General features: G+C 38.5%; 12 protein-coding genes and 1 long non-coding RNA gene across 22 annotated transcripts in view; 6 read left to right on the top strand and 7 right to left on the bottom strand.

Moving 5' to 3' along the window:
* Nucleotides 1-2,926, bottom strand: part of si:rp71-39b20.4 (potassium voltage-gated channel subfamily V member 2) — an 8,577-nt gene extending 5,651 nt beyond the window's left edge. The window contains exons 1-2 of the mRNA XM_041803586.1: nt 2,391-2,926; nt 1,650-2,283 (exon numbers count right to left, since the gene is read on the bottom strand). Of these exons, the coding sequence (XP_041659520.1) occupies nt 1,650-2,283; nt 2,391-2,926 (1,170 nt within the window). The remainder of the gene's footprint in view (nt 1-1,649; nt 2,284-2,390) is intronic.
* Nucleotides 2,927-4,761: 1,835 nt separating this feature from the next.
* On the top strand, nt 4,762-6,881 carry rps28 (ribosomal protein S28). Its single transcript, XM_041803856.1, has 4 exons — nt 4,762-4,863; nt 5,166-5,213; nt 5,639-5,761; nt 6,766-6,881. The coding sequence occupies exons 1-3, from the start codon at nt 4,825-4,827 to the stop codon at nt 5,759-5,761; spliced, it is 210 nt and encodes a 69-aa protein (XP_041659790.1). The 5' UTR covers nt 4,762-4,824; the 3' UTR covers nt 6,766-6,881.
* A 29,329-nt stretch (nt 6,882-36,210) lies between these two features.
* On the top strand, nt 36,211-42,237 carry angptl4 (angiopoietin-like 4). Its single transcript, XM_041804048.1, has 7 exons — nt 36,211-36,847; nt 37,603-37,713; nt 37,825-37,900; nt 39,936-40,049; nt 40,188-40,283; nt 40,529-40,813; nt 40,907-42,237. The coding sequence occupies exons 1-7, from the start codon at nt 36,320-36,322 to the stop codon at nt 41,089-41,091; spliced, it is 1,395 nt and encodes a 464-aa protein (XP_041659982.1). The 5' UTR covers nt 36,211-36,319; the 3' UTR covers nt 41,092-42,237.
* A 4,038-nt stretch (nt 42,238-46,275) lies between these two features.
* LOC121520455 (dipeptidyl peptidase 9-like) lies at nt 46,276-67,627 on the bottom strand. Of its 2 annotated transcripts, none has more exons than XM_041803914.1 (21): nt 67,491-67,627; nt 64,531-64,619; nt 64,206-64,444; nt 63,908-64,020; nt 61,889-62,062; nt 58,989-59,160; nt 58,642-58,752; nt 58,334-58,462; nt 58,184-58,245; nt 57,990-58,090; nt 55,498-55,675; nt 55,241-55,400; nt 55,046-55,125; nt 54,187-54,339; nt 52,246-52,381; nt 50,781-50,926; nt 50,520-50,666; nt 50,285-50,437; nt 49,748-49,890; nt 49,139-49,250; nt 46,276-47,354 (listed from the first exon to the last, which is right to left on the bottom strand). In XM_041803914.1, exons 2-21 carry the CDS (start codon nt 64,584-64,586, stop codon nt 47,262-47,264), a joined length of 2,658 nt encoding a protein of 885 aa, XP_041659848.1. In that variant the 5' UTR covers nt 64,587-64,619; nt 67,491-67,627; the 3' UTR covers nt 46,276-47,261. The 2 variants fall into 2 exon arrangements, with proteins under 2 accessions (XP_041659848.1, XP_041659849.1); XM_041803915.1 differs by having other exon boundaries at nt 58,989-59,157.
* A 561-nt stretch (nt 67,628-68,188) lies between these two features.
* On the bottom strand, nt 68,189-72,027 carry rps15 (ribosomal protein S15). Its single transcript, XM_041802508.1, has 4 exons — nt 71,919-72,027; nt 71,427-71,512; nt 69,510-69,744; nt 68,189-68,344 (listed from the first exon to the last, which is right to left on the bottom strand). The coding sequence occupies exons 1-4, from the start codon at nt 71,919-71,921 to the stop codon at nt 68,231-68,233; spliced, it is 438 nt and encodes a 145-aa protein (XP_041658442.1). The 5' UTR covers nt 71,922-72,027; the 3' UTR covers nt 68,189-68,230.
* Nucleotides 72,028-76,151: 4,124 nt separating this feature from the next.
* On the bottom strand, nt 76,152-85,315 carry cnn2 (calponin 2). Its single transcript, XM_041803432.1, has 7 exons — nt 85,137-85,315; nt 82,707-82,828; nt 82,548-82,614; nt 80,502-80,639; nt 80,282-80,398; nt 79,424-79,570; nt 76,152-77,515 (listed from the first exon to the last, which is right to left on the bottom strand). The coding sequence occupies exons 1-7, from the start codon at nt 85,191-85,193 to the stop codon at nt 77,210-77,212; spliced, it is 954 nt and encodes a 317-aa protein (XP_041659366.1). The 5' UTR covers nt 85,194-85,315; the 3' UTR covers nt 76,152-77,209.
* Nucleotides 85,316-89,474: 4,159 nt separating this feature from the next.
* On the bottom strand, nt 89,475-94,647 carry crsp7 (cofactor required for Sp1 transcriptional activation, subunit 7). Its single transcript, XM_041803725.1, has 3 exons — nt 94,297-94,647; nt 93,223-93,297; nt 89,475-93,142 (listed from the first exon to the last, which is right to left on the bottom strand). The coding sequence occupies exons 1-3, from the start codon at nt 94,366-94,368 to the stop codon at nt 91,445-91,447; spliced, it is 1,845 nt and encodes a 614-aa protein (XP_041659659.1). The 5' UTR covers nt 94,369-94,647; the 3' UTR covers nt 89,475-91,444.
* A 5,034-nt stretch (nt 94,648-99,681) lies between these two features.
* crtc1a (CREB regulated transcription coactivator 1a) lies at nt 99,682-138,557 on the bottom strand. 6 transcript variants are annotated; one of them, XM_041802793.1, is made up of 16 exons: nt 138,413-138,557; nt 135,141-135,257; nt 132,659-132,784; nt 132,056-132,117; nt 129,077-129,171; nt 128,245-128,330; nt 128,121-128,161; nt 124,501-124,691; nt 124,148-124,293; nt 123,858-123,950; nt 120,862-120,942; nt 119,687-119,782; nt 115,127-115,231; nt 110,369-110,452; nt 110,074-110,254; nt 99,682-106,117 (listed from the first exon to the last, which is right to left on the bottom strand). In XM_041802793.1, the coding sequence occupies exons 1-16, from the start codon at nt 138,536-138,538 to the stop codon at nt 105,912-105,914; spliced, it is 1,836 nt and encodes a 611-aa protein (XP_041658727.1). In that variant the 5' UTR covers nt 138,539-138,557; the 3' UTR covers nt 99,682-105,911. The 6 variants fall into 6 exon arrangements, with proteins under 6 accessions (XP_041658727.1, XP_041658730.1, XP_041658728.1 ...); XM_041802796.1 differs by lacking the exon at nt 115,127-115,231; XM_041802794.1 differs by lacking the exon at nt 120,862-120,942 and having other exon boundaries at nt 119,687-119,785.
* A 5,241-nt stretch (nt 138,558-143,798) lies between these two features.
* LOC121520543 lies at nt 143,799-146,740 on the top strand. The gene is made up of 3 exons (XR_005992780.1): nt 143,799-143,959; nt 144,275-144,612; nt 145,023-146,740. It is a non-coding gene; the product is annotated as an uncharacterized LOC121520543 (long non-coding RNA).
* Nucleotides 146,741-148,111: 1,371 nt separating this feature from the next.
* On the bottom strand, nt 148,112-153,499 carry LOC121520542 (protein DVR-1). The gene is made up of 2 exons (XM_041804044.1): nt 153,163-153,499; nt 148,112-149,266 (listed from the first exon to the last, which is right to left on the bottom strand). The coding sequence occupies exons 1-2, from the start codon at nt 153,497-153,499 to the stop codon at nt 148,515-148,517; spliced, it is 1,089 nt and encodes a 362-aa protein (XP_041659978.1). The 3' UTR covers nt 148,112-148,514.
* Nucleotides 153,385-205,696, top strand: mast3a (microtubule associated serine/threonine kinase 3a). 2 transcript variants are annotated; one of them, XM_041804043.1, is made up of 30 exons: nt 153,385-153,513; nt 159,084-159,282; nt 164,181-164,437; nt 168,872-168,903; nt 177,129-177,217; nt 177,893-177,965; nt 179,851-179,874; nt 180,670-180,748; nt 184,613-184,770; nt 187,275-187,350; nt 187,596-187,805; nt 189,024-189,125; nt 189,985-190,117; nt 193,002-193,087; nt 193,336-193,421; nt 193,919-194,127; nt 194,286-194,424; nt 194,637-194,769; nt 195,287-195,452; nt 195,584-195,685; nt 198,376-198,498; nt 198,649-198,761; nt 198,917-199,098; nt 199,770-199,891; nt 199,989-200,177; nt 200,605-200,828; nt 201,126-201,248; nt 201,450-201,586; nt 202,171-202,355; nt 202,475-205,696. In XM_041804043.1, the coding sequence occupies exons 3-30, from the start codon at nt 164,399-164,401 to the stop codon at nt 203,341-203,343; spliced, it is 4,203 nt and encodes a 1,400-aa protein (XP_041659977.1). In that variant the 5' UTR covers nt 153,385-153,513; nt 159,084-159,282; nt 164,181-164,398; the 3' UTR covers nt 203,344-205,696. The 2 variants fall into 2 exon arrangements, with proteins under 2 accessions (XP_041659977.1, XP_041659976.1); XM_041804042.1 differs by lacking the exons at nt 153,385-153,513; nt 159,084-159,282; nt 164,181-164,437; nt 168,872-168,903 and adding an exon at nt 172,715-173,166.
* A 2,138-nt stretch (nt 205,697-207,834) lies between these two features.
* On the top strand, nt 207,835-267,266 carry pik3r2 (phosphoinositide-3-kinase, regulatory subunit 2 (beta)). 3 transcript variants are annotated; one of them, XM_041802709.1, is made up of 16 exons: nt 207,835-207,921; nt 222,295-223,161; nt 246,076-246,168; nt 248,558-248,635; nt 249,843-249,998; nt 251,569-251,779; nt 251,958-252,043; nt 252,283-252,385; nt 253,625-253,723; nt 253,869-254,049; nt 254,227-254,346; nt 257,288-257,430; nt 257,619-257,795; nt 257,884-257,955; nt 258,057-258,227; nt 260,740-267,266. In XM_041802709.1, exons 2-16 carry the CDS (start codon nt 222,843-222,845, stop codon nt 260,939-260,941), a joined length of 2,211 nt encoding a protein of 736 aa, XP_041658643.1. In that variant the 5' UTR covers nt 207,835-207,921; nt 222,295-222,842; the 3' UTR covers nt 260,942-267,266. The 3 variants fall into 3 exon arrangements, with proteins under 3 accessions (XP_041658643.1, XP_041658642.1, XP_041658644.1); XM_041802708.1 differs by having other exon boundaries at nt 207,847-208,068; XM_041802710.1 differs by lacking the exon at nt 207,835-207,921 and adding an exon at nt 220,539-220,670.
* Nucleotides 267,267-271,152: 3,886 nt separating this feature from the next.
* On the top strand, nt 271,153-277,841 carry ifi30 (IFI30 lysosomal thiol reductase). Its single transcript, XM_041803889.1, has 7 exons — nt 271,153-271,394; nt 272,553-272,741; nt 272,868-272,942; nt 273,203-273,289; nt 273,424-273,576; nt 277,298-277,366; nt 277,545-277,841. The coding sequence occupies exons 1-7, from the start codon at nt 271,257-271,259 to the stop codon at nt 277,608-277,610; spliced, it is 777 nt and encodes a 258-aa protein (XP_041659823.1). The 5' UTR covers nt 271,153-271,256; the 3' UTR covers nt 277,611-277,841.
* Nucleotides 277,842-288,358: the final 10,517 nt, after the last annotated feature.

Below are 288,358 nucleotides of genomic sequence, written 5' to 3'. Positions count from 1 at the left end.
TAAATAAATTTTGATTGAATTTTGATGAATGCAAATGTAAATACCCTCCCTAAAAACAAATCTCTAAAACATCCTCTACATCATCTATGCTGCCTGTTGTTGTTTTGTTGAACCACCTGCGATGAAGGTGACCATCATTGCAACACATAAGTTAAAAAGATAAATCCAGTGGTACCTTGGTCTCACTAGAACATTAACCCTACTCAACATAATGGTGACTAACTTAAATTCACAACCCAACTTTGAACTGGTTTCCTTTTGAGAATGTCATAACCAGTCATGTCATTTGTATCATTTTACAGTGACATGATAAATTACGTCCTTTGTCACCTCAGATATATCTTTGGAAACCTTTTAAGCATGTCAGGGGCTGTCAGCATTAATTGCAGTGTGATAAAGGTCCATAATTAGAGTACAGATTTTTTTTTGCCTGCTTTATTTCCCCTTTCAGCACACTTTGGTTAAGCCACTGCAGCGTCTCCATGCAGCCACACTGATGTAAAGTTTAAAAAAGCACTGCTCCTTAATGCCTCATTTCCCTTTCAAAATGCTCACAGACAGCTCAGTGGACAAGTCAGAAGTCATCAAACATTATTACCCTAAGGTTTTTTATTACCCTAATCTTAAGACTGTACAAAGATCCAAAATGAAATTTAAAAAAGGCTTAAATGATAAACAGTGGGATTTGATACTGCAACAAAAAGGACAAAATGTAGATATAAAGCAAAGCATTTATTTTACATGAATGTTTATGACCACCTGATAAATATGAGGTCTTTCTTGTTATAGTTTTGTTTTCACTACACTGTAATACTGAACAGTAACATGTTCTCTTTTTTTATGAGTTGTGTTAACTTAGAAATCCAAAATGGCTTTTCATCTCTATTTTTCTGAGTCGATAGACATTTTCATTTAAAGTAAACAGTACTCCATCACTTTAAGGATTTTTTTTGTCATTGCACTCAGTTTATTTGGCAATCATCCCTTAATCTGCACAGTTTTCCCAGAATGCCTTGGGCAATGGACACTTTTGCACTATGAGTGAAGTTAACCTCTCAGTTAGAAAAGTCCTGCCTGTAGGGACCGGTTTAAGAAATTATGTTGTTTCCCGTTCACAAACAAACACGCAAAAAATATTTTGACTACTTTTGGGACTAATAACAAACTGTAAAGACAGTATGACTTTCAAAGTGTTGAGTTTGTAGCAGACAGCTTTTTAACCCAGTTAATATTTGGTCATAATAATATGCACTCACAGTATTCTATATGTCCTGTTGTTTGATTTAACCAGTGGTATGCTCTGTTTTTACCTCTGTTTTGGTCTCCACCAGCTCCAGAGGTAAAATGCTATCTTTTTAGCTTCTTAATACAAATGGCAGTTGCAGTTGGTTTATGAGAGCGTTTTAGATAAAAACATCTGGATACTTATGATGTTAACACTCACACTAAAACATAACATGAAGTTCAGGCCTCTAAACCTAAATAAGAGACTAGAATTAATGAAATTCACTACGATCCAAGCTGGGTTTGTGACCATTTTAAAATACAATGATAGTTTTGACTTTATTCATACCAAAGCTCAAAGAGAGATAGTGGTGGCACTTTTGTTGCTTTTGTGGGTATGTTGTGTGTCTGGTTTCCCTCCATACCTGTTCAGAGCACTGCCGGATGGTGAAACCAAATGCCCTCATCCCTGTGGAGTGACGGGCCAGTTTTAAAATACGGAAGATACGCATCAACTTGACCACTTTGAGCACTTTGCTGACTTTACTGACTCTCGACATGGTCTTCAAATCTTCCTTTGCGCTGATGTCTTCTGAATCTAAAACAAACGCCTCGAAAATGATCTGGACAAAGTAGGGCATGACAGCAACCACATCCACAAAGTTTAGGGCACTCTTAACAAAATTTTTTATGTTGGATGTGGTGAATAATCGCAGGAAGTACTCCAAGGTGAAGAAAAGGATGGAACTAATCTCTATCCACTCCATGTAGGTTCTGTCACCAACTTTGTAATCCCTCAGTTCTTTTACCGTGTTCAATGTCATGGCAACGATAGAGATAAGCACAAAGAGACTGGAAAACACAGCAAAGGCTTTGGCTGAAAGCGAAGAGTACGGGTTCTCCATCAAGTCCCAGAGAATCTTCCGAAAATCTCCGAGAAACATTGTTTTATATCCTTCGTCGTCTTGGTGAGGTTTAATCTCATCAATGAGCTCTTGGTTGACCTTCAGCTGATCTCTGATGTCATCAAGTTTCTCCTCAAACAGAATACGGCAGCACCTGAGAGGAAGAACATAAATGATTGTGTTAGAGCTTCTATGAAACTAGGCAGTGAAACAGATAAAAGGGCAAAGCAATACATTAATACTCAAATATCCACAGCACACCTCGGTGTGTCCTTCAGTTTCAGCCCCCAAAATGTCATCTCTTCTTCAAAGTTTACCGGGCAGAGACTGTCCATCACCCACAGGACATTACTGCAGTAAAAGTGGAAGATGTAGTGGAAAAACATGGGGTCCCTGTCAAAGAAGAACTCGTTGTTCTGAACATTATAATCATCACAGAGCGTCAGCCGCTTGACTGGATCATTACAGAGGGCAAGGACTCCAATCCTTGTTTTTGGGTGTCGGAGCACCAGATGCTTTGGGATGTGAAACACCTTTCCACCAACATTCAGGTTGACAATGTTTGATTGCCGTGGGTTTGGTAGGTCTTTAGTCTGACTTTTCTTTTTCTTTTTGTCATCTGGTGTATCGAGGTTGTCCATGGACGTCCACGCTTTCACAGAGCTGTCCTGAGAGAAGGGGAATTCGCCCTCTTGTTCTTCAATGCTCTGCGAGAAACTCATCTCCCGTTTTATTGTCGCAAAAAGACTGGAGCGACGCTTTTTCAGCACTTTCAACTTGGGCTTCATGGACGCCATTGTGTAAGCTCCTTGGAAGACGAACAAAGCAGAAATACAAACACTAATTTAAACCAAAGTTCAAATCAAGTCAGACACAAGCAGTGACAGGAGTAGTCCATAAGATCTCCATCCAGGCTGATTTTCCCTCTTAAACAATGCTTCCTGGTTGAAATAAAGATAAGGAAAGAGCTACCGTGCTTTCCCTGTCTCAGCATGCAAGAAGATCAACTGCATGAGTTAGGGATTCAGCCGCTTTACTGATTCTCTAATCCTATTGCTGCCCTTTCAGTCCAAACGCAAGTTAAAAATACTGTTCACAAGGATTAGCAATGTGATTTAAGGCTTTGAGGTCTGAGAGAGAAGGCAAGGCAGGGAGAGTTGTGTGATGACAGTCTTCATCCCTAGCTATGGACAGATTTTAACATGAGTTTATACTATTTCTGTGCTTAAATGAGACTGACTGGTTCTAGCTGTTGTCCATCTCATCTTATTCTGAAAAATTATTTTGTTTTTGTAAATTAAATCATGCTCTTTAAGTTGGTAATCAGATCTTTCTTTGAGCTAGTAAGTCCAATTTTATATTTGTATGTTTTACTGAATAATACCACTAAGGATTAGAGCTGGGCAATAAATCGAAAAATAATCAAAACTAGCATTTAGAGCCTCTAACCAATGTAAACCTGCTGTGTCAATTATTTCAATATTTTTCTCTTGTAATTCTCTCTCTACTAATGCACCACCCCCTTAAAACAAACTACAGGCTGTGTAGTCACGTGATAGGCAGCCAGTTGTTGTAAGACATGCAGCCTGCTAGAAACCCAAGAGAAGATGTACTAGAGTTGTGACACCATCCCATCCAGTCCGCTAAAACTCAAACATGGAGCTGACTGCGCAACATGAGCAGCAAAGTTATTTTCTACTGTTTCTAATACAACAGTATAAAAAATATTTATTTTGTTAGCAAGAAACACAAGTTGTTTGTTTTCTACTGTTCTTGGAAAATTTGACCTTTTACAGAAAACATTTTCATTTCAGCTGATGTGGGTTTTTGATTTCAATTGTTTCAAAAAAATAACGATAAATTGCTAGTGTGTGTATATTCCTTTCAGTTATTAGTTTTGAAATCATTAAAATATTTACAGGAAAAAAAAAACGAGTCAGAGGTTGAGGTTGGAATCATCATCCATTGACCGTAATCGAGGTAAAAAGTTCAATTAATCGTGATTTTGATTTTTGCCATAATCGCCCAGCCCTACTAAGGATATCACCAAAATATACTATTGTTAAAGGAGCAGTATAGAGTAATGAGCGTAAAACACAGACTGTAACAATTTAAACATGCAATAGCAATTAAAATATATTCGAGCCAAGGCTACTTAATCAACCACTGAGGTAAATGCAAGCCCAGTTTCTTCTTGTTTGTCTTGCACGTAGTTGAACCACATGTTTAAATCAAATTTCTTGCAATCTTGGTCTGATATTATGCACAGTAGGGACCCCCCTCAAAACTAAGAGTAACCAATTGTTCAACATAAATCAAAAAATTAATATATGTCAGGATAAAATTAACTGAAAGAATGACGTTTTCCACAATTTAAAACGAAAGTTATTGTTTAAGATAGAAACGACTGCAACACGACCACTATTGGTACAGCCCAATTCTCCCTCATGAAGTGGCTTAATGGTATCGGCCATTTTCCGGAAAAGGAAATAGAAGTCTAAAATTACATTTCTATTTTAAACAAAAACTATAACAAATGGAAAAATTAATTGTTTCTTTGATTATTTTTGTCTTCCAATATTATTTGAGTTGTAATAAAACTGTAACATTTTAAATTTGTGTAAATTAAAAAATTCACTTGCCATATATTCCCGTCGTGCACCACGTGACTTCCTTTCCGGTCTAGCCTGACAACATGGACGCCAGCCGCGTGCAGCCGATCAAGCTCGCAAGAGTAAGAAAACGTATTTAATGTTGAAAATGAACATACCAGAGTAGATCCACGTTTACAATAACACCCAACGACAGTATTTGTCCTTGAATATTGACGTTAAAACAAACTTGTAAGTCTCGTTTGTCGTACAACACGGGAGCTCTCGCGCGTCCATCATGGACGGCCGTCTGTGCTAAAGTCTGTTAGCTGCTTCAGCACAAGCATGCCGTGGACCTGCCTTGCATTTCCAGACGTTTTTATTGGTAGCACAATGCTTTTTTTGGATGATTATTAACCCTCAGTATAAATTATTTTCGTTTTAGGTCACCAGGGTGCTCGGAAGAACCGGCTCCCAGGGACAGTGCACACAGGTAAGCTAACAATGTTAACGTAACATCAAGAGCTGGTGTCAAATAGTGTTTTAAAGAAGTCATCCCAGCTGCAGTTATGGTGACAATAAACACTCAAGATTTACACAGGATAGCTCAAACGTACATTTGTGTTAGTGCGTTTTTTGTGAAAATTTGGTCTGTATTCACTGTGATCTGTGTTCAAGTGAAATGTCACGTTTATATATGATTTCTGCTGAAGGACTTAATGCTGTAAAATCAAGAGTGAAACACTTGAATGTGTAAGCCTTAACATTGTGCTTTTAAAAGTTGTCAGGCTGAACATAATCACTATAATAATACTGTTCATTTGTATGCTTCAGAGTTTGCCACTAGTTTTCAGATATGACCTGCTGACATGTCAGATTTATCATGTACTCTAATGCTCACTTATTCTCTTCCCGCAGGTCCGTGTTGAATTCATGGACGACAGCAACCGGTCCATCATCAGAAACGTGAAGGGCCCAGTAAGAGAGGGAGATGTGCTGACACTTCTGGAGTCTGAAAGAGAAGCCAGGAGGCTGCGATAGGTAAGAGCAGGAAACGGATCCAGTCATGTCTGGACACATGAATTTGATGATGAGGGTGTACCGAATTTATCACAATGAAACGCTTTTAGGGATTTTAAACCTATCATCTTTGCCTTCAAACCTTTTTCATGTGTCAAGTAGTAGAATAGTCATTTGGACATAAACTTAATCAATAGTAAAATTCAATTCACATAAAGATAACCAAAGATTCTACCCACAGATGCCCTTAAATACAAATTAATGGACAAAGGTGGCACCATTTCTGTTGTCTCTTAAATTGGCCTCTCAGTGAAATATCTTTAAACATTTTTAATTTCTAAAATAAAACATTTTCATAGACCATAGTATTAAGCCTACAAGAACATAATTTTCAGTGTTCACACTCAAAACTGGGTGTTTCGGCGACTCGCTGACCAGGATGATCTTGGTTGGACAAAAGCTTTTCGACTAAACAATCAACCAATCGAATGTAAGCTGTCAGCCCTGGTTACCTGTTCAATATTTGAACCTCTTCTTTGTGGCTTCAGAGTAAAATTCTATTACCATAATGGAATATATTCTACATCTGCTGTTTCACTGTGTATTTTCAAAATCAAAGTGACACGATACTTGTTGAACTTGGATTTCTGTTAGCAGTGTACTTTTGCGTCAGTGCATCGGCCTGCTTCTGGGTCTTCGGTGCTGCTCATCAAGACTGAATTAGCTTCTTGCCTTAAAGTATTTAATCCTGGGACAACATGGGTCTTTAGAAAGAGGGTGGTTATACAGACACTATATAATTTAAGCATCAAAATGAAGACAAGCTTACACACTCACCGAATAACACAAGAAGTTAAATGACATTTGTGGTAAATCCCTCTGTTCATCGGAAATGGTACAGTCACATGCCATTTATGAATTGTCATTCTGCAGTTGATAGACGTTAATATTTTTTCTTGGAATATGATGGGTAATTTTGTTTCCAGATCAGGTTATACTCAAGTTTGACTGTCTTTTTATTACAGGTCCCACTGACGCTATGAGGTCAAAATCCAACTTGGCGGAGAAGACGGCATCAGATTCAATGGGAATGTCCTAAAAGTTGCTTGTTCAAATGTTTTGAAATAAATTTGGAAATTAAGATGAGTGAAGTCCTGTGATTATTAAAAATATTTATCAACTAATATGCAATATTGTTAAATCTACACACAAAATTAAGCTATGTGGTCAATTTAAGTTACTTTGTGGTGTTATTTCACATATTTGTATTTGTTTGAGAATATAAAGGAGTGATGTAGGCATGGTAAAATATTAAGGTTCAACTGTCATAACTAGAGTGTATGTTACAAGAAAAATGTGACAACACTTGAAAAATGATTTCATGAGTTAATGCTCTTGTCAAAGTATTAATATCATCGCCAGTGTTAAAAAATGGAATCATTTTCATGGTGAGCTAAATCACACTATTAATAGTCTTACAGGCGTCTCGGTATAAACACCGCTGTAACTGGAGTAGCTGTATTTTCAACCAGTTAAATGGGGCAAGTCCGCCATGTTCATTTCTTGTAAGGACAGTACTACTTGATAAAATTAAACCTCTAATATGAGCCCAACAGCAGCTTATAGCCTCATGTTTGATATAAAATCACAGGTGGATTTAGAGCGGCCATAGCTCTCACCTGGTGCCTTATTGTTGGGGAAAAAATGTGAAAGAGTCCTTTATGGTAGAGAAACATGATGAGGTGCCCTCAGGGCACAAATATGACAGAGTGCCACATGTCTAATAGTGAAAGAAAATGGTATAAAAGGTTCATTCCTTTATAATTTCATGTTTCACTGACGTAGTCCTCTGAAATAAATGGTTACATAGTTTTGCATTTTTCAACTTTTCTGTAAAGGCAAGCTTTCAAATTAAAAAAAAATTATTGCCACCCCAATAAAAATGTATAAAAAAACAAATATTCACCATCCCAATGACTGCTTAGGGATTTTTATTGAATTAACCAGATAAAAATCCAATGCATTGTTTAAAACGAATGCCATGCATTTTCACAGATTTTTCACTAAGATCTGAAAAACCACACTGATGTGTTTTGGATTCAGGTCTTCATCAGCAGGGCTAGTGGCCCTTAATTAACACTTGTGGGCATTTCAGCAGCAGGCTTTCATCAGGAAGCCATGCTGACATCAAAAACACCCTTTAAGACATTTTCACTCCATGTACTGCTGAACTAGAGAAAATAAACCTGCATGATTCTTGTGCAGTGCATACTGACATAAGCCTGTTAATGTGCTGACACTGACATTGACATCAATCCAGGAAAAGGGAATAGGAAATAACTTTGATTATAAACCTAGCACATAAAGTAAGAGAACATGTCTTGTAGATTATTTCTTTGTTGTAACAGTGCTTCTTGGCAATAAGTCTTTAATGGTTTTAAAGCCTGTTCATTTCCCTTTAAAATGGTGCTACATTGGTAAGGAGCATACATTTGAGGGGATGAGCAGCAGAGCTGAGTGTGTGGGGAATCAGGCACCAGACTGTCATCACTCGGGGATACCAGAAGCTCAAAACAAGAGCCAATCGCAGAATAAGCTGTTTACAGCTACTGCATGCATACTCAGCTCTGCTGCTCACCACACAAAATGCATGTTCCTTACAAACATGGCACCATCTAAAAGGGAAAACAGGTCTTCCAACGGTATAAGATTTGTTACCCAAATGCATTGTCATGGGAAAAAATATTCTACCAAACATATATCCTTTCTTTTTGTGTTAAGTTTATATGCTGGCATAGATAATGATGGGGATTCTTCATAATTTCTGGCAGAATTTAAGGCATTTTAAAGGCCAGCTGAGAATGACTGATATAATTTATGCTTCCTCACCTGTTTTAATATAGTGGGTTTAATCACATGATAAAAACCTATCCATAACCAGGGTTTTTTAGTATTTTACTATAAATGTAACAACTATTGTGTGCTTTTTTCATTGTTTTCACCCGTGCCCCTCAAACATCTTGAGTCCACGCTGAGAGAAACGACGTACAGCTGTATCAGTGTTAATATTTTTTGAACTTCATGCTGCAATTCACAGTCTGTCCAGCAGAGTGCAGTATCACTCTTAGTTGACTTTAGAGCAGTGCTTCAAGCTGTGCATGAGCAATACTCAAACAAGTTGCTTGTCAAAAAAAAAGCTCTTCTAATGCTCCTAAAACATCAAAAATATAGTTTTTGATTATATCAACAAACATCAAACTTGTTTTCAACAAAAATGAGGTCAGAGTTTGAACATAATATGGATGGCTTAAGTTATAGAGCACAAAACAGCTGTTTGATTTTGTCTCCAAGTCATCACATGCAAGCATCATTCCTTTGAGGGTTTAAAATTTTAGCCTGGATCCTCAACTCTTTTTGAACTCTGATATTTTCTTTAGTTTGTCTGTCCAATATATTCTTCTTTTCTGACTAAAATCACATGTGAGGCTTATTAAAGAGTCCTGACAGGCTCCATGTCTTATTTCTTGAGGCATTTTCCCACCCTCATTCACAGCCTGAGTTTTGTCTGAAACCACTTTTCTGTTGGCCGAACACATTTATGGCTTCAGCATCAAAGGTTGTGACTATAAGTTCGTGCCGATGCTGAGGGAGCAACTCAGATTCTCAAGCACCAACGTCGGAATTTTTATATCCAAGTGTTAAATGGTGACCAAACTGAGTTGAAGCATGTTTTATAAGACTCCTGTTGGGTGGAAGCAGAGCATTTTTGTGGCCATGTTTTAGTTTCCATCCAAATTTTGAATGTGATTTGTGCACTGTCCAGTTTTTTTTTTTCTCATGACTGTACAAGGTCAAACGGGTTTAAATGCAGAGTTAAAGAACCTTCAGCATTTTCTTAACACTGGTAAAATAAAACTGAAATGTATAAATGTAATCAGAGAAAAAAAATGCATATTTAGATAGTATCAGATTCTTTCCTGGCATCTGTATGTTTACACGTGAGTTGACAGTGTCTTTTCAGACTTGGAGGTATTTGGCCGAGTCCCCACTTTAAGGTCGAGGGGTTTGTTTGAACAGGAAAGCACGTCAGTTTGAGCTATGCGTTGTGATGAGGCTCTTTCACTGCTGTATGTTTACTTTAAGTTTACATTGACCTACATTACACAGAACTATGCACTAACCTACTAGTGGAGAAAGGTTTATTTTAGCTGTAAAATCAATATCATATATCATCAGAGCGCCTGTCACGCTGCTGACACAGCTATGGCATACTTCACTGATACTTGTACAGTGTTACTTAAGTCCCAAAAAGTGAAGTGATGGATAATTTACTGAGTGAAAATTAAAATGAGTAAATTAAAAATTATTATCACTTACTTCAACACCATTAAAAATGTGGACGATGCATCTCTAGCTCTTTGTGCTGTCCAAAGCTGAAGCTAAAATACAATATTACGCTGGTCATACCAGTTGGAGCGTAGTTATTGGAAATTAATAACTTGATAGTAACTAGTCACTACTATCAATAAGAAGCTGAGTCACTAATTCGGGGCTCTGTCTACGACTGGTATTTTAATGCTGGTGGCATCCACAACCTCAGCTTCAAAGTCCTCACCAGCATTTATTGTAGACATATGCAGCTCCAGTGACATGAAGCTCCGCAGGCAGGCACTGTCATAGTTTACAAACGGTGGAGCTTGCTGCCAAGGCTGAACAGGAGAACATCTTCTACACCCAACAAAAAAAAAAAAAAGTTCCGTTTGAGAGGCATCTGGTTGCAGCCCTCTATGGTGGGGCGTTTTGGGCTCATCTGTTGCAGACCTCAACAGTGGGGCAGCCTCAACCATGGGATGGGCAGTTGGGTTAGGCACCCGAACCTTTAGGGTTCCGGACAGAGTATCCAGTGTGTGGGCTCTTGGGCAAGATCCTAAACAGGTCAGAAACACCTGTTCCAGGTGTACATTGCTTTAGACAAAAGCGTCTGCTAAATGATCCGATAACATTGTAAACATCATACAATCCATCCAACCAGTCAACAGCAGCTGATCGGGCCATTGTTGGCTGTTGTATTCCTCTGTACACTGCAAACAAACAGTGCATGATCAGGTTGAAAGTTGGCCCGACTCCAAGTAGGGTTGTGTTCGAATCAGCTTAAAATTTCCCAGTGTACACAGTGCTCAACCTAATTGAAAATACTACGAGGAAGAACAAAACAATCAGTCATGAATTTACATCTGCCCAAATAACAAATTCAAACAAAACTACTCTGTAAATGATCCATCGAATGAAAATGTGTAAAAATTCAGATTAATTTTTGTGTTTGTTATGCATCCTTATTCAGCTTTTGTCAGCCACTTATTTGTTTTTGCTTGCAGACTGCATCACCTTTTGCAAGGTCAAAGACACAAGCATAACTATAAATACTGTTATCTGGTGGAAAAATACATCCTTTACTTCTTAACAAAAGTAAAACAATAAATGAGTGTATAGCTGTAGTACAGGCAAGCCACAAAGTCAAGCACTAGCATATAAATGAGATCAGTTGATCTTAAGCAAGCCCTCTTAGCAAGCTTTTGGCTTTTGGCTCTCATGATTCCATTTTCAAAATGATCTAGCCCAGTGGTTCCCAACCTTTTCCAACTCAGGGCTCACTTTTAAGTCTCAAAATTTTTCGCGGCCCACCTCCTGCCCCATAAATACGGAGGCCATATAATGCATTCTCATAGCACTTTGTTTTTTTTATTGAGGATTGAACATAAAGGACTGAACTGAATACAGGAGAAACATGTTGGAAGCTCCACAGTCGCTAACACAGCATCTGTAACATGTTGCAACACCTTCAGTATTATAGTTTTCAAGGAGCTGTCCACACAATAACCTCTAGATCACAAAAAGTTCCTATCTTTCATTTGCTTGTCAAATGTCTAATACTTAAAGGAAAAACAAAACAAAATAATGAAAAGAATATTTGAAAATTTTTAATATCCTTTTAAATGTAACTGAGTTTTAACATTTAAAACACTATTCTGTATATTTTTTATTTTTATATAATTACATTCCCCCTCCCACAAAAATCATACTATTTTGGAAATGATTTGGCGGCCCACTTGCACAGGTTGGGAATCACCGATCTAGCCTGGCTCTGCTTTGCTGCCCCCTCTGCAAGCCGCTTTTGCAACCCTCCTCCACCCCAGCTTCTCCTTTATTCTGTGTCTGACTTAGTCCAAGTCATTCTGTTGTCACTGAAGCCTGCTCTGCTCTGTTTTTTATTGCTGCTTCTCTCCCTGCCTTAGGCTTTCCTGTAGGCACAGGAAAGGCAGAAACATGTTCCTGTTCCTGCTTGAGACTTGTAGAAGAGCTGAGGGATCCCAGAACAGCCACACCGCTGAACATAAGTTACAACAACACATGCAGAATAATAGATGCTAATACAGAAAAATATTTATAGCAGCCAATCTTGACAAAGTTGTTCTGACTGAAATCTACTTTATGGAGCTGAAAAACAAAGTTAGGCCCTCTAAAGAGTAGCCTGAGTTTAGACATCATTTGTCACCTAATTCAGCCCACTTGACCTGTTTTCTTCTTAAACTGCAGATCATTAACCATGTCATACATGCGCTGTATGATGCTTACATAGTAGTCGCTGCACTTGAGACTTTTAAACTTTCAAGAGCTACTGCGGCTTTTTCCAGGAAAGCATAAACAGGTTGTAAAAACCCAAGTGGGAATCAGCAAGCCTCAAATTAATTCTTGGCAGCTGTTCATTAAATGCAATTTAAAAATGCAGGGCTGTAAGGAGAGCATGCTCTCACTTGACGAGTGTGATTAGAGAGACAGCAACACTTTGACTCCGTTTCTGTGCAAATAAACAAAGTTGAAGCGAGAAATGTGGATAAACAGAGAAAACAGCCCCTGTGCCTTTAATCTGGCTGTATAGACTAAAAATTAAGTAAAAGAATCCTAGTAAAGGAGAGGAAGAGTAGAAGAGGGAGACTGTGAGTGTATGAACCAGTGAAAGCAGCCCGGCACTTGAAAACAACCCGGTGTCAAGTGACCTCCCTCTGTCATAATCACTCCACACCCACTCCCCCATGTCTTGGCCTCATCCACACATTGCTCATGGGTGGCATGTGTTTACTACCTCGACTGTTTCTCTCTCTCTCTCTCTCTGAAGCAGAAACATAGCCTTACAAAAACACATCCAACCCAAGGCCTTTCTGTGTTTGTCTGCAGGTCACCAAGGTCTAACTGAGCGAGGAGAAAACACAAGCAGAGGGCATGCCTCTCTGTCTGTCTGTACCAACGTCAACAAGAGCAAAGAGCCTGTGCCCAGCAGTGAAGAGCACACCTGCTCTAACAGCACTGTTGCTATGAAAGGATGTTTAAGGCTTTGTAGAGTTAGATTTCAGGTCATGAAGTAAGTCTTCTTTTTCACTGAATCCTGTTATAAAGGGCAATTACCTAACCATGCGGCTCCAGGGTTTATTTAGAATCGTATCATTTCAACAGAGTTCAGTAATTCCTGAAAAACAATTACAACTGAAAAACATGAAGGGGGTGCATGCGCTTTGCATAGTGTCATAGCAGATTTTTTTATTGTATAAAAAGGGAAGTTTTAACCTCCTGTGAAAAACAGCCATTTTTGATTTCTTGACTTTTATTGTGTGGTGTCAAAAAATTAATCAATCAATCAATCAGTGCATTTTTGTCTTGACTGCATTTTCAAATTGCAGCTGTTTTTTTTTTTTTTCATATTTGTCTCACTTAAATGTTTCAGATCATCAAACACATTTTGATATTAGACAATGATAACCTGAGTAAATAAAAAATGCAGTTTTTAAATGATGCTTTAAGTTCTTAGGGAAAAAAAACACTCAAATCTTCATGGCTCTATGTGAAAAATATTATTACCCAATGTTAAATAATAGATTAACTTTTTTGGAAGGTTGGATTGAGTTTCACCATCCACACCCAGATCTGATTACTGTCAGACTGGTGAATCAGGAAATCTGTTAAATAGAACCTGTCTGACAAAGCAGAGTAAGCTAAAAGATCTCAAAAAGCAACGCATGCTGGGATCTAAAGAAATTCAAGAACAGATGAGAAACAAAGTCATTGACATATGTCAGTCTGGAATGGACAGGCTTTACAGGCTTTGGGACTCCGGTAGACCATGGTGAGAGCCATTATCCACAAATGGAGAAAATCTGGAACAGTGGTAAACCTTCCCTGGAGTGCCCGGCAACAAAATTATCCCAAGAGTGCATCCACGATTCATCCTAGAAGTCACAAAAGAACCCAAAACATCTGAAGACCTGCAGGTCTCACTTGACTCAGATAAAGCAGGCCACACACTACACAATAATAGTGGTGACTGTCAGGCTGAATCCCTCCTTCTGACCAAAGTCAGCAAAGGTCCGGTTATTAAGATTATTATGCCAGACTATCCTATAGTGTGTGGTGTGTTACGAGTGAATTATTCCCTCTCTGGCCTGATCGGAGGCACTCCAATCTGAGATTGTAAACCTGAGATTAAACACATTCAATATGACCATAATCCTGTTGTGTATGGTAAGCACCAAGGACAACTGAGCAAAAATAAGCAGAATTATGACTGGATATGAAGGAATAGTAAACATAACAACAGTAAACATCGGCACCATTGACAGTGCTGGAAAACAAAGAGCATAAAGTTGAACGGATGTCAAAAATGGGTTATCTAGATATCTGCATTTTGTATTTACCTATAACCTGTGTTATATTTGTCTAATATTTGAATTTGTTTGTTGATCTGAAACATTTAAGTGTGGAAAAATATGCCAAAAGAATCAGGAAGGGGAAAATACTTTTCACAGCATTGAATGTCCTAACAAATACTGCTTCATCTTTGATGCATTATTCAGTCACCTGGTCATATTTTTAATTCATGATTTTAAGTAGAAAGCGACTGTGCTTGAATATTAAAAAGAACGTCATTAAGAAAACTGAGTATCAGTGACACAGACATACCTCAGCATGTAGGAAAGTAAAAGCATAGTAGTTGAATGATTGCCATTTATCTTTGGACAAGACGTGACTGATTTTGTTCCTGAGACAAACGCACCGTGCCGCGAGTTGTGAAATCAGACAACGATCTTGTGATGCTGGTATGAGGGGGCTTGCTGGAAATAGACGAACTTGGATGGAGTGTGTGGGATTTTGTTTCTCCCCTGTTGATTAACAGGATGTGCAGCAGGGAGGTCATGGAGCATCCAGGGGGAGAGAGGCCTCTGATTTATACGCTCTGAACCCGGCTACGACCTGGGTCAAGGCCCTCACATTTACGAATGGGGCCCATAGGACACAGAGGAGAGGCCATGAAGACTATGACCCCCAGAGGTAACTAGAAGACATTCACTGCCTCTCTCTTTCTCTCACACAGTCACTTTGTCTGAGGACTTTCAAAAATGTTCACCCTCTATGTCCCCCTCCAGACCCTCTGAGCAATGAACTTTAGTACCCTCTGCTGCTCCAAAGACTTTCCTTTCTTCCTGCCATTTATTGCAGGTTGTGAGGTCTAATTAGGCTTCAGGATGTCAAGCCAAGTTTTTAGTGAGGGGGCTTTAGGAGCAAAAACCTCCTCTCATTATTTGTACCTGTTTGTAAAAGCATGGGGCTTAAAATCACTGCGATCAATGGAAGGTCCTCAAATTTCACAAAAAAGAAAAAAAAAACAAAAAAACAGTTTGTTTGTGTGGATGAAGAAAAAATACAACCAAAACAAAAAGATAGGCCCATAAAGTTTAAAGGATGAAAAAAGCCACAGCTTGGATTTTCTCAAACAGTTTTTATGTAAGCTAAAGAGCAAGAGGGGAAGACTCCATTGTGCGAAGGTCAGAAAAACAACTCATCCATTTATTTTTTGAAGGCTCCATCCCCTGCAAAGCTTCAGACTTGCTAATTTTTTTCCCCATAATTTTCTGCAAAACAATGTCACTGCACAAACAGCAGGTGCGTAGACCCTTGAAACACAGGGTCATAAGCTTGGCTGTTGATGATAATGAGGCCTGTTGTGGAGGCAGAGCTCAGTCCTCAGGGAAACACTGTAAAAAGTGCATGTATTGTATTTGGACTCTGGACTGACATAAATACTGACACGGTACACTGGCTAAGAAATGAAAATATATTGTGAACAGGCTTGTATTTTTCAATGGGATAAACGAGCTCTGTGGATTCATGTTGCTACAGGGTCAGTTTCACCTGAGAGGAACTTTACTTGTTTTCATTTTACACCTGTAAGCTGCAAGTCAACCCTGACAATTCCTCCAGCAAGTTCTGGGTCTGCCAGCGGGGACTTTTCCCAGTTGGACATGACTGGAACCCTTCCACAGGGAAGTGACCAGGAGACATCATGATCAGATGCCAGAACTGGCACCTTTTGATCCACTCCACTCTAAAAATCATGGTCAATATAGTCAGGATTTTTTTTTACCCCAAAACATTGCACAAAAAAATCTTTGATGTAAAAGTGAAACAGAGTTCAACAAAGTAATGTCAATTTTAAAAAGCGTAAGGTAAAATAAGTGATTGCATAAATTTTCACTCCCTTTAAAATGACTGGCTTTACTCAACATTAGTCCAGACAATTGGTGCTAGTAGTCTTACAATTAGTGAAATGGGGGTCACCCAAGTGCAGTGAATGTGTCTCAAGTGATTGTAGTATAAACACACCTGTGTCAGGAAGATCCAGTCACTAGTTGATCAGTATTCCTGGCTACCATTACACCATGAAGACAAAAGAACACTCCTCGAAACTCAGAGAAAAGGTTATTGAAAAGTATGAGTTAGGGGATAGATACAAAAAAATCTTGCACTTGTTAATCCCAAGTTCTTCACCAGTCAAAGCTTTATGCGAGAGTGGAAAAGAGAAAGACACTGTTGAAGAAAACTCATATCAAATCTTGACTAGAGTTCACCAAAAGACATGTGGGAGACTCAGCGGTTAAGTTGAAGAAAGTTCTTTGGTCTGATGAGACCAAAATGTTGCTTTTTGGCCATCAGACAAGACTCTGCACATCACCAAAAATGCACCATCCTCACTTTGAAGCACAGCGGTGGCAGCATTATGCTGTGGGGGTGCCTCTCAGCAGGCAGCCCTGGTAGAGGGAAAATGACTGAGGAAAATCTTGGAAGACATCTATTCAGTCTGCAAGGGATCTACAACTTCAGAGAAGATTTATTTTCCAGTGAGACAATGACCTGAAGCATACAGCAAAAGCTATACAGAAATTGCTTTAAGGGCAACAAGGTGAATGCTCTGGAGAGGCCAAATCAAAGCCCAGACCTCTAACGTTTTTGATTCTTTGACCTTCTTTCCTGTTTCTGTAACTGGTTCATCATTCAGCCTTTCAGCCAAAGCATTATTTTAAACTAGACAATGATTCCCTGTATTACACTATTCTTTCTGCAGGTTCTCGCCTTTAGGTGTTCCTCTTCTGCCATCTGAACAGGTGGCAGTAGTTCAGTCTGTAGGGACTTGGGTTCAAGACCAAAGACTGGAAATGACTCTGGTTGCCGGAGAAGTGGCAGTTCACTTCCTGAGCACTACCGAGGTACCCTTGAGCAAGGCATCAAACCCCCTAAACTGACACTTGCCTGGTCATTTTACTGGTTCCAGGTCCCACAAGATGAACTTTATGGCTCCTAATATCACTGGCCATCACAAGTGCCAATCTCAAGGAATCCAAGAGACTCTAAAGTCCAGTGCTACAAAGCTCACAAAACCTATACCTTGTTCTCCATCAGTATCCCAGCTGACCCTCTTCTGTCCTTAAAGACTGGTTGTGGACTGAACCCCTTGACCCCCAGTCTACCACCTGCTAATCCAAAGCTAGAAATATTCAAACCTCAGTACGTTGTCCTGCTTGACACAGTACCTGCAATGCTGTCAAAACCTAAGCCTGTTCGTGTTGAGCTTCTGAAGCAATCTTTTGTGCCTACTAAGCTGCAGCTCAGCTCTCCTCTCATCTGTCCTTCCTCCATCCTGGCTTGACCTTCAGCAGGGCTATCAGTGGCCAGTATGAGCCTGAGCAGGCCAATTTATTTTGCTATCCCAGAAAATAGAGGTCTGCTTATCAGGGGGAAGAGAGCTGTCTTACAATCTGGAAGTTGGTGGCTCAATTCCTGGCTCCAGAAGCCCACGTATTGAAGTGGCCGTGAGGAAGAAACTGAACCCCAGATTTTCCTGAATGTATAATCAATAGATCTAAATGTGTATGAGTGATAAGATCAGTGCTGGTTGGTAAATTTTCACTGAACATAGCAGCCTCTGCTAATCAGCTTAGCTAAAACCTGAATACAATGTGTAAACATGGTCAGAGAAAGAGAAGGCGCTGTATAAATGCAGTCCGTTTACCATGCCTGTGTTGTTGTTCGCCTGAGGACTCCAGCTCCTGATGGCCCACTCTGTTATGTAGATTTTGGCTTCTGTGAAGAGTTTTTATCAGGTTACAGAACAAACTGAAATTATCACCAGTGCCTCTTTATGATCTAAAAAACACAAGAGAGATTATAGGGACAAAACATATCATTTCTTTATAATTACTTTTTAAGTCTGTTATTGCTGCTATGGGGTAGACACCAGATTTTCTAAAGCAAAGGTATTCCTTTGTGATTTCACCTTCAGTATACATGCAAACAGCATTTTAGGTCACTAAAAATGCATCTTTTTCAAGCTTAAACCGAATTATTCAACAACAAAAAGAAAACCATTGAACTCAATGGCAACAATCTACTGAAAAGGAAAGCGAACTAGAACGCTATTTGTCCCTTAATAGGGAACATATAGTTGTGGACAACTTAAGGGTTGAGAAAATATTTGACTGTGTTCAGACTCAGAGGGTACAACCTTACCAATGAGAGATGGCACCATGGACAAAGCTGGATCCTTGAAAATGACAGACTGTGCACCCTCTGCAGCCAACAGGAGGTGGAAACAGAACTTAGTTAAATCCAGACTTTTTTATACCAATTACAATACTTTTTCTGTGAACTGCTTTGGCAAACAAACCTGATGATGTTTTTAATGTGAAGCTGCTGCACATCAATGTCCTTCTTCACAAGTTTTACCTTAATGAATATCACCATAAGAGACTTTATTCTTTTTGTAGCTTCACTTAGCTTGGAGAAATTACACACAAGGTGAGTTTCTCCTCAAAAATGCTGAGCTGGGTTTTTACTTAGAAAAGACAAACTGGAAGAGTAGCCATGCTATTTATTTTGCTTGCAACATATGTAGATGTGGGCATGCATATCTGCTTAAATCCGGGACATATGGCTCTCTATTATCATTTTACTGCCTGTTTTCACAAAGACATGCACAAGGCTCGCAGTTAAAATAGGCAAGCCTTCTGTTCTCTAGATTTTTGGTGCATGAGACATGCGTATCATGAGCGACCCTCTGCACTTGCCAGAGTTATTATAGTTAACTAAAACTAAATAACGAAAACTAAAATTCTAAAATCATTTTCAACTGAAACTAAAATAAAAACTAAGCTTTACCCAAAAAAAGAAAACAAACTAAAACTGTAATGTGCACTTACAAAACTAACTAAAATAAAATAAAAATGGAGATGAAATATCCTTAGTTTTAGTCTTTGACACAACCATACTGACTGGAACTGACACCCAAGTCCGGGGAGTGTAAAATCGCCTGATCTGGTTGGTTAAGACTTCACACAGTGATAGTTTTATGTCTGCAGTTGTATTCAAATGTCATCTTTAAATAAATAAAATGATAAGTGAAGAGTAGCCCGTTTGAATATGTTTGTAAAAATGTGTGATGTTAACTCAGCCCAGACATCTATCTGTATAAAACTAAAACTAACACGAAAACGAATAAAAACTAAACTAAAACGAAGCAGTTTTTCAAAATAAAAAGTAAACTAACCTAACAAACCAGCTGTCAAAACTAATAAAAACTAAACTGAAACCGAACACAGAAAGTGAAAATGAAATAAAAATAAAAACTAATAAAAAACCAAAACTATTATAATCTTGGCACTTGCACAGAAAGTCTGAAAGTGTGCCTAAAAATGAAAATTAAGCTGTGGTACAGCCGCCACACACCCAGTCTGACACAGCCATAAGGTCAAGGTCATTGAGCTTTATGTCCCTCATTGTTTCTGAGATTTATTATGAATCAGACCACCACTAAAACCACCCCTGCCCTTCTTCTCGACCCACCACCGTTCTTTTACTGTCCAATTACTGTATACATTGTGCAGGCATATAACCACCATTGAGTAGATTTTAAGAAAAACTACTCAAAAGGTTTAGGGCCTCTGGAAAAAAAAAAAACTTTTCGAGATGCATTTTTTTTAACTTGTGAGAAAAAGTCAGAATTCTGGGAAAAAAATCAGAAGTCTAAGATAAAAGTCAGATTTCTGAGAAAAAAGTCAGAAGTCTAAGATAAAAGTCAGATTTCTGAGAAAAAAGTCAGAATTCTGAGAAAAAAGTCTGAATTCTGAAAGTAAAGTCAGAATTCTGAGAAAAAAGTCAGAATTCTGAGAAAAAAGTCTGAATTCTGAAAGTAAAGTCAGAATTCTGAGAAAAAAGTCAGAATTCTGAAAGTAAAGTCAGAATTCTGAGAAACAAAAGATCAGAATTCTAAGATAAAAGTCAGATTTCTGAGAATAACGTCAGAATTCTGAGAAAAAAAGTCAGAATTCTAAGATAAAAGTCAGATTTCTGAAAATAAAGTCAGAATTCTTAGAAAAAAATAGAATTCTGGGAAAAAATGTCAGAATTTGAGAAGAAAGTCAGAATTCTGAGATAAGTCAGGATTCAGGGATTAAAGTCACAATTCTGTGCTTTGTTTTGTTTTGTTTTGTTTTGTTTTATTTTGTTTGTTTTTTATTTAGAATTCTGACTTTAATCTCAGAGTTCTGACTTTTTTCTCACAAGTAAAAAAATTGCATCTCAATTTTTTCTCAGTGGCCCTTATCCACTTCCGTAGAAAACAGTTCTTACACATGAACAAAAATGAGCCATCAAAGAGATTAGAGGCACTGCTTTGTCCACAGAGGGCGCCAAAATAGATAAAAACAAAACAATCTTACGGGAGCTTTAAAGTGTTTGTGTACAACTCTAAAAGACTGACAATATTTCTCACATTTAACACTGATAGCATCACATATCACTGTTGTTGGAAAAAAAAGTTTATCCTGTTCCAGAGATTTGGACTAGGACTGAATTTCCTCATTTTTTGTCTTAATGCTCAACAAAGTCAACAGCTTCTGGCTTTTAGTACAGTTTTGATGTAACCTTACTAAAATTCTGTAACAAGTTTAAACACGTCTATCAGTCCTTCCTCTGAAAACAGCACCAACAGAAATTTGGTAAAGATATGCAAGTATGGAAGCCAAGATGACTTTAAATGATAAATAAATGTTGAGAAATACCTTCAAGACTTTACATGCTTTTTTGTTTCTCTGCTTCTGCGTAATTTAAGTACAAAACATATTAGTCATCCTATATTAAGATTTTATCTGGGTAAAAGGTTGTGTTGATGTTCTGTCTGTTCTGTTTGTGTGTTCAGGTTTGAACAGATAAGGTCTACAAGCACAACATGAGATATAGCAGAAAATAACACACGCTTCAAGCTAAAAGAAGTCTTCTGGATTCAGTTAAGAGATGACACACTGGTTTAAATTTACTTCCTAGGAAGTTAAATCATTTTAATTTTTGCAGAAAAAAGCCACACCCATGTATGATCATGTTAGATAAACAGCTGGGTCAATATTTAACACGAATAAACTCTAATAGGAAATATGTTAAATTCACAGATTTTAGCCAATCTCTTTCTCATTGTCACTGATTTTTCATTTGTGTTCCTGATTAAACATCAGCTCTTTGAGTCAGTTTGAGAAATGATGATGACCTTAAGCTTCCCTTTTCCATCCCACAGAGAGATCTCCGTCTGAGCCTAGGAAAATAAATAAGGACATTTATTGCTGGAACAAATTCATCCATTGCTTTGACTGCTGAATATAGAAGCCTTAGTTGTTAAGGTTTTTTGTCTGTGTGTCCAAAACTCCAGATAAACCTGTTGCAACCATCACTCAGATTAGGGTTCAGGATTTGAGATTAACGTGGATCAGGGCAGACTTTAGAGACCCAACAGAGAACAGACAGACGGAGGTCATGGACTTAATGTTAGGTCCTATAATTCTTGATGCATGGGTGTCCATTCAAGTAAACAACTAAGTATAAAACTATTGTGTTGCTTTTCTCAAGCAGTTTCATGTTTTCATTCCAAACCCATGGTATCTAGACACAGTATGGCACCCTTTAGAGTAGAACAAAATGTCACTCCACAGAACATGTTCCCACTGCTCCACAGTCCAGCCTTGGTGTGCTTCACACCACTAGCTGATGCTTGGCATTGGGATTGGTGATGTGAGGCTTACATACAGCTGTTTAACTATAGAAACCCATTTAATGAAGCTCCCGCCACACAGTTCATGTGCTCACATAATTTTTAGTGGAAGTTCAGAACTCTTCAACGAAGGAATCAGCAAAGTGTCAACGACTTTTACTCACCATGCACCTTAGCAGTCATGAACTCTGTTCTGTGATTTTAGTTGGTCTTCTGCTTAGTGGCTGAGTTGCTGTTGTTCCTAAACGCTTCCACTTTCTAATAATATCACTTACAGTTGGCTATGGAAAATCCAGCAGGGATGACATTTCCCGAACTATCTTATTGCATCACAGAACCACACTTGAAGTCACTGAACTCTTAAGAACAACCTGTTTTGTATCACAAATGTTTGCAGATGGAGACTGCATGGCTAGGTGCTTGATTTTATGCACCCGTGGCAATGTGTCTGATTGAAACACCTGAATTCAATAATTGATAGGTGTGGCCAAATACTTTTGTCAATAAAATGCATTTTCTACAGTTTTCAAATAAGAAGAATTCTTAATTTGTAATGGGATGTGTTGTGTTAGACATGACTTGTTTATTGTTGCCATATAAACGCTGAACGTTGTGTCAGAGGCTTCCTCATAAGGAAGTGAGAACTGCTACTGGAGACTACCTTCAGCTGCTTTAGCTCATTTATATTTTGAACTTTTTGAGTTGGATGAAGCACAATTCTTCTCTGCCATTGTCTGCACATTTTGTCTTACACAGAAGCTTCTGTCCTCAACACCATGGTTGCAGAATTGATTCCTGGTCGTGGAGCTGTTTGGTACAGCCTTCTCTTGCTCTCTCTCTCCACATTTCCTGTCTCTCTTCAGCTGTCCTGTCAGATAGATAAAGATTAAGTTCAAAAAAGTCTGTTTGTTCCCCATACCTTAGTAATTGAGATATGAGGTGTTATTTAGAGGAAGAGAGGCAGACATGTTTTATTACCTGTAAACAGAGACGGGGCAGCAGTTTCCCCCTATTTTCAGTCTGTCTGCAAAGCTAAAAGGCTTTTAGATGTAACTTCATATTTCCTTTATGGACCTAAGAGTGTTATAATTCTCCTAATCTAATTCACAGCTAGATTGGAAATGAGGGCATTACCAAAATAAATCAGAAATGTTTTACACAAGTAACTAAAAAGGAAGCGATGCAGGAAACCAGACTACATTTGCAATATTATGCTGTTTTCATGCTGCTTGCTTGCAACATGTGGGTGGTTTCCAAATTTTATATCAACCTTTCAGAAGGAATAAGAGACGTTAGCATCTAATTTCTGCAGAGATGTAAGTGCTAAAGAGCTCACAGCTGCTGTGGTACAGTCAGGGCCAGAACTCCTGCTGTTCTGCAGGAACACTTTGTAACTCAAGCCCTCTTTCCTTTTTCTTCTCTAAACCAGCTGTCTGGCTCTTGACAGTAAGAGGCTGTGCACCACATACCCACATTTTTACCCAGAACAGGCCCCAGTCAGCTCAATCCTTCTTCAGCTCAAGAGTCCCCTCCATGCGACCTGTTTCTACCTCCACTCCTGTTGAGTGAATTAATTGGACAATGAGTTAGATCATTGAGATCAGTAACCCACACCAAGTGGCCTTGAGTGCCCCTTTGTTTGCGTAAAGAAGGCCAATTAGTTCATGGGAATAAGGCTTGCTAACTGGGGTACACACAACCAAAGGGGCTTGGTTTTTGGGAAAAAGAGGAGGGGAATACATCCTCTGAAACTTTGGGGAAACTGCTGCATATCATTCCTGAGGCTTTGGGTCTGTGAAATCATACAGATGGGTTCTGGATAACTCATTCAGCACCCACAGCTGCCTCATTTGAGCAGAATCCCCAGACAGTGTAAATATGTGTTTGGGTTAATTTTAGCCACAGCATTTAGCACGGAATTCATCCTTGACCTTGGAAACTTGTTTTGGTCCTAAGGGTTTTTTGCTTTAATTTAGAAACATATCACAGCAGGAATCCTCATGATGTGTATGAAGGTATGTATCTAATGATTTAAGAATTTAAGTTTTGTATCCATGTAAAAGATACTTACAGTGATACTGCAAATTTCTGACACACAATTGGAGCTCCACTTACACATGCACTCAGGTATGCACAAACACGACGACTGAGCCTGACCTGGTCATCTCTCAACACAGACGGTTGAGGGTTTAAACCCCAGCCCCTGCAGTCCATGTGTCCCTGGGCAAGACACCTAACCCAAAACTGCTCCCACTGCTGCACCTGATAAGGCCACCCATAAGGAGGGAAAAAGGAGAGATCAACATGTGTGAATGGGCACAGAGAACTAAATGATGAGGAAAGACTTCTTGGCTTAGCCATAATGTGTACAATTGTCAGGTGCCAAAAAATAAAGTAGAGGAAAATAAGAAAACTTGAATGAAAAAGAAAAGAATAATTATGAAAAGAGAAAATAGACGGGCAAAAAGAGACAAAAATGTGCTGAAGTGGCAAAAAGAAGTGGCCAAATTGGGTATAAAAGGGACAGTATTTGATCTAAAGTGGGTTAATTGTGGCCAAAAAGTTGCAAAAATGGGTGAAAAGTAGCCAAAAAAGAAGCTACATTGGGTTGAAAGGTTAAGGTGGGCCATAAAGAGAAAACATGGGCAAAAATAACAAAAAAATGTGATGAAAGTTGCTAAAAGGGGGAATAAAACAAGAAAATGGGTTAAAAGTTGCAAAAAGAAGTAGCTAAAAGAGGGCCAAAGCTGGCAAAAGAGGCAAATAGAGGCAAAAATTGATCAAATGTTGCCAAAAAGATCCAAAAAGTAGCAAAACGGTGGCAAAAAAGGGGGTTCAAGCAATAGACATGGGATAAAAGCAGAAAAAACTAAGTTAAAAGTAGTAAAAACGAGGTGTGCAGATGGTCGAGTGGTTTAAGGTGTGTATGCAGACAGCCCAGGTTCAAATCCAGCCTGTGGCCCTTTGCCACGTCTCTCCCCACTCTCATTCCTGTTACCAAGTCTACCCACTGTCCTCCTCTATCCAATAAAGGCACGAAAAGGCCCAAAAAATAAATCTTTTAAAACAAAAGTAGCAAAAACAACAATCACATGCAAACCCAATACTTTTCGGCTCCAACATGAGGGAATTGTTATCCAGGACGCTAGCACCAGCACTACTGACACACTTACACTGATATCATCAATAAATCACAAGTGGGGAGGGCTCATATTCTGGGTTTTTAGGGGCCCGGACAGTTCTGTGGGACAGCCTGGCACCTGCAACATGTATGGATGTGAATGATGGGATTAGTTAATAATCATGGCAGACTTCACCACAGCTGTATGAATGTAGGGGGGGGTGTGAATGGGTAAGAGTGACCTGTGGTGTAAAAAGCACTTTGAGTGGTCAGATGACTAGAGAAGCATTGTACAAACTGAAGTCTGTTTGCCATTTGCCCTCACAAAATCTGCCTGCAAAACTCAACGCTCTCTTTGTCATGTTGAGTGACACGTAACACACAAACGGTAGATTGCTGTCAGCGAGTAAGACACAAACCAAAACATGTCATCTTTATCTGCCAGACTTTTAGTGATCCAGATCCATCTTGTTGATTGGTCGACATTGAAGGTGCCTGTATGCCAATGTTGTCACCTCTGGATCCAAGCTAAATCTCTAATGGGAAGCAGTGTGAAACTGTATGTGTGCTGGACCCCAGGAAGAATAGCTGATGTTTATGCCGGAACTAATGAGGATTCTGAAAAAGACAGAAAAAAAGAAATGAGGAAGGAAGAAATAAAGGAAGGACGAAGGCTTATCAATAATGGCTACACTACCAGTAATAATGGTAGAAATTAGCAAGGTCCAGATGACTTGACTGGTCCACTGAGATATCTTAACTTAGCAGACCTAGTAGAAATATTTCAGCAGAAAGTGCAAAGTGATTATTACTACATATCATAATATTCATGAAAGTTAGGCAGCAATCCAAATGCTAAGGGCAGAGATCCACATATGAAAGGCTCGTTCACACTGCAGGCCTTAATGCCCAATTCTGATCTTTTTTCAGATCTGATTTATTTGTTTGCCTGTTCACACTGCAGTCAACTTCCAAAAGATCAGATATGTATTTGGTTCAGAACCGCATATGAAAGTGGCCTGAATCTGATTCGAAAAGGTCAGATTCAATGTGACTTGCACACTGTCAGAAAATATCAGTCACATGTGAGGAAAAAAATCAGATTCAGGTCACTTTAAACTGCAGTGTGAACATAAAAAAGTGACCTGAATCTGATTTGAAAAGGTCAGATTTAATGTGACTTGTGCTGTTCACACTGTTAGAAAAAAATCAGATACGAGTCACATGTGAGCACAAAATCAGACTCAGGTCACTTTTAACTGCAGTGTGAACGTAGCCTATATGTCAGCCTTGTGATTGACTGGCAACCAGTCCAGGGTGTACCCCGCCTCTTGCCCAATGACAACTAGGATAGGCTCCAGCTCCCATGACCCCAAACTGGTAAGCAGTATAGAAAATGGATGGATGAACTGGGTAGGATGACAAGATCAATGCCATTCAAATGTTAAAAGTAAAGTGTGCAATATTTAGTAGCATTTAGTAGAACAAATTTGGCAAAAACTAAAAATGATATTTAAAAGGATGTTAGTGTTCTGTGTGTGTGTTTATGGCATGTAGGGTGCAATGGATTCATCACAGGGCCATATGTACCACAACCGTGGGGGGGTAGACTCCGTGTTGACACATTCTGACTTATAACTGTGTCGCTCTGCAGCCAAGGTCAAGCTCAACAGCATTTCTTTTGTCTTGGCCTGTCTGATCCGTCATCAGCTTTCAGGGCCTCAGCAGGCTTCAAAAAGAACTGCGTTTTAGAGCAGTTGTGTAACTCTGAGTCTGTCATAAAGCAAAGAAAATGATGACTTTGAAGCAGAAAAGACTGCACAATCTGTGACCTACTTAATGACTTTGAACTCTTGCTGGAATATCTGTTTTAGAGCTGTCTTTCTTAAATGTAGTTAATGTATTTAGTCTGAGAATTAAGTCTAATACTCTCTAATCGTACATAGGCAGTATTTGTTTACTCTGTAAAGTGGTGGGCCTGATTCAGAAACGCTGCAGCACTATGTGGATTCACAGTGTAGTGTAGAGCTGACTGCATACACAGCTGCTGAGGTCAACCTCGGTCTTTAAGTATCTATATTTTCCAAATAGGGCTATATGTACATTCTGTACTTTTCTGCTTCCTGCCAGCTGGGATGCTCATTTAGGCCATGTGCGGGGAAAGAGCTGGGGGAAAAGCAGGAAAAGTCTGGGGACAAGATGTATATACATGTCATCCATCAGCAGGAGCTTGTTCCATACAAGCAGCCGGAGAAGTTGGACTACTTCATGGCAAACAAATACCAAAGCAAGTCAAGCAGAGGCAATAACAAAAACACATTCATCTGTATCGTATATCACATGTCTGTGCATGTGTAAGCCAAGCATGAGGGTAAAGAATGTCAGCGGAGAAGACTGCTGGTGTATTTACATCCATTTAAGCATACAAGAAACACACATGCATGAATGAAGTGTGTATTTGCGCTTTGGTCAGCTGCACAAACAGGGCACTAGGGCACATATTCTCTGCTCTTACATAACCGCCGTTGTTAAAGCTTATGACCCCAGAGAGAAGAAACTGCAACATGCTTCTCATGTGAACGGCTCAGAACTTCAGAGGGAGATGCAAAAGCCAGGCAGATATTTAAGGTTTTGGCGTCATACATAAGGCAGAAGTCAAACATTTGTGTGGGAACTGATAGAGTCTCTTGATACATGCACATGCAAGAAGGAGACCATCGTAGCCCAAGACAGCATGTTGGAATCCACACAGGAAATCACGCATATCCTCTAAGCCGTGGACTCCCTGCCAGGACCTGTTTGCTCTGAACCCAGGCAGAGGTGAAACAAATCACACCTCGATTCTAACCACGGCCAGAGGCCAAAGAAAAGCTGTGGGATTTAATTTACTCTGCTGCTAAGTCATATTCAGCTCCTAGGGCTGCGACAGTTTAACAGTCACTGAGGAGGCCCTGATGGTTAAACGGGCTGAACAAATTGAAACAATATGCTCTTGTTTTGAACCACTGGGGGGCAGTAGTGTGTTTACCCAGCTGTCTACTGTTGTTAAGCATAAGGAAGAGTGGGAATTACAAAACTGCTCCAATGAAGGCGTTCAGCTCTGCTTGTCTGAGTGATGCATGAGAGCGGATGAATCAGGACACCTCATGATTAGGTTCCTTTTTCCATTGTAATTAGGATAAATTTAGTGTTGCTAAGGTGTTACTTGTTTTTAAACACGAACCTTTGAGGACAGCCCTTCCTTTTTTATGCAGTAAAGATGAGGAAAATATTTTTCCAAGAACTTACAACATGACCTTTTGATAAAACTGAGAGTTGCAACTGACAACCTAAAGTTACAATAAAAGACATATTAACATATTTTGAATTTAATTTAATTTAATTCAATTAAAAAATTTGGCTCTATTTATTCAAGATTCATTGCACATAAAGAGACATATTTCCAGCCTTTTTGTTGTAATTAAAGTGCCAATTGTAAAAATCCCAGTCGATGCCAATACTAATGCTTAAAGAAGTCATTTTGCTAATTTTTCTATTGCTTCTTTTGGCATAAGACTCTCACGATGCCAACATTTTCTCCCATGTTTGATCATAAAAACACACCATACGTTACTGTTCAATGCAGTATTTATTAGATGCACCTTTGGTCACTATTAAAGCACTGAGTCTGTGTGGACAGGTCTCAATTAGGCTTGCACATCTGGACACTGTAATTTAACTCCATTATTTTTTGCAAAACTGCTCAGGCTCTGTCAAGTCCAGCCACAAATTCTCAATTGGATTGAGGCCTGGGCTTTGACTCGGCCACTCCAGAACATTCACCTGGTTTTCTTTAAACGCTCCCAAGCCGTAGTTCTCTTGCAGACTGAATGAGATTGTCCTCCAAGATTTTCCTACATTTTGGTGCATTCATTTTACCCTCCACCTTAACAAGACTTTCAGGGCCGGCTGCCAAGAAGCATCCCCACAGCCTCATGCTGCCACCCCTGTGCTCCACAGTGGGGGATTGTGTGCTTTTGGTGATGTCAAACATACCATCTTGTCTGATGGTCTAAAAGCACAATTTATTGTTTCATCAAACCAAAAAACTTTCTTCCACTTGGCCATGGAGTCTCCCGCATGCCTTTTGCCAACCTCTAGTCAAGATTTAATCTGAGTTTTCTTCTACCGTGACTTTGCCCTTGCTACTCTCCCATAAAACTTTGACTGGTGAAGAACAGCTGTATGCAGAGTTTCTCCCATCTCAGCTGCTGAAGCTTTTAACTCCTTCAGAGTAGTCATAGGTGTCTTGGTAATTCAGTTTGTGAGGATGGTCTGGTCCAGGCAGATTTACACATATGCTGTATTCCTTCCATTTCTTGATGATGGATTTCATTGAACTCTGAGGGAAGTTCTGTGCCTAGGAAATCTTTTTGTATCCATCCCCTGACTCATACTTTTCGATAACCTTTTCTCTAAGTTTCGAGGAGTGTTCTTTTGTCCTCATGGTGTAACGGTAGCCAAGAATACTGATCAGCCAGTGACCAGACCTTCCAGACACAGGTGTATTTATACTACAATCACTTGAGACACATTCACTGCACTTAGGTGATCTCAGTTTCACCAGTAGTGAGACGACTAGCACCAGTTGGCCGATCCTTTTCACTTTGACAGACATTTAACTTACAGCTCATAATGGCTGCATTCCAATTTAGTGTGCCAGTTTTAAAGTGTGGGTGCTATGCTCTGCAGACTACAGTACCATTCGTTCTTGATACCCCACCCCCAAACTCTGAAAAAAAAAAAAAAAAAAAAGGAATCTTCCAGATGTCTTTTTTTATTGCCTATTTCTTCATTAGCCATGATCAGGAAAGCTGGATCCATCAGCTAGCAGTTAATGAGAACAGATCTCTCCTGGATTTATGTCTCTGATCCACCCTGATTGACGTCTCCACTCAATCACAAGACAGTCATGAGCTCCACTCACTATGAGTGAGCCTCAGTGATCATAGTATTGGCTTAAAAGGTCGCTGCATGTCTGTCTCTCATGAATCTCTCATGATATAAGACATGAGAAATAGTGAGCAGGTGACATTTGGGTACTGTACCTCACAAGAGCAGTGAGAAGAGCAGGTGACATGTATGAAGACGTGGTGTTTTAATTTTGTCTTTTCTGAGCTGAAATCAAACTTTTGCATTGCTGCTCTTAAGCTGTGATTTTTATTGGTGTCAAAAGAAAATAATTACCGTGACCACAATAATTCTTTCAGTTTTTCTCTTTTATTAAACCAGAGTTATCTACATCTTTCTAAAGGATACTGACTCCTTTGGCATACTCTCAGACATGTATTTCTGGCCAACACAAATGGAAAAAAATCAGTGAAAATGAAAATCTAAACCTCATAAAATGGTCCCAAATGGAAGTGATCACGGATCGCAGTCTGTCCATGAGAACCAGAGGGTTACGGCTCTAAAAGGCTCTGGCACCTGTTTTCTCTCTCTCCCTCCCTCTTTCCATCCTCTCGTTCATGACTAAGTCTGAGGGCTGCACAGGGATTTACAGATGTTCTGTGTTTGGAATCTGGGTAAAAGGTCAAAACACCGGCTACAGATGGGAGCAGCCATTTTGGGAAATTGAATCAGCAGCTGTGGTGAGGTGTTGGTCCAAAGATGATTTTTAACATATGGTGGGGGAGATGAGACAGAGGTTTCTTACAAAACCTTGCATTTTTAAGAATACTTTTTTTATCTGTTTAGTCTGTCCGTGAACAAATATACTGTCTAAAGCAGTAACCTAAGTCCTTTCTGGAAGACAAGCAGCAGAAGCTAGCCTCCATTAATATGTACTTAAAGAAAATTATTGCACATTATCACTTAATGCCACATTGGGATTCTTGTCTGCATAATGTTTAGTAAAAAGACTTCACTTTTTCTTTGCTACATGTTTTAACACTTTTTTTGCCTAACATTTCTACAATTTACATACAAACACAAGGTTAACCCTCTCACTAGACTGTTGATAGACTATTGAGCCAAGTTGTCACTGGATTAGAGAAAAGGTACACCCAGGACTGGTTGCCACTCAGTCACATGGCTGACATGTCAAGACAAACAAACAAACAAGCCTCTAATACTATAGGAAATTTAAAGTCACCAATCATCCAAATAAGCATGTTTTTGGAGTTTAGGAGGAAGCCAGAGTACCAGGAGAGAGCCCACGCATGCACAGGGCAAACAGAGAGGTCTGGCTGCAGACTGTACATCTCTGACCGCCTCACTCGCAGACCATCCATGTGAGATGCCATCTCTGTCAGAAAGGAAATACATGCTACAACTTTCAAAATAAAATCACTGAAATTTCTGTCTAGGGTTAGGTTAAGGGTAGGGACATAGAAGTTGAAAACCTGACCTCCAAAACCTAATTACAAAAATGAACTGTCAGGGAAACACTCTAACATAGTGCCATATACAGCCTGGAATATGTTGATAAAGAGCAACAACTTTATTTTGTTTTTCTGAATATTTTAATACATTTTTAGACTCAGGATGTGAGAGGTCAAAATGGACAGCACATAAAAAGCAATTTAAAAACATTTTTAAATGGAAAATCCACTTTTTCGAATTAATTTTTAAATCAGGATCAGACTTGATCATGAAAATTCAGAATTTAGAATTTTAACTCTTTAAATGCCAGTATCAGTGCAAAAAACCCCCTGATGTTTGTAGTGTAAAAACCACACAAAAAAGGAAAGAAAAGTCCTATACAAAATGCTAATAAGATTTACTCAAAGGGGATTATAAGAGCTGTGAATATGTTAATTATGATCAGCAACTTAAATTTTATGCATTATTACTTGTTCAACTTTCAGTTTTTAATAAATTGTTATAATAGTACCCCTAGGAAACCAGGAATTTTCCCCACATGACAAATATTTAAGATGGCTGACATTTGATGATGAACAAGAAAAGCTTCAAATCTGAAGCAATGACTCCAGAATGAAAGCCTAATATAACATTCATGGGTTTTTTTTCTACAATGGCTGGAGGATCAAAACTTGTGGTTTTAATGGGTTTCTAGGGGCGTTTTTGGTCACGAACTGTCTGAGTGTACAGAGCTCATAATGGACTTGTTAAAGCTCCTGATATTAAAATTTCACAGATTTATTGAACAAAATTTACCCTAACAAATTTATGTTGTTAGCATTAATATAGCCAAAATAATCAACAAAGAGGGAAAAAAGGCCACAAAGTGGCCTTTACACACTCTATGGGTTAAGTTTATTTTGATAAACTTTTAATTTCATAAAATATTTGAATGGAGAATATACTTCTCATAAACAACTTACACTGTGGTGTTAATATTGTTAAATAAGTTAGAGATATTAATGAATTTTTCCAGTAATGATGACACGCCTACTGTTGACTTCTGGGAAAATCCTGATGCCACCCTGTCTGTAGGGCTGTGATTGAAAAAAGCCTGAGTCATCCAATAATAACAGTAGTGATATCAGGAAAAACTGGATTCATCTAGGTCAGATGGTTTGAATGATGCAAATTACAACCTCACACCACATAATCAGGATTAATTACAGTTCAGTTTTAATTAAAATAAATATTTCTCATCTCACCCCTAAACCACCAGCTCCTCCTGATTGACACACATAGATGTGCTTCAGATTGCCCTCAGTTTAACATTAGAAGCAAGTGATCCATAAAGAAAACTTTCCATTCTCATGTTAGGTTGCAGACATCTGTGGATGACACTAAAATTGAAGACCTTCTTGTAAACGTAAGAATGTAACACAGCATGTAGGTTTTTACATGTACAATCATGAGCTTCTTGAAGCAGACAGTCTCCATGTTTGACTATCACTGCATTGTTTGGGGAAAGTTTCCGAGATGTTCCTGCTTGTCCCCTCTGCAGACAGATTCCTTTCCACCACCTTGCCTTTCACTCACCTGTGAACATGTTTCTGTAGAGTGATAATCCTGATATAGTCATACTACAGGGTTATGAATCATAAAACAGCTGATACATAATCTGTCAGCGAGAACAAACAAAAACCAATCTGTCTGCTCTGACTTTTGTTCTCCTGGTAAAAAGGAAAAGATTAATAAAAGCTTTAGAAATGCCTATTTTTAACTGGAACACGGCTTTCTCTGGCTGATCTCGTGGAGACCCTCTCTCTGCCAAGGATTTGAGGAAATAATGTATGTTTGTTACATTCCAGACGCGTAAGAAAAAAAAAAAAGCTCTGTAATTCCTCTTGCACTGAGTTTCCCCTCTGAGCACCGTCAGCACTCTCCCAGTTACCTTTCACCCACTTAGTCTGGGCTGTAGACAGGAGAGGGTTAAACCTGCTCCTTCTTTGTGGTCTGCCCCCGAAGCACGTAAGGCCCTGCGAGATCCCCGGCGGAGGTTGTTAAAGAAACCCACAGCCTGGCAATTTAGACATTCTCTGTGCTGCGTGAACTTTCCCCTAATTCTCACAGTCCGCCCAGCAGCCAGAGCCTGTACCCCTCCTGACATGATCCAGGACTGCGTCACTGATTTCATTCATTCCAGGCATTATTCTTTTAACAGCAATCCTTGGACTGTCTCAACAAAAGCAGATGGAAATGTTTCAATTACAATCTCACATATCTATACCAGTCAGAAAAAAAGAGGTTGATTATTGTTATAAACCGCTCAACCTTAAAATTAAGGATGGCATTAAAGTATTCATTTCTTTCTTTAGTGTATTTATTTGTGGTTCTCAACATGGGGGACAGGACCCCTTGGCGGTCGTGAGACCACTGACAGAGGGTTGCTGGATGCCGTCCATTTTAAAATGATTTCAAATGTTATATTTGACTCCATTTTCATTTTAAAAGTATAAGCATAAAATTACCTAAATGTAATATAAAATCGTGGGTATTCGATGAGAGTAATGCTGGAATCAAAGTATGACTATTCTTGAATTTGCACGGCTGTGTTCAACCACCTTCAGGTAGTGTGGGGGTCCATGGTCTCTGGCACCTTTATTTGGGGGGTCATGGGCTGAAAAGTTTGAGAGTCCCTGCTCTAATCTTCTATGTATTCTCATTTAGTCTTAGAGGGGAAAATCCTCGTCTTTTTTTTAATAACAGAGATCAAAATTACACTAAAGGAAAAACAAAATATTTGCACCCAAAGTTTTTGGGTAAAAGTATGAGGTTCTATTAAGCAGAGAGACTATAAATGGACTTTTCACTAGCGTTAGGTCAAAACCTTGTATCTCCATTTTTCATTATCTTAATATTTTTCATAAATCAGTGCTATTAGTCACCATTTACATCTGTCAGTGGGTTTTAACTAATTCAAAGCAATTAAAAGTGTCAAAAAGATGATGACTATGACCAATCATTGTAAAATTATTTGAAAAATACAGGGTTTTTTTTCATTCCCTGTAAAGTGGGGACATTGGAGATACAAGGTTTTGGCCAGATGCCAGTGATATGTGGGAATAATAAGAATATAGAACAGACTAGATGGCAATGAATGAAAAATTCCTTAATTTGTAACAATAATGTAAGCTAACAAGGTGAGAAATGATCAAGAAAAAGGTTAATGAGTTTGTAAATCGAAGCACCAATTGCCATCTCAGAAGTCAACGATTCCATGTCTTTATACTTTCACTGGCATCAGTGTAAGGTCCACTATGACAACATGAGCTACTTTCACTTTCACTATCAGTTTTGGTATTTTATACTTAGACTATAAAAAGATTGATTTATGGGAAATTAGAGGCTTCTTGCTAGAAAGGTGTCTCATTCCTTTACACTGATAAAAATATCCAACACTATGCAACTTTTTCCATTATTTTAAGTAGATTAGCCAGATTAATCTTCTAATCATTTGTTTTGGTTTATGAACAAGAAAATCAAAGTGACATTAACTGCACACTTTTGAGTGGATTGAACAAAACTAGTCGTACTTGTTTTTTTATTTGTAATAAATGTGATTTCAAGTTGACCCAGCTTGTAAATCAAATGTGTTCTATCATGTAGGTCACACCAAACCAGACTATCTTTTGGATAAAAATGCATCTAAATTAGGTTTTTGCACCTCCTTGATTCGCCTCATAACTACAGTTAACAATGAAAGCTTAAGACAGTCAAGAAGTTAGAAGTGCTCACTTCACAACAATAATCCGCCACATCACTGCCATGTCCTCAGTCAACAGTTCAGCTATTCCTGATTGGTTGAAAAGCCCTTAATTAGTAATTTAGAAGTACCCACAATGCACCACAGGGGCATTGATAGGTTATGGGTTATGTAGTATATTGAAATACAGAATGGAGCTGAGTAAAAATAACAAGATCAGGTTTTGTTATGTAGATGAACTTAGGAAGATTGGCTTATTTTAAGTAAATTATTCTTGTTCATGAAAAAATTCAGTGTGTTAAGTTTTTAAAAAATATAAAAGGACCTCAAAATCATGTATATTTATGTAAAGCTGGAAACTTGTCTTTTTATTCTCGATATCACAAATTAAAATAAATTTTGCTCGATTTAGTACGTGTCTTTAATTGACTAAATCTCCCACCCCTACTTATAAGCTTTATCAGGATTCTAAAATCTTTTTTCCACTCGCAGGCAGCTCCTGTCCCATGAATAGATCCGTGTGCTTATTCAGAGTTAGCCTTATTACGCTCACAGTATTGGTGTTGCAATACTAATTTGTTTCATTGCCAGGGATATCAAGTGTTTTTTCCTCTGGTAGATAATGCCCTCCCTGTCTCCCACAGTACAGAGATGAAAGCCAATCTTTTGTTATATCATGTCCCTCCTCCGCCTTTTACATGAATAGTTAACAGTGAGGTGGAGGAGGGACAGAAACCTGAGAGTAACAGCACCCCTCCCTCTCCTCTGCTGGCCAATGGCAGGCAGCTTTCAGTTCTTACTTGAGGGCTGTGAAACTATATAACTGTGACTGTTCAGCCGGGAGCTGGAGCTCTCAAATCCAACTCAAGAAGACAGAGCAGGACACTGCACACTTCTGCAGAACCCACTACTCAAAGCAACATTAGATCAACAGCAATGAAGACAACACTGGCAACTCTGACTCTGTGCCTGGTGGTGCTCATGGCCACAGGTTTCCCTCTGGAGAGGAAAGGGGGCTCACCCTCTGGCCATGCAGCCAAGGAGAAGCGTGTACAGTACGCAGCGTGGGACGACGTGAATGTCATCGCCCATGGCCTCCTTCAGCTGGGACAGGGGCTGAAGGAGCACGTGGACAAGACCAAAGTCCAGATGAGGGACATCTCCAGCAAACTGAAGGTCTTCAACCGCACCGTGACTGAGCTGGGCAAGGAGAGCCAGAAGCTGCGTTTGGAGGGGGAGACCCTGAAAGCTCAAGCCCAGGGGCTGGAGGACAGAGAGGGGCAGCTGCTGAACATCACAGCCGAGCTGAGGGAGAAGGCGGAGGAGATGCAGCAGGAGAGGAGGACAATGGGCGAGAGAATGAGCCGGCTGGAGGAGAAGGTGGACAGCATGCTGCAGGGAGACATGATGCTGTCTGAGACAAACCCTGGGGCCAAGAACAACAGTGATGCTCACAACATCCAGGTAAGATGCAAGTTCTTTTCTGTAGCTTCTGACTGTTTGAGAACTTAAAGTGTGCAATGAGAAGTAACTTTGGAAGAAAAATGTAGGCATTTAACTGTATTAATCTAACACTAATTAAACAGAATGAAAATTGGGTCTGCTTCTGTAGCAGATGGTTGATGGTAGTCATTAAATTAGCACATGTACAGTATAAATGGGCAGTTGGCTTTTCCCTGAGCTCAAAGGCATTGAATTAAAATGCACAGAGGGCAAGCAGTGGGTGGTGGGTGTAGCAAAGGGAAAGGGGGGGGGTGGTTAACAAGCCTCCAGGCCGGAGAGGAAGAGCGTGCAGTACGTGCAGAGAAACACTAAAAGGCAAGCAGACAAAGGGATCAACACACATCGGCTGCAAGAATGTGTGAATAATTCTCGCAGCTGCAGCACTTTACAACCAGGGGTGCATTCAGCCATATGACACAGTCAAAGGGGCTTATAAGAGTTGTAGGCTTCATTTACACAGCAATATGTGAGCCTGAAAGGCTTCATAGTGGGATGGAAAATCCCGCGCTGGAGGGAGTTACATAACTGTAACACAGTGGGTAGGAAAGAACAAATGCTTGTCATTGAGGGCTGGGAAGCCGTAGTCTCAGGCTTTCCAGTGAAACTCTGCAGTTGGTCAGTTTTGTTGTGTTAATTCTGGTGATTTAGAAAATCTTCAGGGTGTAAAATAAAGCTGAGAGAAGAAGCTAAAAATTTGGTACATCTGATTTCTATAGCTCATGCTGGAGGGCCAAAACAGACGCATTGATGATCTGATGGAGAGGATCCGACTCCAGCAGGAGAAGCTTGACAAGCAGAATGTGCGAATAAGGACGCTGCAAAGTCAGGTGAGGAAAAGTCACAGAAATATTCTGCATCAAAATCTTTCCTATCTTGATTTTTTTTTTCATATTTCTGACATTTTCTGCAAACTTATCTTTACTTTCTAACTTTTTCAGCTCCAGCAGTCAAGACAGAGACCACTTGTGCGCAGCAGTGACAGCTCGGTGGCAGAGCAACGCGACTCACCAGTCGGTAAGTAAAGCTAGAACGCGTCCAAAATCCCCTCTTGGCACCGTCTTAAGTCGACTGGACACAATCTGACGCCAAATGTGGCAGACCATCTGGATAGTCAGGCCATAAAGAAGCTTAAATCACTAGCAATTAAAATCAAGGAATCTAATCAATTTGGGGCACGCTTTCTGCTCAGCATGACTCCAGAAATATCAACTGGTGGTTCTTTTGCTAAAGCTCTGCCTTTTATCCTGAGAGGCACTAATCAAGCACAACGAAGCAAAGTCAGTAAGAGTAATTTAAAAAGTGCAGAATGGTCTCAATTTTGCCTTCTATTTCTGGCAAAACTGTAAAGTATAAATTTGGCTTGGCAAAAGTTGCATGAGTCAGAATGACTTACAGTAAATGATGCCCTCAGCTGCTGCTCCCATTTAACTGAACTATGAATGGATTTCCACACATGAATTCTTTCATCCAGACTGTCCTGTCCTCTAGGATCTTCCAGTACAGGGTTTCAGCATTTAAAGTGTAACAAATCATGACTCAGCTGGACTCATTTTAAAGTCAGATTCATGTTTCTTAGTGTCACAGATGAGAAGTAGGTGAAAGGTGAGCGTGGCCGAGGCACCGGCTGAGATCAGTCATTTGCTGTGAATCACAATAGCATCTCAGAGCTCTGACATCAGCAGGATTTGTGCAATGAACAAAAAGGAAACAATTTTCTCTGGCATCACTGAAACTGGGGGAAAGTTCGCTGGTCTCCGAGCGCGTTCAGCCAGGGTCAGAAAGCTCAGTAGGATTACTCACACTGCTCATTTCTTGTGTTTGTAGTGGGGGGGGGGGGGGCAAGAAAAGGCTTTGAACAAATCTAGCATGCAGTGTTCCTCAGATTACTGTCCTTGTGTGCACGCCAGGAAAAACAAACTGAGAAAAATGAGAGGGAAATGGGAAGAGGCGGCCTATATTTATCTGTGAACTTTGTACAGATATCCTCTGTTTTGAAGACACTCGCCTTCCTCCTTTTTCTTAAGACGTCCCACCTTTTAGTGTAAAACAAACATTTGCACATCCCTTCAGGAATGAGCAACCTTTCCCCTATATCTGTCAGAGAGTCAGACATCCCTCCTCCTGCTACAGCTCTACACACAAACCCCCGCACCTCCATCTTTTCCTGCACTCCCATTGTAATGAATAAGAAGTGTGCCAAAGTTCAGGAGAACCCCTGACCCCTCGAGGCAGACTTCAGCCACAGCTCGCCACAAAGAGTTCATGCCTCTGGAGGAGAGGTCACTACACTCAAATGAGGTTTTGTGCTAACAGTGGAACAATGTGCAAGTTAATATGTAATAAAACAAAGAAAATTTCCATTTTTGATACTTTTTTTGCTCTAAGGCTATAAAACAGCAACATGTGTTGATGCCATTCATTCTAAAAAGGATTACTGGAGAGATGCTATTTGTCTCGTGCCTCATTGGACACATGACAGCCCCAGTTGGCTCTGGAGTCCCCTGCTTTGTGTTGCTCCCCTTCTCAGATGTCCCCCATCCTCCAATCACACCCTATGCACGCATCGACCATGCACTCCTACGTCACCGACTGGCTGCTGTGCACGTGAGGGAGGTGTGATGGGTCAAAGAGGAGGGGGTTCAGAAGCAGAGGGGGGAGGAATGTAAAGGCTAGTAGTTTGTAATTCAAGTAGCTGTAAAGAGGGAAGTCTGCTTGGGAACTGGGATAAAGGTCATATTTATAACCCAGAAAGCAGCCAGCGCTCTCTTTCTCTCTTCTTCTTGTTGAGGCTACGTCAAAGGCCTTATCTGGTACACATTAATATCTCCAGACTGGCTGATAAGCTCACTGGGAATGATAGTCGTATGTGCAGACACTCCGCTCGTGCAGCGTTGAGAAAACTCTCGCTGCAAGGTTCCCTAAGAGAATGACCTACTTCTTAGCGATGAAGGGAAAAAGTTCAGATGCACAAAAGCACAAAAATATCACTGATTGTAATGTTTGGATTGCACCAAGCTGTTAGTCTCAACATTTCTTTTCTCTTCTTCAGAGATGGCGTCAGACTGTCATGAGCTCTTCCTAAGAGGGGAGACCAACAGCGGGGTCTACACCATCCAGCCAATCAATGCAGAGCCCTTTAAAGTCTTCTGTGAGATGACAGCTGGTAAGCGGAGTAAAGTTTCCATTAATGCATGTTGGCTAATGATTGAAAACTTCAGCCAATCAGTCACCAACTTTGAACATAACAGTTCAAAAGTTCAAACTTTTCTCTAAGCTTGCTTTTTCTGTCCCTCTCTTCAAGATGGTGGGTGGACAGTGATCCAAAGGCGCCAAGATGGCTCAGTGGACTTCGACCAGCTGTGGCAGGACTACGAGAAAGGCTTTGGCAGCCTGAATGGTAAATACGCTTTCAACCTTTATCTCACTCTCACTGACGGCAAAACTGGCCTGAACAGGTGCTAGCTGTCCCATCCAAGGTTAGATGAGTTCACGCAGATTTACTATCTTTTGAAGCTGCTACACTAGAGAGCAGGAGCTGGCCCTCTTTAAATCGTCTTATCATGCATTTAAATGGATCAAAGGCAAACAGAGGTAACAAAGATAAGCAGTTTTCTCACCGTTTCCCTTTGTCTCCTTTATTAGGAGAGTTCTGGCTGGGTCTGGAAAAGATGCACCGCATTGCTAAAGACGGAAGCTACATCCTGAGCATCAAGCTGTCCGACTGGAGTGGCGATGTAGCATCCGTGCGCCTCCCCTTCAAACTAGGCGGGGAAGACACAAAGTACTCACTTCAGATCCCAGAGATCCGCACTTTTAGCACACTGGAGACTTCTCTGGGGACTGACGCCACCTCCGGCCTGCCTTTTTCCACCCGCGACCAAGACAACGACCAGAAAAATGACACCAACTGCGCTAAGCACCTCTCTGGTAAGTTGTTGACGACATAAAGCTTCTATTTTTCATTTTTCCAAATTGGCGTGAAAGCAACACCTAATTTGATATCGTCCTTTGTCCCTGCAGGCGGCTGGTGGTTCAGTAACTGTGGCCGCTCTAACCTGAATGGCCGATACTTCCAGAGCCCTCCACCCAAGCAGCGACATCAGAGGAAGCAGAGCATCTTCTGGAAGACCTGGAGGGGGCGCTATTACCCTCTGAAGTCCAGCATGATGATGATTGCCCCCGCTGCCATCGAAAACAAGTCTTAAACAATAGAGAGAGACTGAAAGAAAACAAGGAGAGAGAGGGAGAAAGAAGTAGATTTTGGACTATTCTTTCTTTTCTTGGTTCTTAGTTGATGAGGTAGAGGTTTTAATTTCCCCTGTTTGACGCCATGCGAGGAAGACCTCACACCAGAGCCAAAGCCCTCAAAAAGGAACTCACATACTCTGTGTTCCAGGTTTTCGTTTCTCTGTTCCTTTGAGAGATGAGCAGATTCCTCCCCTGCATGTACAGATGGAAAAAGAGACAGTAGAAGCTTGTAAACACTTTCAAGTTGATTCCTTCTGTTGCGTGAAGCAGGGGGCTCATAGTCAGGAGAGCATCACAGGGCGAGTCCCAGCATGTCCAACATGCTGTAAACCACAATGTGTCAACACTCATAACAGACATTTGATGTGTGGGCTGTTGTGGGTTTGTAGCAAAAAAATAGAGCAATCTGAGCTCAAAAAGCAGCTTATGAATAGCTCATGAGAGGATGCATGTAGGAGAGAAATAAAGGCAGATTAAGCAGGCCTTTTAAACCCAATGGTGCGGACCAAATGGCGACTTAATTAAAACAAAGAGTAATTTTCCACATGAACATGTTGAGATTAGTGTTCAAAGGCATTATGTAAAGTTACAAATCACTGTAGAGTAGGATTATGATGGAGAAACAGTGTTAAGACTGGTGTTAGAAATTAGTTCACACAGCACTGAAGACCATTTCAGCCTTTTGTACTCCACAATTTCTGACAGCAACTTTGAATTCAGTTCAGCTTTTTCTTCACTGACTTTCACTTCCTGTGGAGAATTTGATGATTTTAAGTCACATTGACTTTCTTAAAGGTGCGAGACATGGTTTTGTACATACTGTATGAAGGACTCATTTGTCTTTTCTAAAATATAACTGTTACTGTTTTGTCGTGGCATTATCTGTCATCCCTGTGACTTGAGACTTTGTTCTTGTAGATGTTCCCTTTTCTTATTTAAAAGCTGTAAAGAATCAAAGTATACATATATATAAATATATATATATATTTCTGGTGCTTCTTGTTTGTAATTTATATTGTCTTTGTTGTGATATTGTAAATCTGTTTTTTAAGAGAGAATAACCTTTTTTTGGCCATAATGAGCCAATAAATGATTCAAACTAATACTGCCTATTGTGGTCTGTGTTTTGTGCAGCTATAACAGGCCTGTCCACAGAACAGGCTGGGCCCCTGAAAAAATCCAGTGAATGGGCCCTCCCTGTGATTTATTAGAGATATCAATAAATGTGTGTTGGATCAGCAGCACTAGTGCTAGCATCCTGGCTAACAGTTACCTCATTATGGAGCTGAAAAGTCTGCCAAGCTTTTATTGGGTTCTGATGTTGAAATTATTTCTTTGTGCAACTTTTTAATCCCTTTACAACACAATTTTGTCAATTTTGTCAACTTCTTTTTGCCACATTTAACCCATTTAGCTGTTAGCTGCCTTTTTATGCCACTTTTTTTTACTACTTAATGCCATTGTTTGCCACTTTCAAGTGGTTTTTGCCACTTGAAAGCCATTTTTAACCCATTTTTATGTTTTTTGCCCTTTTCTGCTACTTTTCACCTATTTTTTCTGGGTGTTTTTCCCTTTAATGCCACATTTTTGCTGCTGTTTTGCCATTTGGTGCCCATTTTTGCCACCGTTTGGACACTTTACACTCATTTCTTGCCATTTTTATCCCATTTTTCCACTGTTTTGACAGGTTTAATCCATTTTTGCTGTTTTTGTCAATTTTTGCCACTTTTTGCCCATGTTTATCACTTCTGCTAATTCGGCCGGGCCCCAGAAAGCTCTCCCCTTTATCCACCCTTATGGGAGGCCTTGAGCTATAAGTCCATAAGTACACTACAAAACTAAGAGCAGTAAACTATAGTGTAAATTTTCAATACATTCTTCCATGTAATCCACAAATGAAATAAAATATTGTGGAATAATTGCCCCAACTATGGTCATGACAAGCAGGGCTTTGTTTTATGATACATATTAGAATAGTAAATGCTAAATGATTTGCCTAAAATGGACAAATGTTGCATTTACAAAATTTATTATTTAATTGTACTTTTGTATCACTTTTGTTTTCATTTATTCATTACAGTCAAATCTGATTTGATTTTAAGCTTATTTCTTGAGAAAACTTAGTGCTCTATTTTAACCAGTCAAACAAATATCCTCTAAATACAGCAACAGTCACTGATGACCCCCCATGAGCACAAACATACAGTAGAACTACACTATTGAGCCACACGTGACACATCATGTATCTTTAAGGTTAAAGAAGCTTAATTGCATTACCTGGAAGCAAACTTCAGGAGCTTCTAGGTGTCGGCTCTAATTTCTCATTGCACCACTTTCTGCTTCCTCTGCAGGCTTTATCCATACTGATCCTCCCAGGTCTGACAAACAGTTCAGGATCTCAGTCTGTAACGGTTGATCTGATGAGAGAGAGCTCTGGAATGACCTCTGTCTTCAAGGTATCAGTAATGAGGGTGAAAGTAAGTGCCTGGGTCACACAGCAGGTTCCTTGGATGCACTGGGGACAGCATCTGTTACCTGTAAAACAAAGTCATTGACTAATTAGTAAACAAACCTTTCTTTCTTTTAAATTTCAATGATTATTATGCAAAAAAAATAACATAACCAATTATTTCATTCTCGTCTTATGAATTAAAGACAAGTTTGTCCAATATGACAAACTTTTAAAAAGCTCTTTTAGATGAAAAGCTCTACACCTTTTCATCGCTTTTTCACACATTTTTCACCCACACTTTTTTTTTGCCATTTGTAACCCATTTTCCCATTTTTTCAACCCTTTCACCCATTTTAACCAAGTTCTGTGCCAATTTTTGCCAATCTCACTGCATTTCACAATTTTTTTAGCCCATTTTGCCACTTTAAATGCATTTTGCCACTTTTTTTCAAGGTATCTACTCGGGCATTTTATGCCTTTATTTATAGAGGAGGACAGGAGACTGAGAGGATGGGTGAGAGACATGTCAGAAACAAGTCACAGGCTGAACTTGAACCCGGGCTGCTCTGTAGTCAGAAAAGGGCTTTACATTTTGAAGTGGGCTATTAACTACAGCATAAATAAATTAAAAAAGTGTTAAAAAAGTGTTTGTTGCTTTGATAAGAGTGGTTATTATTCAGGTTAAAAGTGGTTATTACAGCCTAAATTAACAACGGACAATGATTTTGCTGACCTCCATGGGCCCCCCTTATGGGCAGCCCTGGTCAGAAGATACAGGTACAGAGTCAGAAAAAAAGGAAACAGTTAAAATAAACATCATGATGTTGTCAGATACATGTTAATGTATCTTTCACAGGGTTTAAAACACCTCCCGTGCTTGCCCTGTTTTAAAGTCTTCTTAATCAGATTAGCTCCACACGTTTATTTACTAAATAGTATTTCACTGTTTTCTTTAAATGGATGATTCTGATAGGCTACATAACACTGAGAGAGAGGTACTGAGATTGTAAGGTAATTGCTATGGGTTTGCTGCTCATATTACATTAGTTAAGTCCAACGTTTAAACTGTCACTCCTCCCAGGTTTTAAAGTTACACCATGGCGTAAAAAAGAGCTCAAGTCTAGCTGGTATTTAGAGTGTAACTTTAGGTCTGTGTTAACTTCCAGGGCATAAAAATCAGCTGGTGCATTCGTCAGAGAGGACAATGTGATGATGGTTATGATAACTGTCAACCGAACCATCTCCTCTGCTTGGATTCACTATGGACACTGTGCGCCTGACAAACACACACTGGCCCACAAACACACAAATATGATTCAGATTTATTTCACAATAAACAGCACCAATGCCCACGTTAGTAGGCGTGGGACTTACAGTCATGTGCCGAGACGGAAAAATCTAAAACCACAGGACTGCACAGTTCATGCCATGTAAAAAAAAAAAAAAAAATCGTCAGGCGTCACTGAGTGACCTGCTGACAATTTGTTCCGTCTCCTAATAAAACTATAAATAAATCCAAAATGATGATAAAAAGTGGAAATTAAGTACTTATTTCGAGGCACACGGCCAAATAAATAACTAAAACATTCGTACCTTAATATTGTCATGTGCAGCGCTTTAATTTGACATTGAGAGACAGAGCCAAGATAGCTATCACCGCAGCTCAATAACAATACAGATTTATATATATATATCTATATATATATATATATATATAGATATAGATATAGATATATATGGTATACCCAGGGCTAGTAGCCTGCTCACTGATGTTGCTAGCCGGCTCCCGCCTCATCACTCCACTGTGCAGGTGTCCGGTAACCCAGGTGCAGCAGCTGTCATTCCGGTGTCAACCACTGCTGTTGATGACTCCTGGGTCACGGATGTTTTTATGTTTTTGCCATTTTGTTAGCTCAAATTAGCACTTGGTGCTAGCTGTACCTTCAAAAGCAGCGCTTGACTGCCAATGATTGGGATGTTTACCGTTAAGAGAGCACACTAGTCAGGATGTGACAGGCGAAGTGGATATGTCAAGTGTTTATTTGGCCTGCACACCCTGCCTGCAGCACACACACAGACATACAGTCATAAGCACTCAGTACTTCACATTAGAGAAAAACACAGAAAAGCAAATTCACGTTTATTCTCACTGGCAGGTTTTTTTTCTAAAGGCTCAGCCTTTCCAAGCCAAGTAAATCCCCCGACCTCGAAGATAACAGGTTGTCAAATCCCGGGCTACCCTTCCGCCCATCAGTCCAGCCCCTCTCCCCTCACATAAAAGTTTAAAGTCAAAAAACTGTATGAATAAAAAGCGATGTAGATTGACATTCTAGATAGCTGAAATGACAGTGCTAGCTTAAAGAATTCAAATGGGAATATCTTTAGTTGAAATTCTTGTAAATGAATCTAAAGTTTGAACAAGGAGAAATAATGTCATGGATATGTAGAATATAACAGATAGGGTGCCGTTCATTATTGAAGGCAGAGGGATTTATAAGAGGTTTCTAACTCAATTGTGCGGAGCTGCGATGAGCAAGACATATATCAACGTGTAAAATGAAGGGTTTGAGTGGAATATCAATGTGAGAAAGCCATTTGAGAATGAGCTTTTCCTATAGGTTGATTGTATCCTGCAGGATATGGAGCAGAACAGCATATGAATGTGAGGACAGCAGTAAAAGAGAGCATGTGATTGATTCATACATTTATTCATTATCATGTACAAATTGTATTCCGGTGGTACAAAGCTGTTGTAAGACTCCAGTGCTCACCCTCCTGTTGTCTTTATTGCAGTACAAAAGGAAATACCAGCATGATCAAGAGTCAAGAGGTACTTTGGCAAATATAAATTATGTGTCAAGAAGGCAAGCAGACATCCCGAGCAATGTAATGTGAGGGGAGGAAAACTCGCAAAAATATCGAGGCCCTTCTGTCAGCGCTCATTAAAAAATAATAAAAATTCATAAAATGTTTTATTTAAACAACACTTAAATCAAGTGGACAGAGGAAGAGTCACAGCTTTCCTCCTCCTTTCATTGTTGCACAAACTGCAAGTTACAGACCCACCGTATGAGTGATATTGTAAGTCTGTGTTAGTGCTATGACACAAACTGCATTATTCATATGTGTGTATAGTTTAGGAGCTCATGTCTGCAAACATGCGTATAGATTCTATTTCATATCTGTATACTGTAACCCTGTCCATACTGCTGACCCAGGTAAATAAAACAGGTGGAACAGAGGGCAAACAACACAGTTAGCATTTGGCAAAAAATAAAGAAAAACATCAGATGAGGACACGGGTGAGCAATGAGGCAATGTGACACAGCCTGCACATTTTTCTCCTTATGTCCTTGTCTTTGTTCAGCTTTCAGGGTGAGACAGCAAATCTTTGCTGGTAACCCAAACCCCAGACTGTATACAGAGTAGAGGGGCGTGAGAGACAGAGCGAGTGAAAGGAGTAACAGAACAAGAGACAGAGAGCAGAAAGAGTATAGTAAGGAGGTTACACGACAAGTTTGTAAGAGACAGTGGCTGCTGTGTCTGATAGTCTCGATGACGCAGTGAACATCTGAGGACGGGGAGGTCAGGAAGAGTACAGATGGGTGGTGAGCTAGAAGGGTAAAGGAGGACAGAGGGAAAACTAGACTTCTCTTCTCCCCTGTTGTCTAATTTTTAGAGGTATTGTTGTAAAAAGTGCAGCAGCATTATCTCGTAGTGCTCTCCAGACTCAGGGCAGCGAATACTGTGTCGCTCGTTGGGGTATACCTAAAAGATCAAAACAAAGCAACAATGTTACACACTGAGAGATACTGCAAGTACGTATCATGGTTTATCAGCTTTTAAAAGATCTGTGTGTGATTCATTAAATATGTATCTTTCGAAACTAACTGATCTGCTCTCTTCCTTTAGACCTCATGTTCCATGAGTCAGGTCAGAACAGGGAAAGACTTCCTTTTCCTATTCTGCTCCTGACTAGTGGAACACGTTACAGCAGCTGCTTAACATCAATAAACTTTTACCTTCTGGGCTTTTTAGAAATTGAATTTAAAACCTTCAACCCTCTGTAATTGTTTTATGCAAGTGTACCTGTTATATTAATATTTGCCATTTTAATATTTGAACTTTTAAAAAGGATCTTAATACATTTTTTGTTTTAATTTTATTAATTGCATTTTATTTTCTTACTTATTTAGATGTTATCCTCAATATATGTTGCTTGTTTGATTATTCTAATTTCCTTTAGTAGATTTCACTGGTTTTTAAATACTTTGTATTCTCTGGATTTCCGCTGTAATTGACTAAACATGAACGGGAGCCGCCACAAGCTACATATATATAGGGGTTGCCCCTTCAATTATATCTCCACTTCAAATTAAGGTTTATTGACTGATTGGATCTTGAAATAAAGAGATCACCAGGAGGATATGATACAATGTAGTATTTCAAAATATTAAAAAAGCATATTGTCCTTTAATATGAAAAACTGCAGCAAATTAGAATAAAGCTCACAGTCTTAAAGTCCCTGTAAAGTGATTAAAAAAATGTTTCAGGTTTATTGTACGATGGGCCAGTGTTATGAACCACCAGGCCAAATTTTAGTCATGAAAATAATCTCTGAGTTTATAAAAGTAAACTTCAAAAACATAAAAAATTAGGTAGTAAAATCTATTCTAGGATGGTGTGTGCGTGTCAGCTGGATGAGCTGAAGCCACACCCACTCGGGAAAAATATGATCCTCTAAAATCTTTAGAAATGCTTCTGATCAGAGCGCAGCTGCCTAGCTCTGTGCCAGAGCAGAGACAAAAGTTGGGGATTAAATTTACTGTTTTCTGGCACAAATGCCTCTGATATGATGTTTCAATGACCCATAGTCCACCATGGATGATGTTTTAGAAATTTACCTCACAATGAACAAAAACACAGCATGTAGCTGGCTAGCTGTCAATACAGGAAGTGACATTGGCTAACAACAGAGTGCACTGACATGAACTGGTTGGTGATTTTATATCATTGTAGCATTAGGGATCCATCAAGACTGGTGTTGTCATGGGCTCAGATTTTTGCCCTGTTTAAATAACACCAAGCGAGGAAAGAGGTGAACAAATTTCTTACGGTTTAAATCCAAAATTCAGTTACAAGTAGATCTCAGTGTTTTCACATGTTTACAGCAACCTTATTCTAGCATATCTGGTGTGCCAAGACATGTTTGGATTTCACTTTACAGGGACTCTAAAACCCGAAAGGTTGCTAATGTATCGTATGTGTATGTTTAATTTGTACAGTATGAGAGAGTTGCAAGAGTGCTTGCATTTTTGGGAGCTAAAAACATTAAATGACCTAACATTGGATGCCTTGATTTAATTATCTGCTGCCATGGTATTAAAACAAACACCATAATCATCTGACTTTACAAGAGTCACATCTAAATTTAAAATCTGTCACTGTGACAACCCTACCAAACTTTTAAGTCAGAAAAATTGCACGAAGTATGCCAATCTTGTGTGCAGAACTTTGCCTTAGCTTTATGCCAATGCTTTTGCGATGCTTACCTGAAGCTGGTAGGGCTTTCCAGCACGGATTATCTGCGACACTAGGAAATTGGTGTGGAAAAAGTGCACATTCTCATCTAGAAATCCATGAAGAATTAGCAAACGGTTGGGCCTGAAATAAAATAAATGGTAACTTAATGAAAAGATATACGACAGTAAAATGTTTCCATACAGAGCAAATCTTGGAACAAAACATTCCCAGATAGTGAAAGATCTCCCCTTTATATTTTCAAGACCTTCAGATATTTAGATATTGAGTGATTTGACATGACTATCCAAGAGCAGTGTTCTAACAGGCACTCTGTCAGGCCCTCAGGGTGTCCTCACTCCAAAACAATAAAGCCCGACTTACCCTGCCACCTCAAACCCTAATTCTAACTTTGCAGATTTTAAAAGCTTAGGGATTGCTCCAAGCTTTGAAATCTTCTTTGGTTCAAACATGTAAGACTGACTTTTCAAGAATATAGAAAATGGTCGTAAAACACTCCCTGTTCATGATCAAACATGTACAAATATCTATAATATTTCATTGCTACGTCGTAAGGTTATACAAGTATAAGTCAAATCTGAGATCTTTTGTAGTTTGCTTATACATGTGTGTGTACTGACTCGCTGGGCAGCTTGTCCACATGCAGTGCCACTGAGCCTTCCTCGTAGCCCTGCTGGTTGTTCTCAGGCACGTCCATGTAACGCTCTGTGTAGCCGGTGTCGTAAGCCATCCACACAGTCACAGGGGCGCCTGCAATAGCCAACTGGAAGAAAAGCACAGTACAGTTAGACGGGGTAAAATAATCTGCTGTCTTGGCTCAGCTGTTTAAACTCCATTGTAAATATATGCAAAATTAACCTTGAAAGCCTCAGGCAGGTTGATGTTCATGCTGATACACTCACTGACTGGAGGCTATAAGCCAACACATTGAACCACATAGACCCCTTGTGGATTTAAGAGGCAACTACACTGCAGAGAAATCTGAAGTCCCAAGGTTTCATGAACAGAATTTAATTGGTTTTAAGTTTATATCAAGATATGAAGACGGGATTCTTCATATTTGTATTACTGAAGTGGACTGCAGAGAAGGCTTACTGATAGAAAGTGTGTATGGTAAAGAAGATGACAAAGGCTGAAGGACGAAGAAGTTTTCTAACCTTGAAGACATTGGGTCGCTGAATGAGGCCCATGAGCGAGAGGAAACCACCGTATGACCAGCCATGAATGGCAACACGGCTCAGGTCCACAAAGTTGAACTTTTCTGCCACATACTGCAACCCCTCCACCTGGTCTTCAATCTCCACTTGACCCTACAGGGACGAAACAAAAAAAGGTATTTTTTCATCTTGCAATTGTGTATCAGTTTAATTTCAAAAGTAATATTTTTCTAACCATTTTGTTTTTCAGTGCTCCTTCAAATTCAAGGCCTCTCTGACAGGAGCCCCTCCCATCAATCACGACCACTGCGTAGCCTAGAGAGGCCAGCGTGTTCAGGCGGAGGTACTTCATCCCCTTGAAGGAGTTGTTAACCAGCTGCACCTGCATGTCAACAGACACATACAAACCAATGCCTTTCATGTGTTTTTTTAATTCACACAGTGATGCTGTTTACAGCAACATCAGACCAATGTTAGAATGAATAAATGGATGCACCTGTGGACCTCCGTACACAAAGAGAACAGTTGGGTGTTTCCTGTTAGGCTGCAAGTTGTGAGGCTTGTAAACCATCCCATAAAGCTGGAAGCCAGACTTCCCTGGAAAATCAAAAATCTCTGGCGGATTGTAATCTCCTGGGCAACCTGAAAGAAATATCAGCACATGTGGTCAATAAGCATATGTATATGATGGAATGGATATAAACTTCATAAAAAGTAAGGAAATTTATGATTGGTTGATTATTTATTTGCTGATTCTTGAGCATGTCACAAAGCTGTTGGAGATTGTGGCTCATCTTCTAGTTGACCTTCACCTGAATAGAGGGTTGTATTTAATGTATTTACAAATCTTAAAACAGATTGAGTTAAAGTAATATTAAGTAATATTAACAATATGTATATATATATATATATATATATATATATATATAATAAATTACTGCCAAGAAATCCCTGAGTAGATATTCACTGAAAGCAGAAATAAGCTCCTCTACGTGACACAGAGATCTGCTCTAAAAGCCTGTTTCCATCCATTTCAATTCAATTCAACAAGCTTCACTGGCATGGAAAACAACAGTTTGCATTTCAAAAGCAGTTTATAAATTCATTATAAACAATAAAAATAACTATAAAAATTACCATAACTTGTATTTTTTTAAAAACTGGGCTTAACTCTAGAATTATGGTTAAAAAAATAAAAAAGATTCTACAATAATTTCAACTGTTTTCATCCTCCATCACCATGTCTGCAATTACCATGCAGTTAACTGACAACAATCAGCAACTTTAAGTTGAAGCATTATCTCACAGTCTGGTGTTGACTGATCCACACAGACTCTTGTCAAACAGCGCTCTATCCTTAAATACACACTATTTAATTGTTTGTCTAACACAGCTGGTGATGCAGGGGCAGCTGGTAACACACAAACTTCACTGTTTTGTTGTATATCTACAGGGCACATCAGTATTTATTTATTTATTTATTTATTTTTGCCAAATGCCATCTACTGGAGAAAAACTGTAGTTGCAAAATCAGCGCTCTTAGCCTTGCTATATGAGTGGTTCTGCTTCAGCATCACTGAGAGGGGTCACAAATAAAAAGAAGAGGGGCCATCTCATTCCCTGCACTTTTAATGAATCATAAACAACCATCAACACTGATGCTAAGCGCCTCAGCACCACTTTATCTGATTGCCGTCATGATTGTCTGGAGGACGCCGTTGAAGATCGAACTGACCGTCCTTGATTTAATCAAATCCAGACCTCAACTTTCCCCTACAGATGCAGCTCTATTGATTGTTCCAAAAATAAAACCTCAGATAGCTGGACAACCTTCACTCTTGGCCAGACAGCTCTCTAAGAAATACTTGGAGAGCTGAAAAAACCACATACGTAAAACTCTGCATATGAAATAAATCATATTTCATATAACTGTAGCTTGTGGCGGCTCCTGTTCAGTTTACCTGGTGATTCCATCATGCTGGCCCAGAACTCAGGCACCATGTGTAGTGGATCAGCTTCTGAGCTGCTCAGTTTGTAGACGTGAACACACGGAGGTGTACTCACGTTGCTGTAGTGGCTGACAAAGAAGTCAAAGTTCTGCAGAGGGACAGAATTAAAGACACAAGATTATATTTTCTAAAGTACTGACAACAATATTTGCAACCAATGTACTTGCTGTGAATATCACCCTGTGCTGGCTGTTAATATCTGCCCATAAGTTGGTGGCCTTTTAGGCTGGACCAACAAATCTTCATCAGCCTAAGGATTGTTTTTGTTGATTCTCATTATTTAAAATTTGAAGTGTTTTCTATGGACTGAAGTTTGAAATTCCTTATAGCCAATACTGATATTTAAATATGTAAGCTCAGACCTCAAACTTAAGACTTGAACACACTCTTTGAAGTTTAAATATGAACAAAGAAACAAATATCTGCATATCAGATATCAGCAAAAATCCAATATTGTGCATCACTACAGTATCCATTGAACTTAAGCCCATCCAACCAAGCCATACCTTGTTTTGATAGCTCCCCGATACAGTACAAATATTCACCCCCTTGGATGTTTACCCTTATATTGATTATATTAACCAGTCATGGTCAATAGTCTGTGTGGACAGATCTCAGTCTGGACGCTGCAGTTTTACTCCATTCTTTTCAAAACTGCTCAAGCTCTGTCATGATTGCACAGCGATCGGGTGTGAACAACCCCTTTCTTGTCCAGCCACAAACTCTCTATTGGACTGTGAAGGTCTGTGTTTTGACTGGGCCACTCCCAGTGTGTTGCTTTAACTGTGTGCTTTGAGTCATTGTATTGCTGGGAGATAAATCTACTACCAAGCCATAGACCTCTTGCAGATTGAAGAAGATTGTCCTCCAGGATTTTCCTATATTTTGACACATTAATTTTACCCCACCTTTACAAGCCTTCTGGGGCCGGCTGCTGAGAAGCATCCTCACAGCATGATGCTGCCGCCACCATGCTTCACAGTGGGGATGTTGTGTTTGTGGCAATATGCAGTGTTTTTTGTGTCCACCAAACATAGCGTCTTGTCTTATGGCCAAAAAGCACCATTTTGGTCGAATTGGGCTACAGAACTTTCTTTCACTTGACCACGGAGTCTGCCATGCGCCTTTTGGTGAATTCTAGTGGAGATTCAATGAGTTTACTTCAACAGTGGTTTTCTCTTTTCTACTCTCACATAAAGCTTTGACTGGTGATAGGTGGCTTGGCGGCTTCTCTAATTAGCCTTCTTCTTGCATGGTCCCTCTGCTTGTTGAGAACAGCTGCTCTAGGCAGATTTACACACGTGCCATATTCCTTCTAATTATTAATGATGGATTTATCTGAGTTCCAGTGGATTTCCAGTGCCTTGGGTTTTTTTTTTTTAATACCCAGCCACTGACGTAGATTCCTTAATAAACTTTTCTCTGAGTTGCTTGGAGTGTTCTTTTGCCTTCATGGTGTAATGTTAGTCAGGAATACTGATTAACCAGTGACTGGACATTTAACACACAGGTGTCTTTATACTTCATCACTTGAAACACATTCACTGTACTCAGGTGATCCCCATTTTACTTACTGTGAGACTACTAGCACCAGCTGGCTGGACCTCTGGTGAATTAGCTCAGTCCCTTTAAAGGGGAGATATTTAGGCAATCACTTATCTTACTTTACATATTTTTATTTGATGGACATTACTTTTTAGAAATCTGTTTTCAATCTGTTTTTACGTAATTTTTTGGTCAAAAAGCTAAATCATATTGACCATGATTGATTTCTAAAATTAATAAAATGGCAAAACATCCAAGTTCTTAAATATCTTTTACAGGCACCGTCTATGCACTGACTTAGACATTTGCTTGCTACATTTTGCACTGGAAGATAAATGGGTGTTGTACCTGACTAACAGAGCAGCTATGAGAGAAGCCAGGCTTGGTTAGTCTGACCACATCTCCAGGTGAATCATAGCTGACCACGTAGAGGTGGTGCTCCAGAGGAGTGTCTCTAGTGCCCTGGAAGTACACCAGCTTTGTTGACTCATTCACCCAGATCTAGTGAGGGGGAGACAAAAAAACATGAAGGGAAAATGAACAGCAGGGAGAGTGGGGCATAAAAATGCAAGGAGTTATGACGATTGATTTCATTATCCATTTGTGACTCCAGTTTTGTATCTGGCAGAGGCTTGGCGTTAATGATGTGACATATTGAAACGATTCATAGCCATGTGGTGCAGGATTACTTTGGCACAACCAGGTGTCGTTAAAAGCTTTTACAGGCAACAGCAAACATCAGGGATACCACACAACTGGAGCATTTATGAGAGGAGATGTCATGAGAGTGTTACTCTGCAGAGCATGCAACACTGTCAGTGTTATCATGTTACAACAAAATTAACTGGTATGAAGCAAATACGTGGGGAATGATCAAGGACCATTTTATTAACTGGGACAAAAAGAGAACATTTTCATGCTAGAATTGGTCGTCAAATACACTCAATCTGCTCATAAAACTTTGCTCAGATTCAGATGGAGTCTTGGTTTTGGCAACACTGTATTTTCTGTTCTTTGGTTCTGGATGTAGAAGTAAACAAACTTTAATTATATCAGAGGCCATTCTTTTTCATTGTCTATGAAATGAAGCAAACAGTCAACAAAACAAAATACTTATAAATGTCAAGATTTTTAATCCACTTGTAGACACCTGTGCATCTTTTATAAGTATGCATTTACAGATTAAAGCTAATAGTCTTTGTCTAACCTTGGAACCATGTCTTGCCAGCACTTCCCATTCCCCAGTGGTCAATGTAACCTCCTCCTTGATTGCACATTTAAAGTCTCCTGCAGAAAACAGATAACAGAATCAACATGATCCTTGACATACCAAACACTCTGACGTAAACTGTGATTAAGAGATCATTTGTCGAGATAATGAAGAGTCCTCTCTTCCTCGTACCCTCTGTGTGGTGGTAGTCTTCTGTCCAACGATAGCAGCCAGGTTGTAACAGTGATGTGATTTTATACAGATGGCTGAAACCTGTTTTAGACTCGTTTACCCAAATGAAAGTAAACTCATCTTCTGTCATTTGAATAAATGGATAAAATATATCATGTACCTGAAATAGAGGAAAGTCTTTGTTATTATCTGTGAATTTAAAACAGAGTAGGTGGTGATTCTTTACATTGGATTTATTACAGTGTAGCAAAGCCTACATTTATCCAGACGTCTGTGGTCTCCTCATAGATAATGTGTGGCTGAGTGTTATGAGGCATAGCCTCTAGACTCTCCTGCCTCTGATCAGAGTCATCTGTAACTGGGACAAAGAGAGCTGGAGGAAGCAAGACCAGCTGTAGTTTTCTTTGACTTCGGTCCAAGAGCACTGCCCAGCCACTAGGGGGAGACAAAGCGGATAAGACGTTAAAGTTTGCTTGAAAACAGAGACAACCTCATCATGAAGGTAACTGTACCATTTAAAAAAAAAAAAGGAAATGTAAAAAGAGTCCTTATGAGAATAGGATCCATGTCACCTCTTGTCCGGAATCAGTGGAGCATGACCAGTATCAGACAAATAAATGCACACAACAGGATTCACTGATATATTAGTGTTTATATTTAAATGACTCTCTTTAAAAAGAATGTTTTTAATGCCTACAAAATTTTTGTTCTTCTGTATCAGTGGTCAATGTCCTTTTCCAACTAAAGATCCTCTATGATAGTGATAGTCACAGCGCGAGAGCTAGTCATGGAAAAAAATGAAAATAAAAATAAAGTTAAAAGCAAAATAATATTGATATAGTAAACATAAAAAACATGAAATAGAAGAAAAACACCAACACTTAATGTTTTGGGTTACACATTTGAAAAGGAGTGCAAAGAACTATGAACTTATTTAATCCCAACCCTTCTCCAAAATTTAGTAATAGTTAAACATTTGCTTCCTCATTGATACAAACAGATGCAATTATTAATACAGTATCAAAAGTTAACGCTTTTTTATCATCAAAGTCTGATCTATTTTTTTTTCTTTATCAAAATAAATATGCATGTATCTAGCCAAATGTACACTTATTTAGACTGTACATGGACCTTTTGATATACGGTTCATGTAGATTACAATATGCCATTATACATATAGCACCTTTACGCCATATAATAGACCCGGATTTCTGTAAGTTATGGTTTATACTCATATAAAGAGAGCTAAAACTGATGATAGTCAAACACCCTCTACATTCATGAATCTTGAGAAGATTACATATCTTTATACTGCTTTTTAAACTGTTTTATGTTTGGACATCCCTTCAAACAGCTCCATATTTTCACTCCACAAACAGAAATACAAAAATTTTTAGTTGTTGTGTGCACACTCAGAGTTTTGAGATGATAACAGCGAAAGCTAGATGTACCTGCCTAAATACACTGAAAGAAATAACCAATGTTTAGGCTACTTTTCAACTGATAAAGAAATCACTTTACTTACATATAAACCAGTATTTGTTCTATCAAAGAGATAAGGGGTAGAGAATAAAATAAATATTCCTATGATTTCTTTTTTAATCCTTTTCTTATATCAGGTTTTCATGTATGTGTTGATTGAAACTCAAGATTTTTTTCAAGTAATGGCTGCACTGAAACCTTTTATAAATGATAAAAGTCACATTTCCTTTTAATAACTTATTAAGCATAATTCAAAACTTATGAAAATTTAAACTTTCATACCAGTTAGAGACTGAAACAATGCCTGCTATAAAACACAGTTCCAACAGTCTGACTATCTAGGCTCATACTAAAAACCAAAGGAGTTCAAAGGAGAATCAGTTAAAGTCAAACCTAAAGCACACCTAATATTAAAGACCTATTTGAAATGTCACAAATATTTACCAACTGATCAAGATCTACAGTTGTGTAACCCCTGTTTGATGTAAATGCAAATAAATGTATCTCTGATTCACAGTTGGGCTGAATGCAGTGGTAAGCACTGTTGCCTCACAGCAAGAAGAACCCTGTAAGGAGCTTTCTGTGTGGATTTTTTTTTTGGTTCTTCCTATATCCCACTCCAGGTACTTTGACTTCCTCTCACAATCAAAAGACATGCATGTTAGGATAACTGTTGATTCTACATCACCCATAACTAAGTCAGTCCTATAACAGACAAGCAACCAGGCCCTGCACAGGATAAGTGGTTTTGATAATGGATCGACACAGATAGTTTTTGTTTTTTAGTATGTGTAATGGAAATCCACAAATACCTATATTTTTCATCAAAAGCATATTTGGAGGTCATAACATTTGTATAAAAACCATGTAGCTTGTATTTATGAATTATTTGGGGCTTGTGGAATTGAGTCCGTTGTCATGGCTTGGATCAACATATGAATTTCTTTCAACAAGACTCATCTCTAGCCAATAAAGGGTCTTCTTACTTTCAGCAAATCACTTACAATAACATTCAAAAATAATACATACAGTATTTATAGCAGCATCAGAAATGCATTTGAGAATCTTTTTTGTGTGTGTGCACCCAAAACAATTTTTTTGAAGAGTCGTTCATATACAAATCCAAAACTGTATTTGTGAATCCTACTTTGGAAACTAATCAGGCTCCTTAGCAATCATTATTCCTGTTACCAGGCTGTTTACATTCTGGTTGTTTATTTTGAGTCACTGAGTAAACAGAATCAAAGTTTTCAACATGTATACTCACTACTTCCCGTCACTCGTCCATCCTACTCTGGCGATATACTCTGTCCCGGGAAACAAGGAGTTGAAGGGAACAGCCAGTTCTTTATCTTGCGTGCTGACGATCTAAAAGTGGATGCATAAAAAATAAAATCAGGAAATTGAAATAAAATTCTGAGAGAATTAAAAAAAAAACATGAGCAATAGTGAAAGACTCACTCTTCCTTGATGATCTATTTTGATCTCTGCCAGTTTAAGGGTAGCCTGGGGGTTTTTACTACCTGTGATTAAAGATTAAAGTTAGGTGTAAAAGGATTACCTGCTCCAAACCTGTCTGTGTGTGTGTTTAGTGTGTAGAGCAACACTTGCCTGTGCGAGGATATCTGTATGCGTCTGCTTTCCGCTCCTCCAGTGCTGGAGATGGAACATGAATAATCTCTACTTCTGTCTCATCCACCTCTTCATACAGCAGGTATACCGTTTTACCTCCGTTAGGGTCTGAAAGGGAAGAAAAACTTTTCCATGAGGCCAGCATAAACAGAAAATACAGCCATGTAATTTTACACCCATCTCTTATAATAGCTAAGTGTAAATACCAGGTAGAACTGCTGCTGTCAAGTCATTTTTGATCCTGAAGTATGTGAAGGATTTACATTTTTAATCTAACAACTGCTGACCTTCCACTGCTGAAGGACTCCACCAGTAACCCGTAAATCGGTCAAACTCCTCTTGGATGACAAATGTTGCTACACCTGCAGACTTAGGGTCCTCCTTTATACTGTCCACACCTGGAAAACAAATTAATAGAAGGGAGCAAAAGCACCCATCCATGCAAGGTTACTGAAGAGGTGCAAAATACACAAATAATCTAGTCCATACGCCCCTTTTTAAGATATAAAGTGCATCTTCATTGTATATTGGTTTAAAAAACTTAATTTAACCTCTACAGTAAGGCACTCTGTGGATATCCAAGCAGGTAAATCTTCCCAATCAACCAGCCAAATAAAACTATACGCCTTCATACCTTTGTGGCAGTATGTAAGTCTCCTTTCCTCTCCTGTCTTTATGTGAGCTATCCACAGGTCGTTATTGTTGATGAAGGCTATAAAGTCAGGGTCCGCGGGGCAGATTTTGGGGTCCATCCGGGTCCCGGAGCACTGGGTCTTGATCTCCACTGGCTTGACAGGAGCAGACTGCTAAAACCAACAAGTACAGTCTTAGCCAAAAGCAAACAGAGAATCAACTTTCAAATGCAAAGATAAAGGAGAAACCTGTTTAACGCAAGCATAGACTTAAATGAAGACAGTTTCATGAACATCAAAGGGTACGCTAACACAAGCCATTCTGAGGTTTTCTTTGTTCTGCCAGGAAGTGAAGGAAAGATTCCTTAAATCTCAAATGGTTTTCTTTCCAATGAAACAATGAGATGAATAGAAAGGCACATTAAGACCACTCTACAAAAAAATTAAAAAATTAAGAGAATCTGTTAATCTTTTGAGAAAAACTCAAAGCTTCCGAGATAAGTCGTCAATTTATCTCTTTTAAAAATCAGACTTTTAAAATAGTCCAAATTTTGACCTTGTAAACTAAAAACTTCATAAAGTTCATAAAGTCATAAATTTGCAAGAAACAAAACTGGAAACCGAGGTAAGAAGCCCCAATTTACAGAAATATGTGATCTAAGTGCAGTTATTAATTATAATGTAACAATCCTTGGCAAAATCATAATTCAGCCTCACTGCTCACTCCTAGTAAATAGTATGGTTTTCTTTCAACTGCAGCTCTTCTGCAAGAAAACAACTTCAACCGTTATGCTTTTCTTCTATGCAATAGACAATTTTATAATCTCAAAATATCTAAGTTTGACTGATTCATTGATTGACTGAAATAATCATTTCGAACATGTAAAAAAGAAAAGAGTACAAAATAATTGTATAACTTCAAAGAGACATATACAAAATGAACGAATTAAGCTATGTATAAGACACAAGAACACTTGTTGAATTACATTACATATTCAAAAAGGAGTGAGAAAAAGTCTAACCCACTTTAATCCCACCCCTTCTCCATATTTACTATACTCCAACATCTTTTACTACATATTGATATAATTTGTATTGCAACAAGGCATACATCATTCACAGAATATATTTCTAAATTGAGATTTGCTATTTTATGTATGCCCCTTAGTAAAAAGAAAATCATTTTCATATGCAAATCTATATATGAAATGACCTGTTCTGTTTTTAAAACATACATTTATTATTTTTAAATCAAATATCTAAATATTTATCCAAATTTGCGATAGTTACACAAATATCATTTTATAAATTAGTTTTAGTGTTGATATGTCAACCTACCATTCTGTAAACCTTTTTTATAAAAAATAGTCGCACTTGCTTAAACAACCAAAAGACAATGTTTCCAAAAACTGAAGCAGATATTTACAGCCATAAGACACAAACACCACCAACAACAAAAAATGCTAATAATAATGATAATTAGGGCAAAACCTGAATGTCAACAGAGAACATGATCAATAATCCATAAACATCAGGTGAGAATAAAAGGCCTTCTTTATCCCTGTACCTTATGAAAATCATCTCCCTGCTTTTTTGAACTACTATATGTTTGCATATTCTTTCAACTCCACATTCAAACTGTTACATAGGCTTACTCCATAAACAGAAATACAAACACTTTTAGTTGTTGTGCACATGCTTGCTGTTTTAGTTCAGTTTTGGTTCTTGTACATTTCTGACTTTATAAACTCGAAAACTGTGTTTTTTTCCCTGTACAACATTTTAACCTAAAAAAAATTCAAGTAAATTTCCTAAAAAAATTATTTCTAGAGTAGTCCTATATCTCATTGTGGATGAACAACGCTTCTCACATAAAAATATTTTTTCTGAATCATAAATACCTCTCTTTTTTTCAACAATTTTTAGAACTCATGCCATACACACAACTATGTCTTTATTTTTACGAATTTCCCCTTTGTCAATTTTGATCAATGAAATTTCATGTTACTGAAAAAGCAAGGGGATGAGGCCAACGCATGTCCCCTACCCTCAAAATCAAACATGGTATAACATGACTCAGTCACACATTGGGAGTAATCCTGTATTCTTAAGGAAGAAACTGAAAAGAGAAATACCTTTACACATGATCTTAAAGTAGCTTATTAAAGCTACAGGTAGGCATGAACTCTATAAAAAACATGCACTAGTCAATAATAGTAAAAGCATAATCTTAGACGATCAAGATCAGTGACCTCATAGCAAGGGACAAAACAATTTACAAAACACTTACTGAAAAGACATTTGGTCTGAAGATTCCCACAAAACTACCAGGTATCTCTTTCACACCTTTACATCATGTGTTTTTTAGAGCTAGGATTTATAGCAACCCTGTCATTTGTATCCAATACCAAACACAAAGATCAATATTATTTTTAGCACCATTCTCTTTTAAATTCACTCCCCTACCACAGCTGTCAGCTGCATTTCATGACCGTGCCAGGAAAACAAGGGACTACTACGATGTAAAAATACATCATATACACATTTATAATACTTTAGCCATAGAAAACAGAATTATCAGGAAGACAGAAATGCCTTTTAAAAATGCCATCACAACTCACATACAACTTAGTAAAGCACATGTAAGTACACACAACTCTATTTCTATGAAGAAGCGGCTTCATTGACTCAGCTTATCTGGCAGGTGTTTGATTATATTGTTCTTTTCTTTAGATAGCTTTTCAATGTTCAAGTAATGACACAAGTAAGTGTAATTAAGATAAAAGCAGAGAAAACCCCACATAACTGTATTGTATTCTATTTGTTTTACTTGCAGACTATACCAGGCTCTACCATATAATAATCTAAAAGATTTTAAGAAAACAAAGAGCAGTATACTCACAATGAAGCCGTTGTTGCCTCCGTCCTGACAGTAGAAGAGGCTGTTGCTGGCCTGGAAGAGGAACAGGCCTGTCTGGGCATGGTAGTCGTAGGAAGTGATACCAAAAGCTCCAAGACGTTTACGTTCTCTAAGCAACTCTTCCTCTCGAGAGTAGGCCCCCTGGTGCGGCGTAGCCTTAGAGAATAAACAGAAAATGAGATGTCACTTTAAGAATATGACATTAGTTTACCATGTCCGTAAGTTATTAAGAAAAATATCTGTCAAATATATCCAATATAACCCTACTCACCTAATTCCATACCCTTGAGATAATGTTTGCAAAGCCTGTATATTATTGTTATAGTTAATGTTTGCTTAATCTTTTGAGTTTCAAAACATATCTCAGCTAAAAATGGCTACACTGCCACCCCTTTGAAGAGTGCTTATTCCACAGCTTTCCATAGACAAACAGAGTAGTCCACCTGTAGGAAACGGTAGCCAGCAAGGGGGTCTGAAATGCTTGCCCTCCCTGGTTTATTACATAAAGTGAGGCCCAAGCATGGATCCTCCCCCAGGAAATTTGAAGAATCTAACACTTAATTCCTTGCAATCTGGTAAGTATATAGGTAACAATTTTTGGTGGGAATTCAGTAATGTGAAATAAAAATACTGAGTTATTAACTAATAGTGAACAAAAATGTTGACCACCTTATTTAAGTGGCTCACTCTTTTGCAAAATTTGATCAGTTATTTTAAATACAGACGTTTTTAACAATGAGTGGTTTAATGCCATACAAATCTCAACACAGAATTGTATTTACCAAATGGAGACTTCCAGAGTTTAAAACTATGTCACAAACAAGGACTGTCAAACTATTCTAAAGCTGGCTTTAACCTCAAGAATTTCTGTTGTCAATCACGATTAATTTCACCTTAAGTCACATTTTGAAATGCCACTTTTTTTTTTATTTCAAACCATTTTGTTTCCTTTACTATTGCTGTACTCTCTTAAATGTTAATCGACTTCTTGTTTGGATAGAGAGCTGCTCTTATTTTGAAAAAACAAAACAAAAAAACAATGGTGAACTTTGGGTTAATTCAAGATTTAAATATGAACTTAACCAAGTAAAAGAGCTTGTTATGAATTGAAAAAGGAAGTAAGGGAGCAGGAAAAAGGTAAATATTTGGTAACAGAAAGCGGTAAAATTTCTGCCATGGAATGGACGCAAGGTGCAGATGGCTTTTGACCTGTCCACTGAAGTGTCTGAGTTTTTAAGGTGAAATGAGACATTAAGGTACAGTGGTGGACTTATTATATATCTCTGTGGCTGCTGGAAGATGTTGTTTGCTTAACCAAGGTGTGCTGAAAGGGACAAAAAAGCATGCAATTGAAGAAAAAACAATACACTAATTATAGTCCTTAATTACTCACAATTGATGTGCTAATGCTGACAGCCCTAACACAAGCCCATGGCCAAACAAAGTATGTAGTGACTGATTTTACCAAAATAAGATCATTTTTGTGTTGTTGTTGCAAAGAAAATTTTTGAATCTTGATTTACTTGTTTTTAGATGAAACACAGTTCAAATTAATCTGAAATGTATAGGGTAAGAGAGTCGTAACTTGTTAGTCAAACTGTTTTATTAAGTAAACATTAAAAAAATAAAGTAGAGAGCTGTGATTAAGTGACTAGTTGAATGTTTGGCTGACAGCTGGTGCTTGTGGAAAGTTCAATTACCCTTAAGTCAAACATGCTCTTAAATAAAAAGAAGTAAAAAAGACAGCAGTAAGATCAGAACATGTAAAGTAAGTGATATGACAACTTCAGTGCTGGTGTTTCAGTCAGTGCAGACATCTCGTCAAAGACTTGCCCTTGTTTAGCCGTTGCAAAAAATTATGCAGTGGTTGCTATTAGGCACAGAGCTGAGAGTGCAGTTCCATTTTAAACGGGACAGCTACCTAACAACAAAGACCAAAAAGCATTGCACCACACTGTTTTGTATTGTCACTATAGAACCAGAAAGAAAGGAGGAGTTTACCTGGAAGTGATCTAGCATCTGTTTCCATGACAAAACTAAGAGGGCCTCTTTCCTGATCTTCTTGGGAATTTCTGAGTAAAGTAACGAGTTCTCTCTGCTTCCATAAGGCATTCCTGGAGAGCATACAGGAAAGAAAGAAAGGCAACACAAAATAAACAGGCTTGTTTACGCTATATAACATTTCTACATTATATGGTATTCATGCTTTTTTCCGCCTAGAGCATAAAACCATTACTGAGGTTAAGCGTAGAGTGTTATCAAGGCTGCTTGCAGGCTGTTTAAGCATGAATCAGCTTACCGAGGTAGTACAACCGATGGGAATGGGGTCCATTCTCATCCTTTTTCTGCACAAACTGAAAATCATGGGGAGCCTTGTTGGCGATCATGCCCGAGTACTTCCTGCTACAGTGGATAATGTCACGGAGGCCCTCCCAAGAGTGTTTTTCCACAAAGAACTGTGTTGGGACATCCTCCATCTCCACCACCTCTGTGCTGTCTGAAAGGCCGTCCACAGCCGTCATGTTCACTGTCACACAGCTGAATGATGACATTAGAAAGAATCAACAAGACTGAAAGAAATCAACTTTATCCAAAAACATAAAGAAACAAAAAGCATACTGTACCTTTTCCAGATACCTTCTTTTGTGTCACAGAGTTTAACCTTCTTGACTCTATGCATTCACTGGTCAACGCACCACACCAACTCTGTAACCTATAACCAAAAGTAGAAGACTGAGATTTGAGATGTTTTACTACAACTCTTCCTTCCCAGTACCATTCTGATACCTACTCTTGACTATCTGGTTAGACACTGATACAATCATGTTACATCAATTCTCCTCACACTATCACTCAATGGTCAAATACTTTTCAGGATGCTGTCTTGTAAACAAGCAGCCATATATTCTAAAACAGTATGAAATGATGTAAAGATCATAACTCGAGATAAATCTCCTGTGTGTGAGTCTGAAGATAAAGTATATGCTAAAGGGAATACCCAGCATTCCTTCCTTTATCCTTATGTGTCGGGTGAAGGATTAGGATGACGCAAACAGCAGTGGGAAAAATCATATACTGTTGTCTCCATAATGCTGAGTACATTGTGTTAACACGCAAAAGCAGTTATGGTCTAAACCAGATTTGTCACACATTCATTCCCACATATTACTGTTTGTTTAGACATTGTGGGCTCTGTCAATCCATTGTTTATGTTGCTGTGATGTAGTGCTCATCTACACAATCATATTAATCACAGTGTACATTTAAAATGGTCAGCAAAATGTAAGTGAATGTGTGACGAAGTTGACTGTGAGGGCGAACAGCAACTGCTGATGTTTAGTTAGGCATGCTTGTGAAAAAAAAACACTTAATCTGAAAACCAGTTGGGACGAAACACCAATCTTTAGTTTTGGAAGCTTAGTTTAACACTCTGGTGTAGGGTTGTTGTGATACCTGAATTCTAATCTTCAATATGATGCTGGAAAACTCATAATATTAGTACAGGTCAATACCATAGAAACAAAATTACAAGCCCTAGGCACCCAACACTGAACAATGTATTGTTTTAAATATCAGAACTGCAGGAAAACTCCTGCATACTGTTTAAAAAGCACAAATTTGGCAGCTTTTTGGTACCTCAACATTGCAATGTTTTTGTGCAAATTAGAAAGTGTGCAGGAGTTTTCCAACAGTTTGATTAATTTGTTACTGTCAGTAAATAGAATAAAGATTGTATTATTCTGAAACAATGGTATCAAAACACATCTAGAAGTATTAAAAATTTTAAAACCCTTTCTCTGAGGAGTTGTCTTGAACCCTTAGGGTAAACTGAACAAAAATAAACACACAGGGTTCCTACACACTTGTAAGAATTAAATCTAAGACTTTTTAAGACCTGATTTGAGAAAAATTAATACCATTGTATGTGTGGCAAATGGTAAAAGATGTGAGATTTCTTGGTACACTGGAGGAAGCTGAATCATCTGGTTTAATTCACTGTTAATAAAATGTCAATTGCTATAGAACAAATAGGTTTTTGGGTCATAAAAAGGCAAATCTGAGGATTTGTGGTACATTTAATGCCACTTTTCAATCAATATACAGTAAAGTGATATCTTTCATAACATAGGCGACAAGATAAACTCAAAAAAAGAACTGAATAAACCAATTTCCTTGCCTGATTGGACAGATCCCTGTCTCTTAAAAAATAAGGATGTAGTCCATTCTCTTTTAATGCTAACAAGGAATGGAATAATGGTAAAATGGATTATGGATGAGCCCCCAACTGTTACTGTGTGGAAGTCTCTAATCTTAGAGGTTGTAACACTGGAAAAACTTGGACACGATGTTAATGAAAGGACTCATCTTTTTTCATCAGGAATGGAAGAAGCCGCTGGAAGTTTTGAGACTTGACTATAACCTGGGTCTTAATAAATAATATAGTGGACAATTAAAGCATTTTAGGATTTAGAATAATGGACACAGGAGTGTCTGAACCTCATAATTTGGGTTACTTTGCAAGTACAGTATGTTATTTCATTTTCTTATCTATGCCCCTGTCCCTTTTTGTTACATGGATCATCCAGTCTTGTAGCATTGTTATCTGTTTGTGTGTTTACCTTGTTCTGTTACATTTCTTATTAACGGAAATTAAAAAAAAATTGAATAAATGTAGGTAGAAGAAAAGACTGGATAAAGGCATGTCTCAGTCAAAGTGACTTCTAAAATTTAAGACCACTCCTTAGCAAAATTAAGACTTTTGTGACCTTAAATTTATAAACGTCCAACTTAAGACCAGAATATTAAATCAGCTACAGGTACCAGCACTCAAAAAATTAAGTTGTCATCTAGAGCCGATAAGCGTCATCATGTATGACGATTTAAGAGAATAAATTAAATGCACTCTAAATAGATAGATTGTGACTGGATTATTGAGTGTAGATAATTAAAATGTGTAATAGGGAACTTCTAGAACCAAAGGGCTGAATTCTAGTTCAAATAAAGTCACTATATATTGAACTTTCACTTAACGTGGCCTCTCAGATACCAAGTGAAATATCTAAAATAATAATACTACAACGTTTAACGTTACACAGGCAGAGGCCCAATATGTCTAAACTAGTTACTTAGTACTTGTTAGCTTTTAACAAGAATATTATGAATGTAGGGGTCATGTCGGGAGAGTAGTAAAATACCGGCACCTTAAACGTTAGCTCGCCTACAAAAGATCTTTGTTCTCGGATTTCAACTACTCAGCCACACTGAGAAAACACCGGCAAATTAAATCCTGTTAACATTTGAAACGGCACTCACCTTATTCACATTTGACAGTAGCTAACCAACCCTCAAGCTGTTATAAATGTCAGTTATCAAACTGTGTCTGTGGTTAAAATAATCTTGTTTCGCTACGTTTTGACATGACAGCTCTCTTCTGTCATTTTCGCTCTGAAGCTAACTGTCGCTAGCTAGCTATTTTAGCTAGGAGCAAGCTAGCCGCTACCTAGCGGTTGCTTGTATATCTCTTAAAACAGACGCTCAAACGACTGCAACAACAAAACGGGACAAAATTAATGTGTCTACTCACCAATCTGGCCACTGTTTCTTTAATCAAGTTCTGCTCCTTATTAGGTCGATGTCAATAAAAAGACAGAGCAACTGCTAAAGGTTGTATCCATGGCCCAGAGTGGCCACACAAAATGTAACGGGCTTTCAGATCGGAAAGAGGAGGAACCTTTGCACTGGAGGAGTGCAAGTCGGTAGCATTTTAGGGCCGCACCGCCGCAGGAGGCGTTAGCTACTGTCATGGTTATGACATTACGGTTCATTATCCAGAGGCACTCATTTTGATATATTTAAACTATAACCACCCCCTCCCCAACCATTCACCACTTCATTAGTATGTGTCGGCTTCTGACGCAGAAACTCTCCATATATCGCTCCATTAGGGGGATTCTGAATGGATGACGCTAGGTGACCAGCCACTCGCTAAATCCTACAAATTTTACTTCTCTCACACCGGAAACATTTGATTTCTTTATTACTTTAATTATTAATAATCATTACTTTAACATACTGTGAAAATGTATATATAAAAAGCATTCCACTCTTAATACTGGCAACAGCAAGACTCCTTTTAGTTATCTTAAAACCACCCACATCCGTAATAAAAGCACCTCTAAGGACAAGCTACAGTTTGAAAAATAGCCTTCACAGCTTGGACACAATAAAGCTTTAGGCTTCTTTTGAAAGAACAAGCAAAAAAAAACAAACAAAGAAAACAAGTTTTTGGAGACCATTTTTATTTATACAAAGAATACAGCCATTCTACTTCAGAGGGATGAAACGAGAAGAATGTGTGGCTCCAATACCGGGGCGACCGTGCTTGACTGGCTTGTAGGTGATGGAGAACTCGCCCAGGTAGTGTCCGCACATCTCAGGCTGTGGAGAGGAGAAGCATGTTAGTAACATGTTAACCTGGAAATAACAGTTATATATCATAACATACCTACAGCTATTACCTTGTTATGATGTTTGGTAAATAAAGCAATGTTCTTCCAATGCTATTACTACTCACAGGAATTATTTTACAGTTCTTTTTATTAATTAAGCAACAGCTCATCTTGCCCATAAAAAAAACACCAGTCCATCCTGTGCGTAGTATTACATTTTGTCCAGTTTTAAAAGGTAATTTACAGGAAAGGTCATCATGAAATTAAACAAGATTTTTACTAAGCATAATTTGCAACTCACTCATAAAGGATTTCTATTTAAAGAACTAATAGACAATTTGAATTTTACGATCCAAGGCATTTTTAAACTTTGCTTTACAGCCAGTACTACACATTCAGCACCTAAAAATCATACACAACTCTTTGGGTGGTTTTCAGAAAAGATGTCTGTTTTTGAGTTACACACCCAGAGCAGATAGCAGCCAAGGGCTTTGCTAAAGGACCTAAGTAGAGTCCAGGAGGTAATTGCAACCACTCCGAAGTGGACAGATCTAATTTACTTTGTTTCTCATGGCAGATCGAACAGCAAAAGTCACACTGAAATGTGTGATTTTCCAATCCAATTTGGGCCACTTTCATATACCAATCAACTGAAATGAAGAGTCTGAGACAGGGCACAATTTAAAAAATAATGTGAGCTGACAATGAGGGGGGGTAAAAAATCAGAAGTGAGCATTAAGGTTTGCAATGCAAACGCAGCGTAACTTCCAAGTTCACAGTGGCCTTGTGGAGCAAAAGCAACTGCCAAATCTGACAGTTTTCTAGCCTTTTAAAATTGTCCTGATCCAACAAGTTAACTCTCAGTGTTATACTATTCCTAAAGCATCCCAACAGATGAAGAAAAGATTTCTCACAGACTACTGCTAAAACGTTGGTTCACAGAGACTTGACAGATTCAGATTAAATAATAAATGACTGCTTCAACTGAGGGCATCTCAGGCATTTGTTTTGCCTCACTTCTGCCTACATGCTGCTCAGTCAATCATAAAACAAAGGCCTAGGGGTCCCTTTATCAAACTTAAGAAATCATGTTCGCTCAGGAGACATACAAGTGCCCCTGTGCTTTCTCACCCAGCTGACCTCCAGGACCTCACCTTGATTTCAACCTGGTTGAAAGTCTTGCCATTGTACACTCCAACCATGGACCCGACCATCTCAGGCAGGATGACCATGTCCCTCAGATGGGTCTTCACCACCTCAGGTTTCTCCATGGGGGGAGCCTCTTTCTTTGCCTTGCGCAGGCGCTTCAGGAGGGACTGCTGCTTGCGGCGCAGGCCACGGTTGAGCCTCCTCCTCTGGCGGGCACAGTACAGCTGCATGAGCTGCTCACTACACAGGCAAAGAAAGCACATACATCAATTAAATCGATCATAACTGCATTAATACTAATACTCATAACACCCATTTACTTTACTGGATTGTCCATACAGTGTTGAGAACAGTATTTCAATACTAGGCTAAATGAAGTTCATTGTTAGATTCAGTGCTTACTTTAGTATTCATTTTGCATCACATTTCATGTGCAACATTACTATCTACTTGAACTACTTTAAACCAAAACTATGTTTTGAAACCATCACATGAAAAATTACTTTGTCCATCCGGCTTTGTCATGTTCATCACAATGTGAAATGTTCTGTCACATCATAATTATTAGTGTACAGCATCACTTCGGTCATGTATTATCAGTGTGATCTACCTGGAGCTGAAATCAATAGCCTAGGTCTTTAAACTATAAAACATTTCCCCACTGCTGTCTAACTTATCTAACTCCTATCATAGCTTTGTTCTATTTTGAAAGATAGTTTCTAAATTCAATTTACCAAAACTTTGTAGGACTATTTTCTTACTCAAGATACACAATGTTCACTGTGGAACAATAGATGAGTTTCTCCACCAGAAATCCTCAGCTATCTGTGAGATTGGAGTACTGTTTTGTTGGAAACAACCTGGTGCTGCAGAGAAAATATTCAGTTGGCGACAGAGTTAAACTACACAAACCAACTCTTGAACAAATGGCTCAAAGATCATTATTTTGCAAAAGTGGCCAAGTGATCTGAGCATAAGGGCATCATGTGATTCATATATAATTTAAACAAGAGATCAAACTGGAAATGTATTTATCACCTGGAAACCAGAAGGATAGACCAGCCATCTGTAACTTTAGATTGAAAAACACTAGGACTCCTAAGGTCACAGGGAGATATAACATGCTGGACAGAATCCAAAGGATTTGTAACCTCCACAATGATCGTCCAGATGATGGGTATCATCTTCTCAGCAAGAATGTAAGCATGAGTCATGAAGGTATACACCAAAGTATTACATAAACTGTCCTGTGTTTAAATTTTTCTTTTGCAATCAAAGAAACCAAAAGTTTTTTTTTTTTAAATAAACCTGGTGCTTTTTTGAAGGACTCTTCCTATAATACTTCTGATATTTCAGACATGTCATGTGCCATCTTTTTTTGTTATTTGAACTGTATGTTCTGTTTGAGCTTTATGCTATGTGACCATGGTCTGAGTCACACATAAAGGAAAAATAGAAAATGAAAATATTTATTTAAGGCCTGAGTGATTCACAAAATGAATAGACTTCAATAACATATGTATTATTTTAGGGAACCTGTAAAAGAATTTAAGCTCTTTTGAAGTGTTATTTCAGAATGATGTCATGTAGAGCACTTTATCATGATTTGGTTTTAATCCTCAATATTTATTTTAACATTATAATGTCAGTTTTTAATGCATTTTTGAGGATTGTGTAGTGAATCACCATTGTTTTTGTCTCTGGGATGCCTAACTCCTGTCTGCACAACAAATTTTACAAATTTTGCCTTTTGAGTACTGATAAAGAACCTTGAATACTTCTTTCTTAGTCACTGAACAGTAACTTTTGTAAACTCCATATCTACATGACATGAGATGATATCAAAGCTAAGCCACAGTACAGTGTCTCCAGTTGACCACCAAGTCAAATCAGCAGCTTAACTCAACCAGTTTCTCACTTACTAGGACATGTCCAGAAGCTGGTCCAGGTCCACACCTCTGTAGGTGAACTTCCTGAAGGTACGCTTCTTCTTGATCTCGGTATCCGCCTAGAGACAGAGGCATCACCTGAAGTCAGTATGGATCATTCGCTAGCATGCACATCACTGAACAGACACTTCCAAACTAATTTCACTGCCATTAGGATATGTCAAAACACGACACAATTCCCTAGCTACTACCAATATAACAATTGCCAAGACAGCTCGTTAATACAACTAGTACAGATTGCGTTGTACCACTGTGTTAGCTTAGCCATAAGAGACACTAGCTGTTGCTTCACAGGACGTATAAACCTATCCTTATCTAACATTATGGGCTTCAATTTCCTTCCGATTGTTCGGTTAACGTGTGTGACTGTCTTATATTATGACCAGCTACCAAAACCAGTGACTATACAATTCAGATGCATGTAGATTGTAGTTTGAAGAGCTTCACTGTCGATTTAGCACCTACCATCTTGCCTGATGTTCCGGGGAAAAGAACGGTCGGAGATCTCGTTGGGCCTGATATCGCGCGATTTCATATAAACATCCGGCGTTGTTTTCCGGTGATGTTCTCCACGATAAACAGCAGGTGGGGTTGTTGTATAACAATTTTGATTTCTGTAGGAGCGTGGCGTTTCCTACCGACGTGTCCCACGTCTCTGTATCATTTCGACGTTTCTAAGTGCAGCACAGTATGAAATATTCTTATCAAATACAAGGAAGAGCGATAATCAAATACAATACTGCCGATATGTTTCGAAAGAGCAAAGCTTGAATATTAGTGATACAAATGTCGTAAAAGGGCTGTATCTTTCTTCTTTGTTCCCCTTTAATTGACATAAATTCTTATTAGGCAACAATGGAACCTTTTTGGGAGGTCAGCTGCCCTTGGATTAAAATGTATGTAGTTAACACGACAAAATTTGGAATCAGTTGTTTGTGAGCCAGCCTGCCCACAGAGTTGGCATGGCCCCTGAAAAACCCAATGAATGGGCCATATTTGTTTCCCCATTAAACCCACATTTGCCTCTTTTGATCAATTTACGTAACTTGTTAACCGTTTTTACTCATTTAACCAACCATTTTTGCCATTTTTAACCCATTTTGCCACTTTTCACCACTTCCACTATTTTTGCCTGGTTTAACCCACTTTGCCACTTTGTATTTATTTTGCAATTATTTACTTTTCCCCTTTCCAAAAGGTTTAGTAAATGTGCCCATTCACATTGTTAACACTGCTAATAAAAAAATCTGTTTTAAGAAAAGGGGTTTACTTTGTTTGTTTGTTTGTTTTTTGCTTTGATAAGAGTGGTTATTATTTGGGTTGAATATAAGATATGGCTATCAAAGATCAACTTTACAATGGACCATGATTTCCTTGACTTCTGCCCCCATTTGGCTAGGCTCCAGAAAGCTCTCCCTTTTGTCTCTCTGTTAACACTCTTGCTAAAGTTTTCTATCAATTGCTGTAAATGATTGACCCACTTTTGACTTCCTCTTAAAGTTGCTGTGAAAAAAACTTTCGGTTTGTTTCAATTTTTACAGCCATGGACGAATCGTCTGTTATCTCTTTGTTGGCCTTGTCCTGTATCTGCAGCTATTGTTCTTTGGCAATTCTTCTGTTAAAGCCATATCACGGCTTCTCTAACAGTGAAATGTGTCATTCACTGTGAGTAGTCCACGAATCTGAGTCAGACCCCTAGGCAGCAGTTAAATATTACCTAAAAATGTACAAATAATGGATTTTGTCTTCAACAGTTTCTTTTGTCCTTTTAGGTCATGAAGAGCCACAAGTATTTATTCTATTCTGTTTCATAACTAGTTTAAAACTCATCATGGGAGTGCTAAAATTGGTATCAGAGGAGGTTATTGTCATTCTACCTCATGATCCCATTCTTGTCATGAATTTAACAACACAAACTAACATATGATGCATTTCTGAATTTCCTGACAAGACTATTTACTTCAAGTGGGAAAAAATGTGAACATTTTTTTTAAAAGTTGTGGCTTAACTTTTTGCTGCATTTGACTCAAAGCAATTTTTTGGTGATGTGTTTTTTGTCACTTGGGGCCCGGTTTGATTAATATAAACCTTTTCCTTACTCCCTAATGACATAGTTCAACAAACAGATTAAACAAAATTATTCTCATTCTGTATATGTCGAAGGTTACTTGACATTATTTTTGATGTTGGTACAATTTGTTATAGTCTCTTGATGGATTATTACATCGGCAAGTTAAGGTTAATATTTTAAGTGTTTGTGTCATTTTTTTAACACATTTTCAAAATTATAACATTTAAATCTAAATATAATTTTGTAGAATTGAATATTTTACTGCTTTATACTACTTTAATCAGCTTACCAGCTAATACAAACTATATGCACAAAAGTATTTAGTCACACCTGTTAATTATTGAATGCAGATGTTTCAGACGTGTTGCCACAGATGTATAAATCAAGCATCTTCAAGCATGGTGCTGTGATGGATGCCACCTTTGCAATAAGACGGTTTGTGAAATTTCACCAACTATAAGTGAGCTTATTAGAAAATGGAAGCGTTTAGGAACAACAGCAACTTAGCCATGAAGCTTACGACCATGTAAAATCTCAGAGCAGGTCAACGACTGCTAAGGCGCGTGGTGTGTAAAAGTCACCAATCCTCTGCTGGTTCCATGGCTGAAGATTTCGGAACTTCCCCCTGGCATTAAAGTAAACACAACAACTGGCGGGAGCTTCATGGAATGGGTTTCTGTGGCCAAGCAGCTGCATGCAAGTTTCACATCACCAAGTCCAATGCTAAGCATCAGATGGAGTGGTGCATAGCACACCAACACTGGACTGTGGAGCAGTGGAAACTTGCTTTGTGGAGCAACAAATAATATTTCTCTGTTTGGCGGTCAGATGAGAGAGAAAGAAGATACCAGCCTGACTGCGTTGTGCCAACTGTGATGTTTGGTGGAGGAGCGATAATGGTATGGGGCTGTTTTTCATGGTTTGAACTAGGCCCTTTATCTCTAGTTTATTTGTTTATTTTATTTGGATTCCCATTGGCTGTACCCTGGAGAACAGCTAGTCTCCCTGGGGTCCAGGGAAGGGCGGTCTTAATTTTTAGACAATGCTATGCTTCCAACTTTTTGGAAACAGTTTTGGGGAAGGCCTTTTTCTATTCCAACATGACTGTCTGGTGCACAAAGCAACGACTATAAAGACATGGTCTGGAGTGGAAGAACTTGACTGGCCCTCACAGAGCCCTGACCTCAACCCCACTGAGCACCTTTGGGATGAACTGGAAAAGATAGGCATTCTCGCCAACATCAGTGCCTTAACTCATAAATGCCCTACAGAATGAAAGGGCACAAATTCCCACAGAAACATTAAGAAATCTTGTGGAAAGCCTCACAAGGAGAGGTGAAGCTGTTATAGCTGTAAAAGGGAGGGACAACTCTATATTGAAGTACATGTATTTGAATACAATGCAACAGTCCCTGTTAGTTTAATGGTCAGGTGCCTGAATACGTTCGTCCATGTAGTCTATCTCCCATTCCTCTGTACTCATCAGTAGCTCATTTCAGTCTTTCCTCATTCCACTTGTTCTCTCTTAGTTTGTCCCATTTTTTCCTCTCCACCTTGCACGGTCTCTCTCTTTCTCTCTCGGCATTAGATTTATTAAAGATAGAGGTTAACCATGGATTGGAGAATTTAATATACGTACAAGCTGAACACCTGTTGTACCTTTAAGTGCCTGCTGACACTTCAAGGTTTCAGGTCACCTAAATACAAAATGACAAAATAATTCTCTTACTTCCTGTTGGTCAGAAGCCAGAAAATACCAGTGCTTCTATTTGTAGGACTATAATAGGATGCTATCTATTTAGGAAGTTTTACGTTTGTATTTTGTACAATGACCTTTGTATTTTGCAATAAACTGGACAATATTTAAAGCCTTCGGACTAAAATGTATTCATTATACTCTAATTTTGGTCTCTTGATTGGAGTTATTGGTTGTTGTTTGCAAATAATCAAATATACTAATTCTCTAACAAATGTGGCAAAGTCTTTATTTAACTTTACAGAAGTACCAATTCCCTTTTTTTGTTTTTGTTTGTTTGTTTTTTTGAGGAAATGTGAAAGCCACAGATACAGAACACTTCTATTTTGAAAGATAGAGTCGGCGTATTATACAGTCATGGTTAGAGAGCAACTTCTGGACTGTACTTCACAACACTGTTGCATATATTTCCTGTTTCCTATCTTGTTTTCACTCTCAACTTTGATATGTTCTCTTCTACACTTAAAAATGATATTTTCAGCAAAGCATTGATAGTTGACTGTGGGTCAGTGCTTGAGTTGGTCATCGTGCCAGAAGGTCAGGAGTTCAATTCCCAACTCACATGCTGAAGTTTTCTTTGGCATGACAATCTACCAAGAATTTCTCCTGCTGCTGCTGCTGCATCAGCAATTGTGAATGTTTCTGAATGGGTTAGGCTCACACTGATATTTAATTTACATGGAAGCCTCCAGCATCAGTGAGAATATGTATGAATGGAATTAACTAAAACTGATACACTTCATATAGCAGCGTCCGGCTTAAGTGTGTGAATGTGTATGGATGGGATTAGCTCACACTGATAAGACACTACATGGCAGCCTCTGGCATCATCAACTTTGTGTCAAACACTTTCACAAACCCATTTAAAAAGTGACTATGAATACGAATCTTTATTACACTGTATTCACAAAAACATACTTCTCAATTCGAGCATTTTTTCCATTGGCATAGAATAGTCCAACACCAACTGTTAATCAGAATCAAGTTACAAAACCACCCCATTCAAACTATAATATGCATAAATAATAATGATTTAATATGATTAGCATTAGTCCACATGTCAACCAATATTTCAGAATGATTCCCCGAAACATTACTGACAAAAAAAGGATCCAGTATTTTTTGCATGGAATGTTGAAGACTTCACTCGAGTATTATTTTATCCTCCCCCACCAGCCTAAATCCAAAGAAAACAAGCTGAACTTGAGTTGGACTGGTTATACAAACAGAGGAAATATTTCCTCTATTAAAAACGAAATAACCGAAACAAGCGAGAGAACAGACAGAATATAAAAGAGTGGGTTGTTCTGAGAGGGAAAACAAACTATATATCAATTTTGTTTCCTGCATCTGGTTGAAAAACCAAACTATTAACTGCCGTGTGTAACAAAGAGCAATACTGAAGGAATGCAAAGGACAATAAAGAAAGTAAAAGACACAATGTACATTCTCTTTCACAGGAATTACAGCGTTTACACCAATGGTACTGCCATAAACACACACACAGGTGTTTTGATCTCAACAAGCGGCAATGGATTGGAAAATGGTTAAAAACTCCCTAATGTTTCACTTTTGGTCTCATGTTGCCCACAGTCTTAAAGATCTAATGAGTCAGCAAAAACATATAGGATAAAAGTAACAGGGCTTTGGCACATTTTTAAAAAATCCCTGGGATAAAACTAACTCAGCCAAAAATATTGGCTTTTGTGGTCACTTTCAATACAAAAAAAAACAGAAATATAGTCCATCATGATATGTGTAACATGGGTTTTCCAAAAGTAGGGGAAAGAAATTTTTATACAATACTCGAAAGGATATGACCAAAAAATGCTCAACATCCTATGGATATAAAAATAAACCACCTGCTGCGAGGTTCTCTCGCCTCCTTTATACCTCCTCCCTTTTCCTTCCTCAGCCCACCCTCCTGCTTTAATAATCTGTCCCGTCTTCTTGGTACACCTGCTCCTCTTCCTGGTAGCCTTGGTATCCCTCGTCTTGGTAATCTGGGATACAGTCGTGAGGCATGCCTGCGCCGTTTTGATCCTCCACACCTTCGCTGGCTTTTGGACAGTACTTGGAGTCGTAGATCTGCCGGCCCAGGCCGAAGTTCTGTCCGCTCTGGTTGGCTCCCTGGCTGTAGCCCATCTGTAGGGACATGGTACTGTTGTCGCACTTGTCTGTGTTTGTCTTCGTGTCATAGATGGCACGCCTTGTCCCAGGAGCCGTCATCCCAGCCTGGAAATCACAAAGATGGAGAGTAAAATAAAGCTAGTTTTCATAATGCACTCCAGAAAATGTCTACTATTTCTTAGGCTTCTTTTGCCATTATTTGAAAGGAAAGCTGCAAAGAGTAAATATGGGAAGAGAAAGTTGAATGGTCTATTGTTTCAGTTTGTGCAGTTTTGTTCAGTTCACAAGCTCTTATTAGTATGGAGAGAAATATCTCAGCCAATCATGTTGAAGACCAGGATTCATCAGAGGGTGGTAAGGTAGTCTGCCACAGTCAGTTCATTTCTGACAGCCTCTCTCACGACCATCCATCTGAGATGCCATGTATCTCAGAACAGAAAAACATGCAAAAACTTTCTTAATCAAATCAGTTAACTTCCGTTTAGGTTTGGGTAAGCGTTTAAGTAATGGTTAGAATACCAACAATGAAGTGAAAAACCTGACCAGCAAAACCTAATTACAAAACATTCAACAAAGTAAATATACAGTCCGCTTACAGAAAAAAACTCTCCTCCATTGATGGAGCTACATAGCAAACAGAGCTAAAGCTAAACTCACAAAGCAGCTACACAAGTTATGGATCAACATTGTCTGCATAGCCAAGTTAGCTACATTTAGCTATGTGGGTAAAGCTCATGTTGCTAAAGCCGACTTAGCTGTAGATAAAAAGGAGTTCTGTATCTTCGTGGAGAAAGCAGCCATGTAAACTACGTAGGTATGTTATCTACATGGCTACATTAGCTTTAGCTACATTTGCTAAAGCTCAAGTTACTAAAGCTAACTTAGCTACATTGGCTTATGTAGTAACATTAATTATGTTGGTTGGTAGCTATGCTAGCTTTAGCTAAAGCGAACAAATGTTGTGTAACTACTTTTAAAGAGGATCTCTGCATAATTTAATGCTAGATTAGACCCCTGGAAAACTGGAATTATGTTGTTCTGACAAAGTACAGCCCTTCCTTTGTGAGAAATACAGTGTCTCAGATGAACAGTCTGTGAGAGTGGCTGTCAGAAATGTATGGCCAGTCTGTCACATGCTTGGGAGGACATACACCAGCCAATGTCATAATCCTAATCAAACCTGCAACCACGGTGAGTTTAGCCATTTTACATTGGCTGACTTCGTCAAATGGAAAAAACAGTGCTTCAACTCCTGATATTTTCAGGAAAAAGTTCATTTTATTTATCTGTTGTGGAGTCAGGGGGCTTTTGCCTTTACTTTGATATAGGACAGCTGAAGAGAGACAGAGTATGGGGGAAGATAGGCACTTAATAACAGAAAGTGATCCTATTGTGGACTGTAGTCCTAAACCTGTGTCCAAGAACCTGCCGCTGTCAACAGTCTCTCTTTTTTGTTTTTTTTTTTACAGTGGAGGACAGCAAATAGAGGCAGAAACAGAGGCAAGGGAGCAAGGAGAGACATGCCTGAAAGTAACAACAGGCATTAGGATAGCACTTGATTGCCAACCATTTGCATGATGTTGATTTCAGCATCCCCGCCCACTTGCCCACGGCAAATTTGCCTCAATATTTTCTGGAGTGTTTGCATATAAACAAGAAAGTAACAGTTCATGTGGTTGGGATGAAAAAGGCACCCTCATGCAGCTCAGGGAGAAATTATTCAGAAATTTTCAGGAGTTTTGTGCATATGTGTAAACTTCATCAGAGTCTGCAAAATTTATGCAACAGGTATTTTTCCCTGTTATGTTCTTTCAAAAGTGCTGATTATGCATTAGATTTTCATTCCTGTGGAAGGAAAAATAAAAACACAGAAGTTTACAGCCTTTGACAAGTCCAAACATGGCACAGGTTTATAGCAGTGGAAGGACGGGAAATGAGCAACTCCCTGGGGCGTGTTTCCACTTGAATCCCATAATACTGGATTTATGAGAACAGGGGAGTATGTTGTAGTACCTGAGACGCCATCTTGTTGGTTCCCATCTGCAGGCTGATAGTTGTGTTGTCCATGGGAGGCTGAATCTGGTTTTTGGGGTCATATAAGTGCCTTCTGGTGCCATATGCCATCATACCTGCTTGACTGGCACACTTGTTGGTCCCCATCTAAAAGACAGAGACAATAAGTTACAGATCATCAGCTCTATTTTGAAAGACAGGGAAAACGTTGTGTAATAACCCTGCCTTTTTTAGTCCTATCATCCTGACACTGACATGTACTTGAAAGTTTCCGCTCTGATCACTCTGCACTCAATGAGGCTGTCAACACTAAGTGGTTTGGTGAGTTTAGAGTCACTGTTCAGGTAGCCCTCATGTCTGCATGAAATTTGTCTTGGTGATAGAAACAATAACAAAACACAGAAGCTGAAGACACAACGCGAACAATAACACTCTTATTCTGAAGGTATGCTGCGTCCGACATGAGATCATGACAGTCTGGTTTCACAGCAGTTTCATCACATGCAGTACTGAGTCCATCTTAGAGCATGTGATCCAGCAAACAAAGGTCAAATTTATCAATGTTAATTTGATTTTTGAAGCAATAAGTCACAACAAGTGATGAACTGTTTTCTCTTCTAACTCTGGAAAATTTTGCCACATAATGTCCTCCTTGATTTCATGTCCAAACATGTGTACAAAATCGCAGTAATGGCAGAGGAACTGGATTAATGGAATTAGATATAATGGAGACTAGATCTAATGGAAACTAGAGGCTGAAGTGGATGAAACTTTCAGTTTATAAATAAACAGCTGCCGACTCTCTTGAGATTTTAAAACCTGCTTCTCAACCAGGAGTCTGGGGAAAAGAAAAACTACCTGTAGACCAATGATGCTCTGTCCAGCCCTCATTGTGTCCTCGTCAAACAACCTCTCTGCCTTGTCAGCGTACTTCACGCCAATGTCCACCCGTGACTGGCAGCCCCGAGTCTTCGCCTGAGAAAAAAAATAAAAATGCAGACTTAACATGATAAAATCTAATCCCAAACCATAACAACACTGATTTTAGATTTCCATAACAGTTTTAAGTTTGTCTCACCATGCTAGCCAGTGCAAGAAGGGTCGTCTGGACCTGTGTCATGTTTCCATTCTCAAACAAGTCATTGGCTTCGAAGATGTCGTGGGGCTTCAGGCCGTATTCCTTGATGGCTTTGGTGAAGTTTGTCAGGTTTTCCAGCTGCACCGAATTAGAAACAAGATCAATAACTGTGCATTTGCAGGATTAAGAACAACAGCTGTGCCACTATTTCTCTGTTTGCATTCCAGCTTAATTTATCTCAATAAAGAGATACTGTTCTGTTGCTTTAAAACCACTCAGCCTGTCTGAAATGAGGGAGTGTGTTTACAGTGGTGGTCACACCTCATTCAAGAAACCAGTTTCAGGGGCAGCTCTGAATGTTGGCTCTAAAACAAAGGAAAGCTTTAACACTGACAAGGTTTAAGTAGAGCTATGACCTAGCATGACTCAGTGTCCTGACATCTGACCTGGTAGAAAACACAATGCCATAGTGAAGGGGGCTATTTGTTAACTACTGTATGAACAAAAAACGGCAACTGTTTAAAAGAAATCTCCACAATTTCATTGATCGATAGCATCTAAAAGAACCAAATAATAATAAAATAAAAGATCTTTAGTCATATTTTTTACTGGCTACGCAGAGTGCAAGAGAGAGCAGCAGTCCATTCAAATTCACAGGTTGATAAATTCAAGCCCTTCTAGCTAGGGTAAGGTACCTAAAGTTATCAGTGCTTTTGTGCAGTTTAGACAGGGTGCAGTACCCTCACATGCCAGGCAAACTGTTTCACCTATCCATGAAATCAGATGTATTTCACATCCATCCAGAGATCAGTCTAGCTGCATCTTTGATGGACAATCTCAGACTGTTCATCTGAGATGCCATCTATGTCAGAATGGAAATGCACACTAAAACTTTGATATAAAATTGCATTAAGCTTCCCCTTAGGGTTAGGGTAATGGTTAAGGTAAGGGTAAGGATACCTAAAGTAAAAAACCTGAACTGCAAAACCTTTAAAAAAGCGAATAAACAGTCTTCTTGCAAGAAAAAAGCTTGTCCTAACGCAGCCAGCGTACCTTACATAGTTTTGTTAGCTGGATAAGCTACATAGCCAACGTAGCTATGTATATAGCTAACAAAGCAACCTAGCTACATAGCTAACCTCGCTAAAGCCAAGTTCACAAGAAGCTACGTAAACCTTGTATACATGTTAATTATGTAGATAAGTTAGCTTTATCTGTCTTGCTAAAGCTCATGTTATTTAAGCTAACAGCTACACTGGCTTGTGTAGTGACATTAATTATGTACAGCGTAGTCATGTTAGCTTTAGCTAAAAGGAGATAAAAGTGAGCCACTGTTGATGTAACTACTTCTAAAACAGGTCTATTCATAATTGAATCCTGCATTTCATGAATGTCAGACTTTGTTTATGAATAAAGCTGATTTTTTTTTTGTTATCTTAAACTGGAAGTACTAAATTGAAATTGCAAATGGTAGAAATGACAAATTCTCATTACAAAAACAAAAAAATCTTTATTACAACATTACAAATTTATTACAATATTATTGTAAATGACAGAACTTCAGTTCTGAGATAAACGGTGTCTCAGATATGTGGTGTTGTATGGCGTGCAGTGACCTGGGGAATAAACTACATGAAACAAGCTCGACAGGCAGTGTTTATTGTTGGTGACAATCACTTGAGCAAGTTGGCTCTTTCACTGCATGTAATTCCCCTCTCTCTCATCCCTGTTTCTAGCTCTATCTACTGTTCTATCTTTCTAATAAAGGCAAAAAGTCAGAAAATATGTCTTAAGAAAAATTAAAAACAAGACATTTCTTTACTTGGGGTGCCTATGACTTCAATTTTTGCTGTTTGTTGCTTCTGTTTCACAGCAGGTATAGTGTAAGGTTTTCCCCCATATAATACTGAAACTACATTTCTGCTATGATGACAACCCTAGTACAAGTCAGTATCAATACCAGCTTTAATGTACTGGTGCTACAATATGCAAAAATGTTTGCACTACACCTTCAGTTGGTTTTAAACGTGTCATCAGCTTACTCACCTGATGCCAGTTCAGCGATGACTGGTTGATCTTTTTCACAGAGTTTGGAGCAAGTTTGTTGATAAGACTAAAAGATGAGAAAAATAAGGGAAAATTATCAAAAAATACACTTACAGCAACAGATTTTGATGATAGCCCTCTCTGATCTGTGCTGCTTACTTGCACAGGATGACCCCACTCTTCAGGCCTTTCTGGAAGTCAGGGCCGATGCACATGCCGGTGACATCTTCCATCCAGATCCTCAGCTCCTCTTCTTTTTGGGTGTCATACTTTTGTGCGATCTGGTTGTAAGGACAAAATTCAAACATTATATGTTTCACTGGCATATTTTTTTTAAGAAAGTTAATCCTTAAATTTTCAACAATTCCATCCATGATAGATTTGCATTCACATCCATGATAAACAGTGGGCTATTGTAGAACAAACCATGCATTATATGCCCTTGAAAGTGTATTATGACTTCATCTAAACTTGTCATGGCCACCCCTTAATGTCACTTGGCTTCAGTGTATTCTGCTGTGTCTACAGAGCGTGCTTTGTCTCTTTTGGCCATCATAAATAAAGGTGACACTGACTCGACCCAACACACACACACACACGCAGGCACACACACACACACACAAAAAAACACGGATATCCTGTTTGGTAAACTGCTAAATTCTCCTGAAACACAGGAAGGCAGTAAGCTTTGCAGCAGGGGGAGGGAAGGAGAGCTTTAAGGGGCTTAAAGTGGCAACAAAGATTGACTTTCTAGTGAGGGTGTTGCTTTTGAGGTGTTGCTCAGATTTATAAGCCTTTTTTGATTGACTGCAGAAGTGTGAGAATCACGCCAAACCAGCTCAGAAAGACGGCATTCAGGAGGAGCATAATGCTCACGTAAACAACAGTCACAGAGTCAGAAAAGCGAAACAGATGCAGGTATGGGTTTCCTCTCCTCCAGCAAAGGATGAGGTGTTGACCGAGCTTCGTGCAAACGCACAAGCAGCTAACAATCTCCCTCTGTCCTGAGGGCAACCGAAGAAACCAAACCACTAAGTTTAACCTACTATTATACATGGAAGCAGGCCGCACTAGGGCTCGCAGCTGGATGTACTCTTGAGGAATGTCTGTCTTCTAATTACACTTTCTTCATAAAGTTATCCCCATATTAAAAACAACACAGGCTATTTTAATTGCCCACAATGAATAAGACAGATGTAATTTACAGAGACAAGCTGAACGAGAGGAATTCATCCCACGGTGTTCACAGAAAAGAGAGTGAGTGTTGAACCGGTGAATGAATGAAGAGAGGCTGGTGGAAACTTTCACTGTTCTATGACTTTTAAAGGTAAAAGGGAGGGGATATAAATCCTCAAATTCCTCACATTTCATGGTCAAGGCGACGTCACCAATGGCAGGAAATACCACTCAAGTCAGCATCACTTTACAACCCCCCTCTCAAGGACATCACTCCTACAGACAGAGTAAATCTACATGTTTTCTTTACATCTGGCACATGCTGTTCTGAGGAGATTTGGGGAGAGGTTGTGACCCTTTCTCTCATTAAAAAAGGGATAAGAGGAGGAATGCAACTGAAAGCCATAGAAATCAGAAGGAGAGAGAAGAAACACAGGCAGAGGGGGCAAAAACTTTAGTTTTCTATGGCAGCTTGGCAGGTATTAAATGGACAAGTACTACATAGTAACAACACATTTAAAAGGGTAAAATAGATGCACTACAAAGATGTCAGGAGAGTATTCCCAGCAGCATCAACTTTGGTATTTTAAGTGTCTCCGGGTGTGCATAGATCTGAGCAGATAGGTCCAAATAAACAACGTCCTCTCCTCCACTAGGCCGCACTTGAAAAGTTACACACTACCCAAGAGAGAGGTAACTTCGGAGACTGGAGTGTTTATTTTACTGCAGTCTGCACAAAGCATTGAATGTCATGATAAAAAGACGTCCCTGCTTTGATTCAACATGATTTAAAGAAGAGAAAAATGAAAACAAAAGAAAAGAGAAGCTTAGCCTCGAGGGGGGAACGACGGGAACTTTTTGCAATTGAAAGAAGCAATAAAAAGGCGCAGAAGGGCAACGATAAAAATGAATGGAAACAAATCTTGACACTAATAGGTGAATTACATTATCTGCTAATGCGGGTCACAATGCCGGCAACAAACAGCAGCGCATTAAACAGAGAATTCAGGAACAGGGGGAACAATTTTGCCACAACGACACTTCTTCTTCTTCGCCTAGAGGGACAACGCCCATACTCATGTATTAACCTTTTCTCTTGCATTGAATAAAATATATATTTATTCTGTTTTTTAATGTGTTAAACTTAGATATGAACATGTTTTCTGAGTATTAGAACTCAAAGAAAGTCTTTGGTACAAAATTTAGGTAATTTTAAACTTCTTAAATTTCATTTAAATCTCCACAGGCGGAGTTTTTCATCCACCTTTGACTACCTTTAAACCTGTGCACGCTCGTCAAGATGGAGGCCAGGTGACTCGCGAGATCACGTTCCGTGTAAAGCACGTTGACAAGATGATGGAAAGAAAGTTTAATAAGATTTACAATGTTTAACATGTAAAAACTGATACATACCCGGTTTTTCACCTCCGCCGATAATCCGTAGGAAGGACCTTTGTTAAACGAGCACATTGTCAAAGACTTTTCAGATTTCCGTAAAGGTAGAAAAGAAGATCCTGACTTGAGGATGAAATCTCCGCTAAAATATCTCCGACTTTCTCTTCCAATGAAAACGGAGTGAACTAAATACTTCCTTTCTCTTTTACGGCCGCCAATTAGAGCGCTCCCACGGTTTCACCAAAGAGTGTTGAGTCAAGCCAAGACAGATCACTGCTAATGGTTAGACACAGTCGAGAGCGTTCTGAGATTTTATAGGCGGACTTGATGAAAATCGAATGAATATTCATCACAGTACGTCAAGGTGTGAACCTTTGCATGGCATTGCCACTACAAGGGCACTGAATTGCACAGCTTGCACGGAGCAAGTGAAAATAGCTGTTTCCAGAAAGCAACTTTTTGTGTTGAATTTTGTGGTTTTGAAGATACAACTATGCATTACACTGAACAGCTAGCAGGCTACATTTTTTTTCTATAGAAATACAGCGGCGCCTGTTTTTATTTGCCCGCTTTTCGCTTTAAAAAGGTGAGTATATGGCTATGTCAATAAATGTGAATAATATGACAGGGAGTTTTTTTTAAGTAGGCTACTTTTCATATCCAGCATCCCTTTCGGCTAATTCTAAAATAATTATTTACCAGCATTCCCTGATAGCCTTATAGTCATAGAAAGTAAAACATAAAGCAGTATTAGGGCCAACAAAAACGTTACCTTCTGAGCCACCTGAATCAAGGCCACGCATAAGGGGGGATAAAGGGTAGAGCTTTCTGGGGCCCAGCCAGATGGGGCGTAGGAGTGGGTGTATAGGTTGAGAAAATCATGGACCATTGTAAAATTTCTTAAAGCAGAATCACATTTTGCTAAAGTTAACAATTTGAAGGGCACATTCACTTAAACATTTGGAAAGTAATGTCTGTCTTCATAGCTAATCGAAACTAATTATGTTCAGGTAAAATAATTAAATGACTGCCAGAAAAAAGAAAAAAGACAAAAATCAGTTAAGATAGCAGAAATTATAAAAGTGGTTATAGTGAGGCAAAAAAAATGGGTTAAAAGAAGCAAGAATGGGATAATACCTGTAGAAACTGATCAAGAAAGGCAAAATTGGGGCAAAATGGACAGAGAAAATTTATAACACACTTAAAAAGAGGCTAATGGGTTTAAAGTGGGAAAAATGTGGCAAAAATGGCCAGAAGAGGTGATGTAAAGGGTTTGCACAAATGCGTCTTTTGAACAACAGAACCCTTTTCAGCTCAGAAATGAACTTACTGTTAGCAAGGACACTGGGACCAATGCTACTGGTCCAACACACATGCATTGATTTCATCAATAAATCATAACTGAGGAGGGCCCATTGGCTGGGTGACCACGGAGACTTCCATGTATTGAAAATTAAAATTTAAAGTTATTTCATTATAAAAGAGCTCCAACTCTTCCACCAATCCAAGCAAGAGGGAAAATTCCATCATAACGTTTCTAAGCTGCTGAGCTGGCAATATCAACCACCGGAGACAATATGTTTTCGCCTTATCCAATTTGATTTGATCTTAAGGTCAAAGGTCAAGGTCACTGGGCTCACATTCATCCCTAGCTTGTGAACACAATATCACAACAGTTCTGTGAGCGATTTTAATCAAACTTCGCAAAATGTCCAATGTGGCTTAAGAATCAGGAAAAACAACTCAGCTGTAATTTCTCATGGGTGGTGGCAGGTGCTGATGTCCTGCCAGTTGAGAACCACTGGATTGAGTCCATATGAATACTTTTGTCCAAAGTGTATTACAATATTTATTTGGTTCAACATAGTAAGTACAAAGTAAAATAAAGGTTTCTCACAGTTACTTTATTCTGAGCAGAGAAGAGAATTCTGAATTAGTATCTTGAATTTTGGGCAGGAAATGACATCATGTGATTAAGGCCACAATATGTGACGTTATATCTCACAAGTAAATGGCGGCACACACTTTCTGCATTACAGCAAGTTTTGTTGATTATTTAGAACACTGATTTAAGCTGAAGTGTCCTAAAATTAGAGGAATATTGTTTATATGTTTATCGGGAATAGTTAAATTAGGTCTGTGCACCCTAAATGGGTGATATTTTACCGTTACAGAGTGTGTAATATGCTGTCTTTTAGCCTAAACGTTAACACTGCACGTTCAGTTTCGGAGCTAACAGAAGTCCGTAGATAGTATGCTCTTGTTCCTTCTTCATACTCTTTGGTTACTCGCTTCGTTAATCGATCCTAGGCTCCACCTTTCCCCCTCTCTTCCCTTAGGTCGCGATAGAAATCAAAAACTCCTTATATGGAAGGAAACTTCCCAAATTCCTGAATGGTGGGAGTGATCCACCGTCCCTCCCTGCATACCAGACTTTCAGCGGACCAGACAAATTGTCGCACTTTTTTGAGTCACTGTCGAGAAGAAAAAAAGTTTGGAGTTACTACACTAAGCACAATGAGCTACTGGGGTGACGTAATGTGAGTGCTATGGTATTTTAGATAACAGATAGTCCTACTGCTTCCACTCTCATGCAGGGATGAGTAAATCTGCTCTGCTAGGATAGTCTCTGATTTACCACAGTGTTCTCCGAGGATAGCTTCTTTGCACACTAAAGATAACGGTTTATCTTTGACCAGACGGGGCCAGAGGGATTTTTTTTTCGTTTCCCTTATTTCTGTCAAATCACCAGTAAAAGGAAGAGAAAGTCTCGTCTATATTTCTGGGAAATAATATTTTCAATGTAACGCGACATTAAATTAAAAATCTAACAGGCCTCCACCCACAGCAAGGGAAACATCTGATCAATTTGGGAGTGAAAATGTGACACCATCGTTATTCGACCATTAGAAGCTTATCACAACATTACCGGATGTTCTCCCTAATAGGAACACTGACAAACAATGCGACATAATAAAGAGGGAAGGTCTTACCGTGACACATTCAGTTGTTTCTCTGGACCTGCTGTAATCTAGTTATTGACAATGGGACTATTGATTAGTAGAGCATTTCAGTATGGGATAGAGAGGAAGAGTTTTGCACTCTACCTGCCTCATTTCCATTAAAACATCACCAAACTACAGACATGGCTCCAACTTGGCCTACCTGTTCAAGGCTTAGATCATGCTGTAAAATGTCCAGTAAGGTATCTGATATATTTTATGAGCACAAGCACAATATTCTAAGATTGGTATTGATGCATCCCTAAGTACATGGCAATTTCCCTGTATCAATCTGGATGCCTAAAAGGGTAGTGACAGCAAAGCTGTGGTGGAAATTCAATGAAAACACATTATAACAGCATGAGTTACCATGTGTGGTATCTCTCAGAAGTTTGTTGATTTACATTACTAAAATTGACACAGGTATAGTTAAGCCATAGAGTAGGGTAAGTTTTATATCTTGTATTTCTTTAAAAATCAAGTCCAAGGGGAAAAAAGCAAAGGACTAATTCCTGAACTCAAAAGGTATTAAATCAATGTACTGAGAAAAGCAAAATTGAAAAGGATTTTGGCTTGGTTTGAAAAAATTCATGGTACACGTTAGCCTGAACAGATCCCAACAGGACAAAATGACGTTTAAAATCTCTGAAAGCCATAATGACAGGAGTCCAGGTGTCTCTTCTGTCCAGTCATGAAAACAGCTGCATTTTAGGGTTAGTTTACCTGATGACATCACACAGGTGCACACAGGGCTGACTCAGAGTCTGAGCTTAAACACACCCTTAGGGAGAGAACATTTACTCATCCCAATGTGAGATATGAGATTACATCAACTGACTGAGTCATGGCAGTGTGATGTGTATTTTATATCTGGCTATTAAAAATATGACAATAAGACGAAAAGCGCTAATGTGATTAACACTTTTTACACACGTTTCTCTTCTCCATAGGAGATAAAGTAAAACTGACACTAAGAGGATGATCTAAATCTTAAAGTGAGATTCTTAAAGAAAAAAATTAAGGATTTTTGTGGGCTTTGAAAAATGACCAAAAGTATCAGTGAAACCATATTGAGCTGAAATACCTCCTACCATCCCATTCTTACATCACACTGATGCAAACAGAGAACATGTGATAACGTGCACCCCCATGTGGATGGACCTGGTAAGTACATCAAATTAAATCAACTTTTATACTGGAGTTTTAAAACAAAAACAGGCAGTGTTATTAAAAAAAAAAAAAAAAAAAAAAAAAAAAAGCTCAGACTGACAATTTAAGGGGCAAGAACACAATGTGCAAAGATTACAAAATAACAGAAAAAACTGTAAAAGACCCACAAGCCAGTCAACTGAGCTGAAGATTTAGATCATTTTATTTTTCAAACAATCGAGAGATGTTAAACACTGAACAAATAAAGATGCCCCAGTCAAAACTCCAGAAAACAGATTCTTATCAACCAGTTGAAGCACTTTTTTCCTTTATTGCCAGCTGTGCTGTTGTTGTGCAGTTTCTCATTGTCTGCAGCTTTACCCTCGCTAGATCAGCGTGTACAAAAAGTAACAGAAATGGTGCATATACCAGCGTCGTATTGATCACCGGATTTGGAATTCTTGCACATAAATCCAGATTCACAGACGGCACAGTTGTTTTTTTAAATGCAGAAGCAAATCCAGATTTACCATTTACCAAGGCACATTGGTAGGGATGAATGACTGAAATAATGTATGGACAGAGAGGCTGCACAGAAGCCAATCTTCTTTAAGTCATGTGAGAAGTGGTGGTGACTGATGAGTATAAAGGGAAATCAGGAGTATTAGTTGTCACATGAAAACACTAACGACATCTGACGCACACATCTTTCTCTCTCTCTCTCCCGTTTATGCTTGATGTATACAAAAAATGGAAGCAAAAGAAATGCTACTGCGATCAGCCTCCTAAATGTCTCTAAACTCTCGAAAGCAGCTGCAAAAATGTCAAATGTATCTTAAACTCTGAATAAACTATGGGCACATAAATAGATGGAGTTATCAGTCACTGTTCACACTTGATTTAAGTCAGTAATGAAATGACCAGCAAGTCATAAAAGTATGTACAAGTGCTTAAGGAGTCTCGATCCTGTACATTCACTAAGGCGGTTTAACTCAGAAAAACATGGGAAAGATTTTCCAGAAGGCAAAAAATCTAAAGGAATGGAAAAGTGAGTCCTGGCATTCAAATATATTTTTTTCCACTAAAATGCAGTTTTGATCAGCACCATCTGATTTTACATTCTTTCATTTTTAAGCTTAGGAGACTGCTATTGTGTGGTGAGTTGATACTCTCTGAATTAACCTTACAGTAGAACAGATCTGGATGATTTTTTTTTTCTTGAGATGCCATGGACATATGAGTGCTTTATGATGAGCCAGAGAGAGCGAAAGTGGGTGAAGAGTTGAGTATGGAATGTAAATGACCAAATGCATTGGCCGATCTGTGAGAAAGACCATGCAACAAGATATCTGCATGCCCCTTTAACATCAAAGATTAGGCTGGCAACAATGTGATGCAAACAGGAAAAGAAAGGAAACATCTATAGGCTTCTGAACGTCTGTTTGAAAGGACGCTCCATAAATGAACTGGTCAAAAATAAATAGATGTATACATGATAAGAAATTTATAATTTACTCTTTATATCTCACATAAAGCTTCTTGTAACTGCCAAAAATGCTCCAGTACTTCATACTCTGGACATGTTCAGCTCTATCTGTGCTAGATGAACTCTATCAACACCTCTCTGGGCACCAACGTGGCAGACTGGACAGGACAGCTAAACCCCAGCCTTCCCTCAAATTTACCCTAGATTGTAATTCCTCATTAAAAACTAGACTGTCAAAAAGAATAAAAGAAAACAGAAAAAGAAAGCAGTGTCATCCCAGTGGACCTGAAACAGAGGTACAGAACAGATCATCGAAAATGCTCATTATAAAACCATTTCTAGTATTCTGGGATAAACCTGTCCTCTCTTTCTTGACTTCAGTGGTAGTAGCAGTGCTCTGCAGCCAGGGCCTTGTCATTCCTGCGACTTTCATTTTGAAAAATAAAACAGAAACAGCCCTTGGTATGACAAACTCAACTATTCTTTTAATCTTTACTATTTTATACCAAAATCTCATCGGATTATCACAGAAAGAGGAAAAGGCATGGGGTGGGAGGTGGGGCAGGTAGGAGTTTAGCAGGCCTGACTCTTGCCGAACTCACAGTGGACAAACAAAATCACAAAGTAGCTTGTCTCTGTGTGGAGACAGAGAAAGGAGTGGAAAAGGACAGCAAACCTTCCCAAACCCCTCAGTCTAGGCAAACATATGGCAGGATGTTCAATTTGCTTTCATCCCCATGAGGGTCCAATGATATGCACTCTGTCCAATCATACCAGCTGTCCTTGGTGTCATAGCAACCATTCACCCCGGGCCAGTGCTGCATGTGTATCCTGTCCAGGTCCTCGTCAGTCACCTCCCGGCTCACACCCGGTAAAACCCCTACTGAGCTGTCTGTCTGCAGAACATGACTCTTCCTCGAGTCCTTGATCTCCTGTTCTTCCCTTTTCAGATACTCCGACATGAAAAAGTGTGCACTGGGGGCCTGGACCCCCGAGGAGGTGAGCACATTGCTCTGAAGGTTCAAGTAGGACTGGATGATTTCATTTCTGGACAGCTCTTTCCAGTTTGTTTGATGGAAAGGGTTAGTGCTTGGACCTGGGGCAGAGACAGGGGCTAACGTTGGGGTAGGAACTGGGATAGGGGGTTGTTGTACAATGCTATCGGTTCTTTGCCTGGACTCTGCAGGGTCAGGAGTATGGGCTTCCTCTGAATGAGAAGGTTCTTTATGTACCAGAGGTTTGATCTGACCTGTGACAGGGTCAAATGTTAATCTGCGTTCTTTTAACCGTACAGGCTTAGTCGCGTCCTCTATTTTCTGGCCATCTAAGTTAACAGCGTAGTCTCTTGATCTGTACTTCCTCCTTTTATGCTCCAAGTTTGAGACTGTTGCCCCGTCTGTGTCCTCAGAAGCAGACATGGCTCCCTCAGATATCGGTCTGTGCAGTTCCGAGTTGTGTTGGGGTTGGGAAAGGGAAGGGGAGACCGATGGGGATTCCAGTGTTGCAGATGTGTCTTGTGGTGGGCAATGAGTGGCGACTTCTGATGACCCAGCCCAGTGCATTGAAGACCTAAGAGAAGAATGTGGCAGCTTGTCAGCATAAGAGGCTTGGGCTGGGGAGGCTACAGGCTGAGGCAAGGACAAGGGAGAGTCCCTGGAGGAAGGACTCGAGACTGGCGTTCCTTTTGGTGCATATGCTGAGGAGCGTTTGGTGACTGTGTCCTGCTTCACACTCCTCGGACTGGTGGTGAGGCCACGGGGACTTCTGGCTTGATAATAACCCCCTCCTCCTTCATCCAGTCTGGCCTGTTGCTGCATCACAGCAGCCTTAATCATAGAAGAAGTGCTAGGTAGTTTGGCAACTCCTGGGGAGCTGGGGCGAGGTTTGACAGCATTAACTGGAATTCTGCTGATTTTGTCATTATCAAGGTGCTCTAACCGTGATCTGTCAGGGGATGGGATGACTTGCTGGTCCAGCAGGGCATCAGGACTGCCTGCTATGCCGTTAGTGGGTGGTGGTGACACAGAGTTGTCAAACGAAGACAGCTTTGAGATTTTTTCCGGTAAGTGCACTCCACTGTCTCTGTGCTCTGCTCTGCGTTTGCGGCTGCTTGATTTCTCTGCTTTCGGTGAGTATGTGTTGTGGACATCGTTTCTAATTTTAACTTCAGGAACACCTTTCCCAGACACAGAAATGTCAGGGGGAGAAGCATCTGTTCTGCAGGGATGGGAACTTCCATTGGTAGACCCAGGGGTGCTCCCACCTACAGATGGTCCGGGTTCAATCAACTTTTGCCAGTTCCTTAGGAGTTTCTTAGCACGCTTGGCAAGGTCTTCATCCTTAGTCTTCTTCCTCACATCATTGATCAATTTTCCTAGTCGAGTTTCCTACATAAATGAGTGTCAAAGTTAGAATCTGATGTAGCCAAACATTCCTACATAGAGGTATTATTAGTCTGCCATCTTACCTCAAGTGCTTCTTTGGTGATTGGATATTTTTCTAGACAGGTAATTACATCCAATACAGCCACCATATTGCATATCTACAGGGAAGAAAATAATAAGCATTATGTATTACATGCAGGTTACCATTGTGTATTATCCTTAAATCACTATTAACATTATTAACAGAGGAATTAACTGTGCTTTCTACCATTTAGTAACATATTTGGTCAAACATAAGATATAACACCATGTACATAATTTAAACAGCATATAAAAGCTACTATTTAACAGTTAAAACCAAATCTTCACTGCAATTGAAACAAACCAAAACTATACAACGTGTTAAGAGTATTGGGGTAAGTTAGCAAGAGAAACATTAACTTGTCTGCTTTACGACAGAACGACGTCTAAAAGTAAAGATGGCAGAGTGTCAAATCCAACACTTTGGCCGTCTTTAATGTAAAACACAGACAAAACTAAAAGGTAATAATACCAGGGAGAGTTTAGTATCCTTAAGAGAAAGCTGACAAGCGTTTGAAATTCGAAAGACTTACCTGTGTTAGCAAATTTAGCTAACTAACTTAAGGAAGAGGGGTCTGGCTATTTCCTAAAACGTAGCTGTTCATGCTAACGGTTGTCTACCCACCTCCCACACTTCAGCAACAAGGGATTATTGCCGTCTAACTCTTCATAAAGAAACACTGTTTAACTGCTACAACATATTGATAACTTAACGGTATTATGTCTACTTCGAGGACACTCATTATCATTGTACTTATTTAAGCCGTTAAATACTCTAAACCCGCTTTGGGAGTTATGGCTAGGCTACAAGCTAGTATGCTAGCTACGTGCTAACGCCATATATGTAGCAACTCTGCTAAGTTAGCTAACAAGCTGTCAAATGAAGAGCTCGCCGTCTTCACTTCTTTCGCGGTCATTTGACATATCGGTCCCAACGAAATGCACGTATCTGACGATTTCAATAAAAAAAACGAACGACCAGTTGGCAGCTGTAAGACTGAACTGCCTGGTCGAGTTTGCCGGAATGCAGGTAAACAGCTAACGCTTGCTAACCTTAGCCTGCTAGCAGTACTCACATTGCTGTGACTGTCGATGGCCTGCAGCAGCCGGTCCTTCATCTGCTGCGGGGTTGCTAAGACCGTTGTCATTGCCTGTTCGGTGGGATCCGGAGGATGGAGGGAGGAATCCTCCAAAATGAAAACCAGGTGACAATGAGGACTTAAAAGCCGGTGTGGTCACACGTTAGGCGTCCGAACAGCATATTTTTCTGTCGCCTCGATGTTCTCGGCTCGGTTTTCTCACATGGAGTAGGAGAAGCGTGAGCTGTGTTGACCGTTGGCTGCAGCCTGCTCGGCGCTCTAGCAACTCACTACCAGCTGCTGGATCCCTCAACGGCCTCCTGCTGCATGCTGGGATACGATGTATGCGCTTTGACGTCTGCACGTAGCCAAGTAAACATCCCTGGCGTCCACCTACACTCCTGGGTAAGCCCATGGACGTGTTAAAGGTGTAAAACACTACACTTTTCGTTTCAGCTCCGGTAGAAATTTAAGGTGTTTAAGAAGCCAAGCCAAATTAACTGTATTGCTACTTTACAACCTACAGAAAAACAGGAAAAAAAGATAATATTCTTACAAGGTAACTTCAATGGCTGTAAAGACAGCTACATGGCGTCAAAAGATGGTATATATTGGAAGCTGAAGAAAAGGAAGCTACAGCAAATTTCAAAATAAACTATTACATGAAAGGAGGATGACAATTTCTCTCTAATGTCTTCTTGTTTTGTTTTCAGTTTTTTTCCCAGACAACACTCCCTAGTTTATAGACAAAATCAGCAAAGAAATTAAAGAGCCCAATTTTTTCGGGGGGGTGCCAAGATCGCCGCAAACCAGAAGTTCAAAACAGTAGCTTTAAAGTCCTTCTGGTTTCGATTTATTTAGGGCAACCGTTCTCAACCAGGGCACCATGGCACCCTGGGGTGCCTTCTGGAATTGTTAGAATACTTCAAATTCAGCCAATAATTACAATGAATATGCAGATCATTGACTATCCAAGCATACATCATCAAAATGGTCTCATATACTCTTTTCCTTATGTCAGCATCAGGGCCAGCAAATGAATAGGCTTTTCACTGTACACACTGTGCAACAATTATTTTGTTTTTGTTTTTGTTTTGTTTTGTTTTGTTTTTTTGCCAGTTGATGTGCCAAAACATGTCAGTGTTTCTGAAGTTCTACATTGCCATTTTGTAAAAAAAAAAGGGTATTTAATTGTTTGGAGAGATTTCTTTTGAGATTTATCTTGTTGATTCTATTTCTAGGCAAATCCCTCAGTAGTAAATGGGAGATTGAATATTCGGTTTTTTATCAGCATATTTTGACTGGGGTGTCTTGAGAAATGTTCAAATTTTGAAAGGGTGCCTCAACAGAAAAAAGGCTGAAAACACTTACTTAGGGTATCATCGAAGTGAAATGACATTTTAGGGGGCCTTTAAGTTGTCGTTATCTATAAGAAAACAGAAACAGAGACAACAGGACGACAGCCTCTTTTTAGGCCTTAAATTTAAACTTAATAATTTTTTTTATTTTGAGTTTTAAGATGAGTTTTTGAGAACATGTTATCCATACTGATGACTTTACATTACAGCCTTCCACCAGCAGATGGAGTCCTTTAGTCTGGTACAGAGAGCAGCTCTTGTATCAACAACAGGAGGTCAGATGAGGAGAAAATCAGATGCTGCATCACTGGAGAAGAGAGGATAGGAAACACTGTTGAGCTTTTGTGGGGGAAGCAAACTTGCACTGGGAAAAACAATCAGGATAATTCTTGTGAGGATCCCTCTCTGATAGGTTTCATTTTATCCAAGGTTTTCAAGTGGCTAAATATCTACCTACACAGTTAAAAACATAAATGCTTTCTAATGCAGAAAAGAAAGACACATAACCACCAGTCATCTTGGTTGTTACTTCTGTCATCCCACGTGCAAAGTGTCAGCTCATTAAAATTAGTTAGTGTGGACGGAGTAGGAGAGACAGGGAGAACGCTGGGCGTGAAGCTGTGGAGTGGGTGAGAAAATCTTAAGTTATGCCAGTTATGGAGGCTGCAGTCATCATGCAACTACTGTTTTCGTTCTTTATTTTCTAGTGGAGTCCACCTGATGACAGTACCACACAGAAACACAATTTTTGCTTGTTCAGATGTATTTATTTTCATTTCTTTTACAAATAATAATGCAAAGTTACAAAGACAGAAGCCTTCACACAAGAAAAATACATCAGGTACAGTTCAAACAAGCATATTTCTTCTTTAATATAGCACACATTTACAGCCAACTTGGATTCTTTTGGTCCGATCTGACAGTCAAGATAGAAAACACGCAGTTTGAAGAACAACGTTTGAACCAGTAATTTTTAAAGGGTTAGCTCAAAAAAGTACCAACTTGCCAAGCTGTGCTGCAGAATGCTAGAATTTGCATATTCTATGAGCGTAACGTTTCCTGTTGCTGTGAGCGCAACGACAGGAGCATAGTGCACCCCTTCGCGGCAGTAAAATGCAAGTTTGGAATAGTATCACTGTACTTAGAAACAAAATACATTATATAACAATTTAGCTGCCATTGTATGAGGCTTGAACCAGCAGTGGGCTGTCCTCAAAATGCACATAAAGGATTCAGAGATGTGGGGGAAAACCCACAGAATGACCCCACAGGACCATGAGTCTGTGTCATCTTCCTGATTCAGTTTGTGTTTTAACGTGTTGCGTCACAAAGTCGACATTTATTGAAGTATACAGTCTGACTGTTTGATATTTCTGTTATTCCTCTGACAAGATTATTCACTTAAAAGTGACAAGATGGAAAAAACTAAATGCTTAATTTAAAGCACAAGAAATATGTCAAGGTGTTTTCTGAGATATATTCAAAAGGATTTTCCATCTACTGGAAAGGATATAAGAGTCACATTTCTTAAAAATGCTGCAGGATTTTCTGTAGTGATTTTCTATATAAACAATGTACTGATAAGTTTATAGTTTCTATATAAAGTCATTTCTACTCCATAAAGTATTTAAAACCAAAAGGGAGAGTGTTTTTAACAGCTAGATAGATAAAATGTATATTCTCTTGTTTATGGCTGATCTCTACTTTGGCTTTTTTGGTTGATTTTAAACTAAAAAAAGAAATAGTGCTCTTGATAGACTCACTCGTACATTAATTAAAATCTCTACAGTATTATCCTGTTAAAACCAATAGAAATTACATATGTAGGGGAATAAAATCTATGAATTAAATAAAAAGTGCCATCAAGGATTTAGAAATGCTTTAGGAAGTCCAAAGAAAAGATAATAAATTTATATAGAATATATTATTATGATCTTAATATTGACGGAATTGTCGTACGATTCAAATGACATAACTGATTCACTGTTACACTTAAATAGCAAAAAACTTTGCTATTTTACACTGCAAGTGGTTCATATGTAGTCTGTTCTAACAGTATTTAACAAAGCTGACACATTTTTTTAAAGAGAGAAAAACAAACATTGCTCTGTTGTAAACTCTTGTTTCTGTAAACACTGGCATCAATAACACCAATGGATACCTGAACGTTGATGCATATAAAGGTGACAATAACAGGCGACACATCAGTCCGAGCTATCTACATGAGCACAAAGAAAAAAAGTTCAAAAGAAATACCTAAAAACAGAGAAATGGACCTACAAAGATGTCAGGCTCACAATAAAGTCTGAGGTTCAGCGGAGAAGATAAGAGCCACAATGACGTGTTGCAGCACAGTATTTCTCAGTGCATTTTCTCACTTTGACATCATAGCACATAAAGCACAAAAAAACATTCCTACCGCACAGCAATATACAAAGCTAGGCTAGATTTACCAAGACATAATCAAACTCTGTGGGTGTTGCACAGAAAGTATAAGCACACACCGTATATTGCAGTGTAAAACAAAGTACCAAACAACAGCTTCTACATGTGCATAAAAGGCTGATTACCATATTTCTGATGCTTTTAGGCTTCACTTTGCAGATACATAGCCTACACATGACGCTGAAGTTGAAAAAGAGACATAAAAGGACAAATATCACCAAAAACAAAACACTTAGACGAACAAAGCTGTGCCCAACCCTTCAGAAAAAAAGAAAAATTAAAAAACCAAGCTTTAAAAGGGAAAAGATTTCCAGATATTCATGCAGTCACAACTTCACCTCAATAAAATTAAAAACAAAATGCAAAAAATGCACAAAAATCCAGGAACATGATGCATTCAACACATTAAAGTATTCTCAAAAACAAGAGGGGAGAAAAAATCTTCAAGCCCAACCACTTAAATTCAAATGATTTTGTAAGATTTGTCAGAATGTTCTTGATTTACATTACGTGGATGTGATAATGAAAAATGCTGACACAAAAGGATGCTGATAAACATTGACGGACATAACAGTGCAGCAAAGGATTAGATGTTTTCATTATGAGGGGAAATGAGTGTTTAGTGTTGTAGAGCTGAACTCATACTTATTTTATGGGAATTTTTAACATCATCATACCTGGGTGGCATTACTCTAGAAATACTATAAAATAGTTTATAGTGATTGTTCTAATCTGATACAGGACTGTAGGGATGTAACGATACCTCACAACTCAATTTAAAATTGATGCAAATACTTTAAATGTTGTTAAACAGCACTCAAATAACGTGTAGCTGCATAAAGGATGAATGCATGTTAATTGTTGATTAATTCCATTAACAAATGAGTAGACACGTTAGCTTGTCACTGGCTTAGCAACAAAGCATGTGATACAGAATGACAGCAGATATTAAGTACAGCGCTGTGAAAAAAGTATTTGCCCTCTCCCTGATGTCTTATTTTTTGCATATTTGTCACACTGAAAAATCTTCACATCAACAAACTTATGTTAATACTAGACAAATATAGCCTGAGTAAATACGACATGCAGTTTTTAAATGGTTATTTCATTTATTAAGGGAAAAATGCCATCCAAACCTACCTGGCCTTATGTGAAGAAGTAATTCCCCAAAGAAACCAGCCAGTCTTTTAAGAAGTAATTCCCCCCTTTTTAAGTCATGAATGAAGTCTGATGAACCACATCTTTTAAAAAGCTAAGTTCAGGCTCTAGTCTAGACTTAAATCTGATTAAAATGCTGTGGCATGAAAAACAGGCGATTTATGCTCAAAAAAAACCTCCAATGTGGCTAATTTAAAACAATTTTGCCAGGAAGAGTGGGCCAAAATTCCTCCACAGGGATGGGAAAGACTCGTTGCCAGTTATGGCTAACTGGTAATGAGTTTAGCAGTTGTTGCTGCCAAGGGTGGCACAACCAGTTATTAGGTTTAGTGAGCAATTACTTTTTTACATAGGGTCATTTAGTTTTTTCCCATAATAAGTAAAATCATCATTTAGAAACTGCATTTTGTATTTACTCAGGTTTTCTTTGTCTAATATTAAATTTGCGTGAGGATCTTAAACATTTCAGTGTGACAACAAAAAAAAAAAAAAAATAGAAATCAGGAAAGAAGTAAATACATTTTAACAGCAATGTATACAGTATGTGTCCAGAAACAGCCAGGGTAGAAGCAAGGGAAGTTTTCTGCGTCTTGTCACAGAGCTGGATGGTAGAGGCCAGCTGAAAATCAAAGTTTCCTATTTATTTATAAATTGACCTCAATCTTGGATCTTAAAAACAAGAAAACTGTGATAAAATCATAAAATAAAAAAAAAACATTATCCTGACACACTTCATGAGCTCAGTTTATCGTTACATCCCCACTAGGCTGTTTTATTATGCCCTGCTATTTTCAAAGGAATCACACTAAACTCTAACAGTACTGTTTGCTATTTTAAGAAGAAAATTTTAGTTTGCTCATCACTGATTCATTTCACACATATTTTAGTTCAGAGCTGCATTTCCAACACAGCTCTGATATGTCCAAAAATACAAATGTTTTCCTGAATAGTAGACAGCTAACAAAATACTCACTGATTCAGTAAAAGCAGTTCTCATAAACTATATTTATAAATCTTTTCATATATAACTATAAATAAATTACACTCTTTTTCATATTTCTTTTTGTGTTTTTTACAAGAAAGTAAGACAGGGCACCATCAGGTCCAGTGCACGTAACAGTCACAGGAGTCTGGGTAAATAAACTCTCATAAATCAGTGTTTTAAATAAATGCATAAAGTGCAATATGAAGGATGCAGTTACACTGTGGCTCCTGACATCAGATGTGTTTTGGAGCAGAAAGGAAACAAAAGAAGCCAGAGACATGAAACAAACTGTAAAAGGTATGCAAACAACAGTAGCATGACTAGGAAACATATTCAGAGTTACTGTAGTGCCAAGGACACAAAGAAGCAATACAAAATAAAAACAATACAACACATCTCCTTTGCAGGGAGACAGACAATCAGGTGAAAGATATTTGGTCCTACAGTACATGAAAAATATGACAGACAATGGGGATGGCAAGATGGCAACAACACAACCGTACAGATGTGACCGAAATACATTCTCATTGCATCAACAATGCTGTTCTAGTATAGAGGCAGTTTAATTATCTGGAAAAATATATATATTTCAACTACACTGAGGTCACATCTTTGGGAGAAATCCAGGAGAGTTTCTACTGTGTGCCACACTCACCGAGCCTTTTTTCCCTCCACATCAAAATAGTCTTAAAGAAATTTTAAAGTATAAAAAAGAAACACAACATGGCACCATCGCTAGAAGAATCCTGCACATTGGCTTCCTTTTATATGGGTTCAATTTTATATGTTTCACTTTACAGTCCTAAATCAATCGCTGTAGTTTTGCATAGATACCATTACGCAAAATCTAATCACATTCTGTACATGAGAAATAGAACACAATACGAGCCTGTAAACATCTACTTCATAACAAAAAACTCCTATCTGTTTAGAACTGACTGACAACTGAGAGTGATAAATGTCATGATAACAATGGGTGAGGAAATGGATAAAGATCAGTACACCTTCAAAGCACAACACCTGTAATACAACTGTGATTGATGTAGGCCAGACCAACTGCAAAACAGTAACTCGACATTTGAAATGTATTTTTTTCTCATTTACAAAAAAGTCATTTTTGCATGAAAATCAAACATCAAGCTATTAAGGCAAAACAAGTATGCACAGTGTTCTGTGATTTCATGCATAACTGATGACTGCTATTTACCATTGTGATTATCAATAATCAGCTTTTCTTTGAAATAACTAAAAAATGACTTAGCATCTTGTGAGATTTTAGAGGAAATGTGTGGAAAATTCAAACCAGGCCTGACTTTGGCTTTTTGGACAAACCACACAGGGATTAGCACATAATCAGCATCCAGAGTGAGAGTACAACTGTCCTTCAACCTGACAGGCGTTTCTTCAGAGTCATCCAGCTGTACTGTGTTAGCAGGTGTGACAAATACTGTGGATTGATAAGGGCTGTGTCCAAAATCACACACTCAATCACTACTATCTAATGTATTTAGTACTCTGAGCTGAACTAACTAATCAACACAATACAAAGTGTGTCCTCTGTATCCCATTTCAGGGGCTGCATACTTTGGATTCGAAAACTGATAACACCACAACAGTGTGTTGAAGCCTGTCCCATTTTGTTGGCTACTTTTAAAGCAAATGAACAGTCCCTTCACTGGCCAACAAAACATCCATTCAATGCATCTTTTTATGGCCCAACATAGATGGAGAATCACTACGCTCAAAATCAAATGAGCTGGGTGACATATTCAAATGCAAGTATCTGGTTTCTACTCATTTGCTTTGCTATGAATGTAAAGGGGGCTTAGTAAAAATATGTGCCTTTTTTTTCTTTAAAGATATATCTTTGGGCCCTCCATGTCTTCACTGACAGCAGAGGACAGTGGACGGAATCGGAAACAGGGACAGGAAAGCCGAGGGGAGACATGCAGGAAAGCGGCACAGGCCAGATCTGAACCTGGGCCCACCACGCACATGGGGCGCACCCCAAACCACCAGGCTATCCATGCCCAAAAATAGGCGGATTTAATGATGATCAAATGATAAACTAAAAATACTCTGCATGATAAGACAAATTCACTATATTGAATAGATAACTGTTAACCTGGCACGCCAGATAGATTTGTTTCACACATCCATCTGGTAAACCACTCATACACAGCATTTGGGAAAGGGCAGAGCCTTTGAAAAAAAATTCGGAGGGTGATTGGATGAACGTTTTGTTTGTCACATCTTGACAGGCCAATCAGAGCAACAAAACACGTGACGTAGTCACTATCCAGCTGCGCCCCTACCGAAGGAGTAAACTCCACAAAGAGCTGCATAACGAAAATCATGACGACTGTAGACATGTCAGTACTCGACTTTTGTTCTTCTTTTAATAAAGAAATGTTCTGATAAAACAAGAAAGAAAGAAAGTGTTTAGAGACTGCTGAGTCATTGGATTATGTTGAGGATCAGACCAGGTGTGAACAGCAATACTTAGAGCTGTACGGGCATCAACCATCAGGACTGCTCACCCAGGTAGGCACCCTCTCTCTCTCTCTCTTTGGCAGGCACTAATACAGATACCCTAAAATCAGCTCCACTCACCGTCTTTTTTCCTCTATGACTAAATGCACTTCGATTTACACTGAGAGTAACGTCTTTATGATTTTCGCTTCCCTAACAGTGCTATTGTGTTCATAATATAAAGATTCAATGGGCGACTATGAATAAAAAAAGTAGGATCATAGGACCGCTGAAGCCTCATGACTCCTTGTGAGTTTATAATTTCAAATTTTCTCCAAATGCAGATATCTAGTGTGGTTTCTGCTCAATATACAGAAAAGAGATACAAATATCTATCCATTAAGATCAACTTGTGCTTTTGCTACCCCTGAATTGGGACATAGTGACGCTCAGACACTTCTCCATCTTACTAGACACCAATAATGACATCGTTGCAGTCCCACAATTATCATCTGCCGCAACGCTGACATGGTGGGGTTACAAGTAACAGCATGAATTTTAAAGACCTTTTGCAGACATGTCACTGTTGTGACATCACTCACTACAGTGGATGGCGGAAGTACCACTGTTGACAATACACTACAACGCATTTTAGCCAATAATTAGGTGTATAGGTGTGTTTGGGAGAAATTAAAAGTAAAAGAAAGTAACAAACTAGACTTAGCCTTCTTGACACAAATGTCAGTGACTCTGTCAAATGAAGCAAATCACCTCCAGGGTGCTCACAAACAGAAACCACAGGCATAAAGACAGGCAGCGATTTTAAAGCAGATAAAAGCTTTGATGCCGATGTAGCTGCCACGTGATTATCTCTCTGTTTAGTGTTTAAAATGTCAAAACTTGCTTATCAGGCTACACAAAGGGACATTCACCAATACGCTCTCTTTTTAACATCTAAAGTCAGTTAAAAATCACCTGTTAACAGTCACGTTTAAAGTGTACTTGAGTTAGCCTATTTGGTGCTTCTGTGTCAAAAGAGGCATTGCTATGGAAAGTGCTTTGTTTTATGCTTCATAAAATGATTTATGGGCATGTTATAGTGACGTTTCGTGCAACTTTTTGTACAAAAAATGTGCAATACACAGATTACTGTGGGGAGTTCACTGGCACTGTAAGGGATTTCAAGTTCAAGACACAAGAGGGCAGCTATTTCTTGATGTGAGGCCGGAGCAGGGCCAGACAGAACAGACTGTGACATTCAGCCCATAAGGTTTATACTGTATATCCCCCGGAGATTGGAGCTTTAGTTTCGAATGCATTTTTAGTTCCTACTTGGGATCAGTTGGGCCTGACAAGTTTAAAACCTACACCTTGTCCTTGAACAGGAAGTAGATCTCACCAAAAGATTATGTGTGCATATGATGACTACAGGCCTATCTCACTATACAACACACAAAAAATGTAGATTTATAAATTTTTTTACACATTTTGAGTGTGTCGGCCAGTATGTAGGGAAATAGAAATAGAGTCAGTCATTCAGAGATGTACCTTGTAGTCCTTTTTTCTGATGATGGACCACAAGAGCTTGTCAAGGCTAGGTATAAACTAAATTTCCACTTAAAGTTTGAAGATCCTGGAAAATTCCCTTTAAAATGATGAGAGATTCCCAGAACATAAAAATTTCCCCCTAAATTCCCTGAAATTTCTGAGACACTACTGAGGATTTATGTAAAAAATTAAAAGAAAAGTCCTCAAAAATACCCCAAATTGTCCCCAGATATTCAACAAATATTAAAGTAAACTTTTCCCCCAAAAATTTAAAAAATTTTTAAAAAAGGCTGAAGATTAACATGAAATGTCACCAAAACTTCCCTGAAAATTCCAGACAATTTTTTAAGCACATTCTGCAAAATTTTCAAGCTAATTCACAAAAAATCCCCCTAAATTCTTTGGAAAATTATGGAAAATTTTCAGACATACTTTACTTTAATTACAAATAAATCCCTTTAAAAATCCTGAAAATTCCTATAGGAAATCCCCTACCCAAACTTCCAATCAATTTCAAATTTTTAAAATTGCCCCAACCAAAGAATATACAAATACATTTCCAGAAAGCAAATTCCTGAAAATTTGACAGTAAATTCTCCAGACATTCCAAACAAATAACCCAAACTTTTATGGAAATTCTGGACAATTATCTCTAAAATTCTAACAGCAGAATTTATTGCTAAATTGTAAGAAAGTCAACATGCGGCAATATCTTCACAGCGAGGTCTCAGGAGGATATTAGAGTGTTTTACCACTATGAAACACCATGAAATATAATAAATAAATATATCATACTCTGTTTTTAGAAAATAACGAAACATTAATTATCTATTAATTTGAACCTATAGACTATGGTCTCATGCCTGTAATCATCTTCAGGAAATACTAACCTTACACTGTAAAAATAATCCTTTATACTGTGACAAAAAAATTTCTAGATTTGGGCAAAAATGCCATCAAATATGTGTCTGTGTTTGTTCCGTCTTGCAGTCAGTTCACCTAAGCTTTGCACACCAATACACGATTGCATGTAGTACTTGGTTAGGGACCAGTGGTTGTTCACTACTTATTACAGTGCATTGAGGGAAACAATAAATCAACTCTAAATGGTATACTAACACTAACTTCTAATTAGGTCAGCAAAACAAAATGCTGACTCCCCATTAAAGAGCACAATAGAGTGAGAAGTGGGTGATTTTGGACACAGCCATGGATTAATTCTGCAAAAATGATGCTTGATCAGCTTTCATAACAAGTTCTGTAAAAATATTGGCAATAAAATAAAACAAAATTAAATGCGCCATATGCAAAAAAAAAAAAAAGTTAGAGATCTGCAACCAGAAATCATACCATAACTTGAGTGTCATCCGCCGTACACCATGGTTCTGGTTCTGAAGAGATGGGAAGCTGGCAGCCATCTTCAAAACGTAAAAATGCGTTTCCTCTATGGTGATTTTTCTTTTAAAAGCTCGCTTGTGGGGTTTGATTGGGTTGGTGTAATGGGATCAATGTTCTGCCCTGACCAGAACTCTTCAGATTACCTCTCCTTTTCTATTTATCCTCTAAATCCAACTCCCATCCTCGCTTTTCCCTCCCAGGGCAGCGGCATTCACACGCCTGTGCACCAGCACGCAGCAGTGCGTTGGTTAGAGCCGGTCGAGGCGAAACGCGTCCTCTGTGGCAGGGTCGGCGAGGACCATGTCTGGGTCGTTGAGCATGTGCAGGCCATCAAGAGTCAGTGGGTCTATTTTCAGATCATCTAGTGGGAACTGAGAGTCGATATCAAAGCTGACATCTGTGGACAGCGAGCCGGCGAGGTCCTTAGGCAGGCTAGGGGGAGACTCTCCACTCACTGAACAGGAGAAAAACAACAAAGTTAAAAAGAGAACTCAAGTTCAAGGCATAAGAGGGCAGCTATTTATCGACGTGAGGGTTTTAACAGGGCGAGAGGAGGCAGCCTGGTAAAATTAGTAATCAATAGCAGCAGGAAGAGACAGCAAGTTGACATGTCTAGGTTATAATTTGACCAAAATGTGGAGGCTTGACATCTTAACATCTTAATAACACATTTCAAGAGACAACTAATAACAGACACTGCTGACTTTCAGGAAGGGATGGGGAAAAAGGCCTGAAACATCCTGTCAGACTCATTTTGAACATGTGCATCCATAGAAATGCAGGGGTTTATATAAAAAATTACGACACATTTTTGTTTTCAGTGCTCGTTGTGATATCAATATCCTGTAGATTTCCCTATAACAGATTGTTTCATGATGAAAGCTTGCTTTGGATGTGACTCAAAGTTCCTGTGAGGAACTTTTTAGACCCCCTGCAAAACAAAAACACTTTGTATTATATCTTTGATGAACACATATACAAACAGTGTTTTTGATCAAACATATCACTTATTCAGAGTCTTTTTCCAGAAAACTGCATAAACTCCTTTTACTTATTCTACATAAAAATTGAAGTTTTTGTGGGTAAATACAGTTTGATTACACTACAGATTACTGGGAGAAGTCAAGTCTCCGCCGAGAGCTCAGCAGCAAGGCACAGACACATCTAATGGTGTTTCACTGTTCTGATGTGGTCAGAGGTGAGTAAGGGTGCCCTACTCAAGAGAAAAAGCAAGTAATCACTTAAAGAAATGTCTGCTGTTATTTATCATCTTTTTATTTTCAAATTAAAAAATGGCCAAATGTAAAATAAATGCTGACAGTAAGAAATTTCTGTGTTCAGTCCTGCAGATTTACTGGAATGATGTCAATAAACACACATTTGAAGCTGCTTTTCAAAACCATGAACACACAAAGTAAAAGAAGTCTCAGTGGAGAACTTTTAAGATGTAGTAAGAGGACTTAACCGTCTTTTCATTCTTCAGAGTATAGAAGAGCTAAAGATTTAATCCCAAATCATTTTTTTCTTCATAAATAAAGGGGACCCACAGTCTAATAATGCTTTTTACCATATATTATGATACTCTACAGAGCTCAGCTCATTCACTGCATCACTCTCATGCTCACCTGTAACACCTCTGCTCCCCTGTCACACACCAGCCTCTGCTGCTCTGTCCCCCTCCTCCTCCTCATGACAGCCTTATATTCAATAGCGTCAGACTGTCTCCTATAGGGACTGCAGAGTCTTTGACACTTTTGCAGCATCATTATTGATTTTTTTTTAAATTTGGCATCTAACTACAGTCCCAGTCGATCATTTTAGTGTGTTTGATTCATTTTCTCCAAATACTTTCCTTTTCAAGCTGGAGCTGAGTGGGGATGGGAGAGTGGGTAAACGGACCGTTAGGAGACGGGATCGGACCAGTCGACAGTCAATATAAAGGGGCAGCGCCACTATGGAGCCGGTACATAACAGAAGTAAATAAATGAATAAATCATACTGGCCCAAAAATGCGTCGACCCACCGGGAAATGCCTGGTATGCAAGATAGCGAGTCCATCCCTGCATGCAGAGTTGTCTGAGCATCTCCGTTGTAAACAATTCAGCATGGCTAAGGGGGCAGCTCTCTGCATTGGCGATGCGCCTGGTCAGCGAGTGGTACGGGCTATATAAGACTCTACGAACTCCTGGTAACTCAGTTCATGTCGACAGTAGGAGACCTAACTTCAGTCTTATCTGGCATGATCTGAAAGTTGAACCTGCCATTCAAAAGTCTGTCCTGTATCCATTTTCTGCTTGCCTGCACTGCATCATGACGGTGCCGCTTCCTGATCTGGCAAACTACGGAATGGGTCAAGGGTCACACAGAGCGTGCATGCATTAATTCTGTGACAAAAAAATTAGTGGCATTAAAAGAAATTTGAGTTAACGCGATATTAACAAGTTAACTTTGACAGCCCTAATTTTTATAATTTGAAAGGAGCTGATTTTTGGTTTTGGCCATGTTTGTTTGCTTGTTAATGTTGTATTGTGTGTTAATGTGTATGACCTTATGTGTGTTGGACTCCAGGAAGAATAGCCAATGCTTTTGCTAGTGCTAATGGAGATCCTATTAAAGAAAGAAAAGACAGAAAGTTTGGATATTTATTGCTTCATACTGTGGTAGGATGTATTGTTGTCATTCACAGTGGACATCCTTCATTTGTGGGCTGGGTAGACATTTCTTTGGTAACCAGAGACCCCACCAATTAGAGATGTCGCTGTGACACTCAATGTTGTGGGTATAGTAGTATTTTTGGCTGACATTAAAAATAATTTATCTTTAATCAAAATGAGACAAATGTCTTACGAACTTTGGTCCTCTACAGCAGTGGTTCCCAAAGTTGGGGTCGCAAGATGCTTTCCAAAAACACAAACAGAAATTTTCTATGATTTGAAATCATACATTTTATCTACTATTCTAAAAAACATTGTTAAAATGAGTTCAAATTTAAATGTAAACATAGTTATTAAGTGAGATTTGTGATTAAATGCAAGTATAAAAACAACCTAAAATGCAAGTTTTGTACATGATGCTTTTTGCAATATCGTGCGCTTTATCCCCCTCAAGGGGGGTCCTTGATCTCTGACACTGTTCTTTGGGGGTCACAGGCTGAAAAGTCTGGGAACCCTTGCTCTACAGGAGCACAAATCAACGTTTCACTCTCAGGTAGCTCGTGGTAAGTCTAACTTGGATAATTCTAATAATATGGTTAACAATAAAATCCGCAATGGAGAAAATGAATGGGATTTTTATTTTCGGAACCACACTGTTGAGCCCTGTGACAACACAAGAACCTGGGGACCCATACTGTCCCTGGAGTCAGTTAAACATGCAATACTCTGCAAAGCATCATGTGCACATTTGCATTTTTAAAGATTAAAGAAATCTTACTTAACAACTTTGCTTCTATTTTAAATTGAATTAATTTCACGTATATCACGTTTAACAATAATGTTCAAAATACGCCACTTGAAATCATTTTTTAAAATGTCTGTTTTTTGGAAGTGTCCCACTATGTCCACTGAGAACCACTGCTCATAAGGACAAACCTGATAAACAAAGGCTGCCCTCTTATTTTAAGACAAATCTGCATCATGACTTGTTATGGGGCACTTCTGGCATGTTTACTGTAAAGAAATCACAAGAAAACAAATCAATTTTTGAGGCTTTTTCTGCTTCATTAAATCAAGGTGAAACCTCTGTGTAACTTACTATTTAGTTAAACTGAGACTTGCCAAAACAGATGGGCCAAGAAGTAGTTGACTGAGCAGACATGTAAGCTAAGCACAGGGCAGAGAGAAGGAAGTTTTCACAGGAGGCAGTTATGGTTAATAATTTCTGGCTACAATGGAAATACTAGGAAGTTGGTCCTTTTTCCCAATAGCATACTATGTCATCAGACAATAGCCAGGGGATTTTGTAAATACAAATAATTAAACCTGACAGTGACTCTGTGGGATGAAGAGGCATCAGTGTCAAATCCAGGTAGAAGGCATGTAGCATTATAGTATGAATACATCAATATAAAATAGAAAATTAACAGATGACCTTGAAAGAAAACTTATGAATGCAGCTCTGTTTTGCAGCCAACTCTCAAGTGTGAAATGTATCAGCGCTTCTTCAGGGCTCACAGTCATTTAGAGATTACAATGTGCAGCAGATTAGCAACAATACTAGAGCTCTGAGTATTTTTAAACAACTAAAGCATTATTACAGCCAAACCATGAGGCATCTAATGTTTAGTTTTGGTTTTTCTGTGTCAACAAGATATATGAAGTTGTCTCTCTGCACAAGCTTTAGTGTGTCACAGTTCTCTTTAAACCACTTTCTGTATGACAACAACAAGCCTCCCTTTAGTTGTAACAGCACCTGTGAGAATGATGTTGGGGATGTTGCCATGACTACTGTAGCCCAGCTGCTGTGAGTCCTGTAGGTTGCAATGGCCACCAGTCAAACCCATCATGAGCGCCTGGGAGTAGTTGAGGGTGGAGGTCTGGTTATAGAGGCTGTCTGAGCTGATGGGTGGTTCTATCATGTTGAACTGCTCCAGCTGGAAATTGTAACAAAAACAAAAGTATTACAGCTGTATCTCATGTAGAAACACACTACAGCGGGAGTAGGTCAGTCACACAGAAAAAATATGCATGTGTGTTAGATCGTGTACCTGTTGTGAGAGTGCACTGGCCTGAATAGAGGGGAGCTGCTGGTCGTAGAAGTCTGAAAACACACTGCCCAGTATGGAGTTGTGCTGCAAAAACAAACAGGCCAAACATTTTGATTTACACTCTGGTGTAAGTTTGGACCACAGACAATGAGTAGTTTCTACCCAGTCTCATATGTTTCACATTAAACATAACATATGAACCATGAAAAGGACACAGCCACACCACTGAAACAACAAAGTACTCTGTCAAAACAGAATGTGTTGTGAAGTTTGGAATTGCCAATTCAGAGCCAGTCAGCATTCCTCCACATAAGGCAGAGAGGGGAAATATCCTGTGAACTTCTTAATTTATGCTCAGACATCACCTATTCTCAACATCTTAGTTAATGTGTACTAACAATAAGGGATGTCTCCCTTTTTTTGTTTTTTGTTTTCATGGAGGATAAGTTTTTTTCCCACAGGCAGTCTGTTTACTAGGCTTTATCAAACATTTTGAAATTAGGTTTTGCAGGTCAGGGTTTTTACTTTTGACCTTTGGTTTCCTATTCGTCACCTTAACCCTTACCCTAAATTAGCAGAAGTTTAATCCAATTTTATTCCTAAAGTTTTAGCATGTATTTCGATTCTTAGAAATACAGCATTTCACATGGATGGTCTGTGAGAGTGGCTGTAAGAAATATATGGTCTGCAGCCAGACTGTGGAGACCTTGTCTGGTGAATATAAAATTTTAAAAAAGCAACAAAATTTAAGACCTCATAGTTTTGCATTTGAGAATTTTTAATGCTTCTTAAAAGCCTAAATTTTGGCCAAATTGGTTAATCAATTTTGAATACTTTATAAGACCCTGCCGACACCCGGTAGACTGATCAGAAATGAGGCAGTTAGCTGTCTAATGTTGTGACCACCAATATTGGGTTTCATAATGCCTCTTCAGAAACAAATGAGAGCATGTCTATGTTGTCTACAGTCTAAGAATAAAACACATTATTTAGAAGCAACATCGTTTACAGCCCTTTGAATGATTAGTGCTTTGTAATCCCTGCAATATTTGCCAAACCTTGGATTTTTTAGTGTTTGCTGAGAAACATCTGGTATCAGATCGAGAAACGCAGACACACAGAAATGTTAAAATTACACTGAGGAAGCATTTGTTTTTCATAATGCCTGATGAATTGAAATGAAAGAAAGGAAGCAAAACACAAGAACTTGGATGTGATACTGCTAACTGAATAAATCTGCCTGTAAGCGAATAAATTGAGGACCTGATAAATTAGGAGTATTAAGTTATGTAGGCCAACATCCCAAAGGTCAAAACTTAAAAAAAGGGTTAATGGACCCACTGAATGTCAACAATAACGTTGTAAAGATAAAGACAGGGACTTTCAAAATGAAGCTCCATCAACATGAGCTCCCTCTTCTTTCATCCGACCTCCGTCTTTTAATTTACACCAACCTAATAGGATGAAATTCACATGAAATAAAGGGAATCATTAAAAATCTAATCCCCTTTGTGAATTTATTCTCCATCCACCGCATCATCCAGTGCAAGCTAATTCTCTTTAAGTTTCTCATTTTGATGTCCTCATCGAACCAGCAGCAGAAATACTCCCGTTTCATCGTGGCCTCTTAATGTATAAGTAATTAGATCATACTCTCAGCCCGTGCTCCTCCTCGTTCAAAACCAAATTATCTGTGTGTGCTGCAGATGTCCCCACGGGGCAGACGGGGAGAATAGAGCACACAGCTTGTCAGTTGTGGTTTAGCCCGTGGATAACCTCGGGACTCAAAGTGAGCCAGCTTCAGCTCAGGAGAGAACGGAGCCACAAAGAGCAGGACAAACATGGAGAAACACAAACAGACACACCATGTAGCATCAGTGTCACCTGCCACATTCCTTTTTTTCTGCATCTTAAACACAGTATCCTACCTCCAGTTCAGCAGAGGCATATAATTTTTTTATAAAAGCTAGATAAATCTTAAGCAAAGCAGGTTAAGCAAAGCCTGTACATATTTTCTCTGCTTAATCTAGATTCAAAATGTACTTTAAGGGTTACTCAAGAGAATTAAATCAGCAATTGAGTAATGGTTTCACTTCAACACCAGGGCTGCAAATCTAAAATGCTTACACTTAGTCTAACACAGATTAACACCCATGATCCATGTTCATCTGGGTGTGTTCAGTTTTTTTCTTTAAATACCACCCTGCAAACAAGGTCCAGCTTGCTATGATGCAACAGTGAGTGTAATCATTGAAAAATGCCTCCAATCCCCATGCTTGTGAAAACCACAACATAAAAATCTGATGAACATAAAACGCCAGTACAGAGTCTTATAAAGCGTGACTTTACGGGGAAACAGTGGAGATGCAACGCAAATACCACAAAAGCAGCAGAGAGGGAAGGTCAGGGACACAGCTACACAAAAACACATCAATGACACTGTGTTTAAGGAGGCTAGTGGTCAGATCTGGGCAAAACAGGCCTTTAACTAAACACCTAATTTGTTACACACAATTCTGATGCGTTATGAAACATTTAAAATATATTTTTCCCCTAAGAAGCACAATTTCTTTTACTCACCAGTTCCTTGTTAAAAGATTACTTTAAGTATCAGACTTATTTTTCTTGTGGTATTTTCATTTAAAAAGCTTTTTTGAAAGTGTTAATTTTTACTTCCTTTTATCATGTCAGAGCATGAAAACTACAGGTGTTATTGATCTTAAATCTTAATCAGAGATTATTTATAGTGAACTGGATATCATCTTAGAGTGGAACCCTGACAGGGTGAGCAGGACCTTTATGCATTCTTAGCTGGGTGGGAAATTGGCACCTATCACCAGCCAAATCTGGGTATTTTTGAGCAGTGCCAGGTATTTTTGAGCAGTTTCCAGCCGCTGGAGCAGGAAAATAAAGTAATGTTTCAGAATAATTTTGTGACAGTTGAAAGCATGAACTGAATCCTGGCTTTCTGCCAATTCCTACTGACTTTCTGAGCAGAGCCAAGCAGACCTACCTGTTCACTGACCAAAGAACCCTACCTATTTCCAACCCTGATCCCTTGTGACCCTCTGTTTTGCTGAGGGCATTTTAACATTAGGCACTATTGCTTAATACCATGCCAAAGCATGTTTGCCCCCGCTTACCCTCCTTGATGGTGATATATGCACATGGTTTGCAAATTCACTAAGAAGAAGAAGACAGACGAAGAAGCAACTATGCAACCACTCATGACCAACTGAGAGGGGTCTGGCTGCAGACCATACATCTCTGACAGCGTCTATTTCAGAATGGAAATACATGCTAAAACTTTAGAAATGAAATCAGATTTAACTTCTGTTTAGGAATGCGGTAAGGGTTAGAACACCAAAAGTTAAAAACTCGATCTGCAAAACCTGATTATAAAACTTTTACTAAAGTCAAGAAAAACAGTCTGCTAAAAGGAAAAAACTCATCCTCTATGAGCACATTCTAACATAGCAAGAGAAGCTTACATAGCTCAGTTAGTTGCATAAGATACATAGAAAATGTAGCTACATAGCTAACGTAGCTAAAGCTAGGCTCACAAAGCTACATATGTAGCTACATTCTCTATGGAGCTAAACTGACTTAAGCTACATTTGCTAAAGCTCACATTGCTTAAGTTAACTAAGCTACGTCATCTTATGTAGTAATAATAATTACATCGCTATTTTAGCTGTAGCTAAAGCTAACAAAGCTAAAGCCTGCCAGCATTCGTGTAACCCCTTCTTAGAAAGGTCTACACATATTTGAATCCCGGATTAGACCTTTGACCTTTTTCTCTGTGTCGTTTCTTATTCTGTGATGTTTGTATTGAGGTTATTTCATAAATGTAACTACCAGACTTTGTAGAGGAATAAAGTTTAATTGAAAAAAACAAAACAAAAAAAAACTTAAACCGGAAATAAGTTGTACCTGCAAATTATGGCATTAACATTCTGAAACAGCATCTCAGATGAACAGTGCTGTGAGAGTTGCTGTCAAAGATGTACAGTCTGCAGACTCTCTTGGGGATCAGCTGGGCAACATTAGTTTATGTCCCATGCAGAACACAAATTAACTGTTAGTTACTTACTAACATCAAATTTTTGTCATTTTGTATTTATCATTTATTTTTACACTGAAGCTAAATTTAAGAAAATGTAGCTAGCTTGCTCGGCTAGCAGCACACTGTTGTTTGCAAACATACAAACCAGTTATCTTTCTGCTTTAACACTGTTCCTCTTAGTGTCTGTCATAAAACAGATTCTAACTATGCAAGCTACAGATACAGAGAAGAACAAACAAGCTATTTTTATTTTACATAACAGTACTGCATTGGTAACATACCCGCTTATGTCTGATACCTAAACACCTGTTGATTTCCTGCTATGGCATTTTAAAATATTAAACTCTAAAAAGGCTGGCTTTATTTCATATAAGATGATTCCCCTTTTGTTTTTTTTTACCAAAGCTTGTGCCCTTTTTTACTTAACATATTTATAATAGCTGAGAAAACATAAAAAGGAAGAAGTGTAGATTCACAAGTGAATAAAAGTATCTTTGTTAGTCTTGCAAGGATGCTTAAAACAAAGTGACTTCTTTGCCCAGATCTGCTAATGTCAACACAATACAAGCAGCTGTGAGGGGGGTCAGCCACAGAGTCCTATTCTGCCACATTAACCACAGGACTACCATACAGGGGGGACGGTGACGTTTATACAGAGCTAGCCAGCAGCTCGCTGTTTCACACGCCCTTACTTGAGGCGAGCCTCCCGGTGAGAAGCCTTGATTGGAGACAGGGGAGGTTGGAGACTGATTGGCAGAGGATCCAACCCTACTGCGGTACTGTTGGAGGGAGGAGGCCTGATACAAGAGGATATGTTTGAGTTATTCACATCTGAGGACGTACTAATGTGTGTTGTGGAGCTTTGATATGTGTTTCTGGTACTAGGTTAGCCAGTTAAGCTTTGGCAGACTGAGGATTCACTAAAATATTTACTCTCATGCTGGAATCCAATTTAATTAATGAAAGCACTGAACAACATGTGCCATGCCTCGTCAATGCATTAAAATGCTGCAAAAGATCTGGGAGAAACAGAGAAAACAACAAGGGATTAATTAGGAGAGAAAATATGTTGCCAGCAATCCAAGTACAAGCTCAGCAACTCAATGCTGAAAAACTGGAGGATCAGAGAAATCCAATCTGCTCTCTTTTGTTCTGCTCCCTTCTAGCTGCTCTTTACAATTCACTTACCCAACAAAACTGAAGGGTACACAGAAAGAAAGCAAATATTTTTGACTGATCACAACTCAACATCAGCAACACGGCACAATAGGTGTATAATCTCTTATCACTTAAACCAACAGGAGTTCAAACCTTCACAAACACTATCTATTGATTGATTAGCTATCAAAATATTGGCATGATATGATATCAGTTCAAGGTCTGCAGATTGCCTCACTTAGGGATTATTTCTCAAGATGCTGAACGTAAATTGTGTTTTCCATAATCTTGCTGTTGCCATGGATCAAATAGTTACAGTTTAAAGATGGAGACAAAAATCAAAAGCTATATCTGAGAGCTCACTTAATGTATGCTAGCTTCAGCAGAGCTTCAAGTGGGTTTACATTTGTGGTTAACAGGCAGCTCTGAACTGTGTCTCCTCACAATGTTTCACTTGACCTCACACTGCAAAATATTTAACTGAGAAGATGCAAATGTGGGCCACCTCATGTGTGCAGTTATTCAAACAAATTCCCTCTGCAACAGAGGAAGAGCAGCTAGAGCCAAGATCTGAAGGAAAGAAGAGCCTGCAAAAACATCTACTTTTTAAGATCTTATTCCATGCATTCATTTTTTTCTCATTTATATTTATGTGCAAAAAACATACACCAACACGTTAATCTGTAAAGACTTGTTCCATCCTTCAATGTTCTTAACCACACAGAAAAAGAGAAAGCACGACTGCACAGTTTCTAGTAGGGATGCACGATATTATTGGCAGTATATCGGTACTGGCCAATAATAAATTTACGCCGATCTGTACGGCCAATAATGTGACATCATAATTAAGTGCACTTGATGACACCGGATGTGAAGTGTGGGAACAAGACAGCAAAGGAGCTGTTTGCATCACTTGTAAAGTACATATGATGGGAGGAGGTGCACAACAATGCGCCTTTATTTTGCATCTAAAAGACTGTCACCCTGATGACGACAAGCATGGTGGAATATACAGGCTTCCGTGGGCTAATGATGCATTTAAAGCCTTGCTACGTTATATCTGTCTGGCACTTATAACCTTACCTGAACTGCAAAACTTCATTTCCAGTCACGTAGAAAAGCTCCTCGTTAAGGCTAAACATATTAGCTTTATCACGGTTATATGGACATCAAGTGTAAGCTATTTCTTTTTCTGCACTGTGGAGCTCAATGTCAGCAGGTTATTTTGCTGCTTTTAATTGACCTCAAAGATGCAGATGACTTTGGCTGTACTGATAAAAATACATGTAGCATGTAATGCACATGTAACCCAAAGACATCACTGCAAGTTTTTCATTAGTGCATTGCTGTGTTTGAAAAAAAAAAAACAATACATCCTTCATTTCTGATAAAAATCAAATGTTTTGTCAATTTCTATAAAAAAAACAGACTACCAATATTAAAAAAATATATATTTGTAGTACAGGATGGAATTGCTGTTTTTTTACAGTGGAAAAAAATGCAATTAAATATCCGTATCAGCCAAAATTAGTTTTAAAATATCGTATATTGGATATCGGCAAAAATACAATAACGTGCATCCCTAGTTTCTAAGTAGTGCCACAGTACAACTAAATTTTCTAGACTGATCCAGAAACTAATCTACAAGAGAAATCATGCTTCTCACCAATACAGAGGCAGATAGAATTAATTTTGAACTAAAAAATGTAAGTTTTTTGGTCTGAATTGTGCACCTAAAATTCATGCATATGGGCATGCAAAGTTAAACAGAAAAAATGAATAATTAAAATAAACAAGCAGGTTGGTACTGCTGCATAAAAAGTGAGATGTTTCCTTGTCAACTTAAGAACTGTTTCTTTAATTATATCCAGCAAAGTAAGTTTTCTAAATCAGTGCTTACCTGCAAAATATATACAGTGCCTATAAAAAAGTTTTCACCCCCTTGGATGTTTCACCCTTTTATTGCTTTTATATAAATCAGTCACCATCAATAAATTTGGCTTTTTGGACAAAAAAAAAAAACAAACAAATCTCTTTAATATCAATGTGAAAACAGATTTCTACAAAGTAATGTCAATCAAACAACAATATATCATGTATACATTAAGTGACTGCATAAATTTTCATCCCCCATTGAAGTGACTGACCTCATTCAACAGAAGTTCAGTCAATTGGTGCTGGTAGTCTTACAATTAGTGAAATTAGTGAAATGGGGATTAACTGAGTGCAGTGAATGTGTCTCAAGTGATTGCAGTATAAAGATACCTGTGTCTGGAAGGTCCAGTCACTGGTTAATCTGAATTCATGGCTACCATTACGCCATGAAGACAAAAGAACACTTCAAGCAACTAAGAGAAAAGGTTACTGAGAGGTACTGTATAAGTCAGAGGATGGATACAAAAAACTTCCAAGGAACATAGTATCCCCCATCATCAAGAAATGGAAGGAATATGGCACATGTGTAAATCTGCCTGGATCAGGCTATCCTCACAAACTGAGTGACTGTACAAGAAAGAGACTAATGAGAGAGGCAACCAAAACACCTCTATGGCTACTCGGATGGAGTTTCAAGCTTTAGCAGATGAGATTGGAGAGACTCTGCATACAAAAATTGTTGCCCGGGTTCTTCACCAGTCAAAGCTTTATGGGACGGTGACAAAGAGAAAACCACTGTTGAAGAGATCTCATTAAAACTCGACTAGATTTCACCATAAGGCATGTGGAAGGCTCCATGGACAAGTGGATGTTCTTTGGTCTGATGAGACTAAATTGGAGCTTATTTGGCCATCAGACAAGATGCTATGTTTGGCAGACACAAAACACTGCACATCACCACAAACGTACCATCCCCACTGTGAATCATGGTGGCAGCATCATGCTGTGGGGATGCTTCTCAGCAGCCGCTCTTGCATGGCTTGCAAAGGTTGAGGGTACAATGAATGCGGCTACATATAGGAAAATCCTGGACGACAATCTTATTTAGTCTGCAGGAAAACTATGACTTAAGACAGTGGTTCTCAACTGGTTCGGCCTCAAACCCACCTGTCTGTCTTACAACAGATTGCGACCCAAACAATTTTCAACAACCAATGTTTGGTTAATTGAACATCTTGCAGTTTGGAGCATGACTGGACCAAAACACCTGATGTAAAAAAGGACAAAACTGATACATTTTATACCCTCTTTCCCCATCAATATGTGTCAATTTTTTCCAATTTTCCAGAGAACTTGTGAAATTACTTCATTATCATGAGAAAAGTAGCCATTAATTGCAAGAAGAGGAGATAACTAAGCTGAAATATTGATCGAACATTTAAATTTAACCAATTTCACAGCAAAACAGGGTAAAAAAAAAGTTATCGAGGCATGTCCAATAAGGACTTCAGGACTTTTGCCACCATTTTTTTCCAGACACCTAGTCACAACCAACTGAAAACTGCTCTGCGACCCACTTTTGGGTCCCAACCCACCAGTTGAGAACCACTGACTTTGGAGACCACTTATTTTCCAGCAAGACAATGACCCAGAGCACTGGGGCAGGACATGGTTTTTGTTCATGGTGGATCCCCATGCAACCTGACATAGCAGTTCTGCAAAGAAGAGTGGCGTCCAGATGTGTAAGCCTAATTGAGACCTATCCACACAGACTCAGTGCTGTGATTGCAGCCAAAGGTGCATCTACTAAATTCTGACTTAAAGGGGGTAAATATTTATGCAGTCACTTACATTACATTACATATTTTTATATTCTTATTTAATTGACATTACTTTGTAGAAATCTGTTCTCACTTTGGCATTAAAGAGTTTTTTTTTGTCAAAAAAGCTGCATTATATTGACCATGATTGATTTATAAAATCAATAAAAGGGCAAAACATCCAAAAGGCTATTTGCATGTTAGTGTTGCTCCAAAATTCTCCAGTTTGAATGCAATCTGAAAAAACTTCATACCACTGCAAAATGTGCACAGCCAAAGGAGTTATTATTGCTGTGTGACAATGTAAACGCTCATTTTCAGGACAGAACTGCGAAACACTCGTCACTGTGCTGCTGTCACAACACAACCGTGTGGCATGCTGCCGTTTCCTCCACTCACCGTGTTCATGTCGATAGTCATGTTGGTTTGCGAGGACGTCTGGTTGTCTGACGTAGAGCAGGAGTTCACTGAAGATGGCAGCTGGACCAGACCTGTCTGCTGGAAAATACAGAGTGGAGTCATTAATCAATACAGAAACATCATCTTAAAGCAACACTTTGACCTTTCATACTGGCTCCTTATAGATTTAATATATATCTGAGCCTGCTTTTACAGCAAGTTGACATATATGTAGAATAATGAGCAGTAAATAAATCTCAAGAGTCTTGACTATTTTATTAGGGCATCAATATTTTATCATGTTATAGGATATTCAATTTGCATTCTGACTTTACTGTCATCTTATGCTTATTCTTACTGTGGCAGATGACTGTCCTCTTCAACATTATAAACAAATGTTTATCATAAACCATGAAAATTAGGTTTAATGTCTACAATGGTTGCCTATATGACATTTTAATCTAGACAAATATTACATATCATTTCTCCCTAAGCGCACATATTAATAACAATTTACAAAGAGATAACATTAGTCAGAATAAGACATAAAAATGCCTCATGTTTGAAAGATGATCATGTCAACAAATTAGGTTTAAATTATTTATTCATGAACTGCTGCTACTTCAGAGCAAATCTCTATCAGAGCTCTTTTTCTTTAGTGTGAAATGATGATGCAAGAATGGAGAATGGTTTCTTCAGAGCTGAGGCAAACTGCTAGATTTAACTGCTACTTTAACAAATACATTTTTTTATTTACTTACAAAAATATTTCAGTGTTTACCTTTAATCTGGTGTGAACCACAGTAACCAACATAAATAGAGGGAAAAAAACAATCCTGAGATAAATTCGTTGAATGTCTGAATTTAAAAAATCTTCATTAACAGAAAAAAGTGTCCCACTTTAAGTCAGGTGTTGGTTTGCTCACATCTGGATGCTGTAACTCTATATTTGAGAGTTATCAGCCTCCTGACTCTAGACAGCTGTTGAGATTAGACTCTGATTTTAACACCAACAATAATACTTAAAAGCTGTTTTCACTGATGTAGCATTTACAGAATTGTCTGCTGTTAAAAGCTCACTCTGTTTTGCCTTTAAAAGAAGATAAGAGTGGCTGAGTCAATTTTGCTGCATTTCACTGTACTACAGTAGTCAGAAATAACATCAAAAGCTTCACATAGCATGCTGATTGTCTTCTAGGTGTTACACTTCTGTCTTCCTCTGTGAAAATCACCATTTGTTGCTGATGGAGATGAGTCTACAGTAAGAAAGGATGATATAAAAAGAACATCTTATTTAATGTTAAAATAAAAGACTCTCTGCCTCACTGTACTTAATTTTCTCTTAAAATGAAGTTAGATTTGTTTGAAAATAGCATCAAGACTTCCTATCAAATGTTAAAACCAGGACCCTTTTTTGGTTTTATTTAAATGCTTATTTCAAATTTGATGTCAGTCACATTTATCAAAAAAGCTGGGACAAAGTTATGCAAACCAGGCTCTTCTTTCTTTGCTTTTTAACAATGTGTGGTTCTGATAAGGATGAAATTATTAGTCGCCTTGTGAAAATTATAGTCTTTTCCCAAGTATTTCACAAGTGCTGTTAAACAGAGCAAGGGATTTTAACACATCCCTGTTTTATTTTGGATGCTCACACTATTTTATTTTGCACACAGAAACAAAATTATTAACAAAAAAAACAAAAAACTACCAGGGTCTGAATTATTACTCTCCCTGGTGCTAATAGTCAACAGTGTATCCTTTTTGCTGGATAACAGCCTGCAGTCATTTGTTGTAGTTTTCATCAAGTCTCTGACATGTCTCCTGAGGAATCAGAGCCCATTTTTCTTTGGACAATCCCTCAAACCACTCAAGTTAAACCCCAGAGATTATCAGTGGGATTCAAGGCTTTGTGCAGACCAGTTAGTAATGTTCACTTTGGTCACTTCTGTCTTCTGAAGGTAGATCTTCACCAGGAGCCACGTATGTTTTGGCTTGTCATTCTAGAAGACAAGGCAACCACCCAGACCCAGTTTTGTTGCTGACTAATCAAGGTTTTCTTTCAGCATTTTCACATATCTTTCTTTCTTCATGACTCCTTCCAGCTTTACAAGATATCCCAGTTCCAGATGCGCTGAAGCATCCCCATTGCATAATATTCCCACCACTGTGTCACTGTGGGGACGGTGTTCTTTGGGTTATACGCCTCTCCCTTCTTTCTTCAAACATATGCAATGTCTCTATTGCCAAAGAGTCTCTCATCTGACCAAAAGACATGCTCCCAGTATGCATAATCTTCCTCCAAGTTGTCCTTAGCATACTCCAGTCTGGCTTGAAGGTGTCTCTGTAGAGAAGTGGAGTTTGTCTTGGTCTGAAACCTCCCAGTCCATTCCTGTGCAGGGCTCTAGTGACGGTCTTCTTTTGGACTACAATTCCTGATTTGGTTAAGTCATTCACAAGCATCTTGGCAGTTGTTCTGGGGTCTTCAGACACATCTGTCACTAGTTTTCCCTCCAGAGTATTTGAAATATTTCTCTTCCTACCTCTGCCAGGATTGGTCAGTTTTAACTTGATTTTACAAGCTTTGAGTTTTACAAAGTTGAAACACATCATTGCACAACAGTGCATTGTGCTATGGCTCAACAATACAGTCAGTTCCAAAGGGGGCTAATAATTTTGACCCTGGTAGTTTATGTTTTTTGTGAAATAATTTTCTCTGTGTGTGCAAAGTAAAATAATTTCAGCATCCAACATAAGATTGGGATGTTTGGAAAAGCTGTATTAAAATTCCTTTCTCTTTTTAACAGCACTTGGGAAAAACTGAATTTTTCACAGAGGGGCTTATAATATGTCCTTATCTGTATATTAATTTGAGCTGAAAAAAGGATAAATGATAAATTCAACGTGCATCCACTTTAGGAACATGAAGCCAATATATTGAACACTAATAAAACTATTTTGCACTAACTTGCACTGAAATGTCATCACATGCGTTCTGTACTTTTTCCCCCACAATTACAAGAATTTAAAAATATTTAAAATATTTATCAGCACTGCTGGACCGGTAATTGTAAAGATATCTGGAAACAGACCTTTTCTTTAGTTCTAGAAAGTCTCCGAAAGTCTTGAGAGAAAGACTTGAGACGACATCTTGTTTTAAGTCCGTAAACATGAGTACCCTAACCTGTAATTTCCACATATGATGACTGTGCAGCTGGTTTGCTCCAACCAAAGACGAGTGACCTCGCCCACTGGGAGTGTGTCTAGAGTGCTGCACTGCACTGCGGCGCGCAGCCCTGATCAGCAGGCAGAGATCACAGGAGAACTGTGAGTTCACACAGGAATAGTATGTCAACAGTGGACTCTGTTACCTTTTTGGGTTAAGTTATCATCCATTCTGGTTTAAGTCCATAATATTATTGCTTCCGCTATTGGCTGAGTACATTATGAAGTTAAAAGGTTAATGTTTGCTTAAAGGATCTGTGGTTTTATGTAAAATCCTTTGGCTAAATGTCCTCAAAAGGTAATTTTTCCTCATCAATGGCACCGTTGTAGCTCTATGACCCACTGACCTCTCGGTGACTCTTTGCTCTCGCCATGGGATGAGACGTAATGCTCATATAGTGATGATTTATGATCGAGAGTCCTTGTATTGTGTTGTATTTTGAAACAACTGGATATTCTACGCTTTTGACTTCCCGTTTAGGGCTTTCTAATTGACGTGAATTGACGGGGTCTAGCAGATGCCTGCGCTGAGAATAGACTTGCAGGGTATTTCGAACGAAGCGGGGTGGAGTGGTTCTCCAGGGACACGCCGCTGCCGGACTGGAGCACAGGCAGTGGAACTGCTCTGACAGACTAGAGAGGGGAGCAGTATGATTCACTGGCGGATCGCAGCGTGTTCGCTGTATGTGGAAATTGGAGGTAACTGAACAGGGCAGCTCTCTTCCCTCATAAGGTGGTGGGGCTAACAGTTGGTGAGGGAGGGGTTAACATGAAAAAAACATGCATGAAACAAAAGCAAACTGAAGAGAGCACCATCTTGTCAGTGTCAACAAGGAGCTGAGAGCAATAAAACCAGGGGAAAACTGTGTTCACCACTCAAATATATATATGACATTACACCTTTAAATGTATTGTAAATGTTGTGTTGAATACTCAGATCTTGACTTACTTGCTGGTTCTGGTGGGTCTGGGATGTCGGCTGCTGGTTGAAGAAGGCATACTGGGACAGCTGCTGTTCGAGGTTCATGGCGTTGATGGCAGCCTAGAGGAAGCACAGCAGTACATACTCAGACTAAATTAACTTAGACTCAACCATTGTAAAGTGTTCACTCTGGGCTTTCTAAAACACCTCATAAAATTAACACAACAAAATCTAAGTAACAAGGACCATAATGACTTCAACATTTAAGACTGATTTTCTTGACACAGCAGAGGTGCAGGCAGAGAATGAGGGTGTACCTGAGAGAGAGAGAGAGGAGGAGATGTAGGGGAGAGCTGCAGGCTCTGAGGCTGGTGGGAGTCTCCTGCATTCAGGATGAGAGGGACCATGTTGTCCTGCCCAGGCTGCATTTCCATGGTTACCGTGGGCTGAGATGTGCTTACTCCTACCCAGCACACACACGCACAACCACGCACACAAAAAGACAGCAGCATAAGAAAGACTTTTTTTTTTTTAAAGCACACACAGAATCTTAGACAAACTGAGAGAGAGTGCTACAGTTAAAATGGAAAGTCATAAATATCCCACTCATGACTCAATAAAAGTTAAATGTCTTCATTTAATAAGAGCAGAACACCGTCTGTAGAGTTACCTTGGGTGTTTGCCAGGTTCTGTGTGCTGTTGGAGGAGCTGAACGAAGCGACTGCAGCATCATCTGAGTCGAGTGGGGTGGGTAGCGGAGGAGGGAACTGGATGTTGGTCAGGTCAGGGAGAGAACCACCGGTGTTGTGGACTGCTGGTTTTAGTGAAGCGGTCAACTGCTGGTCAGGAGACGGGAAGATGCTGCAGAAGACAAAAGATGTAAGGAGCTCAATAAAGGTGACCAACTCAATATGCTGACTTAAAAACAATACTAGATATGAAATTATTGAGACAAAACTTAGAAATATTTTCCAATAGAAATAAATCAAAGTTTGAGATATCACAGATAAATGATTGGAATGATGTTATGAGTTAAACAGTATGTATGCAATGGAAAAAAAATACATTTTTAATTTTTCAATTAAAGTTTCCATTGTCCTGCTGGTCCTGTCAGTTCACATCACTAACATCAGACTCAGACAGGTTTGGTAATTAGTTTGCCAGGTGAGTCTAATTAAAGAGAAACTAATTCAGGAGGTTGTTCCATATTATTGAGCAAGTCACAGGTTTCATGCTATATAGGGAAAAAGAAAGATCTTTCAGAAAAAAGCATGAAATAGTACTGTATCTTGCAAAAGGTATAAAAACACTGGGTATTTCAGGAAAAATTGAAGAGAGATCATCACACTGTGAAAAGATTTGCATGTGATTCTAAACGCAGATGGGTCTATTCAGATAAAGGTGTATTAAAGAAAGTTCCTGTAAGGCAAATTCATCATATAAAGAGAGCAGCTGTGAAAAATCCACTGATGATTCGCAAACAGGTAGTTGAAGTTGGTGCCTCTGGAGTCCCAAGAACCTCTGGATGCAGGATCCTCCAGAGGTTTGCTGATGTGCATAAAACTGTATTTCAGTCACCCTTAACCAATGCTCACAAGGAGGAATGATTGCAGACTAATTTTCAAACATTTTTTTTCAGTGATGAATGCGGTGCTACACTCGATGGTCCAGATAGATGGAGTTCTGGATGGTTGGTGGATAGCCATCATGTCCAAACAAGGCTACAACACCAGCAAGGATGTTGTGGAGTGATGATTTGGGCTGGAATCATAGCAAGTGAGTTTGTACACCCCTTTAAGGTGCCTGAAGGGGCCAAAATAACCTTAGCAAAATATGGGGAGTTCCTAACTGCCCATTGTCTGCCATGGTATAAAAAGGAGAACCGTGCCTTCTAGAGTAAAATCCTTTTCACGCAAGACAACGCACCATCCCATGCGGCAAAAAATATCACTGAGGCCTTGGCTGCTATGGGCATAGGGACAAAAAATCACGGAGTGGCCACCATCATCCCCTGACCTCAACCCTCTTGAGGACCTGTGGAGCATCCTTAAAAGGAAGCTCTGTGAGGGTTGATGGCAGTTTACCTGAAAACAGCAGCAATTCTGGCATCCACAAAGGAACTATACATGGACTTACAAGTTTAATGGATGAGACCACCACCTCCCTCGAACTGTGATTGGCTCTTAGTGCCAGTGTGTGTGAATTGGATGCTTGTTTCAATGATTTACACATAAAGGGAGGAATTTTTCCCGAAATAACTGCCATGTAGCCAAGTCCATCGGTGCGTCCGTTGTGCACAGACATGTTTGACTTCATGTCGGTCACATAGTGATGCAGACACAAATGCCACTCATAGATAAACACAAGCTGACACATAGGTGGTGTAGACCTGAGGCTGCTGTCTGCAGAGGAGAAAAGGATTTAACACAGACCTGAACTTTTCTCCTGCTTTAAAGCTCCTCTCTGACCATAGTGCATATGGTATCCTCAAGTCTGAGGATGATAAAGAAAGAAAAAGACTTCGGCTAAAGTAGGTCTGTTGGTCCAGCCTAAAACTCCAGTGACTTATTTGTTTGTACGGCCAATATTTACAGCTGATAAAGGCAGATTTTCATATCCAAAATATCAGTTGTAAATATTTGCAGTCTGCTGTTAGCTGATGCCACTGCCTTCATTGAAAGTTAACAGCCAGTTACATGCTGTGTTTTGTTTTTCCCAAATCTATCAGCCACAGAGGCCTACAGGTATTTAAGGAATCATAATTGGTTTGTGCCAGAAAACAGTAAATTTAATCCCCAACTTCTGTCTCTCCACTCTAGCACAGAGCCAGGCAGCTGCACTCTGATCAGCATTTTTTAAAACTGGAGAGGATCCCATTTCCCGTAAGTGGGTGCGACTTCAGCTCATTTAATCAACAAGCCCACACCATCCTTGAGCATCATACAACAAACCTAAAATAAAGATAAAGATTTTTCATTACTTTATAGGAAATTTAACGTTATACTTTGAGTATCTACCCTCTCTTCCTCCTCTTTGTAGTCTACCACCTCACACACTTTTACTCCTCAGACTCTCAAAATGTCTCCCTCCATGTTTGATATTAACTTTACTGTTGCGGTCTATCCTAAACTAGTTCCACATCATAAGAGACAAATGTTTCAGTTTTGACTGGCTGTGTTTAAACAGTGACAGCTGTGCTGAAACTGTTCAACTTCTGATCATTATCATGCATCTTAAGTGAATCGCTGTGAAAAATGTTTTAGAGGGTAAGATTGTGTTTAGAGTGTTTCCAAAAAAAAAAAAAAAAAAAAAAGCAAATGGGTTTTGCAAATTGTGTCTAACTAGGTAAAGGTGTTTAAGGTTTTGCTAACATGGGGATTAATTCATGAAATAATCTGACAATTCAATTCAGAATGGGAAATAGTGTTTTAGCAACTGTGAAATACTGAATAAATAAACATTCTCATTCTCCCTCCTGCTTATTCGAATACTCCCATGTGTTGTTAGATAAACTTTTCCCACAGGTCTGATTCATTAAAAGCCTCCTAGTGAATATTAACAGTAGAATTCATATCAGGTTGTGATTAATGAACAACTGGTTCAAGCATTTAAAAAGTACAGAATTCAAAATTCACTGAGCAGCTTGCAGGCACATAGTGCTACAGTAGGCCTAGATTTTCTAGCTTGGAATATATCCAATCTCTGTGGTACAATCACAGGCGAAAGGTGTTCTCAGCTCCCAAACTTTAAGGGTGTGTTGGTGCTGGAATATAGTTATCGCTGGAATACAGCTAACACAAATCCTTTTATGGATAGGTTGGTAATTATGTGCAAATCCCGGTGCTATTAGCAGGCGCAACCAAATCTTTGTTGATCTGTCATCTGTTATGTCATTTTTTGGCATAAAAAAGGAAAGAAATAATTTATGAGAAATGTTTATGGTTGTATTTTATATTATCTCAATAAAAAGACAAAAAAATAAATATATTTGGACATAATGTAGTTCTACTTTGAAAAAGTTTTGGCTCCACACATTTCACTATGACAACTTAGTGATTAAATAAAAACTGATGTTTAATTATACAGTCAAATGGCTTACATTAAAAGCTATTTTTATCCATACATACTTATCAAATGTGTGAAAATGTGCTCTTGGCTATCCGTGTGTGTTAAACACCAGCTCCATTGTAGTCATTTAACCATAGGCGAAACCTATCAATTTCAATTATCAATTTAAATAAACCTTACTTTCAACATTTTTCTCAACACAGGAAAATGATAAACACTCACTTTATTCCTGGAACTTTGCAGGGCTTAGACCTTGACATGTTCTGAAATGGGAAAGAAAAAAAATTATAGAAATAGTTTTATAAAGACAACAAAGAAAACATTGATGTGTGAGAAGAAGTTGCACCTTTTTGCACTCCCAGCTCTGTTCCTGTCTGTCCTCATCAACCTCTCGTTTAATTGCTTCAGCTCCTGGTACAGTGAGCAGGAGAACTATGAAAGAGAAATGTCTTTTCTGTTACAGATGTCCAGCCTGTTTGAGCCCATCATAATTGCAGTCTACACTCATTTTTTATATGAATAAATGATACAACAAAAGCACAAAGATGGAAGGAGGGAATAAAGAAGAAAACCAGGCAAGGCAAGAAAAAAGAGGAGGGAAGTAAAATTAATAAAGCTGAAATCCCAACAATTGATATAACAGGAATACTGACTGACTGTTTGGTGCACAACCCCAAAATATCTCTGAGGAGATTTGTACAAATTCAACCCAAGCGCTTCTGAAATTAAAATAATCCGCTTCACATGGCTGTTAGCAGTCACATTCATCAGACACTCAGATGCACCCCTTCTCCCCAGCAGTCATTTTCCTCCTCTGCCTTCAAAGCCACGTTCAAAACCCTTTCATCACACACTGGAGGGCACTCGACTGAGCCGCCAAGAGAAGCAGCAACAAAAAAGAAAAAAGAGGGGAAAAATCTTACGACAAAACAGCCCAAACCACTATTTAATAATGTAAATAGTAAGAAGAAAAGCACCGGAACTGTCAGAATAATTAGCAGCAGACCTGATTAAAACTCAGATTATACAGTTTATGATACCTTGATGACCCTCTTTTTGCATGGTTTTACACTCATCTCCATCTACTGCTCTCCGTATTTAATGTGAACTATGTTACTACATTACATTTTCTGCTTACAGCTTTCAAATTTAAAAGTGATTTTTATAATAATGTGCACCTCGTTTTGGCTGAAGCTCCTGTGACCCTCCAGTGAAAGAAGCCTGCTGGGCTGGGATTAATGTGCTCTGGTGCAGCGCAGAGTCAGAGTTTGTCCTAAAAGGTAACAACAAAAATTAAAGATTGAACTGAACAGAAATGTCTAAAAAACAATGCAGACAGATGGATATTGTGCATAATATGATTTTTATGGCTTACATTGATATGAACTTCTCTGTTTCCATGTGGATTACTGTTTATTTTTATTGTCTTTAGCTGATTACTGTGCTACTGTCGCATAACAAACCATACTGCATCCAAGGGAAAAATATACAGTGCCTATAAAAAGTATTCATCCCCCTGGATGTTTTACCCTTTTATTGATTTTATAAATCTATCATGGTCAATATAATTTGGATTTTTGACAAAAAAATCCTTCTTTAATGTCAAAGTGAAAACAGATTTCTATTAAATAACAGCCATCAAATAAAAATATTCAATGTAGAATAAGTGACTGCATTAATGTTTCAGTCAGTTTTTAGTAGATGCACTTTTGGCTGCAATCACAGCACTGAGTCTGTGTGGATAGTTCTCAATCAGGCTTGCGCATCTGGACACAAAAATTTACTCCATTCTTCTTTACAAAACTGCTTAAGCTCTGGCAGGTTGCAGAGGGATCAGATATAAAGAGTCCTTTTCAAGTCAAATCACAAATTCTCTATTGAACTGAGGTCTGGGCTTTAACTCCAGAGCATTCACCTTGTTGTCTTTGAACTAGTGCTGTCAAACAATTAAAGTTTTTAATCAGATTAATTACAGGGTTGCTGTGGATTAATTTCAACTAATCATGATTAAATATCATTCATTTTTAATCTATATTAATCGCATTTCATTTTGCATAAGCAAGCAGACTCAAGAAAGAAGGGAATATATATGACAGGGCTATTCAATTACAAATTCAACTGGGTCATATTTTTGAATCAAGACATGTAGCCGGGCAAGACATGTTTGGCTGGTAATGTCAAATTCTGAAACACAATACAGATCAATTTGATGAAAAATAATCCCTTTTATTCATAGTCTCCCTTTTAAATTTGGCGTTCCGTGAGGGTGGTTTGTTGCAAGCTTGGCAACGCGTTAGCCAAAGTGCTAGCAGAATCCTCGACAAACGTATGCTTCGTGTTAATGTGGTATTTAAAGCTGGAAGTGCTTCAGTGAAAAAAAACTCCTTCCTGCAGAATGTGCATAATACTTTATGTCCGTCAACTGTTCCGCCTTGTTTATTTTATTGTACTCAAATTTCCCATCGAGAGGGCCAATGTGCTGTTTAGCATCTTCCATAACGAGTTGGTTGGTCACTACCGGATCAACGGCCCATTTGCGCATGCGCGGCGGCATGCTTTTTTGAGTCATTCTGCGCTGTACATTGGTTACTTGTGTTAAAAATTTTAATCAGATTAATCATAATGATGGAATAATCCGCATTAAAGCGTCAATTTTGACAGCCCCACTATGAACCCTTTCTGCACAGCTTTCCCTGTACGCTTTGGATCAGTCTTGCTGGAAAATCAAAATGTTTTTGTTTCCGTCCTCACCCTTAAACTGTTCAATAAATTTTTCTCTGAGTTGCTTGGAGTGTTCTTTTGTCTTCATGGTGTAATGGTAGCCAGGGGTACTGATTAACTAGTGGCTGGACCTTGTAGAAACTGGTGTCTTTATACTACAATCACTTGAGACACATTCACTGAACTCAGGTGATTCCCATTTCACTAACTGTTAGACTACTAGCACTAATTGGCTAGACCTTTGTTGAATAAAGTCATCCACTTTAAAGGGGTGAATATCTATGCAAACACTTATTTTACTTTACATATTTTTATTTAATTGGCATTACATTTTTTTGTCAGAACAACCTTATTATATTGACCATGATAGATTTCTAAAATCAATAAAAGGGTAAAACATCCAAGGGATGAATACTTTTTAAAGGCACTGAAGAGCCTTTTATGGTATCGTTTCATAAAGTTTCCTATCGATGCGATTTGATGTTTTGTTTCAAATTACATTGTATTACTTTGTTTTTACCCTATCACTTCTTCTTTCATCTTATATTATATTGTATTATGAAAATTGTACTGCATTGTTTTGTAAGGTATATCATATCAAAACTCAGTTTCTTAATGATAAAGCATACATGTTACACAATTTCAAGTTTCAAATCATGCATAAACAAACAAAATTATGTCGTGAATTCGCAGGTCAAACATGAAGAGTTCAACACAGCACTTTTCATCGGTCAGAGCAACATCAAATATGTAGCTTTTTTTTTTTTTTACAAGAATCTTCATAGATCTTTATCATTTACATTAAAACACTTGTGATAAAAGTCTAAATTTGCATTTTGTTAACAAGCGAGGTAAAGTTCCTATTATCTGTTTTTATGGTAATGACACCTTAACTGTTAATGCCATAAGGATGGCACCATATCTTGCCCCTCCTGGGAAAACAAACAGTCCAACTCCTATAGTCGGCTAATTATTAGGCTGTTAAATCCTGAAGGCTGTATTTAATTTATGGTCATTTCCTGAACACTTGAGTAAACTGTAATGTATTTGTATTTATTTTGTCATTTATTAATCAGTATACGAGATATGAGTGATATGCTGGGACTGTGTGTGTTTACTTTTGTTTGTGTTTGATTTCCTTTCCTCAGTACGCTGTGAAACTGAAAAGCTCTGTTTGAATAAATAAAGTTGCCTTATAGTGAAACTGACATGTTTTTACTATCAGCATTAAAAGCCTTGTCTCTATTTATTTTGTCTTGATCCAACCCTTACTCTTCATAAACAGGACGTAATGCAATACAGGCAATGTAAAAGCGAGTGGTATAAGTCAGAATCATTATAGAAAGCTGTGTGAGCACTCTATCATGATAAACAGCATACATATTGAGATATACAATCATTCAGAACTGGTGTTTCCTCCTCGGAGGCTGTCTTACCTCCTCCAGCTGGTATCAGGTGGTGGCGAGAGATAAACTGCACCATATGGACAGCTGTCAATGTGAGACTGCAGGTTAAGAAAATACAGCTGGAGAGAGAATGTCCTGGCATCTATGATGCGTTTGCTGCCATGAATACTTTTAAAAACAAGGAGTTTTAATAAAAAACAGAGTGTGGGTGGAATCTGAAATATATCAGCATGTGATAAAAGTAAGGAATAATAAACCACAAGCTTCACATTAGAGTCTGCTTAAAGTTTCTGCTGGTCAACTTTTGTTATTTCCTTGACTGAGAGCCCCCTGGCAGTACAAATACATTTTGCACATTTGAAATATCTTAATATTTCAAGAAAGTGTGACAAAATCAATTGTCACATCAAACTTAAGTGTTGATTTCAGAAACCATTAAACATTCTGAGGCAGAAAATCACTATTATTCAGACACTAGAGGAATGTCATTATGATCAGCAAGAATTTTAAAACCTCCCACTGAACTGTCAACTTCAGACTTCAGAGAGAAGCTATCAATATACACAGAATGAAACAGTGCCTTAGTATCTATGTACAGTAAGCAACACAATACATAGCAGTCTGAAAGGATATCTGGCGTCCATGTTTGTCAAAAGACAGAGGTTTTCTGTGCGGTGATGTTATACGGTTCCGGTCTCTGTAGACTCTGTCTACCAAGCCGTGGTGTCGCGTTGACCTGTTTGTATCTAGCCCAGAAGTCTGACAAACAAGAAAAAAATTAAAGTCAGATTTGTGCACTTTTGTGAAGACTTTTAAACTAACCCATGATCTTTGAACAGCTCTGAGCATGAGATGCTAACTAAATATCTATTAAGTTATTTATTCAGAAAGTGTTTTATGAGATTTGGTCATGTAGCCACAGAGGGAAACATCATCTGTTTGTAAAGCAAGTTTGGAAGTTAATAGGGCACAAAGCAAACATAAGAACAGAAAATTGGAAGCTCGTCTACTTCTGTAGACAATCTAGAGACTATGTGTTTATATGGGGAAGAGGTCCTTGATATATCTGGTAATAAAAACATGAGATACTGTCAAAAGAACAATCATTTTTCTATCCATTTGCATGGCAGTCCTGACCTAACCATTCTGCCAGAGGCAAGGTCATATGAATTCTTAATTTCTGTATAAAGCAGAAGAAGCTTCAAGCTCCTACTGCTATAATATTACTTGCATAAAACACATCATAAAAACATTACCAAATTGTTGATATTTTAAAGAAAAGATTTTTTTGTGTCAGCAATGACAACATCTAGATCAATGTGATCAATATCTTCTTTCTTTCTTTTTATATTTTTTAATAGTTGGGATAAATTAGAGTGACACTGTAACCCTGATAATAATTTTGTTTTCAAAAGCATGTCTATTAATCCTACTAGTATTATTTATCGTTGATAAACAGCAATATAAGGTATGTCAGAGACAATGATAAGAGTATCTGAAATAACAGTCAAGCCGATTGCGGATTCTGATTACATTTTCATTACACAAACGAAAATTTCATGTGTTTTAAAATAGTTATATACAATCTTATAATAAGATTTTTATCAGCAGTAACTGGAACATGGCTTACAAACTTCACAGTGATGATCATTCTCAGAAACAACGTCAGACTCCAACACTGCTGACATTTGTTTTTTTCAATTTGACCATGAAAAAAAAACAGGCAGCCTCTTTTGCCCGATCAAACTTTCTCTGAATCAGCAGCTACTTGTACTTACTTGCCAGAATTTAACGGACACAACAGAATGTGCATCTGACGCAACAGATATTTTTGGAGCAGTTTGTATCATTGAGCTTAAAGAGTTTTTTGGACATTATCTTTAATTGTTTTCGGTTGTTGCCATATTTGCATAAAGAAGGCATTTTTGTCCAATTATGTGTTGATAAGGCTACTTAAATCTTGAGAAATATTCCTGTATGGTACATTTAGAACAGATAAAAATGGAGCAATTCATTTGTGATTAATCACAATTTAAATTTAAATCGCAATTTGTTCTCAGAGGTTTTCAAAACATGCCTGTGAAGTTTGTTGCTGAAAAAAACATCCCAGTATAGGATTTTTGCATGTCTAAAAACCCCTCTGTTTCAGACCTGCTCAGAACGAGCTGTTTCTGTGTCTGTGGCTTTAAATGATAATAAGCTGTCTGACTCCGCCCCTGACAGGAAATGGATGTGGCACTCCTTATGTTACAATGTTACAGATATTTTCATCCAAAGTAAAGGACCTGACTGGGACTTGAACCATCAATCTCCCAGTTCTAAGTCAGCGGGGTAACCCACTGAGCTATCCAGCATCTCAGCTGGCAGCTGAGAGGAAGATCGGGAGTGGAGGGCAGAACTGTCTTCCAAGCGGGGAGGGCCAACCAAACATGGGGGCGGGGCTAACGCCCCACATGACATCATAAGGGGAAAATCTGACAACGGCTTGTTTCGGCACACATTTTCTGAAAGGTGGAGAAAGAGAGGGTCTAAGGGACTGGATTTTTCTGATTCTTGGAGGGCTTGTGGACAGGCCAGAGGCACATATTTTTGTTAGAAAAACCTGAAAAAGTGATTTTTGTGTAATATGATCCCTTTAACTATGAAAGTTATGAGATTAATTGCGATTAAAAATGTTAATCTCTCTGCAGCCCTACTTTGAACACATTGTTAATTGAACTCTTACGTTTGTAAAGCGGTCTAAATACTCTATTTCTCTATACTCTTGTAAAACACACACCAAATATAGTCTGTAGGCTGCTTTATTTACTTCCTCCATTTATTGTAAACAGCATGCTCTCATTGTTTATATAAACAGTAAATATGACATTTCCTGTGAGCAAAGCTCTAATCCTAGTAACGAGGATTTCAAAGAGCATTTTTATAGAGCGACCACAGGTTGAATAAGTATCAGCAGGATATTACTGTGCCACAGAGACAGGAACAAAGGACATACATTTATAAGAAACAGCTGTAAAATCATTCCTGGTTTAAAATCCAGTTAAAGATTGAATGTTTTGTGCTTAGCCTTTTCAATCACCACTGAATGACGTATAACAGTGCAGAAATTGCTCACCTGAAAAGACATATCCATGCTGCTGCTTCCAATCTGATTGACGTTTGGCAAAGATCCTCCATAGTACTGCCCACGGTTCTGCCCCAGCTGTAAATACTGAGTCTTCTGCAGCTGTAACTGAGAGACAGAAAACAGCAAGTGAAACAAGCAGCTGTTAAATGGATGTTTCACAATCAAAGCAACTTCAGGCTCACAACCCTGAACATGAAAGCAAAAACCAAAGTGGAAATTAATATGAAATAAAACTGTAAATGACAGCAGCTCATTGCAATCTTCTTCAAGGACAAATTCTGCATAATCTTAATTTATGTGCCCAAGTTTAGGCCTTATAGGGTGTGTATCTTTTTATATGTACCACTATAGTTTGAACATATTCTATTTCAGAGTCAGTCATATGTTTGTGGTGCTAACATATGAGAGATACAATTTCAATGTTAAAAGGAGAAACATAACACATTAATCACAGCATAAATATAAAATGTCTTCTGGCAATGTTAGAATACAGCGTGCTCTACCAAAGCAGCACAAAGGAAATAAAATAACACTGAAATAAGAAGACAGAGAGGGAAACTTAAGGTGGAAACATTGTCAGATGCTTTAACAGGTTGGATTTCAGAAAAAGCGAACTCCCTGAAGCCTCACGAAAGTGTTTATTTCAGAGTGACCTCCAGTTCCATTTCCCATTAGAGAGCCCATAACCGGTCAATTAAATTTCTAATGCAAGCCCGCTGCTCACTGATGGCAGAGCAGAAAATCTAATAATAACAATTACTATGCCTGTGTCGCTGGTTTATTTTGATAAGCTCCCTGGTCTCAGATTATTTCGTAACATGTCTTAAACATGTTGATTTGTTTTTTTATATTTGTTTACTTCACATATTCAAATATCTTTATACCTGCAGAGTCTACATGGATTTTTTTTGCCAGTTTAAGACAGACTGGAGCAAAGAGAGGACACAGCTGAGAGGACCTGAAGAGAACAGTGAGGGGGAAAGGGTCCAAATGATGAAACTCTAAACCTGAGGCCCACTTCCCACTGGACTAACTTTGGCTGAAACAAGCATGTACTAAAAAAACAAAAGACAGAGGCCACCATTCAAGTTGATAAACAGACTCAGTCTGTGACTAGCCAGTGTAGCCTTGTGTCCTCAAATATACACACTCATAACAATGCAGCACAATGTCTAGCTGATGGTTTAGAAAAATGTCAACAAATAATCTGATTTTCCTACACTGAAGACCTATAACAAGCAAAATCCTCACATACTAAAGCTTCAACTGGCTGCTGAAGCACATGTGTGTGTTTTATTCACATTTAAAGACTAAAAATAAAGCAACTTTGTGAAACACAGCCATGTTGTTATTTATACTTGTGTTTTTTTCTTTTCTAACATGTAAATATTGCATCGCTGAAAAGGAGAATTAGGGATTGTTTTTCCTCCCTTTTTGGCACTTAATCTGTATAATCAGTTTACACAGCTAAAATTAAAATTATAATCCTGCAGCAGCAATATATGGTTAGAAGATGGATTTCCAAATGAATAAAAACTACCTTACATGCACATTCCTGATCTTAAAATTAAAAGTTAATGCTCTCGTGAGAAACTTTCTCACACACACACACACAGTGGTTCATCTTGTGTCTCTGGTGTTTGCTGTCAGACCAGCTATCTATCACCTGCTTTGTTTATTCTCAGGGACATCATAGCGTGGCTTCAAATCTACCTTTTTTTACTTGTCCATCAGATGACTCACTTTAAATCTTTTGAAATAAGGCTTTTTTCACTGTGTGAAATCATTTGACTAATGAGACACTATCCACCTTATTCCTAGCCCCCGTATTAAGAACCAATAATAAGTTTAAATAATGAGAATCACATCTCTGGGGCGCAGAAGGCTTGATGGTTAGGTCGCGCCCCATGTGCGTGGGCGGCCTGGGTTCAAGTCCAGCCTGTGGCTCCTTCCCTGCATGACTCTCCCCAACTCTCTCATCCCTGTTTCAGACTCTATCCACAGTCCTCCTCTGTAATAAAGGCATAATAAGCCCCAAAAATATATCTTAAAGAAAAGTATTGCATCCCCTATGCATTCAGACAAGGAACAGCGTGTTTAAAACATGTTAGCGACACACATTCAACTTTGTCTTGTTATTACTTCCACAAAAAGAGCAACAGGTATTGCATGTTACAGCAAATACAACTTTTAACTTATAGCTAATAACATTAAGCTGGATTAATGATTTTTTAAAATGAAGCCGTATTTGATAAATTGAATTCTTATTCATCTCAAACAACCACCATTGGCGCTAAATCACTTTAGTATTGGGAGAAACTTGTTTTTACTGTTATTCTTACTGTACCGAAAGTGCATTTGTATTTGAATAAGGTGGATACCCTAGCAGTGCTCACACAGGCTTGATGAAACAATGCTATGAACAAATTATCCATCTTATCATTTTTTATCTTGTCTATTTTTGTAGCTCATACAGCTCCAAGTGTTCATTTCAATGTGTTTCATATCCAGGAAAAAACTCAAAACAGGAGCTTTAAAGAATAAAATAAGTAAGCACTGTAGTAGCTCCTCGTTTGCTGTGCAGTCATATTATGATGCTTCAGCTCAGCAGCACTCACTCTTGAATCCCTGCCTCCATAGGATTTATTTTGGATGCCTGAGTTGTATGTGGCTTAAATTCCTCATAATCTGCTTGCGTTCATCTTTGGTGTAAATGTCATTTATACAGCGGAGCACACAAAGGCCTGAGGACCTGTCAGACAAGTTTACAGAGCCACGATGCAAACACGCCTCACCATATATCATTAACACATGAACCACACTCTTAACGGATAATCTATTAATAGGGTATAAAAAGATTTCTACCGCAGTGTGTCACATAGTTATTTTTTCTAACCGCCAAGTCTCTGAGTGCACGAGACGAGCTGAAAATCATCGCTGCAGTTAGACGCGCGCTGTCAAATACGCACGCCCCTTTAGCTTTCACTTGCGTGGGACAAAATAATGAAATAACTTTTTTTCGGACGAGGGTCCCTGTTGTTAACGTCTACACAACAGAACAGCAACCTCCCACCAGCTCTGCTCGGTGACAGTCGTGGAAGAAAAAGGCTCCGGCTGGCAGGAAGCGTCGTTTGTTATTGTTTACCTCCTCTGCCCTGGCTACGTGCAGCTGCCGCGCGCTACAAATGCATATTTGACAGCTCGCTGAAAACAAACGAAGAAGAGGTGGGGGTAAAAAACATAACAAACGGTTTCGTTACCCTCGCTGCCCGGGTAATGCTGAGGTCTTTCATCACTTCTTCAAATGCCGCCGTCTCCTCTGCTTGCTTCTGGTTATGTAAAGCGATTTTCTCGCTGAATTTCCGCGGATTGTTCGAAGTCGCCATGTTTCGCTCTTCTGCTCCGTTTTTTCCTCAACGGCCAACGTCAAGAAAAACGAAATGACGACAAACAACATCCGGTCAGAGCTTGAGGGGTAGACACAATAAAACACTTTAGGGTAAGTGCCCTTCGAGGCTGTATGTTAGTGAAGCGGTTTAGTAGAGTGAAATAGAGTGAAAATTGCAAAGTTACGTGATGTAGGGTTCGGAATATGTTATTAGGGGTAAGTGTTCTGTCCACCAGAGGACAACAAACCATCTGAAAGAGGTGCTCAACAACGTGATAGCAAACATTTAAGCTAAGCACCACGTTCAGTGGGCACTCCCACTCTGTTTGGAGATGGGAGTGAAAAGTTTTTATTTGCTAAGCACTCAGTGCTGTGTTTGGTTTCTCTCCAGACAAATATTTAGGCTTCTGTCTAGTTTGCTAACGGTATTTCTCTCTGTAGCAACAATTTAATACCATTTATAGCATGTGGCTATTCTGTATAGATATTTTATCTTTATCTGAATAAAATTAATCTACATAATCCACTTTAACATGCTGATTTGTAAGACTAGTGAGACGTACATGTGTTTGGATAGTCACATCTATTTACTGAACTCAGAGCAAATACAATTGTATTGCTAGTCTTAATGGCACCACTTGATCATGTGTGCCAGGCACACTCTGCCCTCAAAATATTTCCAGTGGGAATGCATGGAGATAACTTGTCATAAATTAGGCTGTATAAAAAAAGGCAGGCTGTTGTCATTATCTGTCCTTTGTAGCACAAGATCGCCTAAAACTGCTTTCAGTTCATATTAATTCTTATCAAAAATGTAACTCTTTCTAAAGCTGTAGGAAGAAATATAGATGTTGGGAAAATACTCACTCGTTTGACATCGCCTATTCGAATAGATTGTGGATGTCTGTTCCGTGTATGTGCATGTAGTTAGAAGTTACCATGTTTAAAGACTATAGTGACAGTACATTTATTTTGAAGGTTAAATTCTTCCAGTTTCCGGTATGCGCGTCGTTATCTGTGACTGCCTTGACGCAGCCTCCTCGGAGAAGCTGTGCGTGCTCACGTCGCTGCGCGGGGGTGTTGTGGAGGCGCAGCGCACATCTGGACTGCGGAATAAACTCAAATTAAATTTTTTGGTTTGTTTGTTTTGTGTTTTTTATGAGAAAATACGATTTTTTACTATACACATCTGTTTGGTAAATTTGCAGAATATAGTCATTTATTTAATTGTTTGTTTGTTTTTTTAGTTATTCATTTCTAAAATGTATTCATTTTACCATACTCTCAGGCCACTGATGTGTTACACAATCCCAGTTTCAAAGTGCATTATTTGATGGTAAAATATTCAGAATTTGCTTAGTTGTCTACTTTGGTTTAAACTGAAGTTCCTAGACTGGATTGTCCTAAATATTTATGACATAAAATCTTGTGCCACAGGGAAGTGGCAGTGTAAGCTTCCTCTGGAGCTCTGTGTGCACCCCTGCTGACTGAGAATAAATACTGACACAACAGTGTCTCCTTCTGCTTTCCAGTTGAGTGGACTCAAAAAGTGAATGGACTGCATACTGCAGTTAGAGATTTAACTCATGTGGAGACAAATGATTCCCTCAGTGAGAAGAGAGAGAGAGAGAAAGGACTGGTATCAAAGCCTTCTCCCTGGTGCATTATATTATAAAAGCATCAATGTGAAGAAAAAGACCTTTTGTGCATGTCCATACGTGTTTCTTGACTGCAGTGGGAGTTTCACTCTGCTGCAGCTACATAAACAGCTGCACAAACAACAACAGGAGAGCTGTATTATCTTTATTTGTGATGATACACAATAAAAAACTCTTATGCATATCTGTACTGTAAGAAAAATCTGAAGTGTTTATGTAGCCGAGAATTCAAACACCATACTGATAATTATGGTTTCTTTTTTTGTTTGTTTCTGCAGGCAATGAAGGCACAGTGGAGCTGTTTCACCTGCTATTAAGGAGAGAGTAATTTGGTTGTAAAGTAACCATGGTAACATTGAAAAAGAAGAGACTCCAGGGCAGGTGGAGAAGAAGGAGTGTATGCACAGGATTACTGCTGAATAAGCCATCAGGGAGGGGAAACCTTGAAGGTGAGCATGTTTGTAGCGGCCTGTAAAAATGAGGAAAGCCATCTGTGATGCAGGATTCCTTCATGCAGCTGTTCTTTGTCAGATTATTGTAATGTTTATCTTACGTGTAAACATGCCGCACTAACATCAACCACACAGTAAGAAGGAACATCTGAGAGGCCTTTGCGTTTTACTTCACTTTATCAGTTCAACCTGAGAGTCTGGAGTTAAACTTTGATATTTAATTTTGGACCAAAAGACCAGAATTTCAAAACCACTTTCTCTTTTAAAGACAAGATGAGCGCTAAACACAAGCCTGTTGGCATTAGAAAGGTTAGGAGCTGTTGTAGTGAATGCCTGTGTTAAAGCCTTTAAGACACAGGTTATTGTCTCATAAGTATGAGCCATTAATAAGACTATTGAGGTGTTTAATTGGATGCATTTTTCATCATTGAAATAATATAGAGACAAAAAAATACACAGAAGAACTATAAATTAATTCTGATTCAATAAGAAAAGAAACCTCAATCTTTTGACACACAACAGGCATTGCAACTCCCAATAAATGCTTGGTGGATGTGCATGTATACTTGTGCCTTTTAAAGTCAAGCATTTGTATGAAAGGGCTTCAGTTGGAAAACCCAACTGAAATCACACATAGGTCTGCATAAAAAAACTTAAAAATGAGAAAGAAAAATATTAGAAGATGTCAGTTAAAGCAAAAGAGGAGGGGATTATTTTTCTCTGGTAGGCACGCAGAGTGTGCAGCATGTGCAGAATGGTGTTGTAGTTCAGTGAAGAGCAAAGGTAACAGATGGCCACACCATAGGAGGCAAGTATTTCCATGAACCTACATTAAAACCAGTAATTGTTACATGATCGAAAATTGACAAAGCACACCACCCTACCATGTGTGATCTTTGTTAACTGGCAGGGGCAAAAACAGGCATTGTTTGGTCCAATTAAGTAAAGATATTGCAGAAGAGGTTTTTTTTTTGCATCGTTCATGAAGTGATGTTATTTTTAAAGAAGATGATGGAAAAGAGTGATAATTTGGTAAAACAAAAGCCTGTAAGCTGGTTCTATTTGACCAGGAGTGTCCAAACTATGGCTGTGGTTAATTTTGAATCGTCCCAAGGTAAATTCTAAAAATAAAGTCAAGTAAGGCCTACAGTACAAAAGGAAGATTGTGCTTGAGTCTATTGCACTTTATAGTTTTGATACTAGGCAGCACTGTTGACTCTGTAAACAAACGTTTTTTACCAGAAGAATTTATTGACATGCTGTTTCCCTGACTATACTGACAGAGCAAATTAAATTGTAAACAAATTTACAAACAAAATAATTTTCCTCCTGATTCATAACACCCTGACAAATAATAATGATAAAAAGATTATGGAAGCAAATAGCTGCAGAAATAGCACTCATTTTCTCCTCTGTCTTCCCCATCTGAAGGCCCATCTACATGGCATGTTGCTCCAATCATCCTCCATCACCAACACTTTGGCCGTGTCGACCTGTTAGTAGGGGGAAATTTTCTGTCAGGAAGAAATGGCGTCAGTCATTAGGAGATGTTAGGTGTTATTTTTCTGATGATGAATCACAAGAACTTTTTCAGGCTAAGTATGAGCTAAATTTCAACTCAAGATTCGAGAGGCCTTGGAAATTTTCTTTTTTAATTATTCCAGGTCTCTTAAACATAAAAAAAAATCCCCAAATTCCCTGAAATGTCTAAGGTATTACCAAAAGCTTCTTTTTAAAAATCCCCTAAAAGATAACATAGAATTTCCTTGAATGTTCCCCAAACATTTCAGTGAAAGTGTCTGAAAATCACTTAAAGATTTATACAAAATCTTTCTCCAAAACTCCTTACATTTTCAAGCAAATTTCCAAACTGTTTCTCCTAAAATTCCATTTAAAATTAAACACGATTTCCAAACAAATTCTCCCGAAATATCCCAACAGATTCCCTCAAATTTCCATGAAAATTCAGGAAATTGGTAAACACAGTGTGATTCACATGATTTGTTTGTTTAATAGAGTATTATTCAAAATCATTTATAATGAAAGGCACTGTGGGGTAAAACCCTTTATGTTTTGAGGACATTTACTAAATAAAATTATGATTATTTCTTTATTCTTCATCTGGAGTCTGTAAACAGTATCAGTGGTCAGTTTTAAATATGGGTGTGTGTTTGGTGAATGTGTATTTAAATTAACAGCAGGGGGAGGTAAAGATCATGTTAATCTGGATAACCAGCAAACCTAACTCTGCTACTGCTGTGTGTGAGTGTGTCAGTTGAACAGTTTCACTTTAATGCAGTGTCATGTAGGTGGCGTAACAGCCGTGTTTAATCAGAGAGCTGAAGAGAGATAGTACACATCTTATTTTTTTGAGGCTTTTTAACCAGGAAAAGCAAAATAAATTCTCTCCACACAATTAATTGTTTTTTCAAACAATACACAAGGTACAACTGAGCATTCCACAACTTAAATGCAGAGTATAAATTCTGCTGCCAGGGAAATCGCAATCAAAGAGATAACTAAAGATGAAGAGGAGAATGCTCAGCTCTGCCTTACACTCTTCTGGTGAACTCCTGGCTCCTGCCTTCTAGGTGAAAACCATTCATCTGCATGTAATATAGTGTCTGGCTTTGAAATCTGATGAACATATTTAAGGTGGTGTAAGCACTCAACTAAAAGTTCATCATCTTTAATTAATTTAGACATTTCAGCATAAAAAATCCACATAATGTACCTTTAAGTGCTCGGATCTGAAAATTGTTTGGTTAGTTTGAGTGAAGGGCAATGTTGCCTCAAACATATGTTCTAGAATAAGTATAGATAATGTGTATTAAATAACCAAACTGTTGATGAAATAGTTAAAATGAGCTATAATTTTAACTTCTAGAGTGGTAAAATACACCTACGTTATTATTTTATCAGTAACATTAATCCAAACATATAATAGAAGAATAGGGAATATTTCCTGCAGATAAAGAAATACACTGACTTAACAGTCATTTCAACAACTCAGGTTATTTATACTTATGCCCTCACATGAAGGAAGTTTACTTGAACAACTTTCACACTGCTATTTTTACTGTAGTTGAGAATCCTTCCACCACAGAGTTTAATTTAACAGAACTTCAGCAGCTGCCTATATTCAGAAAGCACTTTTACAGGAAATCCTCAGGTTTCAGCTCTTTTGTCGGCCAGTTCCATGATTTCAGAAAAAGGAACTTGGCTGTTGCGAGTATGAAGTGTTGAAGAGAAACTATATGACTTCACTCACGACACAGACCTTGACCCACAACGCAGGAGCTCTGTTTGGTAAGAGGACTCTTCCTACTGACCTTCACTGTGACAGCAAAGTCTTTGACTTGGCTGATATATTATTTTACAGCTTTTACTGGAATGCACTGTAACCTTTCATAACTTTTTATTGTCTTTGCCTCTTATTTTTTTTCATAGCACTTTAATTGAATTATGACTTATCGTATGAAGTTGGCCATAAACTTTATTTTTGTAGAGGACCTTTAAAAACAATGATAAATGTTCAATGCTTTTAATATCACGAACCATATTACACTTTAGTTTTAACAAAGCCATAAAGACAGCAAGTTAAATTCTGTCATTTTCTTGCAGATCATGCTTGCCAACAACTCTTGCGCTCATGGAAATGACACAGCTGCATGTTCCTCTCACGGCTCATCTGCAGGCCTGGCCTCAGGCCTGACAATCTTCTTCTTATTGCTCGTGATCGCCGCTTGTTTTATCCTGTACAAATACCATGGCAAGATCAGGAAAATGTTTCCATCCAGAGATAGAATAAACGTAATGAAGGAGGAATATACAGAGGCGCCACAAGCAGATCCACATCAGTATTCTTCTATGACCAGAGAACAGCCAACACCAGCAGCACAGACCCCCATCTATGAAAACCTGGGAACTAGAACTGGCTGGCCGAAAACAAAACAGAGCAGGTAAGCTTCATTTTTAGGATTTTTTTTTTTTTTAACTAAATGAAAGGGGATGTTAAAGCTAGGATGTCTTTAATGAAAGTGCAACACACAGAAAGTTTTCAGAACGGAAGCAGATGAAGAAACACTGGTTATGTCGTGAGTTTCCCCATTTTTCACAATCCTGCTGTATAAGATATGCAAACAGTTTGGGTGGCATCTGGGGAGGATCTTTTCTTCTGTTCTTCTGTGGGATTTAGAGTCAATTCATGAAATGTGCCAACTGATTAGTCACCGTGGACTTTTCTCCTCTAAGCAACAATAGAAGTCCACACAGTTTACTCAATTTTGTCTGGTGTCATGGTGGTTTTTCTTCAGAATTAAGTGTCTTCTGACAGGAGTATATCATGTTAACACATTTTTTTTCTCTGCAGGTCATCTGGAGAACATGAGGATGATTTGTACCTGCAGTGTGATGTACCAGATGATGTAATATACAGCAATGATCCGGCCTGTAACCTCTCCCTCCTCCCTGACTCCCAAGAGGAGGATGTGTATATAATGCCAGATGTATTATAGAACAAACCACTTTCCATATTATTACTTTAACTCTGCTGTTTTAAAGCCATGAATTTTAGCTTGTTATGAAAGAGCTGAAATTGATATGGAGGCCTATATTTGAGCTAGAAAAGCAAACAAGACCATCAGTGAGACAACTGACTATTTCTATTCAGTTACTTTTCACAGCTGAAACCACCACTGAGCTGTGGGTGTCAGACAAAGTTTTAAACTGCACGTATGCAGAGTTGGTCTTTGTTTCATTTACATAGCGTAAGGAGCTTTAAAAACACATTTTAACAAGGCAGCGATGCTGCCTTTAAGTGTATGCCGTGTCTGTATTGTATGGACAAAAATACATTATGTTTTATGATACTTTAAGTTGCTGCTTTACTTCTCATGTAAAGCTAGCATTTGTGTCAGAAAAAAATTGTTGTAATGACTCTTTAAACTCCTGGTAGTGTAAAATATTGCTGACATAATGATGCTCTGCTTTTGTTTTGTGTTGTTTCAAAAACTGTGTTGCCATGGCTTTGGCATCGTTCTTTTGTCTCTAGGTATGTCTGAAATAATTGCTGAGTCACTTTCATTTTTGGGTTTTACAGAGGAAATGAACAAGCTATTTATCAAGTGCCATGTGGTAAAGCCATGCATGTATTCTGCAGTCAGTATTTAACTTTGGTCCTCTGTTAGACTTAGAAATGTTTCAGCAGCATTAAAAGTTAAAATTTGATAGATTATTTTACTCTTTATCAGTTTTGTGGATATTATTTGTTGGATAGACTGCATCTAAATTTGCCATTTTAAATTGTATTTATGTGATTAATTAATGACTTTAATGCTGATCTGCCTCAAAGTCAACGGATTCACTTGCTCCCTCTGATTTCGTTTAGTCAACTCTGTTTGGACATTAAAGCTCATTTTTCTGTCTACACTATAATCACTGGGTAAAATTTTTGTATTGCCATTATCTGCCCCAGTTTTTAAAGGGGACATATTACGCAAAAATCACTTTTTCAGGCTTTTCTAACAAAAATATGTGCCCCTGGCCTGCCCACAATCCCCTCAAATATCAGAAAAAATCCATTCCCTTCCCCCCTCCATTTCTCCACCTTTCAGAAAGTGTGTGCTGAAACAAGCCGTTGTCAATAAAACCTATGTGAAAAAAAAGCCTATGTGAGGATGAAAAGACAACTGTAATTATTTACTCTGTGGATTTATACAAGATATTGACTGAAATGTCATGAAAGCGTGCTCTGAAAAGAACTGTAAAAAAAAAAGTCACACTTTTTTAACTTATATACCAGGAAGACATTTGAAAATGCAGAGATCAGTGCCACTCTTTGTGCTTTGTGGTTACCCAGCTTATTCAAAGTGATTGAGAGGATGTAAGAATGAGCAGATCTTAAAACCAGTCTGCTATGACAGGTTTTACCTGTGTCCTAAAATGACAGCAAAAGAGGTCCGATTACGCTTTTATATATGGCTTATTACAATCCATGCCAATGTACATTTCAAATGTGATTTTGTTTTCTGTCATTTTAGAAAAGTTTTCAAGGAAGGCTTTGTGAGAATGAATTCATGTTTTATCTAAACTGTAAAACCAACAGTTGAAGGCTGTTAAAAAAAGTTGTGTGACATAAAAATCCAAAACAGCTATTTCAGCTCTCTTGTTCTGAGTTATTAAACACATTTTAGTTCAAATTAAAAAGCACTTAGTCATTTTAATTATTTTTTTGTAATTGTACTCAGATTATTTGACAGTCATCAGCAGAGTTTTCCCAACAGTGCCTTTCAGCATTTGACTCTTTTGCACCATGAGTGAAGTTGCTGACTCAGTTAGGAAAGTCCTTCCAGTGTAGACCAGTTTAAACACAGCAAAAGTGATATACTGAACTCTGTGGAAGAGCACTTTCTGTTTCAGAGTGCACCTTATAGTTTTTCCCTGTAAAAAGAGAACTTGAGGACCAAAAGCTTCAAGTGACAAAAAGCACTTTAAGTTTATTGAACTGAAATTAACAAGTTCTCACTTAGGTTACCTTCTTGCCCTCTGTTAACTTGAGTTGAATGAACTTACTTTAAGCATGTAATCAGTTGCCTCTCAAGTTCTATTAACTCATTGGGGATTACAATTTAGATTATATATTCTAAGCTGAGTCATACTCAAAAAAAAGTATTTCCACTACTTAAATACTTTGATATAATCAGTTTCAACAAATATTTTGAGTATTTTCAATTTGCTTGGTTTTACAGTGCGAGGTTTCATTTGGAGGACCTTAAAAAACTAAATCTTAGTACTGCTGACACCTTTTGACATCTAATAATGAAGAACAAAGAAGTCATGACTGAAATTAAAGTGATGTGGAAACAAAACAGAAATGTGTTACTTGACAGCCACCAAACTGACTCAATCATTTATTTTCATGTGTAAAAAAATGCAGGTTCAAGTGACCTTTAACTATTGCTGTAGTGATTGGTGCAGCCACTTCTTGGTTACATGAAATAAAACATTTAAATTTCTCACTCAAAATCAGTCTCATTGTGGTAGATTTAATCAAATCTACCAGTTTTATGCAAGTCTTCCTGAAATTTTTCCACAATGAGAACATTTAAAATGCCTTAACACTGAAGGGCACTTTTGGCATTGCATTATGAGCTCATTTTCTACTGTTTAATTATTTTTAAATAATAAAAAAATCATTCACATCATCGTTTTATCATCTCTTAATTCCTGTTACATGTCTTAAATGAAACTAAATGATTCATTCTGTTCCTTTACTAGTCAGTCAAGGCCGTAGTGAATTTCAAGGTCAATAACGGGAGATAAAAGTGATCATATCTTTATAGCTGATTTGTCTGGCACACCCTGACCTTCATAATCTAAACTAGCTGATAGTATTCATTTGTATAAACGAGAATAAGGAAAAATATCATAACCACGTGTTTATTGTGAGTTAGCAACATTTTTTTTATACTTTCAGTCCTCCAATTTAGTTTTATTAATCATTTATTTGGGTCTTCAAATAACAAATGAAATGTTTAAGACAACAAACATGCAAAGCAGATTACTCATAAAACAATGCAGTACTTTAACCAATAAATGGCAAAACAACTGAATAAAAACACATAAGTAACACATACCTATAACACAACACAAATATAATTTCTGGGACATAAATAAGACTTTAAATAAATACGTTTTTAACTTTTAAATGTGTACTTGGTCCACAATAAAAACCAAAACATAATCATGTATTTTTGCCTTTAAAATAAAACATTTACATCAAGAACACAGCAGGATTTTTTTCATCTTGTAACATATATTTCAAGTAGCAAAGCTTTCTCAAAGGTCATTGTTGTTTTCCCCTTTAGGCACACTGACATTTACTAACAATCAGGTCATTAAAGGACGTCAGCTTCAACTTTCCCCCGCTGTCATAGTGCATGAGCACCATGGGCTCATAGGAGGTCGGCACACAGCAGGGCCGAGGCGTCCCTCCCTTAGTGATCTGGTGCAGCCTAGACTTCACCTGCGTGTGCATACTAGCCGGCTTGTAATTATGAGGGCATAAGCCGTCACAGAAATGCATGACGTACTCAGTCGGTGCCACCACCCAATCAGTCCAGCCGATGTCTTTGAAGGACACAGTGACCGACTTCCTGCAGCACCACCCTCGCTCATCGCACTCATCTTCTTTGGTGGAGCGAGGAAGCCTCCTCCTCTGGGCCTGTTTGAGGTCTAGTTCCAGAGAAATGGTTGGATTTATCCCAAGGGTGTCTTCCTCCGCAACTACCCCAACATCTATGACCAGCCTATGACCTCGATCAGTCCTCATCCACCTCTCTACTTCAGGCTTGATGTCCAGAATCACATCTTGAGTGTTTGACACGTTTACTAAGTCTGGAGAGTTTGTTGGTCTCTTCCGGTTGACTTTAACTTCAATCTCTGGTCTTGTCTCCGGCTGAACTGAGATGGGTTTGTCCAAAATCCGCCTAGAAATCTTCAGCTGAGCCCGCACCAGTGTCACCTCAGCCTGGATGTTGTGATTCCTGCGGAACACAGCTCTGTACCACTGCATGTGTTGTTGGTCTGTCTGCCTAGGAGCTTTGATTGTCTTCACTGAAAAAGACAGGAACAAAGAATGAATTAAAATCAGATTTGAAAAATCATACTGTGATTTGACAGTCAATTTCAAAACAGATTTGTATTTTTCCTTTTATATTTTCTGGTTATTGTCAGCTCTGGTTGATGTACTGTGGATACAGCTACTTAAAACAAGGACTGTGTCCAAAGAGGGTTCACTTATTCACAACCCTCTGCTCACTACCTAAACGATAATTATACTGAGCTAGCTCATTAAATGTGATGACATTGGTGCTATAGCTGCCTCTTAAGGGTTAAGCAACAACTGAATTAATTTCAATCAGAACTCTTCACAGGAGCTTTAATGATCACTAGATGTATACTTCTTTTTATTATTGGATACTTCCATTCTACTGGTAAAGTGTAATATTTTTCAATGATAGTATAGCTGGAGAAAAATATCAAGAACCTACTCCAGCTCAGATCAACACATTTTGCAAATTTGCTACTACAGAGACGGATCCCTCTCCGATAGAAGCCACCTCATCCTGTGAGCTGGACTCTTTGACTAAGAGGTGATATGCAGCATCTCAAGCTTGTAAAATTGAGAGTCACAATGAACGACTCCTCTGATAAATCTGAGAAAACACCCTTTTATGGACTATTGTTAAAGTCAACCTCACACTCAGTCCCCTACCAAGCTGAAAGAGATAAGTTACGTCTCTATGCATTTTAACTCCATAGTTTTATCACTGTTAGTGTAGCCCAGCACTTAAAGTATAGTTTAGATCACTTATTTAACTGTCATTGTGCCACTCTTTTAAAACAATGGGGGCCCAATGTGAAATAGTGAAGTCACAGATTTCACAGCTTTTTGTGAGTCGAGTGGCCTTACTTTATACTTCATATTGCCATTCACTTGTCATATCATGCTCACAGCTAAAATGCTGAGTTGGCAGAATTTTTTCCATTGAAATATTTCAGTTGGTTAAACAAACATAATTACACCAACTATTTAGACTAATCCACTAAAATTGTCATGATCCAGGTTTTGATTTATTATGTTCTGAGTTTTCCTATGGTTATCCTTTGTGTATTCTGTGATTTCTAGTTTGACTTTGTATTTGGTTTAGTTCTTAGATGTTACCAGTAGCCCTTGTGTTTCCTTTGTTCAGCCTTTAGTGTTTTATATAGTCTTTGTGTTTCTGTATTTTGGGCTTTTGTTATTTTCCATGTGTCTAGTTTTTTATTGTATTAAGTTATTCCCTGTGTTCCATGTTTAGGTTTTCCCCTGTGTTTCTTGTGTAGTACTCCATGTATTTCATGTCTAGTTTAATTCCCTGTTTCATGTTAAGTTTCCCTGTGCTTCTTGTTTTGTTTCATGTTTTAGTTTTACTCCCTGTGTTTGAGTTTCCCTCCTTGGTTCTTTGTATCCTCCTGTGTTTTCAGTGTTTCTGTAGTTTAGCTTCTTGTGTCCAGTTTTCAGTCCTTGTGTACTTCTTGTGTTAGGTTCCATGTTTCCTGTTTTATTTTGTAGTTGCCTTCCCTTGTGTGTGATTCCAGTTTTGCTTCCTGCCTGAGTTTCCCTCCACTTTGATTATCCTTCACCAGTTCCACCTGTGTCTGATTGTCCACACCTGTCTGCCATTGTTAATCACTCCCTGTGTATATAAGCTCTGTGTCTCCCTGTGTCTGTGTTGGTTCATTGCAAATGTCTTCCCCATGCTTGTTACTCCTCGTGTTAATCTCAGTGTTTTCTCCTCGTGCTCCCTGTGGATTTTGCTTTTGTTGGACTTTGTTTTAGGTAAGTTTTGTTAATGGCTTTTCCTCGTGATCCTCAGTTGCTTTTTCCTGGACTTTAGTTTGTTTAATTAAATCTTTCTGTTTAATCTGCATTTGGGTCCTCCCTTTTGAGTTTTTCCCCGTAACCCGTGACAAAAATATTGGCTTAATTTAAATGTTAGTATTGTTTGGATGCCCTGTGTCCTTTGAAAATAAAAAAACATTTGCACAGCTGCCCAATGTTAATTTCATTGGCTGAATTATAGCTAAAAATGTCTGGCGACTACCTTTTTCCCATTAAGAAGATGAGATCAAGACTAGCTTAAAATAGATCTTTGATAAGTTCAGTTTTTATTAAGGCGACTAAAATGTTAATGCTGGTCTGTTGGACATGTTATGATGTTTCCCCAGTGTGTGTGTTTAATCTGTCGGGATACAAGAAGAGACGAAGGGACAGAGAATTAATGGTATGTCAGTACTGATAGGGTATTCATACAGGTGATCTATATTTATACTGATTTTACAGTAGGGTCCATTGAATTAGTAGAAAAAAGTGCTTTGACTAAGAGTAAATACTAAAAGTTTTATGAATGTAGACTAAAACTTCGAAGAGTGAAAATTACTAAAATATAACAAACTAAATGTGCTCTTTCTAGGCCCAAAGACTGACAGTGTCAGTGTGTCTTAAATTATATTCTTCTGTTAGTGTACCGTAAAAATGCAGAAGAGAGCACTGAATGATATGAATCAATTAATATCTATCAAATAATATCTACCTCTCTTTCAACAGCAAGAATTAAACAGACATTTGACGGTTATAACCAAAATCTGACATGTATTTTCACTCAGTATAAATTCATATAACTTGTATTTTATGTCAATATTATTTGCTCACAGAAAATGAACTTATTTTGCCTTAAATGCCCTTTTCTTAAATGAAATCTTCAGCTGTCGCTAATAACACATTAGTTAGCTAGCAGATGCTAATGTTAGCTTGCGCACTAGCTTGCTAACAGTACAATATCCAAAATGGCTTCCATTTAGGATGTAAAGTGCCCTTTGTTCCACTGTCAGTTCCTGGATGGTCTGAGTGTATCAGAAGTATGCTGTATTTGAGTATACTTCTCAGTGTGAACCACTATGAACAGTTTTGTACTCAAAATGTTTAGTGCAGAAGTAACTGATTAGGGACACACTGTAAGACTAAAACTAGCTTTAAATGGCTTTTTCTTAGATTTTAGATTAAAACCAAGCGGCAACCTCCAGTCCTGAAAAATGAAGCCAATGCGGAAGTGCAAAAAATTGCAATTTGTCCGCTTGAGGCTGGCTACAAGAACACCAGCAGTCCCATCTGGACACCTGTTAAAAGGCTGGCTTTTACACTAGAAATAATCTTGTTCACAGCCTGGTTCCAAAAACCAAACGTGGCTTATTAGTTTATGTCTTCAGCAGACGGCTGATGTCACACAGGGTTTGTCCAATTCTTTTTACAGTCTATGAACTAAAACATTCTTTAGTTTTAGTCATACTTGAGTATTTACACTATTTTAGCCTAAAATTGTTTTACAGAAACTAAATAAATCACTCACTCACAACAATGTGCTTAGTTTATACAGGGCTCAATATGGGATTTATCAGGAAGCTTACTAGCAATACACAGCTCATGATGGCATAGTGCTGGGTTCATTTATCATTTGCACAGCACTGCAAAATATGATTTTGACTTGACTGTGCTAAAATAGGAATTCCATTATTGAAGACTATGTGGGGAGTAGTGCACGATCTCTGACACAACTATGGGTGCAACATCATAAACAAGGTGTGCCTGTCACACTCATGATTCCTCAAAACTTTTTGGAATGTGCATGCCATGTATACAGGACTGTTTACTGTCTAAGGATTTTTATTTCTAACCATTAAAAATATTTATAGATAAATTCCAGAGAGTCATAGATCTTTACGGGGAGCACAAAGTGTACTGACACAAGTTATTTATAGATCACAATAGCTTTTGTCTAGAGCTGCTGATGTAAACTTACACTGCAAGATTTTTTTAACTACTTATGAAACATTCTTTCCTACACCTACACAAACTTTCCTTTTTGAAACAGATATTTGAATGTTTCAGTGTCTACATCTGAGTGTCTCACCTATAGCTGGAAAGAGCACAATTGACATGGTTTCCCTCATTGTGTTGCTTGAATTTCCTCTCATCTCTCTCAGTGTCTCTCTGTAAAGCCGGTACATCCTTCTTAGCTCTTTTTCAGAGGCTTTGTGTGCGGGCCTGGGCTCCCTCTCCATCCCCAATGAGCTGAGGATCCCAGTCTTCACTGCCTCCAGGATCAGGACCCTCTGACCATCTCTTCCGTCCACATGAGGTGCTCCTCCACCGGCTTCCTGAGGCTGGTTCTCCCCTGAGCTGAAGAGGAAGATGAGGCTCAGCACTGTGCAGGAGATGAGTCTGTTGAGCGTGTGTGATCCGAACATAATGAAGCTGCCAGGTAAGTCTGCTTTGAATGTTATGAATGAAATTCTTCACATGGTTTTATTCATAGAGCCTCTGGGTTGCCACACCCCTGGTAAGTCAGGTGAGCCTCTGATGGGCTCAGGTAAGGTCATATGTCATCATATGGTAATATTTAGTTGCATCGTGTTACGTACCATGTGATCTATGAAATTACAAAACATTTTCCAGTTTAGTGGCACACAATAGAAGGTGAAAGCAGAGTAGGGATTTCTGTGTGCTACAATTTCTACGTCACCAGGAATTTCCAGCACTTTGGTCAGTATTACTTATTAAAAGATTGACTATGTGTGTTCCATTAACCATTTGTAAAAGTTCAAATAATGGGGAATTACACCAGCTTTTTTAAGGTCACTGATAAATGTGGGAAACTTTCAATCTTTGAAAGAATTCTTTCTTTACTTTGAACGTCTGCCAAGTGTGCTCATGAGTCAGGATCTGACACAGACCAGAAAAGTGAGAAGTTAAAATGGTACTCACAATTAAAAAGAATGAAGTTTAGATTCTTCCTAAGCTTGGAAAACTTACAAAAAAACCTGACTCAACTCTTTTTCCTTCTCTTTTATGCTGCAAACCCACTCTATAACCTTAATGACATCCAAAAATATACCCAAACTCACATTTTCCTTCCTCCTTCTCTCTCGCAGTTCTTTTCACTTATCTTCTGGAAGACTTATTCATTTGCAGACAAGTTTGCTGAAACTGGCGGCAATCCAGTCTTACGATACAGCTTTGAACAGGGTGGAGAGAGTTAATTATCAGTCTGTCACTCCCTATAGCAGCCGAAAAAGGAAAATGTCTCAAGGTCAGAGGAAGAGATGAATGTTAGAAAAGTATACCTCAATAGTTTGGAAAGATGTGAAAAGTGTAGACAGTAAGGTGGTCCCCTTTGTTTTAAATCATGGTTTAAATAGACGGAACATGTATCAAAACTTGGTTTCTGTTGTCCTCTTATCGTAAATCTTTCAATTATTCCAGTAGACAAAAGAGTGCATATTACATGAAAGTCTCCACTTCTTTCACTAAGCAGGGTCATCGCCCTGCATGATTACAAAGCAGTTTCCCCGCCCTAATACGTGTCTGTGTCTTTGACCTCATTCTCCATCAAGGGCATTCCAGACCCAAAGCGATTACTGGCTGATAAAGAGTTCTCTTTATGAAAAGTGTTCATAAAAGGGCATTTATGGCTTTTTTGCTAAATCATGTGCTTGTAAACACACTGTAGTATTCCTTCCTAGTAACCACATAGTAAAACTGATGAGTCATAGGAGAGTTATGAAGATAAATTGCTACCATTTACTTGATGTTATCATGGAATCATAAAACGTTTTGAGAAAGAGCAACAAAGGATCATAAAATTAACTCATAATAATAAACTTAGCACAAAAAGTAAGGAAATTTGTGTTTGGTAGATTATTTCTTTGTTGTAACAATGCTTCGTTGCAATAATTCTTATACCGTTGGAAAACCTGTTTATTACCCTTTTAAATGGAGCCACGTTAGTAAGGAACATGCGTTTGTGGGATGAGCAGCAGAGCAGAGAGAATATGTGGGTTGTACCCTTGGAAAATTTGCCAGATCTTCACTGCCAATGCCAAACAGCTTATTTTGCTGTTGCTATTGACTCTTGTTTTAAACTTCTGGTACCCCCAGGTGCTGCCAATCAGGTGCCTGATTGGCACCTGATTGGCAGCACCTGGGTGCATGGGCCCTGCTACAGTGCTCAGTAGGTGTCTGCTCCAAGAATCGGCATGTCATGTTTGATTGATCTGGATAGGGCCCGTGCAATAGGGCAACCTCAAGCTGGTGTTCCCTAAAACCAAGTTGCTGCATTGTTTAGTGTGAGCCCTAGTACCATCTCCAAACTGAAGGCCAAGTTCCATATAATGGGGGATGTCAGAGACAGGCTGCGAAGTGGGCGTCCTAAGAAGACGACACCCCAAGAAGACCGTTTCCTCACCCTGTCAGCACTTATGTACCCTAGGCTGTATTCTACAGATTTGCAGTCAAGGTTTGCAGGACGATATGGCTGACGGCTCCCTGCCCAGACAATCCGGAACAGACTGCACGCAGCCAATCTCCGGTCTCATAGGGCTGCCAAGAGGCCTGCCATGACTGCCCTTCACGTCAGGCCCGTTTGTGCTGGTGTCGACAACACGTGCACTGGAACCTGAACATGTGGAGGAACGTTATGTTCAGCGATGAGTCCAGATTCTGCCAGTTGGATCATAGGGTCAAAGTGTGAAGAAGACGCAGAGAAGGCTATGTTGATTCCTGCACCGATAGAGTAACATCTTTTGGTGGAGGCAGTGTGATGGTGTCGTGCGGCATCTCCCTCACTGGAAAAATGAGGCTTGTCATCATTGGAGGCAATCTCAATGCAGAAAGATATCGAGATGAGATTCTGCAACCAGTGGCAATCCCATATCTCCGCAGTCTGGGACTGAACTCTATCCTTCAAAAGACAACGCTCACCCCCACAGAGCAGGGTTTATCAGAGACTACCTCCAGATTTTAGGAGTGGAGAGGATGGGATGGTCTGTCAGCAATCCTGACCTCAACCCCACTGAACACTTTAGGGATCAGCTTGGGCGTGCTGTTCGTGCCAGAGTGACTAATAAAACCACGTTGGCTGACTTGCGACAAATGCTGGTTGAAGAATGAGATGACATCCCACAGCGATGTGTGACCATACTGGTGACCAGCATGAGGAGTAGATGCCAGGCTGTTGTGGCTGTGTATGGTTCCTTCACACGCTACTGAGGTTCCTGTTTGTTAAATGAATAAATTGTTAAATTGTCAATATGTCTTGTTTCTTCACACTCCAATCATCCAATCCATCAAACACCAAACAAGGGTCAATGGCAGAATAAGCTGTTTGGCATTGGCAGAGAAGATATGACAAATTTTTCATGGGCGCAACCCACATACTCAGCTCTGCTGCTCATCCCAAAAATGCATGTTCCTTACAAATGTGTTTCCATTTAAAAGGGTAATAAACAGGCTTTCCAATGGTCTGAGCTTTTTGCCAAGAAGTATTACTATGACAAAAAAATTTCCTTACTTTTTGTGCTAAGTTAATTATAAAATCCCAAGACAAAGAGTGGGTTTACCTCAGAGGTTAGATTAGCCAGACCTTTATCATTTACTGCACACTCCTACTCTAAATATTTTACACATCTCTTCTGCTGTCCCTGCAACAAAGGACAAAAATTAACCAGAAAATGATCATTAAGTGACACTGAGTGTGACAATTCATGTACAAAAAAAACAGAAAGGAAGAGTTAAAAGATAAATGTGAGGGTTTGTAGGATGAATCACTGAAGAGGAAATAGTTAAAATAACATTTCTGTTGCACAACATTTTGTCTTTCTGTACTGACCTTTCTTCTAATTTTGGCTTAATGTTGAGACTTCCTCTTCCAAGCTATTTTTTTGAAAAATGAAACTGCTTGACAGGAAACTTCCCTGTTGAACACAAGTAATATTTTAAAGTTAAAAGTCTAAGAAAACAAAATAAATTTAAAAAAGAGTATTTTTTTGGTTCTCCTAAAGAAGATAAACAGGGGGACACTTTTGAATCCAAATCAAAGCTTAAAAAAACACATTTTTTAAAGAAAGAAAAACCCACAATGGACACTGAAAAAAACTTTAAACTGACAAAAGTAATAATCAATGAAAATTTACTGAAAATTAACTAATGAAAATCAAACATTGCTTTTGAATTGTGGTTTAACATTATCATTATAAAAACAAACTAATGAAACTGGCATGGACAAAATTGATAATTTGACCATAGGGACATCTTAAACTAAGGTGTGCTCTACAATTAGCATCACATGTGTCTTCAAACTTGTAATCAGTCAGTCTGCCTCTTTAAAAGGTGAAAAAGTAGTCACTGTGCTGTTTGGTATCATGGTGTGTACCACTCCGAACATAGACCACAGAGAGCTACGGAGACAGTTATCCCAGGAGATTAGAAAGAACATTATAGACAAGTATGTTAAAGGCTATCAGACCATCTTCAAGCAGCTTGATGGTCCTGTGACCACAGTTGCAAAAATTGCACAGAAGTTTAAGGTCCACAGGACTGTAGCCAACCTCCCTGGAAGTGGCCACAAGAGGAAAATTGATAACAAATTGAAGAGACGGATAATATGAATGGTAACCAAAGAGTTCAGAATAACTTTCAGAGAGATTAGAAGTGAACTCCAAGAGCAGTCAGAACCAAGGTTGTTATAGTTAACTAAAATGAACTAAATAACTAAAACTAAAATTCAAAAATCCTTTTAGTTAACTGAAACTATAAAAACTTATCTTTGCCAAAAAACTAAAACTAACTGAAACTGTATAGTGGGCTTACAAAACAAACTCAAATAAGATAAAAATGGAGAAAAAATATCCTTAAAAAACTAAAACTAATACTATAACTAATAAAAACTAAACTTAAACAAAGCATTTTTGCAAAAATAAAAACTAAACTAAACTAACAAAACAGCAGTCAAAACAATTTAAAGCTAAACTGAACACAGAAAGTGAACACACAATAAATATAGAAACTAATGAAAAATCCAAAGCTATTATAACCTTGGTCAGAGCACACCATCTGTCGCTGTTTGAGCCAAAGTGGGCTTAATGGAAGACAACTGAGGAAGACTCCACTGCTAAAAGCAAGTCATAAAAAAGCCAAACTGAATTTGCCAAAAAGTATAATGACAAACCGCAAAGCTAATGGGAGAATGTCCTTTGGACAGATGAGACAAAACTGGAGCTTTTTGGCAAGTCACATTAGCTCCATGCTCACAGACGCAAAAATGAAGTACCAAAGAAAAGCAGACTGTACCTACTGTGAAATATGGAGGAGGCGAGGTTATATTCTGGGGCTGCTTTGCTGCAGCTGGCACAGAGTGTCTTGAATATGTGCAGGGTACAATGAAATCTCAAGACTATCAAGTCTTTCTGGAGTAAAATGTGCTGTCCAGTGTCAGAAAGTATGGTCTTAGTCGCAGGTCATGAGCCTTCCAACAGGATAATGACCAGAAACACAGAGCTAAAAACACACGAGAATGGCTAAGAACAAAACACTGGACTATTCTCAAGTGGCCTTTTATGAGCCCTGATCTAAATCCTATCGAATATCTGTGGAAGGAGATGAAACATGCAGTCTGGAGAAGGCACCAATTAAACCTGAGACAGCTGGAGCAGTTTGCTCACAAGGAGTGGGCTAAAATACCTGTCTACAGGTGCAGAAGTCTCTTTGAGAGTTACTGAAATGGCTTGATTGCAGTGATTAGCTTAAAAGGTTGGGCAAAAAAATGTTAAGTTAAGGGTACCATCAATTTTGTCCAGGCCAGTTTCATTATTTTTTTTAAATGATTCTGTTGAACAACAATTCAAAAGCAATGTCGGATTTTTATTTGTTTATTTTCAGTAAATTTTTCATTTGTTGTTACTTTTGTCGGTTTTAGGGTATTTCAGTGACCCTTATGGGTTTGTCTTTCTTAATGGAATGGTACCAACAATTTTGTCCATGTGTGTTTTCTTCCAGGTTATAAAGGGTCACAACCACAACTTAACCTGCCACAACGACACAAAGTATCCCCAAATTTGCAAGAAGAAGAGGAAGAGAAGAGAGGAAGTTACTGTCCTTGAATCAAATAGTGCCATAGATGTAGCTCCTTTGACAACAGGGAAGTTTTCTAAGCAGTGACTCACTGAGGTGATGAAACAATCACGTGCTGCACAAGGTGAGCCCACTTTTCAAGCTCAAAGTGTGTTAAAGGTGTAAAGTGACTCACTGTTGTTTGAGCTGTCATGTAAGACTCTCACTCTTTTCTTGTCTTCATCTCCTTTGTCCTCAAAGAGTGTGATGGAGAGACAGAGAGGGGAAAAAACACAGGCTCAACTTGTTTTGTCATCATGACAAAAACTAGTTTCTCTGTAAGATTTCATCATTTTCGCTGGTGAAACAGAGATGCAAGCTGTATGGCTCAAAATCAAGGGGTGGGACCCCTACAGGAGGCACAAAATTGTGACTATTTTTAAAAGTGCACTGCCATGTCACTCTGTTTTATTCAGGCCTTTAAGAATTACATGAATAACAACACTGAAAGTTTAATGATGGGCTTTTTGGTAAAATTTTATCTTAAAGTTTTGTGTCTTAAGGGGTGAAAACTACTTTGAGAGAAGTAAGCCAAGTTTTAAACATTTTAAATTTATGTAGGAATTTAGTTTGGTGCACTTTGGCACCCTCTGAAGGTCTCTAGGTGCAATTGCAATGTTGTAAAATCCAAATCACAACTCCTAAATGTGCAGTTTTTGACAAACACTCAGATGTGTGAGACCAAAGACTTGCTTCAACTGACAATTACTGTTTTAAGCAAAAATGACTCCGCTACATTGAAGATCAACAAGAAAGGAGAAAACTTTTTGATGTACGATAGAATTATTTCTTTATTTGTATGCAAAATAACTGCAGTTACTTTCTGCACCTAGTAGAGCTGCTAGACAACAATGACAGCACTGATACTAATAGAGACTAATTTAACAAACTAACATAAAAAATATCTGCAGGGATCTGTTGTCAGATTGTTGATTACTAACTAACTTCTTGCTCCGTCAATCTAACTGGCTTGTTTTTAGTCTAATGAGTTGGACTAACACTGAATAGACCAACACTGTCAACTTCCTCCAACACTTAAGGCTATTTAACTCAAAATGGAGTTAAAATTACCTTTTGGGAGTTAAATTCAGCTCTGTTGTTTAACACTATGATATCAACCCTCCAGTTTTTGCTGTTTAGATGAAAAAAAATTCTCACCGAAGCTTTAAGACATTATGGAAGATATTTTTGTCCATGGTTTACCCAAAATTTGGTTAATGCTACATTGCTTGACATTTTGGTCAACTTAATGAATAATGTCCTGATAAATAAACATGAACAGATGGAGAAATGTGTGAAATTAACATGACACTCCACATCAATCATTCAGTTTTTAATTTGCTCATCGAGTCAAAGACCTTTTCACCAAATTCACATTTGGAGTGGCTGGTTACCAACCTAAAACCCAGAATTCACTTAATGGAGGAGCAGATAACCTGAGGTTCACCAAAGTTTAACATCACAGGTTGACCAGCACTTGAAATGAGAATGAAAAGTTAAATTGGCTATTAGCTTCATGGTGCCATCTTGTGGCCTTAATGCTACATTGCAGTCTTTAACTAACAGATTTTCATTTGTTTTGAAGTTAGGAGCCCGAAAATGACAATGAACTTTATATGGACTTCTGGTGAAAAATGTGCAAGTAGTAATTTAAAAAATCATATTTACAGAACTTGATAAGAAGTTAAAAATATGCACATGTTTAACATTTTGTTAGTAGAAAGATTATTTTCCACTGAGAGTTAGGCTGTAAAATCATGTACTCCAGCAGTGAAAAGGCAACTTAATAAAGCCTGATGTGTTCAACTGATTGTTCTGGTTTGTTTGGTTTTTTTTTCATGTTTTGAAGTGTTTAAGCAGTGATTTAAACCAAATAACTAAGAAATAATGACCGACTTATGTCATGTGTAGAACTAACCTTGATTTTTTTCTCCATCAGAGTAAGTGCATTGTTTTGAAAAAAAAACACAGTTGAGTTTCTATTTTAAACTATTATTTAACTCTATTTTAGAAATGTAAAAATCCTAAATACTGATTGTATGAGGAAACTGTGCAATCCTTTGCTTCAAGTGCTACAAAGCTTAAACTACAGTTTAAACTACAGAACATGAATGATTGATTAAAGATGGCAGATAAATAAGGTTTGATCATTAACAATAATGAGAATGAGCTATTTGAAGATGAACTATATGGAGCACTTGATGAGAACCACAAAACAGTGCAGAATTTTTAATACTCTGACCCCAATCTTTATAAAGATATATATTCATGATCAACTTTATATGCTACACGGATCTTCCATTAAAAAATATCTCCATATGTGTTCATGTACAGAAAAAAGAGTAAGTCACACAAAAACAGCTAGAAACTCCACCATCTTTTTTCTCTGTCACCTGAGTTGAACTCCTTTCTTTCCACTTCCTCCTAATAGCCGATCATAACTGAAGTCTTTGCTTGTTTACTGATTTAAAAAGATGTAGGGTAGGTCAATTATTAAATACGTGCTGTACTGCAACGATAAACTCACTGTAGATCAGAGAATCCTGGAGGACAATTTTGTTTAGTCTGCAAGAGAATTCTATCTTGGGAGAAGGTTTATTTTCTTGCAAGACAATGACCTGAAGCATACAGTGAAAACTACAACAAGGTAAATGTTCTGGAGTGGCCGAGTCAAAGCCCAGAACTCGGTTCAATAGAGAATTTGGGATTGGACTTCAGAAATTTGCTAAGTTTGACATTAAAGAGGTTTTTTTGCAGTTTTTTGGGGTCAAAACCAAATTATATTGACCATGATTGATTTATAAAATCAATAAAAGGTTAAACAATCTATGGGGGGTGAATACATTTTATTGGCACTGTACATAAACATTCTTTTCCACTCATATTCCACATGACATATTCAGTTAAAACATAAAGCTAGAGATACATTTTGTAGTTGGTGATCACCTGAAAACCTACTGCAAATAGATCTCTTTATTTAAGTCCTTTCCCTTTAAGATGTTTGAAATAAACAAGTGAACAATGGAGGATTCACATCGCTCTGCCTAACATAGACAGACATGTGACATCAAAGGACAAGAGACGTACCATTGTTGTAAATTGGAAACACACACGTATTGGTACCACTCACTGGGTGTCAGACACAGATCAATCACTGTTTTCAGTGCAACTTCAAAGCACAATTTTCCCATATCCTCTCTGGTTACACACATGATGTATGTGTGTTATTTTGCATGATGTGTGTGCAGAAGAAGAACTGGTGCACAAATAAACACTTCATGTACTAAAACATCTGGAAACAGCGGGTTGAAGAAGTCAGTTGAGAGTTTATTGTTGCAGTGTCACTTATGTTTGCAGTTTCTTATGTTTGTTTTTGTTTATGTGTTGACACCAACCTGCTCATGGGACTGGGGATGGAAATTAGCCACCAGGCTATAATCCCATGTATTTACATGCAAATGTCCATTAATGCATACTGTCTAGTTTAAAAAAAAAAAAATCTCGAATCTCTATCTCAGTTAAAGGTGATTGAACATTAATAGTTGTTCACTAATGAGAACCTGAATTTCTATATCGCTGCTGTTTTATTTTTTTGTTTTATTTGTTTGTTTTATATTTGTAGAATGTTTACAGTGTATTCTGGTTCATTTTTGTATTTCATTGTTTTTGTTTTTAATCGGCGTTGTACACATTTTATCTATAATAATCCTAAATTCAAATATATTATCCATGTATATATATATAGTATAATCCATCCTGCCCTCTTTCTTTTGTCTTTCTAAGTCCCCAACTTTTTCTTCCCTCCTTCCTACTTTCATCACTTGTCTTCTTTACTTCCTATCTACCTTCCTTACTTTTTCCTTCCTTGAGTACATTCTTCCTTCCCATTTTCATCATACCTTCCTTTCTTCTTTTTCTTGGTTGTTACTTCCAGCCTTCACTACTTTTTATTTCCTTCAGTCCTTGCTTCCTTTCCCCATCCCTTCTTTCCTTCCTTCCCTCAGTCCTTTCTTTCTTTCCTTTCTTTCATCATTCCTTCCTTCCTTCCTTCCTTTCTTTCCTCCTTCTTCTTACCTTTCTTCCTTCCTTCCCTCAATCCTTTCTTTTCCTCTTCCTTCCTTCCTTCTCTCAGTCCTTTCTTTCCATCTTTCTTTCATCATTCTTTCCTTCCTTTCTTTCCTCCTTCTTATCTTCCTTCCTTTCCTCTGTCCTTTTCTTTGTCATTCCTTCCTTCCCCATCTTCCCTTCCTCACTTTCTTCTTCTTCTTTCTTTTCTTCCTTCCTTCCTTTAGTCCTCCCTTTCTTCTTTCCTTTCTTTCTGTCCTCAGTGCTTCCTTCCCTCCCTTTGTCCTTCCTTTCTTCCCTCAGTGCTTCCTTCTCTTGTCCTTCCTTCCTTTCCTCCTCCATCTTACCTTTCTTTCCTCCCTTCCTTCCTTCCTTCATTTCTTCTTTCTTTTCCTCCTTCCTTCCTTTAGTCCTCCCTTTCTTATTTCCTTTCTTTCTTTCTTTCTTTCTTTCTTTCTTTCTTTCTTTCTTTCTTTCTTCAGTGCTTCCTTCTCTCCTTTTTTCCTTCCTTTCTTTCCTCAGTGCTTCCTTCTCTTGACCTTTCTTCCTTGTCTTTCCTTACTTTCCTCCTCCATCTTACCTTTCTTTACTCCCTTTCTTCCTTTTATCCTTCCTTTATCTTACCTTCCTTCTTTCCTTTTTTTGTCATTCCTACCTTTCTTCAGTCCTCCCTTCCTTCCTTCTTTCTTTCCCCCAGTCCTTTCTTTCTCCCTTCCTTCTTTCCTTTCTTCCTTCCTCACTCCTTTCTTTCTTTCTTGATCTAAAATCTTTTCTTTCGCCTTTTAAGACAGTATTTATCTTGATTTCACAGCACACCCCAGAATTTTATAGAGAGGCTTTTAGCCAAACTTATTTTTCCCCCTTGATTACAAAAAAGTAAATATCCACCTCAGACACCTCCCTCCTCCTCTGCTCCAGATCAGGTGATCAGCGGGGCTGAAGCGTTACCTTTTCGGGGCCGGTCGTGCAGCTCGCCCCGGGGAGGAGGAGGAGGAGGTGGTGGTGTAGCAGTGGGAGCATTAGCAGCAGCAGCTGAGAGGAGGAGGACTGTGAGAGTCTCACGGGGAGAGGAGTGAGCGCAGTATGGGCTGACTGACTGGAGATCGGTGTCTTTTGGATCTCTTTTGTCTCCAACGATGGACGAGCCGAACATCCTGAGACGCCGCGGGCTACAGGTAAGCGGAGTCTGCCATGACGGCCGCAGGATGTGGTTGTTTCTAGGCAAACAACAGTTAATACGGATTATTAGCTGCTGGCAACGTGGCGAGGGTGAAGAATTGCTCATGGAACAGCTTTGGGTGTTGCAGTCGATATGTCTTATTTCAAATACCGATTGTTACTTCCCCTTTAAAGCCTAATTATGAAGCCTATTGAGGACTATTATTATTCATCAGTTCAAACGGGCATCACTTAGTAAATTTAGTCCACATACTGTGATGATTACATGAAGGTCTGTTCAGAGGATCTCGTGTTTATTTTGGGGCTGTCCATTGGTGCTCTGGTAGACCTGGTTGCCTAGGTGATAGCAGCATGAAACCCAGGGGATGATTGGCAGAAACATCCCTTTAATCTCCTCCCTGATGCCATGTGTATTATCCAGAAATGTCCACAAGAAGAACAATGAAGTGTTTTTCTGACCCCCACTGTTGTTCATTCATGTGTATTTTCTGCATAAATGAAGGAGTAGGAGGTGTATTGTTTCTTCTGTAAATGAGGTGATAAGATTCAGTCCTGACTGGGTTTTCCCATTCAGTTTTTGTCATTAGTTTCTGTTTTAGCCAACATGCAGCTACAATTCTGATGTATGGAGACTCAAACCTGTTATGTACATGAGGTTTGTGATGAAACAATGCAGGTTTGTTTGCCCCTTTAATCTTTAATGGTGCTTAAAAGACAGAGATTAGGAGTCAGCTAAAGCTTCAGCAGTCATTAAAATTTCTCACTGGCAAAAATGGCAGTGCAAACATTATTGTACCTTTAATACTGCATTGCTGATTTTTCTGTGGTAAGACAATTTCAGTCATCTTCTTAAGACCTCCGGACATTAGAAAACCTGCATTGTTGCCCCAAGATATGACGTACAGGTCAGGATCACAAGAATAAAAAAAACAGAAATGTGATCATTATCTCAGGAAAAAAACAGAGTTTTGAAAATTCTACTGTTGTATGTCCTCTCAGGGCTCTCAACAAGATGATTAAAAGCACTGCTTCATCCACAGGAGGCACCAAAATCAACAAGAGCTGGAAATTCCTCATAGGAGCTTTGAGATGTTTGGCAGCATGCTTCCATTTACAAAGAAGCAGTATGTTCCCCAGCTTTGGGATGTGTGAGACAAATGCAATACCTACTGTGTATTTTAGTACCTTAAATACAGACTTGAACATGATAATAATGACCTTATGAGATGGACTGCCCTTGGAAAAATCAAGAGGATGAAATCACTAAAAGTGATCTGTATGTTATTTTGTCCCCTGGCTCTCCAAGGAAAGCCCCCCCCCCCTTGTCCTACTAAATCCTGATTGGCAAGGGCACTTTTGCAGTAGCCTGAGCTCGTTTACAGTATAGCCATGGGCCAGTTTGGATTTATATCCTCGCCAGTAAACAACTTGAGACCCACTCTTCAAGGGAGAAAGTAGGCCACAGTGAAGCTAATGATATTTACACTATGAGAGGAAGATAAGTGGGGAGGGTTTGCACATTGGTACAGCCATCTGAAAATGGGTTTAGCCTTGTTATTTTAACAAGTTTTCAATTTAAATTGTGCTTTTTTTGGGGGGGGGGGTCTTCACATTGCAATCTGGTGACATGAAGGAGTCTGTGTTTGTCTTTATAACGGCACAAGCGTACTAAAATACCCAAAATAAGAGGAGTAATAAGCTTATCTACTCAAACAGCAGACTAGTCTATGTTTTAAATCAGTGCTACCAGAAAAAATGAACAATGAAGCTCTTGTGAGGAACTTTTAGTTTATTTTCTTTACCCCTGCTGACTAGGGTTTATCTCATCTCTAATTTTATATAGTGTATGTGTAAGCTATGTCGACCAAATGTCTCTGGCATTGTGAATATTTGATGAAAAAAATGTTTTAAACAACAAATGTCATTTCTTCTATTTGAAGTAAATCTTCTTACCTGACACCTAACTGGTGACAGTGGCTAGAGGCAAAAAAAATGAAAATGCTGTATAGAAATAGTCAACCATGCCACTGGTACTCTCCATTGTTTCTCTAGATCAGTGATATTCAACACATGGCCTTTTTGTGAAGACTTGTGGCTCTATTTAAGTCTTACATGGTAAAAAAATTCCCCAGAAAACCTTAAAAAGGTAAATTTTGACATCAGAAATGATCAGCTGCAAGTCACATGAATCAGTTTGTTTCCCATACTGTTACATTAGAACCCAAATTGTATCTGAGAGAGTGAATGGGTGTCTGACAGATTTGAAGAGCATTTCATGGTGAGTACCTGCTGGAGTTGACAAGTATCTAATGAGGTTAAGAAGTATCTCACGGAGTTGACGAGTACATCAAGAAGATGACAATATAACAGAGTTGACAAGTATCTAATGGATTTGACAAGTATATGTAGGAGTCAACAAGTATCTAATGGAGTTGACAAGTATAAGAAGGAGTTGACGAGTATCAGAAGGAGTTGACGAGTACCTGCAGGAGTTGACAAGTATCTAATGGAGTTGACAAGTATCTAATGAAGTTGACAAGTTCTAATGGAGTTTAGAAGTATCCCACAGAGTTCACGAGTATTATGAAGGGGTTGACGAGTATCCAACGGAGTTGACAAGTATCTAACGGATTTGGCAAGTATATGAAGGAGATGACAAGTTTCTAATGGAGTTGACAAGTATCTAAAAGAGTTGACAAGTATCTAACAGAGTTGACAAGTATCTAATGGAGTTGACAAACATCTAACAGCGTTGACAAGTATCTAATGGAGTTTACAAGTATCTAACAGAGTTGACAAGAATATGAAGGAGTTGACAAGTATCTAACGGAGTTGACAAGTATCTAATGAAGTTGACAAGTATATGAAGGAGTTGACAGGTATCTAACGGAATTGAGAGGTATATGAAGGAGTTAACAAGTATCTAATGGAGTTAACAAGTATCTCAGAGTTGACAAGTATCTAACTAAAGCGACAAGTATCTAACCGATTTGACAAGTATATGTAGGAGTTGACGAGTACCTGCTGGAGTTGACAAGTATCTAATGAGGTTAAGAAGTATCTCACGGAGTTGACGAGTACATCAAGAAGATGACAATATAACAGAGTTGACAAGTATCTAATGGATTTGACAAGTATATGTAGGAGTCAACAAGTATCTAATGGAGTTGACAAGTATAAGAAGGAGTTGACGAGTATCAGAAGGAGTTGACGAGTACCTGCAGGAGTTGACAAGTATCTAATGGAGTTGACAAGTATCTAATGAAGTTGACAAGTTCTAATGGAGTTTAGAAGTATCCCACAGAGTTCACGAGTATTATGAAGGGGTTGACGAGTATCCAACGGAGTTGACAAGTATCTAACGGATTTGGCAAGTATATGAAGGAGATGACAAGTTTCTAATGGAGTTGACAAGTATCTAATTGAGTTGAAAAGTATCTCACGGAGTTGACAAGTATATGAAGGAGTTGACGAGTACCTTATGGAGTTGACAAGTATCTAATGGAGTTGACAAGTATCTAATTGAGTTGAAAAGTATCAGACGGAGTTGACGAGTACCATATGGAGTTGACAAGTATCTAATGGAGTTGACAAGTATCTAATTGAGTTGAAAAGTATCAGACGGAGTTGACGAGTACCTTACGGAGTTGACAAGTATTTGAAGGAAATGACAAGTATCTAAAAGAGTTGACAAGTATTTGAAGGAGTTGATGAATATATGAAGGAGTTGATGAATATATGAAGGACTTGACGAGTATATGAGGAGTTGACAAATATCTGACAGAGTTGACATTTGGATTAAAAGTAAGTGGTTAATCTAACTCAAATTATTATCTTAAATATCTATAGATAAAGAAAAATGATGAAAATGAAAGGTGAAACCAAGCACTTTCCACGCTCAGATTAATATGTTTTTTAATTGAGCAATTATTTGGGTTTTTAACATTGTGAGCATTCGTTCTCATTCATACATAGTTATATATAAACGTACGTTAGGATTGTGGCTCTTTCAATGGTATTTTTTCAACAATTTACTTGACCAGGTTTAAGTAACACTATTCTAGATCCTATAGAACAGTGGTTCTCAACTGGTTGGGTCACGAGACCCACCATTAACTCCTCAAGGAGAATTGTGACCCAAATGTTGGAGATTTTTTTGGTCAATCAAATGTATTTAATTTAAAAATGATAGAGCTTTGGCCTAAGACAGTACAAAGGGTGTAACAAAACAACGAAACAGAGCAAAACATGCATGTTTTTTTTAGAGTCTCTTAGACAATTTGGCACAATTTTTTCCCAGGCACACATCCACAACCCACTTTTGGGTTCAGTCAGTTTTATGACCAGTCAAAGACTCCTCACAGAAGCTTTATACCAATATTTTAATCAAACATTTTCACTGTGATATTTCTCTCTCTCTTCTTTTCTAGAAAGAGCTGAGTCTTCCTCGTAGGGGTAATGTGTAAGTATTAACCTTCGTCTGTCTCCTTTTATCCACCTCTCTCAGCTTTAAACCAGCAGAGCCAGCTGCCTGTCAGTCGACAGCTTTACTGCGCTCACATGCTGTGCTTCTCACATATATACATTTACTTGACCCTCCCCTGAGAAGTCAAAAGGCTGCTTATGAGGATTGCTTGAAAGTCAGAGCAGTCTCACTGCTCAGACAGGTTTTATGTAAACTGTGGGAGGGTGAGCAGATATAGAGATACAGTGCAGAAAGATCTGATAACACTGAAGTAGTCCACATATGCATAGAATTGGCACAGTATACGGGTCATTTACCAATTGTGGAAATATATATGCTAATGTAGAAATAGCACTGGTTAGCCTATCTGTATTGTTTTTAACGTTTTGCCACAACAGTGTTAATAATCTGGTTACTATTAAAATATGCAAACTAAGCAAACAAGCCAAGCCAGCTCTTAGATGTCATTCTACTCAGTGGAATTTTCTTAATAAATCTATTTCCTGCATACAATGCAGATTAAATCAGCTGTTGTTTCATAAGTAGTTTTGAAGTGTGACACATGTAAACACCACAAAGGAAGGGGTTCATGTTTGACAGACTCTTAAATCAAACCAAGATCAGACTTTTTAACAGATCTATGACCTGTTCAGGGACTTTCCTGCTGTCTGTAGAGGAGAGAAAAATCCAGTCTAGTTTCAACATCTGTGAGTCAGAAGGAAGTCAGTATCACAGGGAATGATGAACAAAGTATAAACAGAATTGTTGTTGAGTTAAAGAGGGATACGTAAATGTTCAACTTAAAGTGCAAGGGTCATTGAAGGCCAGGTCTTAAGCAGCTGCACCCTTTATGTGTTTTCTTTTGCCTTTAAAGTCTTTAAATGGGTTTTCCATGACAATGCAAATACATTGTTGATTAAAGTTTTCTATGAGAGCAAATTAAAGGTAATTCAGCAGGGATATGAAGTGTGTTTTTGCATTCTTATAGTTATCTGAGTCAGATGCCAAGCTTTCTGTACAGGTAATTTTAAACAGATTTATAGGGCAGGATTATGAGAAATTAATAATCTTTATTTATAGAGCTTGTGAAGTGCTTTACAAGGACAGCAGTAAGAAAACAAAGTGAAAAACAGACAGATCATTGAATCATAAGCAATGTCAAGATTACAATTTCAAATATTAAAACTAAATTCAACTAAAGGAAATATAATTTTAAATTAAATTGCAAAATGACATAAGAATCATGTAACAATACAAAATAAAAATCAGATAAAACTAGGAAATGCCCTCTGAAAATAATTATATCTTAAGAAAAGGTTTAAAAGAGAATACTGACTCAGTTGTTTTGATTTCCTCGCATAGATCGTTCCACAGTTTTGGCACCCTCACTCCTTTTGTTTTCTGTCTGACATTGGGAATGACCAGAAGACCTTTGCTTGAGGATCTCAATGTACATGTTGGCTCATATTATACTAAAAGGTCAGAGATGTAGCTAGGAGCAGGGCCATTAAGAGCTTTAAAGGTAATCAGTAAAGTCTTAAAATAAATTCTAAAACATAACAGAGCCATTGTAGAGATGCTCAAACAGGAGTGATGTGTCGCACTTTGTAGTTGTAAACCAGCTGAGTCCTGTACTGTCTGTTTATCAATTGATTTCTGGCTCAGGCATGCTACATTAATCAAGGTGTGATGAGATAAAGCATGTAAGATTATCTCTGTGTCATTAAAAGTTCAAACAGATTCAATTTTAGAAAAAACAAGACTGCATGTGCTTTGCTGTGTGCTGCTCAAAATTTAAGTTGCGATAAAACCAATTTTATCAACTGGCTTGACATGGTCCGATAAGGAACCAATTGATTGCAATATTTCTTTGGTTATGTGCTGCGCTCCAATTAAAATCCCTCCAGTCTTGTTATGATTCAACTGTAAAAATTTCTGAGCCATTTAGCCCTGAATCTGAGACAGATATTCACAGAACTCAACATGCCAGAATCTGTGGATTTGATGGGCAGATACAACTGATTATCATCAGCATAAAATAGTACAAAACATTGTTTATTAATGATGTAATCTAAGGGGAGTATATATAAAGAAAATGAAACTGGTCCCAATATGGATCCCTGAGGCACACCATACTTTACATCAGAAAATACAGAGACAAAGTTGATAACAGCCCCACAGAACTTTCTATTTGACAGGTAGGATTTGAACCAATCTAAAGCCAGTCCCTCAGTCTATCCAACAAAACATAACGAATGACTGCATCGAAGGCAGCACTCAGATCCAGAAATACCAGGACAGAGCACACACTTGGTCAGCAGCCATTAAAAATGTTTTTCCTTTAGTAAGGCAGTCTCAGTGCTGTGAAACTTACTGAAGCCTGACTAAAATTTTTCATAAATGTTATTAGTCTCCAACATAGTGAGCAGTTGTTTTGAACCAATGTTTTAAAAATGTTTCTAAATAGGCAAGGATGGATCAAGTTTTTATTTCAAATTATTAATTCATAAAAGGCTGAAAGTTGTAGTAGGCTATTTCTGTTTTAAGTAGTGAGGTTTTAAAACAGGAATGTGAAGAATTAACATTTTAACCCACGTGCAAAAGTCTCCCTAGCCTTAACTTTAGGTAAATCAGATCATAAAGAAACAACTAAAATGATTCTGGGGCTGCTGGGGGACTTAAGAGATTTCCTGTTTGGGCTGAATGTTAACCTCAGATTCTGTCGAAATGGTTACTACATGGTTCGTGTAAAATTGCTGGTCTGATCTTCATGTTTTAGGGACTCTGAGAAAGTCTTTTGGTTGTCCATTGCTACAAACAGGCTGGTCTATACAAGTGGAGGGAGAGCTTTGTCCATATACTTAGCATTATGTCAAACAGTTCTGTGTGGTTGTTTGTGGTCACTGATGCTGTTGTTGTTTATAGCTGGGATAGAACATTTGATTTTGGGACCTCCAAATTATTAGTCTGTGCAGATGATGTCATTTTGTTTGTTGAATCATTTTGTGACCAATAGCAGACTGTTTGCTGTCAGAATTAGGATCAACACATTGAAGTTGGGGAGCATAGTTCTTTGCCAGATTGGTAGATTGCTTGCTTAGAGTTAGAGAATTAGAGTTAGCTAGTGCCTCAAGTGTTCAGATATCTGAAGTTTGGTATCAGAAGTAATGTTGTTTGTTGTTTAAGAAAGTTGTAGAAAATTAACAGAGGAGCTTAATCAGTTTCCTTTGATTTGAAAGTATTCAGTGTAGGAGGTGTATCCATCTGACTTTGGTACATCCTCCACTGGAGGTTTTTAACAGACATAAAAAGGGATAACAAACAATTGCCAGATCTTGAACTTCAGATTTTGGCAAGCCCCAGAGTCAAAAGGAGAAGCTGAAAGAGGGGTTAACATGTTACCTCTTCAACCAGATTTCACATTACAGTATTGTCATTAAACGTGGCATGTTCTTAAATTATTTGAGCTCAATGAATTCTTTGAGCATGTAATGTGTAGTCCTTGAAAACCATGGAAATCACATGAGGATCTTAATATTACCTGATGACAAAATGTCACATTCAAGTGACTCGGAGGTTCCATAATTATAAATTAGAGTCTGGATATGACTCGTTATGTACAAAGACATAAGGCTATAGGTGTCTAATCTTGACAATTATTACCTCTCGTTTTATTTTTTAGTTTTTGTTGTTGTTTTTTTCGACGAGAGTTTCGTGTGCTTTACTAATTACAAAATTTCCGACAATCCTGGAAGGCATCATTAGTCCCTCCTCCCTCCGGCGCGAGCTGACGCGGCTGCGCGTTGCGGCGTTGCTGTTGCTGCTGGAAAGTTTGTATCACTCTTCATATTTTGGCGGAGCTATCGCTCGGAAATGTTACCTCCTGTGAAGGACAGACTGTTTGGTAAATTTGGCTGTTGACGTTAATCGACAGAAAGAGCAGAGTGGACATGGCTGTTGCAGTCTCTCATCACCGCCGAGCCGTTGTGCCGCGGGACTGGGGTCATTTAGTACCGGAGCTGAATGGAGTTTCAGCCGTTGGACATTGCGTTCTGGCCTAACCACCAGCAATAATACCAACTATATCCGAGGGACTGGGTAACATGAGGCTGTTCTCACTTTGAACAGAGGATAATTCTCACCTGCATTGCATTTTTCGGTCTCTACAATCACCATGTCGGACCAGAACTACTATTGGACAGTGTTGCCGAGCTACAAAACTAGTTTTGTGACTGGGGCCATGATGAAAAGATCAAAAAGGTAACGACGAAAACACCCTTGTCTGAATAGACCTCTCTGTACGTTGACAAAAACAAGACAATTTTGCCAAAACTGCCGCAAAGCGGAAACGTCTGTCGAGCCTGTAGTTGTCATCAGCTCCCCGCTGGGCTTTGCCATTCACTGTCTGACAAACAGCAATTTGTTGAACGTTTATGCTGAGCTGTTCGATTCACGGCACGTAAACGCGCCCCCCGCAGTGTCTGCTATCATTAACATCATACTACTCAGATTGATAATACCTCTGCCGTGTCTGTGATAGCCCACAGTACGATACAGTACGTGTCGGTTACATCCGCCCTAGTTTTTGTTTCCGACAGAGAAACGTGGCCATTGTAGAGGGTTGTGTATGTGGGCAGACTGCATTGTCTGCTACCAGCTGTCGCATACAACGACACAAAGTCCCCTTGCTGCTGATCGATACGCTGATCTGGTTAGCGAGGCAGTAGGGTTGTTGATGTGTCTTTATCTGTGAGGTTAATGTAATCTGCAACCACAAAGAAGAGCTGTGAAATGCTCTGCAAGGACTCTGAATAACAATCAGTGAGTTCATACAGATGTTATCCTTATTTATGCCCTTTGAGGTTTTTGCCTACTGTGAAAGTTGTCTTCTTGTTATGCTTGCACACTTTGCATCTGTTAAAGCTTCTGTTGAAGGCAAACTAAACAACCTATTGTGAATGAGTACAGTACCACTTTAATCTTTAATCATTTTGCCATCCAAACTATTAGCAGGCTTCTAAATACACATTTTAGGGCATAAAAAACCTACATTTTCCTTTAAGCTTGGAAAATGCATCAGCCCCACAGCGTGACTTTCAATCTGCTCTGTGAGTAAATGCAGTCCTTCACCATCAGCAGCAGACATGTGAAACATGCAGGCCTGCAGCTCAGTGGCCTACATTCATCATGCTACATGGCTGCCCGCCCTGCAAGGTCTCTTACAAACCACTATTGTTGGTCCCAAATATGAGTAGCCTTATCACTGCCAGTTGGTGATAAAGCTCTCTCGTGGTCATGGTGTGTATACAGTGATGCTTTCATGTCAGTTTTTATCCAGCCTCTGTAGTGTGAAAAACAAGAGTCTGTTTATTTATTTATTCCCTGATAAGAATAAAATAGTTCACACTCAGAATTTGTTTGGTGTGTCGGTGAAGCAAAAGTCACACATTTATTGGCTCTCATCCCTCCCTGTTGCTGTGCTCCCAGTGCCAGTTTGATGCTTTTTGGGTTGGGGGCCATATACTGTTTGAAATCTGCATCAGCACCGACCCAGAAATGTCAGGCTCTGTTACTGTCGTCTCAGCCCCTCAATTATTTTAGGCCATTGCTAAGGAGAAAGCGAGATGGCATCAAGCGTCACCATGATGAAACGGAGAGCATGATGGGATTACATCCAGCTTTGTGGGGGAACAGAAAAACAAACTAGAAAGGATCCCTAATCCTATTTCAAATGAAGACATTAGCACATATATAGACAGTGCACTAGGTCCCTTATATACATATAGAGGAAGTGAAGAAAGTAACATTTGAACTTTAAAGAAGGGGCATCATAATTACACCAGTGGCATCTGTGTGGGTGAGTTGTGCTCAGAGTAATTCCACTCAGTTGTATCTGCCAGCTTTGAAACCGGTCTGCCTGTCACCACTTTTATATGTGACTTTTCAAAGGACAGGGTTTCCTTCCAGAGATCCAAAGAAGTGACTCACTCATATAAAAAAATAACACCAAATTTGGACAAAGCTAATCCTGCAAAGAGGACGCTGAATGGAAGTAGTGCAACCAGGAAAAAAATCACTGATTTCCTCACCTGTAGATCAGTGTGTGGTTTAACGTCTGTGTCCATCCACAGTAATGAATCTTTAATGGTATGGACAGTATGTGATGTCCTGCAGCGTACAGTTATGTCACGGGAGTTGTTGGGTCTAAATATCTCCCTGCATAGTTGTATAACCGCCAGCTATAGATGTTTTTGTAGCATCAGGTGCTCCTAGTGGGTTTTCCAGATGTTTCCAATATTCTCACATAAAAATAGTTCCAGACACAGGAGACATCATCACAGAAACATCAGTGTAATACAGGCCTTGAGGGTATGAGAAAAAAATGCAATGGGTGATAACATTGTTTAGTGCTGCAAAAACAATATGAGGTGGATAAATTAATAACTCACATTTTAAAATCTTTTTCTCTGTTTGGCGCGTTTTACATGGTATCTGTGTTTCCCGCATGCTCCTCCTGAATTTAGAATAAATTCAGATTTTTTTGTCATCATCATTACCTTTAGTTTTATCTGATGTTGTAAAGGCAGGGGCATTACAATCAGGCCTCCATCAAAAGAAAACACACTAATGTTTCATCCTTGTATTATACAAGAAAGATCAACCAACTTTGTCAAAAAGAACAAGGAGATGTGATTGTTTGATGCCTTAAGCTTTACATTTAGTGCTCTGTGTCACAAGACTACCACTGGTTTTCATTAGATAGGTTCATTGTTTTTGCTCAGTGTAGAGCATTACACACATCATTGTGTTTTGTTGCTGTCATACTAAACACAATAATGGGTGACAAAAACTCAGACCAGAGAAAATTCGCAAGGCAGCATGATACACTGAGTACAAAATTTTTAGAGAAGATGATGTAGCATGCATTTACAGAATCTCACCATAATGAATAACAGACGGAGTAGTTGCTTAAAACCCAACTTCTCCCTCAGTTCCTTTGTAGGACCATCAGTATGTTGACTAAAAGACATATTTTCATCTAGCAAAAAGACAAAATATTTATTTATCTGAACACATTAAACCAGCTCATTGTTTAAGGTAAAAAACAGAGCACTATTGTGAACTTGTGACTTAGACCCAATATGGACCCTTGTGGGACACCATTTAAAACATTTAAAAAAACTAGCTAGGAGACCATCAACTTCAACACTTTACCTAGTACCAATTTCTTGCATGTATTTCCCCACTCTCTCATCCCTGTTTCTGACTCTATTCACCACATCCATCCCCACAAATAAAGACATAAAAAGTCAAAAAAATTTTAGGGATGTGCTATATTATTGACATGATATCAGTACTGGCAGATATTAAATCAAAAAGTTAAATATCGGTATCATTGGATATAAAATTTCTTAGATGTTGGCAAAATGTACAACCAGGTGAGCCACACAGTCAAAGGGGCCCGCCTTGAGCCCTGAGCATTTTGAAAGAAGCCCCAAATGTAAAACAACTACCACACTGTTTACTTCCACTCTCCTCTCGGTTAGTGTTTTTTACAGTAAATAAAGAATGTACATATATGTATCTGCTAAAATAAGTTCGGACATATCAGCATATCGGATACCGTAAAAATTCCAGTATTACGCATCTTTACAAATATTGAATATCCATAGAATTGAAGGTACTAAAGCTTTAAAAAATGGCATCTATTTCAGATGCTAAGGAGAGGAATAATACAAAAAGAATAGCTAGAAAACTCACATTCACTGCCTAAAATATACTTAAACATTTTCCCTATGGAAATGTTGCAAGAGTTTGCTTGGAAATTTGCTGATCAAAATCAATAACATACCTAATAATGTGTGTTTATTTTAGATGCCATGGTACACAACACTATCAGTATCAATTTATTTTTACTGGTATCATTTTAAAGTTTCAATATTTTGACAACATGAGTAGCTTCTTTGTTAATTTGTGTTTACAGACATACTTGCATGTAGCTATTCATCTATGTTTACATATAAACAAATTGAACAGTCATCAAACCAGTTATCAGTGTTGTCCTTATCAGCATCAGCCACCAGAGCTCAGAGGTTGGTCAGGTTTTGTTTTATGGCACTGATAATGACACACCGTCAACAACCTGTGCTGAATGATTGTGTTTGTAATTGTGTTGCATAAGCAAAATGTTTTCTCTTGTGTTTGTTTGCTTCCTCTCACAGTTCCCGTAACAACAAGAGAAGGAGTTTGGCGGTCGGGACCCCATCGCCCACACTCTCACGACCGCTTTCACCTCTCCCACTTGCCACAGGTGGTTTTCTTTGTGTTTTTTTTTTTTTTGTGTGTGTATGAACTGATCATTGAGTGATTTTGTTCCAAAGGCTAATCATACTTATATCGTAGATATGATCACATGGGGAACAAAGAGATGTTTTTGGTGCCTAAAGCCTTACATTTGGTGCTCTATGTCACAAGACTATCACTGATTTTCATTTTATAGGTTCCTTTTTTTGAACAGTCCATTAGACATGAAATAGTCAAACTCTTCATGAGGTTATTTTTTCTTAAACTTCCTCTAGGCAGCCTTTTCCTTGATCCAGCTGCCTTGGGTGTGATATTAAGAATCATTCATTCTCTGCCCCTGTTTTTAAAGTGACTCATGGCGTGGTAGTGCTTTGCCCTCAGGGCCTGGCATAAAAACCTTTCAGTGACCCTTTCAAGAAAATGTGATGTGATCAACAACAGTCTGCTCAAACAGAGGCCTAGTCAACCTTTGAGTTTTACTGGTATGAAAAGATTTGGTTGTTTCAGGTTGAAATGTAAAGCAAAAGTACGTTTCAGTGATTCATGCTGATTTACAAATTCAAACTCGTGTATAAAATGGAGGCAGCCAGAAGATTATTTAAAAGTTTACTAGTTACTGGTTACTGGTTTATTTCAGCTTATTTTTAGAGTAAATTTTTGTTTGACTTGTTTGTTTCTTCAGCTGGCAGCAGCCCGTCAGAAAGCCCCAGAAATGTCTCAGCCAGCACCTCTGCCAACTTCCAGTTTGCCCGCAGGTAAGAAGTTAAGGGTTCTTTAATAAAGATTTGGTAGTTTTCCAAGACATGATCATTCCTAAGACAGATTAACTTTTGAGTGGGTGTGCCTTTCTCCAACCAAAGCTGTCAAAAAATTCAAAACATAAGAAGATAAAAAAAAAAACAGTAAAGAAATGTAATGCAAAAGCCTAATGCAGTTTTTGCCGTTAATTAAAGTTTAAACAAAAAGCTCTGCAGATGAACCCAAAAAAACTTGGCTTTTAGAGAAGCCCAATGACTAATGAACATGCCTTAACTTGTTCCTCTTTCGGCCCTGGAGTGGGAATAAAGCAATGGAGAAGCAAGTCCAATCAGCTGAAAAGGCCCCAGGGCCATTCGCTGGACACTTGTCTTGGCATTTTTCAAGCCAGTAACGCTGGCAAGTCAGAGCACACACTCATTACTCAGGGCTGCCGTGATTATGGGGAGAAGAAATCACAAAGCATGCCCACTTATCACGCAATAGTAGCTGGAACTGGCATTCTTTGTCAGACACAGAAAATAGTTTTTTTTTTACAACTTGTCTGATTGAAGAATTTAGACTAAACAGGAAGATGAGAAATATGACGAATTTTCTGTCTCGCTGTGTGTACTTTACATGCGTGCACCTTGTTTCAAACATCATGTGCTCTGAATTAACATTTCATGTTGCAGTGCAGTATTGCATTTTGCACCATCAGCTCAAGGATGTAAAGGGGACGTCTCCTGATAGAATTGCCTTTCACCAGCCTGCATGACTCATCTAAATTTATTGAGACTTTTTAAGCAGCCTGGGTGGAGACTGATGCTGCGACTGCAGTTTTGAAAGCTCCACCGGGTTCATTTGTTATTCATACAAGCTGTACAAGCCTGCTGTTTGTGCAATTATTTTGTCATGTTAACACTGAAGATCAGACCCACAAACATTGGCATTTGCACAAAGAATAAATGAGTCTTTTTTAATGCAATGTGATAAGGATCCAATGTAAAGGGTGAGGCATAATCGTTTCGCTGCAGCTCCCTTTTCAGCATTAAAGAAGCTTTTTTTATCCTCCGGGTGTGAAGACTGCCAACACCCTGGCACACAATAGTCTTTTTCTCTAACAGCCCAGGCATTGATTCTAATGTTGTTTTAAAAGCTTGTTTTGAATCTTTGCTTATATCCCCCTAAGTCTTGCAACCTTGTACTGAAACTTAGTGTCAGTAAAAGGGTATTTAGCTAATGACTTGGATATTAAACACAAACCAGATGAGAACAACACATGGCTAAGTAACCTGACTAATCCAGAGCCACTCTCACATCAGAGCCATCCAATGTCATCGTGTCCCCCCCGGTTTAGCCACACGTCCCCAAGTGCTGGTTGGTGTAGGAAAACATTCGCCCATCCTTGTCAGCACAGATTGAATCAGGGAGGGAAAGTGGGCCACGTCCTCAGAGTGCCATATTGGATGGAAAAGTAGGGGAAGCAGTGAAGATAAAGTCTCTATCAGAAGGAGTGGAAAAATTCACGCTTTAAAGTTCATGTTTTCTGTTTGTAGTAGCAGTCAGGGTGGGTGTTTAACCATTTAAATGTAGGTGGTGTTTGTGGCTGTGTTTTGTTGGTGTTGGTGTATATATGTGAATATACTGAGTCATAAGCTGAGTGTCTGTAGATCTCAGTGCTGCAGTATGATAACAAACTTGGCAGGTGTTCAGCAGCAGAGGCAGCAGACTGCCACTGGCTGTGATGTGTGACAGACAAACAGAACTGTGACTCTGACAACCAGACTTAATCTGTCACTATCATTAAACAGTGTTTCTTCTGTCTTTTTACTCTGCCCGGCTCTTTCCCTCCATTCCCTCCATTCCTCTGTCTTCTTCTCCATCTTCTTCTTATTCCAATAGCAGTCAACTGGCCCGCACTGAAAGGTAAGAGAATCACAGTCTAGGGTGGTGATGTTTCTTGTCTTTATTAATAGAGTTTCAAAGAAAGATGTTAGGATAATATAGTTCACTTAGGTATTGGAATATAATGTTTAGATATGTCATATAACAGAATTTTATGATATGTAAAACCAAACTTGTTGACATGGTATCAACACAGCTTGAGATAGCATCCAGATTTTGCTAGTATTGTATTAAATTTCAGTACTTTGGTATTGTGACAACTCTAACAGGAACTTTGATACATAAAGAAAAATGTTTCAAATTATGTGATTGCCCAGCAAAAGCAACCTTTTTGTTTGCCTTGATTGAGTCCATCATGTTTATGTGATTTTAAAATGCACTCATTTTCCTTAACTGTGATTTAAGTGTATCACAATATATAGAATATTAAAGCCTGTCTATCATAGTAGTCCTGTATGAAGATAAGTATTGGATTGTGATATCACCATACACACATAAGAAAATCTAGTGCGATAATATTACATTGTTACATCAAGATAATCTTAATAGAAAATCCTCTATCATGATGCATATAGCATGGTTATATCATGACATATTAAAAAGTAAACACTTCTGTGTGATGATTGCATTATCACTGGATTCTTATCAATACTTAGCCCTAGTTTAAGCATTAGATATATTTGCTTTAAGTTGAAAAATATCATTTTTAAAGGGGAGAAAATGTGAGGTTTTAGAGATTAGAAAGAGTAAACATATTGTGAAGATTTATATACATTTGGAATCACTGATCAGTCTGTCGCGGTTTTGTTCCTGCAGAGCGGATGGGCGAAGGTGGTCTGTGGCGTCAGTTCCCTCATCTGGATACTGTACAAATGCCCCCAGTTCATCAGTATCTGTAAGCTTTCTCTGTGTTTCTCCCAATGTCTCTGTCTTTGTTTCCTCCTGGCCGTCTGTCTGTCTCTTTTCTTCATCAGTTATTCAACCACTCATCCAGACCACTGCCGTGGGACCATTTAGCTCCTTGTGTTACTTACGCTCAGTGTATCAATCGGTTTACGGGGCTGTGGTGTCTTGTAAAGTCATGGTGCTGACTGCCTGAACTGTAAATCCCATCAGATTACACACAGCGTGGGCAATAAATCAGCCTATAAATGGTTGTTGATTTACAGTGGAGTCTTCAGAGTGCATTTTTAAGAGTTCTGCAGCTGGACCATGTTTAAATGAGCTGTGAAAGTTTGACAACTTTTGACAAACAGTTCATATAAGGAAGACAGCAGACCTGTTGGGAATCAACTTATTGTAAACAATATTTAAATGATATTTTAACCAAACTCTATTGTTTGGAACAAAAGACAAAAACAAAATGAAAATCATCCCCGGGGACATGTGAATACCCTGAGCTTGAGTGTGGCTTTAGATTTATGTATGAGGTATATTACTGTGTGAAATACTCAATTCTGACTAGCCAATTACACAAAGCCTACATAGCACAAGGGATAACACACATCTTCTATCCCTTGATAGACCAGTGTTGTAAAGAAGAACAAACTGTTAGAAAGAAAGGCAGACTATTGCTAAGGGTGCAACTCTAATCCTAGGTTCTAGAGGACTAACTATATCGTATCAATCTGCAGAAAGACGTCTGGTTAATTTATAATTTATGATGTTCTGTCTATTGTGGGGGATAGGGAAAGGAGACAAAAACAGAGGAGAAAAGACATTAAAAGACCCTAAAACTGTGCGTTACGACACACTGAAGATGACACATGATGGAAGTGAATTAAAGAAACACTTTAAAGAAGCTGCTTTGGGATACAGTGTTGTTTAAAGACTGCTGAATGGAGAAGTGAAACTAAATCAGCTGGTGTGCTGTTTCATGCAGATCTATTTACCTTGTCTTACTTTCACTATCTGTGGAGATGTTTATTTTGATGTGAGAAATAACAGCAAGTTGTAAGAAATATTTGGTGTAATGTGACTAGTGAAAGCCAGTTTAGCTTCTTTTATAAAGGCTTCGGAGTAAACCATTGTTATTAACACACCTGTAGATTTCCAACAGACCATCTTGTGAGTTGAAGAAATCAATTATGTTTAGTTAAGATTTTTATTTTTTTTATTCAATCAATATTTTGGTATAAGCGGGGGTAATGCAACAGGATGAAGCTCACTCTGTTGGGGTTTCTTTGGGTTGTTTGCATACGGAGATTCGTCATATTGAAGACATCCAGATTCTACAGCAGGAATGATTTCTGCATAGAGAAGCACTATCAGATGCCCCCAAATCAGTGACACATTCAGGCAAATAAATTTTAACACACTCAGAAGTGGCAGCAGTTATGGATTAAAAGCCTCAGTCTAAATTTGGAGGAGGGGAGTCAGGCAACACTCACATGTGGTTGGTTTCCACCAGTTGGTCCAATTTTGGTTTAGTACCGTTCACCACAGTTTGGCATGGTCAGACCTGGTCTTAAGCTGATGTCCATCCAGCCTCCCTCACTGATATGGGAAACTTGCCTCTCTTTAGAGATCTGAATTATTTGACTCAGCCTGGTAATAAGAGTCAGTCTTTTAGCCACAGGCTCCTTATTTTGTAAGAGTGTGGCTTTTAAAATGTGTATTGAATAAGGAGAGAAAATGGAAGAAAGAAAAATTGGTTTGTAGAACGAGTTTGTTACAACTTATCTTGGTTGTTTACACCACAAGGTTTATTTCCATTAAAAACATGTTTATGACAAAACATGGGAGAAAAGCTGTGAAAGGGGAGCTTAGTACAAGACTCTTCAAGACTCCCTTCATCTGGCCAGACGTGTAGTAGGAGGTCTGCAGGACTTAGTAAACGGGGATATTGATCGCCTCCACACAAAGCAAATTGGTCAAACTGTGGGAAAAAAATCACATGTTTGTGTAGTGTAGGATTCTATCCGATGCATGTAGAAATTTTCTTAAGAAAGCTGCAGAGTTCAGGTGCAAATGGTGTTTTAACATCCTATTCTTCTTACATTCCCATTGATTCCTCATGGGTGTTCTCAACTTCCTGCCCCCCATCTGACATTCCTGTGTTTATAATGCTAATGATTCACCAGCGTTTTTAAGAAATGTCTTTAGCTGTTTTGGTGCTTTTTCTCAGCAATGTAAACTGTTGGTATTAATTACATCAGCCACTGATCTAAGCTGATCACCACCTTATTTTTTTTGCTCTACAAGCTGCTCACTTTTTTTTTTACAACCTTTGCAATGTTACACTGTTTGACAACAGTGGAACACTGAAACTCAACGTCTGTGCAGAAAATTTGTGTAGCCAATGCAAATAAAGAGGCTGGTAGGGAACCTCACTACATCACAACACCACAGCCTGGTTGATCATACTTTTCACTGCCAGTTGTTTTTAAGCAAAACAGCTGATTGGAGATGAATGTTTCTTTTCCTCCTTTAATGACTCAGGAGCCACAGGATGTGTCCAGTGATGATGCATATTTACATCATCAGCAGTCTTTTATCACTCTTTCCACAGCAAACAGGAAGCAGGAATGAGTCCTCGGATTCCTTTCCGGACAGTTTCCTGGAAAGATTTTATGCCCTGTAGATCACGTTTTTAGCTCAATTAAACCAAAGAATTTTTAATTTGGGCAATTTAGTTACTTGTTTAGAGGTCGTACTCCTGATATTTTACTCATTTCGCCCCTTTTTGACAGAGGGAAAGTACAGGAATAATAGCCCTTATCACTAAAATAACTCTGGTCTTGTTGAAATGCGTGCTTTCTTTTTCCTGGATGACATCACACTTGAGTAGGGACTGTACAGAGTTTCACTTTTTCTCATGCAGCTTTTCCTTTTGGGAAAAATTCAAACATGGGTGCCCAGCTACACCCATCAGCTACTTCTTTGTGGTTTCAGTGCAGATTATCTTGAAAGTCATTACTGAAACTGCAGTTGGCTGAAAAAACAATACCCATCCCCTCTGTCACGGCTGTAATTTTGTACGGCCAACCACATGGCTCGGAGACGGTGAGGTCAGCCCTCCCAGCACAATGCGCCTTTCAGAGCCAGTGTCAGTGAGGTCTTTATGCTGCTCTCCCTCTCTTCTAACACGTCTCTAGTTTCCTCCTCAGGGTGTCTATCTCACTCTCTTTCTGTCTTTTATTTTCTCTTCCTTCCTAGCTCTTATTTTTCTTCTTCCTCTCTGTTTTTCTTTCTTTCTTCAGTCAGATGAGCCTTCCTTTGCTCTTCCTCCACTGAAACACAAGATCCCAGCCAGATGGGGGTTCTCATAAATTCCAGGCTGCATGTCACTCATTTTGGCTCAAAAAAGAGAAAAGTAATGCATGCATGACCGGCAGCACAGTGGTTGCTCGCTGCTTTAGGGCTTGTTGCAGTAGGAACGCAAAATCCTGATTGAGAAGAGCATAACACTCGATAGGGATTTAAGATGTTTGAATTTACTGCAGCCTTTTACAGCATGTCCTTGAGGAGTGTTACATCTAATTCAGATCTATAGTGGAACATGAAAGCCTTTAAGACTCAGAGTATTAACAGGATAATGTTTGAATCTGAGAGAGTTGTGGCCTTTTAATACAGGATGTTATATCATCTAAGCTGTTTAAGCACAGCCTAGCTGGGGTAAAATGTGCAAATCTATTCAGACAAATGTAGAAAGTTAACAATTAATCATTTTTAAAACATTTGAAACCCTGATGTCTAACAAAGTTCTGTGAACTACCCCCCCCCCCCTTTTTTTTTTTTGTCTACTCTTCTTTCCCAGTCTTCTTCTTCCCAGGAGTTATTACACCAACTACCCTTCCAGCCCACTCAAGATGATCTCCACTTCCTGTTCAAACATTTCCGGAGCACTGAGAGCGTGGCAGACGAAGAGGGAGCTCACGCCTCACCCCCTGTCAGGCTTCGCTCACGTAGTCTCAGGTATCATGGATTTAAATCATTCACTTACTGTACTGTGCCGTTTAAGGGCTGCCTGCCTCTGTTACACAACATGTCAGTAACACTGCACTCCCCTGGGAGGGGGGATAATCTCATCAGATTAGCTTGAAACAAGGAGCCACACCTCTGCTGGCTGATTTTAAGATTAAGCCCTTAAAGAGGTCCAGAGAGAGGATGACAATGGAGGGAGTTTTATGAGAAAATGCTCTGAATACACAGCTGCTAATTACCCTGTTAAAATTATTTAAGTTAAGTATTTCCAAAGTGCTGTTAAACAGTCAAAAAAAATTTTAGGGTCAGAATTATTAGACCCTTTTAGAACAAACCTTTTGTTGATCCATAGTACAAACCCCTGTTGTGCAATTATATGCTTTAACAATATTAAGCTTAAAACTTGTAAATCAAGTTAAAACTGATGATTATCTCCCAATTTACACACAGTATAAAAATTTCAGTAATGGTTATAGCTATCACTTGAGAAAGCACTGTGGAAAAAACAAAGGAAATCAGTTTAGACTTGAGGAAAATAATTGTTGATGCTCTCAAAGCAGGGGGACAGATATATGAAGTTATCACAGCATTTCAAAGCGTCAAAAACTGGAGTGAGAAATATCATCAGGAAATTCAAAGAGGGCCACATTACAGAACAAACCTGGCAGAGGTAGTAAAAGAAAAATTTCAAAGACTCTGGAAAGAAAACTAGAGTGCAAAAATGCACTCTATGGATTAGAAATCATGAGTGTGAACGAAAAGAGAAACTGCCACGACTGTTGCGTATTGTTTATCATTGAGCTATAGTTTCTGCGCTGCTACAAAAATTTTCCTATTAGCTAACATTCACATGTCAGGTCTTTGGCTTTTCCAGCGTGATGCTCTTATGCTTTTGCTCCACTGTGGAAAATAAAAAAAATGCTGGCTGTGTAGCTCAAATGAAGGCTATAACCTCCAGAAGGTCAAAGCACACAATGAGTTTCACTGACAGACGGCCTATCTACTTTACATTTTCCCTCTATTACACAGCTTCCTGCCCATGTGTGGATTTAAATCCTTTTATGAGGGACAAAATGAACTGTTTGCAGTACTGCAACCACCAAGGCTGCAGTTAGCATCAGTGCGTTGCTCAGCAGCAGAGCTGCAAACAGAAACAAAAACCAGCAATGTCACATTTAGTGGGATTATTGCTTAGCCTCAAACCAACAATAGTAGTTTAATGGTCTGTAAGCCCTTTCCTATATGACTATCAATAACAAAAAACTGTCTGAAAGAATTATAAATGGTGGAGTTAATACTTTTTATGTCCTATTGCATTGGTTAGTGAATACCTCTTTGCTTAGAATACAGCATTTCTTCATATCCTGCACAGCTGCTCTCATGAAACACTCAAAGAAACCCTCTAAAATGCTTGTGCATAGGGGTTTTGAGGTTACAGAGACTTTTTTATTATGAGCCGTAAGGGTGTTGACACATCTTGAAGTGTTTGTTTTTCTGTGAAGTCTCTGCTTGTTTCATTTTCATAAAGGATATTTTAGATTCTCCCCATGTTTTTTTTTCTAAAAAGATTGTACGCAGAAAATAGGCATGTAAACTTCGCAAAGGAGCACTTCTTTAAGTTGATTTTTTTAAATGTAATCTCTTCTGAATGGTTTGCTAATATTAAAAACAACCAACTCTAAATAATTAAATCAGAAATAAAAGCCGTCATGGTTGGCTTACTGTTGTTGGAGCTCATTTAATAATGTAAGCCTTTAATTCTGTTTAAAACCAATGTAAATGACTGCATGTCTCTATAGAAGCCATCAACTGACAAATGTCTATATGACTGCTGAGGGTGTGTGAAGTATTTTAAAACTGCCCTTAAATAGTTTCCCTGTGGTTTACTGTTGCCATTTCTCTAAAATAAAACCACTGCTGTGCAAGTGCAACTGTTGTGATGACCCAGAAATAGTAGGGTGCATGTCATGTGTTGATATTGTTATTTGTAGAATGTGATGTAAAGGGTCACCCTTGGTGGCTATTTTTGACACTAGTGATGACAGTACATTGATTTGTAATGTGTAAGGACAGGTTTAAATGTGTCCTCTTGTAACTGAAGCCCTGCAAACACAGCAGATGTGGTCATGAATCTAGCAGATGAGAAACTGATCTAAATCCCATTAGTATCCCTTTCAAACATGCTGTGTTTATGGCCTTGCTGCTAGTAAACACTTCAGGTCAAACAGTTGCAGCATACTTTTTAGAAATTGGTTTATCCTGTGTAGCTTTATGAGAAAGTTTCCAAAATTGGCCCTGTTTTTACAGCTTCATTAAATCAATGTGTGTTGATTTTAAAAGAAATTTTAAACATTTATTTCTCATAAGAGCAATCCCCCTTCCATCACCTGTTCTGCAAACAAGTTTAATTCCTTTAAGACTACTCTAATTAAGATGTAATAAATTATCAACCCAAAAATCTCTGATCTGTTTTTTTTACCTTTGTTCTCCCTCAGCCCTGGACGGACCTGTGGAACATTTGACAATGAAATTGTCATGATGAATCATGTCTACAAAGAACGCTTTCCCAAGGTAGAGCCAGTGCCTTTTTTGCCTTCTTTCTCTTTTTGGTCTTTGTTAAACATCCCTTTGAAAACAAAACAATCAATGATCATCAGCATAAGTCTTTACACATGCAAACAAGAGCATGAGATTCCCTTCCTGCCAAAGCCAAAATCTTGACTATTTTACCCATTGAAAGCATGTTTAAAGATGCTGAAGATGCAACACTGCTGTCAACCACTTAAATGAAGTCTTCCATCTTGGTTGTTTCCCAGGCGACAGCCCAGATGGAGGGTCAGCTGCTCGACATCATCGCAGAGTGTTCCCCAGGCACAGCTCTACCCCTGGCTGATGGCGTGCTAGGATTCATTCAGCACCAGCTAGTGGAGCTTGCCAGAGACTGTCTGGACAAGTCTCAGAAAGGTCTGGTCACCTCTAGGTACTTTGTGGAGCTGCAGGAGAAGCTGGAGAAGCTGCTGCATGAGGTCAGCATTATCTTAAAAAAGTGTTGTTTTGTTTTTTTCTTAATCGTATCCTTGAAAACACAGCTTTGTCCCCTTTATGATCATTACTCAGTACTGCAACTAGTTGTTCTTCCAAAGGCATCGTTAGTAGATGTCTGATTGCTGATGGCTTCGAATGCCCTTTGGGACATTGCATGCTTTCCTTAAGCCTCACTGGGAACATTTAGATGAAATTGTCTGTTTGATGGGCTCTCATTCAGAGCTGATTCCAGCTCATTGCCCAGTAATGGCGTTGTCATTTTATATTATAAAATAGATCTCTGCAGTGGTCAAGTGTTTGATTATATAATGATTTATTACATAACCCTTCAAGCAACAATTCTACTGCCACAATTGCTGCCTTCTGCAAAACAGACAGCAGAGTCCTTTGCAGACGCGGACTGACTTTCTCTTATTGCTGAAAAGATGGATCATTTAATATCAAGTTAATAATGGTATACCAGTTAGTACAGTTCTCTGCACTGTTTATTTAGTCTCCTAGTAGCTTAATGTGTCATACAGTGCAACAGGGATAGTCATTATTTGGTCTATAATTTCCCCTAAAGCCACTTTTCTGTAATTATTTCTTCCTCATGCCAGGAAAATAATGTTCCAGCTTAGAAAGGGCTTATTTTAAGCACATGGTTGATGCTGTCACATGAGGCAATGTTACAATTTGTCCCTTTACTTGCTACTTTGGGTCTGGAATTAAAGTTACTGTGACATAATGTTGTTTTAATGAAAACCTTTGAAAACCCTGTCTTACAATAGATAAAGACAAACAGAATACACAGTAAGGTTGTCAATTTTGACGGACATTCAGTACTTTTCCTTACAATATGATTTAAATCAATGATAGAATGAGGAAGTATCAAAGCTTTAAAAAATCCAGCTGTTCTTCAATCATTGTCAAACCATGCTGTTTGACCAAAAAAAGCCAGTGCTGGACGAAGATATGCAACAAAGAGTTTTAATAAAAGTGTACTAGCAAATGTTTTCTATTATTTAAACACCTCGCATAGCAGCCAACCAATGAGCATTGACGCAAGATACTGAAATACCAGTTGACCATTGAATCAGAAGATGAAATGGATGCTAAAAATACTACTACTCAGTCAAGTCCACACAGACAGCTTCTGTGCTGACCCAATAGGATTAAATCCTTTTAAAACCAACTATCTGTTGTCCTTTGTTGACCAGGCGTATGAGCGTTCAGAGAGCGAGGAGGTGACCATCATCACTAAACTTGTCAAGAAGATCCTCATCATCATCTCCAGACCAGCCAGGCTGTTGGAGTGTCTGGTAAGACTAAACACAATACACAATAATAATTATTAAAAACAGGAGCAACCAGATATCAACATGTTGCTTGAATTAGAGCCTCAACACATTATATGCTTCTGCTGGTGTATAAATCACAGATGACTCACATACATTGATGATTCAGTGTAGTAATGATAGCTGTAGCGGTGGTAAAACAGGTTGTTTCCAATGTTGACCTGCAGAACAAGCCAAATGACCCTTGTGGTCAGGAGTTTTAGTTTTTTTAACACCTTAAATAAATGAAACAGTCTTATAATAATCCCATTCTTTCAGTCACGTGACCTTGCAGAGGTTAGAAAAAAAGTTTAGAGCAGTGGTAGCACAACACAAAGCTGCATGTGGAATTTTATCACCCATCTCTTCAAAACAACATATGTTTACATCACCTGACAAATGCAGAACAACAGAAATATTAATTTAATCTGTAGTTTTTTATTGCTCTTGACTGTATACAGCCTCCCTGAAATCTCTAAAATCAGAAAAGAAAGAGCCAGAACTTTGTTTCTGTAATGTTTACATGCTGGTACATCTACCTTAGTGGCAAATAGCTCTCACAACACTGCTGCCAGGATGAAAATTTACAAAAGTATGGACAGTTTTATTTATTTTACAATATATTTAGGTTTATAATGCTGGCTACTTTTGAAGTGCAGGGCAAAAAGTCCTTCATCATGAAAGCAAACTTCTACCAAATGTCTTTGCACCTACTCCCTTGTTATTTTGTCTTTTTTCAAGTATATTTTGCAGCTTCCCTGCTACTAAAGTTTTCCTGACATCATAGCTGTGTTTGTGGCATTTAACTTTTTTCTCATTCATTCCCTCACTGTTTGCTCTTCAGGAGTTTGATCCAGAGGAGTTTTACCAACGTCTGGAAGCTGCAGAAGGTCAGGCCAAGGAGGGCAGGGGCATCAAAACTGACATTCCCAGATACATCGTCAGCCAGCTCGGCCTCACCAGAGACCCTCTGGAAGGTCAGACGTTCAATTAGTTTTTAAGTATTTTGTGTGCTGAGCTCCATGATTAGAGGATTTTTTTATGTCAGATTAAGTGCCCTGTATGTGAGGTAATCTGATTGTTCTGTACCTTGATAATTTATGGTATCCAATGGTTTTACCTGTACAGTCTCCGTTATTTCTAAATTGAAAGTACCAAAAAGTATTTTTGTTGTTGTTGCTGTTGTTTTTTGCAATTTATTTTGGGGCTTTCTTTGCTTTTATTGTAGTGAAAGGATAGTGGATAGAGTTGGGAACAGGGATGAGAGAATGGGCAATGACATGCAGGGAAAGAACCACCTGAACCGCTTCCCATGTACATGGGTCATCCTTGCCATTAGGCCATCTGTGCACCAGCCATATTTTCAACAAAAAGATGTCACAGACAAAATAAAGAGCACGCTTTAGATTTCACGAATGTGTTGTCAAAAGTACATAAGAGTTTGTCTGCAGTTTTTGTCATTGAAAAAAGAAGTTACCCAGTATTTGGGTTCTTGTATTCTTTTGCTGTGACATCGGAACAGGCACGAATATTTTTTTTTTTACTAGAAACATAAGTTAAGTTTAAAATTCTAATTATGTGAAAACCCTAACTGTATGTGTGCCTAAGCTGGAACTTTCAATGACAGAAATAACTGGGCATTGGTTGGGTTTATAAAACAATTTAACTTCAGGTTATAAACTGTTGCATCTTGCAGGATGAGGAGTTATCATCCTCTTTATTTCATCAGGCCAAATGCTGTTAACATATCAGAATAACATTCTATATGACTTAATAATTAAAATCTTATATGCTAAAGTCAAATGTTGCTATAGTGGGTTGAAAAAGTATTTGCCCAAGTAAATAGAAAATGCAGTGTTTGAATGATTATCTAATTTTTTAAGGGGAAAAAAAAATCCAAACTTATCTGGCCCTGTGTGAAAAAGTAATTGCCCCCTGAATCTAATAACTTGTTTTGCCACCCTTGGCAGCAAAAACTGAAATCAAGTGTTTGCGATAATGGGTGATGAGTGTTTCTCATCACTGTGGAGGAATTCTGGCCCACTCTTCTTCACAGAATTGCTTTAACTCAGCCATATTGGAGGGTTTTCCAGCATGAACTGCCGTTTAAGGTCACATCACAACATCTCAGTTGGATTTAAGTCTGGACCCTGGGTCACTGGGCCACTCCAAAACCTTAATTAAGTTTTTCTTGAGCCACTGAGAGGTGGACTTGCAGGTGTATTTCGGGTCGTTGTCCTGCTTGAGCTTGAGGGCACATACTGATGGCCAGACGTTCGCCTTCAGGATTTTCTGGTAGACAGCAGAATTCATTGTTCCATCAATCACAGCAAGTGGTCCAGGTCCTGAAGCAGCAAAGCAGCTCCAGACCATCACACTGACACCACCATATTTGACTGTTGGCATGATGTTCTTTTTATCAAATGCTGTGTTATTTTTACGCCCGATTTAACGGGACTCAAACCTTCCAAAAAGTTCAACTTTTGTCTTGTCAGTCTACAGAATATTTCTCCAAAAGTCTTGGGGATCATCAAGATGTTTCTTAGAAAATGTGAGACGAGTCTTTGTGCTCTTTTTGGTCAGCAGTGGTTTTGGCCTTGGAACTCTCCCATGGGTGCCATTTTTGCCCAGTGTCTTTCTTATGGTTGAGTCATGAACTCTGACCTTAACTGAGACCAGTGTGGCCTACAGGTCTTCGGATGTCGTTCTAGGTTCTTCTGTGACCTACTGGATGAGTCGTGGTTGCACTCATCCAGATTTTGGTTGGCCGACCACTCCTGGGAAGGTTCACCACTGTTCCTTGTTTTCTCCATTTGTGGATATTGGCTCTGACTGTGGTTTGCAGGAGTCCCAAAGCCTTGAAAATGGCTTTGTAACCTTTTCCAGACTGATAGATTCCAATCACTTTGTTTTTTTTATTTGTTCTTGAATGTCTTTGGCTCGTGGCATGATGCGTTTCTTTTTGAGATCTTGTAGCCTACTTCATTTTGTCTGACAGTTTCTATTTAAGTGATTTTTTGACTCAACAAATCTGGCGGTAATCAGGCCTGGGTGTGGCCAGTGAAATTGAACTCAGCTTTCCAAAAACTGCGGTTAATCACAGTTAACTCATGATTTAACAAGGGGGGCAATTACTTTTTCACACAGGGCCAGAGAGGTTTGGATTTTTTCTCCTCTTAAAAAATTAAATAATCTTTCAAACACTGCATTTTCCATTTACTTGGGTTGTCTTTGTGAAATATAAAAATTGGTTTGATGATCAAAAACATTTAAGTGTGATAAATATGCAAAAAAACTCAGGAATCAGAAAGGGGGCAAATACTTTTTTCACACCACTGTATGTAATGTTTTTTTCTTTGTGCAGGAATCATCATTCTTATGCATGAATTGATTCATCAGATTATTTTAATTTCTTGAATGAGAAATGTCCACATCCTTATTTGTGTGATGTTGTTTTGATTCAGTTTGTTCAACCTGCCGTCACTTGCAGTTATGCTCTCTGTTTATATTTGAACCATTATTTTGGGTATATTAACATCAAATTTGTATAGATCTAGTCTGACATGTTTTAAATGATCATACATTTACAGAAAACTGTATCCCTTTTGCAGAACTACATGTTGGCATTGCTTTCTACAGTGATATTCTGCAGAGCACATGTAAACTGAAGTAAAAAGCCCTGAATAACTTAATGAGCTGACATAAGAAACAACTGCTTTCAAATAGCTTTGGATACAGTGCCAGTTGTAATTTTATTAGTATCATTAGTCAGTATCATTACAAACTTGCTGCTGTGATCATCCCCATTGGTGTTAATTTTAACGAAACGGAGTTTGACATTTGTGTCTGCTGCTGTCACAGAGATGGTCCAACTGGAGCAAACAAGTCCGAGTCACAGAGCATCCAGCAGAGACTCTGATGACACTGCAGATGCCATGCCCATACAGGTACCAACTACAACCAGTGAAAACACATTTAAAACTAGTTGCAATATTAAAATATAATCAAAAGCAGAGACGGTTGTATTAAAGAGATATGAAATGCCATGAGAAACAGCAGGGATTCTCCCATGATACAAGGAAATGATTATACAAGGAAGCTTGATGTCATCACATACTTCTTAAGTAGATGCCATTTAGTTTAACGCACCAACTTAGTTCCTGTTATCTGTCTTTGTTGGCGTTGTGTGATTCAGAGTCGAGCGGCCTGCACTCCGCCTCGAAGAAAACCACTGGAGAGCGACTTTGAGACTATCAAGCTCATTAGCAATGGCGCCTATGGGTGAGTAATGACAGACTTTTGTTTGCGTTTAGTGACTTAGTCACCACAGAAAGCCTAATAAAAGCAGAACAGGAGCAGAAATAAGGGAATGTTGCTGTTGTGTTTTTGCATTCACACTTTGGGCAATTTTTATTTTAAGTTTTTATTTATTTATTTATTTAATTTTGCACACATATAGGATTACATAAAATTGAATTTGAAAACGTATGAAAATGTGTCAGGAGAGGTCAAGAAGCCATCAGGCTTATGCAAGGGACCTCACCTTTCTATGAGACAAAAAAGAGAACAATCAAGATTTCAGTAAGAGCACAAACTAATGCATGCATACACCTACATATGTTTAGTAGTATAAGTTATAAACCGATGTTCACTCGTAAATGACCTGGATGCCTTTCCCGCTTTTTAAATCTCTTCTTTTCCTCTTTTTGCTCCTGTAAACAGCAATCTTAAACCCTCCTAACTATCTCACTGTTTGCTCTTCTCTCTCCTGCTTGCAGGGCTGTATTTCTGGTGCGACACAAGGAGACTCGTCAGCGTTTTGCAATGAAAAAGATCAACCGTCAGAACCTGATGCTTAGGAACCAAATCCAGCAGGTCTTTGTTGAGCGAGACATCCTTACTTTTGCAGAAAACCCGTTTGTGGTTTCTATGTTCTGCTCCTTTGAGACACGGAGGCACCTCTGCATGGTTATGGAGTATGTGGAAGGTAAGCACACATTTTGAGGTTGTGTCTTTTTGTTAACTGTGTATTTGTGGGTTTTTGGCAGCAAACTTTCTTTTATACCCACTGACTACAAATAAAAAAGACACATTGTAACAGGAATTAAAAAGCCTTAAAACGGTGTCTGGCTGTGTTTGTTTCAGGTGGAGATTGTGCTAACCTGTTGAAGAATATTGGCCCGCTGCCTGTGGACATGGCTCGCATGTATTTTGCAGAGACTGTCCTGGCTTTAGAATACCTTCACAACTACGGCATCGTACACAGAGACCTTAAACCTGACAAGTGAGTCCTTATTTCACGTTTCTTGCTTTTATATCTTCTTACTTTAAAGTCTTCATCATTATGAGACTTGCCGTCTTCTTTCAGAGACCCACAGTTTGTTTTAAGTTGCATCAGAGTCTTCTGAAGGCTTTGATATTCCTCACTGAGACTGAGATCTGTGTTCCTAGTGTCTGATGTAACTTGAATCATTTCCGTGTTTCTTTCTTTTGCAGTTTGTTAATAACCTCCATGGGGCACATTAAGTTGACAGACTTTGGGCTGTCAAAAATCGGTCTAATGAACATGACCACCAACTTATATGAAGGACACATTGAAAAGGATACCAGAGAGTTCATTGACAAACAGGTTGGTCTTCTCTTGCCCAGTCTTCTCTTTACTTCATGTGTGAAAGCAACTATTATAATTACTTTGTTTGTAAAAAAAAAACCTTTAAAAGCAGATGTTTACAAGGGGCTTTACAAGACAAAATACAGGCAGGAATTAGGATGATAAGTGATTAAAACAATAAGAGATTGTAAACAGAATATCACAACTGAGGAGGGTAAACCCAAAAAGAAGATAAAAATGGAAAGATATAGGATTTCCAAAGAGGTCTGAGGGGGGGAGAACATGCGTTTACAAAAATGTTTTAACTAGCTCTGATATTACCTTTTATCTTTTGAACATGGCACGTTATTGAACATTCAACCCTTACATTTTATGCTCTGTAAAGTTCAATTTCCCCTACGGTCAATAAAGGTTTTATTTATTTATTCATTTAAAAGAAAGCCTTCTAAAGGGAGTTATTAATAGAGGTGATTTATTCTGATTATGATTATGACCTTGACTTTCATCTGTTGTTGTCTGTTTTTCTTCTGTACAGGTGTGTGGCACTCCAGAGTACATTGCTCCTGAGGTGATCCTGAGGCAGGGCTATGGGAAGCCAGTAGATTGGTGGGCTATGGGCATCATCCTCTACGAGTTCTTAGTGGGCTGTGTGCCTTTCTTTGGAGACACACCAGAGCAGCTGTTTGGTCAAGTGGTCAATGGTATGAAATCCTTAGTCTGCATTTGTTGAGAAATCTAATATTTTCATTACATAAGTCTTTAAGAATGTAGTTTTTGTTCATTTTGAATGTGTAGGTATATGTATGTTGATAGTATCTACCGTTTTATCCAGATGACATAATCTGGCCAGACGGTGAGGACGCTCTGCCAGCAGATGCCCAGGACCTCATCACCCGACTGCTGAGACAGAGCCCTCTAGAGCGTCTGGGAACAGGTTGGTGGAAAAGCACTCTGACCTTTGCTGGTGAAGACAAGGCATCAGCAGATTCTTCTTTTTTTGTCAGCCATGACAGAGAATTTCCACAGAGAAAAATAATCCTGTTACAGAGAATTTGAAATAGGTCTCTGCTGCACCTCTGCCGGCAGCTTGAGATGTTGATGCTGATTCATTTAATTTTTTTAGAAAATGTCCAACAAAACAACACTTTATGAATTTTATACATTTCTGTTAACAAAGGTTAAAAGAAATCCTGCACATTAAGATAAATTAATTGGATTAGACTCTTTTGAGAATATTTTAAAAATAGACTCACATTTAGGCTGCCACTGTTGTGCATCGCTCTCTTGGTAGCTATATCAAATGGTTGCATTCAGGACTCAACATTAACACCCACCAACCAACTGAATGCAGATGGATTTCAACCATGGCAGATATTACAGTGACTCCCACGAGCTACTTCAGCCAGTTGAATTTATCTGTGACACATGCTGTGTTTGTGCTGTGCTACAGTGATAGATACCTATTGCAATGTGACTGTTTTGCATATAAACAGGGCAGTTTTTCCCCAGATAAAAGTAGTGATTTTTTTTTTTCAAACTTCTCAAAATGTAAAAATGTTGTGTTTCTTTTGAGGAAAAATATCTAAAAAACACAAAGTCAATTGAATAAAGTCAACTTGTCTTAATGTGTAGGGTTTGTTTAAAGAACGGGATGTCTGGAGTAGAGCCTTTTCACACTAAGGGCACATTCACACCAGAGCTGTTTGGTCTGCTTTAACTGAACTGTGGTACATTTTCCCGGATAGTCCGGTTTGTTTGGAGTGGTGTGAAAGCTCACACGAACTCTGGTCCGCTTGAATACAGGGGGTCTCGGTCCACTCCCAACTAAATTGTAAACCAAAGGCTGGAAGTGGCACAAAGCGTAAAGATATACGGATTTACATGTGATTTAATACACTCAAATACATGTCGGTACCTGCTTGGCGTCTGTGTAGCCATAGCAACACGTTCTAGTCGGTGCTGATTTATTTGTCTCATGTAAAGAAACATGCTGGACAACTCGCTACCTCACTAGCTGCTCATAATGCCCCCACGCAAAAGCAGAAACTCCAAGATAGCGTAAATTCTGTGTTTTTTTCATTGTTTATGTGGGAAAAAAAGACCAGCGTAATGAGATAGATTTCTGGTTTTGTCTTCTTCTACGCCATCTTTTCTTCCTGCTCGCCTTTTGTGACGACAGTGACAGAGGTTGTAGGTGTTCAGACCGTTTGGTCTGTTTGACCAAGAGCAGTGTGAATGCGAACCAAACCAAAAGAAAGTGCAACAATGTTGCAGTTTCCATTCCAAGACAGACTGAGTCCCCCGGACGATCAGGTGTGAAAACGACCTAAGCCCCTTTTTTGTCTGAAATTGCCATACAGTAAAAAGAAACATTATATAAGTAACTCTGAAACTTTTACAAATTGTTATTTTTGCCAAAACAGGTCCCATTTTTTGTGTTTTGGCATCTGTTCAGGTCTATAAAATGGGTAACTGACTACTCAGAGCAGTGGCTACAGCTCCCTTTCTCACTCTTTCCCCCTCGCCCTGAAACTTCACTTTAGACACTGTGCTTTGCCCATGTATTATGTGGACAGCAACCACAGTACATAATAGATATAGGCTTATACAGCCACGTTACAGAGACTGAACTGAAAGTTGCCCTCTCTCTCTCCAACTAGGCACAGCAATGTGTCACACAGGCTCATGCTAATAACCCAAATATTTGAAGGGCCTTGTCAGGAGTGAACCTGGAGTTTTCTTTTTTTTTTGTCAAGGAGTGAAAGAGCCACAAAATCATCCTCAGCTATTTTGTTTGCAGTACCAGATCATCCTGTTTTGTTCTGCATTTTTAAGAATTTGTTGCGTAAACGTTTTTATTGGAATACAGTCAGAAAAAACATCTACAAAAACAGACTCGGTGTGCCAAGGCCTTAAGGCAGTCACATAATCGGCGTAGCTTGATTGGTAAAATTTTGTTCCGTATTTCTTATTGTTTTTATTTATTTATTTATTTATTTATTTATTTTTCTGAGTTTAACAGTCCTTAAGCTATGCAGTGAAATTAAAGAGTTCAAGGCTTAATAAAAAGGGTATTTATTAATTACCTACTAGGTTTTTGGCCTTCACAAACAAACAAGTGCAACTGACAAGTGGATTTTAAATGGCGTTCCTAATATTGTGCTTGTGGCCTTGTGAAAGTGACCTTGGGAGAAGATTTAGGCATAAGCACAAGTGTTGTTTGCAATCAGCAGTTTAAAGATAGTAGTCGAATGCTGTTGGGCTTGTATGTTAATATATTCTGTATTTAAATGTCTTATTTTGGACATAATTTTTTTAACTCAGTGTTTTAAATGTGTCAAGCACTTGGAGTTGCTCTATGTATTAATGGTGCTGTATAAATAAGCTTATCTTGCCATTCCATAAACAAACAAAATGAGGAGAGAAAATGAAACTATCAGTCCAGGTGTGATGAAACTCGCAGAAGAAAATGGTGTTGAAAATTCCTAAAATGCTTTCATGACCAAGAAATAATCAGAACTCAAGGAAAAACATGTTCATGGATCTGTGAATGCTGTGATGAGTGGCAGTTATGAATGTCAAAACAGTTACTCTGTTTTAATTTATTGTTTTGTTTTTTCCTAGGTGGAACCACTGAGGTGAAGGTGCATGTGTTCTTCCTGGGTCTGGACTGGAATGGCCTCCTGAGACAAAAAGCTGAATTTATCCCTCAGCTGGAGACTGAGGATGACACCAGTTACTTTGACAGTACGTGGCAGTTTAGCTTTTTTGAACAGATTCATATCATCATCCCACATGTTATTATTAAAAAAACATGGATCTCTGTCGGTCACACCTGAGCTGAAGATGTCATCAGCGTTTCAGTATTTCTTTTTACTGTTCTTGTTTTTCCTACAGCTCGATCAGACCGTTACTGTCACCTTGGATCAGACGATGATGATGAAACAAACGATGATGAATCCTCTCTGGAGCTCCGACAGTTCTCCTCTGTGGCTCACCGCTTCAGCAAGGTACCTGTTATTTTAATGCTAGTCTATTTTATGATGCTTTAAAACGTATCTTTCATTTAATAACTCTTTGATACATTTAAACATCGGTGGAGCAAATACACCTCCAGATGTCGTATTCAGCTTGTATGTAACCCCTTTCTTTTCTCAAACCTCAGGTATACAGCAGCACAGAACACCTTTCTACATCCACTCCATCCAACCAGAGTCTGTCTTCATCTGACCGAAGCCACAGTGAGGAGAAGGAGGAGCGATGGGAGGGCAGGGGAGTCCTGTCCCCTGGGGATGGACACAAGCACTTGGCTGGTGGAGACAGGAGGGCAGATGGACACAGGGGGAGGTGAGAGCAAAAAATGTGGGAGAGTGAGAGGAAAAAATGTGGGAGAGTGAGAGGAAAAAGTGACAGCCACCCCTCATTCTCACACTGTTATCTTTGACTTTAATGAAAAATGTGAGACTGAGGTGTCATGTCATCCCTCTTAAACATCTGTGAGGAAATAATTCAGTGATTTTGCCATTCTAAACATTTAAGACTGAGTCCATATCTTTCTGTAAGAATATTTTATGGTATGTGTGGATTTCTCAGCATGCTCTGCTTTGTCAGGTGGAAGCTTTCACATTACTCCTTTGTGTGACTGGCAGTGTCAGGTTACCTGCTTATTTTCAGTGCATTCTAGGAAAGGCTTCAGTTCCTCCCATAGTTCTGAATTGATTTATATCTTACGCAAATACAGACACACATTTACTCTACTGAGAAAAAGTTTATTATATAAAAATTGCAGTATTGCCATTGTAATCAATGGCAAATATGCAAGTTTATTCAGAATTTGAAAACGGAAGAGGGTACGTTTGGTTAAATTTGTGATTAACAACTGTTCTTTTTACAGTACAAAAAAACTCCTGCTAAATCATAGTATAAAAATAAACATTTTAACATCACTAACTTTTTTTGGAAAGTTTTCACTGAACTCATTTGGCTGAATACAAACTTTTTTGGTTTTCTCTTCACAGTCTGCGTCCTCGTGCTTCTTCTAGCTCCTCTCAGTCAGAGCGCAGCGCCAGTCCACTTGTGATGAACAGCACGCAGAGCCTTGACATCATGCCCCGTTTTGCTATATCTGCTGAGGAAGAGGGTAAGCCTGACAAAATGATGTCTTTATACTTTCCTTCCTTGTCGGGTTTTCCTCAATAAAAAAACAATGTTAAACTCCTGATACCTTATGATCATAGATGGGATGGTTTCCAATCTGCGACGCATCCGGCTCAGGAGCAACAGCACAGGAACCAGGCCGTCGTTCCGTAGGGGGGCATCGAGACGCATTGCACACCAGCTGGAGACTCCAGAGAAACCCCGATCCCCAGCTGGCAAAGTGCCCAAGTCGGCCTCTGTCTCTGGCCTGTCGCTCATCATCACTCCAGGTAGACAGGATGATGATAATAATCAAGAAGTCATAAACAAAATGCTTCTATCTTAAGCTCTTTTATTTCAGTTATTTCAGTCTGATTTTAGTTGTTCAGAAGTAGGATCACAGTCCCGTCTGTGTTTGCTCAGATGTTTCATGTGTTACAGTGCCCTCTACAGCCTGATGCTGTGTAATCTACCTAACAAACTCCAGACAGAGACAAATACTCTCTCTGCATCTAAGATGATGGGCAAACTTTTACTTTTTCTCATTTTTTTTTACCATTTGAATTATTTTTAATTGTAATTAGTAAGGTAATTCACTAACCTGTATCATTATTATTTTAGTTTGTTAGAACTCATTTTATCATAACTGAGTCGTGTAAGTGATAAGGAAATGTCAAACACCCTCATCTGATGACTTCATTTTCTCCTCCTCATCAGATGACTCAGCAGCTCCTCCAACAAGCCCCAAATCCTCCTTGTCTCTGTCGTCTAACCCCTCGTCAAGAGACTCATCCCCAAGTCGGGACCTCTCTGTCAGCATTAGCTGCCTCCGGCCTCCTGTGGTCATCCACAGCTCTGGAAAGAGGTTTGGCTTTGCACTGCGAGCTATCCGAGTCTATATGGGAGACAGTGACATCTACACTGTCCATCACATGGTCTGGGTATGTATTTCTACTAATGTTTAAAGTAAATTAAAAATTCTCTATTTCCAATTAATTTTAAGTGTCATTTTGAAACCTTCACACAAAGTTCTAAAAAATTTGCATAGTCTTACATAAGGGTACCTGGCAGCACAGTAGTCAGCATGGCAAAAACAGAAAAAAGCCTTTTATTCAGAGTCAGTAAACACTGGTTATAATAATTGCACAGGTAAACATTGTAAGTCACAGTAATAGCTCATTACAAAGCAGCTCAGCCTCTAATTTTGATCTGAGGTATTAAGTGTTCTGTGTCCACAGTGTGTTGAGGAAGGCAGTCCAGCACACGAGGCAGGATTGAGGGCTGGTGACCTCATCACTCACGTCAATGGGGAGTCAGTGCAGGGACTTGTGCACACAGAGGTGGTGGAGCTCTTGCTAAAGGTACAATTTATAAAATATCTTCTCAGAAATGTTTTCTTAACTCATCAGTCATATAGAGGAAGTGTTTTACATGTACTGCTGCTTTTATTTAAAAAAAAACAACACACTCTTTGGATGTGAGACATATTATTTTATGGCTCCTCATAAAGACACTGACTTCCTCATACATATGCGTTAATGCTAATGATCCATTTTCAACAGAGTGGCAACAGGGTGACCCTGCAGACGACTGCCCTGGAGAACACGTCCATCAAGGTGGGCCCTGCCAGAAAGGTGAGCTACAAGTCCAAGATGGCCCGGCGCAGCAAGAAGAGTAAGAGGAAGGATGGGCAGGACAGGTACGTAGGGGGAGGATGAGGTCATAGCTACATTACTGTATCATCAGTCTAAGAAGCTCAGTATTAGATACATCACTCATTAGAGGCATACACATTAAAGAAGCTTTCATTGAAACTCTAATATGACTCAGAAATGTTATATTTCAACTTAAACACCAACAAGTGGAGTGTACACAACAATGAGTAACCCAGTTAGTTTAACTAAATAAATAAATAATGGAACTTGATCCTTTTCTGTTTATTTTAATTTAAATGAACTGATGCTAGGGATGTGGAATCAAACTCTCGTTATGTGCTATTGTCAACAGAGGTAGAAACGGCACACAATTATTGTACTCAAGTAAAACTACAGTTACTGTGTTAAACTTAACTAGAAGTTAAAGTACTGATATCAAGTAACTGACAAGTAACCAAAAAAACCCTACTCAGTTACAGTAATTTTGGTGAATATAATTAGTTACTTTCTAGTCCTGCCTTAGTGCTAAATTCTATACTTATACTGTAATAGTCTTTGTACTTGTTAACATAGAACAGGCTACAGCTAAGAGCTGTTTCATATGTGACACCTCTTTCCTCTGGAGCAGCAGGCGACGTAGCATCTTGAAGAAGTTGTCAAAGCATACGCCTCCTCCACCCATGCAGAGTAGCCGTAGCTTCTCTTCAGGTTTCCACCAGTCATCCAGTGACAGCCTCTCTGGCTCCCCTACGCAGAGCCTCTCCCCTGGGCCATCCACACCCTGTCGCTCCCCTGCTCCTGACCACTCTGGAGGTGAGGCAGGGAGTCATTTACCACCTGCATCCCAAACAGGGGACTTTTTGTCACTTTCTCTACTTAATTCTAAATCGAAAATTGAAACTAATGTTGGCTCCCTTTTCTTTTTCTGTCAGATTCTAGTTCTTCTCCCTGCTCGAGCTCTCCCAACTCACCTGTTCCACAGGCCCGTCCCAGTTCTCTTCATGTTCTGGGTCGCTACACCAAAGCTGGCCGCTGCAAGTCCACCAGCAGCATCCCTCCCTCCCCGCTCGCCTGCATCCCACCACCTCAGCCACTCTCTCCTCAGTGTTCCCCATCCTGCCTCCCCAGTCATACCAAATCCCTGCAGGGTTTTCACGGCAAGACCCTGTCCCCCCCTACAATCGCTCGCCATTCTGTGCGTCCTCGCAGTGCCGAACCACCACGGTCACCACTCCTCAAGAGGGTCCAGTCTGCAGAGAAGCTGACAGGTGATAAAATGACAGGGGGTTACCATGGCGACAGGAAGGCATACAGCACCCGTCGCCACACGATGGAAGTCCCTCTGTCAGAGGGGGAGGGGTTAGAGGACACAGAAGGAGACACTGCCACTGGTTTCGTCTGTGTTGGCGAACATGGCCGACAGGGGCTGTACATCGGAGGGCAAAGGGGTCATCATGACTCAGCAGCTGGAGGCAGCGAGCTCCACCGCTCTACTTCCTCGCCACAACACCGCGGCAGCAACCACCACTCCAAAGAGGTGGTAGTAATGAGAAAGCTGGCTCTGTCCGAGAGACGGGACTCCTTTAAGAAACAGGAGGCGGTGCAGGAGGTGAGCTTTGACGATTTGGATGAGAGGGAGGCCACCCCAAGCCCAACACCTCCTGTCATGCAACCGAAGGCATTTAAGGCGTCCTGGATTAACTCGGGTCAGTCAGAATCAAAAGTGCAGCTCGAAGGAAGAGGAGTACAGGGTACAACAACACCACAGAAAGCCAAGTCAAAAGACAAAGAAGGGCTTTAGTTATTCTTCCTGTCTGGGAGAAAAAGGTCAAGGAAGAGTCTCACTGAGGCAGAAACTGACGTGAAGTAATCCTCTGACATTTGACAGCCTTGCATGCTTGTCCAGAAAACTGTGACCAGGTCCTATATCGACTTCTTTAGGACAGCAGAGCAACGCCAGAATGATACTTCTCAGTTGTATATGCATCCTGCAACACTGTTAACACATCAGTGACTGCCAAACCATGTTTACTTCCTGGCTTGTTTTCTCTCTTGGTTCTCAAATCACTGTGGCACCTGTAACTGATGTATTTTGTAAATATTTTTGGTTTTACATGGAGAAACTTATTTATGACTTTTTATTCTCATCTTGTGCTGAAAACGCTGTGGATGCTTCAGCTGTTAGTGCAGGAATTGCACACTAAAACAAGCCAAGCTATGACTTTTCAGTGTGATTTTACAGGTGCAAGTGCAGAAAGAAGGCAGGTAACATCACTTGATATCTTACCATTTTTTTTTATACCTCAATGCCTGTGTGGAGCTGGGTGTTGTTCAGTGTTTCGATTGGGCCTTTGGAACAAACTGAATAGTCTTGCAACATAACACGAGTTGAACAGTTGCAGACGATATAACGTGCTGCCTCTAAGAAGAAATGTATTATATAGATTGTGACCATTTGAATACATCTATATTGTATGACCATTTTTTTCAGGACTAAACTATGAATATCCTAACACTTGTGAGCCTAGCTGTAGTGCCAAAGCATGGTTTAACCATTAAAAGAGGTACTATACTTTTACATATGAAGCTTCATGCATGTATGGGCTCTACTTCCTCTTGCTGTCAGTCGTCTGGAAGAATACTACGTCTTATTCAACTCTCCTCTAGCTGTGGTTTTACTCCTTACCCAATCAGTGTACAGGTGTTTAGATAAAGCTTTACCTTCAGAAGCTAGGCTGTCATCTATCTGTCCTCTTACACCTTGTTGAATTATGCCTCCGTCCAGCACCTAACAAACCTAGTGTGTATACCGTAATTGATGTATTTGCACAAGTTGTCGCAGCCATGTAACAGTTAGAGCACATTTCTATTTCAGGACGATCCTCTTCTTTGCAGGATTCAAAAATTGTACAGATGCAACTGACAAAACTGGCTCCCTGGCTGTTTTTTAAAGAAATGTGTGTTATGAATGAATGTTTACATTTTAAATATGTGTGCAGATTCTTCATTGTTGTGTTAAATTATTGTGAAAAAAGTGAATGACAGGGGAGTTGAAAGCTGAACCTTGAATGGATGAAGGAACGAGTTGGGGGGATTTCTTTTTGTACATTTTGATATGGAAAAGTCTTGTTGCAGTACTAATAATAACCTATGCTGTTGATGTATAATGTAAAAACAATGGTGGACCTTATAGCAGCTGTGAGTGGTGTGTTTTTGAAAGTGACCTTGTGAGAGTAGATGGACTCAGACATTGTGTAATGCCACAGTAATGTGACAGGGCCTGAAAGCATTGTGCATGCTTCAAATCCCTTTACAATTGAACCACAGTTATATCACAACATATTTCCTTTTTAAATACTTTTCCAAGTTACTACTCTTGTTAAAACGACCCCAGCTTCTTCCTTTGATGTTCGCTTATGTGAGCCTTGAGAGGTGTGAACAGCTTTTTCTTTATTTTTTAATATCTGTTCCCATTATAGCCATTTTGTTTTAATTGAGAAACCATTTGGATCAGAAATGAAAACTTTTTTCCTGTTTCATTCAATCCATGACAAAGAAAAACAACATTCTGTTGTAGTTTTTTACATTTTACATGAGTGGTATGAAGATTCTTGGGAGCTGTTAATTTTAAAAATGCAAGTTTAGCACATACTTGGCCTTGAAATGTGGTTATGGACTGTAAGGGGGGTCAAACTAGAGGTAAGTAGTTTGTTTGGTATACAGTGTGGTGAAAGAATAGTGTGTCTGTATCATTATCTCTGATTTTCTGATGCAATATACATACTAGTATGTTATGTTTCCCTACCAAACCCATCGTAGCGTCAACTTATTCAAATCAAATGTCCTTGAAGATTACATTGGCTTTATTCATCAAAATAAGTCATCAAAAGAATTCTTCTTTTCTTTTTTGCCATCATGCTTTTTTAGTTTAAAAAGCTTTATGTCTTCACACAGGTGCTTCAATGTCATTCTCCATATTTCCCACACTTGTGTCAGAGTGTGTGCTCGTATGTGCGTAAAAAAGTTGTTGCCCCCTGGATGACCTTTGTGAAGCTCCTACAATGTGGGTATCTGATCAAGACTGGTGTGACATTGTCTGTTTTTTGTTGTCTTTAACAGTGCTTGAAATAAATGAATTGCAAAGGGACTATGAAGTCCAGAACAACAAAATGAGTGTGCTTGCTCTTTGTCCATTAATACATACTGTTCAAATATCCTTATTTTCAGTGCAGTAGTAAAGCACTTACAAACACTTTACTCATAGCAAATTGAATAAAAAGATGTTCTTTCAATGCATTTCCCTAGTTTTGTGGCCTAATTAACAACTTAAGGTTATCAAAATTTTTGATACTTGGATACTTTATGAAACCTCATGTTTGAAGTTATACAATCCTAGTTACTTAAATAATGAGTGGCACTGAAAGTGCAAAAGCTTGACTAAACCTACAGACCTCTAGTCAAATACTAGCCCCAGGCTACCCTAAGGGACAGGGAGAACACTGTTTACATTGTATAAATACTTTGGCAATGTTTGCCAATTTAAAAGTGTAAAAAGTAAACAACTATTGTACCCAATTAACAGTAGAGTTAATCTGGATACAACTTAAATAAAAGTACTGGGACATAAATTCACTCAAGTAAAAGTAAAAATTATTGAATTTAAAGTTAACTTTAAGTACCAAGTAGCTACTCGGGAGTTGTATGGTAAAATATGATCTTTCCTTATGGCAAGAACAGCAAGTGAATAGATCTCCAACCAGGTTGTTCAGGTAAAGTCACACCTCTATAGTAAAGTCAAATACACAGAAAAATGAGTAGTGTTGATCAAACTCATAATAGAGTCAACTTTAAAACTTTTAAACTACATTTGAACTACACTTCTGAAAGTCTTAAATATTTTACCATATGACAGATCTGCAGTAAAATATGTGGCAAGATGGACCCCCCCTGGCAAGAACAAAGCAGAGTTAACTTCACAACAAGGTGATACATACTGATAAAGAATATATACAAACACAATATAAGTTCTTTAGGACCACTTAAAATCACAGGTTGAAACTCTAACTCACTGGGATAAATTCCCTCACCGTGCAAATGTGCCTCACATCAAAAAACAACAATCCATCAGAACCATGAGCAAAGGAATCCAAGCAGGTTTCTGTGGGACAGGCAACATCCAAAAACAAATAAACACATCTACACACTAAGCCCACACAACCCCCAGATTTAAAATCACAGTGGGCAGGGCTTAGACCCATGGGTGTAGCACATGGGGGAAAAGGGTACTGATTACCCAGGCTCACAGTAGGGAGGGGCCCTTGAGAAGCCTGCACTGCAAAGTGTGTTTTCATTTTTATTAATTGTAGTAATTAGTGTCATTGCTGAATCAAAAGTGACTAAATTAATTGACCAACAGACTAAAAATTTGTATGAAAAAGAATTTTAAAAAATACTGTGGGGCTCTGCTCCTTCCCATTAAAATGTCCAAATGGTGTAGTCCAGTGCTGCAAAATAATGAAAGTAAATTTAATTTAACCATAGTAAAATGTTGCTCATTAATGGGAAAATAATGGTTCAGAATATATTAAAATGCAGAGATACTTGTAAAAATGATGCAACATTTGCTGCTTGGCTAGCTGGCTAAGGGGCCCCCTGTGTAGTATTCTTTCTGGGGCCTTAAATCCCTGGCTACACCCCTGCTGAGAACAATGTACTTTTTTACAGAGTTAAACAAACACTCGTGGATCAACAGTCACATAACTCCAGCGCTGGAGACCATTTTACACAAGAGGAAGTTAAGATTACACTTTGGGATTTAGAATCAACTCCAAAATGTTCAACATTGAAATATCAATACTCAGAATAACAATGCACAGTTACTCTGGTTAACACTTAAGTAGAAGTGGAGGTTTTGATTTTGAAATGTACTAAAAAAAAAATACAAGTGACCAAAAACTATTCAATTAAGGATATTTGAGTAAATTTAATTGTTTGCTTTCTACCCGTGCAACTATGTATATGTACATGTTAGACAGTGCACGAGTTTTTCTTCAATGTTTTGTTATTAAAAGTGGGAAATATTCCAATGTTTTTTCCCTTTTTATAAATATATATTTTTGCTATGTTACTATAATGGGTATTTTGATAGAAAATGAATAAACTGTCATCTTTAAATGTTCGTTTGAAGCCGCAGCCATTCGTTGACCCCTCACTAATCGCTCGGGCTTTTCCGCTCGCCTTCGTCACTTTCCGTGTTCTTCATATTAGTTCCCACGCACTCTCCCTTCCCTGCGCCGTGCTGAGCTGGAAAATGGCTGTGTAGTGGAGCAGGGAGTCGTGAACGGGAAAAGAAAGAAAGCAAGAGAAAGAAGGCGAAGCAGTAAGTAAGCACAGGTTTTTCTAAAAGTTTTATGCACCTCGAGAAGCTTTCGTCCGCAGAAAAGGCACCGCACGGAATCGGTCGTCCACTTCGAAGAGTTTGAGCGCCGCAGACAAAAAAGTGAGAAGAGTCAAGAAATATCCGCGGGTGAGTTTTTCCAAGTTATTGCACATTTCCAGTACAGCAAGGCAGCAGCCACTGTACTGGAAAATGGAGGTTGCAAGTGTGCTCAGCTCACGCAACCTCAAGCTGTTGACTTGTGCTGAACTTTTCAAAGCTGTTACTTAAGATTTTCTTTGCTGTTTGTTTTATTTTTTATGTTTTGATGTACTGCACTGTGGTGCAACTTGAACATTTGCTGCACGTTGCTCGGTGCCCGCGGTTGTCGACAGTTGACGTGTTAAACTGAGCCCGTTAAGTTAGTGTAACGTTAACATTTATGTTTATTGAAAGTGTTTAAAGTTTTGGACTTAATTTGTATAGCCATTTCAAAGTTTTTGGTAATTCTTGATATGCCCTGAGATACGGTCATGAAGACTTTTAAAACTTTCTGGGACGGCAGCCTCGAAAGTTGTGCATTTATGCAGAATTTAAACCTCCGCGTCTCCTCTTGTTAGCTAAATACCAAAAATATATATATATATTCTGACTTCAGAGATACTGATAAAACTATAGTCCTAATCATGTACGCGGCTAACTGCAGTTTGCTCCATGTGTATAACACTGGTGGTGTATGTTGCACTATAATAGTGCCTTTACACTGACTGCAGACCACAGGGAGGCCATGCAGCGTGGAGGCCTCACATAGCTAAAGGCCTAACATGATGTTTGTGTGTGCTGTTACATCTCTGGATTGAGGATTTGACATGAATCAGTTAATGAAAATTGTGCCACTTGCATAATAAGACAAGCCACTCAACTGTGTGGAGTCCACCCCACCACCACCCTTCTCCTTTGTAATTACTGAATCGAGCATTATGCAACTAAATGTCACTCCTTCATTACTCTGCGTTATCAATGTGAGGCATAACTTCTGGCAAAGGCTTTATTTTACTCATTTAAATGTCATTAAAATGTTCAGAATGACTCGCAGGGCTAAAAAAAAAAAAACCCCAAAATTGGCTATACTCAAAATGCCACTTCTCAAAGGTGCTGAAGAAACAGAAGAAATTTAACTGAGGAGTAGAGCAGCATTGGTTTATTTTTATTCTGCATCTTTAACTGGAGGATATAGTAAAACATGAATGAAATTATTTGATCAAACAGCACTTAAGGACATCTTTGTTTAGCTCCCCTGTTAGGCTGCAAGCTTTTAGTGTGGATAATAACCCTGCATAAACACCTGATTGTTAGAAAATGATCTGTTTTACTAGGCTCTTTACCAATACAAAAAATAAATGGAGTTCAGAGCTTAAACTCCAATCCTTAAAGCACACTTTAGTAGGGTTGCACAATATTATAGGTATGATATCAGTATCGGCAGATATGACAATTCCTGCTGATATTGAAAACAGATACTTTAACTATAAAAATCTGTATGCATAAGCTTCAGATATTGACCGGACAAACAGATAAGTTGGTGGAATTTTAGGCTTGACCACCAGACCTACCTCAGCTGAAGTCTTTTTTAGGGCTGGGCAATTAATCGCAAATTAGATTAAATCCCAATTTGGCCTGCTGCAATTTACAAATTTCCAGAAGTTGCAAGAATTTTTTAATCTAGAAATGTGTCAAAATGCCAGCTTAATACATAATATCATTTTTTGCAGCAGCTGAGATAGAGATTTTATGCACATTATGCAAACATTCAAGTGTCAGTTTTTTATAATGGTTTACAAAAACGGTCCTTTTTGTATTTTATGTAACCTATGTTTTTCTTAATCAAAACGAGTGACGTAAAAATGCTAATGTCCTTAAACAAATCAAATGACATCACATTTGTAATATGAGCAAAAACATTAAGCTCATTCTAAATAAAACTGAGGAAGCCTAGCGTTACTTCACGAAAGTCATACCCCAGCTGCGATCAGCTGGTAGCCAGCTACACCTCCTCCACCCCAGCTACCACCTTTATAGCTTAAAGCTTGTAGCACCCTCATATTCAGATTCTTGCTACTATGGACTATGGCTATTGCAATATTGGGGGAAAAAAATGCAATTAGATTATTTTTGCAAATCGTTCAGCCCTATTCTTTTTCTATATTATCATTGTTCCTTTCACTTTAGACTGTGTTTAAGGACAGAAATATGTTGATTTGTTCATCTTAAAACTTTAAACGTGTGTTTTAAGGACTGAAATTTTAGGTCCGAACTAGATGACATATCTGTATCAATACTGGCTAAAATTATTAAAATTATCTGCATATTGGATATGAGCAAGATCCAATGTTGTGCATCCTTACATTTCAGAGGTGAAGGAAGTACAAAGAAAGAAAACTCAGTACTTAGAATAAACTGATGTTCGTCTGTTGGCCCTGCCTGAAACTCCTCTTCTAAACTTCTAGTATACGCAGCTGATATAGGCTGATTGGTGGAAAATGTTGGCAGAAATGTACATATTGGCTGATATTAACAGTAACCTTTTTGAGCTAATACCCGCTGATAAAAATATCATGCAGACAATATCATGCCTCCCTTTTTCTAAGTTAAGGTTTTATATGTGACTTTTGTTGGACTCCACCACACTGAGCAGTAGGGTTGTCATAATACTAAGTCCTCGGCACCTCATACTTCGATATTTTTTTATTCTTAAGACCCAATTGGACCCAATTTGCAGATCTATTTCTTAAGACCGGCACATTACAGGGCAGAATATCCAACAAGCAATCCAAAGAAAACTTCTGCACACTGTCCAACTTCCAAAAAGGGTTAATTATTTGCAGTTCTTCAATACTAGACCTTTAACAGGCAGTTTGTTGGAAAGGACCAGTTACAGGCAGTTTGTTGGAAAGGGAAAACATCTTAAATAGGAAGTTGCCACACACCTGCAAACAACTTCCCATCATGACACCAGATTTTAATTGGGAAATTAAAAAAAATGATGAGCATCCTGACTTAGAGAGACAATATGATGAAAGACCACTAAACATCTACTTTTCAATTTTTTAACAAATCCATTATTAATACTGCTAAATAATACAGGTGGGAGAAAAAGTCGATTCTTAGATGCATTGTGATGTAGAGGTGGAAGATTCTGAATCAATTTATTAATGTCCGATAATTGATAATCGCTAATAAATATATATGTTCAATACTGTGGAATAGCAGGAACAAAAAGGTGGAACTCTGAAACGCAGTGCGTAACAGCACGATTTAGATTACCAGTTGTTCATCTGTGAAAAAGGACATTTTAATGTCTGTAATTTCAGAAAGGACGTAGCTACCTTTGGTTCAATGCAGTTGCAAAGTTTTAGCATTTTGGTGCCAAAATGTTGCCAGTTTTTTCCAGTTAAAACTATGTAGGAGTTTGCTTGTGTTTTTTTTTTTTTTTTTTTTTTTTTTTTTTGATGCATTCAATTATCTTCTATGCAAGTCTTGATCAAATTTTTTGGACCTTTCAAGACTACTGATCATCAACAAGAGAGACTGTGTCATTTTAAAAATGTGGTACTCAACAGATTTAGCAATGACAACCTCACTGGGCTGAATGCACTCGTTACCTCTCTAGTTTGTAATCCACGCGGTTGTGACCTGACCAGTTACTGATAAAAATGCTGATAGGTAACAGCTGTTTTACCTCGGTTTATCCCTTCAGTCATACAGTGACATTTATATCATAAATCATCTTAAAGCATCTTTGTCTGAGAGCCAGACACTGTAATTATATTTGATTTGATGAAGGTGCCACTTAATTTTTATTACTTCACCTCTAACCTAGAAAAACTTGTTTTCTTTCCTTCTCACAGTGTCACAGTTAATAAGAACTTGATAAGCTTTATGTCTGCTCTTGCTTTACCTGCTTATGTTATGGTGGATTTGGAGTGGAGATTTATGCACATGTACCCTGTGTTGGGTAAAGGAGGATTATGTTTGGATAATTTGAGAGAATTGCAACTGATAGGGTGAAAAAAGTGCATATGAGGCTTACTGATCTCATCTCATACTGTGTAGGAGAAAGACTTGTGTTGGATGAGACTTAACAGATATTCTACCATTGTTTGACTAAAAATGTTTAAATGCATCTGTGTGGCCACATGTAGCATTTTAAACTACTTTCTAATTAGCACTTTTCGTATCTTTTCTCTTCTAACTGTAGAAGCTTGTGGCATTCTTGACCTTCTGAACAGTGGCGCCTCAGTGCTACATAATCGTCGGAGCAGATGTTTCTATTTAGCAAAATGGGTTTTTCGGCCTCATTAAGGACACATAGAGTTCAGGTGAACATAACCCAAATCGTCAAGTGCCCGAGTCCCTGCATTTAGTTTGAAAATAAGTTGTCATAAGCTGCTGTGTTGTCTGCCTGTCCTCCCTGTGGCGCAGTAGATTTTTCAGCTCCATGTGGACAGATGGCTCGAGGCCAGGCTGCATGCGTGGTGTCTCTGTAGTCAGCTCCTCACCAGCAGGGCCGCAAAGGGCTAAAACGTACTCCAAGGATATGTTTGTCCTTCTAAATGTATAAATATGAGACAGAAAATGTATCTGTCTCAGTTAAAACAATTTGATAATAACAGAAAACTGCTGTTTTTTAATGCTTGAACATAAACCACTGCTACATTTTCTGCGTTAACTAAAAATTCAGACCACAATGTTAATGCTCTGCACATCATCTCCCTTTGAACAATGGACACATTTAACTGCAGGGCTAAAGTATAGACTGTATATAAACTATGGACATAAACTCAGGGTTTAAATGTGAGGCCAAAGCTAAACTGCTAAACCTGCAATCTTTATAACGACCAGTAGGGGCAGCTTAGTCAGTTACTTAAAGACGGCTAAATGTTTTTACCTTTTGGGAAATTTACTCCATTCTTGCTTGACTTTTAACCCAAGCTCAAGTATTTCTGATGTTTTTTTCTGAGTCATTGATGAACCAGGTGGGGCCTCTTGACTACGAGTGGCTAGATAGTCACCTAACCATCAAGACAGACCTGTAACAACAAAGTGTTGGAACAATATATCCAAGGCTGGGGAGCAAAACACTGCAGTTCCTTGAGTATCTACTCAAGGCTGGTTGTAATTTTCTCACATAAATTAAAAAACAGTTTTTACGTGTGGTAAAAATGGCTGATTTCTTTCTTGCACTTTACAGAAGGGGATTTTTATTTCAAATAATCCCTTTCCATCACACGAAGCCTAAGAATTGTTCATAAGTTTGCATAATTTCGGTCTGGCTGTGTTGATTGACTAGAAGCCATGTTGTTTCTGGTTGCCAGGAGGCCGAAAGTCTCACCTCTTTGCATGTTTCTAGATTGAAAGTTTACTGTAGTCAGCATTTCAGTGTTGTGACCACCATCTTCTGGCTTCTTAACTCCTGTGCAGAAACCAAGGAAGCTTTTATAAGGGTGTGTTCACAAACCATCACAGTGGTTGTCCAACATGCGCCCAAATGGTGGTCCCCATTGTTTTCTAGGTACAACCCCACACTGGCAGCTGCCAGATGCAACCAGATGACCGCAACACTGCAGTTCACACCACTGATGAGTGACATAAAAATCATAATGCCCTTAAACAAAGTAAATGACATCACATTTGCAATACGAGCAAAAATAGTTAGTTCATTCTATCTAAAATTGATGAAGCTTAGCGTTACTTCACGAAAGTCATACCCCAGCTATGACCAGCTGGTAGCCAGCCTCACCTCCACCACCCCAGCTGCCTCCTTTATAGCTTAATGCTTGTAGCACCCCCATATTCAGATTCATGCTAATATGGATGAATTGCTTTGGAAATAATTTCATTGTTTTTAATACACATACACATTATGTATTGCTTGAATTTGTCAAAAAATATACAAGATTAACCCAAGCAAAATTGCATATTAAATTGCAATCGCAATATTTTGGAAAAAGAAATTGCAATTAGATCATTTTTGCAAATCGTTCAGCCCTGTTCTTTTAGTTACACTACATTACACACACTGCTTTTCTGAGATCGCTTCACGCCAGAGCTGTGAACTCTGGTCCATTTCTCTGGATAGTCTGGTTTAGTTTGAGTGGTGTGAAAGCTCACTTGAACTCTGATGTGGATCAAACAGTTGAGCTCTGGTCCGCTTGTAAACGGGGGTCTTGGTTTGCCTCCAAGCAAATCCCGGTGCGGCGTGTTTGTGATGTGAAAGCAAAGTGGACCAACTTGTGAACCAAAGGCAGGAAAGTGGCATAAAGCATTAAGATTTACAGATAGATACAAATAAATGTCGATACCTCGTTCAGCATCTGTGAAACCAGGGCAACATGTCGTGGTCTCTTGCTTTCATCTTCACTCACCTCCTTCTTCATTTTGATTCAGTCGTCTCATGTGAAGAACAACATGGTGGACAGCTCCCTGCCTCGCTTGCTGCTCATACTGGGCGCCGTCTTGTGAAACAGATATGAACACCAAAGTAAAAGCAAAAGTCTCAAGACAGCGTAAATTTGGAGTTTCTCTGTTGTTTATTTGGTGAAAAAGACAGCAGAAAGAGATGGATTTCTGGTTTCTGTTTGGCCAATAGGTGAGCCGTTTTCTTCTAAATCTTTTTCTTTCTTTTTTTCCTCTTTGTCGCTGTTTGGACGATACCGCCACAAATGAGCAGTGATTTGATCATGTCTAGACAGTTTGGTTCGTTTGACCAAGTGCAATGTTAAAGCAAACCAAACCACATGAAAGAGCAACAATATTGCCATTTCAGCCCCCAGTCGAATCAAGTCACCTGGACTATCAGGTGTGAATATGAGCATAGTGACCAGACTATTAACCACAGGCGACTGCCTTTGTTAGCCATTAATTCTGATCTGCTGTTAAAACACGGTTAAGGATAATTTGCTGATATTGATTATTTCCTGATCAGTCAGGGGATCGCTAAAATTTACAAGTTAAAGATTACAGCTCCCACCTAGTTTATACCAACCTACATAAATGTGACTGTCGATGAATCTCGGTTGATAGTGTTGGCAGGTTAAATGAGAAATTAGATTAATTGATCTGGTAGACGGGAGATAGAATGACAAAGGAAATAAATTACTTATATTTATAAATGTGTGTTTATAAGGTAATCAAATGTGATTTATAAACAGCCTCAACAACGAAATATCCAGTCAGTCATATCTGCTTGTAACAAATTCTCTTACAAGCTCATAACAATCCCTCGATTAACTTTATGGGAACTTTTATGGTGAGGCAGCATAAATCATACTGTAAGAGCATAGATGACAGTATCGCATGACTTCTGTTTAAAACAATAGTTTGTTCATCAGAGACCTCTGAGAAATATTTTGTAAAAAAAAATTATCTGTGTGTGAATCAGACTGTAAAATGCAGTTAGGATTTAGCATTTAAAACGGCATGCATTGTTGCCAATTTTTGCATGACATGCATTGATGATAAACATCAGGAAAGTATGAATTTATAGCAGTAATTAAAAAGAGCTCATTTTATTGGCAAGCATTGCAAAACCTAATTTGTTTATGTTAAGTCCTTTGAGTCCTGTGTATAATGGCTGCATTTTCTCATGATTTTGATGGAATCAGATGAAAGACAAGCACTTAGCTACCCCTGCATGAATTTGTACCACTCTAGTAGCAACAAACCCTCTTTTGATTAACTTTGAAAATTAGTGTGTTGGGGGCATGCAAAAAAAAAAAAAACCCCATGGAGTTTGATTTGGATTTGAATTTAAAACTTTAATTTAATGTCAAATGTAAACAAACACCAAATAAACTTAACATAAATACATTTAAATAAAAAATACAATAGCTTATTGAAAGAAAGAAATAAAACTAAATAAATAAGAAATAAGGTTGAATAAATAAAGTAGGTAACTTAAATCAAAAGGGGTAACAATTTTGTTCCTGCAGAGTTTGCCACAAATAAATGAATGTATGGGAAACACTGAAATGGTTAAATGTATGATGAGTGTTTCTGGCTGTTGTAGGTTATGATATAGAATGATTTATTGCTTGAATTTGTTGAAAAACGCATATGTTGAGGAATCTAATAAAAATCCCATATTATATCGCTATCGCAATATTGGGAAAAACTATTGCAATTAGATTGTTTTTGCAAATCATTCAGCCCGACAATAGAGTATGAATTATGTGGAAATTTTATGTCGTCTGCATACAAATCTCTCTGGAGTTTTGCTTCTTTCACAGCAGACAGCCCACTCCCCTGTTGAAAAGCCAGGGTTTAAAAATCCTACCTGGGCACACATTTTTTTGCAGAAATTTCCAGGCTACAGTTGTACATGTCAGTAGGAGAAAAGGTGGCTCAGCAGCTAACAAATACAACCCACAACTACAGAGCCAAATCTGAGCCTAACAACATAAAATTTAACAACTAGGAGTTAAAAAGTTTGTGCTTCCAAACAAGCATCATTGGATGGACTAGACTGCAGTGTTTAGGCCATCAGCTGCATCTTGCGATTGGTGAGTTTTTGTGTAGGTTTGCTTCACTCTGAATGAGGAAAATAATAACCTTTTTTTTATAATAAATGTAACAGAGGAAACATTTAATAAATTTCTTTAAATTACTGTAAAGAAGACATATAAGGGTTCACTATAATCATCATACTGGTGTAATTTTATGCATCAGAGGGTTGAATTAAACATGCAGTAATTTAGAGAAGATTTCAAAATATTGCGATATATATATTGTGTATTGAGTAAAAGATCACAGAAAAATGATTTTTCAAATCTCTGTGTTCACTTCTTTCTCACTGCACTTCTTGTTTTAAGTCTTGTCTCTCCTATCCTGAGGTGTGTCATGCTGCTACTGGCTTGTGCAGAGGTATTTCATGATGTGGGCATTCACAATAAAAGCATTTGGGAAAAAATAACTTTGAGCTTTTATTGTGAAAAAGTTGACAGAAGGAGCATGTTTATCATCCATTTAATTTAGCTTTGGCTGCTGTACTGGTAAGTTTAAGCAGCTACAGTTTACTGCTGCTTCCTTGAGCTCGTTTAACACCACAGTGAGGTTCTTTGACTCATCATGGACTCAATACAAGAGAGTCATGCGTTAAAACACACCTGTACATGGTGGTTATTACAGCCATCAAACTTGGAGAGGACAGAGCACATGTTTTACCTGTTTTTTTTTTTCTTTGTGCTTAATAACAACAGCACAAGAGTGAAGTTCAGTCAGTCAGCTGCTTGTAATACCAGAGCAAAACATGCTAATGACTGGATTCAGACTGAGCCGCTGTTTGTCACATATCACTCTGCTGTGCCAACGGGGTGGCTTATCACAGGGGTTTTTCCCAGGTGCACATGCATCTGAACAGATGGTGATGGTGTTGCAAAAATCCGTTTCGTGGCAGAAATTCTACCCGTGACAGTATTGAGCTCAACTTTTTTGCTGTGCTCGTTTAAGAAGTGGAATTCGCCATTCAAATTCCTCAAAGACCATTATTGAAATCCTTATTACAATACTTTTAACAAATAAACCAAGCTAACCATCTTCCTGAGCACTCATGACTAAAAAAAAAATTGATTTGAAGCAAATAAAGAAGTGTTTGAAAACAAAGAAAAAGGCAAAAGTACAAGGCACGTATTTCTTCACAAGGAGGATGGAACTACGTATCCCACAGTCCAGTGCGATTCACTTTATTTGTTGTTAAAATTGGCTTTTCCAGGTTTCAAACTACATATTTACATTTTTTTACACTTACCTTTATTCTAGTGATCAAATTTGAAATGCTAATGTCGTAATACTTCGTAGTTTGAGCTTTTTTCCATGGCAACCAGAGACCCTATCAATTAGAGATGTCTCTGTGGTACTCAAGAATTGTGGGTTTTGTAGTTTTTCTGGTTTTGAGTGCAAATAAACTATGTTTTTCTTAAAAGGAGGTTGATATCTTGCAAACTTTGTCCTCTACAGAAGCATATACCATTGTTTCACTCTGAGGTAGCTTGCGGTAAGTCTAATTTGCATACATCCGATTAAAATCGAATCCGCCATGGAGAAAATTTATGGGATTTTCAGTTTTGGAGCCACACTTTTGAGCTCTATTGATTGATTACTGGTTTACCGCCCTCCACGACACAGTATATTGTGGAACGAAAATATTGCAAAGGCAGTTTTTTTCCAAGATTGTTCAGCCCTTCTGACTTATGACACTGTGGTATAAATATGCATTTTTTGTAACAAAAGATTATATCCACATCGCCCAACCCTAATTTTATAACATTTAGTCCAAACATCAAGAATGTAAAAAATTTAAAATCTATATTTCTAATAGCATTGGGTAATTGATCACAAATTAGATTAAATCGCAATATGGCCTGTGGCAATTTTCAAATCGCAGAAGGTGCAATATTGCTTAAACCTGAAATTTGTGCCAAAATACCAAGTGACATTTTTTTAGAATAGTCTGTAAAAAATCCTACTTTCTTCATGTTTGTACATTTTTCTTACCTAATATGAGAATGATATAAAAATTACCACTCCCTTCAATATTAAAATTTCTATCCATTTTGCAGTAGGAGTCGAGATCAGCACAGTAAGTTATCAATAAGTTATCTGTTGGAAGTAACAAAAGATGCGGACCTTCAGAAATAATCGCATTTTCATACTTAATGTTCTCTAATGATTTGGGAAAATAATCTAATTGCGATTTTTTTTACCCTTTATTGCGATTGCGATTAAATATGCAATTATTTCTTAAGTTCCTCATCTCATGCATTTTCTGACAAAAACAAGCAATAATTCATTCTATACTATAACCAACACAATATTAGTTTGAACTAGGGCTGGACAATTTTGAAAAAATATCTAATTGTGATGATTTCAACTCATTTTGCATATTGAATATGAACTGTTGTATTAAAGGGAGTGATAATTTTAATATAATTATTATATTTAACAAGAAGAACATACAAAAACAGAGAAAATAGGATTTTTTTGTACACTATTCTAAAAATATGCCACTAAAATGATTGCATGATATGTAATGCATAATGTCTCTGCAGCAATAAAACTTTGAAACTGGTATGTTTTCACAAATTTCAGGTGAAAGAAATATTGCACCTTCTGTGATTTGAAAATTGCAGCAGGGCAAATTGTGATGTAATCTCATTTGCGATTAATTGCCCAGCCCTAGTTGAAATGCACACGACTTTTGCAGTATTTTGGTGGCAGTCTCAGAGGATCTCGATCAATCTGCTGTGTTAGTGATGCTCTGATTAGCTTATTTGCCATTTTACATTATGCATGCTGGAGTATAACGAACAGGTCAGAGCTCCACTGGCTGACTAAACACATCACGAGTCTTTGATGGCTGCAGAGGAACATCTCGGTGCCATTTTGAGTTCAATCTCTGTCTCACTTTCTCCCACAGTTAAAGAAAATATCTGTGACACAGATAAGAAATATGAAATAATGTTCAATCTCACATTTGTTAAGCAAATATTGTTTTACTAACGACTGTGCTTGGACTTAATTCAATGACAGTCCCTGTTTTTTAAATGCCAGAATGTATTTTTTTCTTTTCCTTCATACAGTCATCACATTTCTCTCCCTGTCAACTCAGAAAAACAAAAATCTCCCCCTCTCAGCTCATTGCTCGACTCCAGCATGACTCATGGTATTCCTTCCAATCAGAAGCAGCCTCCACTTTTTCCATGTTATGCTCTTCATCATCCTCCTGCTGCAGTTTTCATTTACCCTAAATCATCATTTCATCAAAAATTATGAGCTCTGGTCCCGGCTGCAGAGATAGAAAAAAGTCAAATGAGTGTGTGAAAAGGTGGAGTTGTTTGGGTCAGATGTTTGATCACTGCCTGGATACATTTTCTAATATTAGAACGTTTCCTTGATTTGCCCGGTTTCTCTGGTGACTGCTGAGCACATGGCCCGAGCAGCAGCCAATCAGAGCACGGGATTAGCTTTCCCTCTCTCTAGCAACAGTGAGTTACTTGCTGTCTATTCATTAATTATTTTCCTGTGGTCTCCCTCAGCCGTGTGGACTCTGCTGATAGCAAAGTGCTCCGTCTCTCAGTCTCACTTTGGTTTTTCTCTGCTCTCTGTCGCTCTGTGCTCTGACTGACTAAAAAGTCTTGAAAAAGGGGGAAATGGATCCTGTGACGCTGAGCCTGACAGCTGTTTCTGCTGCCGCTGCTGCTGAGCCACTCCACTATCAGACCAGGACTTACACAGAGACGACTCTTCTCTCACCTCGTTTGACTTTTTCTTCTCTGGAGCTAAATAATAAAAAAGGATTACAGCATGAGAGCGCTCCCCCTGCACTGCTTTTTCTGTCACTTCTTCTAGTTTTCGCCTCTTTTCTGCTGCGGTGCTCTGACTGTAAACAAAACACGGACTCTGGAAAAAACGACTGGACTTTTTCGCTGGTTGAAGATGGGGGGGGGGGTGTTGTCAGTTGGAGGCAACACTGTGTGTTTGGAGTTGGGGGGGGGGTAGAGCAGGTGGAGAGAGGAGGGAGGGGGGAGGGGGGTTTAGGGTTGGGGGGGGTTATGGTGGTGTGAGGATTGCGGGCTGTGGTTGGGTATGCCAGTGCCACGTGTCTAGCCTGGCACCTCTTGCTTCTCGACTCGAAAGGATGTTGGACCGAGAGTCTGGCTGAGCCTGTCCGGCTTCTCTCTGAACCAAAAAGTGGGGTGAGTGTTGCACTCTACTGCATCCTGTTATCACCATACCTCTTCCTTTTTTTTATATTTCTACAGACGTTAGTCTTACTCACGAAGGTTTGCAGGGAATGTGCGTTTGCTTTCCGAATGTTGTGTGGAGAGAGGGGATAATCTAGAGCAAGGTTTCGAAAGCATGCACTTTGGCATTCAAAGATGCAAAACGGAGCATTTAGGTTTAATTTCTACGCTCTCACATTGTTTTATTTAAGCGTCTGCAATGCATCACTCAAATCATTGTCCATTCAGGAATGTTTATGAAACGATTGCACAACATCGGGCCTCAAAAACCAGGCCTTTGGTTATTTGGATTTGGTCATTTCGGGAAATTGGCCCAAATAGCTTTTGGCTTGCAGGACCAAAACTTCCATCCCTCTCACCCTCTAATATGCCTTTTCTCCTCTCTGGCATCCTCTCATCCCGTCCAGCGGGGTTAACTGGACCATCGTCCTTGGTTGGTCCACAAACCACAGATGTCGTTCTTAATCTGGAAACCCTAATCTCCCTCTCTTCCTCATTCTCGGTGTGCTCTCTCGGTGATATAACATTTTAAATTTGAACTTTTTGGATATTATTTTACACAACTTAAAATCTCAATGAATAAAGAAGATGCACCATTTTTCCTAATTAGATACCGGATTATAATCTTCGCAGTTTAGCCGAGGAATTTAGATTTTTTTTTTTCCCCCAAAATGAGTTTCTAAAGGATTTGAATAATTTGGTTTAATCCAACCTTTTTAAACGTTAATTATTGCCTATTTGTGTGCTTTGATGTACTGGGATACCTATGAGGGAAGAGTCGTTATCTGTCCCTGATGACCTTTACTCTCTACATTGAAATTATACAACAACTGACCAGAAAAAGTGATAAGATTGGATGAAACATTTGAGTTTAAGTGGTAATTTGGGATATTGTGCCAGGTTCTGGTTACTCTGGTTGCCTGTTTTGTTGAATCATCTTGGTCCAGTATGATTTAGCTGTTTTGACACATTGAAGCCGAAAAAAAAGGTTTCTCCTTTTTATGCATCTGAGGGGGAAGCTGTTGCAAAGGTTTCTGCATGTTTCAGAACATTCTGGTTGCCCAACGGCCGCGGTGCAGGTCCTACTTTTCCTTTGCTCACACAATCTACGAAATTTAATTCCTTGCCATTTTGCATGAATCTTTTCAGTTCCTGATAATCGCCCACATTGTGGTGTGAGTTAGACCAGAGGTTTATTTCACAGTGAAACTTCTTGCTCCTGTGGAAAGTGTGATGCGTCATTGAAGGCTGTGCAAGTGTGTGAATGTGGAGTGGAGGGAATGGAGGCTCCCATCCAGGGACTTAGTCTGCTGTTGGTCATGACGCAGCAGCATCATCCGATCTCTCCATCCTAATCGAGCGCTACACCATTGCATGGAGCTGCCGCAGTTCGCCATTTTCATGCAGCGCTTTAAGCTTCACATACTCCGTATAGCGTTTTGTACATGGTTGTTTTTTGTATAGAAGTAAAATAATTGAGATTATTCCACTCATTTCATAATTTTTCTTTTATTTCTGACCCTAATTCAAAACTTTCCTTTTTCTTTCTTTTTTTGGGTTTTATTGTGCCATGCAGGTTGGTCATTATCTCTGTCCGGATCATGTGGTAGCTTGAGAGAACCTCAGAGGATTAAGGACCTTCCCACTCTGCCACTCATTGTCCAATCAGACCACTTCTTTTAACCGCGGAGCCGACGACACAGGGCCCTCGGCTTGCAGAGAATCTCCTACCAGGCTGCTCCAATAGCACCCAGCCAGCAGGTTTCCGCTGCTTGAAGGAGCATGTTGCCGACGCGCTCCCTCTGCTCCATCATCTGGCTCAACCGGGGTATCAAGCTGCGGAAAGTGCACCAGTCCACCAACATGGGTCAGGTCTGAAAACCGCTGCAGACACAGTCACAACCGCAGCAGAACGCTACCTTTTTCAAGTTTTAAAATGCTTCTAAGCTTCGGGTGATTCCCCGTCCTCCCCTCACCCTCCCCCCGTCCGCCTCTGAACCAACACGGACACCGGAGTTTAGTGACTCCACAGCCTCTTTGGTTTTCTGCTGTTGCAGTGGGACACGCGCTGCACTACTTAATCCTCTGTTTGGTGGCCATTTTGATTCTCGCCTCCCAGACAAAATGGCGGCTGAAGGTTTTCAGTACCTCGCCCTCTACTCATTCACCAAGGACCAGGAGGAGGACTTGGACCTACAGCCCGGGGACCTTCTGACTGTCAGCAAGGCGTCTCTGCTGTCCATGGAGAACTACGAGGAGGGCTGTGAGGAGCAGCCGGAAAGCCTCGGCTGGCTTCTCGGGTACAACGAGCGCACCAAACAGAGAGGAGACTTTCCAGGGACGTACGTCAAGTACGTGGGCCCCGTCAAGATGGTTCTTCCATCGAGTCAACCCCGCTCCCACAGACCCCTACCTGCTGCCCCAAGACCAGAGACATCTCAAGGTAAGAACCTTTTCATTCCAATTAAACTCTTCCACATACAACTGAGTACATACAGCTCTATTTATTCAGCTGAGAATATTTGAAAGTATATGCTTGTTAAAAGAACAAGTTTAAAGTTGATCTTCAAAATAAGGCTGCAGTTTTATCCATAATGTTTGAGTTTAATTCAAAGAAGAGAAATCAGCATGGGTTTGTCTCTTTAACTGCTTAAGTGTTTTGAATGTGAATAACACCACTGAGTCAAAGCTTCTGCTTCAAAATAACACAAGCTGAAAATCATATTATCTTTATATTACATTTTTTGTTTTTTTTCTTAAATTCAGCGTTTCTTTTGCTCAGTTCACAATTATGTTTAAAGTCATTGACATACAAACATGTATCTTTTAGGTTAAAACAATAACCTTCGAGGCACTCTATTTTAACAGCCTTGATTTTCATGATATGGTCATATAAACAGGGCTCCTGCAGATCCCTGAAAAGTCTTAAATAGTCAAGTGAGAGGTCTTAACTTTAGAAAGCACCTTGACTAGGACATCCTGAGCCAATCCTTTTTTTTTCTAGCCATCCTTATATGATTTTAATCATCTTCCTCCTTAAATTGTTGGATATTGGATATGGATATTTATTCTCCATAATGCAGTGTTGGATGTTTCTTGGGGGAGGAGCCAGACCCTTTTAATATTTTATCTGACTCACTGTGATTTAGTAAACTCTGTACTGTTGTGAAATATTTGTCCATTCCTCTTAACTACTGGGCTACCAGGCTGCCCACTTTAAAATACCTGCAACCCATTCTTATTTTAACACGCCTTCTTTGAAAAAAGCATTATTCTGCTTTTTAATAGTTAAACTGTGTAGAATTAGTTCAACACCTCTGCAAAAATCTGTGATGATAAATATCAATATACTGAATAGAAATAGAATAGAGCAGTAGATGTGCCAGAAATCATCCAATTTTGGAGTTTATGGCAGAACATGTCTTTTGCCCTTGACATTAAATCAGAAAATTCAGCCAGTTGTACCAAGAAATACTCATGCCTTTCATTTTTGACCATTCACTATGCAAAAAGTTGTTTTATTTCTCTCAGTTCAGGTCTTGAAATTTTCTTTAAAGTCGTAAATTTCATATTTTAAAAGCATGTAGGAACCCTGGAACCTTAAAATCACACATTGATGTGTTTTTGGTTCTGATGCATGCTCAAAGTGTGTTTTAGGTCTGCATGAGGATAAAGGTTTTTGAGCAAATTAAGAGAGCACATTCAATTTTTTTCTTGTTTTTCTATGACCGCGTGTATCCCTTTCCAAAGGACATCTAGGGCGCTCATTTCTACATTGTTTATGTTTTGTCTAAAGCTTTTTGATACCTTGGTGTATTTTTGATATCATGTATTTTGATGCAGTTTAATCTCCATTATTTAAATGAATGATTCTATCCAAAAGTACAAGACAAAATAGAGTGCTGTCTTAATTGCATGAATACATGCAATGCGTACGTATTTGAGCAGTTTAGACAGTGTGGAGGACTGCGCCGCAATTTTTGTTTATAAACACAAAAAATAACCAATAATTGGCACCCAGGATTTCTATTTTTATTGCGTGGTATCAAACAGGTCTTAATATGATTTGATTTTAACTGTTATTCTATTGAGTTTATGTTTTCTGGTATTGTGTGATAATCCCAACAACCCTAGCTCAGTTTTATTCATTTTAGAAAGTGCACAGTCTGACACAGCGGTTAGTGTTTTTGGGTTATTTCTTATAAACCTCCAGTTTAGTTTTGATAGCACTTTCACGTTTGGCAGTGACCTGGAGACGACCCTTTAATCTCAACTTAAAACACGTCATAAGCCTCACCTCACTGGACACACTGCACAGCTAACCAAACTCTCCCTGCTGAATAATAAAGGGCTAATCCGTCTACTTACAGGACTCTCCTGTACAGGTCTGCCATTGATTCTTTCTTTCTGTGTGGTCCCCTTTTCATTCAATATTAACATGTGTCTACGGTGTCCAAACTGCATCTGGGCTTATCTACACAAAAATGCTCGCCTCTCCTTCACTGTGACTTGTTATTGACTCTATATAGTAAGTCTACATAGTAATAGATCACACAGGTAGGAGAGAACAAGACAGAAGAGCCGTTTTGGACAAGTTAGAGACAGGCTTGAGATTTGTGTTTCATTAAAGGACATGTTTTAATTTGCATGCTTATATTTCTTCACTAAATGAGAGGTATTTAATATTTCAGGGACTACACCGTTAGTGATAAGACCTTCTTTTGCACCTCGCCTCACTCAGGTGAATTTAAAAACGAGGCACACCTAATATTTATCCAAAATGGTCTGAGCTGGCTTCAGCTTCAGCGTCCAACTCAAACAAACTCTTGGCACGGATCAGCCAACCTTCACAGCTCAACCTCAAGTAAAAACTTTGATTTGCTACCAAAGTTCCTCCATACACCCTTAAAAATTCTTTAATTTGCGTTCCCTAGTGTTTGGCTCCAATTGGTAAATTTATTGCTTCCTTGTATGGGATGCCAGAGAAAGAGGTGCATTAGGCCAAAATAGATAAATAAAAGTTTTTATATCATTTTTTAAATAAAACCATACATTCCTTCTCTGTCAAAAGCTGTATTCTCTTGTAATTCCCCAGTGTGTTTTATGACAGATGGGATAAGTACCACTCTGAGCAGGCAGGCTGTGAACTCTGAATTACCTCTGGTTGTGCCAATTGGCAATTCATCGAGTACACCAAAGTACACTGGGCCCCATTCAGATTTATTAGTTTAAGTTCTTTTCTCTGCACTTTTACGAACAGTCAGAAAAATGGGGAATATCATAAATACGTCAGAAATCTGCAGAGTTCTTCAAAAATAAAGTTTCTATGTGTCCTGATTTAAAAACACTGAGAGTGATCAAGCACTGGTCTTCACTTTGTGCAGCAGAGCCAGGTGAGGAGGAGAACAGTATCCCCGTGCTTTGACAGACAGTGAGACAAACCAGTTGGGCAGGAGGCGTTTGTGTCTGTGATGCAGAGCGACAGGGGCAGGAGTGTAACCCTTGGAGAGGGGAGGAGGGGGGAGGTGTGTGAGGATGGGGGAGGGGGGCAGAGCCTGAAGAAAAGATACCTTGGCTTAGAACCAAAAGTGCATTGTAGATTTGAAATGGTCAGGCACAAAAATTTTACAAATATCATCTTTATCTTCCCGAAGGCACGGCGGACGTGCACGTCATGTGAATAGAGCTATTGTTGAGGAGGCCCATTTACTGTTTGCAGGGATTGTAACATTTGGCATCCCAGGACAGCACACAGTTTGATGGTTAGCAAAGGCTGTTTAATCCCAACATCTGTCCTTACCTAATTAATTTAAGATTTCAACTTTCTGTCTTTGAGAAGTTCATAAAACCTAACTTTGGATTTCAGAACAAAGTTTGTGTACAAACTAGGGCTGTCAACACTTTCTAAACAGTATGCAATTTTAATTATCATTAGCATCAAAAATACACACCTTCAGACATATTTCTAGCCCAAGAGACAAAAGGAGCACTGTGCCAACTATATGTTGGCTTGCAGTTTGCTTGCAATTTCTGTTACTCAAAAACAAAAATATACTCAGCAATTAGTGCCTAGGACTGCTAGATTTATATATGTGGTATTAAAACAAGCTTAAATAGTGTTTGAGTTTTACTAGTATCAGATTATAGTGAAAAAATCTGGTATTAGGTTGACACACACATACTGAGGAAAATAAAGAAAACTTGTCGTCAACTTTACTATATTCCTAATATAAACCCATATTTACCTACAATTGGTCAGTTATCATACTCCGAGATGACAGATGGACCGTTTCATATATCCATTGAATGGGATATATTTAACATTAATCTGAGAAACCTTGTATACAAAGTGTTTGGGTAGAGCAGGACTTTTCAAAAAATTCTCAGAGGGTGATTGGACAATGTCACATTCATTATGGGCCAATCAGAGCAACAAGACAAATGAGGTGGTAGGCATGTGCAGTTTCAGTAACGTAAGCTCAGCAGTAAGGGTAGAAAAGTAGAACAGAAAGAGGACCCAAACTAAGTGCACCGCAAATACTTTCTTTACAACAAAAGCTAAAAATCTTCAACAAAAACTACTCACAAAAAGCAAAAAGTTCAAGGACTCAGGTGTGACAAATGAGACCTAGAAAGTGCAACCAATGTGGAGTGAAAAAACACAAGGGCAGCAGGGAAATAAGAAATCACAATCAAAGGAATCAAAAACCACAAAATAAAACAGGGAGGAAGGAATAATCTGAAACTAAACTGGGAAATACTAATAAATACAAGCACAAGGAAACACAGGAGGTGCAAAAAAATCTCAAAAGACTATGGAAAAATAGCAATCTCAGAAACAGCACATCAAGACCATGACAGTTAAAGCCTGTTTACCTGTAGTGAGAAGTGCAAATACATCTTCCCTGCCAAGAAAAGCTCTCAGTGTGAATCTTTGCACCTCTCTAAATGAAAAATTCTGTCCAGATCTGATTAAAACTGTCTATGAAACTACATCCATGCTGATAGCTTCAATGCTGTCTGTCATTACTACTTGCATGTAGTGCAGCTAAACCCCACCCATGACTACTGCAGACTCATGCTGGAGCAGACTGGGAACAGATCAAAAATATCTATCCCACCATTAAAGGCTTTTTTGAAGATTTCTTTGCCCTTTTTTAAATTAAAAAATTTGGTCCTGTTCTGATAAAACTGTTGCAATACTATAGATACATCCGAGCTAATCACTACACCTATTATTAATAATTAGGGGTGCACCGATTGCAATTTTCTGTCCGATCACCGATCTTTAAAAAGCCTGACCTGCCAATTCCGATTTTAGCCGATACCAATTTTTTTATAACTGACAGCATACACCTTCAATGTTCCAATCTTATTTTTTTTGAATAACATTGAACAATACCTGTGAAACAATACAAACTTGTTGTTTTAACTGCACATTAGGTAGTTCTCTCAAATATAAATGAAAAGTTTAAAGCATTGCTGTCCAAACTACTAAATTACATCAGTTCCTTTAGTCTTTCATTTTTCACATTTTAGTAGGTAGAGGCATATGAAACCGATCTTATCCACCGATCTTATTTACAAGGATCCAAAAATTAAGGAAATCGGCACCGATACCAATTTTGGCCGATCGATCGGTGCACCTCTATTAATAATTGCTACCACCATCATTACCAGCTTCAAGCACGAGTAAACCCTGCCCAAAGCTACCAACTTATTCCCTTTAAATGATACTGATTGGTCAGGTCTACTCTCAGACAGGGCACACATTTTTCAGATTTGAGTTTTTCAAGATGGATCTGCCAGATGACAGACATGAAATCCATCTGCTCTGCAAGGTTATAAAGATATTAGATTTTTAATATTCCACATAGGGTTGCACACAATTAGCCGACTAAGAAGTTTAATTCCAACTCCTTGGTAGTTGGCACAGAATTACAAGTCAGTTTGACTAATTCTTAATTTTTCTTTATCGTTTTTGGCCCACAGTCCCGGTCAAAAGCTCCATCTAAACTGTAACTCAGCTGACCGCCACTGTAGTAGCAAGTAGTCACTGTAGCTGTTCGTAATGACCACTGCCTTGTTGCCACAGGGCTCTATAACACAATGTAAACAGATAGCATCTTGTAGGAATGGTGCAGTTTAGCTCTAACCTGACACGCCAGATGGATTTATTTCACACATCCATCTAGTAAACCACTCATAGACAGTGTTTGGGAAAGGGCAGAGTATTTAAAAAGAACTTGGAGGGTGATTGGATGAATGCTCTGTCTGTCACGTCTTTACAGGCCAATCAGAGCAACAAAACACGTGACGTAGGTACTACCGAGCTGCGCCCCTACCGAGGAGTAAACTCCATGGAGAACTGCATAACGTGAACCATGGCGACTGTAGACATGTCAGTACACGACTTTTGTCGTTTTTGAAAAGAAAATAACTCAATTCTGTTCTTTGTTCTTTTAAACCAGAAATGTCATCAGTTCTAATAAAACTTATGCTTTAGCAGCATCCATGCTAATCTCTTCCATCATAATTGCACCGGCCTCTTGTTGCTGCTTGCTTACGTCACAACTCTGCTGCGCCCGAAAGTACTGCCCCTCGACGCTGATTGGACCTGTCACTTTCTAACCGGGCCCAAACGGTTCAGATAAGAGCTTTGCAAGATGGATTCGCCAGTGAGAAACATGGAAACGGGCGTATCCATCTGCTTTGCAAGGTTAGTTTAGTATTATTTTGATCCATAAAATAGGACTAAAATTGACCAGAGGCTTTGCCAGATTATACACACATACACCAGCAGCACTGAGTGATGATATTCAGCACAGGGATGTGAAAGTTAGCCTGCAAAGAGGATTGAAAGCCAGCAATGCTAGCTCTGCTAACTTTAGCCACATTCTGTAAACCATTTTCACATCGTTTTGGTATAAAGTTGGTATAAAGGATTTGTCTACTTGGATTTAGCCTAGTGGGTTATAATAACAGTTACAATTTTTAGTAATCAGATGTGACATTATTCACCAAGTAACATGGCTAATATGAAGACAGTTCAGCCTTTATGAATAATGTGTCAGTAACTGCGACAGTCTGTTTAATGAGAGATGGCTTCTTTCTTATCATTCCAAGTGTAGCTTTATTGTGGTTTCACTTTGAGTCAAATTTTCTAATACGGTCAAATTTAAAAAAGACTAGAATTAATATATCCTTCCTTCATCAAACATTGCTGCTACAGCCGTACTTTGGCATCCTACTGTTTTTGTCCTGTTAATCCATACATAGTATCTGTCTTTGGAAACATTTGTATGTGGAAACACTAGAGGAAATGTTAAAAGGATTTCCTTTGCAGAAATATCACATGGTCTTAGAAACCCTACCCAGATTAAAGAAACAAGAACTTTCATTTGCATTTAAAAAATCAGGTTAATGCTCAGAGTTGCCAACATGCTGACTTCTCCAGCACATGTAAATGTTTCCATGTTTGCAAAATGCAAAGCACAAAACTTATGCTGGACACAGGATGCAAATTTCACAGGTTTTCCACTTTTTTCGATTAAAACAATGAGAAGAAGATTCTTGATATGTCGATGATGTTTCAGAATCTGTGTGTAAAGTGCCTCATGCATCTATCTGTTGTAATGAAAACAATTTCTTAGGACTATTGTTAGAAAAAGCTTTGAGGTAGTAAACTAACACATATATCCAGCATAGAGGTGCACATTTGGTATCAGTGTTTTCAGTAAATGATTTAAGTGCACTTTTTACCACAAATTATGGCTCAAACTAGTTTGATTCCTGTTAAGGGATTTTTTACTCTGGGGCGAAAAACATTTCTCAACTTGCAGCAGAAATTATTCTACAAACCCAGCAAAACTTTTTTTCCCTTTCACCTCTTTTCTCTTTCTCCTTTCCCTGGCCTCACTTTAACTGCCTGCTGAAGTGAACCATGGCTTGGCATTTTTGCAGAACTCCTCCCTTCGTGCACCCCCCTCTCTCCCTCCTTTTTGCAGCCTCTCTCCCTGATTCACATACACGTCTGATACTGTCTCTGGGCAGCTATAAACCATGTTAGCGGGGCCAGTTCTCAGAAAGGAGAGGCCTCCACTCATTCTCCGCTCCCTGTGCCTTACCAAGAAAACACTTTCAAAGAACACACGAAGGGTGGGGGGTTGTCAGAGGAGCTGGGACAGTGGAGAAAGTGAATGGGAACAGATATGGAGAGGGCTTGAGAGAGGGAGATGAAGGCTGAATTGTAAGCCAAGGCCACCCGATCCAACTGCAAATATAGGAACCAGCTGTATTTGGTTTCTTTCTGACTGTTGTACTATTCTCTTTACAGTTTAGACACTGCAGAAAAAGTTCATTCCTTGAGTTTTTTCACATCAATAAATGAGAACTAATTCAGGTGTGAAGTCATCTCCCTAAAAGATTCATGACTCTAGCAAACCAGAAACAGAACATTTTGTACAGTTGCTCCTTAAGGCAGGAGTGAAGTAAAATAGCAGCTTGTGTTAATTTCCACAGAATAATGAAAGCACAGTTGATTGTGGGTAGTTTTCTCTTTACATTAATTCTAGTCAAGCTAAAAAGATTACGAACCCAATGGTACCATGAGGCTATAGGCTGAAAATACTAGATTCATGAATGTAAGGCTAGGGCTCTCTTTTTGTTACACTTAAAGGAAGGAAAATACTTTGAAAGAGTGTGCAGCATGGATTTGAATAGTGTGCGCATTTGTGCTATATTTGCTCAAAGACAGGTAGACAAATTAGAATAAAGGTGTAAAGAAAAAGTCTTTACTTGGATATGCTTGATAGCTCTGTGATGTGAGGATTAATGTCAGAATCTTGTCAGGAAAAAGTAAAAAAAAACCTTTCTGTGCCCTTATACTATCTTAACTTGTCTTAATGAAAGGAGTATGGGTGGATATTTCAGACAGTGTTCTTCAGTTTATCATGCACTTATTCTGAAAACAAACCCATTACTTTTACAAGATGTTCTGATACGTTTTTTCTCTCCGACCAACAAGATCACAACTTGAGTATCGGCCATTACTGAATATTCCTACATACTCAAGTAGAAGTAAAAGTACTCATAAAAATAAGTACTTGAGTAAGAGTAAAGAAGTACCTCATTAAAAAATGACTCAATTAGTGAGTAACTTCATTTTGTGCAATTTATTAATTAAAAGTCTGTAATGCTGAGGATTTTACCTCACGCTGCTGTGAGAGCTCAGCTAAGTGTGAAGAAAATACTTAATGAAAATAAATTATAGACAAGTAAAGGTAGTTACCAGAGTTTTGCCCAATGTAATGAGTATAAGTATAGTTTTTTCATCACAAATGTAACGGAGTGGGAGTAAAAAGTACCCTGCTCAATAACTACTCGCAGAAGTAGGATTTTTCAAAAAAACTACTCATGTACATGTGACAGAGTAAATGTAACGCGTAACTACCCACCTCTGCCACTGTGTCACCGCTATGCCATTGCATGCGTAGAAGCCTAAGCATATCAAAGTTGCATTTGCTTATCCCCATCTCTCCCGGTGTCCTCTGCATCAAATGAGTCAGCAGCAATCTTTTAATGTCTTCCATCTTTTTTTGCAAGGTTAACTGCTGCTCAATATTGTCAACATAATATGCTCAGTTGCCATGGTTTCCTGTATCCAAACAAGCAGAGAATGGGATGAGCCGTGAAATTGGTGATATACCGTAAAATCCAGTGTATATGCCGCCCTTTAATACTTATTTTTTAGTTTTAAAAGTTGGCTCCCCCTCATCTACCATGGTAACTTGTATACTGGTTAAAAGTACTAAGACACATGAAGTCATTACCGCAAGCGTGTGCATCTCCCACTGTATGAGATCTAATCTGATTGAAATTTCATCCCCTTCATTGTGTATTGCAAACAGCTGCTTCCCTGCTCAGTATGTGCTACATAAGTAACAACACAGACCAGAATGGCTAGGCCTGTCACCACTTTTTTACCGCTTTTCTTCCAAATTAGGTCATAATCATGCATTTAAAGAAAACAGGAAGTATACCGTTAGTGTTACTGTTAGTGACTGTGAGTGCTGTAATGACTGGAAACACTCCTCGCTAAGGGCGGCTGCCAGCATTTTAGCAGAAGAACTGTAGTGGCCAAGACAGCGTAGACTTGACGTAGACTTAAACCAGACTTAAAGAGTCCAGATTCAGTTAAACACATCTCTATGCTAACAGTGACACAGTCCCAAATGACAGCTCACCTGTTTTTATCTTTAGAAATGTCTCAAGATTGTCACATGCTCACAGTTTAGTATAGAACTGAGTGTAGGGAAGTATTTGAAAATACAATTTGTATAATCAAACAGATGTTTTATTCAGGATATTGTGAATGATGCCATAAATTGCACCCAATGGCCTGTGTTCATTCTAAACTAAAATAGCTACAATTTTCCATCTATTGGTCCTGGATTTAAATATGTTACATATGCTTTTGAGAATGCCTATTATAAAGCAATAGATTATGATAGTCTAGTCCAGTGCATCCCAAAGTGTAGCCAGGGGCCCCTAGTGGGCCCCTGAGGTACTGCAGGTGGGCTGTGAAAGGGTCATGTACAATCACAAAAAAAAATAGAAGTCATACAGATAAATGTAATCATGTCATAGAATACTTAATTACATGTTATTTTTCTAGGTCCCAGAAGTAGTAAAACTGAGCCTAAACTTTTATTTCATTCCATTTTTTATCATTTATTTTATCTTAGGTATGAAACCAGTGTCACGGTTTAATTAACTGGTGTTGGATTACTTACATGATGCCGATGCTGGTCGCTTGCCAATTTTAAGAACGCAGAAATACCTTCAGAGACATCAATGACACTAGGAAAGAGTTTGCTGAGCCACAAATAGACTTTCACAATGATAGATATTAGAAAGGAAAATTTAACTGCCTTTGAGGGCACCTGGTCATATCAAAGTAGAGAGCAATGACTTGTTAACTGTAAGTTTTGACCCCACGAACACTTTCCAAGTAATTTTTTTCTTCGAAAGCCAAGTGCATTAAAATTCCCTGTTTATCACATCAAAATATGATTGTAAATATTTGATTCTCGTGTCATGGTTGTACAAGTTTTGGCAGGCCCAGGGAGATTTTAAATAGGGCAGCATGCTGAAGTTTTGGAAAGACTGCGCTTGTCTTTTAGCATTTTTACAAACCACTTTACAAAGTCTTGTCCAAAAGATAAGAGCACAGCCACTGTGTACCAATAAAGAGGGATCAACACCAAAAAAATGTGTACACCTCACTTTACCTGATTGTTTAAACTAACATTGATAAATTCTCACTTCTGGCTCATAGCCTAAAATCACATAATGTCAAATGGAATTGACACATTATCATAATTATATGCAAACAAAGCATACACATACAAAAATGTAATTGAGAAAGTGAAAGTAGTACAGCCTGTAGCCAGTGCTCATGATATCAGCTTTATTAATGAAAAGAAAACTACTTTCTGGTATTTTTTCCCTGCAAAAGTTGGTCTCTAGTCAGTTTGCATGAAACATGTCTCAATCAGCCTGCAATTATAGTTTATAGCACCTCTCTGTATTAATATGTCTCTCCTCAGCTGTGCCTGTAGGCCCGTAAATCTACATGCAGCACAGTCAGATCACTTGAGTCTTTATATGATCGCAGTAACTCAGTTGTTGTACATGTGTAGCTTTGAAGTATGTTGTGACAGGAGAATGGACGGTGTGCCCGGTCGTGATGCATGGTCTGTCTGCGTGGGTTGGATGGTGAGAGGACATGTAGCAATGAAACCCGACCAGCAGCGTTCACACTATTACACAGCATGTGTGAGCCAGACACCAACTGGCCTTGTCACCACCATGTACAAGAAACACATAGCTGAGAAAGCAGCGTGGCTAAAAGATGTTAGGCAGATTTTGTCCTCTTTTTTGATGACAGTGGAACCTTGAAAAGTCAGAAGGAATGTTCCCAGACAAATAATTTCAATATTGAGTAAACACAAAATTGAGTACTTAATTTAAGCCAAACAGTACCCAAAAAACTATCAATACTGTGCACAATTTATTAGAAAAATAAGGTCACTGTTTGCAGGTAAGCAACGTTAAACTGCTTGGGCATGTTTTGCTAACATTAGCTGTGCTAGTGCCAACAGCTGGTCCACCTTACAGGTTAATGCCTACACATCAATTTTCCAGTCTACTTTGACAAAGCCTAAAGACAAATTTAATTTCCATTTTCTAGAAAAACAACTGTTAAACTGCTCCATATTTACAGTTTTGACACAGGATTTTTTTCTATACTTTATTTTTGTTTTGTTTTTGTGTAACAAGGTTACAGTATTAACAACAACAAAAACAAACATGAATTCTGGATTGCCTTGTCTCTAAAATGCTCGTTACTGTGATTTGTTAAGTTACTCAGTCTTTATCGTGTCATTGTGATGTAAACATCATCCATTTCTTCCATTTCTCTTTCTCATCTTGAGTCCTCAGTTTATAGGTCAGCTGCTCCATGGCAAATATTTCCTTAACAGTTTTTAACCATTCTCATTGACACAAGATTAGACTCACAGCAGGGACCTACATTTATGAAAATATTGATAATGATTATTACGAACTTGAAATTTTCATGCTAACTAGTAAAGAAGACAACACTTAATAATTCTTCCAGCTAATCAGGCACTTTCTGGGGGAAATCTGGTAAAATGATGCAGAAATATCAGTTTAATTTCAGTCTGTCTTTAACAACACAAAACAAAATTGGGCCTTTTGTTGGGTGAATAGATTTTATATTTTTGACTTTATTTTATTCTTATCACTTCTTATGCCATTAGAGGATACTTATTATGATGGTAACTATTTTAAAGTAAATGATACCTTTGGCTCTGGGCTATCAAATTATAAAAATTCACCTAACTGCATTTTGAAGTTCCACTTTTTTCCACTCAAATTTCCACTCCTTTGCATTTAAACTGTAGTAGATTCATTTTCATTTTTTAAACTAAGGGTAAGGGTAGTTGTCTTTCTGTTTGGATTTTGGAAAACAATCTACCGTAATTGCTTTTTTTTCCCCCAATCATTGTGATTGTAAAACAATATTCTATTATTTTTAAGTTCCTCCTGTTTTGTATTTTCATCAAACACAGGCAATAAATAATCCTATATTATAACCACCACAATAGTGGGTAGATGAAACCAGGACTGAACAAAATATACAACTCAAATTATTTTTGACTCACATTGCAAATTCAGTATGAATTGTTTTATTGAAGGGAGTAATCATTGTTTATATTATTCTCATTTGAATCAAGAAATATATACAAAATGAGGAAGTGTACTGAGGAACAATAAAGGATGCGATTAATGAGATTTTAAGAAGTAAATCATTCATTTTTGAATTTGATTTTATTTAATGTATGCATCAATGATCACAGCCCGAATTGAGTTTTATAGTTTTATTTAAAAAATTGTGCAAATTAAGAGATGGTCAGTGTTTGTCCTAACTCAAGTTTTGCTTTAGTCAAATTTACTCCTAAAACTAGTTATTCAGTTCATTTTTATTCAGTTCAATTTTATTTGCATAGCACATTCACACAAAGGCAAACTCAATCTGCTTTACTGAAAATTAAATGAAAAAAGTACAGGTCTTGTGGCCTTTTCTTCAGTACACATGCACATGGACAAAAAACAAAACGCCAATATACTGTAGAGCTGTGAAAAATATCGATACAGCAATATATCACGATACTTTGACATCCGATACAGTATCAATACTTCAACTCTTAATATTGATTTTTTTATAAAAAGTAAAAACTCATATTTTAGCCGAGTTGTTAGTAAAATACGACTTCCGCACCTCCACATGGCTTACAAAATAACAACATCTGCACAATTCAAAGCAGACGTTTGGAAGTATTTAGGCTTTAAAGTTAAAACGGGGAGCACAAACAGCGAGTTAGAGAAAGGAAATGCTGCTTGCAAGCTCTGTCTTGCTGCCGTGAAATATAGCGGGAACACCACCAACGTATTGTGTGATTTACATATACATCATCTCTATATTTTTCTTAGTTAACTGTGGAGAATATCGCAATATATCACAATATCATGATATCCTGATATGTCGTGATACTATCGTATCGTAACCCAAGTATGGTGATGTGTATCGTATCGTGAGGTTCTTGCCAACACTCACCCCTAATACACTGTACCATGTCTAACAGTTAAAGGCATGAGAGAAAAGCAGTGTTTTCAGACCACTCTTGAAGGAACTGGAAGTATCTACAGATCTCAGGTCAACAGGTAGTTCGTTCAATAGTACAGCACCATAATGACAAAAAGCACAAAAAGATTTATAGACGAGTAGCAGCACTTTAAAATTAATTCTGTGCTGAACTGGAAGCCAGTGAAGGTTTTTCAGATTGGGTATGATGTGCTCTATTTTCTTTGTTCTTGTTAACACTCAAGCTGCAGCTTTTTGGATGAGCTGGAGTCAGTTTTGTCTTTTTAGTGAGTTCAGTATAGAGGGTGTTACAGTAATCAAGTCTATTTAAAATGAATGCATGAATCCGTGCCAGCAATGGCAGTTCATCTTATAGCTTATTCATAATCTGTTTTTTTCTTCTTCTTGATATTGACAGAAAGTCTTCACAAATCCAAAGTGTTAGACATAAAATAGGGAATTTCCAGGGGTTTAATTTTAGTTTTTGAAATTCTATGATTGAATTCGAGCTGCACTTGGAGAAGCTTTAGTTTCAGACACAGAGCCCTGAGAAGAGAATGCAGCAGAGCGGCTTCGTACAGTGTTGCATAAGCACGCTGATGCAGAAGACACAGAGCAAATATTGTGCTTCACATAGCTTTTCTCCATCCAGGCTACTTTGGCTTATCTGCTGATCGCTTCAGACTGAGCAAGGTGGTCAGTGCAAACACACAACGACAGGATCTACTGCATTCACCAGACCTTTACGGCTCCCTGTTTAGATAGCACACACCACACATGACTATATGGTTAAGAATGATGTTGAATGACTCAGCTTTATCTAGATTTAGCTGCTGTGTTGATTTTATCAAAGCTCATCTAAAGAAAAGTGAAAACACAGTCATGAGATCCTGCCTGTGAAAATCTTGAACAATGAAAGCGTGCATGAACTAGACTTATAAGACCTCAAATGCACCAGGACTTAGTTGGTAAAGTGAAAGTGTGCCAAACTACTCTCTCCGTCCTGCTTTTTTTTTCTCTGTATCTTTCCCATTGGCCACATCTCTGGGCATGTCAAGTCATATGCCTGTCTCCCAGGGTGCAGTCTGCCAAGGAAGTGGTTCTAATTGACTCACAAGTTGCTGTTACTTTATTTCTCCCTCTCTCTCTCTCTCTCTCTGAGCCTCACTTTTTCTATACCCATCCAAAACCCTGAGGGGACTCCAGGGCTGCAGCTGCTTTAGCATGAAAAAAAAAAAAAAAAAAAAAAACGGACCAAAGTCAAAGTTCTCTCTCTCAAGTGTAGAGGAATAAAAAGAGTGTTTATGTTTGTTTGCATGAAGGGAGAAAAAGTTCCTTCCTCTTGGGGAAAATATGGCAGACCATTTTTCCTTCCTACTCCCCTTCCAAATGATTGGTTTATGGCCCTAAATTTGTACTTATTTCCCCGTTTAATGTGATTTTCCTGCTTTATGGCGTGCAACCTGCCTAAACACATCTGTATGAGCTCCATGTGAACGAGCTTTAACTGAGTAATTAAACCGATCTGTTCTTTGAACTTAATGATTCACATTTTTCTTAACATGTATTTATGACTATCCAGTCTTACAAGGACAGCATTTACTTATTCTGACAATAATTATTATGTTTATTTTCCACAGTGGAAAGGTCATAACTTTGTTATGGAGCTACAGACCTGTAAAAATGTGTTGAGGACAAAATGAAGCAAATTTTGAAAAAGCTTGATCTCACACACAGTTAAAGCAAACACGCAAGGAGATCAGGTTTGTTATGATCACCATCAGTGTCCAGGGGGCACATTTTAGCGCAGTAATATTTTAAAACATGCAGACTAAAAGCAGAATCCTCCAGCTGCAGCTTTATACAAGTAGGCTGTTCATATGTCTTGGCTTAATGGCAGGTAAGAATGACACATTAGTAAATTAGACATAACACAGAATTTGATTGTATCTGTGATACATGGTCTTGCAGGGAAAAAAAGTGTCATTTTATTTTCAAAGTAATCTTGATTTTTATCCGTAGAGTGGTCACAAAAATGTTAATAAACTGGCACAAAGCAGTACCATTGGTATCAAATTCACACCTGCCTGCTGCAAACTGACTGAGATTAGAGTAAGCTGTAGACTGAGATTACTTTAAGCAATATGCATGAAAAAAAAATCCATGATTTATTTTGGTTAAAGCATTTTTGATAATGATTGATGTCCAGGCCTTGCTGACTTTACCACCTCCCTCTGTTGGAAGAAAATTTTATGATTTAATGGTATTTTGGATCACTGCTCAAGGTTTTGGTGACTAATGCCTTATTTGCACAGGACTAGTATTACCGAGGGACCTCTGGTAATTTATAATAGTCTGAGTCTGTGTTGTTCATCCTGTGTGAATTGACCAGCACTGTACTTTTTGATGTAAAAATTCCACGGTAAATTACCTACCATATTTCAGTGCACACAGAAGTCCACAGGTAATCCTAATCCTGTGCGAGTTGGGAACATTGTAATTTAGGGTGGCAATTATGTTCTTTTATGAGGAAGCGTAGGAGATTTTTAACACATTTTTTAAACACATATAGGGTCTAATTCCTGCTCTGCCTTTGAGTCTACTTCTTGGTAAGATGTTTTTTTTTTCTCTCTTCAAAGCTTAGCCTCTCTGCCTTGCTGGAGCTCAGTCTGTTTTGCTTCTCATCCAGCCAGGATGTGAGAGGCAGCGCTGGCTGGCATGCCCTTGTGCACTTTGTTTTACTTCCTCATTGAAATAGCGTCCTTGTACCGGTATCTAATACAGTAGTGGTGCAGAAAAGTAGATCAGACTGTTAATGTTTGGATCTTTTGCAAACAGACTCTGATAAAGTAGACTGTAGTAGTAGTTCAGTGTAGTTTTTATTCTGTGATCAGAGTCTACCTCCTTGCATAAAAAGATGTTTTAGGGCTCTTACCAACGAGATCATGTCAGCGGCCTCATTCCTGACTGCAGATTATGAATACAACAGGCTGACTTCTCTCTCAAACTAACTGCTGTGCAGTTAAAGTAGACTAAATGAGAATGTTTAAAGTGTCCAACTATTTTTCAGCTTATGTAAGCCATTTCAGAGACGGCTGATCTGGACAGACAGCTCGGGGTGCGCCAAGCAAAAACTTGTCAGATCGCTGTCAATTATTGCCTCTGTCATATTTTAGCTTTTTCTCTCACAGCAGCATGCACTGATGAGGGTTTTAAAGTTTAACATCAGCTGATGCTGATGTTCCACCTATGCACTGGTGCATTACTAGTTAAAAATGTGTTTCTCTTTCAGTTAATTTCAGCTTATCCATAAAATGGATTTATTTACTTAACTTTTTTATTTAAACTCTGCTATCCAAATGTGCGTATGTGCACCACTGCTCTCTTCATACACACAGCGCTTCTGCTCTGCTTCCTACAGTTTCTCTTTGCAAATGCCTGATCTTAAATCAGTATCATTTAGCAGTACATTTAATGTGTAATACAATTTCTATTTAAAAATGTGTCTGAATGTCTCAACATTCAGTGGTTAGGCTGCAACAGCTGATCTGCGTTGGGGAGGTGGACGCATAACAATACAAAGTTTATAGAGCGCAGAAAAATATCAGCATCATCACTGGAAAAAAACTGTTAAAAGTAAAAGGAGAGGTTCGTATTTAATTTAAGATGTCTCCCTTTCTCATATGTTAACAGGAGGGATGTTCAACTTTCTCTCTCTTCCTCCGTCTGATCAGCCGCAGATATGCACAGTTGATTTATGCAACCTTGATGCATGATGGGAGAGTTAGAGGAGGTATTTCAGCTTGCTACAGAACTAAAAAAAATTTAAATATACAGACTATAGAGGGAAGAACGACACCAAGGCGCATGTTGTCTGTTGGAAACTCTTGTTGTCAGTGTGTATAGGACACATGCAGAAAATGTCACCTGCTAGAAATAAAAATTCACTGTGCATTTTCATGCTGCAGCCATGCAGCACCCTTATGTCTTCCTTCAGAAATGTCTGTACAGTCTTGAATGCATTGCACCAAACACTGACATCAGGGAGTAATTCAAATAATCAGAGGTCCACAGGTAATACTAGTCCTTTGCGAAGCGTACTTAGAATAATTTGTACTTTATGCATTAATACCCTGTTTTAATCTGTATGATCTCATGCTGTAATTTGGCCACATGCATGGTTTTTCAAAAGGTCAACGTGTGTTTCATTTAATCTGGAGTGTAGGGCTGGGCGATATATTGAGTATACTTGATGTATCGCAGCTTTTGCCATGTACGATGTATAAAATGACCATATTGTGAACATCGAGTATAAATTATGTGGAAGTTTTGGGCCGTCATCGTGAATTTCTCACTGGAGGTTGCTTTTCCCATTGTCCCTGAACACATCTCTCACAGCAGAAAGCTCTCTCTCTCCCCCACCCATCCAGAAAACTCCTCCACACATGCGCATTTTTGTGTCAGTAGCAAGAGAAACAAGGGAGAGGAAGGTAAACAGAGCAGTGTGGCTAGTTAGCGGTGTGTTAGCTGTGTTCAGCAACAGACAGTGATCTGCAGCGTTGAGCAGTCGTTCAACTTGGAAAAGTAAGAGGCCAAACTCTCGCGGTATTTGTTCAAATACATCGCAAGATGACTCCGAGATAACAGCGGCAGTAACACAACACATCCCTAAAGACATGAGCCCAGTGTTGTTGAAAAGCCAGGATTTAAAAATTTCATAGAGACAGTTAACCCAGAATACGTGATTTCATCAGCACAGATAACAGACTAATATAATCACAGCTGTGAGCCTAAATGGTGGGCTAGACTGTAGGGGTTTGGCCCATTGGCTGCATGCAGGATTGGTGGGTTTTGTGAAGGTTTGCTTTATCCTTAATGAGGAAAATAGATGTTTTATAATGAACAATAGTAAACATAACACAGAAAACATTTCAGGACTGTCCATACACTATAAAATACCGAGTATTTCATGGTTTATGTATTTTTGATTTATTAGTAAAAGATTGAATGAAGTCCTTTTCAAAATAAAACTGCTAAACTTGACTTTATATAGATTTCAACCTTTCTGCAAACAATTTATTATAAATCCAATAGAACAGTCAATTTTTATCACCAAACTAGTGTTTGGGGCTGAATTAAATACAGATGCTGAGAGGCCATTTCAAAATATCGCGGTATATCGTGTATCGGGATATAGCAAAAATATTTCAGGATATCAATTTTAGGCTATATCGCCCAGCTCTACTGGAGTGAAATCTGTCTGTAATTCTTTTGGTGTCTCTCTAAGTGTTTTTGTAAAAGTCAATTTATAGTTTTGTAGTATCATTTTGTTGCAAAATCAGAACTGACTGTAAAGAACTGTTTTGAAAAGGTACAGACAGAAAATGTACTCTGATGTGTAGTGTGGGTTTGTAATTCTGTGCTAGCATGTTAGAAAAAAGACTGTAAGGCACATTGCAGAGGGAGGGAGGCTCTGTGATGAGAAAAGATGGGGGGAGGGGTTTGCCAGCCAAAATGGCCAGAAGGGATAAAGATGAGCCAGAGGCCTGTCTGTATGCATGCTAGAGAGCTGAAGACACTGCCAGGCAAAGTTTCCATGTTTAACTGGCAGGCACGGAGACGGAGAGAGAGAGAGGAAAAAATAAAGGAAAGACTGAATGAAAACTGCAGTGAAAGAACAGAAATGGCAATAAAACGATAAAGAAGGAGCAACTGAAAAAGTCCAGAAAGGGTAAGAACACAAGAGAGCAAGGGACAGAGAGAGAGAGAGAGTGCTAAGGCAAGAGACGTCCAAAGAAACTGAGAACAAGAACCCGGGGGAGAGAGAGAGAGAGAGAGAGAGAGAGAGGAGAACGGAATGTGCTGACGCGGCGTTTCTTGTCTGAACTCCCCAAATTAATAATCAGCAGCGGTTTAGCCAAGCAGTGCCAGGAACAGGAGCCTACTGCCAAGCCCCCGGCCAGGCCAGGCCCTCCCTGCTCCCACCGTCACCCCCACACCCCTCTCTCCCTCTCCTCCCCTCCCCTCCTCCACAGCTCCCAGCAGCCCCGCTCTGGGGCCTAATAGGAGGCGCTGCCTGTCTGCCTGCCCGGGCCGAGCCAGGCCTGGCACTTTGCCACGAGGCTTTTGCTTGTTCAGGAGTTTTGATTAAATCCTTTATTGTGCTCCACTCACGCAAAGAGCTAAGGCGAAACACCGAGCAGGATGGAGCAGAGTGGAGGGGGGGGAGAAAGTGAGAGGGGAGAAAAGAAAAAAGAAAAAAAGGAAAGGGAGGGAGGGAAATGGGATCTCTCTCCCTTTTCCCCCTCGCTTTCTCCCTTTCTCTTTCACTCAGAATGAAAAGATGTTTGATTTGGTCTATGGGGAGTTGTAAAGTAGATAAAGTTTTTGCTCGCCATCAGCACTCTGTTTTCTTTGGGGGTGGGGGGTAGTAGGGTTTTTTATTCTCCCTCTTCTGAATGAATCCTCTTTTCTTACTTTTGCACATTTACACTTTTTTTTTGATAATAGACTTTTAAAAAATGCCACAACCATGGACATTTATAACAAACTTAAATTTTTTGTAATGTTAATATTCAAATATTTCCAAGTTATTAAAACAGAAGTCTTACTGCTGCTGGGGTTTAAAAATTGGATTTTCTCTTTGCAAAATGGGCTCAATGGGCTCTTATAACATGTCAAAGTAAACCTCTAAAACTTGTACTGAAGTTGTCAGAAATCTCAAAGCTTTGACAGTAAGATACTTTAATGATTGATCGTTGAAGAGTAGTAAAGCTTTAGCAAAAGCTGTAGCACCTCAGTCATACTTCTCACTAAAAGCTGACAGGTGGGAAAAAAAAAAAAAAAAAAAAAAGGCCACAGTTGAAATCGAAAAGGTATGTTGGAGACATTTCAACTGGGAGGCATGGTGGTGCAGAGGTTAGCACTGTTGCCTCACAGGAAGAAGGTCGCTGGTTCACTTCCCCATCAGGGCCAGGGGCCTTTCTGTGAGTTTCGTGTTTTCCCTGTGCATGCGTGGGTTCTCTCCAGGTACTCCGGCTTCCTCCCATCGCCAAAACATGCTCATTAGTTTAGTTGGTGACTCTAAATTGCCCATAGGTGTGAATGTGAGCATGCCTGGTTGTCTGTCTCTATATGTCAGCCCTGCGATTGACTGGCGACCAGTCCAGGGTGTACCCCGCCTCTCGCCCAATGACAGCTGGGATAGGCTCCAGCCCCCCTACGGCCCAGAACGGAATAAGCGGTATAGAAAATGGATGGATGGTTGGACAATTCAGTTACCAACACATTTGTGCAATTTAGACTTTACAGGATATTGGTTGCATTTTTTGATCATTAAAACCAATAAATTGTTCAATTCTAAGAGCCTTGGACAGTATTGTATTCTACTGTATCTCACGCTGTCATGTCACAGTGTATTAAGAGGTGCAAAGGATTGCATTTTTGATTGTGGTCAATCTCAGAAATATCATAGTTAAGCATAATTTTCTCCCTATTATGTCTTGTTTCAAAATTCCACCGTTTTGCATTTAAAACATTTTTTGTTTCATTTTGGATTTTTTTTTTTTTTACTGGCCTTTGCTAAGAGTAACAGAGTTCCTGTTTGGATACAGTCCTACTTTTATTTTGAAAGAAAATAAGGAACTACTAATAGATCAAAGGTCATGGCATGAACTTAACCATGGAAAAAGGAACTTGTCATGGATTGAAAAGGGGAACAGGGAACAGTAAAAAAGTGAAATAAATTGTATCTCAAGGTGCAGATGACTTCTGACTCGTCCAGTAAGCTGTCTGTGAGTTTTTAAAGTGAAATGAGACATTGGGGAGCCGTGTGGACTTATTTTACATCACTGTGGCTGCAGGGAGAAGTTGCAGTGGCTTAAATAAAGTGTATAATAAAGAATAGTCTTATCACTTTTTTATGTCATATGCAGATGAGTACATCTCATGGTGTACATTTTTAAATAGTAAATTATACCTTAGGCTTTAAGCTGCCAAGAGATTTTTTTTCAATTTTTTTACAGCAATTTATCGTACCTTGTTGCCTTTTGATCACTATTTTTGCATTTAAAAGTGTTTTTGATCTATTTTCAGTGTTTGCACTGTCTTAAACCAAGGGTAAGGGTAATTTACTTTCTGTTTGGATGAAGACCTGCGTTTTGAAAGAAATTATGGAACTTTCAGTAAATCAGAGATTATGACGTCAACTTCACCTTGGGAACTCTAAACTTGTTATGGATAGAAAAAAAGTTAGGTGTTTGACAACACGAGGTGCAGATGACTGTAGACTTGTCCACTGAGCTGTCTGTTAGTTTTTTAAAGTGTAATGAGGCATTGAGGAGCAGTGGTGGATTTACTTTAGATCATTAAAGGGTGCAGGAAGACATTGCAGTGGCTTAGCAGAAGTGTACTGAAAGGGACAACAAGCATGTGAATAATGTGTTTTTTATTGTGTGGCATCATTTAGTACTGGCAGTTTTTGTGCCAAACGGCTCTACCCATGGTTGAATAACATAACTATACTACTCCTTTCCCCCCTTTAAAAGATCTATCTAATTATTCCCTAAAACTATTACAACACCAAGAAATAAATGCCATACAGCAATAAAAGGTTGGACATTAACTTTGTTTTTTTTTTTTTTTTGTTTTTTTTGCTCTCTTGTTCTCAGAGGTGAACATGGTGGACACGATATCCCTACTCAATTGAAGTACATAGAAAGTAAACAATTCTAATGAAAACAAAAACGGTAAAATCATACCAGTCTTGAAGTGCCCAGTATCTACAGCCACCCACTCCCTTTGGAACTCACGCCCAACACAAATTCAAAACTGCATAGATTTACCCACATTCAAATCAAAACTCACTTTTTAGACAGGCTTTTAATCTGTGATTCTGATGTTGTTTTGACATTTTTGTGTGTTTGTGTTGGCTTGGGCCGGCTTGTAATGTTGATCTTCAGGCTTTTCCATGAAAAGCGCTTTAGAAATGAAATGTAATATTTTTACCATTATACACTATATCTCATACTGCTCCTGGTTAACTTTGCCCTTGTTAGTGTTGCAGCCCCACTTTCTGAGGCCTTTTTTGTTCCTGAAGTGTAACAGTGATTTGTGTTGTTGTTTCAGCTGTTTCTGTGCCGGACTTGAGCGAGCAGTTTACACCACCAGAGACGGCTCCCCCGGCCCTCATCAGCCTGATCCAAGCCATAGAGAGGAGAGGTATAGACATGTCATCCAGCCAACACTTTTCTTCTGTTGTCTGTCTCGCCCGCCAGTCTTTCCAGTCTATGTGCGACTGTTTCCCTCCTGCCATTTGCCTCCTGCTCTCACGCCAGCGTTTGCACATATGTGGACGTATAGACACGTGGAACCAGTCAGGCTGTCACACAGATGTAGAAGTTCAGGCACACTCACACTACCTCCTCAGTGTGTTAATGGCTTGATATAGCTTTTATACATTTTGCAGAACAGTTATTTAAATTTTCAGTATGAGTCCTGCACTGTGGATTAGATTCACACCTTGATATTAACAAATAATGCTCAGTAGGAGACCATTCACAGTTTGGACTCCTTTTTTCTGTTTTCTTTTAATTTTTTTTCTGTTAGTCTGTCCCTCATACATTCAGATTCTGTATGGAGGACCAACTTCAACTAATGATGGTTATCATTATCAATTAATTTATTATACTCTTTCTTAATTAATCACTTAAATGACAAAAAAGTAAAAATGTCAAGGCCTAATATTACTTTTAAAAGAAAAAAAGCTGAAAACCATCAAAGGAAGTTCAGTCCCTTTAGGGTTTTTTACTTACTGGCTTGAAAAATTGCTGATTTCATTAAAAAACTGTCAGGCACATGCTGATTTTCTTTGCATATTTTCACATTTAATGCTGCTGTCTACCAACGATTTGCCATATATTTTAGATTTGTTTTTGCAGCTGAGGGCAAATAAAAAAAAAAAACCTTTGCATTTCTGAAAGCATACATGATCTACAAACTTTAAACAAATATTGTCGAGTATATACTGACTATTTAGAGTGTATTTGATTCTTTTCTGTAGAGGAAAAAGGAGATCAGACTTGCTTTTAACTAAAGATCTGCACTGATAAAGTAAAGCCATCATACTTTCTGTCTTATATAATCTGTGAAATCAAGGTCAGGATAAGCTGGTGAGTTCGAGAAAGTAGATTTGCAATATTTAAATGTGAATACTTTGGATTTATACTTGTGAGAAATTCTTCTCATGTAGGCATGGAAAATATTTCAGCATTGATGTTTGCAGGTAAGGCGACAGAAGGTCTCTCTCTGAATGTAAATAATGTACTGTAGCAGGGATACTGAATTATTTCTCAGTGTTGGAGGCACTTACACTTTGACTGCATGGTGAGGTTTTCACAACGACCTGAGAGACTGGCGGGTCTCGAGGAATTGCCTCCTAGATGCAAGCTGTCTGGACCCTGAATGCTTTTAATGTAGAGGATCTGAATAAGAGATAAGGTCGTTCAGAGTTCGTCTTTCTCAGAGGGGATATTATAACAGGATTTGTGTCATCTTTATTTCATGGGACAGTCTTTCTAACAAGGTTTAGGCTTCACTCGATCACTTAAAAGTAAGCCTTATAGTTCACCTGAGTTTCCTTTACTTTAGGGCAGCAGTAGTTCCATCTGTAAGGACTTTGGTAGGAAACCGGAGGGTCAACATTGGCAGCAAATTTGGTTGGTAGTGGAGTTCAAATCCTGAGCACTGCTTTGGTGCCCTTGAGCAAGCAACAAACCCCCATCCACTCAGGCAGCACTCCTTCAAAGGCGTCAGCATCTCTCCATTAGTTCATGTCAATAGGGTCCTGTTTACGTTTTTATTTCAGCCTGTGTTTGTGTATCATGTTCTACAACAGAGTGTGTAAATGTAATTTCCCCTTGAGGGGAAATTCAATCAGTCAATTAATTCATTAGTCTTTGTTTGCATAGAGCCAATTCATAACCTTAGTAATATCAGGACACTTTACAAAGAGTGACAGGTCTAGACCGTACTCTTTGAGCTTGTTATTATAAAGACCAGTACTAATAACTATGAGCTCAGCACTAGCAGTGTTTAGACTCAGTACAGGGCTGAGAAAAACCTTCCCTTTAAGGGGCAGGAATCTCAGGCAGACACGGACTCATGTTGACGGCCATCAGCCGAAGCCACGCTGGGGTAGGAAAGGGGTGGGAGGGTAGGGGTGGGGAAGAGGGACAAGAGAAACAACAAAACAGATAGAAGGCAAATTTCTTTCTTTCATCACCATGAATGTATCGCCAATTTTGATGGAAGTCGCTATTACGTCAGGAATGATGGAAGCATTATGTGAAGAATTAGCAATAACAACCATGATTGATAAAAAACAAAACTGAGGCCATCCAGCCTGATATAAAACATGTATTAAGTGCTTTTTAATGTCATCACAAGCTTCTGGCCTCTCAGTTGAAGGAATATTTGTTCATATTTGCAGAATATTGGATTGATACTGTGAAATTCCCTGCTCCCAACAAGTTTGTGTTTTTATTCACAATCAGGTTTTTGGTTTGCTCAGTTCTGTGAGCATTTAAATATCGATTTATTGTGTTTTCAGGTCTGGACTGTGTAACATTGTACAGGTCAACTTCAGGTTCCTCAGGGGCAGACAGTCCAGTGTACAGCCTGAGCTCAGGTGAGTTTTTCTGAGTCATTTATCCCTTATTTCAAATGGAATCTGAGCAACAGCAATATATCAGCCTTTTAGCTTAGCATTAAAAAATGTATAGGGTGCTGGTTTAGCTCAGCTGAAAGAACAGGTGACCGTAAACATTATTTAAAACCAGGAAAAGGAAAATGTATGAAGACTGTTTTGTTATGTGTTAATGTCAAAAAGGTTGCTATATACTGATGAAGGTGTATTTTACTTTTATCCTCTAAAGTAATAATTGAATCTGGAGCACTGAAATCAAGTACTGGATGAGCTACACATTGCTACCTTTAAAAAAAAAATGTGTGTATATATATATATATATATATATATATGTATATAAAGACCATATATATATATATATATGTATACATATATATATACACACACACACATATATATATATATATATACACACACACACATATATATATATCTACAGTGCTTAACAAATGTATTAGACCACCCTAACCCTAACCAAAGTAAGGTTTATGCCACAGCTGCCCTAAATTAACAGCATTGGTAATAACCAAAATCATTTTTTATGTCTGCAATGGTTAATACACCAATATGTAGAAGCTCTATAACCGAAATTATATTTTTAATGCTAAAATATAATTATTATTGTTATCCATGAATTTTCAAATTTACTGATTTACAAAAAAACTGAAAAATAGTAAAGCACGTTAATATTTCTTGATTAATATGTCAAATTATAGTTATTTACTTGCATTCCTGAACAGAAAAATTAGTTTTAGTGGTTGAATGTTATGTGTGATTATTTTCTGACTTCTCAGAGAAGCCCAGTAAGCCAGCTCAAATTTGGGTGAATTCAGTTTAAAATTCCTCATTCCTGTTCAAAATGGTAAAACGTGGAGAGCTCACTGAAAATGAAAGAGTTCGTATTAAAGCACTTCATGATGCTGGATGGTCTTTGAGACAAATATGACATGTATATAGTCCCACAGGTGCATGTGTAAAGTTTGTATGGAGTATTTATAGGGAGTTAACATGGATTGTATATTAGAAATTTTATGCACAGTCCATTTCAGCAGCCTCACACAAGCTGTAAGAGTAATCAAACCCCAGCAGTCAATGAAGAGTTCAGACTCAGGACTGTTTTTTATTGTAGTTTAGATCATTAACTGAGTTTGGCTATTTATTTTAAATAACATTTATCTTGGGTCTGCAGAGTGCGAAATGGGTCAGAAAGACATGGCTGACCTGTCTGAGTGTGTCCTTCGCTACCTGAGAGACCTCCCATCACCTGTTATCCCCGCCTGTATCTACCCCCACCTTCAGTCTGCTGTCACCCTGCAGCAGCAGCAGCTCCTACAGCAGGCAGCAGGTATGTCTCTACAGGGACAGCACAATACTTTATTGACCCAAAACCCATTTATCCTAACAAGAATAAAGGCCATTTTTTACGTTCCTCTTTCTGATAACAGCTTATGGAAGAAAATTTTCAGAGGTTTAATCCTAGACTGTGTTCAGTATATTCAGTAGATTTCTAAAACACATGTAGTTATATTTTTATTAAATGTGTTATTTAAAAAAAGCATTCCAAGACAGCCTGACACTGTATTAAACTCAGCTTTCCAATTGTCTTTGTCTATCCATCTTTTGCTGATTTATTTATGATATAGTTACATTGTTGTCCCAAGATATTGCAGAGGAGAGCCTGAGAAGCTTGTGAGCACAAGCATCACGTGAGAAATAAGTGTCAGCTGCCAGAAATGGTTGAACTGAAAATCTGTATTGTTGGAAAATTAAATTCAGATGCCAAACAGCACTGATAATCATGGCAGAACTTTTGCACGAAAGTAAACGTACTACATGTGCAAACATTTGCTTTGCAAACTGAAACCAGAAACTGTTGTAATCAATAAAAAAAAAACAATGTCAGATTTGGCAAATGTTCCACAGTGATAAAAAACACATGAAATTTGAAGATGATAGACTTTAATTTGCAAAGCTGCCAGTATGTAGCATGTTCATTTGTGGTAAGGTTTTACTGTTTTTTTTTTTAAAGGTTTATTTTGGGCATTTTTGTGCCTTTATTGGATAGAGGAGGAAACAGGGAAGAGACATGCGGTGGGGGGCCTCAGGCTGGATTCGAGCCCGGGCTGTCCGCGTACATGTGGTATGCGCCTTAACCACTCGGCCACCTGCGCCCCAGGTTTTACTGGTTTTAAAGGGTTATACTGAGATAGTGGATGAAACTTTGCGTAAACCATAAAAAAACATTTGTCCTTGTTCAACTAAACATTAAGTAGATCAGTTAATAAAGGTCTTTGAAAAACAACTGCTAAAGTTGTATTGCATATTGCACTAGATCCAATATCACAAAGTAAAACTCAAATTCAGAAATGTCTTGAAATTTCTTCTTGGAAGAACTCATTCTTGTCCTTTGAGGTGTCCTGTGATTGTAATTGTGTTTTCTTAAGAAGTAATTTAGGGTTCAGCTGGATAGAAGCCAGTTGGTAATTGTTTTTCAGTGTAGACAAAAAGGAAATTTTTGCAGTAGAATGGCATTAAACCTAAAATGAGCTGTGTGCTGCTGATGTTTCAGGAGGAGAAAGGCACCTTTCATAGCTTCAGTCACTGTAATTTAAAAGACGTGCACGAGGCTCAGGGTGAGCCTTATAGGCAGCTGATCGAGGTCAGTCTCATGTCAACGTTGAGAAAACAGAGTGGAGTGTCAAGAGGATGAGCTCACTGAGGCATGTTAGAAATGCTGCTGCTGATTCCCCTCTGCACAAAGGACAACATCATTTCATTTCACATAGATACTCAACTTATTTACAGAGTCACGCATAGACCCATTTAACATTTTTGATTTTAATGACTCAACATAATCAAGTTAAAGTATATCACAAGCAGCACAAATCTCATATTTAATATCTTGATTCTTGCAGACGGTGCTGTTGCTGGCAGCCATGACAGAGAGCTCAGCCAGGTCCTGGAGAGCTCCACTTCTTTCCCTCTTCATCACCGTCTCACCCTGCAGTACCTCCTCACACACCTCGCCAAGGTCACTCAGGCACAGGCCAGCAATGGACTGGACACACATACGCTGGGGAAGATCTTTGGACCTCTGCTGATGAAGACAGGCCCGTCCACTCCTTGGTATGCGTTGGATAGTTGATTTTCTTTTGTGCAATATGACAACATGGTAGAGGGAGAGTTGAATAACAGTGTTTTGCATTGAAGCATGGTATTTCTGACATTAAGTTGAAATTTTATCAAATGTGCCAAACTGATAGTTCCAGGTTTATATTGCTAATCTTCAATGACTGATCTTCAGGTTGTCAGTGGATGATGAGTTACCAGCTCTTGTGGTGGAAAGGCTGCTGATCGAGAGAACTGCTGAGCGAGACCTCACTCCTCCTGGTTTGTACTGAACTTTGTTGGAGCAAAAACACATTTGTACTCTTATGCAGGAAAATATTGTTTGGTATAACACCTCTAAAAGGGATTTGTGTGCCATGAAGCACAACATGTGTACTCTTTTAGGTAGTTTCTAATTGTGTTTCAGAGACTTTTTCGCTAATCTATGCATATAAAAAGCCTTCAGTAGTAATCTTTTTGTGCTGAAGGGGTTGTTCGTGTGATTTTGTGTCTGATTCCAGTTCTTCCAGCAAAGCCAGTCAAGTCAAAAATGGGTCCATCAGCCATGACGGACACAAGCAGCCTCCTGAATGATGCTGAGTGGTACTGGGGAGAAATTTCAAGGTAACTTTGAATTAAAGGTCACCACTACTTGTTGATTTTGAATGGTGATCATATAGAAAGTATTCAGACCCCCCTCACCTTTTTTAATTCTGTTATGTAACATTCCAATGACACAGTTCATCATTTTCTCATTAATTTACCCCACAATGACAAAAGTGAACACAGAGTTTTTGACATTTTTGCAAATTTATGAAAAATAAAAAACTGAAATATCACATTGACATAAGTATTCAGGCCCTTTACAACAAAAATTGACTGGAGCCCACCTGTGGTAAATTAAATTGATTGGACATGATTTGGAAAGGCACACACCTCTCTATAGGCCTCACAGTTGATGATGCATATCAGAGCAAAAACCAAGCCATGAGGTCAGAGGAACTGTATGCAGAGCTCAGAGACAGGACTGTTGCAAGACACAGAAAAAGTGTCTGCTGCACTAACAGTTCCCAACAGCGTAGTGGTCTCCATAACTCTCAAATAGATGAAGTCTGGCAAAAACAGGACTTCCATGAGCTGGTTGCCCAGCCATACTGAGCAATCAGGGGAGATGGGCCTTAGTAAGAGAGAGGACAAAGAGCCTGATGGTCACTCTGACTGAGCTTCAGAGATCCTGTCTGGAGATTGGACAAAGTTGCAGGACAACAGTCACTGCAGCCCTCCACCAATCTGGGCTCATGGTAAAGTAGCCAGATGGAAGACTCCTCTCAGTGCAAAACAAATGAAAGACTGCTTGGAGTGTGCATAAAACTCCTCATGAAAGCCATGAATTTAAATGACTGGAGCATCAGGCTGCAATATATTTTATTTTTTAAGGGGTCTAAACATTTCCTGAATGCACTGTAAGTTAATTAAAAGAGAACCATTCGAACACAGACCAACTCAAAGTTCTTTACAGAGTTTAAAAAAACAGAGCCTTCAGAAATAAGACATGCCAATACAAATATTATCCTGTTAAACTATCTAATTCAAACAACACTGCTGCAACAGCTTGACTGTATGTATACTGTATATTTGTACTTATTCATATATTTGAAATACTGGATGAAAGATGTCCCTGATAGAGGAGAGTCACAGTGTTATAACTGCTTTGGTTAGTAGTAAGAGTAAATTTATATTATTTTGTGCAGAATTCTGCTTTGTTTTTAGTGAAACTCTTTACAGTATTATTATAATACTTTCTGACTTCAGTTGCCCATGTTCAAAAGCTGTGTTAAATAATGTGTATGATCTTATCTGCAGAGAGGAGGTGAATGAAAAGCTTCGAGACACTCCTGACGGCACCTTTCTAGTCCGGGATGCTTCCAGTAAACTGGAGGGCGAGTACACGCTCACCCTCAGGTAAAGCTACACCTGTACACTGTCTGCCACATTTGTTGGAATCAGTCAAATTGATATTCTAGAAATAAAAATGTAATATTCAGCACTGACAGACAGCCTCATAGCTTAGCACCTGTTTTACGTTTATGTTTGTCTCCCCCTGCAGGAAAGGAGGGAACAACAAGCTGATAAAAATTTACCACAGAGACGGGAGGTACGGCTTCTCGGAGCCTCTTACCTTCCTAACTGTAGTGGAGCTCATAAATCACTACCGCCATGAGTCCCTGGCACAATACAATGCCAAACTGGACACCAAGCTCCTGTACCCGGTCTCTAAATACCAACAGGTTAGTGAAGCTGTAGGTCATGTCAGAACATGTAATTATTTAACAATATAAGAACCTTACGATTTTCTGTTTCCATCATTACGAACCAAGCCAAAATTGACCTCTTTATTGGAGAATAACAATACAGTAAGTATCATTTTGGTGGTGATCTGCTGTTTCTGTTTTCCCTTGTCTCAGCTGGTGAAGGAGAACAGTATAGAGGAGGTGGGAGAGAAGCTGAAGGTCTATCACGAGCAGTATCAGGACAAGAGCCGCGAGTACGACTCGCTGTATGAGGAGTACACACGCACCTCACAGGTATGAGTTTAACAGAAGATAGGCTAAAGACATTTTTTTTTAAACTTTAATGTTTATTGATTTTTAGGGATACATGATATTGGATTTTTGCAGATGTTCGATATGCCAATATTTTAAAACTCATTTTGGCCAATACCAATATTTAATTACATTTTTTTCACTGTAAAAACGCCAATTCCATCCTGTACTACAAATATATATTTTTTGATATTGGGAGTCTATTTTTTTAGAAATTGACAAAACATTTGATTTTTATCAGAAATGAAGGATGTATGTTTTTTTTTTCAAATACAGCTGTACACTAATGAAAAAGTTGCAGTAATGTCTTTGGGTTACATGTACATTACATGCTACATGTATTTTTAACAGTACAGCAAAGTCATCTGCATCTTTGAGTACAATAAACAGCAGTAAAATAACCTGCTGACACTGAGCTCCACAGTGCAAAAAAGAAATAGCTTATAAATTTAGATTGATTCTCCTTATTACTCAGCCAGTTTGCAGGATGGCTCCCTGAGATACTCCTGACAGAGTGCTTTAAATAACAACAACAACAAAAAGACAGATTCTTAAATGCAAAAAATATAGCTGTAGCTCAGAGCTTAAATATGCTTTTAAATTTTTGAAATCATTATCATCATCATTAGCCAGCGGAAGCCCGTATAATCTACAATGCCGAAAGGCTCATTATCAAGAGCTATAAATTCAATGATTTTCTTTTTCAGCTCCTTACCTTTGGGTGGTCACTGCAGTATTTTTTAGCTTTGTCAAATGACTTAAGTAGAGGCTGTTGACGAGTTTTCCCTGGCACAAAGTTTTGTCATTCTTTATCGTAAGAAAGTCCTTGTAGTCATCAGGGTGACGTTTTTTTAGATGCCAAAAAAAAAGGCGTGTTGTTGTGCTCCTCCTTGCATCACATGTACTTTACAAGCGATGCAAACAGCTACTTTGCTGTCTTGTTCCCACACCTTAAATTTCTCCCACACAGCCAACATGTGGAGTTTGTTGTTGGCGCACGTCTGATGTAATCGTGTGCGCTTAATTACGACATCACATTATCAGCTGTACAGATGGGCGTACATTTTATTATCGGCCGATACGGATATACTGCCAAAAATATCTTGCATCCATATTGATTCTTGTTTAGGCATACTTGTCAGTATTATTTAAGTAAAATATCTTACTTTTTACAAGTCAGTAGTAAAGAAAATAAATAAAGTTAACAAACAGAACAGAAGAAAGGGGTTAAACAGCCATGGTTGCATGAGTCTGTTATCTTTAAAGGGAGCATACATATTGAATATCTTCAAGTTAATGCCAGTTCATAAGTTCTTCACAGTGATTCATAAATTGTCCATTTTTTCCATTTGCTTTCAAAGAAAGATTCTTTTACTCGTATATGTTGTCATTTTTTCCATCATATGTACTTCTCTTACAACCTCTAACCATTGTTGTACAGTAGGAGGATCAGATTTGTACCAATTTCTTGTCATTGCCTTCTTACTTGTTACCAATAATATCTTAGTTAAATATTTGTCATTATCAGTAACATAAGCATTTATATTTCCAAGGTACATTACTTTACATTCCTTTGGTATCACATATCCCAGATCATAACACAAGTAGCGTGTTAGATTTTTCCACCCAGACTCTCTCCATATCCTTGAATTTGTAGTGGCATGTTGTATTTCATACTTGTTTAACCATTCTTCTGTTGTAATTTCAATCTTCAGTTCTCTCGGCCACTTTCTTTAATCTACACAGTTGAAGAGTCTGCTAAAGTGTGGTATAGTGCAGAAATTATCTTTAATCTTTTGCCGTTGTACGTCTGTATTATTAAATCCAGCAGTCCATTCCTCTTCTTGAAGTTTTGTATTTCTTTCAAAAAATAATCCCTCAGATGGAGATATCTAAAAAAATCTCCATTCTCTAGTTCATATGTCTCCCTTAAATTTTGAAAACACATTATGCTGCCATTTTTGATTTATATACACATTGCTGTGGTCCTCTTTCTTTCTCAGTTTTTAAAGTTTTGGTCATATAAACCTGGCGTAAACCTGTTGTCATAGGTGAACCAGCTCAACAGTCTCACTCCATTTTCTGATTTAAGATGTTTAATTACATCAAACAAAATATTAAACGTGCTGAGTAGTATAGGATTCATTTTATCTTGAAATGATTTCAGTTGTTTCACTTGTTTAAAATGATTGTTATGATTTCCTAACTGGGACTGGACCGGGATGTCTGCTAAGGTCATCTGTATGTCCATCCACTTAGCTCTATGTTATTTATCACACTATTTGATAATTGGTCCAAGTTGTGCTGCATGATAATACTCTCTTAAATTTGGCAATGACATACCACCCTTATCCTTGTCTATCTGTAGTGTATGATATTTAGTTCGGGTTTTTTTACTATTCCATATAAATCTAGAGATCATTTTGTCCCAAACTTTAAACTTAGGCTAAAGACATTTTAATGTAAATAGTCACATGGATTGTCTTTATACTGACAATTGATGCTTTGTGAATTTCCACATCTTCCTGCTTTTTTCATTGTTGTACTGCTTTTATAAGTGCTTTCCTCTGTTCTGTTGATTTGAGTTTTTTTAACCTCTGCTGCTTTTGCAAAATTAATTCAGGAGCTTTCATTCACCTAAAACTTTAGGATTATTTAGGGAGGTTGACAACAATTATTCTGCATTGTAAAAATTATTATTGCTAGTTACAAATGTGGTAATAAAAAGAAGGAAAAACCAAAAATACCATCATATAGCCTGATTTGGGATATAAAGTCATCCAAGAATAATTGATATTGCATCACCAAAGCATGACACCACATGAACATGAAATTGTAAAAACTGGGGTGAGCAACTGTAGCAGCTGAAGATATGATAGAATAACAACTTAGTAGTGACCCTCTGCATTTTTGTCCTGCACAGGAACTTCAGATGAAACGTACTGCGATTGAAGCTTTCAATGAGACCATCAAGATCTTTGAGGAGCAGTTTGAGACTCAGGAGCGGTACAGCAGGGAGTCTTTGGAGCGATTTCAGCGGGAGGGCAATGAGAAAGAGATTCAAAAGTAAATTCATGTGCTTGAGTTTCTTTACTATATTTCATTCAACTGCAGTCAAATGTAATAAATGAATGTAATTTGTTATACTTGGTGAATAAAAGTGACTAGGTGGGCAGCCTTAGCATTTCATCACATTTCAGGCTCAGCATTAAAAACAACAAATATGATTGTTCTTTGTTTTTCTCTTGAATCAGGATTCAGAGTAACTCAGAGCGCTTGAAGTCTCGTGTGAAGGAGATCCACGACAGCAAGTGTAAGCTGGAGCAGGACTTGAGAGAGCAGGTGTCCGACAACAGAGAGATTGACAAGAAGATGAACAGCCTCAAGCCTGACCTGATGCAGCTACGCAAAATCAGAGATCAGTATTTGATGTAAGGAGAAACAAAAATTTACTCAATGCCTTAAATTTAGGAGGAATGTAGAATAAACGGTGTGTATAATTCTGTTCTGGCTTTGCAGATGGCTCACACAGAAGGGGACAAAGCAGAAGAAGATCAACGAATGGCTGGGCATAAAGAACGATGCTGATGAGTGAGTGTTTGACATCTGGCCGCGGTTTTTCTGCTATAAGATGTCTCTTGTTATAGTTCATGGTAAGAAGTTTGACTAAGCATCTGCTGCTTTACTTCCAGCTCCTACTCACTGGAGGAGGACGAGAGCTCTCCCCACCATGATGAGTGTACCTGGTATGTGGGCGACATCAAACGCACCCAAGCAGAGGAGATGCTGAGAGGCAAATGTGACGGCACCTTCCTCATCCGAGAGAGCCAATCACAGAAGGGCTCCTACGCCTGCTCTGTTGTGTAAGTGTTTCTTGAGTTTTTAAACTTGTTTTGGAGGAAAAAGCAGGCTTTTGTCACTGTTTTTAGTGTTTAATTGTCAATATTTCAGTAGTCAGCTTTAGTTCTGTAAACTTAAATTAAGAACCAAATGAAGAACAATGGTTCACAAGCAGGATACTAAAGAAGCCCCATAATATTCACTCAATGAACTGATTGCATTTGGACAGCACAAATTAATAAATATATCAGAAACATGCTGGAGTAAATACAAAAAATTTACAATTACATTATACCCCATAGGAAAGTTCAGAGTTTCATGCACAAAATGAACCCATCTATAACAGTACCAATTTCAAACCATAGGTCATCAACCACATTTGTACAAGGGCCACTTTTTACTTGGAAGACACTGAAGGGGCCGGACTTCCAAAAAACTAAATGTAACTAAATATTTTGGCCCAGTTAACATATAATTGTTAGTTCTTTTATTTTTTTCCTTCAAAATGTAAATTATTTTTTGCCTTTGGCAGTGAGATCTGTGCCAATCCCCTAAACTGCAGCTGCCACTAGGGGGCGATTGCAATTTTGGATATATATATTACTGGGGCTGGCATGTTGTCATTACTGGGTTCGATGCTAAAATGCTGTGTTGTGATTGGTGGGGAAACTGTCAGGAAACCAGTCTATTGTGGTTGATCTTTGACAGGAAAAACTGAACTCTCAAAGCGTATAAAGTGGGAAGTTGATATGAAAAACAGCTGCTTTAATCAAGAACAAATTCACGAGTATGTCTATCATGCATTATATTCACTAATATGGACTGATGGGTGGATTTCTGTAAAATTAAGCCAACATTGAAAGCCTATTGGGGTTCTCTGAAATAACAAACACTAAATACCACAACATATGTTTCCTCTGCACAATTTCTGATTTTAAAAATCTTGTGGGGGCCAGATGGGAAGCTGTGATGGTCCTGATGTGGCCCCTGGGCCTCCAGTTGATGATCACTGGTATATGCAATCAAATACACTGTTACAATAACCAGTTAAAAGGAACTAACAAAAAATGATACAAGTGAGAATGTTCAAGACAGGTCACTATATAGGGAATAGCTAGGCAGAAATGGTTGTGCGTTTTCACTTTGCTGAAACACAGTTCAAAATAGATCTGTCAAAATCTATCAAGTTTTGAGCTCTTTCTTTTCCAGCCAGTATCTCTCTTGTAAAGCTATTTTTGGCTGAACGCTGAGGTCAGCCCTACATATGGCTCTGTTCGTATACTGACTGACTGACTGACTGACTGACTGACTGACTGAGTGAACCTACTTCCAAAGCCCTAACAAAACAGAGTTGCGTTTGCTTGGACTGAATGCTGTGGCTAATGGCTGCCTCCACTGTGTTATCTAGAGCCATACATACAGGATTGCGCTATGGGCGGGGTTTAGGGGGGCTAAAAGCCCTCTAATGGCTGCCTCCACTGCTCTAAATATCTCAGATATAGCTTTAGCCTCTGTTGCACCAGAACTGGGCCACATTTCTGTATGACAAAGAATAAAACAACCATATAACCTTTTCATGTTGGGAAAGATGTTTTCACTCCTCTGCTGACCTGCTTTGGCATGATTATGTGATAGTTGAGGGGGAAAAAGGTAACTTCTTGTGTGAATGGTTGTGTGTGCTGGCTGCTCATGTAGCGATTAGCTCTGACTAAGTCACAGCAGCACTTAGTCAAAACTGGACATTTCTTTATTAAAACAAGTGAAGGCAGCAACACTAAAAGCTTTCTGTAACAGAAATGGTGTTTTTGCTCTTCTGCCAACCCGTTACAGCGTGACTGTGTGATAGGTAAAGGGGGAAAGGGTTGCTTGTTGTGCTGTATACAGCGGCTGCTAGCTGAAAGTTAGCTTGACCTTAGCCGGACCAACACATTCTTTCATCACAGTTAGTGCTGAGAGCAACACAGAAGCTTTCTGCGGCAGAAAATGATGTTCTCGCTCTACTCCCAGTCTGTTTCGGCATGGCTTTCAGATCATGGTGGTGGGCTTGTCCCGTATTGTTCGCCGTTAGCTGTTGGCTTGGATGTCGCTGAGCTTTATTAAGAGGAGAGACAGAGAGAGAGGACAGCATGTAGCTACATACATTTAAGTAGCCACAATAAATTTAGCTCCCAAAAAATAACAATAATGACAACATCATTCTGCCAGTCATACATTTCAACAGGCATCCCAGATGGCTGCAGTGAGCCATATACTTGGTTTCTACCTGTTCTTTTTAATTTCACTTTGTAACTTTTTCCCGTGGAATAAAACAGATATAAATGACTTCTTTATCTGGTACAACTACAGTGCAAGAGCAATGTCCTTTCAGACACCATTGAAAAATGAAACAAGTCTTTCAGTTCAATTAAATTCACATTTCTTGCTTAGATACATAGTTACACTTCATGCAGTTGTTGCACAAAATGTAACTATGCATTGCACTGCAATGCAATGTAAAATGCATGTGTAAAATATACATTTTGTTCTTCTTTCCAGTGTGGAGGGCGACACCAAGCACTGTGTCATCTACAAGACAGCCACAGGTTATGGATTTGCAGAACCCTACAACCTGTACTCATCCCTCAAAGACCTGGTGCTCCACTACAAAAACGTCTCCTTGGTCCAACACAACGACCAGCTGAATGTAAATCTAGCCTACCCAGTCCTGGCCCGCTCCCAGAACCAGCACCCTAGATGAATTTGCCCACCAGCAGTGTAGGACACCAACAGGGTCGGGAAAAAATCGTTCCTTCATATGCATTGTGGACAAAAATGAACCTTTGAACAATGTTTGTTCTTGTTTAAGTGGTGATTAAAAATAGACTCAGACAGCCACAATTTACAATTCATACGCTCTTTTGGCTGGAGGCTGGTGCTTCTTTCCTGCACAGACCCAGTCCAAGAAAGTGCACTCCCTGCTAACAGCATGGCTTCAAAATAAGCACAGTACTACCAGAAACAGTGCACTGTACAGTTGGCCTGGCTGAGACAGCGATCATTAATGTGTCGCATTAGCTAGCCATGACTGTACAGTACGAGACATGAAAATACCTTTGATACAGAGGGGAAAAAACAGACTAATTGAGTTTAAAGAAGACATAATAAGCACACAAAATGCTGTTGTTTTTTTAAATATGATCATAGAGAAGAAACCAGATGGCAGGATTAGGGGAAAACTTGCAGGAGGCACTTTTTTGTTTTATTGCCTTGAAGATGCGATAACTGTCCATAGACAAAGGCCCAATCTGTCATCCCCAGACTGCCTGCAAACTCTCTGTCGACAAAAGCCTGAGCTGTCATCTGCTGATAGGACTGGCTTGGCTGAACCAGGCTGCTGGCTTCACACCTAAAGGAGGCTGAAAAACCGTGGACCGGGCGGGTGTTGTCACTGGAGTTGGGGCGGCTGGGCTTGGGATGGATGTTTTTTGGGTTATATCTTTTTTTTCTTTTTAAAGATTGAGTTTAAAGCTTGCTGAAGTGCCATAGAAATAGCTTTGAATGACCACAAGCCTGTGTCTCTAGAACAAGGAGAGGGCACGCCGAGGTTGAAAAAAAGAAGGAGGGACTGAACGGCTGTTGACATAGACAGAGCTACAGCTTTAACGTATACATACATATAGGTCTATTTTTATGAAATTATCTCTATTTCCAACTGCTTTGGCATGTTGCTTTCTCTCAGCGGGCCTCTTTTTGAACTGACGAGGTACAACATACAGTAAATACTGTATACCAGGACAGATATGCACGGTACACATTTGGTTTATTGTGAATAGAGAGTCTTTTCTCAATCACAATTCACCAGACAGAGAGGTACACTGATAAATGCAGTTCCTCTTTATTTCTTCTGAATGAAGTTATGGAAAGACTCCTGCATCAAACGTCCCTTTGTTTCAAGCTTCCTTCTTTTATCATCCTCTTTTAAAGTGTAGCACCTGTAGCCATTGACTTAAGGCATAACTGTTAGTGCTCGTCTCACGTGTCTCATTTTTATATGCTAAAGACACTTGTAGAGCATCAGTCTATGTGATTATTGTATCTTTGGTACTGTATTTGCCTTGTCTTTTAGATTAGACTGTTTTAGCGGTACTTTGTCCTCGCAGATGTTTATTGTTGTTTATTTTTTAAATGCAGATTTTACTCATGGTACTTCCTGCTACTCGCTCTTGCGCTCGACTGTTCATTTCATCACAAGCTTGACTCTCAGAGCTGTAGTTGTACAAAAAAGAAAGCAGTAATATAACACATGTACAGTATATTTCAGACACACATGCAGTCAGTGTATGTGACTTTATACAGTTTCATCGCTGTGTTTTCTTTGTTTTGTTTGAATATTTGCTATGCTCTTAGATTCAGTTTAAGGATGCACAGTATCCAGCTAATGTGAGCCAAATGAAGGATGTCTTTTCATGTAGCAAGAAAGAAAAGAAAAAAAGAACTGGTCCTTTTGCCATATATAGCGTGGCCTCTGTGGTCCGAGAGATTATCTAGTAGAGGACGCATGGAGTCCTTCATTTGGGTTGTTATTCTGTTTGTACTAGGCTCCAGTGGTTTATAATTGTGCTTTTTGTTGCGTATACAGTATGATGTGTGGTAGTACAGCACTATGCATAACGCAGTCGCATGTGGATTATTCGTTTCAAAGTACTTGTGGTCACTTCTTTCATCTTTTCTGTGCCGTATTTCCCTCATGTTTCTGTAGCCTGAGGTAAAGATTGTACCATCTTAATTCTTCGTCACTTTCAAAGCACAGTTCATTTGTCTTAGGAGTTATTCAGTTATTCTCGAGTGCTTGTTAAAAATGAAATTAAAGCTCCTGTGAAGAGTTAAGATTTATTTCTTAAATGGATTGAAATTGACACTGATGCCTCTTTATGAGCTGCAAAAGCAAATTAGCCTATCAGCAGAAAGATTGACTACTTCTATTTTAGAATTTTCAGTGTCTGAAAGTGTTGGCGCAGGGTAGGTTTCAGACAAATTTGATTACCTGCATGCTGCTAAAACAGCCAATTTTCCATATCGGAGATCTGCAGAAAGTGATTCATTTGACTGTTAGAAAAAAAAAAATTTAATAAACATATAAACAGCAAAGATATAAGAAATGCTGTTTTTTCCACAAGGGGGTACAAAATTCATCTTAAACTAAAAGCCCCTCACAGGAGATTTAAATTTGAGCCTCATCTTTTATTATTTGAGAATGAATGAACTCTAAAATCAGCTTTCTTACAGTAGACTCAGATTGCCAAAAAGAAACGAAGTTTTTTTGTAGAAAGGTTACGAAGAGTCCAAACAAAACAGGAAGTTTTAAAAAAGTAGTTCACAGTTTCTAAAAGATGCACATATGAATATTTGGGTTTATTTTTGATGAATTATGTCAAAATCAAACCTGCTTTTTAACTTCTAAAACTAAATTCAGGTTGCAGCATTTTCAAAAGTGAACCACCCCGATATCAAACCTAACTCCATCTAAAATCTTTCAATCAAGACTTGGGTTTGATTTCTGTCAGGACGAATCAATTGTACTGTACTTTGCACAGTTCTTGGTGTGTAAAAAATCCAAGAATGAAAGCCGAAGTGACGGCGCTGCTTCTGATCAGAGGGCTATAAAAAGTGTGAGTGAGAAAGATTAGAAGTGCCTTCAGTCGTCGTGTGAGCTCGTCTTCTATAAGACTGTGCCGCCACCACATGCTGTGCTTCTTTTTCACACATTTGCCATTTATCAAAAAACTAAGGGTACCTGGTTATTGTTGTGTGTGTGTTTGTGTGTGATAGAGGAGCATGATGTAGATACGAGTGACAGATTTTAGTTGTGCCTCTTTGTTGTTACATCTCTAGTTGTTACATATTCCTTCTTTCTCTGGTGGGGGCTGTACAGTAGCTTTGGTGCTCTCTCACGGTGCACCAAAACTAGATTTCTTTGTTGTTTTTTTATTATAATTATTTGTCTGATTATATTTTGAATAAAACTCAGATAAGATAGAAATGTGAACCATAACACATCCGTAGCCCAGCCCAGTTGTTTGAAGCTCATCTGATAAGCTCTCAAGTGAATGCATGCAGCATTTCTCAGTGTTTTTTTTTTTCTGGTTGAGTCATCCACCGCTGCTCACACATCAATTATCCTCCAGTTTGTTGGACCAACACTTCTGTGACTGCACTTTTATTTCTGTTCCACACACTTTAAGTAGTGTGTCTAACACCCAACAACCATAAACTCACAGACAGTGGTGAAGTTCAGTTGTCAATAACGTTTTTAGTTGATCTTTCCATACAATACAATTCGAGGGATTGACATACTTCTTTATCTTGTGTACAGTATATGCTTTTGTTGTTTTTACAGTCAACAAGTCACGTAATTTTGATGCTTTTGACTGATTGTAATGTTTTCAATGTAGAATTAGTGTGACTTTATGGGCTGTACAAACTGTAATACTTTCAAACCGTGTTTAAGAAGAGCTGCTGGCTCGTTATGCAATCTGTGTCCACACAGCAATAATTGTCCAACTCAACAAGACAAGCAAGACCATATTTCCTAAAGGTCGTTTTGCAGGAGCATGTTTCTCTTACCATTATTGCTGTCTAAACATTCAAAACTTTGGTATTGTGAAATTTCAATCTGGAGAGCTTTTCTTTGAAACTGTTGGTCTCGACCCATTCGTTGAGAACAACTGTCTTAATACATGTAGCTCTAAGGCTCTGCATGTGAAAGTAGGAACAAAATGCACAGCTAGCAGTGATTGAAAACTTTGTCTTTCTAGGCTGGTTTGGCTAAACAAGACAGCTGTAAACATAATTTAGAAGACACTTTATTGCAAATTCTTGCCATTTCAACAAGATAGTTGCAGCTTTTCCCACATCCGTTCTCCTGAATAGTTCATGATCTAGGTTGTTCTGCCTCATTTTGAAAGTTTTGCTTGAATGAAACTGGGAAGAATAAACAGCATCTCTTGTTAAGATGGACATTTTTGCAGTGTAGGTACACACTCCCATCTGCCATATATGCCATGTTAATCACAGATGTTTTAAAGCTGGAAGCAATGCAACTTCAGTAGCAATGAAACCTGGTCAGGCAGTGAGACGGGATGAAGACTTTATTTTTTACGCTTTGACTTGGAGTTCAGACTGAAATCTCACATGTGGCAGACGTTCCTCTGACTCTCAAAGCTTTCATCCTGCTCATTTATCAGATATGCATTTGTGTCAGAGCTTCTTGGAAAGCTTTTCTATTTGACAAAAGATCACTCAAGATATTGAATATTTTTTCATCAGCTTTGGTACACTGTAAATGATATTTCTTGAAACGGCCTCACACAGGAAGCACATCTTTCACAAAGAAAAACACGTATATTTGGTGTCTAGAAGAATGATAGAGAATAAATATTTTGAAATATATACTTAGATATCTATATTTTTGGATGATGTTGCTCTGATTTGGATTGTGCTTGAAACAAATCAGACAGAGGCTTTGATGTGACATGATCTTTTGACTTGCTCCGTGGCTGCTTTATGTTCTAGCAGTTCTTGAAAAGTGAGCATTTTTACTAATCAGCTGCAGCAAGCTTCATTAAAACGTCTCGGTTACAGTCGACGGACGGACGTGTAATCTTTTCAGCATGATTATCAGGTGCATTCAGAGGATGAAGCAAGCTTATGTACATGTGTTAATATTTACAGAGCTGAGTCTATATGTTAAATGCAGTCTTGGCTGCTTTGCATTTATTAAATATTAGAGTTTTTTGCTTTTTTTTGTTGTGAACGTAAAAGTCTGATTTGTCATTTGGAAGATTTTTTGTGAGTAGATGGAGTGTTTAAGTCGCACCACAAAAGACACACTTAGGATGCTGCCACAGAGATCTGACACTATTCTGTAACAGAGTGAACCATCTTACCACTGTTTTTTCTTATTGTAGATCTCTGTGGTTGCTGAATGGTTGTTATTAGAGAATAAAAGTACACGGTTAGACAATTCATTATCACTCCTTCACACAGAACAATGATGGCATTAGAAAGTGTTCTTTTATGGTGCCTGAGTATTTTTTTTATTTGGCTTTTTTTAAAGCTCATAGATTTGTTTGTCCCAGTGTTGGTTATTTTTTGTTTGTTTTGTTCATTTCTGTTAATGATAACCTTACAGAGCCTATAAAGAAAAAATAAGCTAGCTTGAAATTGTTTCCTCCATACAGAAAAAAGAAACACAAATGTTTACAAAATGTAATTAACCAAATAGTAAATATGCGTTTGAGAATCAGTCTGTCTGTCCCTCAAAGTGGTCGCGATAGATTGATTTATATTTCATGATTTTCTGTCATTTTAAACTTGAAAATGTTATGACTGCTTGTTCTTTTTTTTCTGTTTGCTTCCTTTTTGAAAAAAAAAATGAGAACAGTGCTCCCTCAGTTTCAAAACTACACAATGTCTTTCTTCTCCAGCTGACTACTTCACCTGTCACTGAGCCTGATCTTTTGCTGTTTATTTCATCTACGCTTTCACATTTCCTAGGTGTTTCCCTTTGTATGGACTTAGCTCAAAGAAATTACAGCAGGTGGTGCTCACATGGCGAGACTTATAGCTACACATGCTTCTTGTGAACATGCTTGCGTTCACATTTAGAACAACAATAGAGTCTAGCTGTGAAAAGGCACACTACTCTTGACTTTGCACTACAAACCCAATAAAAAGTGTAATCAAAAGCTGTATAGGTTGATGACACAGTGCCTATAAAAAGTATTCACCCCCTTGGGTGTTTTCCCCTTTTAGTGATTTTATAAATCAGTCATGGTCAATATAATTTGGAATTTTTGACAAGAAAAATAGTCTTTAATGTCAAAGGGAAAACAAAGTTCTACAAAGACATGTCAATTAAATAAAAATATGTAAGGTAAAAGAAGTGAGGGCATCTGCCTGCAAGTCAGTATTTAGTAGATGCACCTTTGGCTTCATAGCACTGAGTCTGTGTGGATAAGTATGCTTTCTGCATACTGAAATTTTATTTTATTCTTCTTTGCAAAACTGCTCGAGCTCTGTCAGGTTGCACAGGGATCAGGTGTGAACAGCCCCTCTAAAGTTCAGACACAAATTCTCTATTGGATTGAGGTCTTGGCATTGACTTGGCCACTCCAGAACATTCACCTTGTCTGAATAAGATTTTCCTATATTTTGCCACATTCATTTTACCCTCTACCTGTACAAGCCTTCCAGGGCTGGCTGCTGAGAAGCATCCCCACAGCATGATGCTGCCACCACTGTGCTGTTCAATAGGGATGGTGTGTTTGTGGTGATGTGCAGAGTTTGTGTCCACCAAACATGATGTCTTATCTGATGGCCAAAAAGGCACTATTTTGGTCTCATCAGACCAAAGAACTTTATTCCACTTGACCATGGAGTCTCCCACATGCCTTTTGGCAAACTCTAGTCAAGATTTAATACAAGTGTTCTAATGGTAGGCAGGAATACTGATCAACCAGTGACTGGACCTTCCAGACACAGGTGTCTTTATACTACAATCACTTGAGACACATTTACTGCACTTAGGTGGTACCCATTTCACTATTTGTGAGACTACTAGCACCAACTGGCTGGGACTCTTTTGAATTAGGTCAGTCACTTTAAAGGACTTGCATATTTATGCAGTCACTTAATTTACATTACATATTTTTTGTTTAAATGACATTACTTGAAATCTGTTTTCATTTGTACATTGAAGAGTTTTTATTGTAAAATCTTTCTGTCAAAAAAGCCAAATTATATTGACCATGATTTTGATAGGGTAAAACATCCAAGGAGGTGAATACTTTTTATAGGCACTGTAAGATTCTGGCCAAAGTGTTTCCACTATAGTCTCAGCTTTTGCGTAATTTCCCTTAAAAATTAAGAAGTTGTTCCCAACCCTGCACTTTCACATCCTTTCAGCATTTATTTAATACTGTGGCATCTTCACTTCTCAGTCTTGACCAATGTTAATTTGTCGACTAAAAATATGACTAAAAATGTTTCTTGACAGCCTTTTTTTCCATGACAAAAACTAGACTAAGACTTACCAAAAATAGATCTTTGATGACTAAAGCTAAAAAAAAGTAAGTTTAGTTTTCGTCAAGATGACTGAAACTTGACTAAAATGTAATTTAGTTTTCATCAGACATTCAAAATCCGTGATATTTGTCCAGTGTGGGTGAATCTGTCAAAAAACAATGCATCTGTATCTCTTTTGCCTCTCAGCTGTAGAAAGCAGAGACTGCAGTTTGGCAGAGTGCATAGACCACATTCCCATGGCTTGGTACCAGATTAATGCAAGAGAATAAATGCTTGACTTAAAGTAGAGACTAAAATGTGAAGACTTTTATAGACTAAAACTAGACTAAAATGTTTTTGAGTTTTTGTCGACTAAAACTATAAATGGTAGAAATGACTAAAATGTGACTAAAACTAAAATTGAAAATAGCTGTCAAACTTGACACTGGTCTGGATTCTGCCATTTGTTGGATTAGTCTGATGGAAATGGTGTCATAATTTCACCAGTGTACAGTAATTCATAATGAAGACTCAACTTTACTCTTAGGATGTGAGATTGGCAGGGATGCAGTTGGCAGTGAGGATTTCAGTCCAGCTTTTCACACCATTCACTGCTCTATAATATTGCCTAATAAGTTGCCCAATAAACCCCAGCTGCAAATGCCTAGTTCTTTGTAAATGACTGAAAAATTTGGTTAATTTCTTTCGAAATCAACAAAAGAAGTAAAAGCTACTCTACACCAAAGTGCAATTGAACTCAGAGGGAGCACTGTTGTTTCAGCCAGTAGAGGCGTAATGGTTGAGGTACGACCCAACCCCCCTATGCACGAAAAAGATGGTTTTCTTCTTCTCTTGTGTTATCCTCCCTCCCTCCGTTGGTCTGTCTTAATTCAGATGCAACACATCTTTTTTTCTTTCTCTCTTGTGTACAGCTTGCTTCAGAGTTATGTTTGTCCTCAGACAGGTACTCGTTCATCTGTACGGTTCTTTCTTTAGGCTGATGCAATGATTTAAAAGACAATAAAAGATATATGAAATGAAGTTCAGTACTGTCTCTGTCTTTGACCTTTGCTTTATGAGGATCACACTTTCACATACTGGTGTTTTACATGACCTACTTATATATCTGCTAACTCAGCTGGTCTTAAAAATTATGCCATCATTTATCTGTGGTGCAAACTTAGGGAGGCTTCATTTATAAGGAAGAAAAAAAGAAAGAGACAAAATAATGTTTTCATATAGGAATGTGTAAAAATATGCAAACTGACAATAAAGTTATTGAAAAATCAACTGAGAATATTTCATTTAGAGGGCAAACAATCACAAACTGCATATGCAGAAGTTAAAACATCCTAAAATCCTATTTAGCAGTGCAACACCGAATCAAAAGCAGAATCAAAGTTTAGCGCCAAGTCCATTTTCACATACATTAGTACCATGCTATAAGAGACTTCATAAAATAAACTTAAAAAAAAAACAAACAGACTTTACAAAGCAGTACAATACAAAATGTATGATAGGGGTAATGAAAAAAACAGTACAGTTGTGCAAGAAGGCCATCAAGACAAATACTGATTTTTTAAGGCTCAGTTAATATGGAAATAACTTCTGTTTGCTTAAAGAAGGCTACAGCAAGTGGATATGTTTTAGGGAAGTGAAACTTAGATGAAACCTCCTGAGAATGCCAGAAGAACTCAAACTTAAGGTCACACAAACTTATACCTGTGCTATACAATTAAATATCAGGCCTTAAAAGAAAGAGAAATGTTCATATTATTTTGTTAAATGATCTTTGACTTATAATGTTATAAACACAGAGAAGAAGCAGTATGATTCATGCAGTCTTGCTCTATCTCATATGCTTTTATTGTGTCTGTCCTTAGAGGCAGTCTGAGACAGATCATGTGAGAGTCATCAGGTAAATCTTTTTATAGTATTCAAGGGCTTGTGGTGTTTTGACTAAGTTTTGTTCCTTATGACTCTTCTTAAGCAAGGCTGATGAACTAGGAAGTGAGCTGATACATGATTTCATAATGAGCTAGATGGTACCAAGAAGATGATCCCTTAAAACAAGAACAACAATCATTTCTATTTTTTTCTTTGTCTTTATCAGTGCAAGCAGTTTCCACACATCTAGTATACTGCAGGTGACATACTTTAACAACACATAATTTAACGTTCTATGTAACTTCATATATTATAACATCACCTTTATTATACAAACAGTATTTGGTAGATTACACAAAGGCTGAACAGTTTTGAAAAAAATCTGTTATTTTACAAATTCAATATGAACTGTATTGTAGGGAGAGATGGTTTTCTCTCTTTAACGTCAAAGAAAAAAAAAATTTGCACCTTCTGCAATATGAAAATTGCTGTAAGACAAATTTCAATTTAATCTAAACATCCATTAATTGCTCAGCCTCAATTGATACTAATATAAAAAATGTTTCATAAGTCTCAACAACAACTAATTCTGTGTGCAAAACTCCCAAAACCTCATTTAACCTGTCTGTAATAATAACGTAACTGAATAGTAAATACTGGTATGAATATATTCAGATTATTGAATACAAAAATAAATGTATATTTGTACCCAATTCTTCAATGTGCAGTGTATGCAATATTTTTGAAACAGTTTTTCCAATGTCTGTATCACATAACGTACCTCTAAAAAAATTAAATTATACAGAGGAAAAGCTTACAAAGTCAGTACAACTTATAACTTTAGGCTGGGAAAAATATCGAAATAAATCAATGTGCTTGTAAAATTCATCATTTTTAATTTCTACTACATCTTGCTTCCTTAAAACCGCAAGAACAGAGGAGTCTGCACTGAGTAACAAGTGACGCCGCTTTTATCACGTGATCGGGAGCCAATCAAAAATTAGGTTATTTCCACGAGGAAGCACTTGGATTGTATTTAAAGTTTCATGGTCCTGCGGAAAGTTGGCCAGTGTTGTGGTGTTTCAAACTTTGTCTAAAAGTGTGTTACGCTGCAGTTGAAGATGAAGGCTGTTGTGCTACTTGTTTTAACTGTCTGGTTTAGTTGTCAGTGTAGTGGTGACACTTTTTCCTCCCTTTCTTCTTGCTCCCGTCCTCCGTCAGAGTGGTGCTCGTCTTTTGACTCGGCTGTCCAGTGCGGGGTAAGTTTACTAATGTAATAGAGAGTATTTTCTGGCTTAATTTGAGAGCGGGGATTCTGTGGGCAAAAAAATCCTCACGTTTGTAGTCCCTGTAAGTGACTACCTTTGTCGTGTAAATCACCAACGTTACGCCAGTATTATAGGATACCATAGCAATACTCGTCAGTCAGTGTACCAGCTGGCTTTGCTAACTGGCGAAATAGCGAAAATAACTACAGCCTTAGCTTAACGCAAGATAAACGTATCGGTATTCATATTGGGGATTGCTGTAATTATTCGTGACGCTAGACAGCTATAGTAAAACAGAAAGTCGTCTTTAATGGCAGACGGAGTCGGGCGTTCTCATTTGCATTTTTGTGACGTCACTGCAATGCCGCTTTCAGTCCAACCGATAAAACGAAATTATGTTTAATTCGGACTTTTATTTAGATTGGGGGGTTAGCTGACATGTAAAGGATAAAGCGGGGTGCTCGACGGTATTATACATGTTTCGGCTGAGTAGAAAGTCAGTTTCAGTCCTAAAAATGTTACCGCCTTTGACAGTTGGGTTCACGCGCATCAGGGATAGCCCCGTTTCATTATAATCGGAAGTCCTTTATATCAAGTTTTCCAAGAGTTTTATCCCTTTAAAAGAATTATAAAATGACGGTCTCTGATATATCATTAGATAAATGCGTAGGGAATAAGCCTGTCACTCACTGGAAAACAACTTACCAAACAGGTGTGCTCTATGTAACCTAACACAAATCGTAACCATCAGCACATCCTTAATTTTGTAGTATACATTTTGGCATTGTAGGGTGTCAAGTCTGTCAGCTCAGCTTGTCTGGCGTGATTTTTTTGCCGACTCAAGTATTTTTTATTTATTTTTTAACGTGAGGGCACTTTTATATGTATTTTCCTGTTTGCCCCCCAGATGTTTCAACTTTACCTGAATGCGCTCTCAGGCACACTCACCACAAACCCGGATATGCACAACTAGAAGCACATATCTCATATGTCATTGCCAAGTTGGTACAGGCCACCTTCCAGCTGAATTTTGGTAGTTATATGATACATAACCAAAGCTGCATATCAAAAGGAAGATGGCAATGCAGACAAACAGGTCATGAACGTATCAAACATGAACTAACCTCCTTCCTCTGCCTCACTGTTTAGGTTTTGAAGCATTGCCTTCTGTCAAACTACACCCGATCCCATCCAACTGAAAGTAAAGTCGAGGTGGCTCTGTACTACGAGAGTCTGTGCCCAGGCTGCAGACTTTTCCTCACTGAGATGCTCTTCCCCACATGGCTCTTGCTGAATGATATCATGTCGGTTACTTTAGTGCCTTATGGTAATGCAGAGGTAAGAAGTGAACAGAATCAAGCACCTGGTTCTCTGTCAACAAAAGGATTACCATGTGAGACATTTGAAAATTTTGGTTGTAATATTGTGTATACTTTTTACACATGGATCTTTTTCCCTCCTTAGGAGACGTTTGATGGACATAAGTATATTTATGAGTGCCAGCATGGAGAAGAGGAATGTTTGGGCAACTTCATTGAGGTAAAGTCACAACCCAAAAGCCCAAGAATAGAAAGCTGCTAATATTGTTATTACAGGTAATCTGCCTTATTATAGGCACACAAATCTAGAGCATGCAGTGTGGGTTCCTGCAAATATAGGTGTTTTGAGAGCATTAGAGTTTCTCAGAGAAAATACACAGTATTTAAAATGAATTATTTTCTAATTAATTTGAGTGAGTCTTTCAGAAGTGTCAGAGTGATGTAAATCATTTATTGTTTATGATTGCCTTTTTCCCTTAGGCCTGTTTGCTGAACATGACCAAAGCGGCTTTGCCGATAATCTTCTGTATGGAATCCTCCACTGATGTGATTAAGTCAGCACAGAGTGTGAGAAACTTCAAATGTGTCTGCACAATTACTCATTTTGGTGTCTCTTTATCCCTTTTTGTTTTTCTACTTCTTCTTTTAAGTGAATGCCAGCCTCGTCACTGAGTGGTTTCATTTCCCTTTATTGTTTCTAGTGTATTGGACTCTACAGCCCTCAGTTGAAGTGGGACACAGTAATGGGCTGTGTGAAAGGGGATCTGGGAAATCAGTTGATGCATCAGAACGCCTTGAAGACTAAAGCCCTTAACCCTCCGCACAATTATGTGCCGTGGGTCACCATTAATGGGGTGAGGATCTAGTGTGTTGATGCTTGTGATGTTACAGTTTACAGTTACTTTATGATCTGAAGCTGCCTCAGGTCTTTTACCTTTAATCTAAAGGTAAAAGCTTTGAAGGTTATTTGTGACTGATTTAGGTGAAGCTCTTAACATAACTCCAAAGTGAAACATGAAAGATGCTGCCACTAAACCTTAGATCAATGGAATGATAACCTGAAACAGGAGCTGTCACGCTTCAATCACACGAGCAATGTCAACAGCAGTATCAGGCGCCAAAGACGAGCTGATCACATCACCTTTCAGTAGACAAGTGGTGGATCTCACAATCACAGGCAAAGATATTTGGCATAAGATGCCAGTACTGTGCATTCTTATGTCTGAATGACATTAACTTTTCTTAAAGTAAGCAACGTGAACATTCCAGTGGAAAACACCTTTGCCTGTTCCTCCCTACCTTGTATCACTCTGCAAAGTTCCACCCATTGAATGAAACACTAAACATGTAAGCCAGCCGCTGACACTGTTGCTGTTCATTCCACACAGCTAGTTAAGTACGACTCAGAAGACCGACACACTGACACAAATACCAGAAAAGTTAAGAAGTAGCAGCAGGTGTGCACAGCACAACTATTGTTCTGTGTGTCTACAAGCACAACCAAAGTGAGGAGAGACAATGAGAGACCCAAATGATGAAAGTTTTGCTGTGATTGGCTGGTTAAATGCAAACTGACCCTGACTTATTGTTTGATCAAGACTGAGAAGTTGTTTGTTTGTTTTTTTTTTTAAAGATTTATTTTTGGCCTTTTTTTGACAGGACAGTGGATAGAGTTGGAAACAGGGGAGAGAGCGGGGAGAGACACGCAGGAAATGGTGCCACGGGCTGGATTTGAACCCGGGTCACCTGCATATATGGCATTCGCCTTAACCACTCAACTACCGGCGTGCCAGAAGTTGTTTTAAATAATACAGGGCACAGATGGCCACAGTGGGCTGGTTGTGCCCCATGTGTATGGGTTCAAGCCCAGTCTGTTGCTCCTCTACCGCATGTCTCTCCCCCACTTTCTCATCCCTGTTTCCAATTCTATCCATTTTCCTCATCCTCTGTCATTAAAGACATAAAATGCCCTAGAATGCACCTGTAAAATACTAAAGAGCAGGCACTTACAGACACTGATAAGAAACACCTTTATTTAAAGGAAAATCCAATTTAATATTGCGGGTGACGTAAATGATCAAACTTTGTTTTAACAAATCATGTTGCCTGCTGTAGCTTTAATTAAATTCTCATTTTCTAAAGAAGGAGAATCTTGAAATGCAGACAATGCAAATAATTTTCAGTGTCTCCTAACAAAACAAGACTAAAATGAGTTACTGATTTTGATCCTCATGATAGACATAAGAAAACACTGCTTGGTGATAGAGAACATGCAGTGAAATCTTCTCCTCACTAGAATGTGAGGCAAATTGAGGTCACCTGTTTCTAGACTGCACAGGTGTGCTTGTTGCGTTATTTAGAACTCAGAGTTGTCAGAAGAGATTTTACAACCCATGAAACTTGGTTTCTTTAAAAAAGCTTTAATAGAAAAATTAAAAAGAGAAATGGAGTTCTATATGTAAAACCTTACAAGAATATAAGGAGGTATAACGCTTGCTATATGTTATGATGAAATAATTACTATTATGAAAAAAGTAAATTTATTTATTTCTTAAAACACTAGAACTGGGACTTTGTATCTGGACACCCAGTTATAGTTTTTTCCCCAGTATTATTTAAATGATCCCATAATTATGTTTGTAAAATATGGTTCCTTAATCCATTTTTCCTATTGTTGTGTTAAGAATATCAAGCAGAGGGCAGATATTATCCAGACTTTCTCCCAAATTTTACAATATAAAAAAAATATAGATGTATTGTTTAAATTATCATTACTTTTGCTGTAAAATGATTTTTAAAAAATGAATTTTAAGTTTCTTGTGTGACAGCCTGCTGTAATGAACCCCAAGGCCAAATTTCTGTTGTGAAAACATCTCTCAGTATATAAAGTTAGGTTCCAAAATTGGGAAAAATGAGGCACGTATCTGCCTTAGGATGCTGCAGGGGGGACTGAACTGTTGCTGCTTTGAGAGAGACAGAGCCTCAGTCTGCTTCTTATAATCATCCAGGACTAAAGACAGGCAAAATATGGATTAAAACTCACCTGATGTTTGTTCCTGCTATGCTTGGTTTGATTGAAAAACAGACAAGCATTCTAGCAACCTTACAGTGAACTATGACCAGAACATGGCTTCCTGGCTCTGCACCAGGGCAGAGGGACAGAAGTCTGGGATTAAATTTACTGTTTTCTGTCAAAAATCTGTCACAAATCACAGAGATAACGAAAAGGGTCTTGACTGGAATTATTCTTTTTAATTATACAATTTTCAGCAGACAAGTACTCTTCATGCAGACTTATAAGTCCTTGGAGTTACCTCAGTGCAATGTAAGGTCCAGCCGCTCACTGAGTAAAGGCTCTTCACATGCTGATTAATCTGTCAGCATGTTAAAAGCCTGCTGTAAAGGGACACGTTTTAGAACATTATGGAGGTTGTTTGCAATCTACATATGGCTTTTTTATCTCTCTCTCTGTGTGGATCAGCCAATCACAACTTTTAAAACAATCTGTCATACCTAGCCACAGTGTCAACTCCGCCTACTTACTAAGAGCAACTTCAAGGAAGTAGCTCTGATAATGTTCCTAAATCACTCTCAAGCTAGGACTCCACTTGAAATTTCTAAGCTACAGTGCAGTGAAAGAACTTGCCAGCTTTCTGATTTTATTTTATTTATTTTTTATTTTTTTGTATAATTGTCACACCTAAATGTTTCAGATCATCAAACAAATACTTTTTTTCACAGCACTGCACTGTGGGTTAAGAGTTGAGTGTTTATGAAAATGGGCTCAGATATCTGGCACCAGTAGGCCAGACTTGCCCTGCAGGCCACCATTTAGAGTTCATTGATATGAAGTGCATTGTCATTTTACACTGTTTATCAGACGCAGCAGTCTTGCTCACAAAGGCCAGCTGGTAAGTGGTCATTAAAGTCTTCTCTGTTTCATCACCCTACAGGAAAAGTTGTCCATGTCCAGATAAAAGCCTGTATCTACTACAAAACACTGCCACAAAGTCTAATTTCGACTCCCTCAAGACAGAGTAACAGATGGTTTATAGCATCATATGACTTTTTGGTCACTTAGAAGTTCAGCTTTTAAATTTTATACATCTTAATGACAGTAAGCTCAGTTTCACATACCAACCTTTAAAATTCACCTTATTTTACAACCTTGTTGATGAACTTTAAAAGCCATAGTTCAGATGCAATGTTCTGCAGTAGTCCTTGTTTGTCTGTTTGCCTTTTTCTCTATACACCCTTTCCTATCATACACAAAATGCTGTTGTTAGCAATAAAACCTGCAAGCCAGTTCCAAAACAGGGTGACCTCTTTTAACATTAACTTGTAGTTAATGCTGTTTGAGATCTTTAAATTAAGTCAAGTTAGTTCTTTAAAGCTGGCATATAACTGGTTTAAATCACATTTACAGTGTGGAGTGGACTCTTTCCTGAAGATTTTTTTGTCATGCTTTCATTTTAACCCACCTTACAAGTCTTGCTGTGGAAAATACAGTCAGCAAATGTGCCTTATTTTTTCGCTGAAGTACTACTTGGTTTTCTAATTGTATTTACTTTTCAGGTGCACACAGAAGACCTGGAGGAGAAGGCCACGACTTCTCTCTTCAATCTAGTCTGCAGCATGTACAAGGTACAGCTGTGCAGTTGATCAGTTAGTCATTGACGCCGTGTACACCACCCCTTCCTTTTTGATATTATTGTCTGGTTATATTTTCTAAGCACCTAGGCATTTCTAAGTTAGTTTGTTGTTTCCTCAGTACGGATCTCCTTCTTTAAGACTAAAGCTTTCTACTTTTTTGTTTTTCCAGGGCCCCAAACCAGCAGCCTGTGGAGGCCCCCAAAAGAAACACTACAGAAGCTACTGCCAAAAGTGAAGGAGCAGCGCTGCACATTTATAAGCCTGCTCTGTTCAAGGTGTGGCCTATAAATAAGGAACACTGAAGAATGTGATGAATTATTTTTGTATCTGTGATTTTAAAATGATTTTATAAAGGGAAAAAAACAATCACCTCACTTTAAAATTCACACAAATACAGTGTACTTTAACAAAAAATGTGTCATCATTAAACTGTCATCCTCTGAAACTATAAATAATTTTTGAAGCATTTTCACTCGTGATGTTCTTGGTAGTACAAGTGTCCTGTGCAAAGTCTGGCAAAAGGAAATGTTCAGATCGTCCTTAAGATGGCGCCATTTTTTCACAACCTCAACCTTCAGTCCACTGTTGAAAGAGATAAACAAACAGCAAGTTATATGAACACTGAAAGAACTGATTATCAGTCTTAAAAAGTTTATTACTGAAAGAATGTGTTTTTATCTATCTCTTTAAATTTTGTGTTTGAATAAAGTAGAACATTTCTTTTCTGTTTACTTTATAAAACAGTTCTTTCAATTTGTTAACATTTCAAATAATATTGTATTATTTCTTTCAAGTTAGTTGTATCCTGTTTTCAAAAATGAATCTAAGCTTGTTTTGTTGCACTACTCACAGTCTGGCACGTGCTGCATCATTTGGTTTTCTCTCTATGCAAATAAAATTCCTAGGTCAGAATATTTCATTCGGAAATTGGGATAAATTTTATATATAATAAAGTGAAATAGTTTACTTTATCCAAACACAAACATATGAGTTGTTAAACCAGAGGAAAGCACATTGTTGCAGTGGCCTTTAATTGTTTTCAGAGCTGTATATCTTCCCACCAAAGCCAGTAAAGCTTGCTAGATCATCCTGAAAAACTCATCATACTGTTTATGTGATATATAATAACTCAAAGTATAAAAACATACACATATAAATAAGCAAAATAAGACACACATGATACAGAAAAGGGAGGGTCTTTAAAGTTCATAACATCTCTGAGGAAGACTATAAATGTTTATAATGGGCACAAATCCTTCTGAAAATAGTAAATTAATTTAGAGCCTTGTTTACAGTACATTATAAAAAGTTGCACAGATTGTGGGCAGCAGTTTGATTAAAGCCAGAGCCTTGCCCAACCAGACTGTCTAGATACGTGAACACCACTGATTCCTCAGTCAGATAGACACACATGAATAATGACCTGTCATGCAGGCAGCTCCACCGCCTCAATCTCAGACTCTAAATCCCCTCTCCCCTTATCAACGGATTAATTCTGAGTATTTTCCACAACATTCAATCCCCTTTCTTACTTTAAGGGTAGAGGCTGCTGTTGAAGATGCACCAACAGTGTGCTAATGAAGTAGGGAAAAAGTTGTTTATTGAGACCAAATAAGTAATGGTGCAACAGTTTACTTCATATCTGATCTGAAATGTTGGTATCTTTGTCCACCTCTGTGGTATTTCCTTCACAGTTGTCTCATTCCCATGATCCAGCAGTAGTAGTTTGAAATAGCACTAGTTTAAACATGCGGAGAAATAGCTCATCCATATTTTTCAACTTCACAGAGGTAAGGCTGAATAACGAATATTACAAAATGATTTAAAGGAAATCAATCAACTATATCTATACATTTTTGTTTGTTAATATTTCAGAACTTAAAAGAGAGCAGCATTAATATGGAAGTACACTGCCTGTTATTATTAGACTATTATCATATGATTGGTCTCCTGCCTGCTCTGATTATGTAATAGTGTTTATGTATTGTTCTGAACGTTTCTGCCCTCCAAATTAATGTAGAGGATTAATGGGACCTTTTGTGTGAAAATAAGCCAAGTCTCTACAATTTCAGGTTATCAGCAATATTTTGAATACATTAGATCAGACTAAGAGCTTTGGGAATCTCTCAAAAAGGCGTTTACTATTATCTAACATAATTAACCAGATGCTGAAGCTCCTTTGAAGAACTTAATGTATGTGTTGTTAGCAGCCTCTGTTGACAAAACAGTATGCTATCTCTATGATGGTTTTTTCCCCTTGACATCATACATGTAGCAATATTTTGATAATCTCTTATTTTGACACCCTGTCACAAATTTTCAGACATTAATAATAACTTTTGAGAAACATCTGCCTTTTTGCTGACGGTCTTGTTTGCTGTTTAGCTCATAAAAAGGCACCAATATTGATATCAGTGTGTTTCATGACAGGCAAAACACTCCTCACAGAAGCTTGAAGTATTTTTCCCATTAAAAGAGACACGGGTTGTTAAGTTGCTCTTAAAATTGTTCACTCTGTCAGAAATCTTCAATAATCGAGCCAGAGGCTGTTGAGGATTGTTTGTGTAAAGGTGACCCAAGCAGCACCAGCGCTAATGTCACGGGATAGAGCAGAAAACAAGGACTGTTATCTGCTCTGACGCTAAAGAGAGATGCCTAAAGAGCTAAATCCCAAACACAGCCTCATTCTGAGAACTGTCTATTGTGTCCAAGGTGATACTGTTGGGTCTCAGGACCTAAAATCAGATAAACCTTCTCAAAATAAAGCCTGAGTGCTCTGTGTGAGACTTTTCATACTTTTATTTAAAAAGCGCTAAACAGCCCTGTTTGAGCCTTAACTTTAATTTTTTTTTCTATTTAAGAAGTTTAGCAAAGTCAAATCTTGGCCTTTATTTAATTTATTGATTTTTCAATCATTTTATTGTATAAATACCAATGTTAAAGTTTTTCTTTTTATTTCCCTTTTTACAAACAGACCATATATGAGTAACATTTTCATGTGTTTTTTTCAACTACATAGTATCTAAAGTCCTTGCGTTTATGAATGTTTTTTTACTAGTTCATCAAATTTATATTACTGAGTCTTTGAAAAATATCAGCCAAATTTGTACTTTTGAATTTTATCTTTCAAGGTCACTATTCCCTTTCACTCGGCTCCATCACACTTTCTTTTTATCTTTATTATCCAGAGAAAATGGGACTCCTTGGAGCAGCCCTCCTCTGTCAACCTTCTCCAGGATCCCTACATCCCATGTGCAGTAAAGAGGCTCTTCTCAGGAACCCTGCAGCTGCCTAGGCTGTCTTGCAGACCCTCCGTGCAGGAAAGACCCAAGGAAGAGGATGGGCCCCTGTTCGATTACTTAACTGGCGGCATGAAGCCCTCCAGGAGCCTGGGGACCCTGACCAGCTGCATCTCCAGAGCCTTGTGAGTCAATAATTACATGTGCTACAGTCACTGTCTTTCTATGTTTTTTTGGTGCATTTTTTCTCTATTTCCTTACTCCTCTGACATCTCTTGAAACTTTATTTTAATACTTTTGCAGTATGACAACATAAATGTAGAACTGAGGACACAGGTCATATGGATTATTCCATACACTCATGTTGTTTACTTTTTGTTAAGGGTCATGTTCATAGTATGGGAATAATACACAGATGTGGTGACAAGGACAAAACACCTTATGCATAATATACAGTGGGAAACACCTCAAGTCAATGTCACCTTAATACATTTCGTTCTCAGGAAAAGTATGAGTGTCTTACACATGACGTCTATGTAGCACCTACATACAAACCCAGTGTGTACTCAACAAGTTATTAACAGAGAGCAAGATGAAAACAACAGGAAAAAGTAAGAAAAAGTAAGTATATAAATAAAAAAATATATAATAATTAAAGAATATATACAAAACATGCACAACGTTATTTTCTATGACCTTTCCACACTCACATGCTGTAACCCTTTAGTAAAGTACAGAATTAATCCTTACAGAGTCTTTAAAAATGCAGCTTTTCCACATCATACATTCCCTTTCCAATCACTATCCATTCCCTTTTGTTGGTCGTCCCTTGTCCAGCCAATTTCTTTTGGCACATATCCTAAAAATATAGTGCTAAAACTACCATCAATCTCAAAATCCAGTACTGACCTTACAAATCAATCAATCCTTGTCTGTATAGTGCCAATTCATAACCAAAGTTATCTCAAGATCCTTTACAAAGAGGGACATTCAAGAACGTACTTTCTGATGTATTATAAAGTACAGTATTAATCACCATGAGCTCAGAACTAGCGACATTTATCCTCCACACGGGGGGAGCAAAAGGAGAGGGACAAGAGGAACAACAAAATAACAAATGGAAGACAAACGTATGTCTGTCATGGCCGTAAACTTATCTCCTGTATGACTGTTATTATCTCTAAACAGTAAGATTGAACAATGTCATTAATTTCAGAGATATTTCTGCAAGTTTTTGGCCATTTGGTGGTTGCCCTATCACTAGCAGAGACCAGATTCTGGTCAGTGTTTTGTAAATGTTTTCTTCTTCTAGTAATAAGAAACAGTCAGGGATATCCTTCTTTCTTTCTTTTCTTTAATATATGTAGGCAAATGACTCATAAATGATTGATGATATGAGTATATTCTTGACACTATTTTTGTAGATCCCACTGACACTTGTAGGGACTGAAGCCCCATCACTCATTATAAATTCATTTTTAATTAATTCATTTTTTTCTCTCATATAGGTAAAAGCATAAAATTAATAGCAACATGAGGTTGTTGACACCCTTGTTATTAACTCTAAAACCAAACGGCATGCTCAGTTTTTTATTAGAGGAAAGTGTCTGTGGGCTCTGTGAATTTTTTCCTAGTTCCCAAACCCTTTGGCACATTTCCCAGATTAATGGTTACATTTGTATTTGGTCAATCAATAACCAGTGCCTCTGACATGAGCATTCTTTACTCTTGTAAGCTAACACAAATTAAATACAGAGAAATCAGCAGTGCCTGATGAATATTTTTCATCATTGCATAAACACTTATTTTTGTAACAAAAAGCTGATTTGCCTCTTCAGCATGTGATCCAAAGAAGCATCCTGCTCAAGGCGTTGTACTCCTCTCAGAGCGATGCTGAACAACTACCACATAAGACAAATCAGACAAGCAAGCCTCTTGTGATTGTTACCACAACAACATTAGAGCTGATGCTGCAAACACGTGTGCAGCATTTTTGCCTCTTTGCTTTTTTTGTATTTGTGTGTTTGCACATAAATGCTGAACCTTTAATCTCTTTTCTTGTGCTTTAAAGGAATGCAGTCAGACCTGTTTGATTACGCAGGTTGCTGCAGAGCATGTCAGAGGTGATCTGATATGGCTTTTTCTTTGAACAAAGATACTGTTGTTTTGTTGATTTTTTTATTCTTTTTATAGCTAAGAAACTTTTATCTTTGTGGGTTTTAATCACTGAATGTTGGAAGCAACACATGCGACACAGCCATGCTTAAAATTTGTCACAGCTTCTGACTTTTATACCCAGGCAGTTTAGTGGATGTCAGTCCATTCACATAAATAACAGATTTGGAGATTTGATTTTGCTTCATGCTTTTTTGAGTTTTCTTACACCATATATAGTCACATTTAGTCACAACAAGGTGGACAAGTATATAGGATGCAAGACCTCATCAGTATCCTTAGAAAGTTAAAGAAAGATGCTCATGACTTTCTTTATGAAAAGAAGTTCCTAAAAGCAGAGCTGTACAGTGTGACATATATGTCACAAATGCCACAAGAAAAGGTGCTATGACAAAGCGAGAGAGGTGCGTGCATGCCAGGCAGATAAGACTTTAGGTTTAGCTTATTTATTTATAATATTTATTTTTATTTCTGGCAGATTTCAATTCAAGCACAATGTTAGGCTCCTATTTACTCTTGCCATGCATAATCCTGCACGTCTGGAGTACGAGCGGCCACGCTCCACAGCTGATACGATGGTGAGAAAGTGACCTGCAGCAGCTCATTCAGACGAGGCAGGCTAAGGGCCGTCTTTACCCTAACAATACACATAAAGTTTATGCAGCGTTGGATGTATTGATCTACTCCTCTGTGCTCCTGTCTCTCTCTCTCTCCCTCATCTCTCCGTCACACTGCTGTCTGTCGGTCCTTGTCATATCGGACCTGTATGCTACACTCAGGTGTGTATTGGCTTGTTAACCAAACAGCAGCGGCTACAATATTAGCGAAGGGAAACTGCATTGTTTTATACATCAAACCTTTAATCAGAAGTTAGTGCAGACTGAAGGCTCTGTCCTCTCGCTCACAGTTAACTCATTGTGATCGTTCGTACATAAATGGAAAGGATGAGAAGAATGGAGAAATAAGCTAGGAGATATTATGATGTGATGTTATGATTACACTGTGTTAGAAAAGAGCATCAGTTCATTTGCATTAGCTCTATAAACATCAGAACCCAGTGTTATAGTACAATATCGACTAAACTCTAACAGTGTCAAATGAATTTCTAATAATGTTAGACATGTTTTCTTATTACTCTGAGTATCAGTAAATCTTTAAGGGATGTCCAATGGCCCGTGGGGCAACTGTGCCCCTTGGTCCTTTTGAACTGGCCTGCAAGAAATCCATCAAAAAGGCCCACATAAGAACATAAAACTTGTAATTTACTCTATTTCTTAGTTTGACTAGGAATGCACAGTATTGGGGTTTATATGATATGGGGATATTTACAAATTAAATTTAGCCGATATCAATACAAATATATAAATGCATAGACCTAACACTTCAGTCCTTGAAACACAGTTTAAGGATGAACAAAGAAACATACTTCAGTCTCTAGAATACATTAAAGTTTAAATAAAAAGGATGTATATGGAAAAAGACTTCAGCTGACAGTTGGTCCTGCCAAAAGTAACAAAAATGGATGAATACAAACAAAAGGAGTACAGCAACAAATAGTATGGGGCTCATTTTCTCCTCTGTCTGATCTCAAGGTCTGATTTCCAAATCATATTGCTCTAATCGTCCTTAAGCACCAACATTTCAATAAAGTTAGTCAGCTTCTAGCAGCTTGCTCTTGTTTTGTGTCTGAATGTGGAGATGAACCGTCAGCGTCTCTCTTCTCTGTGACTGGCTGTTTACTTTTTTAGACATTAATTGAGAGCTGTATTTTGGGCTGTTTTGGTTTTGTTTTTCAAGTACTTTCACTTACTGAGCATATATTTTGGCTACTGGTTGGTTGTAGAGCTGTAACAAGACTTTGATATATTGTGCTACAGGTTTTTTGTTCTGTGTTACAGGATTGTCAACCTCTGTAGCACCAGCGCTATGGGCAAAAAAAGTTAACGTACAGCCCTGCCTAAAAGGAATGTTATCCTTATCAAGGCTCAGACTGGATTTTCAACCCCAAATGAAAGCTAATATCCATTTTGAACCTCACCTGGAGAAGAGTTGTGAACATAGTCTAACCATACCAATCAAAAACTCTAGCTGTGAATAATGTTGCTTTCAAGGCCTCTTTTGCTGCTCTGGATTAGCTGTTTTATTTTGGATACAATTTGTCAGAAAATTTTAAGAGATGGATCCATGAGGGAGGCCTGACCACAGATTTAACTGGGACCGTGACTAACCCAGAGAATGGGCTGTCCCCAGTTCTGATTTGTTAATGGCATGAATGCATGTGTGTTGGATCAGTAACATTGGTGCTAGTATCATGGCTACCAGTCACTTCATTTTGGAGCTGTAAAGTGTGCAAAACTATAACTTGGTTCTGATGTTTAAGAAAGCTATATACTATGGTACTAATGAATACAAAATATACTTTTTGCTTTGCTAATAATGGTTATTATTCAGATGAAAAAAGGGTTAACATAGCTTGACTTTACAATGGACCATGATTTTGCTGACCTCCAAGCCCCCTCATTTGGCTGGGCCACAGAAAGCGATCCCTCGCCTTATGGGATGCCTTGCCATGAGGTAGCTGTATCCTATTTTAGGATAAACAGGGCTTTGCCAATTAGGAGTGCACAATTCTTTATGTGTTGATAGAAAAGTGTTCCTATGTGAGTTAAATTGTGTGTTTGACCTAAATTGGAAAGTGCACATAAAAGAAGATATTATGAAACGTGTTGCAAAAATGACCCAGTGGACAGACGATCAGGATTCCTTCTTAGCGACTTGCAGTCCAAAGTGTAATGTGATTATGCATACACGTGGATGCCATCTCACACTGCCATCCAACCAGAACTAGATTCTAACTTGATCATCCCACTTGAGGACCTGTGAAAGGGCCACCACAGGAATGTGACTTTTTGTCGGCCTTTTTTCAAACTGGGAGCAAATCTTTACCTCTGCCTCTGTCGTCCCATGACTGCAATAATGATGTGCTTCAGGCCAGAAACTGTTTGGGCTCAGGACTATCCATAGATGTTTTAAGCTCTCTCTTTGCTACTTAGCCATCAGAACATAGCATTTCAAATTTCCACCAGCGAAAGTTTATAGTAGAGAACAGGCTGTCAGAGCAATACTTACTGATGCTTTTGTGGGCATCAAACAAAAAGCAAACAAATAACTGATAAGATTTTACTCTTTTGATTGAAAACAGTTGCTTGAGAAACCATGGAGACACATTTGCATGGGTTTGGAATCATATCTGTGATATATCTGTGTTTAAATTCAGACTAGAGGAGAAGTCTAACTTAAAGGTGTAACATGATTTTAATGAAGATATCAGTAAATGTCATGCTTTAGCACCAGTGTCAGATCAAAACAAAGGCTCTGTTTACATTTTGCTTCAGTGATCAGTTTTGGGCATTCAGATATCTAGTGACTGCAGTTTAATATGTTTGTCTATGATATGCATTGACAGTGCATCTTCAGTGACTACCTCATATTAGAGCTCACTAGTCAGTTGCAAACAACAGCCAATACTTCATTTCTGTGACTGTCTTGCTGTAGCTTAGTATCTTTGTATGCTGTCTCCAGTGAAGCTGCTGGCAATAAGAATGATTGGGAGCTAATTACTCACAAGATGAGATTCTAGCAGTGCCTCTTGAGCTGCTTTTCACCCTCATTTTGTTATATCATGCTTTTAAAGAACAAGGTTATGTCCTATTTAGCAAATAACCTTGCAGAGTTAAATTAAATGACCACTCAGTTCAAGACAAAGAAAGCCAGGATGTGTCATTTGCAAACCAGACAGTTCTAAGAGATGATTTCCTTTGTGAATGACAGGAGCTGGCTCCCATTTAAGAGCTGGTTTCCTTTTTGACCATTTTTGTTGTTGTCTTAATTCCAAAACAGCATTGTTGTATATGACAAGAGTGACACAGTTTATAAAAACTTGAATCATTTTTTAAACATACATAAAGCATCTTACTTTTTCCTTCTTGAAGCTAGCTGCTACGCTGTTCCATTGTTGCTGTCCATGCCTTCATAGCCTTTACAGAAGCTTCACTAGCGAGCCCAGAACTTGAGTGACTTTTTGTGGACTTTAAAGATGAAATCCACAGCAATAGATCTGATATTAACTGTTTTTTATCAATTTTTTATCCATATTTGATAATTTTTTGCCACAAGCTGGATTTCTAATGGCCATATTGTTATCCCTGAATGCTTTGTGACAGGCTGACAACCAAGCTTTTTAAGCGAATGAGCCCAGGCAAGATGAAATGGTTAAAAAATAACTTAGGTCTTGAAAAGTTAAAGACATTAAAATAAGTAAAACAGTACCAAGTTAAGAGTCGTTTGGAGGCCAAAACATCAGATTCATATTACTGCAAAAAGCGATGGAATTCTTATCACTCCAAGTGCAGCTGGGTGGACATAAAGACATGTTTTAGTTTACAAGTAGAGTACTGCAGATTACGTCAGTGGTGGTCTTAAATCTGGTTCAGTGCGTGTTATGTTTGTATCTCCAAGCTAATGTGAATGAAAGTATCCTAGACTACTTCTCTTTGCAGTCTGAGCTATTAGATATCAAAGCATTTTTAATACGCATTGAGGTGTGTCCACATAAAGCATTAAGATACACCACTTGGTATCCCAAAGCCCAAATCAGATATAAATTTGTGTTAGTGCACTGCATAAATGGGATCAAAAGTCACCATCCCCCACTCCATCCATCAGAGTTTGAACAAAGTGCAGATGTTTGTAGGACTGATCTCTTCTCAAATGTGCAGCCCAGATTTAAATCAGTTTTCATTTCTTTGAAGTGTTTTAGACCAAAGTCTTAAAACGAAAGTGTTGTCTTATCAGTGTGAATAAAGAGCTAAGAACAACAAAACAAAAGGTGATTTGATTAAGCTCTTTTTAATGCGTCTTTACTTAATGATATACGTATTCACAATTAATTCAATATCTCAGAAGATAGACTAAATTTAGCAAAATGTATTTACTCAGCCAAACATTGGATCTGAAGGTAAATAATGGCTAATTGGTCTTCTAACTGTGCATCAGAAGAGCTAGCACCACAAGCCTTCAGTCCTCCTTGTAGGCTATGGCCCACATGCCTGTACTGCATGTGGTTATGCATTGCAACGGTAGATTAACAACGCAGCTTTTTCTCCCATTTTCTTGAAAAAAAAAGTCCCAAATAGGGCTCGGCAATTATGGCAAAAATCCAAATCAAGATTAACTGAATCTTTTTCCTCGATTACGATTAATGAATGATTATTCCACACCCGACTTGGTTTCTGCTGTAAATACTTGTATAATTTCAAATGTAACTGAAATTTTTTATATTTGATATTAATGCTTCAGTCTTGTGGCTAAATCTTTTAAACATCATTGTCTTTAAACAGTTTTGTGCCCTTGTGGTAATTTAACCAGAGGGGTACTGGTTCCAGTTTGATTGGCCAATTTCCAGAGCTACAGACCGATCTAGCAGTAGATGACAGCCTAGATACCACATTTGACTGGGTTATAGATTTTAGAAAATAACTTTTTCAGGCCAGTAACTCTGGCACCAAGT

Source organism: Cheilinus undulatus, linkage group 13, assembly GCF_018320785.1.
Source record: "Cheilinus undulatus linkage group 13, ASM1832078v1, whole genome shotgun sequence".
NCBI classification, from domain to species: domain Eukaryota; kingdom Metazoa; phylum Chordata; class Actinopteri; order Labriformes; family Labridae; genus Cheilinus; species Cheilinus undulatus.
Note: the sequence above shows the minus strand (reverse complement) of the source record. Positions and strands in the feature narration are given on the sequence as shown.

Coding starts and splice junctions, on each gene's coding strand:
- rps28 (XM_041803856.1), top strand. CDS start 4,825: ATGGACGCCAGCCGCGTGCAGCCGATCAAGCTCGCAAGA. Junction 4,864..5,165: donor AGCCGATCAAGCTCGCAAGA/GTAAGAAAACGT, acceptor TTTTCGTTTTAG/GTCACCAGGGTGCTCGGAAG. Junction 5,214..5,638: donor CCCAGGGACAGTGCACACAG/GTAAGCTAACAA, acceptor CTCTTCCCGCAG/GTCCGTGTTGAATTCATGGA.
- angptl4 (XM_041804048.1), top strand. CDS start 36,320: ATGAAGACAACACTGGCAACTCTGACTCTGTGCCTGGTGGTGCTCATG. Junction 40,284..40,528: donor AGGCTTTGGCAGCCTGAATG/GTAAATACGCTT, acceptor CTCCTTTATTAG/GAGAGTTCTGGCTGGGTCTG. Junction 40,814..40,906: donor CTGCGCTAAGCACCTCTCTG/GTAAGTTGTTGA, acceptor TTGTCCCTGCAG/GCGGCTGGTGGTTCAGTAAC.
- LOC121520455 (XM_041803914.1), bottom strand. CDS start 64,586: ATGCATAGAGTCAAGAAGGTTAAACTCTGTGACACAAAAGAAGGTATC. Junction 50,667..50,780: donor TTGTGTACGGAGGTCCACAG/GTGCATCCATTT, acceptor GTTGACATGCAG/GTGCAGCTGGTTAACAACTC. Junction 49,251..49,747: donor GTGGACAAGCTGCCCAGCGA/GTCAGTACACAC, acceptor ATTTTATTTCAG/GCCCAACCGTTTGCTAATTC.
- rps15 (XM_041802508.1), bottom strand. Junction 69,745..71,426: donor CAGCTTCTGGACATGTCCTA/GTAAGTGAGAAA, acceptor TTGCCTGTGTAG/TGAGCAGCTCATGCAGCTGT. Junction 68,345..69,509: donor TCAACCAGGTTGAAATCAAG/GTGAGGTCCTGG, acceptor TCCTCTCCACAG/CCTGAGATGTGCGGACACTA.
- cnn2 (XM_041803432.1), bottom strand. CDS start 85,193: ATGTGCTCGTTTAACAAAGGTCCTTCCTACGGATTATCGGCGGAGGTG. Junction 80,399..80,501: donor TTCTTGCACTGGCTAGCATG/GTGAGACAAACT, acceptor TTTTTTTCTCAG/GCGAAGACTCGGGGCTGCCA. Junction 79,571..80,281: donor AGAGCATCATTGGTCTACAG/GTAGTTTTTCTT, acceptor TCTGTCTTTTAG/ATGGGGACCAACAAGTGTGC.
- crsp7 (XM_041803725.1), bottom strand. CDS start 94,368: ATGACAACGGTCTTAGCAACCCCGCAGCAGATGAAGGACCGGCTGCTG. Junction 93,298..94,296: donor CCATCGACAGTCACAGCAAT/GTGAGTACTGCT, acceptor TCTTCCCTGTAG/ATATGCAATATGGTGGCTGT. Junction 93,143..93,222: donor TCACCAAAGAAGCACTTGAG/GTAAGATGGCAG, acceptor TCATTTATGTAG/GAAACTCGACTAGGAAAATT.
- crtc1a (XM_041802793.1), bottom strand. CDS start 138,538: ATGGCGACTTCGAACAATCCGCGGAAATTCAGCGAGAAAATCGCTTTA. Junction 128,162..128,244: donor AGAGCTGGGAGTGCAAAAAG/GTGCAACTTCTT, acceptor TTCCCATTTCAG/AACATGTCAAGGTCTAAGCC. Junction 115,232..119,686: donor TGACTATCGACATGAACACG/GTGAGTGGAGGA, acceptor CTCTTGTATCAG/GCCTCCTCCCTCCAACAGTA.
- LOC121520542 (XM_041804044.1), bottom strand. CDS start 153,499: ATGTTCGGATCACACACGCTCAACAGACTCATCTCCTGCACAGTGCTG. Junction 149,267..153,162: donor TGTGCTCTTTCCAGCTATAG/GTGAGACACTCA, acceptor TGTCTTTTTCAG/TGAAGACAATCAAAGCTCCT.
- mast3a (XM_041804042.1), top strand. CDS start 173,081: ATGTCGGACCAGAACTACTATTGGACAGTGTTGCCGAGCTACAAAACT. Junction 173,167..177,128: donor ATGATGAAAAGATCAAAAAG/GTAACGACGAAA, acceptor TTCCTCTCACAG/TTCCCGTAACAACAAGAGAA. Junction 177,218..177,892: donor ACCTCTCCCACTTGCCACAG/GTGGTTTTCTTT, acceptor TTGTTTCTTCAG/CTGGCAGCAGCCCGTCAGAA.
- pik3r2 (XM_041802709.1), top strand. CDS start 222,843: ATGGCGGCTGAAGGTTTTCAGTACCTCGCCCTCTACTCATTCACCAAG. Junction 252,386..253,624: donor TACTGGGGAGAAATTTCAAG/GTAACTTTGAAT, acceptor TCTTATCTGCAG/AGAGGAGGTGAATGAAAAGC. Junction 253,724..253,868: donor GAGTACACGCTCACCCTCAG/GTAAAGCTACAC, acceptor CTCCCCCTGCAG/GAAAGGAGGGAACAACAAGC.
- ifi30 (XM_041803889.1), top strand. CDS start 271,257: ATGAAGGCTGTTGTGCTACTTGTTTTAACTGTCTGGTTTAGTTGTCAG. Junction 272,742..272,867: donor TGCCTTATGGTAATGCAGAG/GTAAGAAGTGAA, acceptor TTCCCTCCTTAG/GAGACGTTTGATGGACATAA. Junction 272,943..273,202: donor GTTTGGGCAACTTCATTGAG/GTAAAGTCACAA, acceptor TTTTTCCCTTAG/GCCTGTTTGCTGAACATGAC.